The sequence below is a fragment of the Stegodyphus dumicola genome, chromosome 12 (genome assembly GCF_044657685.1).
Source record: "Stegodyphus dumicola isolate Sdum_Otavi_A_Nest chromosome 12, ASM4465768v1".
Lineage (NCBI taxonomy): Eukaryota > Metazoa > Arthropoda > Arachnida > Araneae > Eresidae > Stegodyphus > Stegodyphus dumicola.
Genome location: NC_140779.1, coordinates 68,512,953 through 68,769,752, shown reverse-complemented (window position 1 = coordinate 68,769,752; position 256,800 = coordinate 68,512,953). Strand labels below are relative to the sequence as shown.

The window sequence follows — 256,800 nt, the reverse complement described above, 5'->3', positions numbered from 1 at the left end:
TTCGAAAATATGTTGTTGCCTCCTACGCGGCAATATAAGTTATGTACAGCGCATTGTTTCTGCGTAACTTAAAAGTTATGTACAGCGCATTGTTTCTGCGCAATTTTAGTTAGTTAAGATTCGAACTCGTAGCGTAGCATACACGTTTTTGATCCCGTATGGTCGGGAATTTATCATTTTCGATTTAGATTTTTAGTTATGATACAGTTCACGAAATAAAATTGTTGTTGTTGTTGTAAAGTTGTCTTTAGTATACAGTCTAACCAGTGACCTCAAAACATTGGTCAACGTCGAGCCCCAGCTAATTAGAATAAAAAATGGCTAATGAAAACATAACTACGTTGAACAGAAAACGTGGTGGAATTAGAACACAAATAACGAAATTAAACTCGTCTGTTGGAAAAAGTGATGATTTTGGTTTCGAACAAATAGAAGTATTGCAAGAAGAAGTGCACAAGTTAAATAAACAAATTGATGAACTTCGCTTGGATTATTACAAAGTGTGTAAAGATGAAGAAATACCAGACATCGAATCTACTTTTGAAGAAATCGAGATGGATATTAACAATGTTCAGGTAAGCCTGAAATGTCTTTATACTTCATTATGTAGTAAAAATGCAAATAACGAGTATGCAAATAATAGTATCCCAGAAACAAGAAGTAATTCATTGAATTATAAATTGCCCGAAATAACATTACCTAAATTTTCTGGAAATTTCGAAGACTGGAATTTATTTAAAAACCAATTTGTAGCTTTAATTTCATCTAATAGACAATGAACATATTCTCAGAAATTGTTTTATTTACAATCTTGTTTAATTGGTGATGCAAAGCAGATACAAACAATAGATGATACATTTTCTTCCTTATTTAAGGCACTTGAAGAAAGATATGATAATAAGAGACTGGTTGTAAATTCTCATATCAATGAATTACTTTCTATTGAAAAAATAGTTCATGAAAATCCTAAAGATTTACGCTCATTAATTGATAAAGTTCAGAAACATTTAAGAGCATTAAAAGTTATGGAATTAAATATGGATAAATTAAGCGATGCTTTGCTGATTAATATTATTCTCAATAAAATAGATAAAGAATCACGTAAGCAATTTGAAATGTCATTAAATAGTAATGATTTATGTGAATGGGATTCTTTCATGACATCTCTTCAAAAGCGATGCCAGATGTTAGAAAATATGCAAAACAAAACTGTATTTGCAAAAACAAAACAAAACTTTCCTCCAAATAAGGTTCGATCGTTAGTGACAAAAACGAATAATAATAAATTTATGTGTCCGGTTTTCAAAGATAATCACGCAATTTTTAAATGTGAAACATTTCTAGCATTAAATCCAATGGAATGATACGAGATGGTTAAAAAGCTTTCTTTGTGCATTAATTGTTTACATTCGAATCATAAAGTAGCTTCCTGTCAGTCTAGACACTTTTGCAAATTAAAACATAATTCACTTCTTCATCGGAATGAAGCTTCCATGTCGTCTGCAACAAGTGGGGGAAAGCAAAGTGAAACTACCCCCTCCCCAGAGAACGCAAAAAATGAGGCTGTTTTGAATAGCAATCAACAGAAAAAGCCTTATCGGCGTGTCTTTTTTCGAAAAATAAAACTTTTCTCCTTTCAACTGCGATTGTTTGGGTTAGAAATATTTATGGCCAATTCGTTAAAGCAAGGGCAATTTTTGACTCAGTATCGATGTCAAATTTTGTTAGAAATGAATTCTGTGAGCGTGCAAATTTTAAAAAAAGGAGTTCAAATTTAAAAAAGGAAAGAATAAATATTCCCGTTTCTAGTTTAAATGGGCAAATTTCAAACATTAAATCTCGTACTTTTGCTTCTATTTTTAATGGAAGTAATTCTTTCTCTGCTTCATTAAATTTTTTAGTTGTAAATAAAATCGCAGATTTAGTACCTTCTACAAAATTAAATATTGAAAATATAGATATTCCTGATACATCAAGTTTGGCTGATCCAGAATTTGCAACTCCATCTAGTATAGATCTGCTTTTAGGAGCAGAAATATTTTATGACATTTTTATTAATGGCCAATTTAAATCTTCTACAAAATCACTCGTTTTCAGAAATTCTGTGTTTGGTTATATAGCTACTGGTTCTTTGAAAACATCCTTTTAAAATTGTCAGAATTATTGTGGACTTCTCGGTAATGTTGATAAAATTGATAGATTAGTAGACAAATTTTCGTTAGTGGAAAATATTGGTGAAGAAAAGCCAATTCTTAGCCAAGAAGAAGAATTCTGCGAACAACATTTCAAAGTCACTTACAGAGGAAATGAAGATGGCAGATTTATCGTAAAAATGCCTATGAAAGAGGAACAATTAGGAAATTCAAAGCACTTAGCCAACATTAGACTCAATCAATTAGTTAAACGTCTTAGCAAAAACGCTACATTGCAACATTTATATCAAGATTTCATAACAGAGTATGAAAATTTGGACCATATGGAAAGGGTCGATGATAATTCAAAACCGGAACTTGAATATTACCTTCCCCATCATGGAGTATATATACCAGAGAAGTCAAGTACAAAATTAAGAGTTGTGCTTAATGCTAGTGCCCCAAGCTCAAATGGATTAAGTTTGAATGATGTACTTTTAGCGGGAGCAGTCCAAGAAGATACTTTTGATATTCTTGTGAGATTTAGAAAACATCAAGTTGCAGTTATTGCGGATATACAAAAAATGTACCTGCAAATTTTTGTTGATGAATCCCAAAGAGACTTACTTCGAATCTTATGGAAGAGAGACCTTAGCGACATATAGACTCAAAACGGTGACTTATGGTACTAAAAGTACTCCATTTTTAGCCATTAGATGCATAAAGCAAGTTGCATATGACGAAATGCATAAATATCCTGAAGCTGCCAAAGCTGTCTTGTCAGACTGTTATGTTGATGATATCATCTCTGGTTCATCAAACTTAGCAAGGGAATTGAAAAATCAGCTTATACAGCTTTTTCATAGTTGTGGAATGACTTTGCACAAATGGAACTCTAATTCTCCTGAACTGTTGGATAGCCCTTCTACAAGCTCTGAGCTTTCATTCTCCTCCAAAAGTGATAATGTTGTTAAAGCTTTAGGCATTACATGGAATTCTCAGAAGGATGAATTCAGCTTTAAAGTCTCAATCAAGGAGAAATCATCATATACCAAAAGAGACATTTTATCGACAATAGCCAGACTTTATGATCCTTTAGGACTGATTGGTCCGGTAATCACCAAAGCCAAGATATTTTTACAGAAATTATGGGTTCAAAAACTGAGTTGGGATGAACCACTTTTCACAACTATTGCTCACGAATGGCAACAGGTAGTTTCAAATTTAAAGACTGTGGAAAACATAAAAATTAATCGTTGCATCCTCTCTAATCATCCAAGCAAGATTTCACTCATTGGATATGCAGATGCTTCGGAAGCCGCTTATGGTGCCGTTGTCTACTTAAATTTGTGTCGATGAAGATCACGGCTCGTCATCTCATCTACTAGCCAGCAAATCTCGTGTGGCTCCATTGAAAACCTTATCTATTCCAAGATTGGAACTTTGTGCATGTTTGTTATTGGCTCATCTGATTTTGAAAGTTAGCAACTCATTGAAGATGCATTTAGATGACATCATTTAGTGCACTGATTCAACGATAGCACTGTCATGGTTGAAGACTTCTCCTCATCTTTTGAAGACCTTTGTCGCAAATAGAGTCTTCAAAATCCAAAGACTAGTAGAGCCGCGACACTGGAAGCACGTATCATCAGCAAATAATCCGGCAGATCTGATTTCTCGTGGTGCTTATCCTCATGAACTTGTGACATCTTCCTTGTGGTGGAATGGTCCTGAACAGAACGAACTTAGTGATGCTTCTTTATTTGAACTTGACAAGACTCTCATAGATTCTCCTGCTTATCAGGATGAACTTTAAAAACCTTTAGACGTTAATTTGAACTGCAATTTAAACTTGTTTTGGAATACCTTTTTTGAATTAACAAATAATTATGTTAAACTAATTAGAATTTTAAGTCTTATTTTCAGGTTTCTGTCCAATCTGAAAGGTCCAGTAAAGAAAACAGGCCCCATTAGTATCACGGAATATCAAGATGCGGAAGTGCACTTGATAAAAATGGTTCAGGTAATAGAATCTGCAGAGGAGATTAAATCACTTCCAAGATCAGAGAGTAATCAAAAGTCAGGTAAAAACTTTAAATCCATTTTTCGATGGAAAAGATATATTACGTGTGGGCGGTCGCTTAACTCATGCCACAATTAATTATGACTCTAAACATCAAATTTTATTGTTAAAAAATCATAAGCTTATCAAGCTAATATTTATTCATTATCATTTGAAAAATTTTCATGCTGGTCCTCAAGCATTATTACATTTTCTTAGGGAAAGGTTTTGGCCCATTGGTGGCAAGGACTTAGCTAGAAAAACAGTTCATGAATGCTTAATTTGTTTTCGTCATAAACCTATCATTTCAGACCAATTAATGGCCGATTTACCTCCTGAACGTGTAAATCCAAATCTAACTTTTCATAAGACAAAGACAGATTTTGCAGTCCCTTTTCTAATCAAATATAGAAATCAAAGGAAAGGTAGTTTACATAAAGTTTATATAACAATCTTTGTTTGCTTAGTTACAAAAGCGATTCATTTAGAAATAGTATTTGACTTAACATCTGAAGCTTTTATTGCATGTTTAAAACGATTTTTTTCGCGTAGAGGTAAAAGCTCATGTCTGTTTAGTGACAATGCAACTAATTTTGTAGGAGCTCACAAAGAGTTAAAGAAACTTTCTTCATTAGTTACTGTCCCTGATGAAGTGTTGGGTAAGTATTTGTCATCTGAAAATATCTCTTGGAAATTTATTCCTCCTCGTGCCCCCAATTTTGGTGGAATTTGGGAGGCCGGAATCAAATCTTTCAAATTTCATCTTAAAAGAACTATTTCCGATGCTAAATTAACATATGAAGAATTTTTAACCGTAATTGATCAAATTGAAGGAATACTAAATTCGAGACCTCTTTCTCCTTTATCGTCTGAACCTTCAGATTACGAACCCTTGACTCCAGGTCACTTTTTAATAGGTAGACCCATAAACTCAATTGTAGAACCTCAAATTTTGGACTTATCAGAAAGAAGATTGTCAAGATGGCAAAAACTAACTAAAATGATACAAATTATATGGAAACGATGGATAACTGACTATCTTAATCACTTGCAACAACGAAAGAAATGGTATTTTTCAAAGGACAATATAAAGAAATATACAATGGTTATTATTAAAGATGATCAGTTACCTCCATTTAAATTCCTGGTAAAGATGGTAAGATACGAGTAGTAGTCATTAACACAAAGTTCGGTCCAATTAAAAGGCCAATATCAAAAATTTGTTTATTGCCTATTGAGGATAACTTCAAGGATTAAGTTCAAAATGTTAATAAAATATACATTGTTCTTTATTATACTTATATTTTGGTAATTTTGATAAAAATTGTCAATATTTTTTACTGTTTGAAATGTTGATATATATAACTACTGAAAAAATTTGCAAATGTTCAAACTTTATCGAATTTTCTGAATTGTTTATTTCATTCTGTAAATGATTTACTAACTTTAAGTCTTTTGTTAAAGCTTAAAAAAAATGAATAGCTGAATTGTTAGCATTTGATATTGAATTGTATACTTAGATTTAGTTTGCATATCATAGATATTGCAACGTGGGGCGGTATGTTGCCTCCTACGTGGCAATATAAGTTATGTACAGCGCATTGTTTCTGCGCAATTTTAGTTAGTTAAGATTCGAACTCGTAGCGTAGCATACATGTTTTTGATCCCGTATGGTCGGGAATTTATCATTTTCGATTTAGATTTTTAGTTATGATACATTCCACGAAATAAAACTGTTGTTGTTGTTGTAAAGTTGTCTTTAGTATACAGTCTAACTAGCGACATCAAAACATATGTCAAATATTATTCTATCGTTGCCCATCGCATCGCCCGTTTTCGCGCTGAAATGTCGTCGGGCTCAAGCTTTTGGTGCGCAAAAATGCCGCGGAGAATTCTTTTCGTCACTACATGATACCACAAGTCATGTCCAATAAGAAGTTGGAGTGGTGGCTGGGGCCACACGCTTGTGTGCAGCAAGGAAGCTAGAATAGACGGAGGGAGGTTTCGCAGTTTCCTCCACTATTGGGGAATGAAACTCTATCTAACAAGCGGCGTCTATGTTTATAAAGTCAAAACATTACATTACGGTAGTGAAAAGCACGTGTTTCTAAGCTGTTCCTTTCGTGTATTTTCTAGTAAAAATATGTTAAATTTATAATGAAATGCCTCACTATTGTTAAATTTTTGTTTTAAAGTAATAATGATGATATCCATAATTTATTATGTACAGAAAATTATTAAGAAATAGTTCGAAATCTAAATGCATGTGTATTACAAAGCTTTTAAAAATGATGTTTCTGCATACTTCAAGGGTTTGTTTATGTTTTATTAGCAACCTGTTAGGGGTACTTTCCAATTTTTCCTTTAAGAAGATTTATTTCTAATTTATTCACAATATTATCATAATTTATTAAAGAATCATTTCATATACATATGTTTAAGAGATAAGAAAGAAAGTTATTTCATTTTAGTATGCTTAATACTTCAGCTTTAAGTTGTAATACACTACAGAAATTCACATAATTAGAGAAAGCTATGAGAATTCAATAAGCAACGCTTGAATAATTGCTTGTGAATACGAAGTATTATTAGCAATAATTGATCAGTAGATAATATTAGATACACCTGCAGCATTTAATCATTAAAAGGCTATAAACATCGGTTTAGAGTTTTTCAGAATCTTCTATTATACATTCGACCTTAATTTTTTCTGAAGGAAAGTTTCTTCTCTTGATAAATGTAGCCAGATTTTTCATTTCTAAAAAGCTTCCCGTAATTTTTCCGGGAAATCGTCTCTGTAAGATATTTTCTCTTAAAAGGCGTAATCAAAGAATTTTTGTAATTGTGAATTTTATTTATTCACCAATTTCTAACTCATAAACTGTCCATATTGGAAACCCTGACATTTGAAAATCTGAACAACGTATAAAGAAGTTCAAGGCACTTAAGGTTAAGTTTTTAGTACTGAAATATAAAGTCTATATTAACGTTTAAATTCTTTGCTTACTTCACTGCTTTCTGTTTCAGCATCACAAATAGGAATATGAGGAATCTAACCATTACTTACCAACCAAATTATTTAATTTTCAAAATAAGAAACTTAAACCTTCAAGATTTTATAAGGTATTGGTTTTAGCAATGTTGTTAGATAAGTTTATAATAAATATTTTCGAGAAAGATATGTAAGAAATGAGAATTATAATAAATTACCCCAAAGATGCTCTAACTGTCTATGTCTTGAACTCTACTAAGAAAATTCATAGTTCGATTTTCTCTGAGTGTTCTTCAGAATAGCAGCATTCTTGCCGTTACTTAATATTTTTTCGAAGTAATACTCATATGACATCTGAAAATGAAATAGTTGGAGGAAATGTCATTGGTATGGGGAGCAGACTGTTGCTTAGATACGTTTGCAGCATGGAAATAGTTTTTGGAATTTGGTCTTTTCGTTTACTAATTTGAAACTGCTTAGTTACATATTTCTTCAGTGAATATAAAGAATGTTTGTTAAGCTGATGCAAATTAACCATATCTTGAAGTTCAGCAGCTTTGATGGCACTTTTTAGAAATCTACATTTATAGCCTTTTATTAGTAAGCAAGGACTGATTGTTTTGAAATGCAATATTTTAAAATTCAGTCTTAACATATTCTTTGAACTCATCCATTTTTCATCGAAGAGAGTCCACGGAATTTCTTTAGTCGATAACTCATCTTTCACTGCTGGAGTTCAATTAAATTCTGTATGTGCTTCGTATATTTGGGTTTTGTATTTAGCGTCTTGAATAAGTTTTTCAGGCTCATTTTTCTACATGAAACCTTTTTCATCGTTGCTTTGGAATGTGTTATTTAATTATAGAAAAATCTACAAGAACTATTTCCTTGTGGGAAGGAATGCCTTTGCAAAATACATTATCAAGTAATCACATTACAAAAAAATAAAAATACAAAATCTCAAGCATATAGTAACCAACTAAACCACCAGGCGTATAAGTTTGCTTTGTGCAAGTTTAATTTGTTTAGGTCAACCAAATCGCTACCCCTTCCTCCAAATACAATTGTAGCCAACCTATGTCCTTCATTGCTGAAGAGAGTTAATTTTGTAGCACTAAGGAAACACCCGCTTTAATTATACTAACTGTTTAAATTCTTCACTAGTTAGTAGTCCAGTTTATACCAATTTAACTGCCTCATCGCAGGACGCAGACAGCATTTCCAACAGCTTTCGATCTATGACAGGAATGCTTTATGACCTTAAAACTAAAATTAATAAATTAGTAAGAAATAAAACTTCGCTTATTTAAAAGTATATATTTACTTTTAATGTTAAATAAACTTAAAGAATCTAAAGTTAATATTAAATTGGAATCAAAGCAAGGCTATTCCTCAACAATATTAATAATTTCAACTGTGTATAAGAGGTTTAACACAATATCTAAAAAAATCAAAGTTAAAATAAGTATTCATAGAACAACAAACTCGAAAATATAAATGCGAAAGGGAAAATATACAAAATTATAAAAATAAAAATTAATCTTCTTTTACTCAAACTTCAGTTCAAAACTCATCAGGGGAAAGTAAGAGTAGATCATAAAAGTAGATTAATATGTTTTGAAAACATGTTTCGTTCTGCTGGTTCATTTGAGATCATAAACCGAAAAAAGATTCAATTCAATTTTCATTTTCGTTATTACTGAACAAAGAGTCATTATTTGAAAATTGCTAAGATGATACTGCTTCGGCATTTATTTGAAGCCCAGTCTCTACTGACCACCACGCAACGAATGAAAAAATTAAGAAATTGTGCAAATTCGCACGCAAATCACGACAATCACCTTTGCGACACAAATCAAAGCAGGGATTTAATCTCAGATATATCTTATGCTACATTTAGCTTGCTATTAGGTTCACGAACAGTGATCAGATTCCGTTGTAACATAAAATTTATACAGTAAAACATTTCCATACGCGGACTTGCGGACCACGATTTTGCCGTATACGTGTCTTTCTTTGTTTCCATTTCATTTCTCCAACACGACAATTTCAATTAAATGCGGTACGGTGGAAAACGCCTGCTGCGTTGCTATGCCCTCTTTAAATCTCTGGTCTGAAAATTCATCTATTAAATAAGTCAAATATTACATAAAAAACAAAAACCTGAACTTTGAGATTCCCCTAATTCTCAATAACCGTTCATAGGATACGATATTGAAGCCCGCGTTTTAGCATTAAATCCAAATGTAGAGGTTTTATTGGTTCCATCGAACACCACTTCCTTAATCTAATCAGTGGATCAAAAATTCGTATAAAGCATATTATGTCAGGCATTTTTATATCTCTTCAAATAAGGCGCTAGACGAAGGAGAGCGCATTAATGGCATTTTAGAATCAATTCAACGTAAGACACTGCATAAAAATGAGTAAACTCGCATGGAAACAAATGGATTCATCAATAATGAATGCTTGCCGTCATCAGCGCTGGACGAAGTTGCCAATTTAAAAGGATTTCTATCCATTGAAAACGAAGCCAAGGATATCGTACATATTACAAGAGCATTAGGCGATGAAGGACTTTTCAGATATGGAAGAAGGAGAAATTAAAGTACTAGTCAAGAATAACAATGGGGAAAGATAAATGAAGAGTTGGATGATCTTACAACAACAGCCGACGGTGAAAGCAGCGATAGTGAAATGATAAAGAGCATTTAACGTATAAAAAGTTAAAGGCATTGTTAAAAAACAGGAATTATCTGATTTTGTAACGGAAATTGACTCAAATGAAGAAAGAAGAGTTGTTCTCCTTTCAGAGAAGTGCTTAATGAGTTGCATAAGACATTGTTCTGAGCAAAACTTACCAGCTATTTAAAAAAAATAATTGTATCATGTACCTACTTTTTAAGCAGTAATAGAAATCTTAAGCTTTTTAATTAAAATACTATTTAGTTTTGTATAAATTATATATACTTTCTTATTCTGGACCCGTTTCTTTCCGTAGAATATTAACTTTGCGGGACTCGATTTTGCCGTACGCGCTATGTGTTAATCATGTAAACCCGTTCATAACGTTCGGCAAGGGTTTACTGTAATTTTCAAGTTTCGCATTTGTGCAAAACTTGTTTTCTATGAAAAAATGATACAAAATTTCCATTTTAATGCATTTAGTATAGTTACTGAAAGGCATGCCGCCCAGACGGTGTAATGGTTAGGGGAGCCTTCTGCGGTACCGAAGAACGCAGGTTCGAATCCGGAAGAAGGTATGGATGTTTCTAAATGTATAGTGTTTCTGCGGCATGGGGCCACTCTAAATATATGGCGATCCTGAAAGTCCTCTCCTGAAAGTAGAAAGTACTCTCCTGAAAGTAGTTTGGAGGTAGGGCAGAGGGGTGGGAGACCCTCGGACCACCCCACGGGGTGCTCTCGCTCAAATTTGGGCTGGAAATAGAAGTTCAACCTCTCTTTGGAGTAGGCTGTGGCAACCATTCTTCCATGAAATACATGGACAAGACAACAACAATTGAAAGGCATTGCACTAACTTCTATTGGAATCAGGGCTTAATTTCTAAAATTAGAAGTGGCAGAGCCCTATGGAAAACCGTCAGGGAAGCGGAATAAGAATAAATAAATATATAATGTTTGTAATAAAATAGTAAAATAATTAATTATTAAAACAGTTAAGTGATTAGGATTCAAAATTATAAAATGTAAAGAGATAAATAAAAATTTAATAAGTTATTAATAAATGGTAAATAGTTAAATAATAAAATACTGTACCTCGTCTTAGTTGGGCTCCGAGTGGTATCCTAATTTCACTCAAAAACTAAGAAAGAGCTCAATCGCTTTCTGGCTGAATTTAGTCCCTGAATACATAGTAAAATATGTACTATTTCAGAAGATGATAGAAACAAATACCATTCTTTTTCTAGCGCAAAATGTTGAAGCGGTTAAAGCATAATTAATGACAATAGAGAGAATGCTTTAAGCAGTTACAGAGTATGGAGGAAATTTTAAAGGAGGAAGAGTATTTATGAAAAGCGAGAAAGAAGAGAGACTAACACTCTCTGACAATATTTCCCAACCAGTATAAATATAGCTCTCAAACAGAATGTGATAGGGAAAAACTTTCCTCGAAATCTGCGAGTTAGCTGATAACAGAGCTATGACAATTTTCAAATGACGTTTTCGTCCACCATATTCGCTTATATATATTATATTATAAATTCTGCAGATGTTCTTTTCGGCAAGAAGGTACTAAAGTTGAAATGAAAAATTTATCCGCTGTCATAAAAAAATGCATTACACTCCTTGAAGGTAAAGCCTTTGATATGTGAGTGGACCTTTCTTTCCTTAAAATCTTATTTTTAATAATAAAATCGATTTTAAATTTAATTGTATTATTAAAATTAAAAATTTCGAGTTCAAAATAATTTTCTGCTGAAATTCTGGTTCAGTTACATAAAAGAAGTGCCCGAGACATCTTATTTAATGTTCCAGCTAGAATTATGATTTATCTCAAAAATTAAGAATTACCGGAGCTGATCTCTGATAAGCTCCGGCGCAATTTAAACTCTGATCGCAGTGTAGAGAGGCTTCTCGAAATCGGTTAATCTTAGTACAAAACTGAGAATAAATCTAAACAATAAAAAACTCATGTCTTAAATTTTGAAAGAAATTATCATAATGTATAAAGGGAACGTTCTTATTAGTTCCAAATAGAAACAAAATTTTCTTTTTAAACCTAAATTTAAACCGCGGTTTTTTACCGTATGAATTTGATTGTAAGAAAGAAATGTAATGTTCTAATATTTCTATGTTTTCTGAATTGTCCAATTTTTAAACAGGTGGGTATATACAGCTGATTTTCTGAATTCATGCAATCGGTTTACGTTTCTATATTCGAATGATACCGAAATCGAAAGCGTATTTTATTTATCAAATGCCTGGCCATTGACCATCAGGTCATTAGGCAAAGAGTTCTCCTGTACTTCTTTACAATACTGTCCAAACTCTTACGTGCAGAGCACACGTCCAGACGAGCAGCGTCCATGACTTGTACAGGATCACACAAAGCACATAAAGGTGAGGCAGTCAGATTAAAACGAAACAAATGAGCACCAAGGCAGTCATGTCCAGTCAGTAATCTAAACTCAGCCACAGCAGTAGCAAGAGGAGAGTCTGAGACACAGTCACCTTTTAATAGCACGCTCCATGCCTTTTTTTTTTTTTTTTTCAGTAACACTAACAGCAGCATTACGAAAGCATTTTGTATAAATCGTATTGATTTCAAGTTTAGCAGAGTGAAGAGATAGGTCTCTGGAAGACCTTTGGAGAATGTCCGTTCATTTTTTTGCCAAAAGGTCCGCCATCTCATTTCCCCAAAATCCTTCCCAAAGAAATTTTTTCTGCTAAAAGAAACTGTTTCAATGATTTCATTTCTAAAATTGATTATAGGAAGGATGGCAAAAGAGTTTACAAATATGTAAACAAATTACAGTATAAGAAGATTGCATCTACTAGAGAGCCGTTGAAAATTGGTAGTCATGTTTTAACTGATGACAGAAATATTTCCAATCGGAAGAGTAATTTCGATTTAAAACAACTTTAATAAATTCAGCTACTATAAGTTTATGCAAACCAAAAACTGTAAGCACATAATAATAAAGTATTCATCCGTAAATATATAGTAATAATCCAACAAAACAGTTAAGTTTTACAATTAGAACAGTTATAAGTAAGCTACATTCTAGACCGAATTCCATCCACAACAAATCCCAAGTCTTGTCTTGCTAACGCAGGGCAACGAAAAAGTGTAAATTAATTCGACTAAATTAAACACAATCATTCCTAGAATTTTGCAAGAAATTCGAAATCTTTGCAGCCAGCAGAACACTATACAAATGTAACTGATTCGCTTCGTCTTTGAAATAGAAGAAATAACCCTCATCGTCTGGCTTCATTTAACTATTTTCTTTTGGCAGCTAGCGAGTTCTAGGAATCTGAAAATTTCAGAATACAATTTAATCTTTCAAAAACGAGTCTGCGATTAAAAATTGCAAACAAATTAAAAAGAAGGAAAACACCATATTTTTTTAAATGACTCTGTGCCAGTTTCGTAACTTATGGCATAGGAAATATTTGTTATTAGTTACAACCAAAACGCAAGATTTCATGAAATTTATCAGTTAGATATAGTATGTATCAAGTGCAAACTCAGCCACAGCCCAGCAACGTTCGGCTCCGGTACTTCTCAGTTTTTGAGTGAAACTGTTAAACCTAGTCAGTACCCTAATAAGATGAGCAAAATTTAGTATAATGCATGAGAGCAAAATTTTGTATCCAGAAAATAAATAATAAATGGATATGTAGTGCTATCTACTAATAAAAAAGAGGAAAGAAATGCAAATTGTAAAGTTAAACATGGGTACAGACAGTTGCGATGAAGAAATGCATGAATGGCATTTTAATATATTTCTAATATATTTCTATTTAACATAAATGAAGAATGGCATTTTAATATATTTCTTAAATATTTGTCATTAATTTTAACTTAATTTATTAATTTTTATTCATCTTTTCGAAATTTATTTAATTCAGTTTCTAACTTTTTATTCATTTTTTAGCCTAAATACCGTTAGTCCAGAAGGGCTATTAATTTCGTTTTGGCATTTTGCGTTGGTTCACTACAAGCGTCGGTTCACTTTTCAAATTGTTGCCAACAAATATTAATGCCCTGTGTTTTATTTAAAGAAATTAAATAATGAAGAAGCTGCATAAATGTATGTATGTTTCTCGCACTGTGATAAAACAACGGTACCTAGAGCCATCAAATTTTGAATAATGTAATCTTCCACTGAATATGGGCATCTGGAAGCCCGAATTTCGAATTTGAAATTTGTTTTATTATTGATTTCATATTTTGTAACACTTCAACGAATTTTTGATTAACAAACTCAAGGATTTCAAAGCGAGCAATGGCAATAGTGTTAAAAAAAAAAAAATTATCTTCGGCACGCGAGACTGTGTATCGGAAATTCTAAAGATATACTCATGCGATATTGCAGTTGAATTGAACTTTATGGTTTGTGCGATGAGCATGATGTTTGATAAATAAAGGTAACACACAAAACGTTAAAAAAACGCCCCTTTGGGCGTAATGTAAAATCTGAAAGTTTTTCTGTAATGTAAAATCGTAAAGGTTTAACTTTTTTTGGGGGGGGGTGTTACCTTTTCTGACCGCATTTCATATGGATCCGGCTCTTCTAATTTTAGAAATTAAGCTTCGCATCAGTTATATAAATTACAAAAATAAAGGTTTAAATTAATACAAAGTGTCAGGACTTGTATGTCTTTTGATCTGCTTTGGAAATATTACGTGTCCTGAATAGGAACAGGGAGCTTACTAAAGCTATGTTCAAGTATGTGTGGAATAGACGACACAAGCGGAAAGGGTTTACTTTACCTACCCTTTATTCTCTATAAGATTACAGGTGCTTCCGTACTTTCGGATACAGAGACCAACCACTTGTGGTCTGAACGTAAAAATATAAAACTACTAACTAAAATTCTAGTTATTAGTTTACAAATGCCTAACACTAAGACTGGCCTTTTTAAAAGGTTACGTAGGTAGCACGCAAATTGCTGAAACTACAATACGTTTTAAATATCAAGAGGAGTAAACCTCTGCCCTTAAAGGCAAGCAGCAACTGGTTGAAAACTCGTAAGAATGCAGTGGCAAGGCGGCTCACTTCCCCTCTCTCTCTAACTCTTGGCAAAAAGCCACAACTTAAATACTTGGGTGTTAACAAGTACAATTTGCATAAACAGGTTAAAGCATTTAATTCTGGCCGAAAGTGGAAAATAAGAAAAGATAGTAAAGTTTTAAAATAAAATAAACGTTAGTAAAACTTAAGATTCTTACATACTTCCCGCCAGAGTTAATTAGTTTGAAACTGAGGTCTAAACGACCTAGTTGAAAACTTTTAGCTCTAGATTTTAAGTCTAACGCGAGGCCAATCTTTTACAAAAACTCCTCACTAAAAACTATCTGACCTAGAAATTAAAAAGTCGTTTCACATTGGCATTTCCATGGACAAATACTTTTCATCTGTACTGCATCTAAAAACAGGAGTTTTTCTTAGTTGAATCTTGTTCCTTCCAGAGATCTGGAAAACTAGTTTAATGAAATGTAAAAGAAGGAAAACTAGTTTAATGAAATGTAAAGGAAGGAAAACTAGTTTAATGAAATGTTAAACAATCAAATGGCAAATAACATGAACACGTATATATATCTTTTACAACTCTATTCTTATTTCATTCATACTATTATTTAATTATCTCCACGTGCTCTCTGACATGTGTTGTAAAGAGAAACACGTGCGTGTCTATGTACAAGTGTTCATCACTACCGCCTACAATCAAAACACTAACGTGTTAAAATTCACCATAAGAAGACCTCAGAACACACCTTATATTCATCTCTGAACCATGAGGTACTATTCTCAAAAAGTGGCTAACTCTGAAGTGTAGCGTCAGAGAGCCTAACTACGTTCATTCAACATTTAGCACATACTCACAATGCGTAACTCTTTTTTTTTTTTTTTTTTTTTTTCAGTCATACCAATAAGTTAAAACTTTGGCATTTCTACAACATTTTCATTTTTAACATATTGTTACGAAATGTACAGGCGCAGTGAAATGGCTTCCCCGCAAAGAAATTTTAGGGTTGCCATAAAATAGCAAGGAGGGCAGGATGACGTATAGCATTTTAAAATGACGTATGCCCAGTTTTTTACGCATGTCTTCAAAAATGTTACTTATAAACTGAGGACCATTATCCGATATAACTTTTAGGGCGCAATATTTTAAAATATATTTATTTAAAATAGAATCAGTAACTAATTTTGCAGAGGCTCGTTTTAAGGGAATAATTTCGGTCCATTTACTAAAATGGTCAATCATAACAAGGAGATACCGACTTTTATTTAACTGACTTTTCGGGAAAGGGCCCAATAAATCGATGCCAATTATTTCATTTGGAAACCCTGATCTAATGCTATTTAGAAACCCGGCCGGGCGGAAATTAACATAATTAACTGCTTGACATGTTGGGCAGGACTGGACATACGCCCTTGTTATTTTACTAAAATGGTCAACCATAACAAGGAGATACCGATTTTTATTTAACTGACTTTTCGCGAAAGGGCCCAATAAATCGATGCCAATTATTTCATTTGGAAACCCTGATCTAATGCTATTTAGAAACCCGGCCGGGTGGAAATTAACATAATTAACTGCTTGACATGTTGGGCAGGACTGGACATACGCTCTTGTTATTTTTTGCAGTTCAGGAAATAAACTGCTTCGTGTATGCGTTGGATGGTTTTCCGAATACGACCATGAGATGCCAGAGGCGAATCATGCAATTTCTGCAGTATATTTAATCTAAGACTAGCTGGAATAACAGGTCGAAATTCATTGTTATTATTCGTAGTTTTTGTATAAAATAATAGACCATCTATTAGTTCATAATGGACCGCCCTATTTCTTATCGCTACAATATCTTGGTGGCTAAAATTTTCAGAATCTTTTTAATAATCATATATATTTTTAAATTCCGGATCCTTGCCCAGTTCGGTTATTACAGTTTCCCGGGAAAGTATAGTATATGCTGTGAGCATTGCCACTTTAACACTATTCCCTTCTTCATCTATTTTTATTCTTGATAGGGCATCTGCTACGACATTTTCCTTTCTATGCGTGTGTTTAATTATCAAATTATAATTATACGACATTTTCCTTTCTATGCGTGTGTTTAATTATCAAATTATAATTATACGACATTTTCCTTTCTATGCGTGTGTTTAATTATCAAATTATAATTTTTTAATTTCAGCGCCCATCTTATTAATCTTGGGGATAAGTTCTTCCCTGAATATAATCTGGTTACCGCCGCATGATCAGAATACACTGTTACGAATAGTTTCGAATTGGCATTATTTTTGATTTATCCATTTCGATTCCTTTCTGAGAAATTTTATACCCCAAATATCGTAATTCAGTGGCTGCGAATTTGCACTTTTCAACATTAACTTTTAGACCGGCCTCATTTAATAATGAAAACACCTCTCTCAAATCTTTTATATGTTGATCCAAATTATCACTAATAATAATGATATCGTCTAAATATATAAATATGTTTTTTCCTAGAACAGGTCTTAACACAATGTCCATACATCTCTGAAATGTTGCCGGTGCCCCTGAAAAGCCAAATGGCATACGCAAGAATGCATAAGTGCCAGACTTAGTTATAAAAGCGGTCTTAGGTACATCTTCAGGCTTTACCCCTATTTGGAAATATCCCGATGTTAAATCTAACGTAGTCATATACTTTGTAGGAGTTATGTTCCTTAAAATTTCTTCAATAATAGGTAACGGATATACCGGATATTTAGTAATGCTATTCAATTTGCGATAGTCAATTGCGAAACGCCACCGTTTTGGGTGTGTAACCGGATAATCGTTATTTTTCTTACATAGAACAACCGGGCTGGCATAACTATTTGAGATCGTTATGATCTTTTTACTTAGCATATCTCGAATGTGCCACTCTATAATTTTTTCTTTACACTCATCATAGCGGTAGGCCTTGTGGCGAACTGGCTGAGACTCTTCCGTATCAATATCGTGGCTGGTCACTTACGCTAATCCGAGCCTGTCACTGAATAAAGCAGAAAATTCACTTACCACTTGCCGAATATTTTCTTGGCGAATATTTCTAGGCAGGTGGTGGAGATTTAATGTGGGGGGTTCCGTTTTTACTTTCAGCACTGGTTTCATGGTCAGCTTAAGGAATGCTTGGTTAAAATCAAGCGTTGCTTCGGCCTCTGAAAGAAAATCTATTTCTAAAATAATGTGTGCTTGCAGATTTCTTACAATAAAGAACATAATTTTTACCTGCTCGTCCTTAATACGGACGTAGAGTGGTACTTTACCTATGCATTTACATCGTTCCCCCTGAGCAGCTAACACCGTCGTATTATCCGAATTATATATATCTATATTTACGAAAGTATTTCTTAAAATAATCTTCTGCCACACAGGAACACTGCGCGCCTGTATCCAGGAGTGCGGTGGCTGGAATATTGTTCACCAATACTTCAATCTTCGTAAGAACCAAATTTTTCACAATCACTGTATTGAGCTTGAAGGAAGAGGGATTTTCCTGGCCTTCGGACTTCCGCACCCTCCCGTCAGCAGAAATTCGTTTCAGTTTAAATCTTCTTCTTTTCCAGGCCTTCAAACTTTTTTTCTGGCTTATTATTGAACTGTCGACGTTCGCCGGTTGTTTTTGAATACTCGGGTTTCTTTGACCACTGATTCGACTTGCTTCCGTAACCGCGATCTCGTCTCTGCTGTGGTCTTAGCACACCAAATCAGCTTCGTAGACGTCTTCTTTCAATGTCCACCGTTCTTCTGCTTTCAAACTGGAGTGCAAGCTCGAACAACTTTTCCAAATTCGTGGGATTCCTTAATTCGATAGTCTTGTACTTGGGGGAAGTAACCTAGGCAAAATCACTTGTATTATTTCAGGATCCGGCCGGCTTTCGTACGAAAGCTTAAATACTTTTATTTTCAGTAAAATAAAACTTGAGAGGTCTTCAACTCTTTGCTGGTATGTACTGAATAGTTCCGCCTCCAATTTTGCACGATTCCTTACGACAGGGAAGGTCTTTACTAAGGCAGTCTTGAAGTTTTCGTAAGTGTAGGTGGGACTTCCCAGTTGGCCCAAGAGATTTTTTCCGTTGCAGTTAAACCAATTAAGCGCTTGACCCCTTAAAGCGCTGGTAGCTAAGGTGACTTTCTGGAACTAATGGACTGGATACAGCATGAAATGGTCATCTAACTTTTCCAAAAAGTAATTCCCAGGTGAGTTTCCATCAAAGCTTGCTGCTGGTTTCATCGATGCTCGCATTGTCTGGACGATGTATCCGAATCCTTCTAGGGTGGCAGCTGGCATTTCTGGATTCTGAGCCGCTGCTGCAGGCACCTCCGATTCTTCTTGAAACTCGGCCGTGGTTATTCTTCTTCGGGCGCCACTGTCAGGACCATCTCTTTTGATCTGCTTTGAAAATATTACATGTCCTGAGTAGGAACAGGGAGCTTACTAAAGCTATGTTCAAGTATGTGTAGAATAGACGACACAAGCAGGAAGGGTTTACTTTACCCTTTATTCTCTATAAGATTACAGATGCTCCCATACTTCGGGATACAGAGACCAACCATTTGTGGTCTGAACGTAAAAATATAAAACTACTAACTAAAATACTAACTAAAAGCTAACTTTGAATTAATTTACAAATGCCTAACACTAAGACTGGCCTTTTTAAAAGGTTACGTAGGGAGCACGCAAATTGCTGAAACTACAATACGTTTTAAATATCAAGAGGACTAAACCTCTGCCCTTAAAGGCAAGCAGCAACTGGTTGAAAACTCGTAAGAATGCAGTGGCAAGGCGGCTCACTTCCCCTCTCTCTCTCTCTCTAACTCTTGGCAAAAAGCCACAACGTAAATACTTGGGCGTTAACAAGTACAATTTGCATAAACAAGTTAAAGCATTTAATTCTGGCCGGAAGTGAAAAATAAGAAAAGATAGTAAAGTTTTAAAATAAAATAAACGTTAGTAAAACTTAAGATCCTTACAAAAGACCGCTCATTGCTTTAAATCACTCAGTTTGTTAATCAATAATATATTAAATGAATTTAAAAAAATTAAATTAAAATTTTATTTTCTGTCGAATGACAAATATTCTGAGAATCAGCTGTGATCGAGGACGCCTGGAAGATAAATAAAATGTATATGTTTCGAGCAAGTGACAACAAACCTGAGGATGATGAATTATACTATGTTTAAATTTTTATGGTTCTTCGTAAGCTTGGGATGCATACCATTCTACAGACTTTATTTTGCCGAGACTTAATTTTATATGTTAATTGAAAATGCATCTCCTCAAAGGTAAAAAATACCTCGAGTTTGTTATAAATGTCAAAATGAAGAAAACAGCAATTATGAACAAATGGTACTTTATTGAGTAATTTTTCTGGCGATACTTTAAATGGGCAACCGGAATACTCTTAGAACAGCTTTATAATGCACGTATAAAGAAGATAATGTCATCTTCCTTTCTGTATCATTAGTGTTTAAAAAACAGCCTGAAAATAGTAATAAACATATAAAAGGCGACATTTAAAGACCTCAGAAATGAAAGGACAATATGGAGGAGAAAAGAAGAAGGGCATTTGCAGGGAGCATACGCAAAAAGGTTGAAATGGCCAAGCTGACAGAATGATAGCTGAAAGTTTTTTAAGTTGACACAGCCGATGAAAAACGAAGATAAAGGAGAATCACTGGAAAAGAGAGGGAAAACAAAAAGAAGAAAATAACAGCGGAATTCTTTTCAAAAACCCATTTGGAATCAAGACTGCGTTTTCAAAGTTTCCAATGATGATAAATTTGAGCTGTATTACCTCAAAACTGACTGAAAGTATATACCAGAAAAAGTAATCGATGAAAGGAACCATCTTCTTCAGTAGCGAAATTCACTTCAAGCCTTGCATGTACACTGGTTTTAAAAAACGCAATATTACAGGAAACATGCATTTCTTCATTGCAAATGTCTGTACCATCTTTAACTTTTCAATTTGCGTTTCTTTCCTCTTCTTCATTAATAGATATAATAGATAACTCTAAATATCCTTTTTTTTTATACAAAATTTTGCTCTCGTGCATTAGATTAAATTTTGCTTCCAAACAAGCCAGACCATTATTTAGGTCCGTTGAAATGCACTGCATTTCATTTTACAGGAATATTAGCAATCTTGTATCGAACTTCTATTAAGTTTCTAATTCGTAAAACGCCATCGTACGCATCAATTAAATTTTGCTTTTAGGCTGAAACTGTTACATCTTGCTGCTGTTCTTATTAAAATCTTTACTAGTGGGTCTTCTGTTGATATTTTCCATTCAAAATGGTTTTTTGTTAGGATATTTAAACATTATCAACTGAACAGAAAATTGCAGTTTCAATTATTAGTCTAAAGTAACGGTGTATTATTATAATGTTTTCTTAAACATTCTTATTTCTTAGTGTTGAGGAAAACATTTAGCTTCTTGATGACCTGAGGACCACTGGTAAGATTTAAACCCAGAAAACCCGAATGGACAAATTGCCATTGCGCTGATGATTAGATTGGATTATTTAAATTACAGTAAAGCATTCGAGACTATCTGCCTAAGGGAAAGAATTCCTTCGTGGAGGACTTTCTAAGAGAAATTGGATCATATTCATGTTACACACGTGAAACTCAGAAAACCAAATATGCAGCCAGCTGTTCATCGGAAGTCGAATCCTAGTCGAGCTTCCAGCATTCACTCACCTGTCGTTAACTACTCGGCCACTGGTGGTACTTCTCCCTAAGATAACTAATGCTTTCGTGGATGATCTTAAAAGAGACACTGGTTCATATTCACGTTTTACATGATGAAAACCATGAAAACGTCCATGTAGCAGCCCGTTCGCCGAAATTTGAATCCGAAGCGAACTACCAATGTTCAGGAATTTTACCGCTTGACCGTCGATAGGCTTTAGGGTTGACAAAGGCAAAAGCTGGTACCTAATAATATTTTTTTAAAATTTCCAATGGCAGATTAGAAGAAAGTTAAGAATACAAACAATCAGAAATGTAGTCAGAAATACAAACAGAAGAAACAGGTAATAAAATTAAAACTACAGTAAGTCTATAAATCGTTCACCTTGTGCCGAGCTCTCCAGTATTTCTTCCACAAGTGTCCCGAGCCTAGAGCAGGCCAGTGACTCGAATGGTTCCCGCCCGTTTCCCCACGAATGTTGTACACTTGGCAGTGTTTTTATACAATATAGATGCTTGAAGAGGAAATCATGCCAGTAACGAGGCGAAACGTGGCGACAGATCTGTCCCTTGACCATAGTGGAATATTTGTGATTTCCTCAATCTATTTCTTGTCTTTGTTTGCCTCTTTGATGTTTTTCGAATAGTCCACTTTAAAAGATTACCACTTTCCACTCTAAAAGAATTTTTAATTAACCGTTTGGTGGTATACAAAGGAATTGGTTTATCTGTTATTTGAACTATTCTGGTTGCCTTCTTTGCCAGGCAGTCAGCTATTTCATTATCCTGGAGTCCACAGTGTGCTGATACTCACTGTAAAGCAACTTTTTTATGGTTATTGATTAAATCATCAAGAGTCAGACGAGTATTTAAAATATCACCTGAAAAAGGGGCTTCGGATGAAGCAATGGTCAGGAGGGCAGCTATATGATCTAATAGTATTACAGCACTTGAAAAATTTTCAGATTGGAATTGGAGCTGTGACAAGGCGATTTGAATTGCAGAGATCTCCGCCTGAAAAGCTGTTTTAAACCTTCCAACAGGAGTGTAAAATGAGAAGAGCCTGCAGAAGATGCTAGCGCCAGCATTGATACGGTGATTCAACATTTGAAGCTGTCTGTAAACACATGCAGCCACTCATTATCTGGTTGCAATTCTAGATAGTCTCCAATGCTACAGCATTTAGAATTAAGTCATTTGTTTCGTTCTTAGAAATTTTACTTGATAGTTTAATCCTAACCATGTACTTCCCTCCTTCAGCTGGACATTGTGACTTGATGAGATTTTCCCTCTCCTAATTCAATCCTAGTTGTTCCTTCATATCAAAAACTCTGTGAAGGAAACCATACTGAGTTTTAAGGTTCCGCGAAAATTATGGCAAAGGGCTATGGGGGAAACAATCTGGTAGTCTTGCGTCTTTTCCCATAAAATTAGTGCCTTCTCTTCAATTACTGATTACTACTCATATGCTGGGTAGATATCAAAAGCACATCAATCGGAGTTGTCTTAACAGCGCCCGTGATGAGACGAAGGGCTTGGGAATGGAATTTTTCCAATGTATCAGCAACTTTCTTACCTGCCGCCACCAAAGGTTCGGAACAGTAAGTGATAAGTAGCGAAATATAGGTCAGGTCAAGGGTTGTATTGCAGCATTCCCACTTAGAGCCAGAAATTCTTTTCAGTAGAGTAAGTCTCTTATTAGCTCTTTCCAATATATTTGTAACGTGCTCTTTCCATGTCAGTTTACGGTAAAAAATGACACCCAAATAAGAGAAGTCATTAGTCTGAAGAACAGGGAGGTTTTTGTAAAATAAATCCAGCTTGATCGGTTGGTGTGTGAGGAAAAAAGTTTAATATACAGTTTTTCTAGATTTACTTCCATATTATTAACATGATACCAATCGTTTAATTTATTTAGAGCCTGATTTAAAGAAATTTCAGATTGTAATATAGCTTTTTTATATGAGATTTTTCGTCCAGATAACCAAATCATCACTAATCTTTAGTAGGTTAGTAGTACGGCCTTTTATATAAATGTTAAGAAGTAAACCATTAGTGACGGCACCCTGAGGGAGTCCAGTTTTAAGATTCTTGAAATGTGAGAAGCAGTTTTCGAAGCGTACTCTACAGATTCGCTGGCCGAGAAAACATTTGAACCTGTGGAACATATTTGAGTGGATACCAGTATTAGTTAGCTTTAATAAAAGACTTTCCCTACAAACCAAGTCATAGGTGGATTTTAGGTCTACAAAAATAGCTGATAGGATTTGTTTTTTATCCAATGCATTCTTTACCATCTGACTCAGTAGGTTAGCTGATCTGTACTCTCTAAATCCTGCTTGCTCATTGGCTAAACATCCAAAATTCTCAATATATCAGTTTAACCTTCTTGCAATTATTCTTTCGATAGATTTGCATGGTATATTTGTTAGTGAGATAGGTCTATAATCCCTAAAATCTCCCTGGTCCTTTCCCTTTTTATGGATTGGTACTATAATAGATCTGCGCCACAAACAAGGGACACAGCCAGAGGTCCAATCAAGATTGAATAACTTTAAAACAGTCTTCATTACTCGTGCTCTTAATTGTAGGAGAAATTCTGCATGGATAGCATTTTCACCTGGTGATTTATTAGTTTTTAAGTAATTTATATACGTATAGAGTTTATCAAGAGTTATTTGAGCAGAGAAAATTGGAAGGGGGAGCTGGGGCAAAGGGACAGAACTGCCAATAGCTTTAATAGTCTTTTTCAAAGTTTTTGATTGTTTATTACAATACTTGGATTTTTTTGTTGAATACTACAGAAATGCTGCGCAAATGCATTTGCAATTTTTGGATATGATGTAATAGCCCCCCCCCCCCAATGGTCGAAAACAAACGGTTTCTTGGCGGTACCAGTATTACCGTTTTTAATATTTGCAAGGAATTTAAAAGCCCTTTTTTCCATCTCTTTGAAAATTCATCTTGGAAATAAAAGTTGTTAAAAGATAATATTTTCTCTGTGAGAACAGCTTTCTTAAAAAGCGCGGCTTTTTTACGCAATGCCTAAATATCCGGTTGAGCGTTTTGTTACTTCTGCCTTTTGCCGAAGTCTGTTTCTTTTAACTTTTATTGTTTTGAGTTCTTCGGTCCAGAACAATCTATATGCTTTTCATCTGCCTCTTGGAATACATTTTTTTTGCATATTGGATAATTTTATTAGTAATACGTTTGGTGGTTGAATCAACTCTACACTTCCAATTTAATTTATTGGGATCAAGCACAAGGTCCGATAACTCTTTAAAACCGTTCGAGTTGGCTTTTTTGATATTCCAAGACGTTTTAGAAGACTAATATTTATCTGACCAAAAAAGATTTGTCATTACTTTCGGATAAACTTTTGATCGTTTCTGGTTGAGTAAGATCCAGTCAGGGCAGTCCGTCACATTCTTTCTTTTTACTTCGACTCTAACATGTCTCTGTCAATGTTCTCCCTAATTTGCATACTATCAAATTCTTTCTGATCTAAAAAGAGAAGATTCTTGTGATCTGATAGTAAAAGACAGAAGAAAGAATATATAGATTACATCTATTAGGAATGTCTCTATTTTTCCTCTTATCATGAAAACTCCGTACGCAGCATGTATTCCGAAATTCGCATAATGTGACTGGAACAAAAGTTTATGTACGGCTTCAAATAAATGGGCCGCATAGGAACAGAAATTATGAAGAATACTGGTCCCGAGTAAATACTTAAGGCCACCTAGTCTACAAGAAATTTTATTTTAATCCCAAGACACCTTGAAATCTGAGATAAATGAAACTCGAAAGTTAAGTTAGATTACTGAAAATGGCAAAGCACACAAAGGCTATCTGTCTAAGGGGAACGAAGCCTTCATGGAGGGCTTTCTAAGAGAATTGGCTTGTATTCACTTTGCACATAGGGTAAACCACAAAAAACAACCATGCAGGCAATCCATTCTCTTAGGTTGGACCGGGGTTGAACTACCAGTACTCAATAGTCTTTAATCGCTCGGCCACTGAAAGGAAAACTGAAACATTCCTGTACGATTGGACAGGCGTCGTTGAGCAACGGAAAGCAGGAGTTAACATTTGATAAAGTTTATTTGAACACTAGTATCTGAACGATTTCTTCACTTGGGTGTTGTCTCTAGCGAGTGCAGGCTGAGAGAATAAACTCTTCACATTAGTTCTTTTTTACATTCATGCTAGAAAATTAAATAATTTTAAATCCCAAGTAAATGTTGCACTGCACAATGTGAACTGTCATAGAATTGTTCTATAATGGTTAAAGTCTAGCAGTTGACTCAAGATCAGTGCAGGTATGCATTTCAGAGATAGAAAATTCTATATATCATATGAATATGCTTAGTGAATTCTAATGGGCAACACTGTGCACAGCAAAATCATTGTCAGTTCAAGCCTGTCCAAATCCAGGTGGCAGTATCCCAAGAGCTCCGTGTTCCATAATGTGACTTAATGTTTGGCTCCGTGTTCCATAATGTGTAATCTGGTAGAGGTTACGGTTCTGGTAGTGTGTGTCTGGTAGAGGTTATGGTAGCATCGGAATGTATCTGGATGACTCAGAATAGGAGCTGGATGGTTTACAATGCCTAAAAAAAAAAAAAAAAAAAAAAAAAAAAAAAACTATATATTTTAAGCTCAATACTGTAGGATAACTTTGTAAATGATAGTTCAGGAGCCACAAGAATCACGATCTGTAAATAGAGACATTTATAGTAACACAACTTCAATGCCCAAATGCTAGTGTTGGCATTAGGGTATTTGGTGCCTACCTGCGAATTAAAAAAACTGTGCCCTTCGGTATCAGCTTATTTTTTCCATTTACTTTGAATGAAAAAAGGAGAATTAAAAAGAAGAAATAAAATAACTAAAAGCATATTTTAAACAATTAAATTATATTTTAATAAAAATAATTATTTAAAAATTATAAAAAATTTAATCAGTTAAAGAATTTTTTTTTTTTTTTTTTTTTTTTTTTACACTTGATATTTTTTTTTTTACATTATATATTCAAAGGGAGTGGAAATTATTTCTTTTATGTCTAATTCGGAACGTCATTTTGAGTTGCTTACAATTCAACATTCACAAATCTTTCTTGTTTCATGCTCATAAATAAATTGCTATTAATTAAATTAATCATCGTTTACAGTATTAAATGATAAAGGTCAATAATATTTTTAATACAGATATAAAACCATAAAATGCTAAATAGAATTAGGTACAGAATGTCAAAAGTATTTTAAGTTTTAAATTCATCTTTGTAAACATCTTGAAAGTGTATATTTCACCGAATAATTCAACATATTAAATGTCTTTTCTATCTGCAACCTTCAGATTTTCCCAAACTTTTTTTTTTGATATTATTCATTAATTTCTGACCAGTTTTATAAGAAACACAAATTATCGCTATGCATTTTCAGTAGAACAAAAGATTCATTTAATGATGTCCGAGTAGCATCTAAGCAATTTGCATAGGGTTAACTTTGTCAAATGAAATTATAATTAAGTCTACTACAAATGTTTGGATATCATTAAGTAATGCATACTAAATGCTATGTTATTCTGCAACCGCAAATACTAATAACAGAGAACGATGTCACAATGAAAACCTGATCGTAGTTCATTACTTCTTACAAAGCGTCGTAAATTTCTCCCAGCTGGATATGGTGGAGGTACTTCAATTTTTCTTTCCCACCAGCTTATCTGATAGCTGCTTTAATATTTAATTGATTACATATCGCAAAAGAATGGCCCATTGGTTTGATGAAGAATCGGAGAAATCATATTTTTTTGGTACAACTGCAAAGTAAACTTGTCTATTGTGGCTTTTGCTGCCATATTAATAACTTAATTGAGTGAACGAGAAGCACACAGAACATAAAATGGTCTAAGATTTGTTTTTTAAAGGTAAATTTTGAATTCCATGCCATGTCTCTGGCCCCTCATATTCTGAATGGTAATGATATATTTTTCTAAACCTTCAGCCACTGTTTCATATAGACAACAACCTATACAGCCATTTGTTTCCAAAAACCCTAAAAAGAATTCTTCAGCTTCAATTTCACTGTCCCTGATGCAAACGACAAAGCATATAACAATTATCATTTTTTTCTTTCTTACTTCCATCTGGTGTGCCGTCTAAGTTGGTTAATGAATAATAGAGCTTCTTCTACACGTGTTTCCATAACTGAATAAAGCTTAGCAAGCAATTCTACTGATCTAAGAACTTAATGTTAATATCCGACAAAGGACTCCGAATCATCGAACAGTTCTTCAGGATCTGAATACTTAGCTAATTCTGAATGAATCTGAATAATAGAAATATTGCCATTTAATTTCTTACTTAAGCACCTCATCTACAATAATCGCCTTCGACCAAGTTTTGTAACTGAATTGTAACTGAAATCGACCAAATAATTCGGTAGCTCTTTTAAAATACTTACTAAGCAAGCGCACCTTACAATTTTTTAGTAACAACTCCGTTTACGACTTTCTATTTTTGACTTTGAAAACGGGACTTCTTTTTTCGTCTTATTAATTTGTTTTACTTTAAAATTTAGAAATAATAGTATGTTAATGTGTATAAACAGCATTTAAATAACAATTTAATATACTAATAATGTTATACTTTTAAGACCAAAATCTTCTATACAACTAGAATCTTCTATAATCTACAATCTTTTATACATCAACACTTTAAATATGGAACTGCCGAATTTCATGGAAAGAAGGAAAAAAGCCACGAAAGTTCTGTAAAATGGGTGCAATTTATGATTAAACAATGGGAGAAAATAATCATTACAGAATTCTCATAATATCCTAAGTATACAGAATGTTTTTTACTGCGTTGCAATGAAAATTTTTAAGTTCGGTAACTTCTTAAATTTTTTTTAATAGTTTATGAATTTATATGTAAACTGTTTGTTTGAAATTTAAACTTGTAGGGTTTATATTTATTTTAACTAACATTTATTTTAAGTTTAAACTATCTTTCCTGTCAAGCCTTACTTTCCCCTGGAACTGCCAATGCCAGAATATGTAAATTTTAGTAGAACGCGTAAGGATTCAAATTATCAGCGGAAGTATTATGATTTAAATAGAAAGGAAACAAGTTCGGTAGGTGATATTCTTACTTCACGAGCGCGGAGGTAGTTAGCGAGAAATTGAAGAACCCCGCGTTTCGGCCTATGTGCTTGGCGGGAAGTAGTGTTAATTGTTCAAGTGAGCTTCAAGTCTGCTGAATTAGCAGCGGTATTGTAAAACGCGGTGAGTTAGTTATTTTAGAGAGCCTCGTAGTTAGAGTCTTGTCTTTAGTTTCTTTTCAGGTTATTATTTTTATTTGACCGCCAAGTAGGCGCAGTCTGTGAGCGTCAAGAGCACGCAATTGTAATTTTTACGTTGAATAAAAAGGGACTTAAACCCTTCCCAAGACTCTGTGTTTTATACAGTTTTCACAGTCACCTCTTGGTTGCGTGCAAGTTGGAGGCGCGCAACGTTACATTGGCGCCCGAACACTTATCGAACTGAAATGGCCGAAAATTGGATGGAAGCCGCTGGACAACACCAAGAAATGACAACTCAGTTGGAAGGATTTGGATACCTGGTCCAGACTTTGAGAGCGTCAATCAAGCCAAACGTCCATTTCGACGGAAAACATTCGGTGGCGGTATTTCTAGAAGGTCTAGAAAACCACTTTCAGCTCTACCCTGTTCCTGAGAGACAAAAAGTTGCCATCGCCACATCAGCACTAAGAGGACAGGCCGCGCTATGGTGGAAAAACATAGGCAAATTTTTATTAGGGGAATTTGGAAGCCAGACATATACATTTGAAAATTTCAAAAAATCGTTAGTTAAGGCCTTCCCCATAGTGAAAGATCGCGCACGGCTGGAAGCCGAACTATATAGTTTCTATCAACGGGATATCGCAGAATTGACGGACTTTATTCTACGAAAAATCAAGCTAACGTATATGCTGTATGGGAAGAAACCCGATGCGGAGATTATTGAAATAATATTACCAAGATTGTTACCCGCTGTTCAAGACTACTTTGAAATTAGAAACCCAAGCACATTGCAGGAACTCTTCGAATTGGCGGTGAAGTTTCAAAATCGCAGAATAGCGGAAAAAGCGAGAGGGGAAACATATTCTCAAAGTACCCGAAGGAAATCTTCAAAGGAGGAAACCAGAAATGGAAATCGCTCTTATGGGGGAAAAAGCTATCAAGCTAACGCATCGAAACTCGAAGGTCAAGGCCCAAAAAGAAAATTTGAAAATAAACATCCGCGTACCCAGAAGACACAGATTGAAAGGAAAGCTTTAAACGAATAGAGGGGCCTGTGAAAGGGAGGGTCCAGACCCCGGAAGTTTTAAGAAAACCCTCAAATAGACATTTAAATATGGTCATCGTAAAAAACGCACAGCTACCAATTATACAAGTCCTGGTTGGCGATGTACCAGTAGAAGCCCTCATCGATACAGGAGCAGAAGGAAATTTTATGAGTGAAAATTTCTTCAAAAAGAATTTTTATATGGTACGACTGTTTAAAACCAAAAATACGGAAATTATAGCGGCGCAAGGAAAAACATGTCACTGCATCGGGAAATTATCATTAAACTTACAGGTAAAAGAGGAAAGTCTCAAAGTATTAATTTTTGTGGTGAAAGATCTGCAACATTCTCTTATTTTAGGTATGGAGTTTTTAAGGGCCGCGAGGGCCAAATTAAATTTTCAAGATAGTTCCGTGGTGTTGGAGATGGTCCAGAGGGTGGTGGAACCTGTGGAGACACCTCAAGTGGACCTTAGCCATCTGAATGACCATGAAAGGAAAGCAATACAGCAAGTGGTGAGTGATTTTTCTCATTTGTTTTCAGAAAAACCAGGAAACTGCCAAATAGTGACGCACAAGATTCAATTAAATGCCGAAAAACCTTGTAGGACTAAGCCATACCGTTATGACAAACAAAAAGACTTAATCATCGAAGAACATATTCAGGAGATGTTAAAGAATAAAATAATAACGCCCATAAATAGTGAGTACGCGAGTCCAGTCGTACTATGTAGGAAAAAGAACGAGTTTCCTCCTTCGGATAAAAGGGCTTGGAGGTTTGCTATTGATTACAGAAAACTAAATAGTATTACCAAATTTCCAGTTTACCCTTTGCCGGTTATAGACGAAATCATTAGACAGATCAAATCGACAAGATATATGTCTACTTTGGACTTAACGTCTGGCTACTATCAAATAGCTATGAGACCCGAAGATATACATAAAACCGCGTTTATAACAAAATCGGGCACTTATGCATTTTTACGCATGCCCTTTGGGTTGTGTGGGGCCCCATCAACATTCCAGAGAGCTATGGACATTGTTCTAAAGCCTGTCCTAGGAAAATCAACTTTAATTTATCTAGATGATATAATTATAACGAGTAGTACGTTGGAACAACACATTAATGACCTAGAACAAGTTTTTAAATTATTAAAAGAGGCCGGTCTTACAATTAACGCCTCAAAATGCAAGTTCGCAACTAAAGAACTTAAATATCTCGGTTATAAAATTTCGCAAAAGGGTATAGAAACGCAAGATTCAAAAATAAAAGCTATTAAGAATTTCCCACCGCCAAACACCGCCAAGAAACTTTCTTCTTTCCTTGGATTATGTTCTTACTATCGATCTTTCATAAAAGATTTCGCTAATATTGTTGAACCACTCTTAGTAATCAAAAGAAAAAGGGCTAAATTTACGTGGACAGCGGAAGCTAACACAGCTTTTGAAAGATTAAAAGAAGCGCTCATTAATGCCCCTGTTTTAAAATTCCCGGAGGGGGACGAAAACCTGGAAATTGCAGCAGATACGTCAGACTATGCGGTGGGTGCGGTTCTTATGCAAAATAACAATCCGGTGGCATTTTTTAGTAAAACGTTGAATCAGACTCAAAGGAATTATACAGCTACAGAAAGAGAAACATTAGCCATATTAATGGCTGTACACAAATTTCGAGTTTATTTCGGCAAATCGCCAGTAACAGTATTTTCGGATCATGCGGCTGTTGGTAGACTTTACTCGGGGAAAAACCTAACGCCCAGGTTAATAAGATGGGCTTTAAAACTCCAAGAATATAATATCACAATAAAATATAAACCGGGTAAGGAAAACAATGTAGCTGACGCACTTTCTCGTATAAAACTGGACGATGAAGGAAATGAACTTAAATGCGCTGTGTTGACTTCAAAAATTTTAGATTCTAGAGATACGGTTATTACTGAACTGAAAGCTGATCCTGAATTTGGAAATATCTATGCTTATTTGAAAGACTCCGAAAGCTTTGAGCATACAGATATCGAGGCGATAAGAAATAGAGCAAAAAACTATGAAATAATAGATAATTTATTATTCTATACGAAAACAACAAACGAAAATCTTGAGTATAAGCCAGTCATCCCAGCCTCGCTTCGATTAAGCATTTTGAAGGAGTTGCACGAAGCAAAAACAGCTAGCCACCTAGGGGTCAGAAAGACTATAAAAAGGGTACGCGAGGCGGTATATTTCCCGCAATTATACAAAATAGTAACGGCGTATGTCAGGTCCTGCAATCAATGTCAGTTAATAAATGATATTAATTACAGCCCGGCCGGGTACTTAAATAGCATTCGCGCTACATTTCCGAATGAAATTTTAGGCATAGATCTTCTTGGTCCCTTCCCCCAGAGCGAGTTAAATAAAAATCGTTTTCTTTTAGTAATAGTAGATCATTTTTCAAAATGGACAGAAATTGTTCCACTTAAACGCGCGTCAGCCAAAACAGTCGCAGATGCATTCTTACACAGATACATTTTAAAATACGGTGCACCGATAAAAGTCATTAGCGATAACGGAAAACAATTCATTAGTCAAATATTTGAAAACATATGCAATGGACTTGGCATACGCCATATCAAAATGGTTCCATATAGACCACAGGCTAACATAGCAGAAAGAGTTAATAAAAACATAGTAAAAATAATTCGCAGTTACGTGAGCACACATCACAAGCGCTGGGATGGCTACATAAATGAATTAGCTTATGCTTTAAGAACGGCACATCATGATACTACGGGAAAAACTCCAGCAGAATTATTCTTAGGCCGAAAATTAATTACGCCTTTAGATAAATTATTCTTTGTGCAACAAAGAGAGCAGGAGTTTAAACAAAAAGATGTGCAAAAGTTGATTGATCAGGCGCTTAAAACCTCGGATACGGCAAGAAATAGGCAGAAAATATATTATGATAGAAAACGCCGTGAAGCAGATTTTAAAGTTGGGGATAAAGTATTGAAGCGGAAATTTTCTTTATCAAGTGCCCCAGACAATTTTACCGCAAAGCTAGCTCCAAAGTTTGAAGGCCCCTATGTAATTCAGGAAATCAAAGGAGTAGTATTATATCTTAAGAACGAGAGAGGGGAAATCTGTAAAGCAAGTCCCGACCAGGTGAAAAAATACTATAATCCAAATGATTTTGAAATCCTTAAAAGGTTCTTGCAGGACTCAAGTCTAAACGAAATAGAAGGTCCAGAGACAACAACTATTCCACCACCCAAGAAACAGAGAACTGAAGAGAGTCCTAGCCCTTCTACAACCCGGACGTCGGTATCAAAAAGAAAAAATAATTTTCAAACTCCAGCGTTTAAGAAAAACAAAAATACAGATGAACCGGGTAAAGAAACCGTGGTAAAGAGAAAAACACCACCTACAAAGGATTGCGGAAGAAATTATACATCAAGAAGAACGCGCACACGGCCACAGAGTCAGGTGCCAGCAAGGCCGCCGTTCCGGAAACTGAAACGGCAACAGGAGGCACAAAAATACGACGAACAGAAGAAATTCAAGAAGGACTCCAGACCGGAGGACGTCAAGACCAGCCGTCCCAGGGAAAAACGGAAATGCCAACAACCAGACGATTACTCCGCCAAGAGGCCAGCATGTAGAGGACGCAAGAGAAAAAGTAAGGTGGACGACACTCGGAGGGCAGTAAGGAGAAGATTAACATCCATGAAACCTCTAACTTGGGACCAATTTTGCCAAAAACGAATGACGGAGTTTCAAGCATCGAAAACTCAAAGATAAGTTAAAACCTTCTATAAATTTTTTTTTCTCTTTTGTTCCGAAATGTTATGCATAAGTACGAAGTTCTATGTTTTGACGAAAGTCAATATGTCTCGGTTGAGACTTAGTTTTGTTTTACTTTATTTAGCTAAGGCAAAAGTATTATTTTCTTTAAGTGTAAAAGCTAAAAACAAGCATTTTCTGTTGGTCGAAAGACTAATTCTGTTATGTTAAAGTCAAAATTTGGCCGAAGATAAAAATAACTTCGTATTCTTGTATTAATAAGAATTTTAGTTTCAGTGCCGCCAGCTTTTCGAAGAATGAGTAAAGTAAAAATTTATTTTCTCTTATTCATTTTATGGTAAATTGTAAAAATCATATGTATTAAAATTTTGTAAATGTACGTAAATACTTGAATGTTATGTAAAAGTAGAATTTAGTCTAGAAGCATAAAATTGTAGATGCTAAAAGTAAATGCTTAAAAGCAATGAAGTCAAAATTTAAGTATTAAACTGTAAAGTCATGCTTTAGAGCGAAAGCCTGCATGTTTAAAGATGAATGAGGGGGAAGTTAGAATGAATGTGTTTTGTAGGGTTCTCCACCTACATTTGAATTTTTAAGAATATTAAAGTAGCTCATTGAGTTGTAGAATGTCGAGTAAGGTGTGTCTATTTGGTCGTTGAATTCTAACAAATCATGGTGGTTAGGGAAAGTGTTGTAAGACTAAAACACGAATATTCCCGTTTGACACTACACACGGTGGAGAGCCAGGGTAAAGTTAAATTAATGCTTGAAAAATTGAATGAATGTGAAGTAAGCAATAACTAAGAAGAACGAATCGTTAAAAACAAAAATTTATTGTGTCAAGAAAGTGTAAATTATAATGTATGTAGAAAGATACTGATACTTATTCCTTCCAGCATCTGGAAGGAAAGACCAAGATTAATTGATGAAGTCCAGGAAAAGTTGCTGTAAGAAGAGAGCTTTATAACGATCAACAGAATTTTAGTATACAATTTGTTACATAAGATTTTTTTTTTTTTTTTGTGTAAACGAGGTTCTCGCCAGTTAGTTCAGAATTAGAGAAACTTACAACAGGTCGTTTGTAGGACCTGCTTCCAAGTTTTCCAAATTCTGGCAGCGGCAAATGTAGGGTTTATATTTATTTTAACTAACATTTATTTTAAGTTTAAACTATCTTTCCTGTCAAGCCTTACTTTCCCCTGGAACTGCCAATGCCAGAATATGTAAATTTTAGTAGAACGCGCAAGGATTCAAATTATCAGCGGAAGTATTATGATTTAAATAGAAAGGAAACAAGTTCGGTAGGTGATATTCTTACTTCACGAGCGCGGAGGTAGTTAGCGAGAAATTGAAGAACCCCGCGTTTCGGCCTATGTGCTTGGCGGGAAGTAGTGTTAATTGTTCAAGTGAGCTTCAAGTCTGCTGAATTAGCAGCGGTATTGTAAAACGCGGTGAGTTAGTTATTTTAGAGAGCCTCGTAGTTAGAGTCTTGTCTTTAGTTTCTTTTCAGGTTATTATTTTTATTTGACCGCCAAGTAGGCGCAGTCTGTGAGCGTCAAGAGCACGCAATTGTAATTTTTACGTTGAATAAAAAGGGACTTAAACCCTTCCCAAGACTCTGTGTTTTATACAGTTTTCACAGTCACCTCTTGGTTGCGTATAAGTTGGAGGCGCGCAACGTTACAAACTGTTTGTTAAAATTTGATAAATTTATACGTAAACTATAAACTTAACCGAGTTTTACAACGCTTTTAAAATACGTTGAAAATTACTCATTTAACTGAAAGTTTTACGATAATAACCTTATCTTTATTTATGTAATAAGTAGGGATAAATGGGACACTGACTTGTTTTCTCGTTCTACGATACGAACTTTACGATAAATTTTAAAAGAAGTATTAAAAAGAAGGGGTTTAACCGTTTCTTGTTTACTCAGAAAATATGCTTAAAACTGTTCAGTAAATTTGACCATTCATAGCGAAACTCTTTCCGCATAACTTTGCTATCAGTTACAGTTATTAACGGATAAATAAGTGTTTGCAGGCATATATGGAAAGATAAAACACGATTTTATCGCAGTCGCTTGAAACCTTCAGAAATACGACCATGTGGTCGTCATTCACACATACTTGATTACATCTCAACTGATAAAAATCTTCTTTAATAGAACAGAAGCAGTATAAGATGAGAAACTGCATCAAAGATTATTTTCTCTTACACTGCACATGTGAGTATTATTGGATTCTTAAGGTATGTTCAGGCTTAAATTTACTTGAATGGTTATCATTTAAATATTAAGCTGAAAGTTCAATTAATATTTGATTAATATTGGAAGCGTCCTTAGCATTTACACCCATTTCGCGTTCCATAATTTTTCGTTTGTTAAAGAATGCTTAGAGTTTTAATTTAATTACGGCGGTACTAAGTGCATTCTTGAAGAAATATTTAAATCCGTTGTAATTCCACGAGTTCTCAGACAAAATTTTAACTAAGTGAAAGAAAATAAAAAAGAAAGGAAAGAAAGACTGGAAAAAAAAAGAAAGGAAAAAAAAAAAGGCTATTTTTTTAATTAACTAAATTGAAACATTTGCACTCGCTAAAGAACTTCAGTTTTTATCGCTAATAAGTAAATAATTCGCCAAAGAACTTCAGTTTTTATGTTTGGCAATCATATAATAAAAGGCAAAGAATAAAGTTCCATATAATGTGTATATAATTTCCCTGTAACCACTCAGCCTAATCTAAATTTTATCGGAAATGTTTTTTATAAGCCAAGTTCACAGTAAAAATACATTAGTTTTGATAGTAAATTAAGATTAGTATTTAAAGCTTATTTCAATGTAAGTATGTCCATTATGGAAGTCAAGTTATTGCTTGCACGCACAGATGAATGCTTAACTGAAAAGGTAAAAGAATATTTGAAAAAAAAAAAAGTTTTAAAAATGAGACATAATTAAAATAATATGTTTGCATAATTTTTTTTAAAAAATAAACGATTTTACAATATTATTATAGGTTATCTTTCCCTAAACTTTGTTACAGGCCAATTTCGATGTGTGTACTATAGATTGAAATAATAATAATAGTAAAAAACACTGAATGTATTTTTTAAAAGAATTGAGGAATTAAAAGAACATGTTTAATTTGGTGTTGTTTCAGTTATCGAAAAAATCAGCTCTGTGATAAGACATTCCGAATTATAACAATAAGTTGATTAGTGTAACAAAATGAGTAATTTGAGTTGCAGTATATAGTATTTCTTACAGATATCTTGATATTTTTGCACGATAGCAAGATTATTTTTTGAATATTTATAATTCATGTTCCTCGAGTCCTCTGCAGTTATGCTAATATTGTTTTAAACAAAATATTGATGCTTTTAAAGACTGCCTATTTGATTAAAATTTATTCCAAGCTTCTAATGCCGTGTATTATGTATTTAAGCTGCAGAATTCTATTCTAGCATCTTCTGCATCAAAAATAAAATAAATACTTACATAAACACTACTTGTTATTATTACCACTAATATATTTCTCTCTTATTTTCTTATTTTTTCACTTATTGAACTTTTTTGTTAACAGGGTACCAGTCGCCAAATGGGTGCTAAAGCGCGGAATGCAAAAGCCTGTTTATATGGCATCATGAATAGCTGTAGGGTTTTAATATGTGCAATATCAAGGCTGTTTGCTATGCCAAATCTTTGTAATTCAATAATTTTTTAAACTAAAAGAGATCGCTGTATACATGTGGGGAATACGAAATCTCTGATTTTTTTTAAAGCGAAAACAACTGCTATATAGTTCTCCTCATGTACACAGCGATCTGTTTTCGCTTGAAAAAACAGATTTGCACAAATTCGGCGTTGCGCCAACTTCGACATTGCGCTTACATTGTATACATTACATTATATGATATATTACTGTTATCACAAATTCATTTTTTTCATGAAGCTTTACGTATGGTATGCGATGCCGCCATCTAAGTTAGATTTCGCCCCAAAGTTTATATTTGATGTTAAGTGGTGCTCCGTTGGGAGAGAAATTCCTTTGGTCTCATTAGTTACCAGGAATGGCTATTAATTTTATTGAAAACAAAATCATAAACTGTTTCTTTATGGATTTGTTATTAGTTTACATTTCAGTAACTTTAATTCGTAGAATTTGGAATTTATATTCAGTTCCCAATTCGTTTATATTTATTACATGTAAAGAGAAGCATTTATTTTTGATTTACCATAAAAAGTTACAAACTAATTGTTAAACTGCTTCTAAACAATTATCCTCTACCCGAAATATGTAATATTTAATTTTAAAAAATTCTTTTGTTAATTTTTATGCAATTTACTGTTTAGATATGAAAGATAAAGACCTTATGGCAGCACCCTTTAGAATGGGCAGGTCGCCTGGTCGCATAGATTATAAATTCAATATCTTAAGCCATGCGAAAGCGCAGCATCTCCCATAAAAGAAATTCGCCAGACCAGGTGAATGATAAATCCTTGGAACATAAAAATAACCTGATGAGAAAAATGAAGAGAGTAAACTACAGATTCGTGTTATCCAAAATCGTCACCTCCAGCCACATGTGACGAATGAACACTTGAGATGGGGCTATCGGTATAAGAGGCATTTCAAATTTAACTTTTAAATCTGAAGGGTATTCAGCTAATTGCATACAAACTTCTGGGAACAGTACGTTTTACAAATACAGATCGTAATCACGTAGTATAATGCAAGGTTGGGAACGGCAGCTTCGTAGACGTTAAAACAAGCAGTCATTTTAGAGCGAATTTGGTTAAAATATTCTTAATAAATGTTAAGAATGCGATAGTATGTACTACAATGGAATGTAACTCATCAAGGAATGTGTTGTCTTAGAGAAATAGTATGGAGAGACGATATCTGTTTACTATTTGTGAATATTAGGTTGGAGAGATATTAGGATTATTTCGAAGCAGGAGATATGAAAATTTCGTAATGCACTCGCTGGGACTCGAACCATGGACCTCTCGAATACGCTCCGAGTATGCTGATCACTACACCACGAAGGCATGCTAAAAAGGCGGGAGAAATGCCTTATATACTTTCCCTTTAAAGGGCGATTGGATATTAGAGGACATAATCGCCGAATCCTGGTGGGGGAGAATCATCATCCACCACCTTTTTTTAGTTCTGGCTCCACTGTAGAGTCATTAGGTATTTTTTGAAAGTAGGAGAGATGAAAAATGAGCAATGCCCTCGCTGGGACTCGAACCTCGGACTTCTCGAGTACCCGCTGAGTGTGCTGGCCATTACATCACGAAGGCATGCTAAGAAGGCGGGAGAAATACCTTATAAGGTCTCCTCCGTACTTTTAGCCTTCATTCTGTCTATCAGTATAAAGCCTTTTAAACCAGTCATTGCGTCGAATCTATTAACATTTACGGCATGCCTATCCTTAGAATCGCTATATGAAGTTATCGGCTTCCAAATCACAGAAAATTTGTAGATGAAAGACAACATTCAACTATTTTGCATGAACTTTATATGTTTTTCTGAAAAATGAAGAGACTCAAGAAGACATTTTAAAATCGAGTGACTCAGTATATGCGATAGACTGATAGGTTTTAAAGCTTGGTGTATGGTACAGCCTAGAAAAGTCGTGTCAAATTCTCGACCACGGGTCATATGCTGCCCTTGACTCGTTCTTTTGCTGCCCTCGGTTCACCCTATGAAAATAATAAAAGGCATATTATTATACTATATTAATAAAATTTGGAATTCCACCCAATATCGAAGCCAATTATATGTGTATAAGCATTTGGGTACTAAAAGAGACTCTTGAAACGGTTTCTTTGCAAAAATATTTTGTCAGCCCTATGTGCTAGACCATTTACAGATGGAAGTAACAAAAATTCCGTGCATATGAACTCAAAACAAAATTCAGTGAAATAGGTATCCTCAAATTTTACAAATATTTCTGGTGCAGTTCCCTGAAAGCCACAAATTTGAATCTTACGTCATTCCCATGTTCGGTTATACATATCAATGTGAACAACCTTCTCATTTATGAAAAGAAATAAGTCCCCAACACGATCCAGAGTTTGGAAACATGCATCTGACCTCTGTTCTGAAAATCACTAGTGTCTCTAGAAATCCGCAATCTGTTTGCAGGAACACAGTGTTAGGTATTAGGAAAGAAACACTAAGTATCCATCTAAAAAAACTATTCAGAAGTTCCTTATGTTTCTTTTTTAAGGAACTACGGTTAGATAAGGTTTTATGTATTCACTCACTTTTTAATATGTCATTTAAGTATGAAACGATATTTATTTTTTTCTTGCGGCCAGTACTATTCCACATTGATACTGATGAATATTTCTTCACTTGAGGTACTGACTTTGACATGCCTGACCTAGATGAATTTCACTTGAAAACTTCGAATGTCTTATCACAGCTGTGTCGAAAATTGGCCGAATATGATATTTACCTCATATACGAAATTAGAGAAGAATAAATTTCAATTATAATAAAATTAACGATTAATAAGAAAAATCAAAACTCGAAGTATCTATAGGACACAATTTTCAGATTTGCCTTAGATTAAAATATTATTGTTATTGTAACTTATCTCTATTATCTGATAGCAGCATCGAAACAAGGCTACGAATTCTGTCTTGGTGAGGAGCACGATTGTGCTTATCGTTGGCATGGCTGTTGAACTTCTTATAGCCTAAAGTATGATTTTGTCCATTTCCCGTTCCAATTTTGAAGGAGAATCTCCACCGGGGTATGGATGCAGAGTCCTTCCACTCCTCTTCCCCAATACCAAACCACTCAAGAGGATTTTCGATTCATTGTGTGTTTTTAGTGTCCCCGTGCCGCAAAGGCACAGCTCACTTATAATCCAACCCTTCTTCGAGCTCCGAAACCGAGCGCGACGAAAAGAAAGGTAGTAACCATTATGCCGATCAGAACTGCTACATTAAAATCTATAAGCATGATTCTATTTTCTAATACTAAAAAATCATTATCACCTTTTTTAGATTTTATTTTTTTCAAAATATAGTAGATTCAAAACTATGTGGTATGTTAAACTTGGGTCGTTAATAGAGGAGTCTTAAGAGAAAAGTCATAAAAAGTAAAGCAAATTATATGATTCTTCAATAAAAATTCACAGAGCCCTTGCCCGGAAGAGAACATGTGATCTTCTAATAACCTGCTCCATGTGCACCGTTACACTGTAAGTACACATGAAAAGAATAACTTAACTGCTTACAAATTCACTGTTTCAAAAATATTTTTACTTTAATTATTATCATTTTTATGAACATTTCTCACGTATTTCATTAAAAAATTGACTGCATGTTAAATTTTAAGGTGATATCAAAGATTGATATTTTTAAATTAATGAAAAATGATAGCAGATATTCTCGAAGAGAAATTATGTTTTATAAACAAATTAGAAACTCTTCATTACAATTCTATAAATTATAAACAGGTTTTTCAAAGTTACTCGGAATTTTCCCCATGTAAAATTTAGTCGTTAGCCGAATTGTTTCTAGTAGACAAACTTTTACTAAATACATTAATATCGTCTCTGCTCTAATCCGTGTGAGAATTTCTGCATGTTTTAAAATTTCATGTTAAATCAATCCTTTCTAACTTTCGCTGAATGAGATAATATATAGTCTAAAAAATGATATAGCATTTAGAATAATACCCTTAAAAAGTGTTATAAATAGCTCTGAGACTTTCTTCCAACTTCTTAACTCGTTACTAAACTAGAAAGTTTTTGTTGCTTTACATCTTTTGTAAAGATGTCACTTGTTCCGCAAATTACTGCAGTGTCATTAAGAATGTTCACTCTTTTTATTTATCCTCTGGGACCTTTTGACATTTTAAGCAATTACTAACGAGACGCTATAGTCGCTTCTGAACGTTTGGTATAAAATTGCTACAATGTGAGCAGTTGTAACAATTTTGTTGCCAGTGGGTTAGCGGGATAGAATCAACACCTCACGCGCGTGCGCATTGCGACCGGGATGGACGTGTGCGATCGATGTGATTACCATGGCGACGAAAACAGCTGTCTATCATGTCCGCGGACGCATTTTGAAGGGCGAATATTTTTACGCTCGCATTCTTCCAAATCGGTGGCAACATGTTTCTGCTCTATTTTACAAAACAGAAAAATTTCTAGGAATTTTAAAATTTGAATTTGAAAAGTGGACTCGACACTCTCTCTCTATTTTTTTTTACACGTACCGTGAATACCGCTACTCGCGATGAAATTTGTGTGAAGGATAATCGCTAGAACGCCCTCCGCGCGCGACTGCGGTACTTCGATTTTTAGTTACGTCCTTGCATCTCTCCTTTGAATTCGTACTTCCGGAAGCAAAAGTTTTTATCCGGAAGGGTCCAGCGCGAACCATATTGCGAGCTCTACGGGTCTTGCGAACCGGAAGTCACGTGAGTATGCCAGATGGGAAACTTTTCTAGTAACTTAACAGTGAAAAATGATAATTTTAGAACATTTTGATAAATATTTTAACAACAGATAAGTCATCTTATCTGCTGTTCTTATCTCGTGTAATGCCATATCAAATGCGTCGTTTCGCAAATTTATTTTAAAGATTTTTTTTCCCATCATCTCAGCATTCTTTGCATGCTTTATCTATGTAACTTGTGAACTTGTCTGAAAGTTTTAAAAGACTAACACAAAGGTTTTTTTTTTTTTTTTAACTTTTTCCGAAGGTAACTAGTCTTTGAAACTTGTTGCCAGTCACCAACATATTTTTTTAATTATTAAAAATTTTTAAAAATAAACTTTAAAATCGAATCTAATTGCATATTACAGTAAAGATTTTGCGCAGCAGAGATAAAACAACATTGAAACAGAGTAGAATACTGAATAAATACTTCCGAAGTGCTGTAATTTTCATTTATAGTATGGTTATGATATAATTATAATTAAATAATTACAAATCGGATTTTTGAAGTTTTCGCTAGAATTCAAAGAACGTACTGTCATTTTAAAAAATAGCAATTACAATATAAAACATATTTTTGTAATTTTTTTAAAAATTAGTGATATAAGGCAACGTGCTTGATCGAGGCTTATAATGAAATAAAAGGCAATTAATGTTTTGTGTAGGAATGAGTAGTTCGTACAGCTTATTGATACTCTATTTTTGGAACTCTTCGACGATTTGGTGTAGAAAAGGCAATGGTGTAGCCGGAATGTTTGCCGCCTTTCTAAGTGCGCAATAAATTATCTATAAAATGTCAAAACAACATATAGAGAAATAATAATAATAATAATAATAATAAAAAAGCTCCGTGTTTGTTCTTGAAATGAAACCTTAATTCCAAATTAATTATTATTAAAGTGTAGTTTTACTTCTTTTTCAGCTCGAAAAATCATCGATTTTGTTCTATTTCCTTACTTAAGTAAATGTTCTTAAGTAAATATCCTTCTTAAGTAAATATCGCAGTAAGATTATTCAAACGCAAACACTCATTTTTAAATTTTAAATTCTTTTTAATTGATATATATTTAGAAAAATTACTGTCATAACTAGAGACATTTACAGCAATTGCGAAGAAAATTAACAGCAAATGTTACAATATTTGGTACTGCGTTTTTATTTTTGGCTAAACAGCAAAAGTTCAGAGCGCCCATCCTTTTATCTCATTACTTCATCTTTCCGAGCAATAAAAGAAATAAAAATTGAAGTATTTTTCTCTCAGTGAGGAATTCTTTCTTAATTATATCATAGTGATCATAATTTAAGTTAATTTGTATTTTTCATTCAAGTATTTTGGCGCAGTAAGGAATACTGAAGGCTGAAGCAATGAAGGTGCAGAAGTTTCGTTGTGATTTCTTTGAATATTCTGTTCAATGTAGAAACAATATTTCCTTAATTCAATTTCGAATGACAGTTCAGCATTTCATTGTGATTCTCCACATTCGTAATGACCGAGTGGCTGAATATTAGCAATTATATATGGGAAAGAAACAGGTGGCTGCTTGAGCTTTCATGTTTTATTCTGTGTAGGGCCGCCATGAAAGCCTGTGCCGACGCGAGGGCCAAAATTTTTGGAATTTAAAGAAGCACCGAGCAGCAAAATTCTTAGAACTTAGGGTAAGCCCTCGGCAGCAGAATTTAGGGGTGGCAATGTTTATAAAATTCAAGGAGATAGCGGGCAGCAGAATTTACGACCAGCAGAGATTGCACCGGATGGCAAAACATTTAGTGCCGGCCCTCATCCTATATATAACGTAAGGATTTTAACTTTGCATTCATGCCTCGTTGACGAGAATAAGATACAGAGCCACTTTTAACATCCTTCCATTAAATAAAAATAGTGAGCTTTATAAAGTCAGTAAATCATACGATCCGTATGATTAGCCCGTATAAAATGTTTCATATGAAAAATGCGGCTGAAAGATGCAATCCGTACCCCTCCAGTTACATCACTGGTAAAAGGCCACAAAATTGATTCCCTACCGCAAACATGTGAGAAGTATATAATGGACGAAGAAAATGAGACTAAAAGGAAGGATAAAGGTTCGAAGGCCTTGCAGCCAAATATTCTAAACCAGGGTTTCTCAAACAATGCTACATACACCACTAATGGTAGTACATCACAGTACTTTATGTGGCACAATTTTTACACAAAGGATTTAAATGAGTTTAAAAAAGATAACTTATCCAATTTTTGGTTAAAAAGAAGAGATAAACATGCGTTTCATGTTGAGCATGAATAAACAAAAAATTCAGATAGACATGAGTTTTAGCATTTCCGACAAAATGCTGAAAGCTTTAATGCCCTTCAATACATTATATCTTTATGAAAATGGATTTTTACCCATGCTCTTAATTAAAAATAAATATAGGACACAGTTGCAACTTGAACCTGATTTACACTTAAAATTAAAGAACATAAAGAGAATTAAACAAGACAAGAAGAAAAGAAAAGAAAGAAAAAAAACCTCTATGTATCTAAAGATGTTACAATGAAACACGTTCATTTGTTGCATCAATGATAAATCTTAATCTCATCTATCTCTATCAATAATAAATCTTAATGTTTTCGGAAGGGAAAAAATACCGTAAATTACTAGGAAACCAGTTTTAGTTTGTGACTTTACCGAAAAACCAATAATTGAAAAAATAGATAAATTTATACTCCTTACTAGACAATGGTCCAAACCTCTCCTGGAATTCACTTATCAATAACAAATTTTAATTAGGTTTGGTTTATTTGAAATACGGCAAAGCGCTCAAGGGCCACATGCCTAAGGGAAGGGATGCATTTGTGGAGAATTTTCTAAAGACGATTGGCTCGAATACACATTATACACGGGAAAACCATGAAAACGCCCATGCAGACAGCGCATACTCCGGTACTGAAGCCCCGAACCGAAATACCAGTGTTTAGCGACTTACCCGCTCGGCCGTAGGTGGGCCAAATCTTAATTAATAATAAATCTTGGTATTTGCTGATGCGTATCATTAGCCACTATTTACTACAATATAATATATTTTTATTTTAGTGCAAAAGTTTCATTTATGTATTGTAATGTATTTTGCAGTAATTTACAAAACAGACAATCTTCTTAGTAGAACATAAATTTTATTTTTAGTTCTCGGTGATAGACAAATTTTATACAATTCTTAAGTGGCAAAATTTTAATACTACTCCTAGCTACTAAAATCTTCAGAATACTAATCCTCTTTAACAATATCTCTCGTTGCTGAGTAACGGTTTGATACAAATATGGCGTTGCCACTTCAACAATAATTATATTTATTTATTAAATAACAAGATATTACAGTATACATAAATAATCGAATAATATAAATTTTAAATATTTTATTCTTTGATTTTAAACTTAATTCTTTGGTTATAAACTTTATTCTTCGGTTGCATGTATGTACGTATATGTGGATGGATGTGTTCATGAATATGTGTTTACAACAAACATACTTACGTACATACATATATACATGCATATATATGCATCCGGTCATTTACCTCAATGTTAAATGGACCTACGCCTGTAATCTTATTTTTCCGCCGGAGCTTCGCCTTGTTGAGGCGTTTCAAATTACATTATACAAGAGATACTATGATTTTATATATAGTAATTTCATTAAAATTATTTACATATATACAAAGTTTGTAACGGTATATATATGTGAACGTATGTATGTATGTTGGCGTGCATGTACGTATGAAAGTACGTAATACATATACAAACATACATACATGTCAGCATTTTTGAATCCGAACAGAAACAGAAAACGATAATATGAACCAATAATAGAAAAGTACCAAAGCATGTTTACACAAGTTATTAAAAAGTAAGAATTTCACATTTTAAAAATTATTTTAGAAACTAAGAATTTTTACATGATTCTATTTAATATTAATTAAATCAATTATTAACTAAATCTATGCACAACACATTATTTGATATGTTTCTGCTATCAGAAAGGAATTCAGAAATACATGCATACACATGTATGTATATACGTATGTGTGAAGTATGTATGCACGTATGTTTGCATGTATGCATGTATGTATGTGATGCTGTAGTTTTTTTGGAAGATGAAACCAATCAACTGATTGATAATGGTCGAATCGAAATGATAATAGATACGGACGATGTAATAGAATTTGTGAACTTTTAGAAGAACCATAAAATCCTTGGATAAGCACAATATATCTTTATTACTTGACGACTTCGCTGCTCAAACATCATATTGGGCAGCACAGCATAATAGAGGCAATTTGCTTCCAAAAAGTTTTAAATATTCACTTAAATTTTTTTTAAACAATACAGAAAGAAGGCGAAGTGGCAAGAGATGTGGTCTATTCAAAAAGCAGCAAGCAAGAAAAAGTTATGCGTACTAACTGTGGTCATATTTATAAGCCGAGAAAATTTTTGTCCAATTCAATCCTGAGCAGCGACTGGGCTAAAGATTTCGCAGTGCAGAGAAACTGTAGGGGAAAAGTGACGTAACACGCTACAGAGTGATGAAAAATTGTGCAAATATATCATTGAAACGGGGATGTGTTTAATTAAAGTTTAAGAATTAAAAAATCTATTGCCAGTTGATTTCAATTAAGTTTAATAATTTTGTTTCATATTTTATATTTTACATGTTTATACATAGGTATATATGTAAACGCATCTAATCAATCCGATCCTGAAAGCAGAAAAATACCCATGCTTTATTTGTAACGAAAAAAAATTTTTTTTATAAACTATAAATAATAAAATTAATGCTGATAAATTAACAACTAGTGTTGTTGTTACCAATTTCACTTGTCCAATAAAGCCCACGACATTCATCGCGGCAAGGAGTCAAATTCGCCTGTCTTGGCAAAGAGCCTTGTGCACCATATGGATGACAGCCCGACTTTAGCTTAATTCGCTCCCCCCCCCCAATTTTGAGACAGAAAACCCCGGGGGAACGTTTCCGACAGTCTCTCACCCCTCTTCCCCTGCTACAAACCTCTCGTGAGATCTTTCAGCTCGCCGTATATTTAGAGTGTATCCATGCCGCACAGACACTATACATTTAGAAATATCCCTGCCTTTTCCAGGATTCGAATCCGGGCCCTTCGGTACGGCAATCAGTGTGACTAACCACTTTTCCGGCTGGGCGACACAGTTATTGGTGAATTAGGAATACTACAAGTTGCATCGAAAAATATCATTATAACTGTTTGGATTTCTGCATCATTTTAAATTACACATGTTTTCAAAATCTTACATCATCTTCCAAACATACAAAAGAAATAAAAGTCTGGTATTAGGGTGCAATGCAGTTTAATGGTGCTTAATTCAAAGCAATAATTGCTCATTCTGATGATTCTGATGATTGATTCTGATAGATTGCTCATTCTGATGAATCAGAATCAGTAATTTAGAATATTATTTTTTTTTCTTCTGAATAATAAATTTCATTTACATCAGTGTTAAATGGATCAGTATTTGTAGAAATATATGGAATGAATAATATTATATGCAAGCTCAAGCAATTGGCTAAAAATAGATCGATATTTATAAGGAAAGCCATTGTATTATATCTTTCGGTAACATTCATCACATTTATTGCATACTAAATTTATGAAATTTAAAGAAATTTTAACATCTGGAATAGTGTTTTCCTTTTCGCTATGCAAGAAAACCAAAACTCAAAAATAGAAAGTTGATTCCAAACTAGGCAGCATAAGATTTTTTTATTTATCTCATAAAAAATTGCAATATGCGTACTACTGTAAAGTTGTTGAAGTGAAAGGTTATACGATGCAATTTCCTTAGAAAGGTGCTCCATAAAGTTATACTTGTAATCAGGAAACAGCCTTTGAAAGCTTTGTCGTAATTAATTGATCAAGAACCTAACCTATGAATATAATAATATGAGTTTTTTTAAGACACGCGTACTTCTCACAAAAATTTTCATACATTTTCGGAAGCAGTTGAGCTATAAGGAGGGTTTTTTAATAGACATTTATATCACAGTTACTAGTAAATACTCATAGCATAAAAGAACAACACTGTCGCAAAAATATTATTAAGAAGTGCTGATAAAATAAATTGAATAATCCACTTTGTTGTACTAATAAACAGCCCACTTAATATCCAAGATAAACAAATAAAAGATCGTATGCTTCATCGATTGGAATATTTACACCATTAGCATTAGCATTGTAAGGTATAATTTTATTTTATAATAGTTATTTTAATTTAAGTAACCTTCCTCATCGCTTCTAGTTTCAACTTACAACTCCCTACCAGAATGAGTTTTTAGAACCGCGTTGAATGCAAATGAGTAAAAAATAGTATTAAAAGGAAAATTCAGCTTCGTGAGAGAGAGTTAGGAATCCTAAGTAGCGGGTGTTTGCATTTGGGCTAAGTCTCTCTAACTGCTGTTACCCCCGCTCGGCCGTATATTACGTGCCTTTTGATAGTTCGCCGCCTAGTTTAAAACTAAGGGCCAACTCCGTTAAATCTGTGTTAGCTTCGACTAAATCTCTTACCTAGTTATAGTTAGTTTTTATTTTTGAGTTCAAGCCCGAGTGGAAGCTTTAAGCCCGAAGAAAGAGGCCCACTATTCATCTTGTTTTTATTGATATAAAGGGTAATTAACCTTCTTGAATTTAGATTTCTGTTCTTTGAACTAAGCGATAATTCGCTTAACAATTCACTAGAAAAAATTATATAAATATTTTGCTTCTGTTCTTAAATATTAAAAAATCTGATGTGTACACTACATTGACTTTCTTGTACGGAATGTTATATTATACGCATTTTTCCAGCATTTAATTTAAACTTAATGAATTGAATGTAATCTACTTCATCAATAGCGCATAAAACACACTAGAAAAAATGCGCTTTTTAAAATTCACTATATTTATTTACCATAGCGATACTCTGGTGGTAGGTTCACTTAACAGCTTTGCATTTCATTCATTTTATAGCTCAGAATGAAAAAAAAAAAAAAAATTATATCATCTGAAGAATTATCTAATCGTTGCCACATGTTCTATTAAAATAAATAAATCTAAAACGATGTCTAAATGAAATTAAACAAATAAAAACTAAACAGTTTTTCACAGACGATTCAGCGCTGCTTACCTAATGCGCATGCGCTACTTGTAAACATTCTCCTCTGTCCGAAACAGACTGGCGATAGTATTTTCTGCTAATAAGAAACACTTACTATTTCGTCGAATTTTCATTCGAGATGTATTTCTCATTCAATTAGTTTAGTTCTCACTTCGCGGCAAGGCAAAAATAATAAAAATACAAAATATCTTCATTAAAAATTTAAAGAGATAGAAAAGCATAAAACACAGAATACAGTTAAAAAATTTAAAAAAAAAATACAGTTTCTACGCAAAAACAAGCAATTCGGACAATGTGCAAGAAGACAGATTTTTCGGTGCGCAAAACTGAAAGTTTTCTTTTGGTCTCACTCGGCAAAAAAACACTGGCGTAGAAACTGACTTAATTTTTTGTAGACGCTATCAATATAGGGGATAATTTAATAACTTAAATGATAATTCCAGAATGGACTAAGTAATTTTAGTAAAAGAAGACGTTACTTTGTTCTTGCGAAGATTAGTTTCTCTAGATTGGCTACAAATCCACTATTCTGCTAAGTTTCAAATGTAAACAAATATGGCTGCTACGGTAAAAATTAGGCTTAGCCGCACTTAAATAACTTTTAAATTTATAAGGTATTTCTTCCGCCTTCTTAGCGAGCCTTCGTAGTGTAGTGGTCTGCGCGCTCAGCGCGTAATTGAGAGGTCCGCGGTTCGATTCCCGCGAAGGCGTTGCTAATTTTTCATCTTCCCTGCTTTCCAAAAGTAACCAATGTCTCTGCAGTGGCGCTCGAACTAAAAGGGTGTCGGATGATGATTTTCTTCACCCAGGATTTGGCGACTGGGTCCCCTAAAAACCCAGTCGCCCTTTAAAAGGGGAAGTATATAAGGTATTTCTCTCGCCTTCTTAGTAAGTCTTCGTGGTTTAGTGGTCTGCACGCTCAGCGCGTAATTGGGAGGTCCGCGGTTCGATTTCCGGCGAAGGCGTTGCTAATTTTTCATCTTTCATGCTTCCAAATTACCTAATGTCTCTACAAATTATTTACAATTTTACAACTAGAACATTCAAGTTAACTAAAGGCATAAAAACCTTAACCGGAAGATAAGAACAACATAATTCAGTCATTTTTAAAGCAAAAAATGCACAATTTACAAAGATCTATGTATATAAAGAAGAAAGTCTGTACTGTATTCTGTAAACATTTTTCAATACTTGTCTTATACCTGTTATCAGTGGCACACTGTATTGTAACTCTTACAAATACTATGTATGCATTTATGTACTCTACAGTTAATGTCTATGTTCTAGAATCATTTATCCAGACACTATAAGTAATTTTGTAAAGTATTTTTGTATACCACATAATTTTATATAAAGAAATGTTTTAAAGTTTATGATAATCATTGTCTTTGAAGCCAGCAGAGCGCGTCATATGCATATTTTCTATTACGTATTCTTATTTTATACTTATTACTTCAAATATTCTGATAATGTTTTACTTTTCAGAATATTTAAAAAGTAAAACATTGTCAGAATATTTGTGGTTTGAATTATGTATGGTGGCATCAAAATTCTCATTAATTGTGCATACCAACATATACTGTTTTCTATATACAGCATGCCTGCGTGCATTGCATAACATGGCTGCGTGCATGTCCTCTTTGTCAAATAGCACAATGTGCATTTATGTTCTTTGTAATTTTTTCTGATCTATTTCAATAAATGCCTCTCTGTTCCGCTATCTCCTCCCTGGGTTGTGGATAGCAGATAGTAGATATATTTTACTGGGGATGGTGGTATTAAATCCGTTTGTAAGTTTGTATGTCCTAAGTTCGGATGCCACCTCACCAGAAGAGTTGTGTGTTTGTCGTCTAATAACTCAGTCACTACTATAGCTATCGTCACGAAACTTTCTACAATTCTTTTCTGGGTCCTGGAAAGGGTCGACGTCACGTCCACATTTTTTCCAAAAAAATAAATAAATAAATAAATAAAAATCAGAGATATTAATTAAAAACTCGGAAAAACGACAATTTTCGCCCTTATTTTTCCGAGTGGCAACAATCTCGCAAGCTGGAGATGAAAATCTGCTTTATTTTGAAAGTTGTTGCCACTGCTCGCTTTCAAATCCTAGAGTTTGGTAATAACTTTCGAAGTTTTACGATGAAATAAAAGTAGCACTGCCAAACATTAAATACATTTTTCCCGATACCAAAAAATTTGTGGGAAGCTATTTTGGCTATTCTCATTTTCGTTCGACTTTAACCAGCCGAAATATTAATTAAAAACTCTGAAAGCGCTAATTTTCGCACTCATTTTTCCGAGTGGCAACAGTGTCGAGCGTTGGAGATAAAAATGCTTTATTTCGAAAAGTTGCTACTGTTCGCTTTCAAATCGTAGACTTTGTTAATGAAAAATTTGTAAATTTTACAAAATCTATACATATAAAGAAGCATGCCTATTTGTGTGTTTGTTTGTTCGCGTTATTGATTTCTGATGAATTATGATGAATTTTTTGCCACATTGCATCGACTAAATTTGAAATATAGGTGAAATATTAGATGGAATTTGAGCCTTTACAACTTTTCGATTAGAAAGACGAAAATCATTAAAAACTGCGTGCCATTGTTGCTGATGTAATGAGAGAGAATTAGTTAATTTTTCTATCGAAATGTTTTATGTGGGTTCCGTATTGGATCAGACTGAAAAATGCATGACTATGAATCGTAATTTTTGCATCGTTATTAGAGAAGGATTACAGCGGTATCGTTCTCTCTGTTGTTAGATGTATTATTCTCAATCTAACTTAACTGGCATCGGGGACTTCCGCTAGTATAAGAATAAAGAAACTGAGCTAAGCCGAGTAACAGAGTGGATATGTACTCGTATATATATTTATATACTTAAATACTTTTGGTGCGGCCGATTGCAACCAAAATAGGAGATGCACATCTGCATGTTATAGCAGTCCTGTATACAAAATTTCAACTTTCTGAGGCTACTCGTTTTTGAATTATGCGATATGCATACATGCATACGTACGTACGTACGTACAGAGGCCACGACTAATTGTCTTCTGAATCCATTTTAAATCAGTTTTATAATTTTTTGGGGAAAAAGTGTCCCTTATTCTGTCCTTACGTACAGATGTCACGCAAAAACGTCGTTAAATTGCATTCAATAGCGGTTAAAATGGAAATGTTCGTTTAAATATGATATCCGAAATTTTTCGTGATTACAATACTTTCTTTTTACTTCGGACAAGGAAGTAAAAATATCTAACGCTACCATTTCATAAAACTAAGTCTTCAGTATCGATTAGAATTAAAACTCTACTCAAAATGAATTTCAATTTTAAAATGCTCAGCATTTGTTTCTATTTCGTTTTTGAAAGTAAAGTGGTATAATCGGAAAAAATCTCAAAACGTTAAAAAATTAAAAAATTAAAAAAAAAAAAACTTGACCGTTTGAATAAAACTAAAAAATAAAATATAACTAAAGGATTACAATTTGTGCATTGCTAAGAAATTTTAACATTACCATTCGATTTCACTTTTTATGCAAATGATAGTATACAATAGGAAGAAAGCTGAGAATTTTATAATCAATATATTATAAGGATTTACAAAAGTATTTTCTGTATAATACTTCTAAAGTAGTTGAAAAATGAAATTGAGTTGCAGAGATAAAGTAATGTTTTAATGTCTTTGCTACTTTAAATACGGGATCTTCTGTATCCGTGATTGGCAACAGCACTCTGTTGTATTAAATTAGATTTATTTCTGTAAGAACCTGATATTTACAACATATATACTACTTTATCTAGCTGAAAACGATATCGAAGAAAGATAAATAAGAGATTTATGTTTAGTCGACCACTCTCGTGTTTTGGATACTTATTTGCGATCACGAGTATGTAGGATGTTACCTCTAACTGAAAACAATAACGATAATAAATTATTCTAACGACATATATTATGTTCGTCGTCTGTAGAATTTGTTTCTCTAGCACTTAATAATAAAACTCTGTATATAATCCTTTTTACTGTCATTTTATTTAAACAGTAGATATTAAGTTTTATCAAATGGAAGCAATTGATATTATTTTCGTTTAAAAAACGTGAGCAAATAATTGCATCATTTTCGGCTGATTTTGAATTTTAGCAAGGTTTGAATCTTGATAATCAGTTCCTGTTGAGTTTACCTGTATATGTACTATAGTCTTTTACTTTGGAATAGGCTTTTTGACATTTATGCATAATGAAAATACAGTTATTGAAAATATATCTATATTAAGAAGATATAAACAGCATATGCGAAATTAGTGCATAATTAAAATTCTTGGATTTGAGGTTCGGTTTTCAACATAATTTTTAAAAAAATATTTCAGTAAGAATTAAAAATTTTACTTTTTCAGAGAATCATTTTTGTATCAAATGTAAAGAGCAGAAGCTTATTCGAAAAATTAACTTATATAAACACTGAACATAGAACACTAAATCCTCTCCAGAAAATTAGTATGTATTAAATTAAGAGCTGCCGCGAGATGGTACTGCGGACTTAGGTCCACTGAACTCGTAATATTCGCTTTCTTTTTGTAATGAACGCTTCTATTGAACTCAATAACTAATTTAGAGTTTAAATGTTTAGACATTTGAATGACGAAAAAAAAAAAAGAAGGACAAAATTTTAAAAATTCTTTGTATTACGCCTAGAGTGACTTTTTTTTTAATGTTTTGTGTGTTACCTTTATTTATTTAATATCATGTTCTTCGCACTTAAACCATAAAATTCAATTCAACAGCAACATTACAAAATATTTAAAAGAGCATATCTTTAGAATTCCCGATATACAGTCTCGTGGGCAGGAGATAATTACCCCCACCCCTCTATAGAGTGTTGGCATTGCTCACTTTGAAACTGTTGAGTTTCTTAATCAAAAACTTATAAATGCTTTACACAATATAAAATAGATAATAAAACAAATTCCAAATTTGGGCTTCCAGATGCCCACATTCGGGTGGTGACGTACGTTACTCAAAACTTGATGGCTCTAGGTGGTGTTGGTGTATTTAATTATGGCAAAGCACACTAGGGCTATCTGCCTAAGGGGAGGGATGCCTTTGTGGAGGACTTTCTAAGGAAAACTGGCTCGTATACACGTTACACATGGGGAAAACCATGAAAACGCCCATGCAGCCAGCCCGTTCGCGAGATTCGAACCTCGGACCTAACCACCAGTGTTCAGCGACTTTACCGCTTGGCCGCTGGTGGGCTCTGATGGCTCACCGTTGGAGCCGTTGTAATATTACAATGCGAGAAACATACATACATACATTTACGCAGATTCTTCATTATTTAATTTCTTTAAATATAATACAGGGGTCTAATATTTGGTGGCAACAATGTAAAAAGTAACTCCCGTTTATAGTGAATCAACGCAAAATGCCAAACGAAATTAATAGCTCTTAAGGGCAAATTGCCTCTTTGAGCTAATAAATTATTCTAACGACATATATTATGTTCGTCGTCTGTAGAATTTTTTTCTATAACACTTAATGATGATGTAGGGTTTATATTTATTTTAACTAACATTTATTTTAAGTTTAAACTATCTTTCCTGTCAAGCCTTACTTTCCCCTGGAACTGCCAATGCCAGAATATGTAAATTTTAGTAGAACGCGCAAGGATTCAAATTATCAGCGGAAGTATTATGATTTAAATAGAAAGGAAACAAGTTCGGTGTGTGATATTCTTACTTCACGAGCGCGGAGGTAGTTAGCGAGAAATTGAAGAACCCCGCGTTTCGGCCTATGTGCTTGGCGGGAAGTAGTGTTAATTGTTCAAGTGAGCTTCAAGTCTGCTGAATTAGCAGCGGTATTATAAATCGCGGTGAGTTAGTTATTTTAGAGAGCCTCGTAGTTAGAGTCTTGTCTTTAGTTTCTTTTCAGGTTATTATTTTTATTTGACCGCCGAGTTGGCGCAGTCTGTGAGCGTCAAGAGCACGCAATTGTAATTTTTACGTTGAATAAAAAGGGACTTAAACCCTTCACAAGACTCTGTATTTTATCCAGTTTTCACAGTCACCTCTTGGTTGCGTGCAAGTTGGAGGCGCGCAACGTTACAATGATAATAAAACTCTGTATATAATTCTTTTTATTCTCATTTTATTTAAACAATAGATATTAAAAAGGGAACGAATAATTCTATCATTTTCGGCTAGTTTTAAATTTTAGCAAGGTTTCGATCTTTGTAATCAGCTCCTGTTTAGTTTACTTATATATGTACTTTAGTCTTTTATTTTGAAAGAGGCACTTCGAGGCCGTTGTCAGCCCTGCCCATTTGCAGTCGTAATGCGTGTCGCCATTATCATGCACCACCTAATTTTTTCTTCTTCATCTGAGACTGTAGTTCATCAGCCTTCTTAGCTTAGCTTACTTAGATGATTATAGCAAAGCACACTAGGGCTGTCTGCCTAAGGAGAGGGATGCCTTCGTGGAGGACATTCTAGGTGAAACTGGCTTGTGTACACGTTACACATGGGGAAAACAACGAAAACATCCATGCAGCCAGCCTGTTCGCCTGGAATCGAACTCAGGTAGAAACTACTAGTGTTCAGCGATTTTACCGCTCAGTCGCTGATGGGCGTCATGCTGCCTTCATTCGCGCGCTTTTCTTGAAGCTAAATACGCTAAACAAAAATGAAGTGGAGGAAAAAAAATTAGGCAACACGAATCATCTGTTACAGATGTCGTTCCCATAGTTACGTGGCAACTCGGCGAAAGGGCGGAAAATAACCTTGTGTTTTCTGTTTTAAGGTACCAGACTACAAAGTTGGAATGAGTCCAAAATTTTTTTGAATTTGTTCTCGAATTTTTCATATAAGAAGAAGAACAGAAAGAGAGAACAAAAATGAATTATTATTCAAAATTTAAAAATGACACAAAAGTTAAAATTTATGCTTAATAAAAATACAGTTATCGAAAATATACCTATATTAAGAAGATATGAATGACATATGGGAAGCATAACGCGAGCTGCTGCGAGATGATATTGGAAACCCAGGCCCGCTGAACTTGCAATATTTGCCTACTTTTTGCAATAAACGCTTCTATTTTACTCAATAAAAGTAATTTAGAGTTTTGATGATTAGCAGTTTTTAGGCAATTGAATGAAGGGAAAAAGAGAAGGGAAAAAAATAAAATCTCGCCAAAATTCAAGCTTTTGAATATGGAATCTAAATATTCGAGGATTCAAACATCTTAGCTCTAAAAGTGTGAAAATACATTTCTCTGGAAATAAAAGCTCAATCTCCAGTTTTTGACGAACTTCCGCAAGCTTTACTTTTCAAAGATACTATAGTTTATGATAAGATTTAAGTGTTAATATGAAAATTAAGAGATACTAATTTACAATATCATTTAAACTTACAAACTTACTGTGAACTTACAAACAGTAAGTTCACCTCTCTCCCACAACCCAAGTTAAAACGGAAGGAGAGTTTAGGAACTTAGATATACACATGCGTAAGAAAGATGGTTTAGGAATTTTGATATATGTGGTAGACAGAAAGTAGCAATTAGAAAACAATAATGAAGTGTGTAACTTATGAGTAGATTTGCCGATGAAATGGTTTTGGGTTCGTTTTTCAACAAAAGCAAATATTTATATATGTTAATTGCAACTTCGATTAACGGGTGTTTAAAATTAAGTCAAATAAGGTAAATAAAATAGTTTGAAAGCTATGAAGTCTTTTGGAAAACGGATTACTGATAAATAAATAAATAATAAAATACTTATTTATGTAGTCCCTTTCTCTTTTTTCTTTCTTTCTTTCTTTCATTTTTTTTTTTCTTTTAAATGCTTGCTTGTGCGGAGTAAAGGAGGTATTGTAATCATGAAAAATTCCGGGTACCATATTTCAACGCAAATATACATTTTGACCGCTATCGAATGCACTTTAACGATGTTTTGCGTAACATCTGTACGTAAGGACAGAATAAGAGACTCTTTTCCCCAAAATTAATTATGAAACTAATTTAAAATGGATTCAAAAGAGTTTTTTCCGTGGCGTCTGTGAATACTTACGCACGTATGCATGTATGTATCTGGCATAACTCAAAAACGAGTAGCCTCACAACATTGAAATTTTGTACATAGGACTGCTATAGCATGTAATTGCGCAACTTCCTTTTTGTTGGTAATCGGCCACACCAGAAGTATGTAAATATATATATCTTTTGGTTTTGAATTTTACTTTTACCCTTGCGTATATGGATGACGAAACACGAATTGAGTAATTGAAGAGTTAGGTATGGCGGCCACTTCCCCTTGATAAGTCTGTCTCCTGCCTGCTCAACAGTCATTCACTTATGCAATTTTTAGTAATAATAAATTTAATTTACTTTTTCATGGTTTTAGATAAGTGCAATTAATTTAAATATGCTCTTAGAATTTAAATGATATTGTAAATTAGTTCGCAGCAATAATAACTATTTTTATTTTTATTTCTTTGCAATTAAAATTTCTTAATTAAATTTTTAATTTTAATTTTATATTTGCTTTATACGAATAAAGAATTTTATATTTACTTTATACAAATAGAGAATATTTGTTTAATTCAAATATATGGGTTTCACGGAAATACTTGGCCTAGCTTTAATTGCCGGTTTGGCATTGCCTTATTACTCGAGTAAAGGGCGAAACACCTTCGTATTTATTTCTTAATTATTGCTCACTGAACGGGAGTTGGTTTGTTCCCCTTGAAAAGTCAACTAATTTCCGATCAATGGCAATGATTACTTGCTTTTAATTTAATTACTTGCTTTTAATTTAATTACTTGCTTTTAATTTATTTTTACAATTGAAATTTTGTTATTCATGATTTAATTTAAGTCCCCGTTAAAACATTTTTAACAATTTACATTCACGTTACTTCAAAACAATATTCGGAATTGAACTTTTTACCTATGGATTCACTCTTTTAAGATAATTCTACTAAAATTAATCTTAGGAGCTAATATAATCAATATTTCTTTAGTAAATAAATTATTATTAACTTACTTTATAGCAATTGCGCAAGTAGTAGAATAACTCGATTTCGCACTAAGTAAATTTAAGATCATACAACATATAAATAATGGCAATGATTACTTGCATTTAATTTAATTACTTGCTTTTAATTTATTTCTTTTTACAATTGAAATTTTGTTATTCATGTTTTAATTCAAGTCCCCGTTAAACATTTTTAACATTTTTCGAAATTGAACTTACTAAGTATGGATTCACTCTTTTATGATAATTCTACTAAAATTAATCTTGGGAGATAATATAATCAATATTCTTTAATAAGTAAATTATTATTAACTTACTTTGCAGCAATTGCGGAAGTAGTAGGATAGCTCGATTTCGCACTAAGTGAATTTAAGATCATACAACGTATATATAATATATATATATATATATACACCCACTCTGTTAATCGGCTCATTGAGTTCACTATTTTTATTTTTATATGTTGGTAAATTGTGCATTTTTCTTTAAAAATGATTGAATTATGGTTGTTCTTATCTTCTGGGTAAGGTTTTTATGCCTTTAGTTAACTTCCACGCAATAGTTGTAGAATTATCAAAAATTTAGAAGTTGTTTAAGTGCCGCTAAGCCTAATTTTTTCTACCATAGCAACCATATTTGTTTACATTTGAAACTTAGCAGAATAGTGGATTTGTTGCCAATCTAGAAAAACTAAGCTTCGCATTAACAAAGGAAACGTCTTCTTTTTTATTATTTCGAATTAAATCATGCTTAATCCATCGTTTTTAAGTTATTAATTATCCTATATATTGACTCAACATAGCGTCCATAACAAATTAAGTCAGTTTCTGCGCCTTCAGTGTCTTTTTGCTGAGTGAGACTAAAAATAAACTTTCAGTTTTGCGCATCGAAAAATCTGTCTTCTTGCCCGCTGGCCGAATTATTTATTTTTGCGTAGAAACTCTAATTTTAATTGTAAAAATTGTTCTTTAAATTGTTTTAACTGTATTTATGTTTTATATTTTTTATATTTACCTATTTTTAATAAAAGTATTTTGAGGTTTCATGTATTTTTGCCTTGTCGGAAAGTGACAAGTGAATTAATTGAATGAGAAATATATCTCTAATGAAATTCGAGGAAATGAGTTTAAGCGAAATGCAGGAAAAAATGCGTATAATTTAATATTCCGTACAAGGAAGTCATGTGGTGTTCACATCAGATATTTTTTGTTAGCTCGAAAAATCTGAAAGGATTCAGATTTAAAAATTTTATTTATTTATTGGTTTTGTTTTGGTTTTAGTATTAAAGAGTTTCCTAACTAAGTAGTTTTTAAAAATTATTTGGTCCTAAAGTTGAAAAAAATGCATATATCATAATTATAACATACGAGAACTTTGTACTCATGCAATTTTTAATTGAATGTCATCTTTCTTTTTTACAGATGCTTCCTTGCTGCTGTCATCAGAAGTGACCCACAACGAGTAAAGGAAAACAGAGCATCAAATCAAAGAAATAGAAGATAATAAATCGAGATAAGATCTAATTTTAGAGGAAAAGAGCTATTTGATATTCGAATGGTAGAACCGGAAGAGAAGACAAGTCTCAATCCTTCGTAGTCTCGCACGTGATAAATTTTGTAGGTTATATTTTGCACTCTGGAGCGAATCGGAAGCCTTTTTTTTATTTTCCTCACCACGTGGTATACTTCGTGACGACGGGTTGTCAACGAAATCCGAAACAGCTGACCGCATACTCCGACTCAGCAACGGATAGTCAACTGCGCTACGGTGTTCGGGGTTCACAGATTATCGAATGCATAGTTTTCGCGTTGGTTTTGGACAGCATCCAGCCTCGTGACGTCGTTTGCTGTTGAAGCCTATTTTCATATAGTCATGGAGAAAGGCTGACATGGACACTGGGCTAGTAGTGCGATGGCCGCTGAGTCCCTTTGCCACTGCTTTGGCTGCAGGAGCCCTGGTGGCGTTTTGTGTAGCGTTATGGAAGCAGCGTCGTGGACCAAAGGATAGGCAGATTGCAAAAGTGAATATTCATGGGAATAACAAGCCAAGAGCATGCACAGAAATCATCAATGTTGAGAGCAGTTTGCATTTCAAAGAAAATCGCCCGTCTGAAACCGAAGTTGAAGAAGAGAAATCATTAGCCGAGAATGCAATCTCAACAACGGAAACACGCCTTCGCTTTCGTTTCCCATCGAAATTTCTACAGTTTGACAGGAAATTTTATCCTTTTCATCTGTGCGGATACCCCACCACTTTCGCACCAACAAGTAGCTGGCCTAATCGTAATGCTCTTAAAAATCCATCCATTTTGCAATTATTCGTGGAGCCGGTTATACCAGAATATAATACTAAAGAATTGTACGATTTAAATCTTTTTAACACTCAAAATAAGTTAGTAACAAAATCAGAGTGGCCTTGTTTAATAACATCCAGTTGTTTAGGAATCTCTAATAATTCATTTCTTGGATTTTATCCAGGTCTAAAGAAAGTTTCTCCATTTCAAAGTCTTTACTTGCATCATGCTTCTGAAAACCGAAAAGATAAAAAGTTTGCGTGCGTCAAATTCCATCCAGGCAAAATATTATCACAAAGTACTCAACTTTCGAGCCTCACTTTAAAACCCATAACTCAAGAAGGAGAAAATGTTTATCTAAAAAAGAGGGTTAGGCAAAATTTAAATAGGTATGGAAATCAAGTAACTGTTTTACCTGAATTTTTTATTAGTCCGTCGCTGAATGAATATGTTTCATTTACGAAAATAAATGAGGAAAGTTCGCGTACGGATTCTAAGCGTAAAGAAAATTTTCTTTCCGTTGAAAAGAAAGCGAATTCTGTTTCAACGCAAAATAAAAATGTTCACATTATAGATGAAGCAAATTCCATTACAACACGTGTTGTTGAAGTGGACACTTACTCAAATCATGGAATAACTCGCATTGAGAGCCTGGAGGAAGAAAATTTGGTAAATAGCTCCGGAATGAATTTTCAGAAAGCGTGTTCGAGTGAAGAGAATTTGGAAGGTTTCCAAGAGCAATTCAGTGATAAGCCGCAAAGAGCGAAGACGCGGTTAGAGAAGAAAGAATTATCTTTCGCCCTCGAAACAGAGCAATGCATAACAGTGAGTGGAAAGCGCGATAGCCCCGAACGTCCGATCTTAGGGGAGGAGAGAAGTGTAGAGCGGAGAGAAAAATGGAGCGGCTGCTCCGTGACACCGGATTGTGACGTCACTGCGGGAGGAGGTGGAAGGGGAGTCACGACGTCACTCGATACGAGAGATGAACGAGAAGTTCCCTCAGAACAGCGGCAAATGGACCGACGGACGCGCGAGCGGTCGGTTGTTGATACCGCCGCGGATTGGAGCTGTGCTCCGCGCGTCTTCGAATCGAACGTGACGAGTGAAACGCGATTCAAAACGAACGGTGACGCGCAAGTGTCAACTTCTGTTGTCAGTCGCGTAACGCTGGACACTTGGTCTTCAGAAATCAATACAAATTACAATAATGAGACAGATTTTGATGTTTTTTCTGTGAAAACAGAAGTCATGCAAACGGGTTCGGTGGATCAGAAGCGACTGAACGGGAATTCACCTGATGATGCGCCTTATCGTCCAAACTTCGAAGAGTTTGTTGCTTTAGAAAATACCCCCAGTAGGAGTTTAGAGGATACGGTAAGTCAGTTAAATGAAATAGCGGGGCGTCCTCTGTTGAGAGAAGAAGCCCTTCCTCGTGTCAGCCGTCTTGTAGGTCTCATAAATAGAGATGAGGAACGACGTGCTAGAGCGCAGTCTTTCCAAGAAAAGAGATCTACCGTGACAGATCGAAGCGGGCCGCACGTGGCATCGATCGAGTGCGAGTGGGATCGCATTCTGCGCGACGTCTTGGCAAGCGTCTCCGAGTTGGAGCATTGGGAGGAAGATGAACAGCGCCGGCGCTGTGACGTCAGCAGTAAGAGAGTGGATGCGGAGAATCATTCCCAGCATCATTCCGACTCTTCCACTACTATGGAAGAGGAAGCGGTGAGTCCCAAAGGCGAAACGCCGACGAAAGTAAAAAATCTGCGGTTCAAGCTCGATCCAGACGTCTTCGATGTGCCTTCTGATGACAGCTTCTACGAGGATGATGAGGAGGACAATCGACGTCCATCCTGGCGCAGGCAGCCGAAGTATCGTACATTTTCCTCCTTAGAACTGAGCGACGAGCCTGTGCAATTAGTGTCCGTGCACGCGAGTGTTGTCCCAGCTGGCCAGAAGATGATAGCTCGGCCCGTTGGTATCGATCTACGTGTTCGACTCACGGATGAAAGACAAAGTAAACGAGCTCACGTTGGTAATTCACCGTCTCAAGCGAAGCGACGATCCCCTGTTTCCGATAGAAATGTCGGTTGGTGTCAGGAATTATCTCCTGTTACTGAAAACGTTGACTGGCGGGAAACGTTCTCTACTGTACCGCAGGACCATTCCGAATCCAAAAGCATGCCTAATGGAATTCTGAAATCTCCATCACCTAAGATCGAACCCGTCTCCGAGGATTCAGCGAATCCTTTCAAAGTAGCCGAGAAGTTGACAAATGGAAATTCAATGACTGTTAATGGAGATCGTGAAAAGCCTATACAAAATGGGGTATCGCTGAAACCCCCTCCTAGGAAATTATTTTCTTTACCACGTAAAAAGTTTGAACCAGATCCCGAAGCAATCGAACGTATTACTGGATACAAAACAGCCCTTTCTAAGCCACCTTTGCCCCCACCAGTCTTCCATAAAACATCGCATCCGATGACTGTTCGGAGAGTGGATATAGCAAGAAAACAGTATTTAGATAGCAAAGCTTCTTTAGCCGTCGTGAAAGCTGACGGCAGTCGAAAATTTCAGCAATTCTTAGCACAAGCACAGAGTGATCGCGCGCGTATAGTAACCAGTGTTCCTGATCTTGGAGCCATTGAGAAAGCAGTTACAGAACAATGGGCCAAAGAGAGAGCACCCACTTCGCCAAGGCAAAGTCCTGCTCGAGATGAAAATCAAAGATTTGATGATGTTCCTCCTTCTAGAGGAAGCACACCTGACGAAGCTTGGGCGAGTTATGTTCAGACTTGTCGTCAACATTTAGGGCGCCATAGTCAAAGCCTTAGCTATTTAGAGACTGATATAGACATACCGGTTCTAGAAGAGGACGATAAATGTCACAGTACAAGTGCTCTTGATGAGCCGGATGAGGAAGAACATCCATTACCTCCGGAAGATTCCGATATTGATCGGAGTCATGAGGATTTGGATGATTCAGGACGTGCTAAGTCTGAACATGAATTGCGTGTGGAGAAATCATTGCGCACCTTACCTTTACCAGATTGGTACCGACATTCTGAAAAACCCAAAAGTGGATTCTTACTCGGATCGTCGACGAAAGAAAAACGAGGTTGGGCTGCTGCAAAATCCTTAGCTTCCTCAACGTCTAGTCTGGCATCATGTGGACTGAAAAGGCCTGTACGATCACTTAGATCCTCACGTGAGAACATTCCTTGGTCAAGAGGTTCTGCATCACCCGATGGCCCTACACTTTCTTTAGCTCTTGCTAAGGCTTTTCGTGAACCTTATCTTGGATGGAGAGCCCGGACTCCTACGAGTAGCGGAGTGTCAAGTTCTCCTCGAGCTTCACCGCCTTCCTGGGGAGCAGCTACCACTGATGAGGAAGCCAATGGTATCTCTTTTGATGGTGAGGATGCTTTTGGCAGAACGTCCTCGGAAGAAGACCGACGAGAAGAGCCTCCATCTCCTGACGATACTGGGGCGGACGCTGTTACTGTCTCTATGGATACTGGTGATCCAGTGAAATTGCCTTGTGGAGAAGATACCTGCGATGACATCAACAATATGTCTATGGAGACATGTGAATTATTCGACACCAGTGTCGTGCCCGAAGCCGAAGATCCCTCACCGCAGGCGGACACGGGGGATGATATTGACAATTTATCTACCGATACTACAGAAGATAAACGAAAAGATTCCAAGTCGAAAAGGTATTCGTACAGCCAGAGCATCTATAACAGTGAATGGGAAGATGAAGAGTCGAGAGGTGATCGTAAATGTGTCAAAGAAGAACGAGAAGCAAGTCCATCATCTGAGCACAAAGTTATTTGGATTGAATCATCTTTCGTGGGGTCCAGGACCACCACATCAATCGTGGTGTTGCCCGAAGAGAAGGTGTCACTGGAGGGTAATAACCTGGAGAGACCGGCTTCCAGGTAGCAAGGTAAGCAGTGGCATGCTTTTATTTAACGAAAGTAAATTTATGAGAATCGGGAAACGCTGTTTGAAAAAGTTTAAGAAAAGCCTATTATATAAATATTATTTTTTTTAAACCTCATTTTACTGAATCGTTTGCTTATTTAATCATTTACTCGTTTGCTTATTTAATCATTTAATGTTATGAAATCATATAAAACGTTAGCTTTATATTTTAAATTAAAATATGTTCTTTTTATCTTCTTAAATTAGCAACTACAATGAATAATGCAATGAACAAAATTTTATGGGTCTAAAAGCGTTTTCCGGAATTTAATTTTAAAAGAATCAAGTATTTCTGACATAAGCTTTGGAGATGTGCTTTTGTATATATTTTGGTATACAAGTTTAAATTCAAAAATATTAAAGCTTTGAACCTTTTTCGTTATTGACATCATCATTTAAATTCATTTTTTAAGTAATCAGTGTAACAGTAACGCGGATAAATATTAATTTCTTAAATACCATTAATTTATGCATTTAGTTTGTGTAATTAAGAGTTATGTGTCTTAAGTATATTTAGTAGTTTGAATTTTAATTAAAACTTTTGTACTTATGTATAAACTTGGAGTACATACATACATACATGCATATGTTTGTATGCTTGGAGTGTTAATGCACATGTGCAACTATAAGCAGGATAGATTTATATACATTGTATATAAGTAATTCTCATATCAAAAGAATCACTAAAATCCTTAAACTAATATAACTTGAAAAATATTTGTGAAAATATATAACTTAAAAGGTATTTTAAGTTGTATTTTCGTGTTAAGCGGTAGAATATTTCATAAATGAGGAGTATATTATAGCAATACAATGTGGAATTTAAATCGTGAAGCAAGTACTGCTTTAGATTATCTTTAATATATCAATAGCTGGCTTTTAAACAAATTATATTTGCTTACATTTCTGTATGAAATCGTGAAAAGGTATAATTATTTAATATTTCAGTAAATGAACTGTTGATGAAATCAGTTTAAATTTGTAGCAAATCTTTGTAAGTGTTCCCTCTTGATGTTAGGAAATTTGTATGATCTTCCTAATAGTTATTCAAATTTAAGATTAACATGCTTTTTTTTTCCCCTCATTCTGGGTTTTTCAAGCAAAGTTTAGATTTTCTTAAATACTTGTCTAAAAATTTGTTTGTGTAAAATGTACTATTTCGCACTACTGTTAGTTGTAGTTGTGATACCTAATAATAACTAATCCGTTATTTTAGTGGACACGATTTATAATGTGAATTGATATAACGAGTTGTCAATCCTAATATTAAGGGGAGAATGATTTTGAGAAAATTATAATGAAAACTGCTGCTAGGCCTGTTTTCTTACTGCCTTCATTTGAAATTGCAACCTTGGCCGTTTTACTTTCAGCACTCCCAGCGTTTTCTTTACGCCAAGAGCTTAAATTATCAAATCGTACATAACCTGCTTACTGTATCATATTTTTTTTCCTCTAAAAAAACTGGAAACTACTCTAAATTTCCAAAATGTTGTATAGTTCCTTAGATGAATAGGCCACCATTCTTTTTTCTTCAAATGTTACTTAAATTATCAAATCGTACATAACCTGCTTACTGTATCATATTTTTTTTCCTCTAAAAAAACTGGAAACTACTCTAAATTTCCAAAATGTTGTATAGTTCCTTAGATGAATAGGCCACCATTCTTTTTTCTTCAAATGTTACTTAAATTATCAAATCGTACATAACCTGCTTACTGTATCATATTTTTTTTCCTCTAAAAAAACTGGAAACTACTCTAAATTTCCAAAATGTTGTATAGTTCCTTAGATGAATAGGCCACCATTCTTTTTTCTTCAAATGTTACTTAAATTATCAAATCGTACTTAACCTGCTTACTGTATCATATTTTTTTTCCTCTAAAAAAACTGGAAACTACTCTAAATTTCCAAAATGTTGTATAGTTCCTTAGATGAATAGGCCACCATTCTTTTTTCTTCAAATGTTACTTAAATTATCAAATCGTACATAACCTGCTTACTGTATCATTTTTTTTTTCCTCTAAAAAAACTGGAAACTACTCTAAATTTCCAAAATGTTGTATAGTTCCTTAGATGAATAGGCCACCATTCTTTTTTCTTCAAATGTTACTTAAATTATCAAATCGTACATAACCTGCTTACTGTATCATATTTTTTTTCCTCTAAAAAAACTGGAAACTACTCTAAATTTCCAAAATGTTGTATAGTTCCTTAGATGAATAGGCCACCATTCTTTTTTCTTCAAATGTTACTTAAATTATCAAATCGTACATAACCTGCTTACTGTATCATATTTTTTTTCCTCTAAAAAAACTGGAAACTACTCTAAATTTCCAAAATGTTGTATAGTTCCTTAGATGAATAGGCCACCATTCTTTTTTCTTCAAATGTTACTTAAATTATCAAATCGTACATAACCTGCTTACTGTATCATATTTTTTTTCCTCTAAAAAAACTGGAAACTACTCTAAATTTCCAAAATGTTGTATAGTTCCTTAGATGAATAGGCCACCATTCTTTTTTCTTCAAATGTTACTTAAATTATCAAATCGTACATAACCTGCTTACTGTATCATATTTTTTTTCCTCTAAAAAAACTGGAAACTACTCTAAATTTCCAAAATGTTGTATAGTTCCTTAGATGAATAGGCCACCATTCTTTTTTCTTCAAATGTTACTTAAATTATCAAATCGTACATAACCTGCTTACTGTATCATATTTTTTTTCCTCTAAAAAAACTGGAAACTACTCTAAATTTCCAAAATGTTGTATAGTTAGCAGAACAGAAAAGTTAAAATAATAAAAGAAAATTTCACATTTACTTACTAGGAAAAAAAATGTATCTCTCTGAGTTGACATCCTAGAAAGAAAATTTCAAATCAGATTATTAAAGTGCATGTTATTTATTTCCTACTGATCGTCGCATTTGTGTGAAAACATAGCGAGTCACATGAGTTTTAAATTTCATCCGAGTTTTTGATGCGCAGTTGTTTGAAGTAGTTTCAGATAAAAATTTAGTGTTTGTGGTGGAACGGATAACGAAAGTATATTCATCTATTCTTTACGTCAAGGAACTGCTTTCATTTGATTTAATAATTATAATAATTTAAAATTCTGATGAAATGCTATTTTGGAAATGTTCTTTGTATACATTTCACGAAATTTAAGAAATACTTACTTATTTTGAGATCTGTTCCAAAAGTTACAAATTATTAGTAATTATGTGACCAATTCTTTTTTCAATTCAAAATTTTCATACATATGGCAGTATTTTAAAAGCTATAACAAAGCTACAAACTGTAAGCGAATATAAACATTTAACATAAGGTGAATTACCTTGTTAGAATACTTTTACTCATTAATAATATTGAGCTTTTGAATAGAAGTTAGTTATATATTCGTTATATATTTCACTGTGTATGGTTTATATATTTTAAGATAGTTTACGGGAATATATTATATGAAAGTTAAAGAAAAGGGCTGTAAATTTTGTGTAAATAAAAACTAAAAGTTAAATAATTTAATAGCCCATTAAGGAAAAAAATTTTCTTTAACCCGAATGTTAAAATTCTGCAATTCTTTTATTTATTTAAACTCCAGTAATTACTGTACAATATCGTTTCTCCAGTATCTCCAGTAATTACTGTACAATGGCAATGAAAGCTGTGAAAGGATGAAATGAAAGTTAAAGAAAAGAGCTGTAAATTTGATGTAAATTAAGAACTAAAAGTTAAATAATTTTAAAAGCCCATGAAAGAAAGTACCTTTCTTTAACGAATGATAAAATTCTGCTATTCTTTTATTCATTTAAATTCCAATAATTACTGTACGAAAAATGGCAATGAAAGCTGTTTTGAAAGGATGAATATTGCGAGTTGTTTTTGTTCCCAGCGTTAAAAATCATATGCAGCTTGTAGAGCGAGAGATGAATTGATGTATGTGATATGTTTGGTTCTTTGTAGTTTTGTAACAAAATAATGCTTTTAAGTGTACTTTATCGACGTGCAGAATTTTCTTTCCTAAAATTCGCTTAGAATGTTGTGCAAATTATATTTTCGAATAATCATTTTGCGCCCGTAGGTCATAAACTCTAAAATCATGAATAATCTATTATAAACTTCAGTTCCGTATTATTGAAACTAGGAGCCGGCGCTGTCTTCCGACAAAGTAAATACAGGCAGGAGGTTGGACTTGAGGGTTCAGTTTTCACTCCTCATTTCAAAGGATCTAGTTTTTCAAAGATTTGTCGGTGCTTGTTCTGATCGTATTACCAATCAATCTTCCTTCAGCAGTCTATGGGCGAAAATAAGCGCAATTATACTATTTTTAATAAATACAGACTTGTGAACCACTGTCGTAAACAATATCGTAGACGTACTAACTCGTAATATTGTGTGCTTTTCCTTTATCTAAATAATAATAATAATAAAAAAAAAAAAAAAAAAAAAAAAACAGCTTTTTACCTCTTCAGTAACTTGATACTCTCAGTTAACTTCAGTAACTATAGTTGATTTTCTTGTTATATTTAATGGCAAATGTTGTATAAATAGTATTAATTTCAGTTTTTTATACGTTAAAATGCTTAGTAATATTAAAAAAAAATATTTTTGCTCTGTACAACTTAATCTTAAGTTAACATTTTTATTAAATTATTAATATGGATACTTATATTTACCAGCATGTTAATAATTAAATGGAATTGATGCGTTTTAAAATATTTTCACAAGATATTCCAGTAAACGGTTCTTTATTGGATAGAGCTAGCTTGCACTTTACTATTATTGGATAGTGCTAGCTTACATTTTTCAAAACTTGCCCTTGAAAATCGTATTCAGTAAAAATTTTAATCGCTGATCCTTCGTCGAGAACTGCAGCTTTTGGGGATTCTCGTAGAATTTATTGTCAGTCACAAAAATATTTTTAATTTTTATTTTGCGTGAATAAGTACGTAACTGGAGTTTTGGATCCATACAAATAACACCTGCATATTCTTTGTCATTTGTGACTACAGAAAAGTCATATCGAAGATCGAAGAGTAAATGATGAATACGTTCAGCTAGCATCTGGGAAATGGGTAGTTCGAATGCGAGGGCAACGCTCATTTTTCGTGCTTCCTTTACCGAAATGTCTTAAGTTTCTCGACTGTGGCAGCCAACCTAATATTTGGCAGATGATAATTTATTATCACCTGGCTGTTGTCGACTGTGTATCGTGCCTTTCACCAGTCGCCCTTTGAGTGAGATAAAATGTTATGAAATGTTGTACTTCCCAGTATGCGCTATCGTGTGTAAATGATTAGCACGTCCTACTATCAACTGGAAGATCCGTGGTTCGAATCCTGGCATGGGCATAGTTGATTTTCTTGTTTCATGGTCCGAAATGTCTAGCGGCTTGTTTTTAAGAATTAATTCACTTTTTTTATCAATATACGTACAGCTAGTATCATAATTTAAATGCTAGTTTTATAGTTAATTAAGTTTAATAGCAAATAATGCTATAGTTAGTTTCTATCAATATACTATAAATTGTATGGTACTTAGAGGAACGAATTATTCCGCCCGACTGGAAAACTTTTGAAATTCTAGTTTAGAGCAGATAAATATGCAGTAATGTATAAGTATTATTCACCCTAAGAGCTCTCATATTTGCGAGCACTTCTATTATACTCTTAGCGAAAATTAATAATATTTTTGAGAAGTGGAAACCGAAGGTATGAATAAAATAGAAAGCTTCCAGAAATGAAATTCTATGTATGCCAAGAGGCATAATTTTAGAAGATTGTTGTCTTTTTAACATAATCATAGGGTTTTCGTTAACGTTTTGAATTTTAAATCGAATATTTCATTTCCACTCCCATTTCAATTAGAATATAATTTTTATTCTCAAATTTTAATTCATTTTCTCCCGACTTTTGAGCGAAATAATGTTGACCGTCGGGCTGGAAATGACTACCGTGTTGTAGGTGGGGAAATACCAACCGAGTAATACGTGTTTTTCAGGTGTAGAAACGTGTGAGGACGGAAAGAATTTTCTGGTGTTATCATTTCGTTTGCACCGCAGCTGAACATGAGAACTGACCCAGAACAAACATGTCGCTAATCCACGTTTAATGAAATGGAATAAAATAAAAGTTCCCATTTCCGTAGAGCAAAGTAAAAGTTTGTTTTTACTTTTTCTTTCATGTTTGAAAAAATAGGAAAATAAAATAAAAATTTGCTGCATTTTATTTATTTTTGCGTTATTTTTTACATAGTTTGCGAAAAAATTGATTTACTAATTTGAAATAGCTATTAGAAATTATTATTTTGATGTTAAGAATGTTCTTAACTGATTCTTTTCAGAATTTTTGGACCGTTATGTTACATTATGCTTCGTGTTTGTGTGATCCATTGTTATTGACAAGTGTTGCTATTGGGCTGACTGTAAGATCATTGATTTATTTGCCACGTAATCTCGCATATGATGAGTGTCAGAGACTTAGTATTCAGCAGAATATGATTTTTAATTTATCTTTCGCATTTAATCAGTGTATTTACTCTTTTAACAAATTGAGCAATTAAAAATGTATTTTTTAATAACTGAAATCTTTGTTTCATTATTTTCGTAGCATATCTATTCGATATAAATTAAAATGTGTTTAATTTATAGCATACAGTAATACACAGTGCATTTTTTTAAGAGACATCAAACACTGAGTTATAACTCTCAGTTAAGTTCTAAGACTGAGTTATAAGACGGGGGGGGGAGAGAAAGACTTATGAATTTTAAAAAGTATAATGACTATTTTAGAACTGAACTTACTTTTTAAACCTAGAAGTGCTAGAGCCTTATGGAAGCCCATCAGGAAAGAGGAAAAATATTAATGATAAATAGCTAAATAATAAAATAAAACGTCGGACGTCGTCTTAGTTGGGAATTTAGCTGCTCAGAAAGTTGGAAATAGCACAGACTGTTTCCGCCTGAATTTAAACCTTGGATATATGGTATAAAGTACTCAAGAGATGACAGAAACAAAGACCCTTCTTTTTCCAGTATACTAGTGAAAAAAGGTAAAACAGTGAAAGAGTGACTATAAGGATAGAGAGAATGCTCGAAACAGTATGAGTGTGGAAGGAAATTTTAAAGAAGTATAACTTCGAAAGCAAAGAGAGAAGAAATCAGCATTTTCTGACCGCGATCTCCTTCGATATAATTTTAGCTGTCTAGTAGAGTATGACTGGGGAAAAAATTTTTCCCGAATTCCTGATTCGGTAACAGTGTAAAAACAAACTTAAGGCTCTGCATAAGTGAGCAATAAAAAGCTGCAATTTTTCTTCTTTGTATCTGGTTATATCACTTCAAAGAGTCTTCGGGTACCCTGCAGTGGGAAGTGACTAGCGTTGGATGTGCAAGATCAGGTTGATTACTTTTAGTACTTCAGGGGACGAAAAATTTACCTGCTGTCATAAATTCATTGCACTTCCTGAAGCTTTTGGCATGTGAGGAGGGATAGCTTTTCTTTCCTTAAAAGTCTCAACCTCTGTCAAAGGGTTTGTTTCTCAAAGAGAAACAGGCATGCATTCAGAACTAAAGAATCGATATTTAAGGCTTATGGTATAATTTAAAAAGAAAAGCAGACAGTAAAAGAATTATCTGCTGAAATTGTGTTTCATTTACAGAAAAGAAATATTAGAGCCCTTTTATTAAGGGCTCCGGCTAGATATACGACTTATCTCAGAAACTGAGAAATACCAGAGCCGAGATCCATTGGGCCCCGGTGCACTGATTTAGAAGAGAAAAATAGTGTACTTTTTGTTGTACATGAATTAGTTAAGAATTTTAGAAAAAGTTTTAGATTTTGTTTTATCAATTAGATCAATTTTGTTAGATTTATTTATTACCTTTTTTAATTTTAAATTTTAAAGTATTTTCCTTTAATTGATCTGATTAATAGTGGCTCAGCCACAGGTCTGTTTTTTAAGTTTTTTTTTTTTTTTTTTTTTTGTGTTTTTTAAAATCTTTTTTTTAGTCTTAGCGCAAGACCCACGGCATTTGTTTTCATTAGTATTTAATTTCATTAGAATTTGATTTCAGAACCATAATATTTATAAAGGTTTTATTAAGCTAGCAGGACCAGCCCGTACGTTATTGTATTATTTGACTAATAGCAGACCGCTATTTATTTTATTTTTATTTTTATTTTGTTTTGCTCGGAGTTGCATTTACTTTTTCTTACACCTTAATGTGTTTTTCTGCGGACGCGTCGGGAAATTGGAACAGAGAATTGAAGCTCCAAAAGATTTTTTCGGGACAATTCATATTATTTAAAAAATTTTTCGTCAAACAAGTGATGTGGTGTATTTAATTATGGCAAAGCACACTAGGGCTATCTGCCTAAGGGGAGGGATGCCTTCGTGGAGGACTTTCTAAGGGAAACTGGCTCATATACACGTCACACATGGAGAAAACCACGAAAACACCCATGCACCCAGCCCGTTCGCGGGATTCGAACCTCGGACCGAACTACCAGTGTTCAGCGACTTTACCGCTCGGCCGCTGGTGGGCGCTTTCGTCAAACAAGAGCTTCAATTGTCTGTTTTGGCGAAACGCGTAATGGTGTTAGCTTAGTTCGACATTCAACTAAATTTCCCTTGAAAAGCCTAGTTGGAGGTCCAATTGGGCTAATTTACCATTTTCCGCTTTGTAATTTTTATAATTTTTGCAATTTATGTTTTAATTATTATGTTTTAATTTTGTTTTAACTTGTTCCGTCGATCAGTTTTTTATATGTGTTAACTTTTCACATATCACATCGATAGGTTTTGCTCTTTTTTTGCGCATTCACATGCTTCCAACAATAGATTATAACAGTTTTATGTTCTATATTTTTTTCGCGTGTAGGCTGTTTTTTAACCTTTCCATGTTAATATTTTAAAAAATACTTCCATGTTAATATTTTAAAAATACTGCGTTGAACTATTTCTTGGAGCCACAGCTCCTGGTAACTTTTTAGCGAACTCACTACAATATTTCTTCCTATTATTTTCATCATATATATATACTATATGCCATGGTTCCGGGAACATAGAAGAGGAATTAGCTTGCAGTCGTCGTAGCTGAGCATGAAAGCTTACAGATGAAGATAACAAAACATTAATTTGAAGAATTTCCAGTTTTTATTTTCACACATATAAAATCATCTCCATAGATGTTTATCTAATCATAACGAAATCCGATACATTTCTATGATTCAATCATAATGATAAATTGCATTTTACAGCGATTCGAAAATTTAAGACGTAGGCACTTTAGACGGGGAAGCAAAGCGAGCAGATATTAGCAAGATGGGATTTTATTAACTGCCAGGGGTTTTTATACCAGAGTAGGTGCGATTCTAGAGAAAAGCTATGATTGGTTAGTTATTAGTTTTGGTTACCCTTTTCAAGCAGCATTACGTAACGTCGAAAGATCTCGAATTTGGAAGAACAAATGAATTTAGGGGGAGATTACCCAATTTAGAATGTTAATTTTGAAGTCGCCAATTAATTTTAAAGTAGCTATCGGATTTTGTTATATCTTACACATATATTTATGATGTAAATGATATGTACAATATATTTTGATTTAAATGCACTTCTTTCTGTATCAAGAAGGGTACACCTCACACACAAATACACCTTATATAAAAACGTTAAGAAAAAGGTGAAGGATAATTTAAAGAGCATCAAACAGAAGCTCATATAGACTTTTTCCCCGACAAGGTTTAGGTATGTTCTCTAAATAATTTTTCTTGTTATTTTTTCTTTTTGTTGTAAAGAATTAAAGGCCTTCTTATGGACTTCTAGTATATTTGTCACCATATTTAGGTAGCGACTCAAAGGTCTGTCTTTCGATTTCTAGTGAAGTATGATTTCTTTCACAAATTTCTTATCATCAAAAATGTAAGTATTAGACTACCCACTGTGTATGTTGTATTATAAGAACTCGTGTTATACAGAACTTGGACGAGAAAAAAATTGGGTTCCAAACATTAAAAAAAAAACTACAAAGTTTCGTTTTATAAACAGCATGTTTGTTAAAAGTATCAGCAAGTGATAAGAAGCATTATAATTAAATAATAATATTCTCGTTTCCAGAATTTTCTCTTGCATCGTTTTGAATTCTACGCTATGTTTTTTACAGGGAGAAAGAAATTGAGGTATGTATGTAATATGCGTTCGAAGCATCTTGTATGAATTGCAGAAATTTGCAAATGTTCTTAAAAAATTACCAGTTTGAGCTATTATAAATTATATACATTAAATTATGCCAATTAGAATTATATAATTCTAAACAATTAAATAACGATTTAAAGTTTAAAAAATATGCTTATCGTTCAGTTTGTTACGCAATTGCTGATCACTTAAATTGAAATCGATAAATTAAAGATCGTATGTTTTGCAAAATGACGACATTCTGACAGCAGGTTCTCCCACAGACGACGTGTCGCACCATGGCTAAACTTGTCAAGCCGTGTGGATGATAATGCTAATAGCGTAACAACAACAGTCTAAATACTTCAAAGAGAGCGCGCTAAATACGTTTCTATCGTCAAAATCAATTTTATTTTTTTCGGGGGGGGGCTAACTTTCTTAATCCTAACCATTTGTAATTTTCTATGCAGAATTTTGCGCATCATTCAGTAGAGAATTTTTATTAATTCCTTATCAGGAAATTGCATGGTAAGAATAATGCTATATAGGAGGGTGGGTATTCACAAACACCTTTCAGGTTTGCATATGATATGTGTTTGCATCACAGCACCTATTTTCTATTATATGTTGATATTCATTACTGCTTGATCATTTAAAATGTGTTCTAGTATCGCAAGTAACGAGAATATCTCCTTATTCATCCTAACAATCCGTTTTTTTCCGTCTCCTCAAGCATGACGTTCTCTGATCCAAATACAGCTTAGAAAGATGAAGCTAAAAAGTAGCGATAGAATAGAGAGGGAAAATAGTAGAAGGTTAAGGGGAAAAAGAGCTCAGGGATTAATGCTAAGGATTTTCGTGAATCCCTTGGTGAATCTTTGTATCTTTTCATCCGTATGTTTTATGTTTCTTTCTGTAGACTTTCCTGAAAGAAATCACTGTTATGGGATGATAATCACTAAGGAATTCATTGCATGGAAAGGAATTTTTGTTGTTAGTTCTAGTTTTCTAGTTTAATCCAGGATAAAATAATTGGTGGGTTCTCATTAAAAGATTTTGTAAAAACAGTAATTTAGAAAATAACTATTTGCTTCGAAATTCATTCCAGCTATGTTCATCGAAGCAATTGACGGTACAGGTACGTTATGGGGACCATACGAAATCGCAGCGAATGCGCTAAATCTGGCAAACGGGTTCATTTAACCGCGCACCAAACCCATTTTAATTTAATAAACGCACCCATTTAATCGCGCATAAATTTAGTTGGTTCTACATTTTTAAGTCGTCATTGAAATACTGGTTGAATTTTTAAATTGTTTTTTGATAACGTTATGGATTTAACAATTTGGGAACTGCCCAAGGACGAAATGTCTGTAGTAGAAATTTTACGAAGAAAAGGCATTATTCATGATAGAAAATTATGCCCGAACGAACATGAGATAAAACTGTTTTATCGATAATGCAACAGCGAAATGACGCTGCAGGGAAAAATCCTGTGATGAAAAAAAAAAAAAAAAAAAGGATTAAGAACTCAAAAGTGGCTCGAAGGATCGAAAATCCCCTTCCTTTTGGTGTATGGAGATGACATCTATTGAATTTTATGAACTCTTAGCTTAAGATGAACCAAAATACAATTGTAGAGCGGGACACATTTGTGAGGTGTATGCTACAGCTTAAATGAGCTCAGCAGATGTTACAAGAATACTGAAGGAAACGAAAGTCTTTTCAGTTGAAGAAAAAACGAGCATTGGCGGTGTTCTTTCGCTAGAATGGATTTTCGGCGGATTGTTCAGAGAACCAAATGAGTCGTTGTTCCAGATCAATCGGCGAAAACTTTATGAAATGTCATAAAGGGAAATAACGCAGAATGAAGCGTTACATATACTGATTGCTGTAAATAAGAAATGTGGATCCCGAAAGTGGGAGTCGTACACAAATAATAAAGAGGCTATATGGGCGGTGCTAAATGGCGCAATAAACGCCATCGAGGCACTGCTCTACAGCACTTCGTTTCTTATTTGACCGAATTTATTTGAAGACGTTTACAGGAAAAAAAAAAAAAAAAAAGTAAATTTTCTCTGCTATGTCAGGAGACATAAAAACTTTTATGCCTCCCGTTAAATTTCATTTATGTTTATCCCTTTTTTAAGGGATTATAATAAACAAACGTTATATATGAAGTTAACCTTTCATCTAAATTAAAATAATATTTTTATGTAATTATTTTCTATTATGCTTCCTTTCTTGCGTTAAGGTTACCATAATTATTTTTGGCATCAGCAATAGTTTGGCGGTTTTTTTATGGTCCCTATAACAGAATTGTACCCAATTTACTAAATGTTTGAGTATCAAAATTTTAGAGGTCGCGATTAGGGTATTCTTCCGAAACAAGAATCAATACAGTTTGAGAAAACAGAAAGATAATAACTCAGCTGTAACAAATGGGTACTTCTGGAAATTTAAATTTGATTTAGATGTTTGGGGAATTCCATAATTTTCCATCGTCAGTTTTTTTTTCCTAACGTTGCAAGATTTTATTTATTATAATTACGCTGTAAGATTTTATTTATTATTTTTATAAATAAGGTGTGTTCAGAAACAAGAAAGATATAAAGACAATTCATCGATCATCTAGAAGAGTCCTAGGATCATCGTTTAGTTTTTCTGCAGGTTCATACTAAACCATATGGCGCTATACAACCCCTTACCCTGTCTAAGAAGGGGTTGACTCATTTCTAGAGAGGACAAAAGGCTATTCCAATTTCTGTTACAAATGTGAAAAAATTCTGAATTTAAGGAAGAACCTTGTGTGAAAAAAATTCTGAATTCCGTGAGCACAAAGCAGATTTATTAAATCATTCCCTGCAGAGGTGTTAATATCACAAAGGAATTAAGATTCCCTGATTAATAAAGTCATGTACTTTTAAAATCGTTCTTTAGAGTTAGTTTAATATTTGCCAACTTTTTCTGAAGAACAAACTGTTTATTAATAATCTGTTAAACTCTGTGCAGCTTTGCCCTTCTGTATCTAACGGGAAACAAGACGGCTGTCTTGCCTTTTCAAAAATGGGGCTTAGTCTGCCCCAAAGTTTTCCTGTCGGGTATTCCTGTAGGAACTCTTTTGGCAGGTGGGTAACATGCCCCTTAAATGAGAGTATGAGTAACTTGGAAGGTAATCGCCCTCATCCACGACTTCCCACCATACTCTGCATGTAAATACACACAGCAAAAAAAAAGGGGGGGGCAATTCTATAACCTCCCGTTTTATTGGGTCGATTGACGAAATTCAACTTGCGTTTTTTGTATCTCGAAAGCGCAACTTAGGATATATGTTAGATTTATGTATAGCGGTTGTTCTAACATAGGTATTTTGACACAAAATCGGATTCTTTCTGAAGTGACATAGCGATTTTTTTTTATTTTGGTTCTATGACTCAAGCCTAAATATTAAATTTTGCAAAATTTGATGTGAAATTTAAAAATTTATCTTAGCGCACTTTTTTAGTTTCCTCCAAGAAAAGTTCACGGAAATTTTTAATTTATGGCAATTTAGTACCTTTTCCTTTCATTGTGCGCGAGCGGGAAAAAAAGTGCATTGTTCATCTTCCAAATAATTTTAACAAAATACATAAACCACATTTGGTGTTATTATTACTTATAACAAATAACGAAATTTCAAAACGCGCCAATATTTAAATTCATATATATCTTGGGAAATTTTGAATAAAGAGCTCTTTTTTGCAAGTGTGCCTAGAAATACATCTTCTTTAAAGTGATGGTGAAAATTTTAGAGGTTATAACCCAAAACTTTTTCGCAAAATTTTATAAAAATTACTTTAAAAAAATATGAATTTTAAAGGTAAATCAGAAAATATCTACGAATTTTATTTGGGTTGAACCTAACTGCAAATTGTGAAAGAATTAATCAAGTAACTTTAATAAAAAAAAAGAGATATTAATAAATATTTACTAAATTCAATGAACATTGAGGAGCTAAAATTCCGAGTGCTAATTTTTAAAAAATCGCGCGATTTTTACAAAATTTGTTACTTTGGCGTAATTTTGAGCCTTTGAATCGAAATATGGAAAAAAAATCGGTGTTTCATGTAAGGAAAAGTACGATTTTCTGTACGATACCTTTGTTTGAACAATGCTATGTATCAATCTAATACATATCCTAAGTCGCGCTTCCGAGACATGAGAAACGCAACTTAAATTTCCTTAATCGGCCCAGTAGAATGGGAGATATACAGCTGTGCCCCCCCTTTTTTTTCTGTGCAGTGTATGTACATCTGCTGTGGAACTCTTAAATGATACTTAAACAAATATATATCTTTCTCGCGCCGTTTCCTTGAAATGGAATACTGAAAACTATAAATTGAAATTATAATAATTTAGTATAATTTTTTTCACTCTTCTTATCCTTGCGGACCGTAAAAAAGATAGATTCGTTTCATGGAACCCTTAAATAGGCATTACATATGAGTAGCCACATATAGTCGCTTTGCTTCTCTCAACAACTAGGGATCTGGGGAATCCTGTTGAGAAATAGTGGTCCACTGGAGTGTAATCACAAAGTATATTAATTAGTTTATTCATTACTGTTTTTTGAGGAACACTGAGTTTCCGGGGAACCCAATTTCAGAAACATTAGTGTAGTGTATGTATCAAGTGAATTCTCATTTATTATATATATAGCCTGTACAATTCCGAAGTACCTCTACTAGAAACTAGTTTAATATATACATCCACTAAGTTCAGGTATATTAACCAGCCTCAAACTGAAAGAAAAACACGCCAGTATAAAACTTAAAACAAGGCAACTAAGCAACCTTAGTTTGACGTAAATTTTGAAAACATCTCAGTCCATTTCGAGGGCGATCAGACACAGATCCATCTTCATATAGAACAAACAAATTTTTAAACCAGTAGGTCAATTAAGAAACTGTAAAAAATTTCTCAAAAATGCCGGCTAATAGTCTCCCACCCCCTTCTACTGAAGAGAAGAGCCCTAGAAATCGATGCAGTCTCATTCAAAATCTGTGCCAACGAAGATTGCTTTTTTGTCTAATTTTAAATTAACTAAATCTGTTCATCAGTGTTTTATGCGGAACACAAAGATTCCTGCGAGCTCGTATTGAGAAACACTGGTTTAGTATACATATTGCCTCGATTGATATAATCTAGCATAAACCTCCACTAATTTCGGGTACATTAACTAGCCCAGTGTTTCCCAACCCCCTATGCCTCCGGGCATCCCGCCACTGTGCTATCGCAATAAAAGTGTTTTAGTTTTCAATAAAACTCTGTGTGAAAGTTTTCTCATTTTTAATGAAATAGAAATTGCGTCCAACACGGATAACAGCACAAAGCGAAATGCGAGCGATCTCTCTCTCTCTTTTTTTTTTTAATGTGTATGTATTATTAAATGTATCCAACTATAAATTCACCTTGAAAAATTAAATGGTGCCCGCCTTCCAACAGATATTCTAGAATGTGCTCTTAGGGACAAAAAGGTTAGGAACCCCTGAAGTAGCCTGTTCATCACTGTTTATTGCAGAACACTTAAGATTCTAGCGAACCCCGATTGAGAAACACTGGTTTAGTGCATATGTATGAGAAGTATAATCTTTATCGCTATTATTAATAACAAGTGTCTTTCTGGGGACCTACATATGAATGTTTTAGTGGCCTTTTTATGAACTAAAAAATAATGTAGTTTTTTACTGCAAAAAGTGTTTAAACTGTTATGTACTGTCGAGTATTATCACAAAGCTGTAAATATCTGTATGATTAAAATAATCGTGAGGAGCAGCTGGTCACAGGCGACCTAGAATTCTAATTTTAAATAACTATGAATCACTAGAAGAAGTGTTTTTTACTGTGAAATCATGCGTATTATTAGTATACTTTACGCACTTTCATTATGCGATTTGTAGTGCTGAAAGCGATTAGACATACTATTTATTTGTCGTCGTTTGTGATTACCGATGCGTGCCGTATCTTTTATTTTCCCCTTTCCTTCATTTTATACTAAATATTTAAAATGAGAGAAAAATATTTTAGCTGGTATTAAATTTTTGATATGTTTATAAATAATGTTTGTGCATCAATGTGGTATAAAATGTATTTAAAATCCTCAATGAATGCGAATTACGTTTGTGTAAATTATAGCATTGACATCAAATAAACGTTTAGCTTAAAACGTCATTATCTTTAAATTCTGTTGTAATTACTCTAATAATGAAAGTTTAACTTGAATCTTGTTGTAATCTTAAATCTTGTACTATTTGTTATGAAAACGGAAGTTTATCTTTGAAACTTTTGATTTCTCAAATGCCGAAACTCCTGGAATAAAGAAGTTATAATGCTTCATTATTAACCGTTGGTAATCTAACAAGTTAGAAGCAATACACTTATTCGTGGTCAAATTTTACAAGCATAGTTAAGTATAAATCTCAGAAAAAAGGCTTGTTTATAATTACTGTATTTACATAAAGATTAAAAAATATATTGGCTAGTACATGACTATAGAATTTTATCATTCATCAAAGGGAAGGCAGTAATTGCATTGCCTACATCAGAGCCAGATTTACACATGATAAGGCCCTAAGCTATTGGAGATATCGGGACCCTTTTGAAATCTATTATAATATATTTTAATACTATTTATACTATATTTGAATTTTTTGAGAGGCCCCAAGAAAGTGGGAACCTTAAGCTATAGCTTGTATAGCTTATAACTAAATCCTGCCCTGTCTAGAATTGGGCGTCTCTACCAGAATTGCGATGCCTCCGCCTAAACATGTTAAGTTAAATTAAACGAGTATTTTTTATAAATTTTAGAAAATCCCCCCAAAAATGGGGGCCTTAAGCTATAGCTTGTGTAGCTTATATGTAAATCCTGCTCTGCCTAGAATTAGGCGTCTCTACCAGAATTGCGAAATGAAATTTAAGAAGCGCGATCACGAGTACCTTATGTCCTTCAGTAATGAGTCACCGGTCACGCGATACACACTGTACAGATGAATATACAGTGAATCTTTTCTAAGACAACCATCCATTAATCACAGTTTCCAAATTATTTTGATCTTTGAGGCAGATGGTCGTCTTAAAGAGGTGACTTTAAATATTAATATTTGCATATGTTCTTGTAAATATGTCAAACATAATTGTCTTACAGAGATATAGTCGCAGCGGGGAAGGTTCACTGTACTTTGCAATGGCGATATTGCTTCTGTATGCGATATTGCTTCTGTTAATACCGATATTGCTTCTGTAGTTGTGAACTTTTTATAGGACCATGAGACAGAAAGATTGAGAATTGCTAATCTAGGTTAGGTTACCTGATTAAGGCAAAGCCACTTGAAGGCTGTCTCTACCTATAGGGAGGAAGACCTTCGTGGAGGACTCTTTAAAGGAATCAGAATTTTCACTGACTGGGGCATCGGAGGATTAGCGATGCTTTCACCGGGATTTGAACTCCGGACCTCCCAACTGCCAGCCGAACATGCTTCCAATTACACCACTAAGGCACGCAGCGAAAATTTCTTTCAAACCATTCCAACGGCATTTTGTTTCTTCAGATTTCCCAAATACGCTGTATAACGTTGTAGTACTTGCTTCGAAACTATATTTTTTATTACCTCTGAGCTGTGCTACATATATTTAGCAAGGGAAATACGTTTATTGAGAAAGATACTTATAGATCTGTGCTTTAAAGTTAAACGAGTATTTTTTATAAATTTTAGTAATGTTCGATTGCAAAAGAATATTCCCACGTATAATTTTAGTCAAAATGTAGTGTATGAAACCCTAAGATATTCATAAAAACTGACCGCTTCTTTTCTATTCCTTTGTGCTAATATAACTTACTCTATGAAGGAATTAGTTTGTAAGTGAAAAATTGGCAGGGATGCAAAACATGGCTGACAAGTAAATCGTTAAATGAATAAGTGAGCAGGAAAAGGAAGTCATACAATTTCAGTATTTTTGAATTGATGTAACCATTTTGTCCTTCAAAGAAAGACATGTTTAGGCGGAGGCATACTGAAATTTTAGGTCATTGAAACAAACCTACACATCTTGAGTCAAATAATACAGAAATTGAATCCATTGTTATTTGAAACCGCCATGAAATCCTTATCCCACTCTGTTTTTCTATGAAGTTAACCTAATGGAAGTTACTGTATGCATCTAGCTATCTATCTATATTTTTATGAACTCGTTCACTGAAGAACACTGCGGGGAGACACTTTCGAACAGCCATCCGCCCAGTATATGCAGTCATAGTGGTGAAGGCATACGGACTAACCGCGATCGACTGGAAAATTTGTTAACCTCCTCGAAGGGATCGACTGGTTAAAGCAGTGTAAAGTGGTACAATGATAGAGTAAAGAAGGAAAACGCATATAAGATATATAAATGGAAAGAAGACTTGATATAACCTTCTTTTGTTTTACAAATGTAGACATTACTTGTCTTAATATTTACTTGCCCTTAAATACTTATTAACTCATATAATATGATTAATTACTTATCACATCGTGCCTTCGTTTTCAGTAATATTCTAGAGACATTAGGTATTTTTTAAGCAGGAGACATGAAACATGAGCATTTCCCTCGTCGGGACTCGAACGTGAACTTTTCAAATACGCGCCGGGTGTGCTAATCGTTACCCGACGAAAGCATGCAGAATGGAGGGAGAAAATAAAATTTTGAGAACTTGTATTGTATTGGTATTTTCTCTCTCCTTTCAGTATGACTTCGTGGTGTAACAGTAGCACACTCGGCGCGTATTTCGAGCGGTCCGAGGTTCGAGTCCCGGCGAGGGCATCGCTCATTCTTCAGTTTCTTTGCTCCAAAAATTTCTTAATATCTCTACAGTGCCGCCCGAACTAAAGAGGTGGTGGATGATGATTCTTCACCACCAGTATTTGGCGACTAATGGCCCTACAGTATATAAATCAAAATTTTGAAATTCCTCGCCAAGTACTCTAAATTTTTGCACGATAGTTGTCTCGCATAGATATTTATTAAGAAATTATCCCATTTCCAAAAGAAATGAATTGATATTAAACTCTTTCTAGTTTTATGTATAACTAATGTATGTCAATCGAAAATACTGCGAATTCTAAATTCAAGTACAGTTCTAATTTGAGTCACCGTGATCTTTGTATGGCAGAAATAGTGCTCATTTTTATGTCATTTAAGAATGACAAGTTTTGATCGCCAAAATTTTTATTAATCAAGTGCTCCTATTTTTCCTCAGACTCATCACTTCTCTGCAATTGAAAGCTGTGCAAATCTAGTTATTCCAACTGTTTAAGCCATTAATTAGATAACTCTATTTTCAGCTCTTTGCTCGAAGAAATTATTTTATTTATGAAGCTAGTTTTATCAATAAATACTCTATTCCTGTCTTTGCTGTCAGTATGGTAATGCATATTACTTCAGGATAAGAACATAAAGCTTTATCTGTTACTGAAGCAATCATAAAAGTGATTATCGTCAACTTCTTGTCTCAATAGGCCGTCGTAATCCAAGTCAGTAAAGCTTTTTCTCTTTTCGATTCTGAAACTTTATCAATACAAGTAAGTCATCCTTAGTGGATATTTCGCGAGCTTATTCACATTTTATCCTTTATTTCCCAACCTTATCATTTTTATCATCGCAATTCGATGAAAGTGTCACAACCATGTGTTCGGTAATAGTATTTCGAAATTTCTTATAGTTCATCCTTTTTCTACGCCTTTTCAAGTTCAGCTGTCTGGGTAGTTATCTGGTTAATATCAGGATTAAAACGTCTTTGTAATGTTATCTTATGAGCACAGCTGCTTAAATTGATGACGAAGAAGTAATATAAAAAAAATAAGTGAATTCCTACGAGCTACAAACATAATAAATATTTTTTTATATTACTTGTTGCTAATTTTTTATATTACTTGCGCATAAGTATATTGTTCGTAATTATGATTATTTTTATATTAATATGTAAAAGAATTGTATTAACATCAAGTGTCATCTACTAAAAGTTTAAAAAAATGTATTTGAACTTGAATGGATGAATAAAAAGTATTTTATTAACGACTGAAAATTTGAACAAGATATAGAGAGAGAGTGTGAACTAATAGTACCAATTTAACAAGTGTCATCCACTACAAGTTTAAAAAAATATATTTAAACTTGAGTGGATGAATAAAAAGTATTTTATTAACGATTGAAAATTTGAACAAGATAGAGGAAGAGTATGAGCTAATAGTAGGAATTTAATAAAAATTGCAGACTTCTGAAGATATTTTTAATAGCATTTTATTTCTTATTTTGCTTAAATACTACGTAGTTACGAAATTAAAGTAGCAAAAAAGATGATATGAATATGCATTGCGTGAAATTTTTTATACGCAGTTCCTGATATTCTCTATTTTTTACGTAATGTAGAATTCAATATTATGCATTAAAACTAAAACGTTAAGTTTTTTTTTCTAGCTTCTTCCATTTACAGATTTGTTCATAATATTTTCGATAAGCTTTGTTGAGGGAACTAAAGAGTAAAACTTGAAAGATTTGAGAAAGCATTAAAATAAATAATAAAAAACAATATTTTCCATTTAACGCAAATGGTTAAACGTGTTGTAAGAACATTAAATGGCTTCTCATTGGAATTGCAGATTGAATCTGCGTGAAAGCGAAAAATTTAAAATACGTAAATAAATTTCTTAGAAATTCAAATGTGAAGTAGGATTGTCAAACACTGAATCACGAATTTTATAAGGGTAAAACAATATGGTAATACATTATATTTTTATAATGTATTATTGAAATATTTATATGTTAGACATGCTTGCGGTGAATTTCAAGATCTGACAAAATTTTAAAATTGTTGAGAGAGTTGCTGTTCATCTGAATGGCGTCAGTGAGTTGTCACTGAAAAAGAACTTTATGGTGTTTTTCAAGAAATCATGTTCCACTATTTTGTATTTTATAAATTAATAAGCTTATAATTAAGTTAAACGTTCATGAAGTACCAAAATTAAGAAGTGAAGAATGTTAGTATTAATCTGTCACGACTTTAGTTTCTGAATGACAACTTTAATGTAAATTAATTTGATATTAGATAGTATCGTAGAACTGTGAAACCAATGGGCCCATTTGAACCAAGTAATTCATGGCAGTTACGTCAGATGTACTGCATTCGAGTTATGTTTAATTTATGTTGACGCAATTATCACAAATAAATTCGTATGTGCTTTTTAAGCAGAGACTAACTTCTCATGGATTATTATATACAAGTTTTCCAAATTTTCGGAATTAAAAATGTTTTGTGAATTTTTTAGAAGACATACTGCAAGGTTTTCACGTGCTTGAATGCTATTTAGCATCAGGAATTGCATTTCATTCAGATTTGATAAGGATAATAATTTATCTAAGTAAGTCATTATAATCTGCCATTACTATTCTCAAACTAAATAGTTTATTTTTTCCTTTCCTTAATTTCGTATTATAGATCTAGAATTTTGTACAGATTCATAATACTTAGGATTGCAGACAACGTCATTGTTGTGAACAGGTAAAGTATAGGATCGGCCTTTGTAACTTAAATTGTAAGCATTAGAAAAAATTCTGTTGGTTGCTAACAACAATGTGTTGTTACTAGTCGAATGCTGTAGTAACGGAAATTATTAAATCAATTTCATATTCTTAAAAGTTAATAGTTGAATGCTCTTCTCTTTACCATTCTGCAGATTCTGGGTGTTTGACGACAAGAAGTTAGATCAGTTTCAGACTTGTCGTTTAATTTTTGTTAGGCTGCTTCCTATATGTCGTAAAGAATCCGAACCTGAATCTAAAAAATCTTAAGATGTGTTTTATGTTAGTAATGAAAAGGGTTTCCATAGTCATAGTGGGTAAGTGCGTTTAATAGAAAACAAACAGTTGATCAAAGCTGTAATGGCTTACGGGAGGCTTTCTGAGAGAAATTGGCTTGTTACTGTCTTTTTCCTAACCGAATCTTTCGAACCCTTCTTTTATTCAGAGGAATGTTCCCATCTAGCATAATTCCTATCTAAAATTATTACAGTTAGCATGATTAGTAAATTTATAACAAGTAAAATCATAACAACTGTGAAGACTGCGTAGAGTTGTAAACAATTTTTTTTAATTCCTATTTTTATTTTCCATTTTATATTTCGATTATTTTTTTAATTCTCCACATTTTATGATTTCTGCTTCCTTATCTTCAGTCCAGGTATTAATGTACACTTGAAGCTGATTTTATTATGATATTAGTAGTTTTAAAAGTGTTATAATAGTAATTTTGTATTTTTACAAAATGGAGAGTGATCAGGAATTCTCCTTTCCTTAAGTAAAACTGAAAGATAAATTTTTAACTATTCTTCTTTATAAAATAATATATAGTTCTGAAAATTCATATCTTTCTTCTTCAGAACTAAAATGTAATAATTAAGTCTCTGTTAGCAACATAGGATTTGATTTTTATTTAGATACGTTAAGAAAATATTTTTCAGTTTGGTGGTGTCAACAAGTATAAATAATTTATGATTTTTTGTGGAACCCTGTAATGATATCAGGTATCATAACCCGGTCGAGAAAAGACTTTTTCTTCAGAGCAAAGCAACACAAAGTAACATTATATATGTATCTGTGTTTAAAGTCTATACCAAAACGATCTCATCTTTGTAACCGTAATGCATAACTAAGCTGTTAGTAATCGCCTTATGCATGCTCCTGTGGACATCAAAAATTGTTTTGGATTCTTGACATTAAAGTTTGAGTTATATCAGTCTTCATATGTTTACTGAATACTTTGTATACTTCTGAATACCTGATTTTAAGACAGATCGGGAAAATCAAATTATACCTGAATAATTAGTAAGTATTTTCACTTCGAGTTCCTGGCTTGAAAAATGCAAGGAAAATGCTGTCTATTCATCGATGTATAATGAATGGTATACTGAACTGTTGCAATTTCATATCAGTTTGGAATGGATTATGTACGTGTGGCTTTTTCGCTCTTTTCCCATATTTGTAGTTTGCATTCAACTTCTTAGAAAGCCTTTTATAAATAATTCTAGCCGCTACGCTGCCAGCCTTCGTCTGGCTTTTAAATGTGCCGGAAAAATGCCTGAAGGGGACACCAAACGTTAAATTTAAAAACTGCGCAGAATTTTACTCTGCAAAACAACTTTGTAGGGTTTATATTTATTTTAACTAACATTTATTTTGAGTTTAATCTACCTTTCCTGTCAAGCCTTACTTTCCCCTGGAACTGCCAATGCCAGAGTATGTAAATTTTAGTAGAACGCGCAAGGATTCAAATTATCAGCGGAAGTATTCTGAGTTAAATAGAAAGGAAACGAGTTCGAGGTGTGCTGTTCTTACTTCACGAGCGCGGAGGTAGTTAGCCAGAAATTGAAGAACCCCGCGTTTCGGCCTGTGTGCTTGCCTGGAAGTATTGTTAATCGTTCAACGTGATCTTCAAGTTTGCTGAATTAGCAACGGTATTGTAAAACGCGGTGAGGTTAGTTACTTTTAGAGAGCCTCGTAGTTAGAGTCTTGTCTTTAGTTTCTTTTCAGGTTATTATTTTTATTTGACCGCCGATTTGGCGTAGTTTGTGAGCGTCAAGAGCACGCACTTGTAATTTATTACGTTGAATAAAAAGGGACTTAAACCCTTAACAAGACTCTGTCTTTTATCCAGTTTCAACAGTCACCTCTTGGTTGCGTGCAAGTTGGAGGCGCGCAACACTACAACTTCATTAAAAAAAATCACAAATTTAAAAAAAAAACTGTATTACATATAACAAAATTGCAATGAAATGAGCAATAGCCCTTAATACAAATATTAATTATCCTAATAAATAAAATTAACCAACTTCCCGTTGCCTTCTCTCAACAAACGTCCAGTATCCAGGAGAAACATTAAATTTAAAAGTTGCACAGAATTATCGCCCTCATTTTTCCAAGTGGCAATAGTGCTGATTTTCAGCAATCCAATATATAATTGGATGAAAAACTGTTGCCAAAATCACATTTCTAAAAGAATGAAACTATAATCGAAAAGATAAAATTAAAAAAAAATCTGATTCGAATTTTGAAAAAATCGCTTCGAGGTACTCTGACTCTTGTCTAGATGCACCTATATACCAAATTTAGTAGCTCTGGGTGTATTAGCTTACGCGCAGCACGAACGAAAGACACACGGATTCTTGTAGAGATTAGTCCAAAACTTGTATTTTTTGCCAGATTTTATACAGTAATTAAGTGATTTAAAGACAGTGCCAGTAAGAAAGAATGTTGGATATCGCGTTTAACGAATAATGTTGGTATCAAATAACCTCAACAACTCTGTGTCATAAATCAGATTCAAATCGCAGAATTTTCAATGTGTAATACTCCTGCATCCAAGACCGTTCGCAAACGCCACATTTTTTGAAATAGCTATACCAACAATTGTAACGGTTCTTCAGAGGAACTGAACTTGTGATCTGTGAAGATCATAAAATCGATCGACTTTATTACGTTAGCATCACCATCATTAATATGGATGCAAGCTGTAAAAACGTACCCTTGCGTTCAAATATACGAATTTTTTGGGCTAATGACACTGTAGATAAAAGACGTTCCATAAAGTGAGTGACATAAAAATCGCCAAGGCCCGAGTTTAGGATCCGAAATTTTAAAGTGCTTCAGAATTATCGTATAAAGTAGCCACATAGTCCTGTACTTCCCCCATAAAGTTGACAATCCCAGTGTTAATGATTCTCAATCTCACTGTCCTTTTTCCGAGGGTCAAGGAAACTGGACATTCAGAATATATGAAAGTTGCTTTGCATAAGATCCCATACTATTTTAATCTGGTTCAGATACGACACCATTTGATTTATACTCGTGAGGTCACTTAAACATCTTTTTCCACTGAGAAAATTAATGGTTTGCATGTAATCTTCAATATTCAGAACAAAGGATCCGCCGCGCTTATCACCAGATAGATCTCATCGTCATCGACCGTTGTATTACTGGAGTGGCAGCATCCACTGCATCTGTGTTATGAACAAATCTTTTCCCATTACGATCTTATGGCTAGATAGGTCGGGGTCTGGCTCACAAATCAAATGATTTTGTGAACAGATTCTATTGAATATCCTATGATGCTGAACTTAATGGAACGTCGAATATATAAAAACTACGGAGTCTATATGTATTTTCTATTGACTCTTCTTATTATTTTGTGCCAAAAGTAACTTATAACTATTTAATTTTGTCAAAGCGATTAAATTCGAACATGATATTTCCTTCCGAAAAAATTTCTCGACACGAGTGGATTAAAAGATTTCTTTCAACCTTAAGGGGTACTGCTGCGAAATAAATAAGTAAAGAAGACAGTGGTTCGAGCGAATGCACTTACTGGCGGTTTCTGCACTCCATTTATTGTCTAGCTAGGCGATGATGTTTATGGCGGAATAGGTTTTCATACTTTTATTTTACATGGGAAACCAGACGAGGTGTTGTGGTTCATTACAGAAGATGAAAGTTCGATGCACTCTTTGTTCTCAACATTATCATGGGTTTCGATCGCGGTGAGGGAGGAGTTTGAGAATATCTATTTTTTTTTTTTTTTTTTTTTTACTGAACTGAATTTTTTTTAGTCTCCATTTGTGTGAACTATGAATCAAATTCAGAAATAAGAAAAGAAATTTTAAGCATTATCTAAATGGATGGAAAATTGACTCTGACGAACTTATTATTTCGCATCATAATGTTCTCCTTAACTTTTTTTGCATTTTAGTGCTAAAATTTGAATGGCATAAATATTTTACTGAAACTTTTAATTGAAAGAGCGTTTGAATTTTCATGAGTAAGTAAACTTATAATTTTTTTGGCATTATTCTATTTATATTTAATTAAAAATCAACGTATTGAATCCCTAAGAAGATCACCTGTTAAGACATTCTCTAAATCCTCTTAGACGGTTACTGATGGTTCCAGAGGAGTTTGGTTTCCTATGGAGGTAACAGTCTTACGGAAGATATTTATGCTTATTATCTTAAAATCTATATTATGGTGATTACGATTATCGATTTTGTATAAGCTATTTACTTTGTTTAAGGATGTACAGCAGTAGAAATGCGATATATATCAGTTTATTAATAACGTATATGTTAACGTAATATTATAAATGTTTTATATTTACTGGGGGCTGAAACTGCTGGCCTGCTTGTATGACCGCGAAAGCTCCTTACTGTTTATTCATTCATTTGCGGCATATAAAAACGATATCGAGATTGGGACATTTTCTTCCATTATGGAGTATTTGTCATTACAGGACCGCTCCAAGTATAGTCGTAATAGAGGGCCGATATTGAGAGGGTGGCACGGAAACGAAGCTAAATTATTAATGTTTTTAACTTGTAATGGTCTCCAATTTTACTAATGACTTAAAAATTCAAAAGAGCTGGATCCGAGCCTGGCCACCACAAACTGGTGACCAAAAGAACCGACGCAGGCATTCGATTACTGCAGATTATATAAAATCAGTCGCCGATTAGAGTAAAAATTTATATATATACTATACAACAATCGATTTTCTGAGAAACTGAACTTTATCCATTGAAAAAATTTTCGTGCTGATAGTTCCATTATTATGTTTTTATATGCCGCCCAGCCGGTATAGTGTTAGTGACCCTGACTGCTGTAGCGATGGGCCTGGGTTTGAATCCCGGAGAAGGCATGGTCGTCCCACCATAGGAGGCAACGGCGACCACTTACTAGGTGCTTCATAATGAAATGGCCGCCACTTCCGTCCCTTAGTGGCGCAAATCTAATGGCTATTAAATCAAGCGTCTGACCATTAAAAAAATTTTATCAATATATATTAATTTGTCAATTGTAAAAGTAGTTACTAAACAGTTTTCTTTTCAAATTTTGATTTTGGATGCATTTTAATTTAAAATTCCTTTCCCGCTATAATACATTTGTTGAGAATGGTCACGAGTGAAATCCCCACGCAAATTTCTCTTGCCTGTTAACAAATTTTTTATATAGCTAATAGTCGGAGGCATTTAATGAGAAACAAGTTAAATATGCAGTGCTTTACAAAGTTTCATCAGATTATTTTGTTGCCAAACTCTTTATAAGGTTAAATCTATATATGTCTGTATTTTGCATGTATGCCTTCTCGTGCGTATCATTCTTTTACATTTTAAGTACTGAACCGTGTAATGGTGCACTGACATTTAACGGATAAGGTGTTGACGATGCGTAAAATGCGCTTGTCAGAAATCCCCCTCTTCAGATGCTTTCACTGCGTGATTCATGTCTTTTTTCGATTTTAGCAAAAACGATTTAATAAACTTTTTTATAACATTTTTGTCTATTAGATCATCGTTTTGGGGTGATCAAACTTCGAATTTATTTCGTGCAAGAGGTTCAAAAGCATGCTGTGTATGGAGAGGAAAATAATGCTTTTACCTTAAAAGAAAAGGAGAAGGCTGGACGCAGTGCGCTATAGAAGCAGGACGAATGCTGAATTTTTCTAATCCATATCTTAAAAAGTTCTCAAATGTTTGAAATTTTCAATCCTTGAGGTAAGAACAATAAGCAGAAAAAGGAAAAAATATTTCACTTAATATTAAAAATTTTTAAATAAAGCAATTTTGAAATGCGCATGTAATAAGAAATTTAAAAATACAGTTTTTAATGATGCATCTGTACACGAAGATACATAAGAAATTCAGTAAATGAGGTACATTTTTGACAAAAAATATTTTTAGGCAACAGTTCTGATTCCAACAATCGTGAATGAGTATTTCAGTTGGTACATGAACAGATAACTAAAGTCAGGTACATGGTTCTGCATATTTGTATATAGCATGGCGTCAGTTGCTAGAAACATTCAGGATCGGTTAGCAATAGGATATTTATGTGACAAATTATCGAGACGATTCTAGAATTAGTTTCGGGAATTTCCGAGAAGGGCTGCACACTTGTCAACCTTCGATAGATAGCTCACGAAAAGAATGTGACATTTAAGGTCGGCACGAGGTAATACTGGTACAAAGGCAATGGTGGGATTCAGACAAACCGGTTCTTAAAAATTTTGAATCCTTACAGCTGGATTCAAGTACTCGTGCTAGTCCAACAGTCGCGTTTTTTCCTTTTTTTATAATTAACTCTTCTGTTAGACATCAATAAAATTAGTCATGTAACCAAAATAAATCAAAATGTTAAATCAGTAAATAGGTTTTTAGGTCACGAAAGATCTGAATAACGAAAAATGCTCTAAGACTCGATCTTGCAGATTGCTTAAGCATCAGAAGGTCTTGTACTAGTCACTGCTAATAGAGGATCCCGATTCATCTAAAGACTGTTCTTTTGTTAACTTGGTTTATTTATTTGTTTATGGCAAAGCACTCGGTGACCATCTGTATAAGAGGAGGGATGCCTTTGTGGATCACTTTCTAAGGGAAACTGCTTCGTAAACATGTTACAGCTGGGGAAAACCACGATAACGCCCGTGCTGCCAGCTCGTTCGCGGGATTCGATCTCAAATCAAACTACCAGTGTTCAGCGATTTTACCGCTTGGCTGCTGTTGGGTTTCTACTTACTCGGAAAATATTGTGTTTATCTCAGTACCACTAAAATACTAGGTATATTTTATCTTAAAATATTATTAATCTTTCCTGTGATTAATTGTATAAATTTATTTCGGGCATTTAAGACCCGACCTTTTCAGTTCTGCATGCAGCATACCAGGTAAAGGTTAATGATGCTTAAAATCTGCTTACCTGAAAAAAATGTTTACCTTATTGAAAGTTTAAGTAATAAATTTTTTATGTGACTGAGATATTTTAGTTGTTAGAAGATTAAGAGAGAAATGTAAAGATAATGAATAGTAATGAACATTAACTAGAAAGAGTTGATATTTTCAATTAAGAACATATATATTGTTATTTTGTTCCACGGTTTTATATAATTAGATTATTCTTAGCTATAATCTATTAATGATAATACCGGCAGAAGTATTTCCTTTGATTAGTATCGGTGTTTACAAGAAAAGTGAAATATGTTTCAAAAGAAAATGGGAACTGAGTACCTCGCATTTTCAGGAAGAAATAATTTTACTCAAACGCCTCCATGCTCTCATCGTAAGTAACACAGAAATATAGCTCCCTCTGATGAGTGAAATAGAATATGGCGGGAAAGTAAGGAATTAACTTGTAAACACTATTAGGTAGTGAGAGACGAAATGAAAATTATTAAAATAAAACTGTCAGATTTTACTGTATATGAAAAGCTTCAAGAAAATCGGATTCATGTTTAAAAACAAATTTCTAATACTAGATGAAAACTTGGAAGAATATCTTAGAGGCCAAAATGATTGAGCAATGAAAAGCTGTGGAAATTTTATTAACTTCTTTTTACGCTGACGTAGATTCTCTTTTGCGCCGCCCAGACGGTGTAAAGGTTAGGGGAGCCTAACTGCGATATCAAAGGGCCCGGGTTCGAATCCCGAAAAAGGCATGGATGTAAAATTGTCTGTCCCTTCGCTAGGAGTTAGCGGTGACTGCCTACTAGGTGCCTCAATAATAAAATGGCCAAAAAGATTCTCTTTTCTCTTTCGAAATATTAATATAAATCGAAATATTTATGATAATCTTTCGAAATATTAATAATAAATCAGCGAGTAAAAATTTTTTATTGAAGGCTGTATTTTGCCATTCATTAATTCAATTTATTTCTAAGAGTCAGTTATAGAGAAATTTATATGCGACTGATGACACTGCGGCGACATGAGAAGATAAGATTAGTCTGTCAACGAAATGGGCTTGGAAATTAACTAATGGTCAATGGCTCTAACACTTTGGCTGGTGGTCCCCCCTGATGATGAATGGCACTATATCACAGAAATTGAGAATATTTCATGAATAATTTTGGGACAAAAATATCATGAGTTTAAAATCGCGTTCATAAATTCTTAGACTGTGTAGTGTTGCTTCCGTTCAAATTTGTCTGAAAGTCTTATATACAGAGTGTCTATAAATTAGCTGGGCAATTTCGTAAGTTAATAACTTCCGAAATAGTAAATGAAATTAACCAGTTTAATACAAGTTTGTTTGTGATAAAGATAAACTTGGACTATTTCTCAATCTTACAACAATATGTACTTTAATTTTTTTTTTCTTGTAAATTACATTCAAATAAATCATTCTTTTTGACCAACTAATTTGTAGGTACCCTGTATTTACGAAATTTATGCTAAATGTTCAAGTTGTTAAACAATTTACAGCTTCTGTAATATTATGTTGCCTTCAAAAATGCCGTCACACGAAAGTGCCTCATTGAGCTGTCGTGACCTTTACTTTAATACGCCATTGCTGACGGCTACCAAAAGCTGAAATCAGCTCCGAATGATAAAGTAGCCTCTAATTGACTCCCAGTTATTCCTTTGGTAAAAGAAACAATCCATTTGAAAAAAGCATATATGTCAAAATACAACACGAGCGAAAATCTGTGGATTTCGGCTGTGCGTATGATTGAAACGCGAAACATGAATCACGAAGCGCACGAACAATCAAAAATCAATTTCTGAAACGCAGGGAAAACACCTGTCCGCCGATCAGAAGGAACAGTCAAATGATGGGGTTTTCATGCGCCCGGAGCAAACGTGAATCTTTGCTTCTTTCTGTGATCTATTCATTTTTGTGTGATTTGCAACACCACTTCCTAAACTCTTTTCTATCGTTCTGTATTTCCGTAACATTTTCTGGAAATACTAGTATACGTAGACACATTCACGTAATTGTTTAATTTCACAGAAGCAATATAAATACCTGATTATTATTTTCATTTGACAGCTTAGTTGTCCAACACATTTCAACAAAAATATTACAGTCTTCATTAGCAAAGGAGCCACTGTTCTCCAGAATAGTTTTCTCTTTAGTTTTCCAGCTGTTTTTATACTATCTTAAGGATGTCGTCTTTGTTTTCGTAGTTCTTCTGTCTCATGAGAGTTTTTGTTTCTAGGAAAGAGCCGAAATTGAGTTATTGCCGATCAGGATAGGGCTTTCCTGGCCCTCAAGTGCGCAAAATCATTATGGTATTGAGTATTAAGAACGACGGAATCATCCTTTGGAGAAATGCATCAACACTGGTGACATTTACTTTGAATATCATTTAATAACTCATGACATTCTGAGAGGAAAAACTCTTAATTAGGTGTAGTAGTCTGTAAAATTAAGTCGATTTTCGGATTTCTCCATATTTGTACATGGATTGAGATTTAGCTCCTATTAACTAGATATAGGTTTGTATTTTATTTGGACATCTAGTTCGTGTATCACTAACTAGATTTTAGTTCCTTTGATTTTATTTTTAGGGCTTTATTATTGGATGTCTTGGCTTTACATCTTGAAAAGGAGTGGATTCTTAAGTGAATAAACACAAAAAAAAAATTTTTTCAACATGATTAAACAGCGTTCTGAGTAGTAAAAAAAAACCTCCAAGTGTCGTTTTCAATTCGACAGCTGGTCTGGTTGTTTCCGCATATGAAACGCAATGGCGAAATAGATATCTTCTTTGAAAATTCTTCAGAAGTATCCTCATGAGAGTAAATAATTTTTGCGTATTTCTTTCAAGGAACAACTATGCGGCTATTAAAAATGCTGGGCTGCAGAAACATTAATGTTTTCGTATGTTTCATGTGAATACGAGTCAGTTTCTGTAAGAAGTCCTTGATAGGCATTTCTACTAAAACAAATATACGTTGAGAGCCTTGCCACGATAAATTAGCACTCTTAGAATTAGCAGAAACTCGATCCGTAAAGAGTAAGTAACCGCCAGTCTTTGGATTTGAATTATGTTCGAAACAAAGGCACTACAGACTATGATTCATGAGCTTATTAGCTTTACCTCTTTAAACCAATGCTGCATTGTCCGGCAGCTCCCATAATCTGAACGTTTTGAATTAATCGCTATAAGTTTGTGAATCTCCTATTAAGGCATCGCTCATGATTCAAAATCCATTTGCAATGCTGCCGAGCTCTTTAGTTTATACGTGTTAATTTTTTTTATATTCAACTGTGTTGTAACTCTTCAAGATGCCAAATAAAAGACGAAGTATAGATGATGACGCTTATACTACTTAAACACAAGTAATAACCTATTTTTGAAAAACAGCATGCAAGTATTATGTGATCCGATTACCAACTGTGTGTAACTTAAGACATGAGTGTCAAATTCGCGGGTCGTATGCGGCTTTTGAAACGATTTTATGCGGTCCGAGAATACATTTTAATTCTATATTTGTTGCAAATGTTCTTGCTTCTAGTTTTAGAGACATAAACTATGGACTGAGCTCATGTGAGCGACTGCAGAAAAACAATATAGAATGAATAGGTTGGGGCTTTGCTGCCGTTAAGGGCTATAGGCCACATGATTAGGATAAAATGGAAGAGAACTTTCTGCGTTGGTAGAATCAGTAAATACCAGGCGACAGATGGTAGCGCTTCCGTATTCCGGTTTTTCGATTTTCTGACGTAGGTTAAAAGTAAGTTATTTAATGGTTTATCAACATATTGGAATTATGTGAAGTAAATGTTAGTCTAAAATTTAATATTTATTTGCAATACCTTTGAATTACATAGTTATAACCAACAGAAATTTCTTGTAGGTACACCAGCCTTTAGATTTCATAAATGAAATAAATATAAATTTGAATCTTTTCTTTGCATTATTACTGCATTATTATTGTTTATGTATGTTTGATAAATATTTCGTAAATGACATTAATTTTCCCCCTTCTTTGTTAAGAAGGTTTTTAAATTTCGTTAAAAAAGTATTCTGGCCCGTCATCTGCTTTGATGTCATGCATCCGGCCCGCATGCAGTTTGAGTTTGAGACCAGTTTCTCAAAATACAAAGACAAGAGATTTTAGAATTTTTTGTTGAGAGTGAAACGCATCAAGCTTAAGCATGCGAACAACTAAAAAACTCCTGCAGGCAAGTGTATTTTCAAAATGATTGAAACTTCATCTAAATGCAGATGTAAGCATTTTTTATTATTCGAATATGGCAAAGATCATGAGGGCTATCTGACTAAGGGAAGGTTTGCTCTCGGGCAGGACTTTCTGAGGGAAACTGGCTCGTATTCTTGCTACGCATTAAGCGTTTCATAACAGATATTTATCGAGCTAGTTATTTTTTTTAATAGGGAACTACATAAAAGCTAGACTGTGATTGCGAATATTCTTAAGAATGCGAATATTCTTAAGAATTTCACGAGTTTAAAGCCTTTCTTTCTGTTTGAAACTTATACCTTTAATGCCACTGAAAACGCATGGAATGCGTGCGCAAATTTAGGAGCATTACATAGGAACTTAACTTAGAGGATCAATTTCTATTTGCTGCCATTTTTTGGTGATTAGCACTGGCCAGGTAAAAAGCATCAGAATTTCTGACTAGAAAACTGTTAGGACTTATTTTTTGGCAACAACACATTGTATTTTTACACATCTAAGATCTTGAAAGTGTACATTCCCTCGGTGTTTATTCATACTTGATATTCAGAAATGAATTCCTCTAATAAAAGAGAAAGTCATTCACCAGACGCGCTCGGAAAATGGCTTATTTTCTCTTGCACTTTCCCATGCTTATACGGAAGTGAATCTTTAAAAGTCGAACTAATAAGTGGCATGGTTATTCTTAAAAAGGGGAAGGAAATGTCGGTTTCGAGCCTTTCCGTTGTTACATTTCCGGGATAAATTAAAGAATTCAAATTTAATAGATACTTTTGTCGAATTTTATGAGATTATCACGCTCTAATAGAGCCAATCGGCTAATCTGGATATAGCATGTACATCCTCAGTTCGACTCTTTTTGTGAATACGTAATCGAAAAGAAACATTAGAATGGATCGAACGATTTCCTTATCTGTTCTTTTTTATAGGTAAAACAATGTTTTTTACATTTTATTTCTCCCACTCTTTTTAAGAATAATATCGGATGTATTCTTTAGAACGTATTAGTCATATTTTTGCATATATTAAAATGTTAAAAAAACTTTGAAATTGGGTATATTTTTATAACGTTCTGAATATTGCAAACACTTGTATTAAGTTTTGACTATCGTTCTGATGTTCAAGGTGCACATTTCAGCTGCAAAAAGAAACGCGTACAGAGAATGAAGAACAAAACGAAATGTGTGCAAAGATTGAGAAAGCTAGGGAAGATTTAAATAGAAAATATTATACAGAGTTGTATTTATGTTAACAATTTTGCATTTGATTGAATTAAAAAAGCTGCAAAAATTTGCTGTTATTTAGACATCGAACTTATACTCTGACATTAAATTTTTTAAATAGCTTTTTTGCATATCTTAACAAGTGTACTAGGTCAAGCATCTTAAACGCTGTTGTTTGTTCCTTTTAATTGAGGGATTCTGTCTACAGTCACGCTAAAGGTTAATGGCTTAAATTAATTAATTGTGGCAAAAATACTAACGAAATTTCTGCTTGCCTTTGGGAGAACTCTGTAAGATAAATTATCAGTTATTTACATTACACGTGCATATTATAGCCTGGAACCGAAACCACCGAGGAGTACATTTTTTTACGTCCATTTTGGCAGCTATGCGATTTTCCTAAATTAGAGCTTCGTAAAAATAGAAGCTGTGTTAGCTTTTAGATTCCAAATGTGTGATTTATCCAGAAATTTCCGTAAACTTAGAAACATATTCTAAGAAAAACAAAATGTTAAAAATAATTTTCCTTTAGTTAGCTTCCTTAATAAATAATAGTGGCAGTGGTACAGTTAAGTAATAAATATTAAAAAAGGAAATTAAGAAATGGAAACAGTCACTATATCCGTTTTAAGCAGAAGGAATAGCTCGTACAATTATGCATAATGGAGAAAACGCAAGTAGACCGTAAGAAAAAATGCTTACAAATGTATAATGAAGGAGGAAAAACATTATTGGGAGTTAGTTTTTCCTCTTTAGCAACAGCAGTTGAATGGACGAAATGTAATGACTCATTTTAAAACTGAAAAAGTACAATAGCATTTTCTTTTTTAGTCCAAAGGGATTTGAATCCCGAAGGACTATTAGTTTCGTTTTGGCATTTTGCGTCGGACTCATAAATGTCGGTTCACTTTTCAAACTGTTGCCACAAAATGTTAGAGTCCTGCATTATATTTGAAGAAATTAAATAATGAAAAATCTGCATAAATGTATGTATATTTCTCGTATTGTGATAAAACAACGGTACATAGAGTCATCGAATTTTGAATAACGTAATCCTCCAACGAATATGAGCATGTGGAAGACCATTTGTTTTATGATCGATTTCCTATTTTTTAAAACTTTGACGAATTTTTGATTAACAAACTCAAGGATTTCAAAGCGAGCAGTGGCAACGTTGTGCAGAAAAAACATTTTTATCTCCAGCGCGTGAGTCTCTGTATCGGAAATTCTAAAGATATGCTCGTTTTAAAACTATTTTGCGATATTGCTGTTGCACTGGATCTTATGGTTTAAGCGCGAGGAACATGATATTTAATAAAGAAAGGTAACACACAAAATGTTAAAAAACGCCCCTTTGGACGTAATTTAAAATCTGAAACATTTCAGATTTTTTTTTTTCCCCTCTCTATTTTTTTGTTTAAGTACACAAATTTCAAATTAACTGGAAAAAATATATTCCTGCGCTTTCTGTTAATTGTAATGAAAATACAAAAGCACTGGAAAAGAATAAAGAGAAGGGAAAAAGTCGTTTGCTATAACAAAATATTTCTTAATGAGACGTAGCATAAATAATTCGTAATTAGTGTTCTTCCTGTTTATTTCTACACGAATGAAATATTTCTCAAATATAAAGAACTCTGAGAGTGACTTGAAATTCTATTTGTATATTTATAGGGTATTTCTCCCACTTCCCTAGCGTGCCTTCGTGGTGTAACGGTAGCACGCAGGGTCGGTATTCCAGAGGTCCGTGGTTCGATTCCCGGCGAAGGCGGTTGCATATTTTTCATCTTTTCTGATTCCAATTAACCAATGACTCTATGAGTGGCGCCCGAACTAAAAGGGTTATGGATGATGATTTTCCGCACCCAGGATTTGGCGACTAGGTGCCCTAAAACCCTAGTCGCCCTTTAAAAAGGGGAGTATATAGGGTATATCTCCCACTTCCCTAGCCTGTCTTCGTGGTGTAACGGTAGCACGCTGGGTCGGTATTCCAGAGGTGCGTGGTTTGATTCCCGGCGAAGGCGGTTGCATATTTTTCACCTTTTCTGCTTCCAATTAACCTAATGACTCTACATATTTACCATTTTTTTTTATATCTGGAAACTTTTTATTCTGCTTAGCTAAAATCACGTTAGAAAGCAGAAGTATATCTAAGCACGAAAGTAATGTTTGAGGCCAAAACCAAAACTGTTGCCATTCGTCCTGAATATAATCTTTAATTTATGATGTTTGCTTATTGGTTTAATAAAATGTCAAAGTTTAAGTGTAATGAATGGAATGTTATATGGCAATGCTGTAAAATATTTACTACTTTACACAGTATTTAATCAGAAAATAATATATACATGCGAGAGAAAATAAAAGATTAAAAAATAAAAGAAAAACTGAAGATGAGCGAATTCCAAAAGATAGATTTTCTGCGTCTGTCTTCCGTTCTTTTGTGTTCATCTTTTCTATCAGATTAATTATTAATTAGGATTTAGGTAATAATGAACGTATTTGCATTTTTAAAATCGAGTAAAATTAATAAATAATGTGTTTATACCTTATATTTAAATTTTCTTTATTTTTTCAGGTCTTCATTGCTCTGCCATCATTGTTTTTTATTTTTGTTGTTTATATTTTTCAGATTTTTTTTTCCCTTGTGTGTGTGTGTGTGTTTTGTTTTATGCATTATTTTTCTTTTATATTAATATAAAACTTTTAAATGGAAATGTACATTCTTGTTCAAAGTTATTTCCATATTCTTTCATAAGAATATATGTTAAGAGAAAAATTGGGTGTGGGTGATTAATTTTAAAATTGCCTGAGGTATTAAAGTCTTTCGATATGTTTTGAGTTCGAATTTGGACAAGAATAATTTTGAGACTCTCTCAGGCATTAGAACCTTTCAATATGCTTTAGGTTCAAAATTGTATTTAATTAAGAATGTTAACAGGAAGTAAAGTAAGATCTTTACGTGTTTTAGGATGCTAGGTGCTCAAGCTTGTTCATGTGCATAAGGCATAAATTTTGAAAACGGACATCAATAAAGCCGTTGTTATAAATTCCCGTTTTTGAGCTGTAAAGTATTTTCTCCCTGCTTACCGCCTGTATTCGTGGTGTAACTGGAAGCACGTTTGGCTTGCAGTTGAGAAATTCGACGTTTAAATCCCGTCGAGGGTATCGCAGATTTTCTCTTTTTTTTTTCCCCCAAAAATTGTCATAATTCGACAGTGGCCTTGAGTTAAAATGTAGATCATACAATAATAATATATACGAAAATGTGGATTATATAAAATGTGGCGCCCGAACTAAAATGTACTAAAATTAGACGATTGGGCCTCCATCTTCCCAGTCACCCTTTTAAGTGGAGAAGAATGTAGGGTGTTTTTTCCCTTGTTGCCGCGTGCTTTCGTGATGTAATAGGAAACATGTCCAGCTGGCAGTCTGCGGGAGATAAGGAATTCGAATCCCGGCAAGGACAGTGCTAATTTTTACGTTTTCAGTAGCTATTCAGGGTTGAATTATGTCGTGTTTAATAATTCGAAATTCTGAAAACAAGATGATATTTTAACCTGAAATCACATATTATTGTTTTTTTCTGCTTAAATTTCGTGTCCTATCAAAATAGAAAATCTTGCCGCTTGCTGAAGGCATTTGTTGAGAGCCTCATTGTTTAGCTTAAAACTGTATTAGGAGTTGAAATAGAATCTGAATACGAAGTTGAGATTGAAGCCCCCTCCCCCTGGCCTCGAATTTTTTTTCTGAAAAAATATGTGATAAATTAATAAACCTAACATTTAATAATTTATCATGTAACCCTTAATTTTACGTTAAAAGAAAACGGATTCATTATTTTTTCCTCAAAGTATGATACAATCAATCCCTTTCTAAAGCGACCATCGAGAGTTTCAGATTATTTTGGTCTTCTGTGAAGTGCCATCTTTGAGAGATAATATTCAGTGCTAATGTTTATTTGTATTATCAAAAGGTTAGGGCAATTCCAGAGGTGGCTGTCTTAGGAAGTTGTTCACTCACACTATAATTAAACCATATAATTGTCTTATCGCTTTCATATACATAAGGCCATCTTGTATGACATCTTTTTTCCTTCTTGCAAAACATCTTTAAAAATGCAGAGTCGTACATATGAGGGCAATATGATATATTTTCCCCATGCAATGAAATTAGAGGAGGTGACGAGCCTGATACGCCACCCAAGGGGGAGGTCGGAACTTTATCCGTGTAAACTAAGTTCAGAAAGACTGAAGATTATATTTCCGTTCATCCATGCGTAAACAACAAAGAGCAGGAAAAGGAGAAGGAGTCACAGGTGCAAAACATTTCTCTGGCATTCAATAACTCGAAACTAGAACAAACTGATGAAAATGGTGGAAGGCATCTGAGTGTGGCGAAGCGTGGAAAGTCATGCACATGGGTGGGAAGGATATCTCATTTTCTCCCCACACCTTCGATCTCGGCTTGTCGGGTTCAAGATGTGCTAGAGACCTTGCCGACATTGGCCGATATAAATTTAGAGATCCGCGAAGGTCCTTGGGCTGCTTCCAACTTCAGAGAGATAGAGAGGTCTTTTGTGTTCGAAAAATGTCATCTTAGTGAACACCGGAACACACATCTTCAACTCCATCAAACCCTGAACTTGTCGAGGTCTGCAGTTTAGTGGCGCTTGCTTGCGTTTCGGGAACGACATTTCCACGCCTTGGAGCTCTGAACGATACTGCAAACATCGTTGATTTGGTTGACAGTGGCACCGAGGAGCTCGTGGAAGAACTAAAACTGGGATGATTGACTCGATAACAGATTTAGCTGCGTACGTGTTCGACTTTCTTTTTAGGATGAACAAGACTGGCAGTACAGTCCGACCGGAAAATTTTTAGGTTTAATTTCTGCTTTAGATTAAAATGCGGAACCGTTTCTTACCTTTTGCAGAAGTCAGATTCAGTTTTATTCCGTCTTTTATTTAAAAAAAAAGGAACTGCAAAGGGAAATGAAGATCCAGGGAATAAACCACGTTTTTGAGGCCCAGTTGCTGAATTCCTCTTTTCCAGTTTGCTAAAACTACTTTTCCCCCTCTCCTTACGACAATTTTTTTTTCCTCATCTTCCAAAATTGCGTCATATGAATTTTTTGTACAATAATGTTAAATTTCAGTTTTGATCTAAAGAGGTGTTGGATCGTGCTATATTTTCTCGATATTTCCATAATATATATATTATTTAAATTTAAATTTTTATTCTTTGTGAAAAATTAGTTCTAAGTTTCTTTCTTTATGTTATTACTGTTCAATTTTTTGCGGCATTATGCGCGAAAATTCTTGGAATAATTACATTTTTTGTTTATAAAAATTGTTTGCATATATATATAACACAATTCTGATGATGTAAATGGAACTAAAACAGCGAATAGTAATTTTACAGCAGTATTAACTATCCAATCAAAATGTATTGAGAACCAAAATTACTCAGTCTGAATTAAGAGTTCACCCTGAACATAACGCACTTGCTACGCTTTGGCCTAGCACATTCTACGCTTTGGCCTAGCTGGACTGCAGTCTGTCTGCTCCTTCTATTTTGCTGCAAATTTATCTAAAATGTAAACTTTGTGAAATAGGCACACTTAATTTGTCAACTTGATTGTGGCCTGTACATGTTTATTGAAATAAAAGTGTTGAATTAATAATATACCTTGACTGCCAAATTTCTTATTCATGTGGATCGGCGTTTCAGCATTCTACAATATCAAAATTCTCGCTGTTCATTACGGATTCAACTGCCTGCATTCTGCTACAGAATCTATTACATATATGTGAAGTTTTTATAAGAATAACCCTTTATTTAAAACTCATAAAATAATTAACGAACTGAAAATAGAAAAATAATAAGAGAAAATTCAAATACTTATAATCATGGCCGATCTTGTTGATTGTGACGGCATGTAGATGCATAAATACTTGGCCGATTATGCGCAGATTTCTTTTATTTTTGAGAAGCGCAATTTTCAAATAAATTACACATTGTAATGGGTGTAATAAATGTTTGTCCTTGAAGAACAACATTGGTGCTCATAAAATTTTGAAATATGTTTGAATCAGCAAGCGTTAACTTGTTGGCAGAACAAATCATAAGAGCGATAATGTATCCGAGGTAAAATCCTAGTTCAAAAGTTTGAAACATTCTTTTATCATAATCCGATTTCTATGGAACATTTCGTTGGAAAGAAATAAAATGAGTGTGTTGAGATCTAGTCTAGTTTAATTTTTAATCTTTATTTGTAAGAAACCAGACCAAATAAATTAGTATATTAATATAAATTAATATAATATTCACTGTAATCACTAGTTATTGACAAAAATTAATAGGTTATTAATTCACTGTTTTCTTCTAAAATGCAGCGCGCATGCGCCCCTGAAGCAATTTTATGCGGCCCACGAAGACATTTTAAAATATATGTGTTGGAAATACGGTGTTACAAAGATTTCAAGATTTTACTTTATTGAAATCCGAGTTTACATTGTTTTCATTTCCATTAAAAACGAACATGAATAACACACCAGAAAATTTGTAAATGGAGCTAATTAATTTACAGTGTGATATAAATCTTATTAAAAAAATTTGAAGCTACAGATTTTATTAACTTTTATTCGATTTTGCCCTCCCCTAAAAAAAGTCAGTTACGAATTTTTGCAATAATACTCTAATCTTTTTGTTTGGGAATAAATTTGTGTGTGAACAGTCGAACACGAGCATGTGAATTTGTATGTGAACAATTTTTCACAGTCGAACGACGAGCATCAAAAATCCGTGATAAACGTAATTTCTAATAATTTATCTCCAGGGCTACAAATTTTATCAGTATCGAAACGCTATCAAGTATCAAGCTGTAATAAGAGATAAGAAAATTTATAATTAATAATTATTTACATATAAACATACCGTATTTGACGTCTGAGTCGAAACAAATTAATTAGTAATTGAAAGAGTCAAAGTTGTTAATATATTTGAATTTTAAAGTGTAACCAGCAAAATACAGGTACCAAACTTTAGATTTCAGATAAAAAATAAATATAACTTCTTATTTTTACCCTTTGAGTTATCATTATTATTTATGTAATGTTTTAATAAGTATTTAGTAAGCGAAATTTAGAATTTATTAAAAATATTTTTATTTGTTAATAAAATTTTTGATTTTGTTTTTAAAAAAAAGTTTTTTCACTGTTTTAAAAAAAAGTCTTGGGGAGTAGGAATCTAGCCTGTCAGATGTTTTCAGGCTCACAATGCAGTCAGAGATCACTGTTGTATGATGTCATCATTAGTTAGTATTTGACATTGTTATTCATAATCATTGCAATTTACTTCGAGAGTGATTGATTGATTGATTAATTTGAATTACGTATACCATTGTTATAATTTATGATTTGATTCTTTCGCCTGCAAGTACGGAAATAGTATAATCAGAGAAGCTGCCAAGAAAAGCAGCCAACCGTTGCACCTACGTAAATTCCACTTTTCCTCATCGCTCTTCAGATTTTAAATCGGATGTTTATGCTTCTTCGCCAGTGTACGAAACTTGGCAAATAAACATTTAGTAAAATTGACTTCGTCAAATACAGGCTTGCTTGAGTTTTAGGCCGAATTTGTTGATCACGGAGCCATAGCAACGTGACAGGAAGTGTTTAAATTCCCGTCAAAACTTCCGCTGTTCTTGAATAAAATTCGCCTTTCCCGCATGAAATGTTGCTATTCAAAAGAATTTTTCGCGAAATAGAAGCGGCCCATGAGTCATATTCAACGCCCATTTGGACGACTTCCAATTTGAAAATAGCATTAAAAATCGAGTTTTGCCCGTGTATTAGAAATGAAAAGTTGAAAGAATAAACCTATGAGCAATTTTTTAGATATTACGGAATAGAATAATGAAAAACGTATGGTGTTTTGTTTGTTTGTTTGTTTGTTTGTGTGGTTGAAGATTGAGTTCTAATATTTGTACACTTGTACACAAGGGTGTACAAATATTAGATCGATTATGATATTTATTATTCATATTATAATGAAAAGTTGATAGAATAAACCTATGATGAGAAATTTTTTAGATATTATTGAATAGAATGATGAAAACCATAAGTTCTTTGTTTGGTTGAAGATTGAGTTCAGGTTTACCAAATATTAAAGCGATAATGATATTTATTATTTTTACTTCCTTGTGCGAAGTAAAGGAAATATTGTAATCGCGAAAAATTCCGGGTACCATATTTCAATTGATAATATCCATTTTGACCGCTATCGAATGCAATTTAACAATGTTTTTGCATGACATCTGTACGTAAGGACAGAATAAAGGACTCTTTTATCCCAAACGAATTATAAAACTGATTTAAAATGGATTCAGAAGAGATTTTTTTTCCTTGCCTTCTGTACGTATGTATGTATCTATCTCGCATAACTCAAAAACGAGTAGCCTGAGAACGTTGAAATTTTATATATAGGGCTGCTATAACATGTAGAACTTCTTTTGTTTGCAATCGGCCGCACCAAAAGTATATATATATATATATATACCCACTCTGTTACTCGGCCCAGTGAGCTCAGTTTTTTATTCTTATATGTTAACCATAGCACCCGTATTTTTTACATTTGAAACTTAGCAGAATAGTGGATTTGTTGCCAATCTAGAGAAACTAAGCTTCGCAACAACAAAGTAAGGTCTTCTTTTATTATTTCGAGTTAAATCATGCTTAATCCATTCTGGATTAATCATTTAAGTTATTAACTTATCCCATATACTGCGCATAACGTCCACAACAAATAAAGTCAGTTTTTACGGCATCAGTGTCTTTTTACCAAGTGAGACCAAAAGTAAACTTTCAGTTTTGTGCACCGAAAGATCTGCCTTCTTGCCCGCTGGCCGAATTGCTTGTGTTTGCATAGGAACTCTAATTTTAATTGTAAAAAAAAAATTAAATTGTTTTAACTATATTTGGTGTTTTATGTTTTTCTATATCTTTCAATTTTTAATATAGATAATTTGAATTTTTATGTATTTTTGTTTTGTTGGGAAGTGAGAACTGACTTAATGAGAAATATATTGAATTGGATTGGATTATTCAATTATGGCAAAGCATACGAGGGCTATCTGCCTGAAGGGAGGGATGCCTTCATGGAGGACTTTCTAAGGGAAACTGGCTCGTATACACGTTACACATGGGGAAAACTACGAAAACGCCGATGCAGCCAGCCCGTTCGGGGGATTCGAACCTCCGACCGAACTACCAGTGTTCAGCGTCTTTAGCGCTCGGCCGCTGGTGAGCAAATGAGAAATATATCTCTAATGAAATTCGAGGAAATACGTTTAAATGAAATGCAGAAAAAAATGCGTATAATTTAATATTCCGTACAAGGAAGTCATGTGGGGTACACATCAGATTTTTTAATATATGCAAATACTGTAGTTAGAACTTCGAGATCAGTGCAATTGAAATGCGGTATAGCAGCGTTTCTCAAACTTTTTTCAAGTGGGAACGGAACACCTTTTATAAATCAGAATGTTTTTCGGACCACTTTACTTAAGTTATTTTTTTAGCATATATTACTACCAATACACTTATTACCGGTGATGTTTAAATACAATTAATTGAAATTCATTTTATTTTATATTGGTATTAATGAATTAGGTTCTTGAAAGAAAAGTTATACAATAAACCCTCGTTAACACGAATCCTAAGGAGCCGAAAAATTAAAAGCTGGTGTTAAAAAAAAATTCGTGTTAACTTGGGCCCAAATTTTACTTTTTGGACTAATATTTTTTACACATTAATCATTTACAATGTATAGGTGCATACATAGCTACAACAGTTACGTAACTCAACTAATATATTAATTATGTCTTCGTAGAAAACACTACAGCGCTACATTAATTATTGAACTGGAGAAATTGTATTTATTGAAACGTTTTTTGGCGAAAAATTCCTGTATATTGCGTTGTCGCAGACAGGAATGGTGTTGGTGTATTTAATTATGGCAAAGCACACGAGGGCTATCTGCCTAAGGGGAGGGATGCCTTTCGTGGAGGACTTTCTAAGGGAAACTGGCTCGTATACACGTTACACATGGGGAAAACCACGAAAACGCCCATGCAGCCAGCCCGTTTGCGGGATTCGAACCTCCAGACAGGAATGAAATTGCCTAGTAACTTCACGCCCAGTTGTACTCATGTCTTCCGTAAAACTAGCTGTCAGTTCGGATGCTACAGCAAAACGTTCTAAATTGCCGAAGACGTTTAACACTTCGTGGCGGGTGGGTGGAATGATACTACAAAACTCTCCTCTGATGTACTCAAGACTTAGCTAACTTTCCAAGAATAAAAAATTACATCTGGACACGGAATTGCATTTTTGTGATTGAACTTACTATTGACGGGGTGATCGCGATGTCGAGCAATGTTATTCGTGCTGCTTGTGCTCGTTGCATTCTTAAAGAATGCAATGTATTCTGTGAGGTTTTCAGTTAAAAGTGACAAAACATTTCTAAACGCAGTCTTCGCAGAGGAACAAAAGAAAAATATAAACAACTTTGAAAGTTCGTGTTAAATAAAAAAATCTAATGACTCAACGGACTGAAAACAGTCCGAAATTCGCTTTAACTGATAAAACTCCTTATAAAATCATGTACATCGCTGCCGGGACCGAAATGTTGTTTATGTTAACCGAGTGTTCTCCGTAAGCGAGTTCGTGTTAAGGAAGAGTTACTATATTTGTTTTTATAGAAGGAAAGTTATATTGGTTTTTTATGATTCAAAAGTATTAGAGTTCGGATAATCTTTATCTTAATTTCTCAATATTAAATCAATGTTGGTACTCATTATTCATGACATGTGCCGATTCTTCCACAGCTGTTTTGTGTTCGAATGTATGCTGTTAAGATTAAGTCTGAGATCAGCACTGATAATAAGGTCCAAAAAGTCAACCATATTTCCTGCTTGGATTAGGGATTAGAAAGAAGGAATTTAAATTTCATTTTTTAATAGAATTTTTAACCTAAATTTTGAAATCTCGTGTGACATGGCGGGGAGGGGGATAAAAACTTTTCGAACAGATGTGATTTTTTTTCCTTAATAAAAAATTTCAACATCGTTTTGATTTAAAAAAATATTTAAATAAAAATAAATAGATTTTAAGTAATATTTAAGTTTAATTAAAATTATGAAACCATTTTTCTAATCCTGGGGACATATACAATAATTAAAAGCATTAATTTCAGAATTTAATCTTTTAATCACATTTATGATTTAAATTAGTTTTACGCTTTTACGAGATTGTATTTTTGTATTACATAATCAATACTATACAATGGCACAAAATGTCACATAAATTTAGAAGCTAAAAACCTTTAAGCTAAAGGAAACTAAAAATTTGTTTTGATTACGCTCGGAAACTTTTTCAGATTTCTACAAAATATTAATTTATAAAGGTTGCGTCAAATTTCTGTGCGATTTTGCAAAGAAACATTTCTATTAAATTTTGTTCCATGAAAACTTTACCTGAGCTGCAGAGTTTTGAAGTGAATACATTCTTGGTAATCATCACCCTAAAACGGCAACCTCTGAAAATGATCAGTGTTTCTAAGTTCTCTCATGAATAAACATAGGTACTGAATATCTATTTTCGAAGACGATACTTTCCATAGAAAAACAGGATCTTTTCCATAGAAGACCAAAATTATCTGAAATCATGAGTTATCATCTTCGAGATAGTTCATTGTGTTTTCTAAACACAATAATCATGAAAACTTTTAAAGAAAAGGTAAATATAATACAAAGCCATGAGTAGTCACTTTTAATGTTGTGAAAAAACTTCTATATTATTTTTATTGTGTGAGATGAGTATTTAGAAACATAGCAAACTTTTTTTAGACAAATGATGCAATTCTTTTAATTGAGCAGGAGATCATACGATTTTGTTTAGAGGTATAGAATAAATATTCTGAGCATAGAAAAAAAAAGATTTTAAACTTTATAAAATTTTCTATTTCATGTGCAAACGATTTAAATTATCTGCATTATTTACATAAAGAAATACGAAAAATCTTCTTCTGCAGAATAAAACAAAATAAAGCTCAACTGAAGCAATCATATGTTATTGAAGAGCATTTTTATCAAAACAATAACAATATCATTGAAAAAAAGGAGTTTCTGGTGGAAAAAGGGAGAAAAAATTGCCAACGTATTTGTCGAATCTACGATCGGAATAAATTTATACATATTTTTTTAAGGGGTTGGGGGGTTTAAAGTCTAGAATATTCAAAATGTCCTAGCAAATACGTTTTACTGATTTATTTTATAAATTATTTTTCCCATCTTTTGCTGTAAATAAAGTTTCAGATTAAACTTTATAATGTCTCTTTTATCACAAATGCAATTACTTTTGGAATTTTGAAAGTTTTCCTGTTTGAATCGCACCACAATTTTTAAAGTATAATGAGAAATTTCAGATACATTCAGTACATGTTATGAGGAATTTTGTAATAGAATCTCTTGGAAACTTTACCTCATTCTTTTTTAAATTTGATTTTTCTAAGCAAGTTCCGGAGAACCTTCACGCGTTGACGCATAAACAATGTCATCGAAAAATGTGTTTGGAATTCTTGACGGCTCAAATGATGAAATTGATTTCAAAGAGACAAGAAGGAGAAAGCGCAATCGAATTCTTCCGTGACGGTTATTTTTCAAGCATATAACGACAGTTAACAGAAAATAATCGCTTTATTTATTTATTTATTTTCCTCTTAACTCAGGTAAACAAGCTGAACTTGGTATTTTCGTATATTTAATTTTTATGAATTTCCATACGTCAGCATTTTGAAGGGAGGGATTGTCTAATCTTAATCAAATATTACATTTTCTTGAAACTGACATTAAAATTCTTGCTTATAAGGTTAATGAGAAAGCCGAGAATTTTAGATGCAAAAACTGGATAATATAAAATGTTAAAGCTTTTTTAATTTACTAATATTAGATTGTTTGTATAAGTTTGGCTAAAAAGTCATGATGTATTTTTTCTATGTTCTTCAAAGGTCCTTTAAAGAATAATGATCAGTCAATTATATATTGCTCGTTTTGTTCGATAACTATTCATTTTCTTTTAATGAGCTTCATAGTTCCTCATTCACAAAATAACCTAGCTTTATCAGCGAAAACTTGAACTAGGTTAAACCTGAACAAACCTGATTTACGACCTCATATGAATTGAATGTTATACCACGAAATAAATTTTGAAGAGAGCGAAATAACTGAAAATCTGAGGACATACGATCAGGCGAGTATGATACGCGTGGAAACACTTTTTTTATCCAAACTCCAATAATTTTTGTCAGGTGATCAAACTTATGTGTGGTCTTATTTTCAAGCTCCTACTAGTGAGCAGACAAATCAGTTCGAATTTGTGCCAACTGGACAGTTTCAACGAATCCATCTCCTAGAAACTTATTAACTATTATTATTAATTATTATAATATGTATTAATGCTATTATGCTTCCAAAAACTTCAGAAATCGTATAGCAACAGCATTTCTTCTCGATAACGCACGACCAAGATTCACGTTATTCTTGACGCGTTCAACTATCTTTAACTAAGAACTTATAAAACAATGGAAGTTGCATAGAACTGTAGAAAATTCACAGGTGTCTGGACCACATTTCAAGATAACACAAAGGAATCGAAGATTTAATCATACGAAAAACAAAACAAGGTCCCCGCAAATTAGTATTGTAAAATTTGGAGCAGGAGAACGGTTTGCAATAATATTTAAGCCTAAAAACGTTGAAAGAGTCATTAGGGCACATGGACACAATGGGCGATCAGCAAGAACAAAATTCTTTGTCAACAGAAAAATAAAAAAACTATTCCTGACATTTGTAAAATCCATGGTGAGTGGATTTATCATATTGGAACAATGTTATAATTGAAAAAAATTAATATACGTTTGTGTTTGATGAATGAATTACTGTATAGCGAAAGCCGAATGAAAAATCGAATCCGAAAACCTGTTGCCTGTTATTAAGTACGAAGATGCAGCCATTAATATGGGGATATTTCTTTCTTCTGGAATGAGAAACATACTTAGTTTTTATGGAAAATAATATGGATCAAAAATATTCTTAAGGAAAAACCTGAAAGCATCGGCAAAACTGGAAATGCAAAATACATTCAAGTTCTGTATGAATAACGATACAGCTCTAAGTGTTTTTCGCTTATGATTATTATGCAGCTGTCCGGAAGTGATCAAAGTTCCTTCATATTTTCCACTCTTAAATCCTATCGAACATGCATGGAATTGGTGGAATAAAAAATGAGGAAACATGATATTTTTCAAACCATTAAAAAAATTATAATTAAGCACTATTGAAAAAAAAATTCTTTAGGAGGAATTCTGCATTCTGGTACCCCCCCCCCCCAAAAAAAAAAAAGTTAGTTGATTCCATGCCAAAGCACATGAAAAGTGTAGTTTTATCTTAATGATATCCAAAGAAATACTGAATGTGCCAGCATTTTCATATTTTACTAAATATAAATTGCATGTTCAAAGTGTCCAAATACTTATGTGAATTCATTTTCAGAATTTATTGAATAAATTAGATTTTTACCCGAAACGTTTTAATTGTTTTTCAAAACAAGCAGGCTTTAAAAAAGGTTATCAATAGTATATGTAAAAGAAAAAGGAAGTTATTTCACTATTTAGTAAGTTATTCACTATTTAGTAAATGATTAGTAATTAGGAAGTTATTCACTATTTAGTAAATGATACTTGTAAATAAAGTTAAAAACACAAATGACCGAAAAAAAGTGTGAGCCACTGGTATTACAGAATTCCTTAGTCTTCTACAGTCCACACGTACATCATCGTCTGCAATAGAAATAAACCTTATGACAATCCTAATAAAATTTTGCAGAAATCAAATTCGCAATCGTACTTATTAGACCAAAAGGGCGTTAAACCAGAAGGGCTATTAATTTCAAAATTGCATTTTGCATCGATTCCCTTCTCAAACTGTTGCCACCAAATATTATTGCCATGTGTTATATTTAAAGAAACTAAATAATAAAGAATCTGCATGATTACGTGAATGTTTCTCGCGTTGTGAAAAAAAAAACTGCTGTACCTAGAACCATCAAATTTTGAATAACGTAGTCTTCCAACCGAACATGGACACTTGGAAGCCCGAATTTTGAATTTCGAATTTGTTTTATTATCTATTTCAAATTTTATAAAATTGTAACGAATTTTTGATTAACAAACTGAACGATTTCAAAGCCTACACTGTAAAAAAAAAAAAAAAAAAAAAAAAAAAAAAAAAAAAAACCCTCCAGCTCGCGAGACTGTGCATCGGAAATTCTAAAGATATGCTGTTTTTAAATATTTTATGATATTGCTGTTGAATTGAATTTTATGTGGTTTAAGTGCGAAGAACATGATATTTAATAAATAAAGGTAACGCACAAAACGTAAAACGCCCTTTTTGGACGTAATATAAAATCTGAAAGCTTTCAGATTGTTGGGAGCATTTTTGGATTATTTTTATTTCAAGAGAGAAGATACGTATGTTTTCTTGCTAGTTTGTACTTTAGGAATATTCGACTCTTAGAATTAGAAATGTGGATATAATTTTTGTTTATTTTCATATCATACGTGCGTATGAGAAATATAAAGAAATTCGATTTTCATTTTTTAATGGATATATTACCGTCAAAGTATGAAGTGCCGCCATTCTACAGAATACCTTGGCATTTTAAGGCAAAGTATGAAATATTAGAATAATTATATACTTTGCTTAGGCATTTTGTACCTAGGCATTCTATAGAATGACAAATGCTCTTTAGTCAAAATATGAAAAAAAGGTCATGATAAGGATATTATTTAAAGGGCGTTCATTTCTCAAAAATACAAATGTTATTTTGAAAAAATAATGAAAGACTGCCATTAAAAAACTTTTATTCAAAATACGTAAAAAAATAAAAAATTTCCAAACAAAATTTATATCTTTCTAATTAAAGAATAAAATATGAACATGTACTTTGCACCAAGAAAAGTAATAATATCGTTTTGAATATCAATTAATTTTATTTCATATAAAAAGTTAAACAGGGTCTTAAATTTAAAAAAAAGAAATATAAAAAATGTAATTTTTTTCATAAAAAATAATAATTAAATTTAACTTGTTGCAAAATGGTAGGCCTGAATGACATTTTAAATTACACTTCATCACTTTTTTGACGAAAAGACATTTCATATTTTGACACATTGTTTTGCGATACACTTGACGAATCCTTGGCCACTTCCACTGCGGACTGACAATTGTAACTGACCGGAGAGGCCTTTGAATCGGAGATGTATTTCATACTTACCCGATGTATTTCATATTTGGCGATTTGTGATTTGGCATTTTATGGAATGTTTAATCGTTTCATACATTGCCGGCCAGTTGTTAGCTTTCTATAAAGTACCTAGGTATTCTATAGAATGCCCAATTTTATACTTTGCCGATAAGAGATACTTCGTATTTTTAAACTGATAATTAATCAGATTATAATTTTGCATTCTTTTTACTAAACTTTATATAAAAATTAGCAAAATTTAAAACTCGTTTATTTTAATAAATAAATTTAGATTAAAAAATTATTTTTTACGCAATAAATTAAAAATACATTAAAAGCTTCTTCTTGGAATTCGAAGTTTACGTTTATCTGTCACCACTTCTGTTGCTTATATACGTTATCTGTGAATCACCTTTATTGTTCGATACCTTAATAGCGTTAAAGTGATAAATAAGCTGTCCATAACATTTCCCAAGGTCTTTGATAAAGAGATGAATGATATCCATTCTATTAAAATACCGACATATTTGGTGACTTAAAAAACAGTTCAAAGTCGAGAACTTCAATTACAGAACTTTATTGTTGTCAGTCAACATTTTATCATACTAAGTGGTCTAAGCATATGATAAAGACGGTATAGTTGCTTACGTTTAGAGAATATAATACAATAAAAATCATTTATACTAATACCTAATTTTGAAAACGAGGCCCCCCCAAAAAAAAAATTAGTTTTCGTAGGAAGAATTGAAAAGATGTTACCAGAAGAAGCAAATGCAGATAATTTGAAATTATTATTAAAAAACTATTTTATTTAACAACTATAGAATATTATGTTGTCTATATAATTTATAAAAAGCAAAATATAAATTATGTTTTTATTTGTACCTTAAATACATCGTAATGCAATTATAATCCATCTCTGTCAAATTATAATATGTTTTGTATATGGTGTAATTTAAAGAGAAACCAGGCCCACCAGCGGCCGAGCGGTAAAGTCGCTGAACACTGGTAGTTCGGTCCGAGGTTCGAATCCCGCGAACGGGCTGGCTGCATGGGTGTTTTCGTGGTTTTTCCCATGTGTAACGTGTATACGAGCCAGTTTCCCTTAGAAAGTCCTCCACGAAAGGCATCCCTCCTCTTAGGCAGATAGCCCTAGTGTGCTTTGCCATAATTAAATACACCACCACACCACACCTAAAGAGAAACCACCGCAGGTAAAAAAAAAAAAAAAAAGAAAGACAATGTTAATATTAAAATAAAAGAATTTTGCCCTATAAAGGAAGTCATGCCAACGAGAGATAATAAATGCATGCCGCAAAGATCTTTCATAATCGAAGTTATCATGTGAAATAAATACCTAGATAAATAAATTACCTAGATTACTTAGATTATAAGAAAAACCATTTGCTTCCCGCAGTGCGTTTTTATTTACAAGGAAAACAGCCACGGTTCTTGGTATGGAAATAATGAATAGAATAATAATAATACAAAAATTCTAAAATGTTGACAGTGAGGCCGTGCTGTTTCTTTATATCATTATTGATTTTCTGCAAATAGCAATAATAATAATAATAATGATAATCCTTAAATGAGTAAACTGTATTAAAAAGGAAAATAGCGCCGTAGAAGATGAAAAGTATGAAACTTTTTTAATTAAAAACAAATATATGTATATATAAGTAGCACCATTTTGTTTTTTGCCACTTGTGTTTTTTGTAACACGCAGGAAAATGGATTTTCTGGTAGTCGTTGGCTGACAGTTTTTATAAGAGTGAAAATTAAAATCTTCCAAGAAGCTGTTTGACTTCCTATTTTATTTTAGTTTTATAACATTTTAGTGAATACTGTAATCTTCAAGTAGGTAACTAAGATTTAACTTTCAAGCCAAATCTTATTACTTTTATTTTCAGTCAAACATTTTGCTGCATTTTAAGTATTTAACGTTATCAGCCTTTCTTAAATAATCAGAACTGTGAAGTTTAAAACTGAGACAATTTACTGAGCCTAGAGTATTTTTTATGGAATAATTTCGATCATATCAACAATGTTGTAAAATCAGGTTATTACTTCCATCATCAAATTAAAGAATGTCACTCACCGTGTTTTATTTTATTTATTATTTTTATTATGTTTATTGTGATTTTACTCTGTCATGAGGAAGATCAGCAAAGTACAATTCAACGTCTGATCTACCGAGGTACTTTACGGTTAACTGAAACGCAGGGAGGACAATTAAAAAGAAGCACAGGAAAGAGGAATAATCGATGTTATTATTAATTTTAAAATATTATTAAAAATTTAGTTGTATTTCTAAGCAGTTTAATCTGCATAACATGTTCGTTTGCTTATGTATAAATTAAATCAGTATTCAGAACGAAAGGAACACACTTTAAATAATGGAAGAGCAAATATAATTAGAAATGAAAGCTCAACTAGCCGCCGAGGTTTAAAGTCGCTGAACACTGTTAGTCTGTCCGGGGTTCGAATCCAGGCGAACATGCTGAGTTTCCGCATGTGTAACGTGTATACGAGCGAATTTTCTTAAAACGTTCTGCACGAAGGCATCCCTTCTCGCAGACATACAGCCCTCGAGTGCTTTGCCGTAATTAAAATAAACTAAACCGTTAGAAATGAAGAAACTAACTTATAAATATCATTAAAGCGTAATATGTGTGAAAGAACTTGAACAATGTCATGGAGTTCAAACTTGCTTAAAAAAGTGTGGTTTCAACTTTTTGTTTTTATTGTGCAATATTTATGTATTTCAGATTACATGTAATTAAATAATATACCATTACAGATTAAAATAACACCCAACTACTATGATACCATTTGCTATCATGCATTTTTCTTTGCCACCCGCAGATGATTTTCACCTTTCCGCAATAAACAAATTTAGCTTTAAATAATCAGCCCAGTTAATTCTCTTTAGGTTAATTAAGAGTTGAGTGTAAATAAATACCGCGGAGCTTGAAAATAACACGAATGCTGTTACAGACGTCAGCAGCCGACTAAATCGAATGTGGCTCCGCAGTGGCGCTGCTGATTATTTAGAGAGCTTCCGGTTGTCGCCGCTGTGGCGCCTTAGAGTGCAAAGGCTAGAAACGCTTATCAGCTATTCTACTCGCGCTAGAAGGATACGCGGCTGCAGCTTTTCTGCATACTCGTTTGTCCACTTTAACGTGATGCAGTTTTAAGAACGTCTACTCGTATATTTATGCATTCCTGCATCTGCTGTTAAGTTTGCGACATTATTTAATTTCTCGAAATGGCCGAAAAGTGTAGCGAGAGTTTTATTAGTGCAATGGAGAGTAGCGATGATGACTTCCAGTTTGAAATGAATGATGATAGTGCGAGTAGTGATGACGGTACAGAGTCCAGCTATGAAAGTGATACCGCTGATCGCGATACAGTTCTTCCTAAACGGAGAAAGATAATGAAAATCGAGAATTTTTCTGAGGATGATGAAAGTGAAAAAGAATGGCATTCAGAAGAAATAGAGAGCGTAAGTGGTAAATGGGAGGAGGTTGCAGATGATGATGATGTACCCTTCATGATCTATTTTACGACTTTTCCACGAACACCTGGACCGCAGATTTCAGAGAATTTAACAGAACCGATAGACTTTTTCAAGTTATACTTTACTGATGTGTTAATAGACGGTATAGTTAAAGAGACTAATGAATATGCAAAGAGAAAGATAGGACAAAAGCATCTATCTAAGAGATCAATTTGGCATTCGTGGGAAGATGTGACACATGAAGAATTTTTAGCGTTCCTTGGTGTTATTCTGAACATGGGAACAATGCCGCTGGCTGATATACAGGAATATTGGTCAACCAACTACACCAGCAGAATTCCATTTTTTTCTGATGTTTTTACTAGAGGCAGATTTCAGCAGATATTTTGGATGTTGCATTTAAAAACCGAAAATATCGAAGGTAGAAATATAACGAATCCTGTTCAGAAATGTAATAGTTTTCTGCAATACATAGACTCAAAATTTATGGAACACTTTATGCCTGGTAAAGATATTTGCGTCAACGAAGCCGTGATAAAATGTACAGGAAAAATGACCTTTATGCCACATAACCCAAACAAACCTACTAATCGTGGTATGAGAATTTTTGTGGTGACTGATGCAGAAACAGGATATGTTTATTCCATTTTACCCTATTATGGCAGTGTAACAACTGAGGATAATATCAAACCAGAACTTCCAGTCAGTTCTCGAATTCCTTTGCATTTTATTAAAAAATTACTGGATAACAATTCAAATGCTGAAGGTTATCACTTATATACTGATAAATACTTTACAAGTATACCTCTTGCAGAAGAACTCTTGAAAATGAAATGCCATCTGACTGGTACAATAAAAACAAACAGGCGGTATTTACCATCAACAATTAAAGAGCCTAAATTTTCTGAAAACAATATGGTAGCATATAGGAGAAATAATATGTTATTACTTGCCTGGAAGGAGAAAGAAATCGTGACTCTTCTTACTACTTGCGGTTCAGCTGAAATGAAGACCATCAAAAAGAAGGTACGAGGTGGGACAATATGTATGCAGAAGCCCCAAGTAGTAATAAATTACACAGCAAAAATGCGAGCCGTTGATCGCATCGGCCAGTATGCAGCAACCTACTGTTTTTTGAGAAAATCTTTGAAATACTGGAGAAAATTTTTCTTCTGGGGTGTGAATATGTGCGCATTTAATTCATACATATTATACAAAACGACCAAAGCAAAGAGCAAGGAAAAACCATTAACACATTTGAAATTCGTTAAATTACTAGTTCACAATCTGGTATATAATTTTCGGCGAGATAACACATTTCGCACGCGCTCTTTGACTTCACATATAGAAGAAGGATCAGAAGAAAGGTTAAATAATAAGCTGCATATAATTCGATGGGGACCAAAAAAAAAGGACTGTGCGGTGTGTTCCAACAGGAAAATCCAAGGCGGAAGGCGAGAAGTACGTACCTATTGCGATACTTGCACTCGAAAACCAGGTCTTCACATTGGAGATTGCTTCGAAAAATACCATACCTTACAAGATTATAAAAATTAAAAGAAGAATTCCAGTTCTTAACATTCGGTAAGTAATCGATATCCAAACATAATTATCTCAAAATAATTTCTTGCTAATAATGTATGTGAACTGACATATATTCGCTTGCGAAAATGGTACTCAATTTAAATAGTTTCAAGTAGTAAAGAAAACGAAACGCGATAAACGAGTTTTGAATATCAAATTTTATAATTATTAGCATTTGACGTACTAGATGTTGTAGGTCTTATGGGAATAGGAACCTATGGTCATCCAACGTAGCATAATACTTTTTTAATTACTATCTAAATTATAATGTTATATTTATTAATGTAATAAAGTAAACCACTTAAAATATATATATATAAAGTACATTTTAATAGTATTTTGATTTTTTAAAATTATAACAAGTTTTATAAACGTTTATGATATAAAAAATTTTACACCTCTGTAACAGAACTTTTGTCGAACTCCCAGTACATTAATTATCTCTATCAAAAATAGAAGATCAATGATGCTGATTAATTTTGTTTATGTGGTGAAGATTTAATTTTATTAGATGGCAACAGTGAGAATTATTTTCTTAAAAGAAGGGGAAGCAATTTATTTGTATTTTCTGCTAGATTTTTTTGGGGGGGGGGGGCAGTTCCTGATTTATATCTGCTAGATTTTATTTTGGCCTAATCATCTCATGAAAATCAGTTTTTTTTTTTTTCATTTCTTAGCTTACATAAATTCTCCTCATTATTAATGAATATATTTTGATTTTTTAATTCAAATGAGCAAATACTTGTGGGTAAACACTTTTTACTCCCACCGCAAAACAAAATTTTTATTTTGATGGAATTCCACATTTAAAAAAATGTTTTTAAGTATTCTAGTTTGGGACATTCTGCGCTTTTATTAAACTCAAATTTCAAGGACCAGGAGAATTTTATTACTGTCAGTGTTATTAGTCTTATTATTAATAGTACAAGATGCACCCATAAAGTAACTAGATAAATTAAAAGACCAATTTTTTTTTTTTTTTTTTTTTTTTTCTTAAGTGAACGAATAAATCTATGTTTAGAAAGAGTGACATCTTAACTCTTGTTAAAGCCAGTTTAAACTGGTTATTTTGTCATCTGCATATCAAAACCCGGAGTTATTTTTTTCTCTTACTAAGAAGACATTGTACAAAAAAAAATTATTTCGAGATGAAACTATGTTATACCACTAAAGTCAGTGACAAATTAGGTAAATCTGCTATCGAAACGTTAGAGATGATGGTAATGCATCGTTATTCAAGAACACAAGCGTATGAGCGGTACAACCTCTTTAAATGCAGGCGCAAAAGCGTTGAAGATGAACCAAAAAGATAAGGCGCCTTTCAACTTCAGGGAATGAGGAAAATGTGAAAAAAAATTCGTTCTTTGGTAAAAGCTGACAGACGTTTAACAACTCATCAACTTCCAGACATGATTGGGATAAGCAAAGAAAGCTGTAGGTTAATTTTAATTGAAAATCTGAAGTTAAGGAAAGTTTAGCTAGATTTGTGCCTCAGATTTTGACAAAAACGAGGAAAAAAGAAAAACTTGCCGTGAATATTTGCTGACTACTGCGAGATAGGTCAACAGCTTCTTAGAGTGTATCATAGTGAGAAATGTCAGCAATACGACTCAGAAACAAGAAGACAAAAATGCATAGTGGAAAGGACCGTCTTCTCTTATATTTAAAAAAAAAAAAAAAAAAAAAAAAAAGCACAGATGTCGAAATCAAAGATTAAGGTGATGCTGATTGCAATTTTTGATTACAAAGGGTTTATTCAAAACAAGTTTGTCCCTAAAAATCAATCAATTAATCAATATTTTTACAAGAAGGTGCTTTTTCGATCAAAAAGCAGGATAAGGCGAGTTAGGAATTTTTTTTTGATTCTGGATTTTTTTTTTTTTTTTTAACACTATAATGCTAGGCCTCGTACAACATTGTCATAAAACAGTGTAATGCCAAGCATTCAATTGCAGAGCTAAATCACCCATCATATTCTTTATACTTATGGATAGCTGATTTACCCCCTTCCCCCCCCCCGAAGCTTAAGATGACCATAAAAAGACATAGATTTGAAAACGTCTTGGATAGTAAATCAAATGTTACGCATATTTTACGAACAAAAATCCAGTGTCTATGAACAAGTATATAAAATGTTTCGATGACCTAAAGAAATGTTGGAAAAATTGTGTAGACTCCTCTGGAGTTCTTTTTAAAAATAAATTTAATTGAAGTTAATATTTTTCTTATATATAAGAAACTGTTCGTTTATTTTATGGCCTCACCTTGTATTTTATTATTTGAAATAAACAGTGTCAGTGTTATCTTTTGGGTTCTGTAGATATACGATGAGTGAGTAGTGTTCCGAATTCTTAATTTTATCGTTGACCATTATGCTTTTTTTTTTTTTTTTTTTAATATGCGCCGAGACATTCGCTGGATGTATGCAATAACCAGGAGTGAGCATGCGCGTTAGGTTTCATTTTAATTGAGCCCTGTGTGTAAATAATATTGCGGACGTTTCCACTCCAGTCACGGATGCTCATCCTGCAGTGAAATTAATGCATTTCCTTTGACATGCCGTCCTCTTTTTCGACCCATGCCTTCAGCAGACGTGAGACAAAGTGAGGAATTATCTTTCCAAATAAAATAATAAATCCATGTAATATTTAGTATATATTCTTAATATGAATTAAAAAAATTATACATCCTGTCGTTGACATACATTGTGTTTGCCAATAGTGTAATGATGTCACGATTTGAAATATTTTATATCATTTTTAGTGAAGTTGTTAAATGATGAACATAAAGAGCGAACATCATATATAAAAAAAAGTTAAGGTCTCTGACGTCAAGCGTTTTTCTAATAAATTATCTGCGTTTAAGGTGTCCAACTTAAAAGCTTTTCTCACTTAAACGAATTTATTATTATTATTTTTAAGCTACCACGTATTTTGTGCCTTTTTTCAGGGTGTTCATTTTCTTATATTTTTTATGTTTAATGTAACGTTAAATTTAAATATTTTTTATGTTTGTTCATATTCTTGTTTTCATATATTTAACTCAGTAAAGAAGTTTATTTTATTTATTTATTTTTTTTTTTTTTTTTTTTATTTGTGAAAACCTGTACAGTGAGTCAAAAAATATTGGGGCAGAACAAGCTTTCAGACATTTTTTGAAAGAATAATTAAATGTTTAAACAAAATTCCACTAGGTTGTACTGTAAGTCATTAGTTCATAAGGAAAGAAATTCACAAATGTCCATAATATAGCCAGGCGAGTACAGATTTATTTTTCAGTAGCTTTTACCTGTGGAAATGTAGGTTCTGCCAAACATCGCTTTGACCGGACGGGGAATTAAGCTTATAATAATCGCAAAAATGTTTAAATATCTTTTTAAAAATGTACTTTTCTGATATGAGTATTTGCTGATATTAACTGTATTACTCTATTCCTTATCGTATAATAATCGCAAAAATGTGTAAATATCTTTTTTAAAATGTACTTTTCTGATATGAGTATTTGCTGATATTAACTGTATTACTCTACTCCTTATCGTATCCTGCGCGCAACGCTCAACATAGTTATGCGTAATTAACTTTATTATATTTGTGTGTAAATACAATTGCCTTAGTTTGATTTAATTACGATATTTACTTGTGTAGTATATTAGAATTAATGTGAAATATTTTTATGCATAAAACACTTGTAAGTTTAATAAATTTCATGAAAAATGTCATCTCTTATAAACCAACTTACGATGCTATTGTCCAACAGTATGACTGTAAAACAAAATTTGCATACAAATACTATCCGTGACTAACTATTGTGTAGACTACCGTCTGCTCTGCTGGCTCTACTCAAGACTGGAATAAGCGAGTAGTAGATAACGTCTGCCAGGATGGCAATAACGATGTGAGGATCCACCATTAAATAAAATCTTAGGATCAGTGGTCATTTTTAGTGGCGTACACGTCTTAGTTACTACTTTAGCGTTCTTGCAAATAAATCATAATAAATTGATAATTTAATGTTAGTATTAATGCCGACAAGATAAATAAATAAATCCATATTAACCAAAATATAAGACCCCTTATAATGCCATTTTGAAACTTTTAACTTGATGCTTAATATAGATATTTATTAAGTTCGAAGAAATGCTAGTCACTTTCAAAGGTAATCGTTTCAGAGGGCCTGCGCTAGAGATTTCAATTTGCGGGGTCACCTTATATATGAGGCCGTTTTCTATTCATTCCAGTATAAAGAAGCTAGACTCTTTCAGCAAAAATTTTCACCAGCAAGATGACTTTTTATTACTTAGTTTGACCTCACATTCTACTATAATTCCTAAATTTGACTTTTGCTGTTGCTGCAATATTTTACTGGTATTTCTTTTCCGGCACTTACTTTTTAGCAGTTTTACTGGTACTTTCTTTTTAAGTAGCACCGTGGATTTATGTTGAGGAAGCTGAAGAAGTAAAAACTTATGCATGCCACCGTAATCATCTCATCTTAAAATTTTGGCACATATTTTGCAATTCTATCCTATCTGTGTAGTATCCCGCAGTCTGAATTTCCGTCTTTGTTGCCTAAACAGAGATATTAGTAGCTGACGGGGTGGCGCAGGAAGGGATAGATCACAAGCTAATCGGCGGGAGTGCGCTTCCGCAGCATTCATAGCCCGCTTAAGGTCGTGCTGCCGGTGGGTGGGGGAAGGAGAACAAAGCGCACCTGCCAGGTGTGGAAGCGGGGGCCTTGACTGCAGCAAAGGGTGGGACAAAAGGCGCCGTTGTACAACATGCCTGCAATTTTTGGTAGGATTCCAAGTGGAAATTGTTTCTCCTTAGGCCTTCGTGATTGCGATGCTTGGCTGATCCTGGATTCAAAGCTCTTATTTTGCTCTTCTAGTTTCGATGGCCTTAATATTAATTTGGAGTTTCTTTTTTTTTTTTAACGTTTGTTTATTTTTAAAAAAACTCTGGCGAGTACGAATCATCAAACAGAAATTAGTTCCTGTGAAGTCAATGCGAAAAATAATTCCTTTATTGTTGTTGTTGCTTTTTGTTGCTGATGCTGATGCATTATTAATATTCCTTACAAGGAAGTCATGTGGTGTACACATCAGATTTTTTTATTATAAATAATGTAGGATTTAAAGTATTGTTGCCTGCGTACGGGTTCGTTATAGACTGTATGCACAATTCCGATAAAAGGTTAATAAAATTTATTCTTATCACAAGAAATATTACGAAACGCTGGAATTTTTCTCAGATATATTCGTACAAGTGTTCACAATATCAGGAATCATAATCAGTGGAACGCAAATACGTTAAATAGAACGTAATACAACCAGTAGCTATACTTTAAACTACAACAAACGTTAAAATACAACGCAGTTCAAAGAGAATGCTAATTCATGTATCTCCGTTCGCTCGGAACTAAGACAAATCGCAATAACAGTAATTAAGCAACTGAGCTGAGATGTCTCCCTCCGGCTGCTTAAAGCTTTCAATCGGTCGCGGGAGAGTTTTAGTAATTTCTTTGCTTCTCAAGATATCTGGAAACCAACAAGAGGATGGAATTACGGTTACAGCTAACACAGCAGTCAACTACATTTTTTTTTTTTTTTTTTTTTTTTTTTTTTTTTTTTTTTTTTTTTCAATTTGAATATAAATAAAAGAGATATTTAGTTATTCAATATTAAACGAACGTGCCTTATATATATTTTTACTTTTTCGGCGTAGTTTTCTCTTAAAAGTTTATTGCGAGCTCCATTGCACGGGGAAATAAAACAGTTTTAATTATAATTCTAAAAATATCTAATTAAATGCAAAATTCGTAACAGTATCATGGCAGATTAGGTATTGATCATGAAACTAATTTGAGACACAAGAAAAAGTTATACACAGAGCTTTTTGTCTGTAATTACTTTCAAAATGCGAGTAAATCTTTTGTCATGTACAGATACATTAAGCGTGTACTAGCTCATCAGTGGCAAAATGGACAAATTTTCTGAACACTGAAATTTCAACCCAAGTTCGAATCCCTGCGAATGGCTGCATGTACGTTTACATCATCTTCCCCATGTGTAATGTGATTGTATGCTAGTTACCTTTGCAAAGTCTTCTCTTTAGGTAGTTAGCCTTAAGCAATGGCGTGCTTTGCTATAATCGATTATATAACCCAAGCTTTACGAAATTTTTCTCCATGATAGCCAGAAAATACAGAGAGACAGAAAAAGAACAGAGACTGTATTAACAATAAAATTCATTTGCGAATGCATATAAAAACATCATGACAATTTAATATTTATCAGAGGCAAAATTTAGCTTTAAAATGGGATCGACGTAAAGGTAATTTTTCAAGGGCATTCGAAACAAGTGATCATGTGGCAATATCGATGTGGAGCAAAAATTGAGAGAAAGGAGAAAATGTGGGAAAATTAGAACGTAAGAGATATTAACAGTCAGACATAAGGATACAAGAACAGCTTGATTTTTTTTTCACTATTATTTCCCCGATATTTCGTTTACAGAAAGTGTTTTTCTAAGTGGTGAATTAATTGCCTCTAAAATTTTCCAGTTTTATCGGAATCTGTCTCTTTCAATCAATATTTTAGTTCGATGTCGCCTACTTGAATAACATAACATCAAATAAATTTTCTCTTTCATCTGTTTTTAATTTTGTGTAATACCTGAATTAATGATAATCAAATAGACTTCACATCGAATATATTTAGTTACCAGACGCACTACTATGTATGTGTAGTTGTAATACTTATTTCTTACTTGATTATTAGCAGGTAAATTAATAATCTTTTAAAAACTTTACTAGACATCTTTTTCCTCACTGTCTGCCTTCGTGTTGTATCTGGAAGTATATCCTGCTTACAGTCGGGAGGTCTGGATTTCGAATTCCAGCCAAGGCACTGCTGAATTTTCTTGTTTACTGCTCCGCAGCAAACTAATTTCACTCTGCAAGTTTTGTATCATTCAATACATGTGGAAAAGCGTGTGAATAAATTATTTTATTATGTTAGATAAATACAGTCTTCTTCTGACGACCAATATCATGGTCTTCTGAGAAAGTGGTCGACTTAAAAAAGCGATGTCCACTAGAAAAATATAGTTATGTTCTCAAAAATACTGATTGCTTTCAGAGGTGATCATCTTAGGGAAAGATGACAAGACAGCTTAGTATATTTATTCAAAAAGTAATCACCACTAGACAGATTAATGTATTTATTCAATTACTCGCGTATGGATCCATATTTAAACCAGGAGAAATAAGTAAAGTAACAAGGGTTCACTTATGTCCAAATTTTCAAGGACAGTCGCTTCTCTATTCTATCTGTGTAGCTACTATGCTCAACGTCGCCCAGCCCGTATAGTGATTAGTGACACTAACTGCAGTACCGATGGCCCCGGGTTCGCATCCCGGACAAGGCATGGGTGTTTGTACGCGTATAGTGTCCTTGCGGCGTGGGGGCACTAAAAATACACAGCGAGCCGAAACTTTCTCGAGAGGTTGATGGTAGAGGAAGAAAGGTGGTAGACTCTCGGACCGTTGCTTGGGGTCTACTTTCTCAAAACTAGGGCGGCAGCTGAACAGTTAGATAGGTTCAGCAGTACCTCAATTATCTGTAGTACTACAGAAGTGCTGGCCTACTTTCTACCTGTGTTTTTATGCTTAATGAAGCTTTATTAACTGATTGAAAAGCTTAACTTCCACAGCGTGCATGTTGATATTCTACTTCAATAGTGCTTGCACAATTAAATTTGTTTTTCACTTTCTAAAAAAATTGTCATTTCAACTCATTTTTATGTGAGATCAAGTTGTAAAACTGCAGCAGATCTAAAAACAACAAATGCAATAATTTTACTTCTGTTTTCATTAGGGTTTGCAATGTCTAACCTGCACATCTCGAAAGCACAACGCAGATAAAGAATAATGGCTTTTGTCTTTTCGAGGTTTTGTTCACTCACTTCTTTTTGTTCGACTATCACTGAACATTTTCTCTTAGCTGCTGGCCCACCCGCGGTCGAGCGATAAAGATGCTAAATACGGGTAGGTCGGTTCGTGGTTCGAATTTCGGTAAATGGGCTGGCTGCGTAGGTGTTTTCGTGGCTTTCCCCATGTGTAACATGTATACGCGATTGTTTTCTTAGAAAGTTCTCCACGAAGACCTCCCTTTGCTTAGGCAGATAGCCCTCGAAAGCTTTGCCATAATTAAGTAAACCAACTCTTAGCTGCTGTTTTTCCGAGTACAGGACCTCTCTGAAAGTTTTGAATTGAAAGTGTTCTTGTGATTCTTCTGCAAACAAAAGGAATAAACCATAAATCTAAAGCATAGACTATTTTTTTTAACCTTATCTTGAACACCCTTTTACCCCCTATTTTTGTAAAATTTATAAAACTAACCATATTAATAATTTAAAGGAATAATTTAGCTATTGCTTTAAGAACAATTTAGGTGGCGCCTTTCCAAATTCGATGTCCTAGGCGGTTGCCTGTATCGCCTACCCCCACGGTGATGTTGTATACATCGTGGTGTAGGCGATTTATGTATGGGATGAAATTTTGTTTCGTTGCAGATAATTTGATATTAGATAAGTGCTTGAGTAGGGGAAACATCAATTATTTTTCAGTTGCGATTGAATTGAAGTTAGGAGATCACTGAAATATCGATTGCGTAGTAGATGACGACGGAGAACTTAAGATGAAATTACAAAATCACTTGATAATCCAAACAGATCTTTAGTACTTGCTATTACTCTATTCCGACACATCTTACGGCATTATAGACCACAGTGGAGACAATCTGCACCCCACAATTTTGATTATGAACGCATTATATTTTTAATAATGAATACAAGCAGCCAAACAAGAGACATCCTTAAGCTGAAAAGCTCAGTCAGCAAAAGGGAGTGCGTATTAGTTGTAGTAATATTTATAATCTCAGAGAGTTTTGTTTTGATACTGCACAGCGACAGGACAAGAGTTTTCGCATTGCGGTTGCTGACGTGACAGTAGGTGCCTTGCCGGGTGTGCACTTTAATTGGAAATTAATAATTTAAAGGACTATTGAAAATTTGTTCTAATTAAGATTAATCTGTCAATTCATTTCCCTCATACTTTTATATCTTACATGCATGTTTTTACAAACAATTTTCAAATGGGTTTTCACTAATGGAGGTTCTGCTGTATTTGCGGTGTCTTACTGTGCAAGAGAAGTTCATGTGAAACTAATATTTAGGAAGAACAAATCGTTCGCTTTTGTGGCCACAGCGTTAATCTTTCTTTACATACACGCTCATAGATTTTCAAAATTTAAACTAATAAACAATTTAACCATTAATTATTGCACTTGTATTAAGCATACTAGTTAAAAGCTGTTGTTTTTATTATTTTCAATAGTAGCATCTGGAAATGAAATGTATATAGAATGGAAAATGTCTCTTCTTTTGCTCCGAGAATATCTATCTGTCTTTGTTAGGACTGTAACTTGTGTTTTGTTCTACAGTAAGCAGAAATTTCATTGCATGGGGTTCGTTAAGGATAAAGCTTTAAATATTAATAAATAATTTTTCTTCTGATTCTCATTCACATTAAAAAATGTGAGGAAATCTTTAAATACATTTTCTTGTAAAAAAACCTCTAAATGAATAATATCAGATTTAATGAACTAAATTTGATAAACGGCATCTGCAAATAAATGCAAGTGCGGAACTCACCAGTGGTTCCCCTTTCTGTATTAGGCGAGAGAGCTGCTCACAAGCTTCCTGTGGTAAGATAATTGTGCAGACTCTGATACATCGCACCATCCTGGGTACCCCGTTCTCAGGAGGGCGGATTAAAATTTCTAACCGGACCAAATCTAGAATTTATCTTTCAACAGACCACGCAGGGTGCTGACCCTATGAAACCGGTGAACAGAAGATTTGATTGGTCGTCACTCTACTCTCTCGGATGACGGACGCCACTACCCTCCGAGACAGCATAGGCTGCCTTTTGAATAGTAGAAACCGAGCTGATGGATTTTATACCCCCGGTGCCAAGACTGTCCGAATACAGTAAACGTAAAATTCGTCAGTACAGTAAACGAACCACGGGGAAGGGAGTGAATAATAAGTAGTAACAATTGCTAGATGTTCTACGTTTCCGAACTTCTTTTTTAGCCCAAAGATCAATTTGCCCAGAAGAGCTATTAATTTTGTTCTGGCATTTTGCGTTGGTTCGCTATACACGACGTTTTACTTTTCAGATTGTTACCACCAATTATTAGAGCACTGCATTATATTTAAAGAAATTAAATAATGAAGAATCTGCATCAATTTATGTATGTTTCTTGCATTGTAAAAAAACAACGGTACCTAGAGACATTAAATTTTGAATAACGCAGTCCTCCACTAGAATATGGCCATGTGGAAGCCTAAATTCCGCATTTGAAATTTGTTTTAGTATCTATTTCATATTTTGTAAAACTTTAATCAGTTTTTGATTAACTAACTCAGCGATTTCAAAGCGAGCAATGGCAACACTGCACAGAGGGGAAAAATATTTTTATCTCTAGCGCGCGAGACTGTGTATTGGAAATTTTAAAGCTATCCTCTTTTTAAATTATTTTGTGTTACTGGTGTTGAACTGAATTTAATGGTTTAAGTGCCAAGAACGTGATATGTAATAATTAAAGGTAATACACAAAACGTTAAAAAAAACGCCCCTTTAGGCGTAATATAAAATCTGAATGTTTTTTAATGTTTTTTTTTTTTTTTTTTTTTTTTTTTTTTTTTTTTTTTTTATGTTTTACTTGTTACTTGGTTTGATTTTCATATGTATTAATTTACATCCATAGGTATTTTACTGTATTTTTTGCTTTTACTAGTTTCCAACGCTGAGTATTTTACTGTTTTTTTTTTTTTTTTTTTTTTCCTTTCTCGTGTAGCATATTTCTCACCTTTCAATGACATTGTTTCTTAAAACGTGTTGAACGTTTTGGAGCTACAGCTCCTGGTAACTTTTAGGCGAGCTTACTACAATTTCTAATTTACTTATTTTGCAGCATATTGCGCAAAATGTTGTCTAGACCAAATTGGTCATACAGTATTGTAATAACTACCTTGCTTGTTATATATATATATATATATATATATGTATGTATTTTGCTTATAAATAAAAATTATATTTGAGAAATGTAGTTGCAGCTACCGAAATTGTTACTATTAAGAATTATTATCACGTTCTTCATAGAAGAGCCTTAATTAGCAGTTGAACTTACACGTGTATTTAAAAACAAGTAAATTATCCTTATCTTACAAATTCAGCATCCTGTTTTTTTTTTTTTTTTTTTTTTTTTTTTCGCCCTGTATAAGCGAAATCACCCTAGAAATGTTTGTGTATTAGAATTGTAAGCTTTTCTTAATTATTAATTATTCCGAAGCGATGAAATTTTCAAGATCACTAATTTAAATAAGAATACTGTTGTTGTCAATAAACTGAAGTCAGCTATTGGAAATATAATTACTGAATACATTTTAGTGTTTTATATATTTATTTACTTAGAATCAAAAGCTTTTGTTCTGTTGGTGATACTGCAATCAAGGGCTGCTTTTTACAATCCATTGCATCTTAGAATGTAAGAAATATACTAATTAAAAGGCTCAGGATCAAACTTTACTCATATAGTGCAAACTATTCAAAATTATAGCTTTTAAATTAGAAGTATGTTAATTAAATTAAAATGAACTAGCATGACTGCAAATTATTCAACTGTCTATATTTAAAAAAAATTCTTATGCATTCAACAGCGAAGATACTGCCAAAATGCTAGAGATAATGAGAATTTATATCTATCTGCCCGTGCTTTCCCGGGAAGTAGGGCAATTTATTGACAAAAGCGTCAGATTTTGCATTGATTACATAAAAAAATAAAATGACTACCGCTGTGTGCAAATTATCCGACATAAGGTTTTCGTTGTTTTCGTAGCTGTTTATGCTTGTCTGGCGCTTGCGCTGTAAAACCTCGAATCACGACGCCTCCTGGTGGATCGATGTGGCGTCGAGAAGGCGATGTCTATTATACATTACGGGTACAAAGCGAGGGCGGATCCAAGACGGAAATTTTAAGGGAAGGAGACATTTTTAGATTAAAGAATGAGGAGAAAATAAGAAAAAGTGTTGAAGGAAGCTGAAGATACCAGAGAGAGGGAGAAATACGTATTTGGAATCTTGGTTGGGAATAAGAGCCGGTATGGGTCGGAAAGCTAGAATTCAAAAGTATGCGTTAGATGGTATCTTCAGAGCAATAACTAACCAGTTGGTTAGGCGTAAAAATCCATTAATCTAATAATTACCTGAGCACAGATTATCCATGGCTCGTCTTTCAAAAACCGGTCGAAATCAATGCAGCCGTCTCTCGGATTTCCATCCGGAGACTGTTTTTAATACAAATTTCCGGTTTCTGGTTTTATGAATTGAATCTCCGGATTAAATAATACTTCTTTGTACATCAATTATGTTGCTATTTGGTAAGCCTTTCACGATGAGAGAATGAATATACCTTTTTTATCTCAACTGGAATCGGAAATATTGAGAATTCACTTCGTTTCATTCCTTAACCCTTTGTGACAGTGCCACATTTCTGACTTACGCGGTGGAAAGCCTTATTTTCCCCACAAATGAATTTCAGTATGTATGTTACTGTGTGGCATGACAAACATTCGGACAATACTGGACTTATTCCCGATATTTTAATCATGTTCTATATGTATAATTGCAGTTACGTCATCTTCTATATGGATTTTTAAATGCCTAATGCTGTCATCGTGATAAAATATAATAATGCTATCATCTTGAACAAATCATAATGTTTTCTTCATAATTCCTTGAGAAAAAATTCCATTGATGTTAAATCTGCAAATTCATGATGCTTTCCAAAACCTCCGTTCCACTGCAGGAGATTTTCTGAATCTTCAGTTTGGTCTAAGACAAAATTATCACAACAAATTATCACAGACAAATATACAAAACAAATTATCACAGACAAAATATCGCAACAAATTATCACAGCAAATTATTATCACAGAAATGTGTTCTTTTCCGTATTGGAAGTTGATATTCGGATAACTTTCTATACAAATGTGTACTGTATACATATAATATGTTTCTATACATGTGTTTTCTATCCATGTGTACACTGTGCATTTGTACTGTAATAGGACATTTCAACGTTGGTTTTATTAACACATATGACAACTGACTGAAGCACATTCAAATCATTTTAAATATTCTGTAGCTAGAAATGAAATTTTCCGTACCTTTAAGTTATATCGGTTAAAATCACTGAAGCCGAAGTCTAAGAATGGCATAAATAATATAGTCCAAAAGCATGGAATTACACTCCTCTAGTTTGCATTATCAAATAAAAAAAATCCGTTAAGCGCTTTTCCCCCCCTCTTAATGTGCCACTTACATGCATGCGATAAACAACAAACGCTCTAACGCTACAGTTAGCAAACGCTAACTGAGCATATATCGCTCAATAACCGTAGTCGAGTTTAGTAACAAAGCTGATATCAAAAAAGAACTCTGCATGTGTACTGTGTAAAGTTAGAGCGTTTGCTGTTTATCGCATGCATGTAAGTGTCACATAAAAGAGGGGGAAAAGCGCTTAACGGATTTTTTACTTACTTGTACGAAGTAAAAAGCGTTAGGATTAGGCGAAGATGAAACGAAATAATAAATACATAATATTAACTACAACTAAATAAAGGTGGATCAATTATTTTATTGTTTTTATATTATAACATGACAAACTTTGTGCAACAAAGTAACAGTTGTGTAAAGTTAACAAAATCAGTCAGTTTATGAAATTAATCACAAACTTCTAATGAATGGGGAGAAAATACAATGTCTATTGCTGAGTCTTTTAAAAGTTAAAGTTATTATTTATAATAGTTCTTTTATAAATATTGCATGAAGTTGTGTACATCCTTTGTGACACTTGATATATTAAAAAGTGTATTACCATTACATTAGCCGATCTAAAACCATATCAAGTTTATGTAAATTATTCTTCCATCTTAACACTTTCCTCTTGTGTGTCCATTGCCTCTTGTATTTATGTATTATTTCCCTCCAGCTTTGTATATTACGTTAGCGAAAATACTCTATTAAAAGATGTGACCTGAAACTTAAATTCTGGTTCTGATTATGTAATATGTGCTGTAACTATAAAGAAAAAAAGTTTAACAAGTAACAGTAGACCCTTTCGTAGTAACCACCGTCGGAAAATGACCAGTATTTCTGAGAACTTTTGCTATAAGATATTTTCTCCCTTCTTTCCGCATGCCTTCGTGGTGTAATTGGAAGCACACTCGATAGGTCCGGCGTTCGAATCCAGGCGACTGCATTGCACATTTTTCATGTCAGCCTGTTTAAAAAAAGATAAGACTCTACTAGTGGCGCCCGAACTGAAATGTGGTGGATGATAATTACTCGCCACCATGAATTGGTGACTGAACCCCTCATTCCCTGTCGCCCTTTAAAAGGGGAAGTATATAAAGTATTTCCCTCCTTCTTTCCGCATGCCTTCATTGTGCAACTGGAAGCACAATCGATGCGCATTCGAGAGGTCCATCGTTCGAATCCCGACGAGGTCATTGCCCAATTTTCTCGTCTCCAGCATGAAAAAGTCCTAATAACTCTTACAGAGTAACATCAGTAATGAACATCATCTTATAAGATATTTCTCCACTTTCCTAGCGTGCCTTCGTGGTGTAGCGCTCTGCACGCTGGGTCGGTATTCCAGAGGTCCGTAGTTCGATTCCCGGCGAAGGCGATTGCTCATTTTTCATCTGTCCGGCTTCCAAAAAAAAAAAAAAAAATCCTAATGTCTCTACAGTGGCGCCCGAACTAAAAGAGTGTTGGATGAAGTTTCTCCACACCCAAGATTTGGCGATTGGGTCCCCTAAAAACCCCAGTCGCCCTTTAAAAGGGGGGAGTATATAAGGTATTTCTCCCACTTTCCTAGCGTGCCTTCGTGGTGTAGTGGTCTGCACGCTGGGGCGGTATTCCAGAGGTCCATGGTTCGATTTCCGGCAAAGACGATTGCTCATTTTTCATCTCTCCGGCTTCCCCTCAAAAAAATCCTAATGTGTCTGCAATCTCACTTCAGAGAAGACCAAAATAGTCTGTAACTGTTGGTGGTTATATCGAAGAGTTCACTGTAATTTATATTAATTCTTCCTCGTAAAGATATGAGGACTATTTTTGAAAGTGACTAGTAATTCTGCAAATATAAATACACATCGGTACTATATATTTTTCCTCTATGACGACCATCTTCGCAAAAGACCAAAATCATTTGGAACCATGGGTAGTTGTCTCAGAGAAGACTACCCATCGTTCCCAATTTTTTTCTAGATTTTATATATTGGGGAGTACAAAAGGGTTCACATTGAAATTGTTTTCTTACACTGGGGAAAAAATATTTTATTGTAAAAATTTTCAGTATTTTAATATTAGTATACTTTATTTCAACACTCGCTGAACAATGCATTTACTTTTGATAGGATGGAAGCGTCACCTTGTCCTCGTGGTAAACATCATCCATGTGCATTTTCCTGGCCGACGGAGAACATTGATGTGTGATGTGTTTGTATTCCTTTTCGTTTTGGACTTTCACTTGCGAGAGGCATGTCGAAGACTGGGTGTGCTGCAACCGAAGTTCCTAAGTGCAAAAAAACTGTGTGTATATTAAATATTCTATGAATATTCAGTGATGCCTGGACTATACGTTGAATATTGCTGGACATTCTGCAGGAGTTGCGTATGTTAAAATGTACATTTGTTTACCTGAACTTTCTTTACTCTTTCAAATGTAACAAATCACATCTCGTATAATAAAATTTCATTACCACGTTAGAGATTGTTCTGTTCAAAGAAGCAGCTTGAAATCGAAGTTTCTGTGCTGGATTGATGGTAAAATAGTTTTTAACGCACATCATAAAGAGTTTATGCTCGTACATGTAAATATGAACAATTAAATAGAAATGTAACAAACCTGAGACTTCAAAAAATGACGCAAAATCAAATGACTAACTCAAATATTTAGATATATTATGAATTATCTCGATCTTTGTGGAATATGTTTGAAGTTAGAAGCTGCCATAAATGGTTACCAAATGTAATGAACTTTCTCATGTTGACCACTTCCCTAATATGACTACCCCTGAAAGTGACCAGTATTTCTTTTTGTATTCAATGTGATCTCTCTACAGTCCCCTCCAGAAGACCTAAACTATTGGGACCATTGATGATCGATCATCTTAAAGAAGGTTCATTGTATATTTGTTTTAGAGGTTAATAGCTGATAAAATTCACGTTTTTCTGTCTTGTTCAGTAAAAAATGTAATTTTAAGTACTATTATTAGCAAACTGAATGTTTTATCGTTGCAATAACTGAATCTGGTATTAAGATGAAATTTGAAAAATCAGATTTAAAGCGTTTTTTGCTATGTATTCTTTCTTAAAGATAACGTATGAAAGTCGTCAGCATTTCTAAGGGCATAAATAAACATCCAGTTTCATCCTGAACATTCTTTCTCGTAGAGGTCACCTTCAGAGAAAACTAAAATCATTTAAAACCTTAGAAAGGAGTTCGTTCTATATAAATGCCCTAATCGTGGCAAAACAGCTCACAATATTTTTGCTTCATAGAAAAGGACGTATGCTGCTTTCTTCAGACGTAGAGAATATTTTCACAAAACCATCATCCAGTAAAGTTTGAATGCCATATTTTCAATTTAAATCTACTATGCATCTTTTCCATAAATACCATTTGAAATTAAAGAACATGGAATTTCCGGAGAAAGTTCCAGTGTCATAAAAGAATGCTCAGTTATTATCGTATACGTTCCATCTTCTGCACAGCAGAGAGGAATTTTGTGAGTCAAGGAAAGACCGCAGTTATTGTTCTTTTCCTCTCACCGATTGTTTTTATTTTTTTTCCCGGGGGGTGATGAGTTGCTCGAAGAGCGGCCCAGATGAAAGGAAGACCACCTAAGAGATTCCGGTTGTGTGATTACCTGCTAGTCTTTTGTTTCGTAGAGGAAAACAAAACTGCATTCTTGCGGGCAAAAGATCTTATAATTTTTTTTGCTTTTATCAATATCCCAAACAATTTTTTTAAAATTTCTTTACCTGTCTTTTTGTTCTTTAATAATTTCCGAAATTTTTTAACATCTTCTAAAAACTTCCTTTTAGAACCATGATTTAAATTATTGATCTGAAAATTTATAATAATATCCCATCTAAAGACTTTTAACACATTTAACACACACAGCGTAGGTGAGAGATGCCTTCTTGAAACGCCTCATCAGTGGCCGAGTGTTTAAGGCTGCTGATTATTGGTAACTTACCCGTGCCCGAACCCAGGCGAACGGGCCTGCTAGATGGTTCGTTTTTGTGGTTGTTCTCATATGTAACTTGAATACGAACTAGTTTTCCTCAGGAAGCTCTCCACGAAGGCAGCTTTCTTTCTTCATCCAAATAGCCGTCATGTGCTTTGACATAATCAAATAATCTAACCTAACCTAGCTTTCGTAAAGCGATTTTCCGAAGCAAACATAATTTTCCCTTTTCTTACGCATGGAGAAAACGACATGCAGTCTGCCCATTTGGAAGGCATTGAACTGGTATGAATTATTTTTGTTCAATGCTAGTAGGATTCACGAACTGAAAGAAACTTCTGTCTGCGATTTTAAGAAATATTACAGAATGTTAACAGTTTTCGTTACCTTTGAACAAATATCGACATATTAATGACACTATTAAATTGTAATGAAAATTTGTATAGTTCTTGCATTTTTATATGTGTGCCATTGAAAGCACTATCATGTACTCTAATAGTTTGCTTCTCAGTTGTACTCACGGTATAATCGACTTTTCTGATGTCTTGTGTTTAATGGATTAAAAGCAGAAAATTAGCTGAAGAAATTCCATTCAGGAGTAAGTATCCGAAAATAAAATAATACATATATATATACATATATATAAGAAATATCTGGGTCATTTAGAGGTTCTAAGATATTGGTGTATAAATTTGATGATTTAATTCAGATCCTTTTACAATTTAATAACCGAACAAAATTTTTTAAAAATAAATTAATTATAAGAGTATGCGTGGCAGTGAACAAGAGAAGTTTCACTGAAAAAGAATACATAACTCGGTAGAAAGAAAGCGAGTTCTGGGGAATCTTACAAATTCGAATTGGCGCATTTTTTTCTTCCTTCGAATCTTTCTAGTCATAATATCCCCCCCCCCAAAAAAAAAAAAAACTGAACATTTTAACTCAAAAATTTTCAAAGAATTAGTTTTACTGACGTTTAATAGAGAGTCAAAACAGTGTCATATGTATGTTAAGATGATTTAAAGTTTCATCTGAATGAAAGTTCTTTTATTTAATCTAAAAATAATTGGTCTTAACACGTAAATATATGCATTCTATTCATTTAATTAGTAAAGCACTTTGTAATGAGAATTCTGAGTGCTTCGAATGTCAAAAATTGTAACGTAATAATTATTAAAGGACATTACAATCAGAATTATTAGGCATACGCCTTCAGATTATTAACTTAACACCTTCATTAATTTCTGTATTGCTTACACAGAACTTGGAAAGTTTTCTAGAAAGTCAAGATGCCAGAAACTCCACCTAACGGCTGGTAGCATTGATTCATAGCAGTATGGAAGCAAAAGTGGAATATTCTTATTTTTTTTTTTTTTTTTTTTTTTTTTTGCAATCTCTCAAAATGGCTTCTTCTGACTTTGTTTTAATTGGGAATACTGGTGACTTTAAAGCCTAAAATTAAATCAATTAACAGAAATAAAAGTATCATTTAATTACACACACAACTAAAAAATAAAGCTTCTTATTGAAAAACTAATAGAAAATGTTCCATTTTCAAAATTCTAAAGTTCAAAATTCATAAGTCCAAAATTCTAAATTTAGAAAATAAGTTCACTTTTTTCTTCCAAAGGTTCAAAATCCAGGATGAGCTTAATAAGTAGAAAATCATCAAGCAGTACTTAAAGACTAAATTTTTGTAGAAAACACTTATTTTTCATAATTGTTACGACGAACGCGTAAACAAACATAGCTACAAAAACACAGCATATCTACATAAAATCACAGAGGATATTAAAAGAATTACATCCGACGTCAAATGTCTCTCTTTTTGTTTTAACTGAATTGCTTTTGCCACCTGTTGATAAAAAAAGAAAGGTTTATGCTTTTTGTTTGTGTGTGTGTGTTTTTTTTTTTTTTTTTTTCCTTTGGAACTAATACAGGCAGGACTGTTCTCTGCTTTTCCTTTCAGAAAATGTTACTGGTTTTAAAGCAGAGTTCTCAACTAGAGGGTAATTTTCAGTAGGGGGGATGCGGTCAGCCTTTTATTTATCTGTTAATTGTTTAGCTTTAGTTTATCAATATATTAAAAAAAAAAACTACTTTTATTCAAGTTTTACCAACATTCTCTATAATCTTTATTGTTTAACAGGTTAAAAAAGAATCTAAATATAACTTACTGTATATATGTATTTTTCAAATCTGGAAAGGTGGGGGGGATGATTTTCTAGCGAGGATAAAAGGGGTATATGGAGCAAAAAAGGTTGATAAACACTGTTTTTAAAATGTTATGCTTATAAAATGTTTGTTGTTGTAAAATTATAAGTAGAATGGAAGCCTGAATTCGCCACTGATGGAGTATTGTTGGATTACTGCTGAATTCTACAGAAATTCGTTTTAATTAATTAAATTTACAACACTGAAGTTTAGAACTTAAAATGGCAACCAAGCTATGAATGGAAGAAAAACAGATATCTCTCTCCCAGTGTTTGGCCTTAAGGAAGGATTCAGCCAACTCATTGATTTTAAATTCTGACTGCAGAAGGGGCATGGCCTTGAAATTCGATATATGCTCATCCAAACTGCTGTGATCTGACATCCCCCAAGTTATATGGGTGATACAGGCCAATGATGATATACTGCTAATACTGATTTCAGACATATCGTATGACGTAACCTCACCACTTTAATCTTCACAGATCTCTGTTTCTGCAACGGAGCACTCACTCATACGTAACGGCAATAAATAGTATTTCAGGGTCAAAGAGCAATTTGGTCTCTTCCTTCTGCAACCCGTTTCAAACGCGGAAATTGCTATCAGTGGCAAGTTCAAGACCAAGATCACAGAGCTCTTTAAATTCCTGTCGAAGACAGCGAAGTAAAAATGAATGCATGTGTTGTCGTGAATGCAAATTTTCGAAGTGGATGAGGAAGTCTTTGAATTTTGTTCATCGAAATTCCTATCGCAACTAGTTTTCTAAATTTTGTTCTTGAAATTTTAACCAAAGAATTTCTAATGGGTTGTTGCTGCGTGAAACTTATATGCTTTTATTAGATATTCAGGAGGAATATTTTGATTCCATTGAGCGGATAGCTCGGATTCATAATCCTCAAAATAGAAAACGCTATCTTTCTCAATTGTAGAAAAGTTTGTAATAGTTAGTGAACATTCTCGTGAATGTTACCTTCGTAAGAAGACTACCTCTGAAAGTGACCCGTATTTCAGAGTCAATAAACCTCAGCATTCAATATGAGTTCCCTAAGAGGGAATATAAAATATATATAACCACGGAATATAAAAATCATTTGGAACCGTAGGTAGTTGTTTTAAAAAGGATTTATCATGCATGGCACGATATAGAAGCAAATGATTTTTTTAAAGAACTATAATAAGCTTTTGAAAGTTCTGAAATAAATTTAAAGAGTAAGTAAAATGTTTCCGAATAAAAAAAGTTTTAAGTTTGGTTTAAGAAGTCTTAGTTTCATGATGCCAAGAGCATGCAAACGAAAGCTTTGGAATATTCTGTTATTTACAGAATACGCCAACTAATTAGTATATTAAATGAGTTAATTCATGTATATTATTCATGTGTATTAGATCCATATAAATCTGCAAACTGCTTAATTCTACATTTAAAAAAAGAGCTGGAGTACAGTACAGTACTACAGTATGAAAAAACAGTACTTCTAAAGTGACTTATATTTTGTAAAAACGGAGAAAACAGATTTACTTAAACAGTTGTAGAATATGCATGGTTATAAAAAAATATTTCCTTAAATGGTCTGGGGGAAATTTAGCGTGGATATAGAAATTGAGGAAATCAAAAGAATGACTGACAGCTTACATAGGAACAAATTTAAAAAAATGGAGAACGAGAATCATTCAAATCTCGCAAAATTATGCTTCTAAAAATGCAAAAATTTTCTAGAAATTACAGAAAAACAAATTAAAGGAAATTAAACATTAAGTTAAAAAAATTAGAAGAGGAAAACATTATTAAAAACCAATTAAAAACGTCTAAACTTTAATTTTAAAAAATTAAAAAGATTTTTAAATATTTAGCTATGTGATATTAGGAATTCATTAAAAACTTTCATGTATAGATGTGTTTTGTTTGTGTGCAGAGATTATCTTCTTTCCAATCTTATTTCTTTCTTTAATTTTGTTTCATTTCCAAACGCTTCATGAACGCTTGAGTTCATATGAAAAGATGAGTATGTTAAAAGATACCCTACATTAAACTAACTAAAAGAGCTTTTATCATTAATGAATAATGATTTCGACACTGGTAATTGTGAAGTTTTTTTTTTTTTTTTAATTTATTTATTTATATATATAAACAGGAATCTTTAAAAACCAACCGTGCTTTCGGAAAACGAATGCGACACCTTCAGGTTTGGACAAGAATATATGGAAGGAGTAGTTTTGATTTCTTTTATCCTACTCCCACTGAAAGGATTAGTGAAGAAAAGATCAGAATTAGAGGTCTAATCGAGGTGGTGATTAGCTGTTAACCACCACATTTAAACTCGGGCGCCACTGTAAAATCGTTATTATTATTTTTATTATTTGTGCGTGTCTTTGTTTGTATCTGTTCAGACGGAGAATCTTAAAAAAACTTAAGTGTGTTTCCTCTGGGAGGAAAATCCGACCCCCTTCCCCCTGTTGTCAGCTCGATGAATTTTCCTTTGTCATTAACGTTATTCTCCTGCAAGGGTTCGTGAGATAAATGCCGTTAATTCTTTAAAATATTCCTAAGAATTTTTTACATTAAAAGCAAAATTTGGATTGTTGAACTTTATTTAATTAGCTCAATTATTCCACTTTTGGGGGGCTTTTTTTTTTTTTTTTTTTTTAAGTTTTGCTTGAATTAATCAGTCTTGATACTATATGCCAATGAATGGATACTTTTCCACGCAGTCCATTTAAGTGTTATATAAACACCATCTCTTACCGAAATTCATTCATTTAAGATATATATATATATAAATATATTAAAATGCCTTGAGGGGACAAAGGACATTCCAATTCGTAAATTTCCTTCAAAAATTCGAAACTTCACTTTTTTATTTCCAAAAATAATGTAAGTGGTTGAAGAAAAAAGAATATTAAAATTGCAATGGATTATAGTCTTTTGTAAGAAAGTTCTGCTATAGACATGGTAATTTAAATGCTTTTAAAAAGCATTTAAAATTTTTGAAAATTTTGGGTATTTAAATTGTTTTACGTGTTTTAATTTTTATCGAATTATTTTCATACTTTAGCCCATAGGGGCAATTTACCCGGAAGAGCTATTAATTTCGTTTTGGCATTTTGCGTTGGTTCAGTATAAAAGTCTGAATCACTTTTCAAATTGTTGCCACCAAATATTAAGAGCCCTGTATTTTATTTAAAGAAATTAAATAATGAAGAATCTGCATGAATGTATGTATGTTTGTATGCATGATGTATGTATGCATGATGTATGTATGCATGATGTATGTATGCATGAATATATGTATGTTTGTATGCATGATGTATGTATGCATGAATATATGTATGTACGCATGAATATATGATGTATGTATGTTTCTATAAGAATGTATATATAAAACATAAAAATAAGTATCATTACTTTCATTTTTTTAAAGTATTAGCTGTATCAGTATATAATTAAGTATTTTAAAGTTTTAACACAAAATAAAAATTTTTAACGTCCTCTTGTCAGTATTTTATTTTCATGTTCTAAGACAGCATTATGATTGGAACGAATTTGAGAGTAATATGTAAGCTAGTGCATTGCACGCAACGGTAGCGTTCCAAAGAACAGCTGAGAAGCAGAGAATGGACAACAGACGCTGTAGTGCTGCTGGTTTTCCACTTCCGCCGGCAGATGTTCTTTCCTTCATCGGAGCGTCTTTCTTCGGGGGCTGGTGAAGACAGACAAGGAGAAAGAGGGGACCCGCAAATGCCACGCGCATGCGAAGGGGAAAAAAAAAAGAGTTCGAAAGGAATGAAAAGGACTCGTGCTCTGCGTGGGCTGGCTGGTTGTTGCCATAGTGACGCGTTGAAGGGAGTGACATCAAATAGCTACATGGTACTTCTTTGAAGGGCAGTTTCTAGACGTTATTTAATTTTGTTTAATACTTTTAAACTCTAAACTCAAGATCATTGTCAGACATCCCCGAATGAAATAAAAAGGTTACTGAAAATGTTACCGTAAAATGCACTGAGGAAATTTTTACTGGAAGCGCTAATCGACTCGCATACCGGCCAGGTCCAGTTTCTCCAAAACGATTATTAATAATCAGTATCAATATTCTGGCCACGTAACGTTCGCACATCCATTTTTTGTTGAACATTAGAAGAAATATTATAATCTCCCACTTCCTACTTCTTTTTTTAACGATTTTTCAGGGTGGGGGGAAGAACTAAAACAGAAAAGAAAATTTTAGTCACGCTCAAATACGCGGAAACGACGTTTGCACAGTAAATAAAATGTTACTTAGAACTTTTTGAGATAGGTAAATAATGAAATAAAAGAGTTCAAATAATAAGTTGTAATTTTAGCCAATTACCTCACCAGTTTCAAGACAGTTTCAGTCAGGTTTCAACACACCAACGAAATCAATTGCTTCTTCCTCCATATTTAACTCCTTTTGCGAATTAGTTTTCTTAAATATGTAATCCACCCTAGACGGTATTGTATTAAGGCTGACTGGTAGCCTAAAACGAAGGACGTAAGTTCGACTCCCTCATGAGTCTCGGGTGTTGGTGTGTATCTATCTATCCTTCCCCTTTTCATAGGTGTGGTACCAATCTGTCTGGGGTGCTTAAGTCTACCAAAACTTCCAGGGTTCCCTTGGTGCCCCCTGGGTGATGAGAAGATAATATGACGGAGTCGACTATTCCCGACGAATTGAAATTCTAGCTGGTGTCCAGCCATTAAAAAATAAATGTGCATATTTAATATTATCCTCCCTTTCACGTATTAAATCAAGCGATATATCTGCTTCTTCGCTATAGTACATGTAGTGCTCGTGATAGACATCAAGCACAGTCAAACCCATTTGAAGGCATAATCGAAAGCATCTAATTGAAACCAAGTTTGCGTTTATATTCCAGAAAATTCCATGAATTTCAGCCAACTGTTATTGCTTCTAATGTAGACAGAGCGGGCAAAGGAAAAAAATAATCTCTTCCATGTTTGTCCTTTAGAATCTCTTCGCATACCTTGGAAGCCCATCAAGTATTTTTCATGTCCACCTGCCACTGTTCTTCCACGAACTGCATCCGTCATTCAATTCTCCTTTCAGCGTTAAATATTTTTCCAACAGTTGCCAAGAAATTTCGTAAGGGTATCTTACCTTCCCTCCCCCCTTTCTTTTTCTGAATCTCCCCATGATGATCATATCTTTAATGGCGTTCTAGTTTACCTCTTAGATCCTAAGATTACTGAGAAAACGTTTCTGCAAAGTTTCCGTTTGGCAAGTCTTATTGTTTGTTGCTAATTTTCAATAGTTGTCCTTTTTTAATAGTTAGCTGTTTTGGGATTTAGTTTATGTTTAGCAGCAGCATCCGAACTTGAATAATATTATCTATTTAGCTAAGAGATTTCCTTAAAGCTTCTGTGCAATACTGGTTGGCACAACGATCTCTAAATTCTACAATAAATCTAAATCTAATTAAATTAACCGCATTTAATTTTACATCAAGTGGTTAAACGTAATTTTGAAATGTGCATATGTGGAATTTGCCAGCGATGGATGAAACTGCGGTAAGATTTCTTCAGGAACACCGAATTTTGACGCAAAATCTCTAAACAAGAAGAACAAGAAAAGATGCATTTGTAAATAGCCGGTGCTTCCGAGATGCCAAGGCTCTGCAATTTTCTGAATTTTTTTAAATGAAAACAGATCTCTGCGTACAGCGAAAAAAAAATGCAGAAAGATTTAGAGATAAATGTGTTTTATTTTTTTAATTCATCACGTGATCCTTATTTGAAAATTAAATTTTTATTTTAAATTGCTAAAGTATGCTGACTTTTTAAATACTGATAATGTCTCCTGACTTACAATAATTATTGTTACTTTGGGAATCTTTAAAAAAGTCTCGAAAGTAACGAACTTGCAGTTGATACACTTTATTTGACTTTTAGTATAAATAAAGTTGATATACTTTATTTATACTATATTAACTTTTATTTTTTCTTCTGTAAAAAAACACCGTACTGCGCCAGAGTGGTTGCGTTAATACGTAAGTACAACTTTTGCCATATTAGCTGGAATTAAGATTGTTTTTTTATCTTTAAATAAACTTCTGGGAAGCATACACTTTTTTATGGCAGCGTAACGTTCAAAAATGGGTTATAAATTTCCAATTAACATTACGGTTCCGAAATAGAACAGATTACGCTGTAGACGTTTTTTATATAAAAAAATATGTGGTTGTTCTATGGCACCAAGAAGGGATTTGTTCGACTTCTCACTGATGGACTTTAAATGTAGCAAAAACTCATAAGAAAGGACTGTTCGGAAACCTCACCAGTTTCAAGTGTTTGTATTCACATGACTTAAAAAAATAAATAAATAAAATAAAATAACCGTGGGCAATAATTTATGTGTAATATCGGTATCCCCTGTGTTACATTTTGAGAGACCTTCTCAGTGATGAGACGGCTAAATGACCGATTGGGTACTGACCATTCCCAATGAATGCACTAAGTTGAAAATGTCCAGCCATTTGAAACAACAATAGCATATTTTAATAACTACAACGAACCCTCTCGTGATGACCACCTCTTTAATATAACCATCTCTGATTGAGAACAAGAATAAATGTTGGTACTGAACATCACTTCTCTAAGCTATCATTTCCTCGGAAGACCAAAATCATTTGAAAATAAGTGTTTTCGTCTTAGAAAGAGTTCACTATATATAAGTAGTAATTACAATGAACCTTCTCCTGACAACCATATTTAGAAATGATCAGTATTTCCAAGAACGTAAAAAACTATCGGTATTGGATATTACCTCTTTAAGAAGAGCACCTCTGCAGAAGACCAGAATCATATGGATGCCTAGTTATTCGTCTTAGGGAGGATACAATGCATTTAATATAATAACTCTTAAATTTAGCTTTTACAATTAAATTTTCAGTTTTACATATTATTTGACATGCATCACTTAAATAAAAAAAATCGTAGATGAAATGGTGTTCTTATACAAAGTAGGATGTATTTTCTCCCTAATAAAGCAAATATTATTCATAAAACTAGCACATACTTTTGCAGAGACATTAGGATTTTTTGGAAGCAGGCAAGATGAAAAATTAGCAACCGCCTTCGCCGGGAATCGAACCACGGACCTCTAGAATAGCGGCCCAGCGTGCAGAACCACTACACTACGAAGGCACGCTAGGAAAGAGGGAGATATACCTTATACTTTAATTATTAAAAAATAAGTTAAATCATGTAGTTCTTAGAAATTTAAAGTTTGGTTTGGTATATTTGATTATGGCAAAGCACGCGAGAGCTATTTGCCTAAGTGGAGAGATGCCTGAAGGAGTTCCAAAGGGAAACTGGCTGGTTACACCTTAGAAATTTATGAATGAATTAAAGATTTAAAATTTTCCATTTCATTTATCAAATTTAATACTGCCTCGTTATTATTTATATTATATTTCCTTAAATTTATTATTTGAATGTGTAGTTAAAACTTTAAATAACTAGTCTATATTTATTTAGATCAGGGTTTCTTAAACTTTATCTTTATCTGTTTTCAGATACACTGTGTAAAAATATTTGGTAATTGTAAAATTATTATAATAAGTTAAAGAAATATCAAAACAGCTAAAATTTTTGGCGACCCCCTGCTGCAGATCCCACGACCCAAATGGCGGTCGCAACCCACAGTTTAAAAATCTGATTTAGATTAAATATTTACTCTAGACAATATTGGAGGGGGGGGGAGGCAATCGCATTCTTTTCTGGTTAATCTGTTATTTGGTAATTCCTGAGTAAGCTTGTAGAGATATTAGGTTTTTGAAAGCAGGAACGATGAAAAATGAGCAACACCTTCTCCGAGAGTCGAACCATGGACCTTTGAAATACGCGCCCAGCGTGCAGACCACCACACCACGAAGGCATGCGAGAAATACCTTATAAGCTATAGTTACATTAGGAGGATGCCACTTCAACGAATCCGTATATTTTACCTTCAGTAATAAATTTTGATATGATTGCTGTCAAGTTCATGAATGTTGACTTAAATGGAAAAAAAAAAAAAAAAAAACGAAATGAGTATACGCTCCATTTTATAGCAAATGTTTTATCTCGGATTGAACATGACAAGATCGCAATCGACTAGAGGAGGTATTAGGTTTTGACGCTTGGACTGACTTCCGTTACAATTCTCAGTAGCGGGTAGCAAGATCAACGCAGATAACGTGGAAAAAATTCGAAAGGGAATAACGTTACTCTTCCTACGCTTTTTTTCCGAACAGTAATAAATACTCGTAATTACAGTCATGCGTAGGCACCAAAAATAAATAAATAAAATAAAATAAAAATAAAAATATAAAAGTTATAAATAACCAAACAGAAATAATAATAAAAAGGTTATCCGAAAAAAAAACCATTAAAAAGATTTTACTTTAAAAAATTTCGGAATAGATAAATAAATAAACAGTATTAAAAAATTGGAACGTCTTACAATTTTTTTAAACGATTGTGTACCAGTTACGCAACATGAGCAGTAGAAACATTTGTACAGTGACAACAGAAATACAAATGCTTTTAAAAACTTAGATGTATAATAAGTTAAATGGGTTTTAGTTAATGTTAATTAAAATATATCATACTAAAAATAATATAAAGATTTAAATCACTAAAAACTGCATTTATTACCTGTAAACTGTTTACTTTGTTAATCCATAACAGAGTAATTAAAGATAAACTGAAGCTTTTGTGCTTTGTAGAATATCAGCCCCGCAATGCCCGAGGGCATGGGAATGATAAATAAATGTTGCTTGTAGAGTTTTCCTGTTCTTTGCCCGTTAATTTGTAACATCCGAGGCGAAACATTTCCTTGCTTTTTGTATTGCTCTTTTTAACATGGGATTTAATGTTTTATTATCTTGAAGTTTTGAAGATCAATTTTTAAATTTTGTTGTTGTTACTAATCTCACTTGTCTGAATTTGTGTCACTTGTCAAATCCACGAATTATTATCGTGGCTAGGAATACTATTCTGCGTCTGTCGTCTGCCAGAGCCTTGAGCACTATGTAGGTGACAGTCCGACTTTGTTCAGTTCTGCCCCAATTTTGAAGGAGAGCACCCCAGAGAACAGGTCCAAGAGTCTCCCACACCTCTTTCTCTACCATCAACCTCTCAAGGACTTTTGGCGCGCCGCATATTTTGAGTGTCCCCATGTCGCACAGACACTATACAGTTACAAAATCCATGTCTTCTCCATGATTCGAACCTGGGGCATTCGGTACGCAGTCAGCGTTGTTAACCACTCTCCCGTCTTGACGGCATTTTTAAAACAGTGAATCTTTCGTAACTGTTATTTTAACAGTGTTTCAGATATTAAACTATAATCTGAATATAAAAATTAGGTTAAAAGATTTGTTTAACCTTACTTAATTATAAAATTCCCCTTGAGGCGTTAAACTGTAATCTGAAGTTTGAAATCTATTAATTAGCCTTAAAATTTTTGTTTTCTCCTCGTCCAGTAACTAAAAGTCAGTTTAAAAAATAAAATTATATTTGAATTTGACACTTAACATTTTGCTGAAAATTGCTACTGGTCGTTTTATTGTCATTTAAAATTTTATGCTTAATATTTATTATCATTATATTTAAACTGGGTGCGATTAGCAAATACGACGAGAGACTGAAAGCATCTTTTGCAGAATAAACATAAATCTGTCATTCTGATGAATGTAAGTAGCTAAAAGAAAGGCTATAAATTCTTTGTGGTTAGTGAGATAATTCTGAAAGCCTTAAAATGAAACATATCTTTTCGTTAGAATATCAAAATTCTCCGTTACATTTTACACTTTATATATCCCAGAGAGAAAGAAAAGTTAGAAATATTTTTTCCTTCATGGGGAAATTCCATTTCCTCCATTAGCTTATCACTAAATTCAGTTTTGTTGGCGAAGAATTTAGTAATGGTGATAAGAGCGCCAAGTGCTGGCAGAAAAAGCTGTTAAACTGAAAACGATTTTAACGCTTAAGCTCAAACTTTTAAAAGTATGAGACGGAAATTTTTTCTTCATCCAACACGACAAGCAAACGATATAAGAACTGCTTTTTAAAAGAATGATTTATGACTTGAAGATAATTATCTGTTTTAAATTTCTTGAATACAAATCTGTTGCAGTATAAATGCACGTCGACAAAAGTCGACTTCAAACTTTTTAAAAGTTAATGACAATAATTATGATGTAATAACGAATAACTGTAAAACTAATTAATTGTCAGTTAGACTGACTTTGGAGCTTTAAATTTATGGCTTAATTACATTATCTTTATTTCTCCGCGATCTGCTAAAATTTAAACAATCGAAAAAAGTACTTCTAAACAGCGCTGTGGATAAAGAATGAGACAACTACATTAATGAAGTTACGACTCGTTCTTTCAAAGCAACATTTAAATGTTATAGACATTTACAAAATGGCTGTTCATTGACTGATGTTGAAATTCATTCCTTCAGGTTAATGTTAGGAATACTGATAAAAATGACTCTTCATTGATTGATGTAGGATTCATTCTTTCAAAACAACAGTTGAATGTTAGAAAGTTTTGTAAAATGGCTGTTCATTTAACGAAGATTTTATTTACTTATGGAGCTTTAAAACAGTGTGAAGAGTACGGACAATTTGATATTCGATCAAAATTGTGGGATCTAAAAAGAAACAAGCAAATCATGAAAATGGTTAAATCGAAATCCGTCAGGGAACTGGATATTTCTATCCGTTCACGTTGCTGAAAAATTGAAGACATAATAATCAGCTGAGCATAGAGTTAAGGGGAGTCATCACCTTTACACATTCAAAAAATCGAATTTTATTTTTTTGCATTTTTCTCATATATTTTTCGTCAGGTCTTCTCATGTATTTTTCGTCCAGGAGAAAATTTCGACCTCTACAAAATTCTGTAAACACTCTTTACAAGGGTGGCAAGAGACGAAGCTTCATTCCCATATGCTAAACGTAGACGTTCAAAGCATTTTTCCTGTCTTAACCCACTTTCAAATCACAGGAAATAATGCTCTTGCATCAGCTCCATTTTCCAGTCTTTCAAAATTTATTCTAGGATAGATAAATTGCAATCATTGGCCCAAATTATCGTCTACAGACATAGAAGAGTTCAAATTTACATATCTAATAAATAATTTTCTTTTAGCGTATATCGTCTACGCCTGTCTTAAAAATATCAGAGTTACTTACGTATGCATTAAATGTATATACAGGGTGTACAAAAATTATCTTTACAGCTTTAATATGTTCTAAAATAAAAAATATATTTACATTCTGTTTCCTGCAGTTATTAGTGTAACTCATCAAGTTTTCATAGATTTCACTGTACTCGAGAAATATTTTATTTTCTATCTGCACCTCTAACGAAACAGAACAAATAATTACTTTAAAATAAAGCAAAAGTCAGATGTAAATGTAACTGTCTCCTTTCTTTATATTAAATAAAGTTTATTAAAAAAGATATTATTCAATTTAAAGCTTTATTTTTTTCACTTCTCTTTACAAATCATTCCGCTTAATACATTGGTTTTTTTAATCACTTTTATACGAGAAAAATGTTGTACTATCGAGATTTAATCGTATTAACTGACAAAAAAGGAAAGCTCAGCCTCGACCATCACTTTACTGTCGTTGAAACCTCACTGATAATTTAATCTGATTTGAATCGAAAATCGTAACTAGTTGCTTTGACAGCTTTTATGGTTGATGAGTTTGTAACCTTTTAATTAAACAGTTAAGAATTAGTTGAAGCAACAAGCTATTCATCCTTTTCTTGAATGATTGGGCGAAACCTGCACGCCGTATCAACGCTTCTAACAACGCCGTCGGACATTCGGAGACTTGTTCTTGCAATTTAGTGATTAGTGGATTATAGCGTAACAGGCTTTGAATACTGATTGATGAATATTGTGAATGGTTGTGACTGAAAATTGGATAAGAGAACAGTTTCTTACTTGAGTTGTTTGTGCGTGCAAAACTAAAGAGACAGCTGAACGGTTGCTTTATCTGCACTATTATTACCGGAGTATATCGTATTTTAAATCAGCAATGAACTTTTATCTGTTGCAAGTATAAAAAGTAAATGAGATAGTAATAAAAATATACATAAGCATTTGTCACATATTCAGCATAATGCCTTCTTAAAGTTACTGGCACCTTTACGCAGGGCGCCTTGTATTCGCCAGTTTAGAAATCTTTACATGGTTTCCCGGCATAAATGTGCCAGTACATTTACGAGCATTATCTTATAACTTGAAAAAAAAATCTTATATAATTGGGGTTTTGATTTGTTGGTTTCTTTAAGGCAAACGCAAATCATATTTACATAAGAGGTGTCTTAGTATAAAGATGTACGCAATTCAAGATTAAAAATGAACTCCATAAAACTGTCAGTACCTCTATGATGGATCATCTCGAAGGATCGAGCGTCATAGCCGATAAATATGCATAAAAGTTCTTCCATCTTTATGACTGGCCGTAGCAGTTTCAGCTGGCCGATAGCACACTGCTATACAGCAGTCCCCAGCTAGCGTGCAACTATATACTGGCATTTATATGATGTAATACCGTTATGCAGATGTCTCAGCTGGCCTGCATGAAGGTACTGATATCTTTACAACAGGGAACCATCAGAGGCAGATAGGGTTGTTTTAACCGTACGGCCAAACTGTACAAAGATGCCGGCTTTTTTATGCAAGTTGGCCACTATTCGCCAAAACAAAGGTGCCCTGGCATAAAGACACGAAGGTGCTCGACATCCTCATGAAGTCCAAAGCTGCTGTAGCACCTATGTTAAGGCCTTTATCTCGACGAATTGTTGCCGACAGGCATATTAATGTATTTTTGTGAAATCGTCCGAGCTGCCTGACATGAAATTTCTTTGGTTTTATGCAATCAATTAAAGAATTATATCCAACAATTTGTAACGACAGGGAAGGAGTGTTAAAACAGTTACAATTAGTTTATCATTCGATTTTTTTAGTGTCATTAAATCATTTTCTTCTTATGAGCTTTTCTTTTTTGCTGCATACATTCTAGTAAAGTTTTATGTTTTTTAAATCGTCGATGTCAAGTAACAAATCGGCAGCAGTATCTCGGGAAATTTCCAGAATTCCCGATAACTCCATCCAACCTTAGACACTGTTATGCAACGCTGTAACGGTTTGACATAAAGATACTGGCATTTTCATGATGAGGCAATGTTATGTCACCATTCCAGCTAAAGTGCTTAGTGCCAGTACCCTTTTGCAAGTACCCTTAGTCTGGGGCCAAAGCTTTGTCGACAACTGGAAATCGTCGAAGAGTGAGCCCATTTTAAACATACTTTTGATAACCGCAAATACAAATTACCTGTGATATGTCGTTTACAAATGCAGGCAACAGCTAATTAACACGTTTCCGCGGAATCTCTGTAAATGCTTGATTTCTTTAAATATCGATTCTAAACATGTATGCACTTCCGATTATAAATGTTCTCAAAATAACTTAGATAATTTTAGGAAAAGGAAAAATTAAAATGTTCCGCATGCAAAAATAACGAATATTTTCGAAAATAAATTTATTTTCTTTTAAAATTATAACTTTAAATAAATTGTGCGATTTAATAGCAATAAAACGCATTTGTAAATACTTAAATAATTATTTATTTTTGGATTTAATTTATAAAATGCATTAAATATGAAATACATGCAATTGTTAATTAGTATGAACATTTGTAGCATTATTGTAATTAGTAAGGCAGGAATTGAAAGAGGAAGTGTCTGTCTTATTTTCTTTCTTTTTCTCCCTGTCCCTCTTTCTCTTTATATTATACTGGCAAAATGAGACCAAAGGTAGTTTTTTCTTTAGCTGTGTAAAAATACAACTTCTGTAACTTAAATAAAAATATATGGAAATGAGGCATTTCTTAGACAAACATGCGTCTGTCTAACGTATACACCGTGTCCGCAAGAGTTTTACCTGGCCTTTATTTTCGCAACCGTTGGTCGTATACATGTACTTCTACTTACAAAAATGTTTTAAATGACTCACATATTCGTAGTTTGTCATTTTGAAATTAAAATGTAGAGTTTCTCTCTTTTATTCTCCTAAATTAAATGTCGAGGAACCTCGTGAACTGTTAAGCGAATTATCGCTTAGTTCAAAAAATGGAAATCGTAAACTCAAGAAGGTTTAATTACCCTTTATTTCACTCAAAATAAGATGAACAGATGAGATGAACAAAATAAGATGAATTTCTTCGAGCTTACAACAAAGCCTCCACTTGGGCTTAAAAATAAAATATAAGAACTAACTATAACTAAGTATAAGAGATTTAGCCGAAGCTAACACAAATTCAACGGAGTTGGCCCTTAGTTTTAAGCTAGGCGGGCTCAAAAGGCTCGTAATATACGGCCGAGCGGGGGTAACAGCATTTAGAGAAACAACCCAAAGGCAAACACCCGCTACTCAGGATTTCTAGCTCTCTCTCACGAAGTAAGCTGAACTTTTCCTTTAATGCTATTTTTTACTCATTCAACGCGGTTCTAAAACCTCATTCTGGTAGAGAGTTGTAAGTTGAAACTACGAGCGATGGGGAAGGTTAACTAAATTAAAATAACTGTTATAAAATTAAAATTGTAAAAATTGAGTATTGTAAACAATAATTTTGTAAAAATTAAGAATCTTACTTTTTTATATTCTCCCAGTCCCTGTACTTGTATTTACAGAAATTTTATACTCATTATAAAGAATCAAACACAAAACATGTGAATTCCATATGTTTTGACCAATAAAAGTTAACCAACATTTTTCATATTAAAGTTGCTGATCATATTCAGGGGCCCTTGATATTGACAACTGTACAAATTGAAGAGTGAAAATTTTACATTTGAACGCAACTAAAAACAAAATATCAATTAATAAAAAAGATTTCTGTTATTAATAGACTTAGTGACTAGCAATTCTGTGCAGATTATCTTGGAGAGTATTGTTCAATATAAATTTTTCAAAATGGAAATCTTATTCACAAAATTAGAACTCGTATTTTAGAAAACACTGGTGGGCTTTAGTATTGGTACGTAACCAAATGGTAACATTATTTGCATTAATTAAAAATAAAAATATTTTCACTCTGATGATTTTTTGAATGATTATTAAATTATAATTCTAAAGTAATAAAATTGCATACGAGTTCTATTAACGTATTTTTAGCATTTAAAAATTTATAAATTAAAGACACCAGTAAATCATGAAAGAATATAATTAAACGAAATTGGAAAAGAAAAAAAAAAAAAAAAAAAAAAAACCTCGAATTACTTTAATTTATTTGTTACCCGACTTCTCAATGCAAATGAAAATGACTTCAAAATTGGGAAATTTTTAAATTAAATATCTCTGTTAGTTTTGACCGTATAAGAGTCAAACATTCGTGTTTTATTTTTTATAATAAATACAAAATTTTTCTAACTATAACTGCAAGGACCGGACGAATGTATAAAAAGTTAGATTTTGTAATTTCTTCAAAATTTATTTTTCAAATTTAAAAATGCCGTAACATGAACGCTTGGTTCGTTTAAAAGATTTTTATAATTGCTTGTATATGTCTACGATCAACGGTTGCGGAAATAAAAGCAGGATAAGGACTCTTGGGAAGCCGGTTATACTTAAGCCCGATAATTTACATCTTTATAACATGGAATTAACAGATTATATTTAAACATTCTACATGTGCCGTATACTCTTCTGAAGGGAATATTTATATCTTTTTTACACCTCACTGCTGAAAGCTTTCACATCCCAAACTGTTTCCACCTCGATCAGAATCTGGTCTTTTAAGAAGAAGCCTATGTAAACATTAAACAAACAATAAGGCATCGTTAGCTGTGTGCAGATGTAGATTGTGTATGTGCTGCTTGCTGTCTTGAGGCAGAGAGGATCTGTTGGCAATCCAATCGGGAGAAACAGCGAAGTGCAAAAAATAACACCACGTGGTAATAAACATGGTAGGGTCCCTGGCAGAGACAAGGCGGTGGCACCATGCCATGACATTTGCGGTACCAGGGCAAGCGTCATCCTTTTTCATTGTAATCTTCAGCTGTTGGGCCACTTCGCCTTTGTTTCACTTTATTTCTATTTAATTGGACCTTTGATTTCCGTTCTTTCAAGACCTAGATTTGAATGTTAAAGCTTGTATTATTCTTCGAGAGAATTTTATAATTACCAGTTTGAAATTTAGTGTAAATTTTCTGTTAGGCGATCACCCGCAGTGCTAGATGATTTTCGTTTTCTGTGGAAATGGTCACCTTAGAGAGATAATGTTAAATATTGATGTTTTGCTTATGCTCTTAGAAATATTGGTTATTTTCTAAATTGGATTGGATTATTCAGTTATGGTAAAGCATACAAGGGCTATCTGCCTAAAGGAAGGGATGCCTTCGTGGAGGACTTTCTAAGGGAACTGGCTCGTACACACGTTACACATGGGGAAAACCACGAAAACACCCATGCAGCCAGCCCGTTCGCGGGATTCGAACCTTGGACCAAACTACCAGCGTTCAAAGACTTTATCGCTCGGCCGCTGGTGGGCGGAAACTGGCTCGTATACACGTTACACAGCGTCTTTCCCGCTCGGCCGCAGGTGGACTTTTCTAAATTGGTTTACCATGTAGAGACATTAGGATTTTTTTTGGAAGCAGGAAAGATGAAAAAGAGCAACATACACCACGACAGCACTCACGGAAAAATGCGATAATTCCTTGTGCGATTACAGTTTGATATTTCAAAAAAGATTTTACTATTATATATATATATATATATATATATATATATATATATATGCGTAAAGACGTAGCTGCACTCAGTCATGTTGTTGTTGTTGTCTTGTCTTTATTACGTGGAATAATGGTTGCCACAGCCTACTCCAAACTGAGGTTCGACTTCTATGTTCCACCCCAATTTTGAGGAAGAGCACTTCGGGGGGGGATACGGGGGTTTCCAATCCCTCGCCCCTTCCAACAATCCACACGAGAGGACTTTCGGCTCGCCGCATATTTAGAGTGCCGCCATGCTGAACCTACATTATACATATACAAACATCCATGTCTTCTCCGGGATTCGAACCTGGGTCCTTCGGTATCGGAGTAGGCTTCCGAAACCACCATACTATCTGGGCGACTTCAGTCAGTCATGGCAGATATAAATATTCTTTTATTCTCGTTGACAAATATGTTCAAGTCAACACAGATAAACTGGCGCAGTGAGTACCTGCTCTAAAATTTGTTCATATTTTTGAGACGTTGCGGTAAAAAAAGCAACAACAGAAGTGAAGAGCGAGTGCGAAATATTCAAAATGAAATCTTGATAAATTATTTTGTTTAGATGTATTTTGATTGCTTAATTTAAAGCGTCTAAAATTGCTATTGGCAAAAGTAGAACCCCAGTATCTGCGTAACTAGTGTTTTGTAAGAACTACGCGAGAGCGATTAACTTTGAAATGACGCAGTTTACGGAGGTTTATTTTATTATAAGCAGTTCCTATCTTTAGAATTATAAAATGGAAAGTTAAAAAACTATTGCAAATTAAAGTTAGAATTTTGATGTACATGTTTTATCCTTCTTTTAAAACCTCTTTGTGAAAACCGTAACACGACTCTGAAATCTTATTCTTAGGAATAAACTCACAGCTCTTTGGCCAAAAAGGGGAAAACAAAATTTTAGTAACTCTAAACAGACGTTCCCACTTACAGTAATGATTGATATTTTTTCTCTAATACTGATTTCGACTTTATGGATCTGAAAGTCATGGAACCTATACAGTTAATGAAAGAAAGGGAAACAATACTAAAAATATATTTAATTTGCATTATAATCAAAGTCTGGAAACTTAACTAGTTCTAACGGGCGGGTCCAGGTGTTTAAACTGGTTTGCTGATTGTGTCTAACTTTCGTGTTCATTAGTCACTTATTCAATTCCTTTCTCTTTCAGATGCCTCAACAGGCGTTCCCGGATCCAGCTGACTCCTGCACCTCACCATCTTCTGCAGCCAGAGAGAACTGCGTGCCTGGAATGGTCCTGTCCTCATCGCATCCGAAGATGACCGAAGAGAGGTCCTGACCCCCCGTGGAAAATGGGCGAGAACTGAAGAAGATGACGCATCAGGACTCTTGTTGTTGGCCACTGTCGACCTCGTCTAACTCGTATGCCCTAATTCCTCACCTGCACACACCTTTGCTTAGATGCACAGTTATATGCAAATGACTCATCTTCTGGAGAAGCAATTCATTTTCCACCCATTCGGCAGCAAATGCGCTGTTGAATTTCCTCTATTGTTCTCGAGGAAAACGCGGATTTCAGTGTGACCTTGAAACCTTTAACTGTTCTTTACTCTTGATGGTTATTTTTGGAACTGAACTTTTTTTTTTTTTTTGTTTGTTTTGTTTTTTGTAACAGCATAGTTTACTTATTTCCTCCTCTCTAGTCGAACTTCATACTTCTTTTTTCAATTACTTTACTTCGCACATTTTAATCAAGAAGAATTTAAACAAACTTCCGCAGTGATTCTGTTAGCTGGATTTTCTGTTTTTGCCAAATAAGATTGGTAAAATTTTTAACCTTTGTGACGCCATGAAATTCTGGAACCGGACATATATTTCTCAAATGAGATATATACAATAAACCCTCTCGGAGAAAACTACATATAGTTTTAGGTTATTTAATCTTTTGTGGAGGTGATTATCCAAGGATTGACAGATTTTTATTTATGTTCTCAAAAGCAAACGTCACATTCAGAGGTTGTCGCCTTAGAAAAGCGGTCACAAGGAAAGGGTTTACGTTACATTGCATGCTTGATGCCATTGCCGTATAGAGGTCCCAAATCATACAACGCAAGTATGAACGACCAACTTGTTAAGTGTAAAACATGTTTTCTAGATCGCTGTTTTGGGCTAATATTTTTCATGGATCGACTCAAACATCAAATAAATAGCAGTAGAAATCCAGTTTTAATATTAATACGATACGGTGTTGTCTTATACTTCATCTCTCCTTGTCAGTTAGCTCAGGAGGTTTCAATGTGTTAAACTGCATAAATTTGATGGACTGATCACTGAAGTTTTTTTTTTGTTTTAATATCGATCATCGCAACAAACCAAGTTGTGTGCACTCCTGATACAGCAAATGAAAAATTATCAGTTCTTTATAATCTAGTATAGGAACCTTCTTGCCCTGACCATCTTCCCAAGACGACAGCCTCTAAAAATTATCAGTATTTCTGGTAATTTGGGTAAACGATTAGATATCATACTTAAAAATGACCATTTCCAATGATTGCGGAAATCATCTGAAAAAATGAAATTATGCTCTGGTTTCTGTTCGTCATACGACACAAAACTTCAGTTTGGCTGATTTAAGAGAAGAGCTCTCCATTAGTCTTAGACAAGACTTTTATTTTAATTTATTACAACTTTGTCATCTATTACGATAGCCATTTTACAGAGTGGTGTCCTACCAAATCGCACATGATTAAATGTTGTCATTTATTTTATTACAATCAGTCCTGTAATTTGGATTTTTTCTGTTTGAAATTTAAATTGTTTACTTTTCTCCAGGAAAATTAATATAATATATTCAGATAGTTCACTTAGTAATAATAATTCATATTGAAATTAATCTAGCAATACGTATCCATATTATCATAGACATATGTGTCATGAATGGTTATCTAAATTACGAAGATTATTTAGATCGCATATGGGTTACGTAAAAAAATTGTCAAATATTTATTGCACACAAAAAAATTTTCCATCTTTGCTAGAATCACTGCGGAAGATGAATAAAATATAAAAAAACCAAAGGAAAAAAACTTTTATTGCTTTTTTACCCTAATTCTTACAAGAAATTAATTTTTCATTCGATCATCCATTCTCCTTTTCATATGCCTTCTAGGTCTTATAAGAAATGTTTTTGTCTCCTGTTACATTTTTAATATTTTTCTTATGATTAACTTTTTTCACTCATTTTTTTCTTTTTATGATTAAACTGAATCATGAGAAAAAGGCCTTAAATTCCACATTTCAATAAGAGAATGGTGAATTGTAAAACGTAGTTAGTATTCTCCCCACCATTGCGAGGGGTTTCTGTACTTCCTTTGTATATTTGAAAATTAAGCATAGTATTTGAAAAATGATTATGTAAATAGTAAAAACACGGTGTGATCCGAAAGTCTTTCAATAATTTCAAAATTTATTCTCAAATGAAATCAACAACATAGAAAGGCGCTTTATATTCAGTTATGCACTGTTGCATGATATGCTATTTGTATTCATTTTGCTGAGCTATGACACACCTAACTGTGAAATACTGTTTGCACTTTGTTGCTATTTGATTTCATTTGATAACTTAACCTTAGATATGTGTTACTAGCCATTTGATCTAGTAACTTAAACGTAGGAATTAATGGCGTAACTTCTAACGACTGAAAGTGCATGTTTATGTTATGGTACAGGCATCACAGCTGTTGTAAACAGAAATCTAAATACACCGATTAACAAAAATTTCAACCTCTTAATATTTACGGCATAGCTAGTCATGGAAATACACAAATGTGTAAGAACTCGTGCGAATCATAAAATTATTCTTCAGCAACGCAACTGTTTGTAGCAATTAAAGTGTAACCTACCCACTGCAAAGCTCTCAGAAATTCAGTATTTCACGCAACACAAATAAATCAAAAATGAAACATGAACACATTTTTTTTTAAAGTTTCTCTGTTAGAAGTGACACAGTCATATTAAGACTAACATGGAGGCATTATACGGACTTCTCCCAATGCGCGATGGCGATTTCATTTTAGGTTATGCCGTTCTTGCATGAAGGGAATAATGTTTGAAATTTTATGCCATAAACGTTGTGCCTTGAACTTCGATTGGTTGGTTGACGCCATGTCTTTGTTTAATAACGAAATTGTCCATGTTACTTGGGAATCTTGCGCCATGACATGAGCACTTCAAAGGTTAGCGATCCACTATTTTTCAAATCGGCTTTGAAATAGTTAAAAAACACAAAACAATAATTTTGCGTAACAAGACCGTATTTTCTGAACGTAACAATTAATTGCTTCAACGGCTACTGTGTGTTTTTTTTTAATTACCCAGTAAAATTATATTGACAAAGATTCCTAGAAGAAAAACTGGTTAAAATTATTTAAATTAAAAACAATTTCTTTCTAAAAATCAACATTTTTTTTTGCGTAAATGCATTATCTTATTTAACTAACCAATAATTTTTTATGCGTTTATACACTTAATATCTCTTCATAGGATGCGGAACTGTTAAACAAACAGAGGAAGAAAGAATTTTCAAATCGTATTTCTCCCAAATACATTTAGCTACTTTTCAAATGTAGTTCAAAGTTAAATCGAAAGACTTTTGAATCACACTGTGAAACGTTGCCATTTCAAATCTTCTGTGCTAGAAATTGTGATCTTCTACCTCTCTTTTTCCATCTCAGATCTCACTCCTTTCAGCGAACTTCTACTTCTTCGAGGTCGACAGGTAAATCAGCAACGTGGCGGAATCTGCATCTATTTTCGTTCTCTGTACGCTGACGGTGAGAGGAGGGAAGACTCATCGAACAGAATGTGTCATTGTTACTCTTGTATAAAATAAGCAATCAAACAAACGAAATGAATATTATCATTGTGTGCAAAAGAAGCGGCCGGACGTCCGCTTATGTATATCTGCTTGAAAGAGAGATCCTTGTTTTTACTGTGACAGTTTCTTCAATAAATAGAGAAGAACGACAGGTTTCGACATATCATTCATAGGCGAATGTCTTTAGTGTTATTGCCGGATTATTGGAAGAACAAACTTGCCTATGGGAAAGTTATTGGAAATTTCTAATTACATTCCGGTTTAGCTAATATGAAATTTTAGATACTAAACAAGTATCAAGCAGAGCAGTAAAATTCTTTTCCGAACACCAGTTCTAAAAAATAAAGCTTATCAGCTACTTAAAGATTTATGTATCAAGAAAGCTTTTAATTCATAACGTAACTATTATCATTAATACGAGGGAGTTTTCAAAATTAAAGCACATTAATATTGTTTTGAAATGTTTAATACATAAACAGACACAATAGAATAGTTTCTTTGTTTTACAATCAAGTCTGATTGTGGCACAGAGAAATTGTGTGTATCGTTTACGATTTTACCATGAACATTGTCGTCCATCCGTTTCGCAGATACTATCATCTTCAGTACCGTCCACAACGTAGGTAACACTTTACTTTTTGAACAAACTGTTTTTCAATGATCGTATGCTGGTTTTACATTGACTTTAAGTTCGTTTAATAAGCCTGGCAGATTTAAATGACCAATTATCCGAAAATGTGAAGCTTGGAAAATAGAAAGAACTTGTGTAACGTTAGTGTATAATGAGGGATTTGTGAAATAGGGTGGGTGCCTCACTTGAACTCCGAAGGCTTCTAATCTTAAGACACAAGCTATTTTTTATCTTTTTTTTTTTTTTTTTTTTTTTAAAAAAAAAAAAAAAGCTACCAATTTTGGAACGTGGGGCCCTTACGATTGCGACAATCAGTTCACTTCTGTAGACAGATCGAAGATAATAAGATAATACTATGGTATATTAGAAACATTTTATGGTATGAACGTTCATAAATTTCGTTGCCACGCGAAAAGCATAAAATCTTTCAGCATAAAAGCGTAAAGCTATCAGCAAAACAGTATTATTTTGAAATACCTCACTTTGTTTCATTAATAACTAATGTTCTACGAACAGCTGTTTAGAATTTATTTAAGCCCTCCATGTTCATCCAAAAATCAGAGAACCCGCGTAGCAACATCATTTCTGTATGTCAGTGTTTCGTTCCGCTATTCGTCAGCAAAGGGGGGAGATGGTATAATTTAGTTCTAGAACCGCAGTTCTCCGTGTAAGTGGGTTCAGTTTATTGTCAATTCTCTCGTCGGTTGGTCACGGAGGAACGAAGCGCTGCGTAAATTTAGAAACGCGCGTTATGTTGGCTGCTAAAAAAATAAAAAGAATTCGCAAGGAGGCGAAGAGGGTTGAAGAACGCAGAGTTATTTCCAGGCCGCGCCAAGAATCCTCCGCGCCCGGCCCGTGTCGGAACATAACGCGTTCTTTTTTTATTTTTATTCTTTTTTTATTTTTTTTTTCCGAGTTGTTCGTGGAAAATTTTTGTTTCTGAATATGAATCATTGACCCTCTAAGGAGTCGGTGTTTTTGAGCGAGGGAGAGCTTCCCCATCCAGGGTGGCTGGAAAAAGGATCGCAGTTTCTATCATGTCGTCTCAACGCCCTCTTGAGAGATACCTCTCCAAGGAGCAGCCAGTTGATAGTGATTTTAAACCGCTTCGTGCGAAGAAACGCTTCTGCTATTTGCGGTGGTTAATTGACTAGAAGCTGAAATAAAAATTGCGCTTCGAAAAAAACAAACTGAACTTTGCATATATAAATTTTTTCTAGAATCGGGACCGATTTTTCTCCTATTAGAATTTTAAAAGTTCTCGCCCAAAAAGGTTTCCTGTAATTCTGCTTTATTTTTTACAGGTTGATGATTAATCATATAAAAGCGTTAGACTAAAACAGGATGGAACCTCCGTAACACGACTACTTACGGTTCTAAACGATTTTGGTCATCTCTGCAGGTGGTCGCCTCAAAGGATTTATTTATATTCTCAAAAACGCTAGTTGATTTAAGACATTATCATTTTAAAAAGATAGTTGTTGTATTTTACTTTCTACTATACAGTTAAATATCTTGCTCTTACGGAATTTTTTATGTTTAACATTCAGAGATTGTTATTCAAGTTCTTAGCCAGACAATAATAAAAAAAATTACTTCAATTTAAACATCCTTATCGGAATCTTTGCAAAACGTTTGGATCGTTACGTTAAGTTACGGTATATACCTTTATCATTCGTGAAAGTATTATCATCCCAGATAATGTAATTTAATTCCCATGTGGCCTTGTAAAATGGCATTTTTCTAAATGTTGCCATTCGGCACAGCATAAGATCCTTAATTTATCTTTCAAATTTAGATAGCCTGTAATTGACCAACTAACTAATAAGCGATTTGAAAACAATAAACGCACATTTTATTGTACTTAAAATTTGTATTTTTTTTTTGAAAAATATAATTGATATAATTTAAAATGCACTTAATTTATAATATAACCAGTGAAAGTTTTCTGTGACTATTTGTAGTATTATTGCATAAGGTAATGACAGAATGTTTCTAATGCTATATGTTTTGCTACTTGATGCAGAATCGTTTTTAAATGAACTTTTTTTTTTTATTTTCTTATCATTCAAAAATGAATTCATTTTATAACTTCGAAAATAGGGGATGGTGGTGCATTTGGGAGAAAAAATAGTTAAGTATGAAGTTTCAGTTTGAAAACGACATTTAAACATATAATGTTTGTTGCCAGATTATGTCAGTTAAAAGATTTATATGAAACTGATTAAGCTACCTGAAGCGTCAAAGATTACAACAGCAACAACTAAACGGGAGGGAAAACTTCCCGTAAATTCCAAATAAATTTTTGCCATTTTGTGAGAAATGAGGCATCTTAATTACCTAAGATGGCGGAAGTAATGTTGCCAATTATGGTTGATCAGAATTTTATGTAAAAAAATTAATTCTTTTTTTTTTTTTTTTCGCCTTTCTCTTGAATATTCGCTTTACTTTTTTTACGTAATTTAAATACAAAGTGAATCTGAAATGGGAAAATTTTAAAGTTTATTTGATTCTGAATATATTTAAAAATAGCACCGTTGTAGTTTATTCTGAATGAATTAAAAATAACATTATTCTCGAAAATATTTGTGCAAAAGATGAGCCATTTTTATTTTTATGGGAGTATGTTTCATTCTGTGCTTCTGCAATATTATCCGGAATTGTCCCCGGAGCTGGATGAACGGAGTTCTGTGTATTGTATTTGCATTTATTATTTAAATACTTGCATTTTTGAGTTATCATTCTGAAAATTAATAAAACTTGTATTTTATTTCATAGCTGTAATGATTTTGCGAATGTACATATAATAGGATAAACGTTAATCTTATACCACGAACCATGTCATAGCAACCACCTCTTCAGGGCCACCTTTGAAATGTGAAGTCTTTCAAAAAATGACTGTATTTTTGAGAACATACATAAATATTAATATTGAACGTCACTTCTCCAATACGACTACCTTCACAGAAAATCAAATTCGCATTAACGTAGCTAGTTTTCTAAGAAATGCCTCATAATAATTTTAGAGCTGAACATAGAAATCGATGTTACGTACTATGTGTATTCAGCGCGCGAAAACTCAAAAGTAAACCCATTTGCCTCCATATCACAGAAAATTATATATGAGCGAAGGAGCAGGAAACAAGATTGAGGTTTCCGAATAGCTTTTTATGGGCGCGAGGTATCCTAAAATAAAAGTTAACGATCGATCTATAACAGGTCTTCTACCGAAGGCTGAGGCTTTTAGTTTAGAAATTAAATACTTAAATTCCTCTTGCGGTATTCAAACACTACTTTTATTTTATCGTTAAAATTCCTCTCAAACGTTTTACGAGCGTCAAACAATAGGGCACCTTTACGTATCATATTATAAATGATGAATATATGATTTTTTTTTTTTTTTTTTTTTTTTTGTCGAGGTCCATAAGTTTATTCCTGCGTATACTGCGTATACAATGAAAGAAAAAACATTTTTGTTTTGATTTTGAAAAAGCATTGTTTTTTTCACACACATATACGTAAACATATACGTAATTAAATTCTTTTTTATCTAATTGTCGCCGGATCTGAGCTGTACCAATAAGCTTTGTAGTCAGTTTAGTTCAAAGCGAGGACCGGATCTTAAGTAATTTATTATGAAGTTATGAAAGAGAATACGTCTTTGTTACTGACACTTGAGGAAGGTGCTGCAGGCGAAGAAAATCATGTCCAATCAGGAACAAAAGTTGCTTTGAATTCATAACATTGTATATAGCTATCTTAGCAATATTTTGAAACTTTTCGATGGTTCCTATTTGTAAATTGTTACATTATACCATTATTATAATAAATGCAAATTGTCGAGCAAATTGTTACAACATTATAACCATTAGTGCAATTTAATGCAAGATCATAACATCGAACATTATGCATTTCCACTATAGAATTTATCTAATGCTTATAGTTCTATATTATAATCGCCGCATCCAAAATAAAACATAATGATGATAATAAAATTCTGTGACATATATTGACTACAATACTCCAGAAGGTTTTTTTTTTTTTTTTTTCCTGTCTTTCAAGTAATAATTTTCTTTTATAAATGGCAACACAGTGGTATGATTTATATTTAAAGTGCGGTTGGTCTATTATTATGTGTAGAATTTGCTATTGGCTTATATGCCACGTAATTCAACTCAATTTTAAATATTTATAATTCCTGTTTAGTTTATATAGGCCCGATGGCGCAGTGGCTAGCGCATTGCGCAGCGGCCTCACAGGTCCGAGGCTCGACTCCGCCTTTCATACCTTGAGTGGGTCGATAAAATGAGCCCCAAGTTCGCTTGGGGAGTTAACACTGGTGCTCCTGCGATAAGCCAACCACTTGTGTAGGGTATATGCTCATGCAACCAGGGCCCACGGTCAGGAAAGCAAATATGGGGGAGGTGAAAGTCATAACCCGCTAGGGTCCTAATGCGCGACTGAGTTTAGTTTAATTTACTTATTTAGTTTATATATTATGACAAGTACAAAGGTCAGGAAAAAAAAAGTTTGTTAAGTTGAACTAATTGTGACACGGGCGCCATAAATGGTGAATATGTAGCTCACATCATAGTCAATAGAAGTTACTATTATAATGTCCAGATAATTTGTTTGCATATTTTCAAGGGTTGCAACGGGTTTTTTTTAATCATTGACGATATAAGGCTATGTGATGGAGAACTAACATTTATCGACATAAATAGGTAAAGCTGAACAGTAATAGCATTGATGACAGTAAACTTTATCTTGGCATTAGAAAGCAGCTTTAAATAGTTGATGTGATGTCTCAAATCAAACTGACTTTAAAGGAATGATCCTTGGTGACGGCATTTGTAATCCGAACTAGTTGGTGCATCATTGAATTCTTGATCACATCCTTAGGAACAAAGGCTGACCAAATATTTGCAGGCATAAAAGCCAAAGTTGGATGTATAAAACTTTTGCCGAATTTTCACTAAAACACCAATATATGGCATTGAAATTAGCTGCACATTTTACTTCAAATTTATGAGTATTTTTGTTAATAAAACTATCTAGTTTTCTTTGTACGAGGGCAATCCCAAAAGAAAGGTCTCCTATATTTTTAGATATACAAAGAACCGTTTATTTTCTATAATTGCTACATCACTTTAAAGATTGAAGAATGCTTTATTTTTCAACATAATCGCCATTTCGGTCGATGCATTTTTGTAGACGCTGTGGCAGTTTTACAATGCCCATGTCATACCAGCTTGCCGCCAGCCCTTCAGGAAGCGTTGAACCTCATCTTTCACCTCATCATCGGAGCATCATTCGCGGGAAGAATCAACCCGTTGCCGTTTGTGGTCTTCTGTCAGCATACGCTGCGCCCATCTTGCACACACCTTCCGATATTGCAACTTTTAGGTTAAAATCCTGTGGATGGGGCTTCTGGAAACCTCAGGAACCAAAATGCAGAGAGCATCCAGAGTGATCCTCCTATCTTTACGCATGAGTTCCTCAACTTTCGCGATTGTCTCGTCGGCAATTGACGGCCTCCCGCTCCTTTCTTCGTCATGAATTTCAGTACGACCGGCTGTAAACTCTCTGCACCACTTGCGAACGTTTTTGACATCCATGCACGACTGTCCATACACTTCCGTCAATAGGCGGTGAATTTCAATCGGTTTAACGCCTTTTGCGTTCAAAAATCGAATAACTGCGCGCATTTCGCACTTGGAGGTAACGTTTATCGGGAGCTCCATTTCGAATGGCTGCCAAGCCAAGACTGAGCATCCGAGCGAAGCGCCTGCGTGCTTATGTGGTAGTGGAGAAGGCACCACTCACAACAGTGTTGCCAACAACCGTTTTAAAACGTTCTCTACGTCCCCAAAAAATAGGAGACCCTTTTTTGGTGGATTGCCCTCGTATGTGGCAAGACTGCTGTATCCAACCTCTTTTGATACCACGGTGCAAAAAATAAAACAGCATAATCAGTAGTTTAAAGACCACAAAAATTCAGCATAATAAACAGAATATACGGAAAAATTTGATACTGTCAACATGGTTCCTCATGTACGGTCCCCATCGGTAGCCGAGTGATTAAGACCATTGAATACCTGAAGTTCGATCTGGGCTCGAGCCCAGGCGAATGGCTTAACTGCATGATTGCTTTTCGTAGTCTTCCTCATGTATAACGTTAATAAGAGTCAGTTTACCATAAGAAGTACTCAACGAAGGCATCTCTGTCGTTAGATAACTTTCGTGTGCTGTTCAGTTAACGTAACCTTGTAGAGGGAACATTAGGATTTTTTTTAATGCTGAAGATGTGGACGAGGTTCCATGTATATTTTGAGTGCAATATCATTCTCTTCATCAGAAAAATAATCATTCTAGAACGGAGAATGACAAATCAAAGTTATCAGGACCATTTCCATCCCAAGGTGTAGATATTGTTTTCAGGTGATGATGGAGATTTCAATACAACAATTCTACAATTCACATTGCTCTATACATTTTATCTTCAAAAAGTATGAAAAAGAAAAATAATACATTTACACATGTAGAATCAGTCTTCAGACTTAAAAAAAGTATTATCGAATCTCCGTAAGGTACTCTTGAGAACAAAGTTGAGAGAAGATTCTCACCGCCTGCTTCCGTCAAGACATTGACAATGATTGAAGAGTGGTAGTACTGATATTAATTAATCGATTCTCGGATATATTTCAGCAGCATTGTATGTAAATGAAGATATCTATCTCTTATGAAAAAATAAAGATTTAATTTTTGTTGATATTCGAATTATTATGTCCGGCGCTTTTTATTTACAATTAAATATTTCCAATACATAAATAAAAAAATAGTTTTGAAAAATAAACCAGCTTATGAAAACTCGTTTCGACGTTTAAAACATTTATTTTTGTATATCCTCTATCGTAGTGGAAGAATATATTTGCCGCAATTATCACTTCAGTGGCAGAACAATTTTTCCTAACGGAAATGCTGAGGATTGAAAAGCAACAATAACTGAGCTGACGGTTGTCATTCATCTTGTTAGACATCTGAAAGGCATAAGGAAGGCAAAGAATTATTGAATATCTTTGTTATCCTGATGTGAGTAGATGCTTATACCTGAACATTTACCACCATTTCCGTTGCTAAGTGTTCAATTTTTGCTATTTACCGAGATGTACCGAAGATTTCATAACTGTCTAATAGTACTTCAATCGTTAATTCCGTAGTGCGAGGAGTCGCAAGTTTGAAATCTTTTCAAAGAATCTTCAGCTCTTACGGAACACAGCACCTTATTCAATATAACTACAATTTATGCTATTTTATAGGTAAAATTGTAAAAGCAGAAGAACTTTAAAGCAAAGAAATAGACTGCGATCTGTTCTGGACTCGAACATGAGTCGTTCAGATTATTCGACTGGTCTGCTTCCCATGACACTGCAAAAGCACAAGGCCTTTATATTGAACTAATAAAACTACAAATTTAATAACTTCTGGAGGTTCATTTAATTTATCTAACACTTAATGTTTTTAAAGCAATTTTCCCTTCATTGTCTTTTTCAACTCATATTTTCTTGCCAGAATGTTAGTGAATTAGCGCGCGTGTATTCATATGAAATAGAAAAAGGAGTATTTAAGGAAAAGGTTTTGGAAGGTGATTTTAGAGCGTGTCCTGCCTGCCTGAAGGCCATGTTGTTACCTTTGATTTATTAGCGATTAGATTTCTGTGGCGTTGAGCACTTCTAGCCGTTAAGCTTGTTTACGCCGACTTTTAAAAATCAGAGCCCACCTGCGCGTTAAGTAACCCGTCAAAGGCTATTAGGCTAATTTAATTCTATTTTGTAACGTCTATGCGTTGCTACGCTACCAACATAATACCAGTAAGAAATCTCATGCATAAAATATCCGTGCTTGAAGATGCACACGATATATAAATGTTAATGTAATGCTTTCAAATCGTTGAGTTTGTTAATCAAAAATTCGGTTAAGTTTTACAAAACATGAAATATATATTAAAACGAATTCTAAATCCAAAATTTGGGCTTCCAAATGCCCCATATTCGAGTGGAGGACTACGTTATTAAAAATTTTATGTCTCTAGGTACCGTTGTTTTTTCACATTACGAGAAACATACCTACATACATTCAGAAAAGATTCTTCATTGTTTAATTTCTTTAAATATAATGCAGGGCTCTAATGTTCGGTGGCAACAATTTGAAAAGTTATTCAGACTTTTATAGTGAACCAACGCAAAATAGTAAAACGAAAGTAATAGTTCTTCTACGCTAACGCCTATTTGGGCTAAAAGGAAAGAAAAGAAAACACGCATAAATTGTAACATAAAATTGTTACTAAAGCGCAGAACCTCTGCACTAAATATGCAAAATCGTCGTGACTGCATAAACTACTGTACTTAAATGACGCATAAAAACTAGCAAAATTTCTTAAATTTATAATCTTTAGTTAACAGTGCCCATGTTTTCTATTTTATTTTAGTGTTTAGTGTTTTGGCATCCAAAACAGCACACAGCATAGATACTAGTCAAGTAGCTAAACGTATATTAATTCAGTAATCTGCATTCTATTATATATATTTTTAGAACGAAATGAAAGCTTACTCCAACTACGAATTCTACGAAATGAGTTTCACGATAACTCTTGATAATGGTAAGTAAACATTGTGAACAACTAAACAGAACTAGATCAAGAGGGGTCCTATTAAAAAAAAACCTAAACAAATTACGCTGACTTAATCAAGTTCTGTTGCCAAAGTTGGTTATGCTTTTTATTTTGTTTTGGACTCCCTAATTCCCACGCTAAAATAAGTGACTCACATGTTGGCTATGTTGTTAGCATATCTCCGTTTTGTTTACTTTGGAAAAAGATGGGCAGTTTTAAAAACTTATCCTGGCAACGGCACATGATCTAATAATAACTCGTATTTTTCGAGGCATATGTATTATTTCTTGCTTTGCATTTTCTGTTATAGAAAACTGGACATTGTAACATTATTTTGCGTTTAAAATTGCAGCGTTTCCAAAATTGTGAAGTATTTCCACCGTAATCGTCTGATAAATAATAATATTTTTATTATATTGGAAGGATTATTAACCTGAGAACGTGTACAAACTTGTGCTCTTATTCTTTAGATGCCTGTGTTTATTGGATTTTTTTAATCGTGAGAAAGCACATTAAAGCAGTTTGGCGAAGAAAAGAGAGGCTTTTGTGGGGGACATTCTGAGAGAAAGTAATTTATATTACGTTACATGTGAAAAAACATGGAAATGCTCATTTACCCAGCCCATTCGCCACGATTAGAACCCGGATGGCATTTATAGTGCTCAGCGGTTTTAGCCATTCAGTTATTGATAGGTTCCAAAAGAATGTCTAAAAAACTGATTAATCCTTGTAAAATAAAATGTGCCAGTTCGCCAAAAAGTCAAAATTTTCTTATAACTGGAAGTGTTTATTTCTATATATATATATACACACATGACATGTAAACTAAATAGGAAGAGTACGAATTTGGAATTCTATTAAACGAACTTCACAAAATAAATAATTATATTTCTCTTTTAGCTCAACCGTGCGCAATGAATGAAAATAATATTTGGAGAAAGAAATTGAAAGTGTAATGGTATTTTTATGCAATATATTGAAGATGTTGGATAAATTACGTCTAATCTTCTTATATAATTATTACAGAATTCTTATCAATACACTTGCTGTCTTAAAACTTAAATGCTACTCTCCCGACCCCTTGATATTTGCCACCTCACAATTCATTCAAACGTCCTTACAAAGCTATAGTACTCACTTTGAAAACCCCTGGTTAGAAGGTTCGTGTAGTATATATAGTCAGTACAGGGATTTCACAAACTTGACAAGGTGAATAGTATAAGATTAAATTCAGTTTGTCTTAATCTAACTACGACTCTAATCTTATTATATTGCTGGACAAGTTTTAGTTCCATGTTTGGCTTTCAATATCAGAACACTAAATAGTTACTGAAATCTAAAATACAATTAAAATGTTTATTTAAACTGCAGTAAGCTGCGTCTTTTAGTGCGTTGTAAAACAGAAGTTTCGCCATGACAGGCTGGGGTATTCTCCTAGACTTTACCTTTCTTGTCAAACTCACTTCATATTCACATTCTGGTGGAGTGGAAATGAAGGACAAATTCAACGCAAGAAATATCGTGTTAATTAAAACATAGCTTAGAATCGAATATATCTAAATTTGAAGTTTGTTTCATTTGTTGTGAAACATCCTACATATGTTATCGACAATGAGCGTAACTTGGGCGTTTTATAGTAGAAAGCCTGACGGCTAAATAAGATATGAAATATCTGTGCTGCTTCAATATATTCCACATACCTTCCCTAGATATTGGATATACCACCAGGTATTAAACAAAATAACAAAAATGCTACTTAGGCAAAAGTTAATAAAGTCTTAATATGGTCTATAACTATTCATTCGTAGACTCGTTGTTGCATGTGAACATGTCACGATCCTTTCTCGGATGCACACAATTTTTCGTCACTTCATGCAGAACAATTCCGAGTGCCATTTAAGAAAGAGGGCTGGATCTCAGTTGCTGTAAGTCTGCCACTGAAGGAATAGTCAGTATGAGATTTGCTTTGCGACCCATAATTTCGCAATTAATTTTTTTGTTATTCTTGAAAGAGGTACGTTAAAGAGTCTCAGAACATTACAGGTGCAAGTAAAAATGGTTGAAGCACCAGAATTTAACCATTAGTCGTATAGTTCCATTGTACTAATTGTGTAGCCCACCTTATTCTGATGGAGAACTCTGGAGTCATTTACCTCACTCTGACTTAGTAGGAGGGGGATCTGAGTCTTTCGTCCTTCTTCCCGTACTATTGAACTACTTGAGATAACTTCCGGCTCGTCAGGATTTTTTGTGCCACCTCCCATGCTGCGCAGATACTATACATTTACAAAAATTCATACTTTCTTCGGAATCACACTCGGGACCAACGATACGGCAGCCAGCGCTACAAACCACTATACAAGGGTGGCACCCAGAACACCTTTGTATAGTGGCACATTGAGCCATACTGCCAGGCACATCTTAACTGAACAACTAAGTTCAGTTAAGATGTGCCTGGCAGTATGGCTTGACATCTGTTGCGCGCATCTAAAGTCGCGCATTTCGATTGTACCAAACTCTGTCTAAAATGATGAAAAGGTCGTAGCAATCAAAAACGGATATAACGGGAATATTTTATCCTAAGCCGCTTTGCCTTTTGACAATGTAGCAACTGTATGACATATTACGTGCTTCATACTTAAATCTCACAACTTTGACTATTCCATAAGGTGAAAGGGCTGGCTGCATGGGCGTTTTCGCGGTTTTCCCCCATGCGTAACACGTATACGAGCCAGTTAGCCATGCAAAGTCCTCCGCGAAGGCATCTTTCCCTTAGGCAGACAGCCCTCGAGTGCTTTGCTGTAATCAAATAAACTAAACTAAACCATCTTTGCCTCATTCCCACTTATGCCACAATGAGAAAGGTATCTACTGTAGGCTAGTTCTCTTTCGAAAATCAGAAAAATAATTCAAAATTAATCCACATTCTTGAGCTAATCGTGAAGCTGGTTTACTTTGAGGTCGTGCTTTGAAAATCAAGTGGCAAATAACGGGTTTTTCTGCGCTGACGGGACAGCTGAAAATACCAGCAGAGGCTTTACTCTTTAATACCAAGTGTTTCAACTTTGACACTCAAGATTCAGGAGTTATTTTCCATTTAGATACGAAATCTGCAATCGTATCAACTACTACTCCACTTTGCTAGCTCCGCAAGGCGCCTCTGGCCAAAAAATCTTCAGATGACGCATAAGAAGCTGCATGTGCCAGCGATGAAATTAGGAATCGTATTACGTCACGGTATTCCGATAAATAAAGAGAGGAAAATCTCCAAGAGAAAGCGCTCTTTCGTCTCTTCGGTAGTCTGATATCAATTCGGATATCGCCGAAAGGATCGTAATGGATCGCGCGGGAGATAGTTGCAGGAGCTCTCCGACACGTACGTATAACTTGTCTGCGTTACACGAAGATGTAACGTTCGACGAAGATTAGTCACGTGTTTCCATCGGAGATGTTGAAAAATTGCTTAACTGACACTTTCGTTGGGAGATTTTGTTCTTCACTTCTTAAATATTTATTTCTGTTAGGATCTGACTGCAGTTAGTCCGCATTTCTAGTCTCCTTCTTCGCCCCCCCCCTCACGGATAAAATGTTTTACTGAATTCGATTTAACATGTTTGGGGAAAAAATGTCTCTGTATGTCTCTCTTTTCTAAATTTGGTAATTAAAAAAAATTATGCCTGATCTGTGGTGAACTCTCGCCTTACAACTAACTCTGTAAATGACTGGTATTATTAACGTCAATAAGCATCGGTGCTGAAACTCACTTTTCTAAGACAACCACTTCTACAGAAGACCAAAATTTTCTGGAACAGTGAAATTGTCATAGAGATGATTAAAAATAATTTATTAACCGAACGCGAAGGTATTGTTGGCAACAGACGTCGATTCCCCTAGCGCATGCGCATGATAAGCAAGTTCTCTGCTGCGTAATACTTATACTTAGTAGGTAGTTAGCCAAAGTCAATGGTGAGTAATGCATGTAAGCGAGAAGGGCTAAGCGCTGTGTAATATCATGTTTCTACTCTGCTGTTCAACGTCTTCGTAGTTTAAATAAATGTTTGTTATGTACATAGAAGACGTCATTTTAGTCTTCATAGGTTATGGGCCCAGCACGCTTCCACTGCGCAGAGCAACTACCATTGTTAAATTCTTTCGGCAAGCCAAGCTGCGTCGACTGAAATGAAAATGGCGACGACTAATACAGTGTCAATTGAAAAGTTAAACAAGGACAACTTTGACACGTGGAAGTTGCAAATGGAAGCAATACTGATTAAAAATGATCATTGGGACTATGTAACTGGGAAAATTCCGAAACCAGAACCTGGTGATGAAGAATTTGCTAAATGGAAAACTACTGACCAAAAGGCACGAGCGGATATAATCCTATCCATCTTACCCAGTGAACTTCCACAAGTAAAGAATTGTGTAACATCTCACGAACTGTGGCGTAAATTGCATTCTATTTACGAATCGAAGGGACCAGCTAGAAAGGCCACAATTCTAAAAAAATTGCTTTTTACAAAAATGAGTGATTCTAAACAAATGACTGTTCATCTAAATGATTTTTTCATGCTTGTGGACAAACTTAAAGAAATGGAAATAAACATTGCGGATGATTTGCTTACAATATTGCTTTTATATAGCATACCGGACTCTTATGAAAGCTTTCGAATAGCAATCGAATCTCGTGATGAACTGCCTTCTCCAGAAATGCTGAAAATTAAACTGTTGGAAGAAGCTAACGCTCGCAAAAATAAAGATTCAACGTTTTCTGAACCACAACATGCGTGCTATTCAAAAGATCGGAAGTATACTCAACGACCGATTCCTAAACCGAAACCAGATAAATCTGCAAACCGAAGACAGTATCCAGTTAACTACAGATGCAACTTCTGCCATATCTATAGGCATAGAGCATCGGAATGTATGAAGAAAAATAAAGAAACTAAAAACAAACGCCTCAGTGAAACTGCGATGTCTGCAGAATATCAGAATTCCTTGGAGCGAGAAAAAGTCGTAGCATGCACTAATAGTAATTCTAAAGACACTTTTTGTCTGGATAGTGGTGCAACATCGCATATGTGTAACAGCAAGGAACTGTTTCAAGAAATTCACGAGGTAGGTGATACTTATGTTAAATTAGCTGCTGATAAAACTGTTAAAGCTATTGGAAAAGGAACTGTTAAATTTAAAGTTCGCATAGGTTCTAAAACTGAAAATATCAAACTCAAAATGTATTGTGTGTACCTGATTTGAAAAATAATTTAATCTCAGTGTCTAAAGTAACTGAAAATAATCTTTCAGTAATTTTCAAAGAAAAATGTGCTCTAATTAATTCTAATAACGAAATAGTAATTTTAGCTAAACGCGAAAATGATCTTTATTTTGTCATACCAATATTTGAATCTGTACCAATTGCTAAAGAAATAGATCAGTGGCATATAAGATTTGGCCATTTAAATGAAAATGATCTTAAAAAACTTCAAATAAATAACATGGTTAGAGGTCTTTCTTTTTCTCAAAATGACTCTCTTTCTACTTGTAAGGTATGCATTCAGGGTAAACAAACCGCAACCCCTCTTCCCAAAGAATCTGAATATAGAAGTACTGAATTGTTGAATCTAATTCATTCTGATTTGTGTGGTCCCATGAGAACTGAATCAATCGGTGGATCATTTTATTTCGCAACATTTATTGATGATAAATCTCGATATGTTCGTGTTTATTTTCTGAAGTCTAAGGATGAGGTTAAAGAAGCTTTCAAAAATTTTAAAGCATCTTTTGAAAATAAACTTAACTCTAAAATCAGAATCCTGCGAACCGATAACGGGCTAGAATATTTAGGGAAAGACTTTAATAAATTTCTTAATGATGCGGGAATAAAACACGAAATGAGCACTCCTTACACGCCAGCCCAGAATGGCGTCGCCGAAAGATTAAATCGCACTTTAGTTTCAATGGCGAGATGTTTGTTATTGCAATCCAATCTGCCTCAGAAATTCTGGGCCGAAGCCGTCAATACGGCTGCTTACATTCGAAATCGCTGCCCAACGCGAGGTTTAAAACACGAAATAAAAACATCTTACGAAGTGATGTTTGGCAGAGTACTTGCTGTCTCTCACTTCAGAACCTTTGGCCAAAAAGCATTTTCGCTAAATAAAAGGCCAGGAATAGGCAAATTTGATATTCGATCTAAAGAATGTATTTTTATTGGCTATTCTGATGAATCAAAAGCGTATAGACTTTGGGATCCCGAGGCATGTAAAGTGATAATAAGCAGAGACGTAAAATTTATTAATGAGTTTGAAAACTGCTGTAGTTATGACTCAGAGCAAGAAATAAATCTGCCTTTCGCTCCGGAGGAAAAAATTATAAATAAAACATGTTGTGATGAATCATCACCTCTGTACGGTAGCGAGTCGCCACTTCACTCTGAAGCTGAAAAGGAAAGCGGAAGTGATTTAGATAGCGAATCAATGCTTCCTATCCTGCTTAAAGGGGGCCTGGTCGACCCAAGAAAATAAAAACAGGTTTGCCAGGAAGGCCTAAAAAGGAATATCACTATACAGTTGTAAATAAAAATGAACAAACTCAAAATGTTGTTGAGGAAAGCATTAATCCTACGGTGCAAGAAGCATTAAATGGACCATATGCTGAAAATCGGCATAATGCCATGCTGTTAGAATATAACTCGCTTGTTCAAGAAAAGACTTGGGAATTAGTAAAAAGACCTGAAAACAAGAAAGTTATTGGTAGCAAATGGGTTCTTAAATTAAAATATAATCACGACGGCACTATCGAAAAATACAAAGCTAGGCTAGTTGCTAAAGGGTGCGCTCAAATCCCTGGTCTCGATTTCACTGAAAACTTTTCCCCTGTTGCTAGATTAAGTTCCATAAGAACAGTTTTAGCCTACGCAGTATAACACAATCTCAAAGGTTACCAATTAGATTTTGTAATGGCCTATGTAAACGGAAATTTAGATGAAGAAATCTACATGGAAATTCCCGAAGGTTTTCGCTATGAAACTAATTCAGATAAAGTGTCTTTTAAAGAGATCATTATACGGTCTTAAGCAGTCAGGACGTCAGTGGTACAAAAAGTTGGATGAAAAATTGAAATCTATGAAATTTAAATCTCTTAATTCAGATAATTGTGTTTATATTAAAAAGACGCCTAACAGTGAAACTATTATAATCGTTTATGTAGACGATCTTATCGTTTTTACCGATTCTCAGCAAACGTATGAAACAATTCGCGATAGTTTAGCTTCTGCTTTCAAAATGAAAGACTTGGGAAAATTACATTATTGCTTAGGAATAGAATTTTACCAAAATGAGAATTCAATTAAAATTTCTCAAAAGAAATACGTTGATGATATTTTAAATCGGTATAACATGCAAAATGCTAAATCTGTGTCTTCACCTATAGATAACAGCAAAAAATTATCAAAAGAAATGAGTCCTAAAAGCGAAAATGAAATCGCTGACATGAAAAATGTTCCATTTAGAAATCTGATCGGATCATTAATGTACCTTTCAGTAGCTACTAGGCCAGATATCACATACGCCGTGAATTTCTTAAGTCAATTTAACAACAATCCGGGAAAAGAACATTGGCATGCTGCGAAAAGAATACTTCGATATCTAAAGGGAACCCAAGATCAAGGACTAATTTATACGAAAACAGGAAAACCACTCATCGCCTTTGTGGATGCAGACTGGGCATCAAATGTCGATGATAGAAAATCTTACACCGGTTTTGTATATATATTAAGTGGTTCAGCCATAACCTGGGAATCACGAAAACAACGCAGTGTAGCTCTATCTTCAACGGAGGCGGAATATATGGCTCTGTCTGAGGCCGCCAAAGAAACTGTCTACCTACGTCGTTTCCTGAAGGAGCTGGGTTACAACATAGAACACCCAACAACAATATACTGCCACAATCAAGGAGCTCAGAAAATTACAAAGAACTCTGTGTTTCACTCCCGTACAAAGCACATAGACATTCGCCATCATTTTGTGCGTGAAGTGTATGAACGCGGTGAATTAGATGTGAAGTACATACCTACCAGTGAAATGGGAGCTGATGTGTTAACCAAACCCCTGACTCCTGTTAAACATCAAAACTGTTGTACAATTGTAGGATTGAATACTGTTTAATATGTATTTTTGTTTTATTTTTCAGGAATAGGAGAATCAACGTCGAAAGGGGGTATGTTGGCAACCGACGTCGATTCCCCTAGCGCATGCGCATGATAAGCAAGTTCTCTGCTGCGTAATACTTATACTTAGTAGGTAGTTAGCCAAAGTCAATGGTGAGTAATGCATGTAAGCGAGAAGGGCTAAGCGATGTGTAATATCATGTTTCTACTCTGCTGTTCAACGTCTTCGTAGTTTAAATAAATGTTTGTTATGTACATAGAAGACGTCATTTTATTCTTCAGGTATTGTGTACCGAAATACGTAATAGAGTGAAACCTCTCGTCGGAGCCACCTGTTTAAGAAAACCACTACCGAAAGATATCAGTATTCCTTAGAAACATAAATAACATCAGGATTAAATATTCCCTCTCCGAGACGACCGCTTTTATAAATAACTGAAGTAATTCGAAACTATAGTCGGTCATCTTAGGAACAATGCCGGATTTACGTATAAGCTACACAAGCTATGGCTTAGAACCCCCCGCTTTCTTCGGAGCCCCCCAAAAAAACCATGTAGATATCCAAAAATCATATTTGGCACTGACATATAATATCTGGACTTAAAAAGGGCTCCATATCTCAACCGCTATTAAAAATAAAAATTTAAAAAAATGGCAAGATATCGTCTGCACCCAGAAAGAAGTCTAATGAATGTGATGAAAATTTTTAGTAACAGATCAACTGCAAGCCTTTATGTACATTTCTGTTTTCAATTTTCTTTCAAATGGCAATATAATTTTTCAATATTTTAATTTCTTTCTCTTTATATTATCTTAAGTTCATAAACAAAAATCTGAAAGTTTCAGATTTTATATTATGCCCAAAAAGGGTTCCCCCCACCCCCATTTACACACATACGCGTTCTGGAGCATTCGGGCTACTGTTCCTTTGCCCTTAAAATATTCAAAGACAACATATCTTTAGAATTTACGATAGACAGCCTCGCACGCTGGAGATAAAAACGTTTTTTCTTTTTTTCGTAGAGTGTTGCCATTACTCGCTTTAAAATCGTTGAGTTTGTTAATCAAAAATTCGTTAAAAAATATGAAATCGACCAATAGAACAAATTCAAATTCGGGCTTCCAGGTGTCCATATTCAGGTGGAGGACCACGTTATTCAAAATTTGGTGGTAAAATTTAGTGCCGTTATTTTTTCGCAATGCAAAATTATGCATACATTCATGGATATTCTTCATTATTTAATTTCTTTAAATATAATACAGGGCGTTAATATTTGGTGGCAACAATTTACAAAGTGATTCGCGTTTATAGTGAATGCCGTTTTGAGACTAATAGCCCTTCTGGGCTACCGCCTCTTTGGGCTAAAAAGAAGTGCAGGAGAAAACGCTGGATATTTTAAAATTGAAACTCTTTTTGAGTCGAGTTTTAATTTTTTTTTCAACAATAAAAATTTAGCTCTGTGACCTGGTAGCAGGAGACATTAATTTTATTTAAGAAGAGAAGAGAAACGTCCGTGATAGTATTTGTTAGCCTTTTTATCATAAACTCTTTTCTAACGTATATACGATTGCAGTCTGAGATTCCTGTATTCCAATTGTTATTTATTTATTCATTATGTTTCGCTAGTGATCTGGTCGTTGTAATTCAGATCTGATTTTCTCAGTTTGAAGAGTTCTTGTTTAGCTTCCTTTCCTACCATTTATTTATATTTAACACTGTAAATAAAGGAGAGAAAAAATCATTGCAGCTGATGTCCAGTTAATATCGTTGAAAATAATATAAATTTCAAATAACATAGTGTCAGAAATCTGATATTGGTAAATGTAAGTTCGTATCTACAGGTACAGTAAAGTAAATAACGCTATTTTCGACTTGCACAGAATTTTTAGATGTGAACGAACGCTTAATGAAAGTGAAACTGAAGCTTTCTCGTTGCTTTCAAAAACTGCAGACGCCTGACAAATCCAGCAACTGTTCTTTGCGGCTCGATGTTCAAGTTTTATTCTTGGAAACACGCCTAACTTACTTATGACTAAACTTGTTGGTTACATACTAAATAACGGATCACTGGGTTGGACGAAAAAAATTGAAGAAATAACGAAGGCGAGAGGAAAAAAGAACAAAGAATGTCGCATGAAAAAGTCCCAAGTGGCGAAATAAAAATTGTTCCACGAAAAATAACACCGAGGATAGTTTAAAAGAGCGAAACGTTATAACCGGTTATGCTTCGACAGTTCAAGCGCTTGTTTTCTTAAGACACGCGACAGATCGCTTTCAGATGGATTTGTTTTTCCGGATTCTATTTTCAAGATTAGGTACTATGTTAAGTAACATGTTTTTTCTTCCTCTTTCTTAAATAGAAGGTAGCGCTAGTTTAATATAGTTCAGAGTAGTTTTTTCTCCTCAGGCATTTTATAGCGGAAGAAATCTCAAAATAATTTTAAACTCTCATGAAAATGTTGCATAAAGATTATCATAACTATATTTCGTTTTTTTAACATGATCAGTTGGGTGGTGGCAGTACGCCGCAATGATAACGCGTTTCCACGTAGTAGTTGGTTAAGGTTGCGTGTAACTTACTGCATATAGAAAAAAAATACATTTAATATAAATCTTTGAGAAGTTCTCTTAATATGAGAGCATTGAAGGCATCGAAACGATTATTGTCCTCATTATGTGAGGATCTTACTACCGGCAAGAAACTTTTTAGTCGAGAATTTAAGAGCATTCTGAGTTCTCGCCCTGCAGAATCTGCACTTTTCAGATTGAATTAGTCACACCCTCATAATTTTTCAATTGTATTTTACGTCCTCTGATTCGTAATAATTGAAACGATATCAGAGGAGCAGCAGAATCATTGGTCCTTCAGCCTTTCTGATATCGAGAGGCTTTGGTGAAGGACACGGTGCATATCGCTAAATCCCTTGACACCTGGCGCGAAGTTATGATTCTTGTAATGTCAAGTGAAGCCATAGCTGAAAGAATTATTGCTTCTGCAATATCAGATCTTGTCGTCTCACATCTCGTAACAGCGGCATTTCGACCTGTGGGGGGAGCCGCTCACATGAATGTCTGATCTTTGTATGGTCCGCCGCATACACCCCCCTCTAGTATCATCGTGATAATACGTGGAAAACAGAAAATGCACATATCGCCTGAAGAACGTTTGACGAATATTTGGTTAGGCGTGATTTGCAGATCTAGGTTGTTCAGTATCAGAAAGTATCCATATTCGTATTAGACATAAATGCTGTTTTCACGCGGTCAGTTTTTTCAGTGAACGAATAATTTGAAATCTTTTCCAGCACATCTGAGCACTTTGAAAGGGCCTTCGTAAGATTACTGTTGTGCGCGTTATACTGCATCACGTCGCACAAGCACATGTGAACACATTTTTGATTCTTTGTGAATAAACACTATGCTTTAGTTGTGTGTGATATAATTGATTTTGGTTAACGCTGTTGTTAGATGTATTCAAAAGAATCAGTTTCAGTATTCGATGCATCGGAAAAAAATCACCCGGAATTTTAATTGTAGTTTCGTACCCTAGTTCAGCGGGAGTGCAATCGATGTTTTCTTTGACAGTTGTTCTCAGCCCAAGTAGCACAACTGGTAAAAGTTATGCACATTTTTAAAATTTCGTGACACATTATTGTAGATTTTAAAATACGAGGAAATTCCTCAATTAAGATATTGCTTTGAGGATGATAGGCGTTGTTGTGTGTATTCGGTGCATGCCTAGGAGTTTTGTTAGCGCCTTAAATATACACGACCCCGAATGGACGTCCTTGATCGGTTGTAACAGTAGCTTGAATACCAAAGCAAGAGATCCAGTGCACTCAGAAATCCCTCGCTGCTGTTGTAGCTTGACTATCCATGATGGGGATAGCTTCTTTGTATAGTGAACCCATCGGTAGCTGCTAGGTTGGTTGGAAAGATGGATATGATACTTGCTTTGGATTTCCTTTATTATTCGCTGCGTTACTTCAGGCTGTATAAAAAGGGTTTCTGAGTAGGAAAATTTTTATGCCTATGCAGTTGAAAATGCAGGTTACTCAGCAATTATTTTAAGGTGCAAGTGAGCCGAAAGTTATTGAACATTTGCGGAACGAACTGTCGTTTAACTATCAGAATAGCTACTGATAGTTCCATAATGCAGCTGTCAATTCTTGGTCGCCACTGGAGTGGTGACCGTGCGCCGCATTGATGGCGCGACTCTATGTGGTAATTGGTTTTAGTTGCGTTTGTTAAGGGTGCATGTTACTTACTGCATAAAGAAAAAAAAATTACATTTAACATAAATCTATGAGGAGTTCTATTAGCAATACATAACAACATTGAAGGCATAGAAAGGATTATTGTAAGTGATTTTTCTCATTATGTGAGGATCTTGCTGGTGGCAAGAGTCTCTTTAGTTGAGAGTTTAAAAGCATTCCGAGTTCTCGCTTTGTCTAAAATAGTCTGCAGATTGAATTAGTCGCGCCCTCGTAATTTTTTGGTTGTATTTTACGTCTTATGATTCGTTATAGTTGAAACGATATCAGAGGAGCAATAAAATCATTGTCCGTCAGCCTTTCTAAAATCGAGATTCTACGGTGATGGACGAAGTGCATATCACTAAAATCCCTTGATACTGGCCGTAAAGTTATGCTTCTTTGTAGTGTCAAGTTTAGCCGTAACTGAAAGCCTCGCATATGGTTACTACTGCTCTTACACTGCTACCTGAGGGGGACCGCACATATGAATTTCTTATCTTTGTGTGGTCCGCCGCAAATTGTACGTTTAATAATCTAAAAATAACTGTCACTCTTCTTTAGGATACAAAATCATTTTCTTTTATAATTACTGTCAGAAATTTCAGCATATATTCAAGGCGCTGAAAAACCTCGATTTAAAAATGTTATATTAATTTTTGAGCTGAGAATTACCAGATTCGTTAGTCTATTAGCAACAATAAAACAGCAAGAAGAGTTTTAAATTCAGACCTCCTGCTTGAACCCAGATGTGTAAATATCCGTGACAAAGTATTTAATGATATTGTAGGGACTTTCCCCACGATTCGAGCCATGGATCTCCTAGCTGCTAAAAGTGGATCCACTAACCCTTTGCCCCCATGAGATCCTGAGGAACGTGATAATTCCTTAAATTTCTCATTTAGAGGGCGATTGCAAAATGGCGAATGATTCAGTTGACCGTGTTCGCATAATCCTTTTAAGAAAAATATAAAAAGCTAGTCTGTCTGCGTTAAAGTTTTGCAATTACAAAAATCTAAAACCCGCCTATAATTAAAATATGCATACTATTTTTTTAATTATGTTATCAGCTGTTAAAAATTTCATCCAGTGTTTTAATTCTTAAACTAAAATCTCATTGAAAATGGCATCCGTGGGATGGCGCTACGTTGTTTTTTCCTTTGTTCTATCCTCCAATTTTGTTATAAATTTGTTATTGCTGTTTCTAAATCGGTTAACTTCTTTTTTATCCTGAAGAAGAGAAATTAGTACTGATAGCATATGAAACCGGGAGAGTTTTGCTCAAAATCTATGCTATTTTGTTTATCTGAAGAAGCGAGATCTATGTTAGATTAATTTCGAAACTGATAGAATTTAATTCAAAATAGACGCCAATCTACTTCCCCCTTCTTCTCTTAATCTGTTTTCGTGCTTCTTTGAAGGGGCTATTGTTTTCGCTTTATGAAAAAAAAAATCATATTCATGTTAAATAGACTCAATTACGATGCATAAGATTAATATTTTTCAATGTTATAAAAACGATTTGCTGAATACGCCGTAAATTAATTCATTTGAAGGCTCAGTTTGCCATCACATTTCAGTAATACAATAAACTTTCTCGTTGCGACCTCCTGTTTAAGACCACCTCCTCTGAAAGTAACTAGGAATTCTGAGGCCGAAATAAACGTCGGTACTGAACCTCACCTCTCTAAACCGATCTCGCCACAAAAGACCAAAATTAACTGATGCTGAGAGGATTTGTCTTAGAGAAGTCTCACTGTATTTTATAATAAGTGTCACTTTATATCATGAGTTTCCATGGGCGTAGCTGTGGGGGGAGGGGGCAAGGAAGGACATTTCTTCGGGCGCAGCTTGTAGTCGGTGCCAAACTGATGTTACGAATTTTTAGAATGAAATGTTTTCCATTTTTGGCAAACAGGAGGGAGATCATCAGTTGTCCCCGGGTGCTGAAAACCCTAGCTATAGGCCTGTGAGTTCCACAAATAAAATGTTTTTGAATGCTCTTTGATTGGTTAATTGCTATATCTTCGGTACGTACAGTTTGCATCCAGAACAAAATCTGATAGTTATAATGAAACTTGGTAGTAATACACTGCAAATCTTTGTACGTATTTTTTTTTGTAATTTTGTTCAAACTTAATGTCCTTTTTTTTTAAGATTCTGATATTTTTTCTGTTTACATTATTTTATGTTCCACAAAAGAAATGCAAAAGCAAAACCCACCACTAAAAATAACCACCGCTAAAAATATTCTAAATTTTAATTTAGAATATTTTTAGCGGAATTTCAATCATATTTATTAGCAAATATTTAGTTTTATGAACTGGCAACAGTAAGTATTATTTTTAATTATAAATAGAATCAAAACATTTTCGTATTTTTTTTCATATTTTAAATTTTGTGCATAATTTAAAAACTCTTTTGAAACATTTTAATGACGAATTCTTAATAAACAAAACTATCATTCTTAATTTAATAGCTTCGTAATATGTAAGTATTGCAGTATGCTATTATTGAACATTATTCAAGTTAACAGAAAGATTTAAGAAAATATAATAAAAAATTAATGAAAATTTTAGGTCACTATCTAACGCCTTAAAGAAGAATTCATCATTTAAAAAAACGAAAGAAATATTTAAAAATGCAAAATATATAATAAACTTAAAAAAAGAACCGTAATGTCATGTTCTAATTTCATACAATTAGCATACTCTGGTTGGTTTCTTTAAACATGGCACTTCAAAGCCGTTGCACGCTCCCCCATTTGCGATCGTAACGTATGTCGCCGTCACGTCAATAAAAGTACGTGAATGAAATACAGTTTTCATGAAACAAAACACGTTAAACGGAATAAAGTGGATGAGAAAACTAGGCGACTCAAACCATCTGTAGCTGTTGTCATTCCCATGACGACGAAGCAAGCCGAGCAGAGGAAAATGACCTTGAAGTTTCTATTTAAAAGTAATAGATTATATTTCAAGAATTACTGTAGAAGATTGGTGCACCAATTGGCGTGTAAAAATTAATGCTAGCAAGTCACAACTTTTAATCTTCAGCAAAACCAAGAAGCACATTGTTTTTAAAGAACTTTTCCTTTTCCAAGAACCTGTTCCATTGGTCACAAAGGCTAAATATTTAGGAATCATTTTAAATCAAAGACTCACATGGTCCAACTACATTAAAAGAGTCAAAAGCAAGGTCATTGGTATCATATGCAGATTTCTCCCTGTCATTGGAAAATATTCTAATCTTAGCTTGCGTACCAAGAGATATATCTACACCACCTGCATTCGACCAGTACTATGCTATGCTGCTCGTGCTTGGAATACGGTTACTCAAACTCAGCTTTATCAATTGCAAGTTGTGCAAAACAAATTTTTGCGTATTATTACTGACTCCCATTATCTTATTCGTAATGAACTTCTGCATAGAGATTTAAAGCTTGAGACAATTCCAGATTGTATCAGAAGATCCAATGAAAAATTCTTCACCAAAGCCGTGCAATGTGACTTCGTAAATTATTCTCAAGTTTTTAATTATGAAATTCTCTTTGAAGATCGAAGCATCCGGCCACTGGCAACACACACCTTCATGGCCTTAGATGACAACTTAGCTCCTCATTTGGTAGCTGTTTATACTTCTAATGCATTTGATCTTGATTGTTGTATTTCTGCTGTTTGAATACTTTTCTTAGGAAATTGTGGTAGCTGATGTTGTGTTGCATTATGCGTAATTGTCATAAAATTGTTGTGTTGTAACTTTGTAGCCCAGGTTGTTGTAGTATTGCTGTATTGAATTGTGTTGTATTTAGTTGTATTGATTGGGGTAGTATTGAAGATTTTGAGTTTGTCACTGAAACCAGTATTGTATTTTATATTTCTCTTATTGTTGTTATTGTTCCTGCATTGTCTTGGATTCTTCTGGAAAACTCTGCTCGCTCGTCACGTTTTGAGAACTTGTCTGATAAGATTGTCTTGCTCCTTTTGGTACTTCTCTTCTTCCCCCTTGCTCCGTTTTGTCTTCTGAGATTGCTTCCACGGATTTCATTATGTCGTGCGCCCTAGGGCTTTATTTCAGGAACCGGCTACGTTGTTCTTCGCAATAGTTCGGTCTAATATCGAGTCTAAGTCAAGAATTAGTCCACAGAAACTCAAGACAGAGAGTCATGTATTTAAAATAGGATGTTCAAAATACTATTGGCAAATGATAGCCCGGGGAAGAGGAGTTCCTATGATATTACTGCAGTGAAAATTAACGTCGTCTGGAGATGTAGTTCTTATTTGATAAAGAAAAAGTTTAATTATTCATGACGCAGGTGTGCACTTTTTTACTGAGTCGCTTGCGCCTGAGGCTTACAATAAATAGTTCCTACAATCAAATAACAACAAATTATATTTTTCTTCCAGGACATGAAATTCTCATAACGAAAATAATAAATATTATTTCGAAGTGTGAAAATGTGCAAATAAATTAACAAAATGCTTTAGTTTGTGGACTTAAAAAGAGAATAAGAAGCTATCCATGCAAATGGAACTAACTCGTCAGTGTGAAAGAAATCAAAATAAGAAAATGTAATCAGTAAAAATGAATATGATTTCCTGCTAGTAAAAACAGATTCAATTCAAAGCAAAAAATTTCAGATGTCCTGCATTTGATTTCAGTAGCAGAAATTTCAATTTTTTTTAATCTTCGTGAAGTAACGGATGAACATGCTGGATCACGTTATTATATATATATATATATATATAATTCAAGTTAAATAAGCGATACTCAAAAATGCAAGAATTTGCTGAAGCCGTTCTATCCAAAAGAATTTTTTTTACCTTCTTTATGTTGTTATTCAGCTACTGTACAGAATATAAGGATCGTTTGGTGCATTTGCAGAAAAGTCACGCACTAGTTTCCACTTTTGTGCACTTTTTTTTTTTTTTTGTGGCTATTTTCTGGGTTAAATACGTAGTAGGAGAAAAAATCACCAACTTCATTAGTACAAGCAACTCGTCAAGTGCCATCAACAAGCCATAAACAATATGCGATTATTTGAGAAAGGTCATTAAATGCTCATTAAGTATCATTTTAACAGCTAGCTCGAATAAAGTTTTTCGCATCCGAAAAAAAACCAACGAACAGCAAATTGAATGGTTTTTCTTCATTACCTCTTTTGAAGAAACGGCGTTTCAAGTTGGAATTTAGTTCTGTAATGCTTAATGCAATAGAAATGATGCTATATATATGGGTTATATGAATGAATTTGGATATAATGATCGTCAAAAACTTCTTCAGGTAGTCGGAATGAATATTTTATTTATCCATATATTAATACGATATTTTTTCCCCTTCTCAAAAATAACCGTTTGTTAAAAAATAGTATTTATTTTATATGTGTTGTTTTAAGTTTAAATAAATATTAAAGAAATTTGTTGCTAATTTCTTTCATTAACAGAACTGTTCACTGTCAGTTTATTGCTAATCCTTTTCGTTAAAAGAGACAACAAAATAATTATTAATAATATAATTATATTCTCAAGCAGTTTTAATCTAGAGAACAATTTCATTAGGTTAAATAAATTAAATTAGAATTTGAGGTAAACAAACAGAAAAATCTGAAAGGATTTAGAGTCCTTTCAGTAGATTATCAGTAGAAAGTATTCATAGAGATGTCCCATGTGGAATAGCGAAACATTTTATAACATGAAGACTATGCATTTAGACTAACATGAAAACGTTTTGTATCGAACTAGAACTGTAGTTCTAAAACCTTAACTGGACAGGTAGCGAGCTATCGCTGTGTTTGAAATGTTGCTGTTGTGAATAATCTCGCTTCGCTGGCATCAGGAGCAAGATCTCGAAATTCATTGTAGCAAGAAGGCAAGATTACGCCTGCCGTTGGCAATAGCTTTAGGCACCATACAGGTAATAGTACGATTTTGCTCAGTTCCACCCCTAATTTTGAAGGAGGATGGGTCCCAGAGTCTCTTCTCCTACCACTAACCTCTCGAAAGGATTTTTGGCTCGCCGCATATTTTGAGTGCCCCCATGCTGCAAAGACACTATGCATTTACAAACACGCATGCCTCTTCAGGATTCGAACCCGGGCCCTTCGCTATGGCAGTAAGAATCATTTACCAATATCCTATTAGGACGGGGAATGTTTGAAATAGTACGACAAAGACTTGGAAAGCTTTTAACAACCATTTTATTAAATAGAACTTTGAACATGAGTGAACAGAACTTTGGGCGGCACATCTTTGTGTTACAATTACATTTGGCGAAGTAAATTAAACGATAATAATCAATAAAAAATGCAAGCGTTGATAAGTAGTCTAAGATTATACACAGACAATAACTTAAGCTATAGGCTGGCTCAACCTTACTTTATCAGTGCGTGAGTTTAAAGTATCACACACCTGCGAGATATCTGCAAAGCATGTATAATTGCATTTAGCTAAAGCTGGCAAAATTCTAACAATACGTGCGCCAGGAACTCCCTCTCTTAATTTCAAAGCCCTCATCTTAAATACACTACTAGCTAATTTGCATTCTGGTAAGGAATACGGAAAGAAGAAGTTTAAAGATTAAAAAAAAAAATAATTTGTTAGTTTAGCATAAGACTTTTACAAATTCTAAAAAAATATTTAATGTTTTTAATCAGATTTATCGTGAATATTTTTATTTAAATCAATCAGATTAAAAAGTAAAAAGATTACTTTTAAATAGTTTAGTTTATTAATTAATAACAGAGTGTTTAACAATGAAAAATAACACTCTTATACGAAAACAAAAGAGGTAGAATAAAGAAAGTTTTCATTGAAATTAAATATGCGTAAAGCTCATACACAGGTAATGAAATGATTAAAAATTCAAAGTCATAGGACCCATAAGTGGCTAGCAGTTGCACACTGAATGTTCAAATCAGTAATTGGTGGAATCTCCAACCCCTGGCGGCGATTCATGATTGTAAACTTTGGGGCTAGGAGTGATAAAGATTCTTAATCTCATCTTGTGATACATTCTACTAGTATTGCTCAGTTGTTGCTCCAGCTCCACATCTGTGACATTTTGAGGTCCTCGAATCTGGCGGCTTGCTATATGCCATACATGTTCGATTGGAAGAAGACCTATTGACCTTGCTGGCCAAGGAAGAGCATGAACAGCTCAGAAACAGTCCAGAGATATGCGAGTCTTATGGGATCTAACATTATCCTTTTAGAAAATAGCTCCAGGATGGCGTGTCATCAGGGCAGGATTTACGTATAAGCTGCACAAGCTATAGCTTAGAGCCCCCGCTTTCTTGGGGGCCTCCAAAACCCTCTAGGTATCCGAAAATCATATTTGGCAGTGACATATAATAACTGCACTTATAAAGGACCCCATATCGCAATTAGCTTAGGGCCTTGTCAAATCTAAAGCTAACCTTATGTGTCATGAAGCCGCAGCATGTCATCATCATATCGTTGAGCTATTAAAAATGCTCGCAGGATGACTAATTTCGACTTGTTGTCGTAAGAGCACCCCACACCATCAACACCAGGGGACGGACCCGATGGTCATCTGCCCTTAAGACTGAAGATGGATTCTTCGCTGAACGCTATGCGATGCCAGTCATTGGCAGCCGTAATAATCGACTACGGCACCACTATAGAAGAACTCTGTCGATGTTCATCGACAGAAACATCGACGACACTCCTCATCCGATGTTGTAAAGTTAATGGTAGATGTTTTAAAAGTCGCTGTGATCGTAACCCCGCCTCAGCGATGCACTGTGTGATGGTGAAAGGTGCCATGGGGGTATGGAAGATGGTGTAGCACGTTGGATAGCGGATAATGATGCTGCTGGGGCAGTTCGAGCCTGCTGCACAATCATCTAATCTTGACTCACATTCGTGCACCTTTGCCTTCTACAGCCTTGATTCCGCCGATGAGTCATTTGCAGCAATCACTATTGCCAGCCCCTTTGCAGAGCCATATCTGTATGATATAATCAGTCCGCCTGTTGCTCGGCCTGGTGGCCTGTTGCTCGGTATGATCAGTCCGCTTCAAGCATTCCTACTGTGAATCACTTTCGAAGTTATCCAGTTGCCTATAAAGTCTTTAGTAACGACGTAGTGGAGTTTTTGGTTGAGTCTCCAGGGAACTGCAACGCGGACAGCGAGAAAAGATAAACCGTCTGGAACTGTTACTGTTTTACAAGATGATAACTTCGCAGTTAAAACGCGCGCAATGTGCGAAGTTAACACTCATTAGCTTTGAAAATTTTATCATTCACATACCTGGTATGAAGGAATATGCATACGGAATTTCGAGGTAATCAGGTGATTTTTAAACATGCTTCAACTTTTTGTGGCACCCTTAAAAATAATTCGACTATGTTAGTTTTTCCGAATGGCAACAGACTCGAATAAAAAGTGAAAAATGGAAAATTGTGTTTCGAAACTAATAGCCCATTTGGGTTAAAAGCACATTGCAAATATTAGAAGAATCATAGAATAATTAAACTAAGCCAAGCCATAAATGGCATCAAAGAACAGTGTTTACAGGAAAGCTTGAATACAGTCGTCGAGTTCAAATTCGCATTAAGAATTCAGTGAGAACAGATAAAAACTACTCCCAATATGATATTATTAGTAGTACACAGGAAATTTTCGCAAACAGCTCGGATATCGTTAGCTAAGAATAAAAATAATAATAATTTGTAAACAAATCTGGCAATGTGTTGAAAAAAAAACCATAAATAAACAAGAAATTCTTTTTCGCGTACGGAAAATGATGTCTATTTCATGATAAATAGATGTAGCCTTAAGTTTTGCTTTCCTTTTAAGAAATCCGTCACAGAAACATATGAAACGTCGCAATAAGCATGTGGATAAGATGTTTTACCACTGTAAGATTTTTGGTAATTAAAATAATTTAAAGGCTGTTAAGTTTTGTTTTCAAATCAAAATGCTTTATGCGTCTATAATGACATTTCGATAAGCATGGCCACTACCATTGCTCAAGACAATCGCCAAGCAATAAAAGACCAGCGAAGATGTTATACGCTCCTTTATGATAGCTCATTCACCCATTGTGTGTGACCGTTTACCCACATAACACACGCACGTGAGATGGATACCAAGTTTCTTAATTTCCAAAGCAAGTGCAGACAAGATCGCAAACTCAGAACGTAATATCGTTAGATTCAGAGTTTTAGTAGCCGACTATGATAAAATATGCTTAATTCATCATTAATAATGATAAGTGTTAGCTGCTTTACTGCATTCTGAAAGTACACAGTTACGGTGGTTCATATTTGTTATCGAACACTTGTACTTTTAAAATTTATTTACGTAAATCTCGTACTAAATATTAAAACATAAGACTTCAGTTTATTTTTCCTAATATTTCAACTTCTTTATTTTAAAACTTGCTCATTACAAAATAAATATAATCAGAAAATTTTTTGCAATAAAGTAATTTATTCAAAGAGTGTTAATCTGTAATTCGCACGATAATTCAGACACTCGGAAGTTTGTTGAGATCTTTTAGCTCCCGGTGTTTCTAGTCACTGTTTTCTCAAAATTGAAATACCTCACAAAAAGTTTCGTCTGCATTTGGAAATTATTACTTGTTTTACAAAATATATTAACGATTCCCTATATTCACAACTTTAAAGGTGATAAAAGCATTCAAAATATTAAAAAAACATTGACGTAAAGCGTTCAGCTATTTTTCATGGATCAAAACGAGGGACATTGCCTGGAACTGTTCAAAATGTACTGAACTATGGACTATATTCTAAGCTAACACGAAGGAATCGCAGGCTTATACAATGCAAAATCAAACAAAATCTAAATATTATTACCATAAAAGTTGCAGCGGATTTAGAAGAACGACTTGTTTTTCGAAAACTCTATCAAAAGCAATTCTTACAGACTAATCTAACTAAGCGAAAAATTCTTACCCGAAAAATTTTGTTAAATCCATGACAAAGCGCGTGAAAAGTGTAATTTTAGTTAAAGTATATCTAACGAAGTATTAGATGTCCAGTTGCTTTCATGTTTTTGTTGGGTGTCCGCCGATAATATAGCGGCAAAAACATCGCGGACGAAAACGTCGCGGAGAAAACAACGCAAGGCGAAAACGTCGTGCTACAAAACATCGTGGGAGAAAACATAGCAAAGAGAAAACATCGTCGTCGAAAATAAAGCGGTTCAAAAACTTTGCAGTTTAAAAACATCGTCGTCGAAAATATCGTGGTAAACAATAAAGTATCTACAAATCATTGCGTGACGATAACATCGCAGTCATACTTTTTTCAAGTTTTAATAATTGTAAATGGATATTTCCATGATGATTTTTGAGCCTAAGATGTAAAGAAGGATAATTTTTACTTTCAAATTTTTTATTAACTAATAAAATTTTGCTGAAAAAGTAAGAAGCCAATTAAGCGTAGAAAATTAAGTGGAACTTAAATAGATTATACTTTTCATGAAAAATTACCAGTAAAAACTTTATAAAAAATGATTTATTAATGGCCTTTGTTAGTTAACTATGTCGTTTTAAAATTCTATTAAGTGCTATAAGTTGCATTAATTTTCTATGCTTAAGTTTCATTCTTATTTTCTCAGCAAAAATTTATTAGCTAATAAAAATATGAAAGTAAAAATTATTCTTCTTTCGATCTTACTCTCACAAGTCATTATGGGAATATCCATTTACAGTTATTAAAGCCTGAAAAAAGCATGTCTGCGATGTTATCGTCATGCGATGATTTGTAGATACTTTATTTTTTACCACGATATTTTCGAAGGCGATGTGTTTAAACTGCGAAGTTTTTGAACCGCTTTATTTTAGACGATGGTGTTTTGTACCACGATGTTTTAGAACTGCGATGTTTTCTCCCACGATGTTTTGTAGCACGACGTTTTCGCCTTGCGTTGTTTTCTCCGCGACGTTTTCATCCGCGATGTTTTCGACTGTAACCTTTTTGTTAAATACTTATATAAAGAGTTCGTTCAAAGTGTCCGATTACTTATGTGAGTTCATTTTGGGAACTTTATGAATAAAATTTCTTTTTTAATTTTTTGAAAACAAGCATTTTTTTTTTTTTTTTTTTTTTTTTTTTTTTTTTTTTTAAGTTATCAGTAGAATATGTGAATGAAAGTCATATTTAGTAGCAGATATCTGCACATAAAAGTGAAAAGATATTGCAAATAAAATTGAAAAAACATAAGGATGCGAAAACTAATGTGAGCCACAGTAAATTCTCATACTTGAAAGAAAAAGGGCAAGAAAAGTAATGATTATTTTTTCCTTCGAAAATACATACAGCTTGGAAAGACTATTTTAAAATTTTTACTGTAGAGACTATTAAAATTTCTTAAGAAAGGGGAGAAATTAGTTACACCTGTAGAGACATTAGCTAGTTTAGAGAAGCAGGAGAGATGAAAAATAATTCCAGCTTTCGCCGGGAATTGAACCGCGGATCTCTGGAATACGCGCCCAGCGTGCAGACCACCACACCATGAAGGCATGCGAAAGAAGGTGGGAGAAATAATCTTATATACCTTCGCCTGGATTCGAACCTCGAATCTTCTGATGCTAGCTGGATGTACTAACGGCTGACATCACTAGATCTCGTATGAGGTGGAGGCGAAAATTCCTCATATGTTTAGTAACATTTTGATATGATCTCTCTTAATACATAAAGCAACTCGAAATTTTATCTGTAAACAGATTTTATGTTTAAAAATCAAGCATAAAATATTTTATCTGTTACTCAAATAAAGTGATATGACCTTCCAATTATTCCGTAAATTATTGCTTCCCATCATTTTCTTATTCTCGCGATTGCATATGAATCCCATCCCAGTATTATACCCTCAAAATTTCCTGATATTACACAGCTCTTTCTTTAGTTAATGTTTATCTGAAAAAGTACGTTTTAAATTCGACAGAAATATGTCGGAAATGTTTCTAAATATAGCAAAGCACAGTTACTAGAAAGTGGGGATTTTAACTCCTTCGGTAAGTCAACATTTTGACTACATTAAGTATTTATTCAATACGCACATCGTTAAGGTCGAATTTCTCAGTTTCATCTGCAGATAGAAATTATGAGAAGTTGACCGGATTTGATCACTCACACTCAAGGGTTACAAAAGTTTGTAGTTATAATGAAAAATGACTTGAACTCAAAGGCCAATCAAGGTTAAGATTTTACGACAGGTAAAGAATGAGAAGCCTCTATACCGTCTTGGACGGGACATGTCTCAACCTAAACCAAAACATCTAAGAAGCGTCTAATTAGTAAATTAGTAATGCGAAACAGTAACATCATCCACACCACTTCATTCAAATTTCAAGACTTAATAGTAAGGAATATCCCTCTTTCTCTAGAGAATAATTTTCGGAAAGCAGTTGCTAGCTTTATTAGATAACTAAATGCGCATCAACATTTTAGAACAAAAGATATGTTTAAATTCCAGCTGAAGCCTCTTTTCTTCAGTTATTTTTTGGCGAAAGAAGAATTTTAGAGACGTAAGTGAGTATCAGGAACTTGTTGCAAGTGATGGAATCAATTTCCCTGGTAGGGAAATTCTGACGCATCCAAGCCCAAACGGGGTATAAAACTTAGAGTATTCAAGTTATTGATTTAAATTGTTAATGATATTCAGTTAACGTTAAAGACAGAAGAGAAACACGCCCCAAATAAATCATAAAAGTGAAAAAGGGAAGCACCAACCTGTGTTTCTTTGTTCCTTATGTAGAGGGAGTTTGTTCGCCCTCGAAATCGATAGAGTTTCTACGCTAAAAATTTACGCCTAACACAAGTTCTTGCTTCACTTTTATGATCAGTTCACGTTATGAAAAGCATGATTCTGTATCCGATTCTTAAGAACAATTTATTGAATTCTGCCGACCAACTTCGGTAGCTCAGTGGTTCAGTAGTTTGGTGTAGCGCATAAAGAGTTCCAAGTGTCATAGTCTTGCCGGAACCCAAATTTTTATGACATATACATTTATTATGAACTAATTACATTCATTTAAAAACCGTTTGTGAAAAAAAATCTTAGCTATATGAATACAAAGAAAATTAAATCCATAGATCCATGAAAGCATAAAACTTTTTAACTGACCATTCTTATGAGAAACGTCGGCGAAAACACCGCATACTCTTCCAATTGAATTTCACTAATATGCAGTTGGCAAGATTGAAATCCTTTACTTTTTTAGGTTATCATCTTCGTTCGATTTTTCCATGCGTAGTGTTTTACAAACCAAGCATATACCAGGAAATTTCTATGTATGAATAAAACCAACTATTCTTAGAGGAAAGGGGGAACTGTTTTGCCCCTACGGTAATGTTTCTTCTGGAAAATATGTCTGTCTTACCTTGAAAAATCCGACATTCGACACAAAAGCTCTATTGTTTCAGGTTAAAATATACCATTTAGCAAAACTAGGGCAAAAATGCACTATAAGTAGGGAAAAATTAGACAGAAAACCCGGAACCTTCAACTATAAGTGCAACAGTAAGCATTAAAAGATTGACAGCCGCTGTAAAAAGATGTAGCGAATTCACAAATTTTCATTTATGACCATGTTCTGCATGTATAATCGTAACTGTTAGAAACTACTAAATATTAAGTTCATCCCATGGAAATTCATAAGCACTAGGGGAAAAAAATTTTTTTTGGTGCTTGGAATATTCACCTGCGATATTTTTTATTTGATGCTATTTTAGAACTTTTTAGTTTTAATTCTTGCACATGCGATGCCATTTCATATGTATATATATATATATATATATATATATATATTACTTTGCAGCAAGATTCTCAAGAAATATTTTGTGATTATTTTGTGATTTTGCAGTTGAATTTTCATGGCGTAAGTGTGAAAAAAAGTGAAGTTTAATAAAATAAAAGTTAAAAAGACAGAACGTTTAATAATAAGAAGACTCATGTTTAAGTCCTTTTACCAAAAACTCAACACGGTGAACTGAGAAAAGACTGAAGAGTATTAATGGCAACATTCAACACTCTAATCAAGAATTCTAAACATATGTTGCATTTAAAAATTTTGTATTTTGTTGTTGAATTTTATTTTATTAAGTGCGAAGAAACTCGCGTTTAATAATAAACTTAAAAAGACAATAAAAGTTGTGTAGGTCATCGTGATAAGAAAACTTCTGTAAATGTGATGTAAATGAATTCAATAATTCGATTTAAATCAAATGTTGAATAGTTGTCAAGAACTGCACAATTAAGCGCTATACGAGGAAGCTAGCTTACCAACTCTATATTGGTGCGTCAGACGTCAGCGAGAGACCGCAAAGCAGAATAAATACAACTACTAGAGCTAGCAGGAAACTAAGCACGTAGCACGTACATGATGCCAGAAACACTTTCTCTCTCAACGGATACGGATTAGGAAATTTCTGTTGTGGCTCCGGAAAAGCCTGAATAAGTTAGGTAAAAAAATTAAGCCTCTGGGGGTACATGATATTGACGAGCTAGCAGGTGGAACTTCAAAAACTCCAAGAATATAAGGTAAAAGTGTGAAGACCGTTGTCCTTCTGTACTACATGTGTGCTAATCTGATTGAAAGCGACTTAAGTTCCACCGCGGAAGAAAACAAGTAAACTTCAGCAGGCAAAGCTAAGTTAAGAAAGTTGTGGTCTCTATGCATACGAGAAGGAAATGGTCTGGTCAAATTATCTTCTAGAATGATTTGGTAACTAGGAACTTCTCAAAAATTTGCCTCATCCCAGATAAGTTCAGTTTTGAAGAAACACTTATTAGGCTTAGGAATCTGGTGCACTAAAAGGTCGATTTTTAAGTCGTCGTGGATCAGTTAGTGTCTTATCAAGTAAGGAGCATTTACAATTCTTCTCAAAATCTTATCCTATACTTCCTGAAGGTTGTAGAAGTCTGCCTTTGAGGCTGATGCCCAGGCTGCAGACGCGTAGCATAGACTGGCCTTATAATGCATAGGTATATCCTTCCCTTTCTGTTGAGAGAAAGTTTAGAGTAATTTTCTAGGAGTAGAGAAAGCTAGTTGGCGATAGATATCACAGGCTTTTCCTATGACGTGCTTAATATGACAAGAATATGTAAGCCTTTGGTTAATGATGACCCCCAGATTATTTACATTATTTTCACGCTCAAAATTTCCACCAATAAATAGAGGTTGTTCAATGCCATTTTCCGAATCTTGTGCCTTCTTAACAATATGAGCTTTAGGGCATTTATACCGATTCTCCATTTCCTGAACAGTCTCTATGTCAAATCCAAAACCTCAGTTGAAATACTTAAGGTATTTCTCCCGCCTTTTAGCATGCCTTCGTAGTGTCGTGGTCAGCAGGCTGGGCGTGTATTCCAGAGGTCCGTGGTTCGATTTCCGGCGAAGAAGGCGTTGTTTATTTTTCACATCTCCTGCTTCCAAAAATATCCTAATGACTCTACATACTCACTATTATGCATTCTGGTGATAAATACGGAAAGGGGAAGATATAGAGATCAAAATTAATGTTTAATTAATATAACATTACCTATTTTTCTACAGGAAGTACATATCTACGACCAGAGACTGCGAAAATAAAGGTCCGGTAGAGACTTTTGTGGATAAGTAAATACCATTAATGTATAAATATATGTATGCAGCCAAGATACATGTACATGAAACTTGAACAAAAAATAATCTAACAGGATTTAAAAACTATAAAAACCCATAAAAGAATTCAGAATTTTCAATGATTATGCAAATTTATTTCAAGACATCGAACAATAGAATTTTCTTTTCTTTTCCAAAATTTACACATTATATTCTCACAAAATTTTCGCCGCATTTTATATTGAAAACGGAATTTACTCTCTTATCAAATGCCTGGTCATTTCGTCCGAACAAAAACCTGCCAGCCCAAACTGATGTAATGCGTAAAGTACCAAGATAAATATACAGAAACTTCACAATCCAAAACATTAATGATAGGGTCTTGATAAGTATTAGGGCGCGGCACTTGCCAAAAAAATAAGACGTATCAGATCGTATTCTGCTCGTCTGCACTCTTCTTTCATCCGGGTTATCTCGAATATATAAATTTTTTCGAGGCTTAATAAATATATTCTAAGCTGACAGTCAAGAATTACTGAAGATTGTATCGAAAATTATATATTTGGAGGGGAGATAACATAGAAGGTCCTTTTGCGTTTGCAGATTGGTTAATAACATATGAACCATGTCGAGTTTTGTCGATCTACTAAAGTTACTACAAGTAGAATGGTCGGATATGAACTGATTTCTATGCACAGAATTTGCGTTCTGTATGAACTTTACTCGCAGTCATTCGATTATTGAACTCATTAAAATGTCTGAGAAAAAATTTTCTACTGTACTAAACCCTTTATTGAACGTCATTTGTTAGTTGCATCAGGAAATCAGTTCAGCTAAAATAATTGTTAACAGAAGTCTCGATGCTCACTTTTTTGTTCGTATCACTTTTTAGACCAAAAGATTGTAAGGTTATTATTTTAAATTAACCAGTTAATATATTAACTATACATATGATTTCGACAAAACTCCTTTCCGTATTCCTCACCGGAATGAAAATGGTTGTAAGTATTTAAGCTGAAGTTCTTAGATATTTAGTCAGAGAATGTTTCTGTCATTTGCGTGCTACGGGGTTAATTTCTGACAGCTATAGTAGTTGTAATTATTCAGCTTTGCGGTTTCTCGCTGCCGACACTTAAGTTCTGACACGCTGGTAATTTATTGAGCCAGCGTCTAAGTTAGAGTATTTAAATGTGTAGTCTTAGACTATTGTTCAGCGTTTAATTTAAATTGATTGTTCTCTTTATTTACATCACTGCGAGTTGTGGTTAGTGTAGCACAAGAGCGTGCCCTTATATTCCAAGTTCTGTTTAAATAAAAATATTGTTATAACCTTATTAAGACTTTACCACTTATCTCATATGTAGAGGTAACTCGCTTCACGTCTGTTAGGGTTATAAGACTAAAATAGCAGTATTATATGAAGTGAAAGGCCTATAGAATGCTGCCATGTATTATTTTTAAAGAAATAATATAGCGAATATAAAACAAATACACAGCAACATTCAAAATTCAATCCGGAATTCTAAGGATAAGCTGTTTTTAAATATTTTGTGATTTTGCTGTTGAATTGAATTTATATGTGGCATAATTGCGGAGAGCGCGATATTTAATAAGTAAAGCAAGCACATTAAAAGCTAAGAATAAAAAGACAAAAAAAATTTTTTTGTTAGCCATCTTACTAAAAATTGAACATTCATATGATAAGCTAAGAAAAGATTGAACAAATATAAAAATATATGCCAATACTAAACACTGCATGGGAAACTCTAAACATATACTACTTTGCAGCTTTTAAAAATTTTGTAATTTTGTTGTTGAATTATATACGGCGTAAGCGCGAAGAAAATTGTTTTTAATAATAAAGCTAGGGAAAAAAAAAAAAAAAAAAAGAGGTAGCAGGAGGGGTGAATGCAACAGCAGACTTGTAGACTGCGATCTCAGCCGTAAAGAGAGTGTACAAAAACTCTAACAAACACTTTGGGGCAATAGTTAAAATCTGAAAACTTTTCAGTTTTTTTTACTTATTTATTCTGAAATGCCTCCGCTTTGTTTTGAATATTGATTTAACTAACATAAAAAATGAGATCAAACTGCCTGAAAATACAAGCATATCGTTAATAGTAATTTTCCATTAATTTTAATTTGGGTTATTTCTCCTTCCTGTATTTTTTAACTGTTCTTAGATTAACCATGATTTTCATAGTTAGGCGCGAACGTTGATGTCGCGTGGATAATAAATGCATGATAGGGTAACCTTATAAGAAATTTTCTTTTCCCTTGTCTCTTGACGTCTGTGGTGTAATTAGAAGCACATCCAGCTGACAATCAGGAAGTGCGGAGTTCGAATCCCTCTGAGAACATCCCCGAACTTTTTTTCTCTTCTTGCTCTAAACTAAGCCTAACAAATCTACAACGTAATAATGTAAAGGTGCAGAAACCGTGTGAAGACTCCGCTAAACATATTTCGAACGTCAAAATTACTTGTGCTTTTTGAGTCAGTTATTTTAATACGCTAAAAAAGCCAATTTTCCTGACTCCATCTATATTGAAGAAAGTCAGAATTCTAGAGTATAGCTAAGGAATGGTCAGAGACGGAAAGAGGAAACAAGCTGCTAGACCTGACTTCACGGTTTTAGTAACATCCAAACAGAAAACTTTTTTTTTTCGTTTCTCTCCTTCCGAGTTCATATTCCTTTTAATAACCTTGCACCTTCTGTAGGGTAAACGGTAACCTCGAACTTGCCCTTAGGGAATAAACCTCAATTGTTTACATCCCTATTATCATTTGGGAGCAGCAGTATTTAATGAATGGGATTGGGCGACATTAAACCACTTATTACTAGGAAGCTGCCCTTTTCCTTTAATTAACGATATTAGCTACGGGAAGGTTAAAGTAATAAATAAATATGCTTGCCTCCAGATTGAGTAAACTGGAAGGTGAGACCGAATTTATGGCGGTGGAATACAGCAAGACTTGACTATTAGAAGTTATGCGAGATTTAAAACAGGATACCCTAGTGAGTATAAGGTGAAGGAATGCCTTTAATGTGTATCTTTTTCAGGTTTTGTAAACTGAAAAAGGAAACGATAAAATAGTTTTAATTTTCTTAAAGTATTTCCCTGCTGAACAGATAATAAACTGAGATAATAGAGCGCCCACTTATACAAGTCGATCCAGATATTTTGTCATTGCCATGTTGCCTCATAGACCAACGCCATCTGGAAGAACTATCTAAAAGGTGCTTAGACACTAGACAATACTACTTTGCCCCAGCTAGATTTCGTTTTATTTTTCATTGAGAATATCCAAGAACTGAAATTCGGAAGGCTCGTATGCTTGTTTTGCTACCATCAGTTATCTCAACAAGACATACGCATCAATGGATTCTAAGTGTTTTGCGTTAAGCATAGCGATGTTAATTCTCAAACATGATCATAGATTGAAAATCAAGGCGTTCGGCGTATAATTAACAGTGTCTATTGACAATCATTAAAACCGCCAAACACTGACGTTCAATCCCGGTTCTACATGCAATAAACCGTCGATGTATTGGATTCTTTTTTTTTTTTTTCAATATTTTCGTGTGCAAGTTTTTTTTTTTTTTTTTTTTTTTTTTTTTTTTTTTCCCCTTAGGAATAGCGTGAATATTAGAGTTTTCTCTCAGAAAGGTCTCCACGACAGCATACTTCCATTCAGCCGATAGTTCCTCGCGTACTTTGCCGCAATCGATAAAATAACAAATATACTAATCGAAAACTCACAATTTATTTTTGCTGAAGTTAAATTTTGTATATTTTCTTATAACACTATGCAAGTGGAAATATATACTGAAGTAATTAGCAATAATAATATCGCAGAAAGTACAACCTGTATCTATACATTATGCTCAAAAATTTCCAATTTCTGTCGGTGTTAATTATTTGTGTGATACATGTTAACTTTTTATTTTATTAATAATTATTATTGATGAATGAGTAAACAAATTCACCTATCCATGGACAAACGTCACTTCTCAATTCGACTGTGACCAACAAATAATTAATTCCCCTAATCATATGTGGAATTATCGCATCCCTCACGTGATGCAAGTGATTATCATGCTCTGAAAACATTTTGAAATATTCGTGGCTCGAATCCTGGCGAAGGCACCGTTGATTTTCTTGCTTCCAAAAATCTGATGTTCTCTGCAATGTTGTTGGCCAGCTCTCTAAGATGAGCACCTCTGCATGTGACCACTGTTTCGAAGAACATAAATAAACATCGCCGCTCACCATTATTTCCCTAAAAAAAGCCTCGTTCACAGGAGACCAAAATCATCTGGAACCATGTGTGGTCGTCTTAAAAAGGAGGACGTTTGCAAATTTTTTGCCAAACAGTTCGAGCTTACGGTTCAAGAAAGGGAATAAAAATACTTTGTTTCTAAAAAATTCTGCTAATAATACGAAAATCTGATGCGGACACCATAGGACTTTCTGGTGCGGTCTTTTAAATTATACGCATTTTTTGTTGCACTGCATTTAAACTTATTTCCTAGAATTATCCTAGCTTAATTAACCGATCCCTGAATGTAAGTTAAAAATGACATTGATATCTGCAAATTTTGAAATTAAATATCGTGTTCCTTTTTTTTTTTTTTTTTTTTTTTTGTCATACGAGAGTCAAACTTTTCATAATTTTACTTTTCTATAAACGAGTATAAAACTTTACTGGTAAACTTTCTACCTGTGCCTTCGAAGCATTTCTAAAAAGGGGGTATGAGCAATAGGAAAAACGTTAAGAGAGCTGTGTGGCTTCAAGAGGGATTTACTTTGAAGACTTTTTAATATAAATGATAAATTCGTTTCGTTAAAATTCGTTTTGTAATAATAAATTCGTTTTGTCAGCATCAATCCAATTGTTTTCAGAACAAATCCTAAATATGTACGCCGATAAAAAAGGAAGGTGCACTAGCAGTCCGATATACATAATTTGAACGTACTATAGCTAATCGTTTTTGAGTTATGCGAGACACATACCTACGAACACGTAGGCATGTATGTAGATATTTCGCGACCTCTATACGTAAAAAAAATCCCTTCGGAATCCATTTTACAGCCCGTTTTTGAAAGAAAACGTTTTTTGAAAGAAAAGTTTTGTTCTTTATTCTGTCCGTACGTAAAGATGTCACGGAAAAAAAATCGTCCTAATGGATTAGGGAGCGGATAAAATGGATATTTTCTTTGAAATAGGATACCTGAAATTTTTCGCAATTACAATACTTCCTTTATTTCGCACAAGAAAATAAAAATATAAAACGTAAAGGAATAAAAACATTGATACCATCAATAGATAGCTAGTTCAAAACGTCCTTTGCACGCATTTTGATAAACTTAAGGAAACAATGCAGGACTCACGAAGAACAAAGAACTTCCTGTAGCCTCCTAACAAGCGAGCTAAGGTCAGAAGTAAATGATTACTTTCAACATATGAGCTGACACCAAATACCACAGGCTCACGTCAACAAAATGAATGTAAATGATGGAAGAAAAGCACTTAGTTCTCAAAATATGATAAACGGCTTGTATCATTAAATATTGTTAAAGCTTATTGAGAAACGCAAAGTAATTTTTTAGCCCAACTGCTTCATCATCATTTGGAACAATTTTTTTTCCCCGGTTGCGGTCATTATTCATTTCCATAACCTCACAACTTTCTCCAGCGAACACTCGGTTAACCTAATTATCAAAGGGCAAAGAGCGCATCGAACGTTCGAAATGAGGGTGACTCTTTCTAAATACCAGCAATAGTGGTGGTTTTTTTTTTTTTTTTTCTTTTTTCTTTTTTTTATTTATTTATTTTTTTTTTTATTTTATTTTTTAGACTTTTATCAAGTTACCAAATTGTTAACAGCACATGCAAGAACCCTAGTATCAGTGTCTTTCGAGCACAGAAAAATAGAGCAGAACTGGAAATATCCAAACAAACTGGTACCGCGGCAAATAAGAACACAGGAAAACTTTAGAGCTTTGATAAGAAGGTAAAAAACTAATAAATAGTCTTTATAAATTAAGCTTTTATTTGAAACTCATAAATAATTAATGCACTAAAAATAGAACAACCAAATACTACATAGTTTAATGGGAACAACAGAATTCTCTTTACAAAATTCATCTACAAATTTATATCTCAAATGAAAGTACATGCAATCCTTTACAAATTTATAATGGATAACGTCTCATACTTTTGAAAATGCAATTCTATTATTATATTTTGTTATTTAGGCGCCCATGATTTTATTATTCGTGATATAATGTAGATGAATTTTGTAAAGAGAATAATTTAATCCCTTTCTCCCGTTAAACTATATGATAAATTATTTTCCTACTTATTTTCCTACTTCCATTAATTATTTTGAGTTTTAAACAAAAGCTTATCTTATAAAAATGTTTTTTAAATTTAATTTCATCTTCTTAGTCTCCATGATACGTTATAAATCAAATTATCTACTGAATAATCATTTTCTAACAATGGGTAATCACTCTCTTACTTCCACAATTGCTACGTCAAATAGTCTAATAAATTCAGAGATTTTGACAAAAAAAATCAGAAATTATGTTAAAATCTTATATAAATTTCATTCAGAAGACATTTTTCCCGCTCTATCCGATAGTGCAACCAGTAAAATTCCGCAATTTTAAGTTTGTTCTTAAACGAAGATAATGTGCGAAACTGGTTTCAGTATTAAATTTTAAAAATACAGAAATCTATATCGAATTGTATAAAAATTGCTTTTTCACCTTTCTATTGTCATCTACAAACAGTGTATGTACAAAATCTAAACTCGATAGTTTATCAACAAGTAGTTTCAAAATCGAAAGAAAACTTTTGATCAAACGGCATGAGTGAAATAACAAGTACAATAGCTTTTAATCAAAATATCTGGATTGAATTGTAGGGATAATTTGTCTGTTCTAATAATACATGTCAGAGAATTTATAAGGTATTTCTCCCGCTTTCTTGACATGTCTTCGTGGCGTGGTGGTCTGCACTCTGGGCGCATATTCCAAAGGTCAAAAATTCGATTCCGGGTGAAGGCTTTGCTAATTTTTCATCTCTCCGGCTTTTCCAATTAACCTAATGTCTCTTCAGTGGCGCCCGAACTAAAAGGGTAGTGGATGATGAATCTCCACACCCAGGATTTGGCGATTGGGTCCCCTAAAAACCCCAGTCGCCCTTTAAATGGGGGAGCATGTAAGGTATTTCTCCCGCTTTCTTGGCATGCCTTCGTGATGTGGTGGTCTGCACGCTGGGCGCGTATTCCAGAGGTCCGCGGTTCGATTCCCGGCGAAGGTATTGCTAATTTTTTATTTCTCCGGCTTTTCCAATTAATCTAATGTCTCTACAAATCCATCCATTTATTTATTTGATTCTACAAGCATCCTATAATTAAAAATGCTACATGGATAATAAAATTCCATGTCTAATTTTTAGTAGCCGCCTATAAAGCTTTATTTTAAATTGGGGTACTTCTACTTTCAATCCTAAAAATAAGCTGCGTCATTTCCAAATTAATCACGGTCATACGATTCTTATATAACGCTTATGATACATGTATTTACGTAAAGGCAAAAGTGAAAGTAAAATCTTTGTCATTTTGAATTAAATCGAAAGTTTAATTAAACCATAGAAATAAATCAAAACTGTTTTCTTCTATTCAGAAATGAAGTTCACCATTCTTAATATGATTATAAGCCGAAGGCTTTGAAAAACTACCAAAACGCTGGCAGAAAATCAAAATTTAGGTGGTGAATGTACTACGCACACTAAAGATACTGCTTTTATGTTTTTTCTTTCCCTAACTTTATTGAGAATGTTTTTTGGCAGAAAACTTTCTTTACAATCAGATAATAAAACTAACGATGCAAAAGGTAAAAAAAGGGGGTAGGAGGAGCGAGAGAGCTCAGCGAGGGAGCGAAAATCTTAACAAACTCTTTTGGGCAACCGATAAAATCTGAAACTTTTAACATTTTATTTTGTTTTATTATTTATTTATATTTTTTTATTTGTGTTTGTCTATGTATAATATTTTGCTGCTTGTGTACCACGTAGTAGATTAAAAACCGAGACACTGCAACTAAATTCCAGCAAAAACATGAAATAAACAGACACAGATTCATCTTGGGAAAACCCTTATTTACAAATAGATTGAGCTTTTTTGTTTATGTCTAGAAGCATCGCGGAGATCAGTTTAATGTTCGCTTGTTAGGGTGGAACTGATATGGGTAGAGCTCCGTGTGGTATTTGGTTACTGTTGTACGGTTAAGTCTGATTAATTGTTAACTTACTCATTGTTTACCCTTCTGTATTTCCGATGAATTCGTAATTAATTAGAAGTCAAAAATTCTAAGAACACAGATTAGCGGTAAATTGTAACACTAACAATATAAAAATTAATATTAAAAATATAAACACTAACGTAATCAACAAATTATTTAACTAAAATGGAACGAAGAAACTAAAATTAAACAAAACTTATCCACCGCTGTTTGAGAGATCATAGAAATACAAATGTTTAAATACATATAAGATAGGTGATTTCTATGCATAATGACCACGGCTTCGGGTGTTCGCGAACTATATCTTACGCGCTAAAAAATTCAGAAAATCACTCACCAGAACCAGATTGGCACATATGTGGATGACTCACGAAATAAACAGCGTTTCTCTACGTTGCTCAAATTCCCTATCTTCTCTACATTACATACTTTTCGCTGTTTAAAATGCAACCGAATTTGCATAGAGGTTGCATGAAAGAATTGCCATAAAAATGACGTATTAGATCATTTAAATTATTAAAATGAAATAAATCTTACACTTTCATTGCTGAAAATTTAAATTTAAAATTAGCTTGATAAGTAAAATCCTTTTATTATTTCAGAGAGTATATTATTAATATTTGTGATAAGTACGTCCCTCTGGAGTTTACGAAATTTTCCGAAATTATTATATTGGCTTTACATTAGAGAGCCGATAGAATAAAAAGGTTAAATTTCGAACGGAATTCCACCTGCTTCTTTTCGAACTTTTATCAGTTATCTGAGGCGGAAGTTTTATTTTTAATAAATTATAGCCGTAATAAAACTGTCAACGTTAACTTCGAAAAAGGCTGAATAAGAACAGTACTACTGAGACCTATCCGTACTGGAATGATATATTGTCTCTATGCAAAGCTTGAAAATATATCAGTCATCCTGACATCCCTCAAAGCTCGTAGTTTTATGCTCGCTATACCAAATTGGCTTTATTTATTGCCATCGTCAAGGAAGCAACTTACCCAGTGGGGTATTAGCATGTCACCCAGAGGTCTCATTGAAAAACAGAAATTTTATGGGGGAGAGACGATGCTTGCACTATGTTCAAGACGAATATAAGCCTATTTCCCTCCGCAAAAACATGCCTAAAAACGTAAATTTTCTTTGCATAAGCAGTTAAGAAATTTAGAGGTAGTCACATTCAGTTTTCATTGTAGATATACTTGTTAATTTAATATCCTTAATTTTCGTTAGCTTCTGTTTCAATTTAAGGAAGCTTCATTGAATGAATCTAAAATTTTCAAATCTGGAATTTAATTAATTTCTAGAAGATGAATTTAATTTTAATGGAACTAAAAAAGCAAAAGTCGGTCCGAATTTTTGCTAGCATAAACTACACAGAGTGTTTACATATTTTTAAAACATTAATAATTAATGTTTAAAATCCAAAAGGTTTTTTTTAAATGTTCGATGGGATAGCCATTTTTTCTGGTAAGTACATTGTGATTTCTATAACAGAAGGATTTTTTTAAAATTTCAAGGTTTACTGATTTCCCTTTCTCTTCTACTACTTTCTAGAGTCCTATAGGGGTGGGTTTGCGCTTAGAAAGAGCTCTCTTCAAGAGACTAAAAGGCAGATAATCCGTAGGTGAAACGTCAAGGAACTTCGCAGGCAATCGTTGAAGAGGTTTATATGCAATACCCGTATTAGTCTTTTCCAAGGAATACAGTGGTACTTTTCGAAGTATGATTTGTTGCTTTGCCTTGATGAAGGTCTCCCTTTTTGAAAATCATTGGGATAAAGAAGTGGAATTTCTTGTGTAAATATCGAACGCAAAACTTTCTCTTGAGAGTATGTTGACTTGATTTTAAAATTTTTTCCGCTGTTCTTATTTTAAATTTCCCATTGTAAGAGGATCTTGCGACAATCATAAACCCCTTACTGAAACCTTTTTTGCTTTGATGCAATATTTTCAACAACAACGCAGGTCTGCACACTTTTCTTCCATCGTTTTCGGTATTAAATATACTTTAATTTATATTAATTTCTGTTGTAGTCATTTAGGCAAACCCATGCTTCATCAAGGGTCCCAATGTATTTCCATTTATCTCCTAAATAGCTTTCATACAAGGTTCCAAAAATTGTTTTGCATTGAAAGAAATTACATTTTTATGCACAAGAATAAATTTATTCATTTAGTTATAGAATAATTATTTCTTATTCTATAACTCAGTTATAGAATAAGAATTTTTCTTTTCGGAAAGCGCAAAATCATATCCTTCAATCCACAGCTTGTTGACAGGCGAGATTTTGGCACAAGAATAAAAATTTAAAAGTTGCAAACGATATTTCTCCTATCAAATAATAAACTGTTGCCAGAAATTTTTACTCCAAAAATATTTACTTTTTACTAAGGAAGAACTGTAATTGCGAAAAATTTCGGGTACCATATTTCAACAAAAATATCCATTTCAACCGGATATTTTTGCGTGACATCTGTATGTACGGACAGAATAAAAGACTGTTTTTCCAAAAAGAATTATAAAATGGATTCAGATGAGACTTTTACTTGACATATGTACGTACGTATGTATCTTAGCTTAACGGAAGAACGAGAAGCCGTAGAACGTTGAAATTTTATATATGGGACTACTATAACATGTAATTGTGCATCTCCCTTTTTCATTTCAATCGGCATATATATATATTTATATACATATTTCCACTCTGTTGCCTGGCTCGGTGAGCTAAGTTTTCAATTTTTATATTTTAGTAAATTGTGCATTTTTTGCTTAAACTGATTGAATTATGTGATTTCTATGTTTCGGTTGAGGTTTTTATGCCTTTTCTTAATCTACATGCATTAGTTCCGGAAGTATCAACAATTTAAAAATTCAAGTAGCAATTCAAGGCCTAACGAACCGCCATTTGTTTACATTTGAAACTCAGTAGACTAGTAAATTAAGTCAAGTTCGGCACGCTAATGTCTTTTTGCCGAGTGGGACCAAAAGTAAACTTTCAGTTTTCTGCACCGAAAAATCTGTCTTCTTGCCCGCTGGCCGAATTTTTTGTTTTTACGTAGAAACTCTAATTTTAATTGTAAAAATTGTTTTTTAATTGTTTTAACTATATTTGTTGTTTTATGTTTTCCCATATTTTACAATTTTTAATAAAGATATTTTGAGTTTTTTTTTTTTTTTTTTTTTTAAATTTTTGTCTGGCCGCGAAGGAAAAACTGAATTAATTGAATGAAAAATATATTTCCAATTAAATTCGAGAAAATAAGTTTAAACAAAATGCAGCAAAAAATGTGTATAATTTAACAGGCCGTACAAGGAAGTCATGTGGTGTGTACATCAGATTTTTATTAAATAATTTTCTTATTGATGGTAAAATTAACAGGTTTTTAAGTATTTTCATACCTCATTCGCCTACGAATAAAAGTACACTTGTAATAAAAGATGAGTAGCGCGATAAACACCTGTCGTTCTTCTTTATTTGTATCCTAAAAATATTGAAACAGTTATTACAATATTTAAGCAGAATAATCTTGAACGAATTTATTGATAATAATGCATTACATTCATAAATTAAAACTGCTATTGTATATCCACGCGAGCACTCTTTCCGCCCAGCCTGGATGTCATTTCTTCCCTTACATTTGTTATGCCTTTCCTCCATCCTTTTTGTAATATTAATATATTTCATTTTGTAATATTATTATATTTCATGAATACTCATATTTTTGACATAAGTGTATAAATATCCTTCGAATTATGATTTTTGAATTTGGAATAACTGTGTAATGAAACAAAGAAATAAAAAATGTGCAATTCCATTCATAAGCATCCTTAAATTTAAAACTTGTGTAAGACGACTACTTCTGTAAGTGATCATATTTCTCAGACCGTAAGAAATATCGGTACTGAACATCACTTTTGTAAGACCACTTCCAAGAAAGAACAAAAATTATCTGGAATCGTAAGTGGTCGTCTTAAAGGGTATGCATTATACATCAGTTATATCGCTTTCCAATGGAAAGAATATCAGCAAGTTTTTAGATATCAGCGAAATCAAAACAAAGATGTTTGATAGTTACCCATAAAGTAAATATAATTACATGGTTCTTGACATATATTTCTTTATAGTTTTGTTCTTTGATACTTTTGAAGGCTTATAGTATTTAGCGGTTCGGGTGCTCAAAGGAAATAAATAAGCACTGTAATAAATACAACAAATACAACTACAACCACATTCATAACCCCATAGCCCTCAAAGAGTCGTTTTGCCTTAAACAATTAACATAACCTGATCTGTATAAGAAATACTTAAAACATACTGAGTGTAAGTGAAAAGGAATTCCAAATCGAGGACGAAATTACAATAGTACATCCGCGGGTAATTCGTTCCGATACTTGCGAATGCTAGATAAAACAGAAATTCGTTTAACAAACATAAGCAAAATTAGATTTAATGGTAAATTACACAAGCAAGATAATGTCAACATTAAATAAAGTAATGATAACGTATACTAGCGTTTCTCAACTTTTTTTCACTCACGTACTCTTTGACCTATCATCCCTCCTCCATGTACCCGAATTCACCTCTATTATGTATCATTAGTAATATACGGGTACAGTATTAACGTTATAATACAAAGACATTTTTATTTTTACCAGTTATGCAAAAATGGCGTACATTTGTAATTATACATGTTTAATTTAATAAAAAAATAGGAGCACATTTAATGGGAGCTTTGAGGCTGTTTGACAGCTTTCAGTAATTTAAAATCCGGATCGGAAGATGACAAGTCCGAACTTATGCTGGAAAATTTGTTCCTGTACTACATTTTAAGGACCATTAAGTGTAGGACGAAAAAGCCCTCTCCACACTAACACGGTGGAAGGTAACAGAATAGTGATTTCCTTGTTGAATATTTCAAAATGTTCTTCTTTCAAGTCACTCTAGAAAGAAATATAGTGTCCCCCCCCCAACTGTAACTTCACTGACAACAGCTTTTATCATTTCTTTATTGTTCAATGTATTTGCCAATGTCCACCATTACATCCTTTTATCCGTGTATCCGGGACAATATCAGGTACCCTTGGGGAAGGGGGAAAGCGTACCACAGGTTGATAAACACTGACGTACACTACAGTACATACGCACTATATTACTACATAAAATTTCGAGGAAGTATTGTGTCCTCCCTTGTGCGCTGTTGTAGTATAAGTGGTACATCCAAGCTAGCGACAGGATGATCCGTGATTCGAATCCCGGCGAGCTACAACTGATTTTTCCAGTTTTCGGCTTCGAAAAACTTAGTAATCTCTACGAAGTAGTGTTATATTATGCGCTATAGCATGCTCTCTTTCGTACTTATGAAAGTAAGAAATTCTAGCATTTTAAAATTATTTTGAAAAAAACGGGTGACAAATGGAAAGAAATGCAATTCTTGCACTATATAGCATAATCTATTGTTGGAAAGGATGATAAAAATAAGACTCATTATTTGCATTACCCTTACATTTCAGGCAGCGCCCTTTATAAGCGTGAAAGCTACACTAACGTCTTACTGGTGACGATAGGATGAATGCTATAGACGCTAGAATGGAACCAAGTTAAAAAAGAAGTATGGTAACAGAAACAAAGATTAATCAAATATTTCTTGGTAACCTAAAAGTAAGCGTAAGTTTCATTATGACCATTTCCGTTTAGCTACATCGGTGCGAAATGAATGTGCAAATGCACGAAAAGATATTATTAGGGGTATGTTTCTGCTGTTTTTCTATTGTACTTCTCTGTTACTTTACAAGTTGCAACGTCGTTTCGTAATTTATTCGAAACTTAAGACTTTCGAAATTAGCGGCAATCTTCCCCTTTCTGCTTGCTACTCTTCTGCGAATATTGAAACGGCGAATACGAAGCACAGTTCTGTTTTAATTCAGGAAGTACTAATTTAGGAATTTACTAATGTCGTGAAAGCGAAACATTCGGTAGAACACACTTATTCATTATACTACAATCTAAATTGCACAGTTTATGATTTGAACGTCTTTCTTTTTTCCAAAGTTCTCTTCATGTCTAGCCTAGTAACGAAATAACTTTGACATGTTTCATAAAGTAATAAAAGTACGAAATCTCCTATTAATGCCTAGCAAAGTTCAATTTCAGTTTGGTGCTCGTACTAATCTATAAAACTTTGCCCATTCTAGGGGTAAAAGTGTGGTCCTACTACTCCAGAGCAATCCAATCTGATATTTTTGAATTAAATATCAAGGACACGTAGTGCTGTCTATGGAGGGAAATCGTAGAAAGAAAGTTCAAGGAAGGAATATGTCTTAGGACAAATAATTACATTCCCAGGATGTAATCTAACAGATTTGGTTCAGAGAGTACGAAAACGGGTTCCTAATTTTCATCAATTCGCGTGGATAGTTTGGCGGAGCAGTCTGTTCAGCATATTCCGATATCTCCGTAACCATATGAGGTGTACTGAGATACCCTTCTCCTCGACAACGGATGCAAGGTGCCAGGTTTGGCAGTACGGACTGGCACTTAGGGCTAACTTGCCCCCTAAAGGAACTTTTGTTGTCTTTTATTTGTTGTTTAAGGTTACTAAATATTTAACTAGAGATAATAAATTTTATGAAAGGTTTTGAGGATATCTAATTCACCAATCACATAAGATTTCTAGATGATTTCAGCAAGAGAAAACTGAAAATATAGTTCAGTGTCTAACAATGATTAGCAATGAAAAATGTAATCATTGCGAAAAAATGTGAGATATATTTATTTTACTTTCTTCATTACGATATTTTAAAACTCTTGTAGAGTATGTAACTAGTTTAATGTATATTAATTAACAATTAAATGGCTGCAATAAATTCCTCAAGAATTCTTATAAACATTAGATCTTCAAAATAACCTGGAATGACCTTAAAAAATAACCAAATAAACAGAAAAGTAGCCTAAAATCTGAATTTATGAGGAATCTCTAAATATACGCAAGATAAGGTATGAGGCGATCTTTTTGACAAAATTTAAAGCCGGACTTTCCCCTTTTCCCTTTTATGCACATCAGCGTCCAAAAAAAAAAAAAAAAAAAAATCGATATTGTCTGTTTGTGCCTAATTACCACTCGCCCTCATTTAACCAATGAAGGTGTTATGGTTCGGCTATCATTATACGAGTATCAGACCGTAGAAAGTGCCTTCAGATTGATTGGCTTGACCGTATTGTGACCCCACAATGGGACACAAGGCCGTTTCTTTTCATCCCTCTCACACGTCATTCCTCAGCGGTTTTGTGGGTCGGAGAGAGGAATTATTGAAAAAAAAATGGCAATGCCAGAAATATTAATAACAAAAAGATCGGACAGTGAGCAGCCGTCCGGAGTATTTCCGCCACTCCCCATGTTTGCGCAACTTGGTGCTTGGCCAAAACGGCTGCAGTGCGAGGTCGCCTCTGTTAACGAGGATGAATCAAAAGTGTCCGTCCGGTGTCCTTTACAAAGCCACCGTCTATTGGGATATGTGGCGTCGCCAATCAGCATCTGAATGAGACGATTGCGTCGTTGGATCCAAACCGCTTTCCGGGAAAGGATGGATGTCCACGCCGCAATTGTTAAATCGATTTCGTCGTGAGACTTGGGAGAAGATTTGCGTTTCCTTTGACGGATGGCTCTTAAGAAAGGCAATTTATTGCATTTTCAGTTTCTCATGACGCGTTAGAAAAATACAGCCGTCTATCAAACATGATAGCGGGTATCGATTTGGGAGAAATTTGATCCTTTGTATTTTCTTATTGTGCGTTACGTTTAGGAAAAAAATGAGGAGAAAAATCTTTCCACGAATCAATGTCATATCAGTCTAGCTATTCGAGACTGATAGATTCTTTCCTATGGATGTAGACTGGTAGTCGAGTTATATATGTATAATACAATTAGTGTAATCGAATTCGAAAAAATATAGTTTTATGCTTCTCTTGAAAAGAACCAATACAAATTCATTTGATTTTTTCGAACAAAATAAACTTTTTAAACTGCATTTTAAACAAAAAAATCAAATAAGCCATTTATTACAATTAAAAATATTTCTTTTTACTTTCTTTGAGTTTAAAACATTTTAATCTTTAACGAGCAGAACTTTCGATGATGCGGATGATGATCTTCATGAGAGAATTGGCTGTATATGACGTGCACGAAATATGTACAAAACTGATCTAAAAGGAACATTGTAAGGAATTATCATATTCCCAGCGTACTATGATGATAGAAACGGTTAAAATGCCATGTTGACAGTTGGAAGATTCATCGTAGCACTGCCACAGTTAATTTCCCATATTTTCTGCTCTGAAAATTTTAGTGGTCTCGTTAGCGTCACTCAAATTAGTTCTAGATGATAATTAGTCTCTATATTATTTCGTCTTTCGAATTTTGTGCATTTTCCCAGTTCCCCTTTAAGTGGGAGAATGTATGATTAATTATCGCATTCTACCATTGTAATAGTCTCTAAAACATAAGAGGATTAATCAGGTTTTGAAGATTTAAGCTGAGTAATGTTTTTTCATCTTTCATTGGATCATATCCACTGGTTTGTGCAAAATGACTTGAACAAAATCAGAATGGATACTCTTTGGATTTCAGCATTTGGAATAAATTCCGGAGTAGAATTTCGTACCCTGTTAGAAGGATACATATTGCCAAATCTGAACATATTTCTGTGGGTATCGCAAAAAAATCGTTGCTTCGTCGTTATTAATGCTGCTAGCTGCTCTTTTTTTTTTTTTTTTTTGTATGGGTGAGGTTAATTTACGACAAGCATCCTTTATCATACACTTCTAAATTTCGGAGGAGGGGGCGAAAACTGAAAGGGTTCAGATTTCAGCAATCCCCCGATGGGGCTGTTTGAAAGTTTAATATGGTTTATCAGAAGAGATTATCAATAGAGATGGTCCAAGTGAAGCAGTGAAACATTTTAGAGGATATTAGATGAATATGAATTTAGACTAACATGGGAACGTTATATATCTTCTGTGTATTTCAGAAGCAAAAAATATGTAATTAAAGTCTATAAAAATATTTAACGTTTTTAATTCGATATATCATGAATTAAATACATTTTTATTTAAATGAATGAGGTTGAAAAATCAAAAAATAGTATTCTTAAAAACTGCATCTATTGCCTTTAATAGCTTAGTTTGTTATTTTAGGCAGGTTAAATTTGAAAGTTAAGCTTTCTTTTTGCCGAAAAGTGAAACAATGCGTTTATAGAGATTGAAGTAAATCGAAGCTAAATCGTGTTTGGAGATTTCAAAATCAACGCAAAATCATGTTTCGAAATACCCCTTTTAGGCTAAAAATATTTCATTACATTTTGTATTATTGAAAAAGTATCTATGAACTTTTTGTACTATTAAAAATATCTTTTGTCATATTTTAATGTTACCGAAAATCATTTTAAGCCCTAAAAAATCATCAGAAGATATTGTTGCTGTTTCGAGGCAATTTCAAATATAATACAGCCTTTTTTATTGCGCGGCACATATTATTTAGATGTATAAACCACAGTCTATTTATAGTAATGCGTACTATGATGATACTTTGCCTTTAAAATTAAAAATTATTAAAAATTGATAATTTTTTTAAGCTAAGAAGTGTTCCTTAGAATCTTAAGCAATCATTCACATAGTTTTAGAAATTAATTTAAATTCTTATCTAAATAAAATCCCGACTATTTCATTAAAAAAAAGTATTTACTTCTACGCAAAATGGCTCTTGTTAGCCTACAGACCGGGCTCCCGGCGCAGACAACATATCCAATATCAGTTACTGCAACGGAGAATTTTTGAGAAAAATTGATAAAATCATTTTTAAAGTCAAATAATTCCCCATGCACTTTTGTCGACAAAAAATGATACGACTGAAAATTTGTAGTGCGATGCAGACTTCTTCTAACGAAAAGCACCCAGAGTTCATTTATAACAAGATGCAAATTTTAAAAGTATTTTATTTTTAATTAATTGAATAGTGGTATCTTGTTTCGAAATATAAATATGTTTAGTTTGTACGCGGTGATAACTATATTGATTATCTAGTAGGGTTTCTCAAACTATGGTACATTTACATTACTTTTTGTGGTATAAATTTTGCACAAACGATTTCAATGAAACTCCAAAATGGCGCTCCTTTTGGTATATATAATGGCGCATGATGATACACTTATTATTATTATTATTTGTTCTTATTTATGTGGTACAAAATGTAAAATTATTGAGAATTCCTTTTCCGGACGCCGAGAATGCTTAAGTTGGTTCTGGACACTACTTTTCAAACAGCTGAAACCCTTTCCGGGAACCTTAGAGAATGCAATAATGAATAATTATGTCCTTTTAACGACTTGTTATAAAAGTTAATTTTTTTTTCGATTTATGGCTCTATTTTTTCAGTTTTAATTGTCTCCACTTCCTGGATCGGTTTATAACCATCTTTTAACAGAAGATTATGGTGATGATAGATGGGCAGGATATTCTTTTAGACGTATTCCTTTTTTTTTTTTTTTTTCAGCCATTTGTTTTCGTTTCGTGTTCGATGACTTGTTCTTTTCCTTACGCAGGTCAACCATTAATTCAACTCTCCGCTTTCTGATGACGTTCAATTAGACGCCGTTGCTGTGGTAACAGCTTCTAACCAGTTGCAGTGCAGGTGGTTAAAGGGGGGAGGTAGGCGAAAGAAAGAAAAAAATCGGCAACAGTTCAGATCCTAGAATTCAATGTTAGAATAAAGAGGAAGATATATTGCAAAAACTAGTTGTTTTTAAATTAAAAGTATTCATAAATTTATATCTTAATTCTTTTTTTACCTTACCAGCTTGTAAAAAGAAAATGGTTGATAAATTATATGGGGAAAATTTGAACTGGATGGAATATGCTCACAGGTGGATTAGAAACAAAAACAGGTGCAAACATATCATCGTTTCTTAAATTTGCTGACAAATAAAACAAGTTGTTACAAGAGATAAAATTTATCGCTCTCCAGTGAAATATGTTACTGTTACCTGTCCCGAGTTTTAATAAATATGACCAGGCCATGGATGGTCATAGACAATAAGGGTCTGCATCACTCTTTCTCTACCAAATTCCAGTTTTGATTGAGAAAAATATAAGATTATGGAATCCAAGGGTCTTGAACCTGTTGTCGTCTTCTACTGATATCTGAAAAGGATTTTTGCCCTGATGAATTTCTAGTACCCATACTCTGCATGTACTGTAGTAATAAAAGTCTACGTCAGTGTTTCCCAATCTTTTTTTTTGCTGCGCCCCACCTAATCCTCTCTGAAATTCTTATGCTCCCCCTAACACATACATAATTTTTAATGCTCAAAAATTGAAATGCTCACGAAAGAAATTTGAATGATAGGTTTTAGGAAGAAATTTCTAAGCATTTAAATATCCATGTCTACAGCGAAAATTCGTTATAAAATATTTAAAATGCACCACAATTTAAAAACTTTTTTACGTATACATCACGTACGCTATTCTTTATTTTTGGGAATAAAAAATGGAATTTCGAAAAATTTCGACTTCTTGAAGAAATTTTGGAAATTTGAACGTTCTTTGTCCCTTTAAACTCTGGACGAGTCCATACATCCCCCTTAACGATTGAACTGCCCACCTGGGGGGCATGTTCGTTGGAAAACGTTGGGAAACACTGGTCTACGTCCTGTTCAAAGTTCGAATTTCGCATCTACAAAATTTTTCCTTTTTCCTTTCTAGGATTTCCCGAAAATTTTCTGGAAAGTTATACTGCTTCCTGTCAACTAAATTGACTGTGTTATTCTATTTAGAAAATATGTTCAGAGTAAAGGGAACGAAATATTTTCCACAAGTAAAAAAAAAATGAAAGGGAAGATTCAAAATTAAGAAAATTATAAATAAAGGATTATGTGAAAGTATTAAGGATTGCTATCCTCAGATTTGCCTCAGGCATTAGTCTGTTGACACAGCACATTGTAATTTTTTTGAATTAGAAAGTTTTACATTTTGCCATACATTGTTCGAAGTGGTAATTTGTATTATTAACAAATCAAAAAAATTCTATTAACCACATTTTCAAGATGCACATGTCTTTTTCGAGGAGGTTTTAAATAAATGTTATTTTTTTAAAATTTGATGACAAAATTTGCATAGCATACAAATAAAGGATACAGTTAAACTTCTCTAATACTATCACCCAAGGTTCAAATAATTTTCATCTGTGGAGGTGGTCGTCTTGGAGAAGTAATTTTCAATACTAATGTTTGCTGACTTTGGTAAAAATATTGGAGACCATTAGAGGTAGTCAGTCATCTTAGGGATATGGTCACTGCAAAAGAGCTTTTTATATTTAGAAGGCTGTTGTTTATTCTTATTCCCGTCCACTAACCTCACAAAAACAAATATGAAGACATTTTGCATAAAAGTAATAAACAATGAAAAATTAAAAAAGTTGTTTTTTTTTTATATATATATATATATTTAGACCATCACGGCTCCCGATGATTTTGGTCTTCCGCGGAGAGGCCGTCTTAGAGAAAGAGACTATTGGTAATTTTCAATATCGTTATAGTGAAATCTTTCATTGCGACTACCGTTTGTGGTATAACATAGCTAAAAATGACCAGTAAGCATCAATATTTGTCATCACTGATAGTTCTATTCCCTGAGCAACCACTTCCGCAGAAGACAAAAATCGTCTGTTACTACGAGTGGTTATCTTAAGGCGGTCTCATTGTATTTTAACTTTACATAATAAAGTTTCTGAAGTCATATTATTTTGAATCAGGACTTGTAAAAATAGAATGGCTTAAATTACATAAATATCTATTTATTATTCTTAAGAGTGCCAAAAGAGATGGATTTTCTTATAATTTCTGTTTTTAGACGCCCACAATCCATTGTTCTCTCTGGGGTTTGTGAGATATGAACGGAATGAACTGTCCTAATTTATCCAAAAGCCGTGGACCGAAGGGAGTAAATAACCAGCTTCTTCTCTTTGTTGGTTAACCCTAGAGGTTGACCATATGTCATTATTCGGTTGATGAATGAAGCTCAACAATGGACACGCTGCGTCAAGAAAAGTATTTTCGCTCCTATAACGGATCTCATACATGTCATTTTATAGCCTATTTTTGAAGGTCTGGGTTACTTTTTGAACTTTTCTTTGTTAAGATGTTTGTTAGATTTTCAAGAGGCTATGATTGATTGCACGTCTCATCAAATAATTCTACTTGGAGTGGCCAAATTTTTAAGAGCTCAAACAATTCTCTACGCACAAGTTTTGAGATTTCGTAGATGTGAACTTCTTTTAGGGAAAAAGAAGAAATATTTACGTGAATGAAGGAAGATTTTGAAAATATTGACTATGGCTCTATCTTCAAATTCATTAGTACTAGATTAATGGAAGAATTAGAGAAAAGAAATGGTGACTAATATTCATTGAGTTTTTGTGAAAAGGGGTGAATCAGTTGTGAATTCTCATTAAAAAGATTTCATTTTGATTTTTCTTTTTTCTTTTCTTCTCCCCTTTTATATTACAAATGCTTTAAAGATGTATATAATGTCTGCACCTTTTTAAAAGCTCATGGAATTGTTATATCTTTCTCTGTTAGTGATAAAGTTCTGCCCATTAGTAATAAAGATCGGAAACCTGCTATCATAACCAACGCTTCTAAAAATGTGTAGCACTTCGAAAGGCGTATTAAGTAGGAGTATCAAGTATTACCTACAGTGTGTTCTCTTAAGTTCCCCATCTTTGTAAAGCACCGAAACGGTCTCGAACCATGGTCTTAGGCAGGTTTCACTGTAAACTGTTTCGTGCAGTTATTATCTCGTGGTAATTGCACTCCTAAGACGATCGCTTTTGAAAGGACCAGTATTAAAAGAATATAGATAAACATCATTACTGAAGATCATCTCATAAAACCACCTTTGAAAGAGACCATTATTTCTGAGGACAAAAATGAATCAATTTCAACACAATTAAAATTCTACTAAAACATAAATTTTTATTGAATTTATGGCTGCGCTATGACTCATGAAGTAAGCTTAGTAGGCCTTTATACAGGACGCAAATGTTTTTCTTTTAAAATCCATAGGCTACATAAATACATAATACTGTACTGCAAAATGCCGTACTGCATTTATTAGCTTTTTATACATTTTTACAAACAAGTTTTATTAGTAGATTGACATAGCTGAACAAATTTTTAATTATTAATTAATTAACTAAACTGATAGCAGGTTTAATTTTACTCTGCCCCAAAACACAAACAATCATTTCGAGATTTGCTAAGATAAACAAATCTCGAAATACTGAAGTTATGTATTCTTTAGCCATAACAGAAGACATTTGCATCTTCTAACGAGGAATTATGCTTAGCATTTGCATGCAAAAATCATCATCAAATGTTGATTTATTACTTTTCAACGATGCACTCAAGATCGCAATCGCCTCCACTGAGGACAACAAGCTGTTCTCATCATTCATCTTTTCCTGTAACAAAGAGAACGGTTAAAAATGATGAATAGGCTAACTAAGATATTCAGTGATATCAAGGAGACAACACAGAATTTTATAAACCACTGATGGATTGTTTTGTCCAGAGACAGAGATACACAGCTTTAACCAGCGCATGTGACTTCCTGTTTATGTACTTTTTAATGCAAGATTCAAATGATGTCGAAATCGATACTCGAACTTCCTGCTTTAATGCAGCCCGAAAACAGTTTTAAAACCCTCCATGCGGCCAGATCAAATATACATATATGTAACAATTTAGATATTGAAGTCTGGTGTTGATGGTATAAAAAAGTAGTTGCAGTCATGGTCGATTTTAATCTCCTCTTTTCTCGTTAAAATTGCTTAGTTTACAGAGAGCTTTTACTTCACTTTTACCCAGTTTTACATTTACATTTACCCAGTTTTACTTTTGCATTTACTCAACAGAACTTTTACATTTTTGAAGACGAAGAAAAGCAGCGACTTGGTATCAAAAGAAGCAGAGAGCAAATGCGATGTGCATTAAGATGAAAAAGCTTGGTTTGAATTATGGTTCCCGAATTTTCCTATTGAATGTTAACAAAACGTTTCGGTTCCAGTTGAAATATTTTCGCTGAAACGTTTATGCAAATGCCCGCATTATTAGCGCTATGTAAAAATCATACGAGATAGATTAAAATGAAGTAATATAGAGAGATTTATTATAAGCACTTAACGTTTTTTAGTCCAGAAAACTGGAATAACCGAATTAAAACAGAAAGTTAAGGGACTTTTGGAAGTTAAATATAGTATTTTGAATTACATGCTTTCTATCTTCCATATATGTAAGCTATAAAGTATGAAAGAAAATTACTAACTTTGATGTAATTTAATTTTGATGTAATTTTTAATGAAAATTACTTAACTAGATGATATAATGCCTATTAATCTTCAAGTGATGCAATTCCAGGAAGGGGACGTAGCCAATTTAAAGCGAGGAATTAAAAGGACTATTATTAAATTAAAATTTCATATTGTATATCTTACATGTACATTAAAAATATTGTGGCATAATACCATTTATACCATTAAGTAAATCCCTATACATGAATCTTAAAGTATGTGCGTACTATTAAGGTAATATATCGGAAAGAAAATTTTCCAGGTAGAAACAAGCAGACACATTTTGGAATAACGAAGAAGAAAATTATCCTTTCTCATTACCTTTTGGGAAATTTGGTGGTGGTTACGAAGCCAAACCCTTGGCTGAACAGAATACCAAAATCATTTTGAACCTAGAATGATTTTCTTAGAGGGATTTGCCGGGGTAGTCAATATTATTTTGATAAACATTTCTCTAAAACGATCACCTATAAAAACGAGCAATATATTTGAGAACATAATTAATTAATATTAGTGAATACATTATACATTCATATTCTTTAAGAGGACTGCTTCCACAAAAAATTTAAATTCCCTGGAACCTTAGACAGTTAGTCGAAGTAGGAAGATTCCATTCTTTACCTAAGTGAAAGAGAAACACGCCAATGTTTCTCTGCATTTTTATCTCTGTAGTGAGTAAAATGATACTCAACCTTTATATAACAGCGCAACATGTTTTTTCTACGAATTGTTTTGTAAGAATATGACATTAACAAGTCGGTGTAATACATATGAAGAAAGGAGCTTTCCAGATCGTTACGACTTCGATTCCCTTTTACGTCTAATCATGAACAGCAAAAACACAACTCTCGTGTTATTCAAATAAACCTAACAGATATTCTCAGAGCACATTCCTTTTCCAACAAAATCACAAAAATGATGCAACCGGTACGTCCTGAATGGGTAGCAAAATTTTTAGAACTTAAGGCACCGAGCAGCAAAAATTTAGATATATGTAAGGGATTAAGAAGCCCTGTATTAAGTTTAACAGGCAGCAAAATTTACTTGTATATTACCTAACAAGCTGTATCGTCCAGGTGCATCTTCTGCATTATCCTACAACCTACATTTCCCGAAACTGCCACGAGGAAAAAGGAATTTTCTTGATTTTAATGTCAAAATACTCCTGGTACTTAAACCTGAATTTATATGCTTTTAATCTACTGCCTTAATTCTTGGGACATGTTTCAAGACGCACGTACGCTTTCTTAAAGATATCGCAAAAAGTATTTTAGATTGTATATGTACGGCTTTGCCAGTCAGAGGGCTAAATAATAACAGTACTAAAAATATCAAGGACGTTACGATTCAGTACCATATTTTAGTAGTGTTCTTATTATTTTGCCGGATTAAAGATATGTATACAATTCCGTAAAAATCATCGTTCTGTTTATAACTTTGAAAGTGCCCGGTGGCTCAAAAGAACGGAAAGTCACGCGACAGTTCAAATTATCAGTCACGATGTATCCATGGTTGAATTCATTTGATAGTTTCGATAATCCATATAAATTTTGTTATGCTCGAGAATGAGTTTATTCAGATGAATTACAATTAAAATTTTAAGGTTCAATTAAGGCAAAGTCGAATTTAATCTGTTTCATAAAGCCATTCCTATCAACCTGATGGGCTCGTTCACTTTTGCTTGCAAGCTTAGAGTATTTTTGTTTGCGAGTAAAACTTAAACTTTTACTAACATATTTCCTGCAGGAAGCTTGCTATGAAAAGACCCGCTGTTCAACCTTTCATAATCCCAAGCAAAAAAAAAAAAAAAAAAGTTTCATACAGAACGTATACTCAAGAATCCTGAAGTTAATTTGTACAGGCCAGCTTCTTCACAGTACGAATTATGAAAAATTAACTGTGCCCTCGCAAGGAGTCGAGCAACGAACTTACAGTTTCCAGCTGGGTGTTATAACCACTAAAACCATTATCACATCTACAAGCTACCCAGAATTTTTGTTTCCGGGATATCTGATTGGTTTACATATGAGAAAAATCAGCTCTTTGGAAAAACCGAACGAGGGAAAAGGCTTCAAGCGAAACATTTTCAGTTCAGTTTTACAAAGTCCCGCGTAGTTAACCGGCACAGAAGTTTCAACGATGTTTCGGCTAGGAACCTTCAAGTTCTTAGACTCACATGTCGTTAGACGTGATTGCCCCATTACATCACGAGAGCACACTGCGGGAGAGTGACAATTTCTCACAAACTTACACATCAGAGCACAGTAGAGACAACGAAGTTGAAAAGTTGATTGTATAAAATGCTTTATTCCAATGGAAAAAAGTAATATTAACTTTAATAAGTTATTTAAATGCTGAGCTTTAAAAATAGGGCACCAGTCTTGAGCTTTAGAAACTAATAGCTATCTCTGTGTCTTGGTTATTAGATTTCCGATAAGTAATAGGTTTAATTATGTAAATTAATAATTTGAAGCTGCTAAAACATTGTGGTACAGCAGTTACACTAGCAAGGAAAGTTCTTGGGTTCGATTGCCAACGACAGTGTGCTTGATTTTTTATTCTCCTCACTCTGAAAAGTCTAACATTCTCTACAGTCAGAGTTATTATGACAAACTCCTTCATGATTCATGAAAAGGAGTTTGAAAGGGATGTCTGTATGGAAAACTTGTAAGAGGTTTTTCTCCTTCCTTAGCGTGCGCTTGCGTGGTGTTCTTCCGGCTAGCAGTCGGGAAGTCCGGAATTCGAATACCGACAAGGGCAATGCACAGTTTTCATGCTTCCTGCTCCGACAAACTTAATGACTCTAGAGATTTACAGTGACTAGTGCTTACCTTATAAGTGATATGGATTTGGAATATATTAACTCATGGGGATCAGTCTGCATAACATGAGGTATGTCTTTGTGGAGGATGTTCTATGGGAAACTGGCTCGTATTCACGTTACACATGCGAAACCCACAAAAATACCCATGCAGCTGGCTCGACTGCAGGGATTTGAACACGGATCGAACCCCCAGTGTTCTACGGTCTTTTATACTCGACCAGCATGTACAAATGGGAACAATCACGAAATTCCTTTCAGAACCATTTTGCTCCGGTACTAGCGACTAAATCCGAGAAAAAAAATTATCCACTGTATGGATTTTATTTACTCGGTTGCCAAATACAATAAACCTTCGTTAACACGAATCCCAAAAGACCAAAACATCAAGAAATCGGGTTAAAAAACTGAGGGCTCAAATTTTATTTATAACTCTTTACAATACATAAGTACATACGTACAACAAAATATTATGTATCTCGTCCATAGAAAGCACTATAGTGCGAATAATTATTGCGCTGTAACTTGAGAAATTGTACTCACTGATCATTTTCTGGCGAAAAATTCCTATATATTGCGCTGTCACAGACGAAAATTAAACTGCCTGGTAACTTCACGGTTAACCGTACGTCTTCCGTAAAAACTAGCGGTCAGTTCGGTTGTTCCAGAAAAGTGTTCAGAAGTGTCAATGGTGTATAACACTTCCTTGCGTGTGGGCTGAATGATATTGTCTTCCTCACTTTTTTCTGATGATATTTATTGCACATCAGACACAACTGAATTTCACTGGAGAGCACACGATTATAGCATCACATGCACTAACAAACTTCTTAAAAATAACATCAGGTTTCGCAAAATCTTCATCAAGAATTATTTAAGATTTAACATTAGCTAACTTTTAAAAAATAAAAAAGCACATCTGATCACAAAATTACATTTGTGGATCGCAGCTCATTGTTGACGCAATGATCGCGATCGTCAAGCAGTGTTACTCGTGCTGGTTGTAAACACAAAGCCAGCACGAGTAACACAGCCAGCATTCTTTAACTCATGCTGGCTGTAAACACATCCAGAATGCAGTGTATTCTGCAAGGTTTTTAATTAAACGTGATTGAACATTTCTGAATGCAACCCTAGTAGAGAGAGTCAGCATGAGTTAAGGAATACAGTGTATTCTGCAAGGTTTTTAATTAAACGTGATTGAACATTTCTGAGTGCTACCCTAGCAGAGACAGCCAGCGTGAGTTAAAGAATGCAGTGTATTCTGCAAGGTTTTTACGGATTGAACATTTATGAATACAACCCTAGCAGAAAAAAAACAAGAAAATCGTAAATAACTTTGGAAGTTCGTATTAAATGAAAAAAAATCTAATGACGCAAAGGACTGAAAAACAGTTCGTAATTCGTGATGACTGAAATTATCGTCAACCGACAAAACTTCCAATAAGACCATTTATAGCGCTCCCGGAACCGAAATTTTGTTTCATGGTAAGCGAGTGTTCGTCTTAGGCGAGTTCGTGTTAAGGTGGGTTTATCGTATTACTGCAGTCACTTTGATAAACCATATTGTATGTGAAAGCTGACAAACCTAGAAATTTCTTAAGGATCACATAGGCAATCATGCTGAGATCCTGAGAACTTCAAAGTGGCGTTCTTCAGTTAGACACACTAAGGTATAATCAGAAGATGACTGGGCAGTTTAGCTCAGAATATAGGAAGCAAATTCAGCCATTATTATTATTATTATTTACTTATTTTATATTTTGTTGGTGCTGTCTTACCGTCTAGTCAATTGTGGCGAATCAATAGAGACTACAGCCACATTGAAATGATGGGTTCGAATTCTTCCTAATACGGATGTTCGTGTAATATGCAATAGCTGTGCGAAATGGGGGTACTTAAAATTCATTAAGACAAAAGGTAACACTTCAACGGTTGTTGGAAAAAAGAGAAAGGTCGAAAACTTTTAATTCTATTCGAAAAGGAAATTTTCGATTGAAACTGAGGTGGAACTGGGCAAATACTTCTTTTCATTATTAGTGTTCATAGTTTTTATAACAAAAGTAAATGTAGATAATGTTCCTGTCCCTGAAGCTAAAGCTAAACAAAATACCTGTCCCTGAAGCTAAACAAAATACAATAATAATCAGGATGGCAATAATAAGTTACTTTATGTTCGCGGTTCTAAACCCGTCCTCCGCGGCATAGTGATACTCCTTAAGCCCCCTTTCAAGTGTTTAGCGAAAAAAATCCAATACGTAACTTGGATAAATATAATATAAATAACTTGTTGCAAAATAAAAATCAGTACAATATGAAACAATTTTTGCATGGGATTGTAATTAACAAACGCGAATGACAATTAAACTTTTTAGTTATATGTATGGTATCGAAAACTTAATACACATCTAACTGCTCTAAAAAGTGACTCAGATTAAACCGAGTAATACAGAAAAACTAAGCTAACAAGTAAGTTGCTTCACAACGATTGTCAAGGAAAGGGCCCATTCGCTGCTGTCCGAGAGTGCAGGCGGTAGGTTGATTACCAGAATGAAAGTGATCGATCGCGTACGGCAGTGGTGGTTAACTTTTTGGAGAAGAGTGCCATTATCTGGAAAAAAAAAAAAAGAAAAAGGTTATACGCCCCACTTCCAAGTTTTCCAGCGCACTAAAGAAGATAAAAAAGAGAAGCAAATATTATTTATAGGCTGATTATGGGATTTTTTGTGAGTAGTGAACGTTTAAAAAATAATATAATAAATAAAACAAACGTACAAATTAGAGTTTTATTGATAATAAACATTTTTAAAGGTTCAGTCAGTTAGGTTATGTATAAAGCACCACCGTGCCACAATGTGGCACGCGTGCTGCTGGTTGTCCATCCCTGGCGTAGGGGAACGTGAAACCAAAAGTACAAGAGCTCGATAAAAGAACGGTTTGTAAAGTAAAGGGAATGTAGGAAAGAATTGATGGGCAAGGATCGATTCTGGAATAGTACCGTGCCCTTCCATCAAACAAACAAAATTTTTTTCACCATTTCTAAGCTTGTTCATTTTCAATTTTAAGGTGTTACAATTGTTTATATGTGCAATTCAAAATTGAATTGTGAATAGGTGTGTATTTAATTATGGCAAAGCACACTAGGGCTATCTGCGTAAGGGGAGGGATGCCTTCGTGGAGGACTTTCTAAGGAAAACTGGCTCGTATACACGTTACATGAGGAAAACCACGAAAGCACCCATGCAGCCGGCCCGTTCGTGGGATTCGAACCTCGGACCGAACTACCAGTGCTCAGCGACTTTACCGCTCGGCTGCTGGTGGGCCTGAATTGTGAATAGTTAATGCAGTTTATTTCGATGTTTTTCAGTAAGGGTATCGAGTCGACTTTTTGAATCTACGGAAGACTTGTACCATATTTTTAATAGATTTTGTATTTTTCATAAATATTTCTATTACACGAAATGGATAATTTAATCATAATAAAATTTCGTCTTTATATTAATGACGAGATTACTGTTAGCACTAGTAAACTTTCATATGGCGCAAAAGTAATAAAAAATGAGAAATTAGCTCTCCAGTGCTATGCCATAACTAAATAAATCAAAACAAACCGAACCTGTCTGCGTTTTATGTGGAAAGAAACTTGCCAATATAACCCAATGGTACCCTGAACATATGTAACTTTTTCACACAAAAATAAAGAATACTTCTAAAGACATTTTTTTTTCAAGGTAAACAAAGAAGACAATTTAAAAGAGCAATATAAGTGAGTGATAAAGCTCACGTTGTGTTGCATTAAATTGCCGAGTTCGTAGCATTAAAATTAGAGCCACACACGGTAACCTAAACTCTCACTTTACATGCTTACTGCAAAATATTGCGCAATTATGTTTGGGGAAGAAGCAAAAAAGAAAATTTTGTAGATTCCGGTGTCTGATGGCACGATTCGCAGAAGGATTAGTGGCATGACCTTCAACACTGAAAGAAGAGCCGCAGATGAAAATGTCCTTTGCAATACAAGTAAAGATAGTATATTTATTTTTATGCTACAAAGAACTTTTGGGGCCTGCATTTGGCCAGAATTTATTTGACGCGATAACGTTGTACATGATTACGTTAAAATTATCATGGGATCAATGTGTCAGTATTTGTACCGTCAGTGCAGCATCTATGATAGAATCAGTCAAAGATTTGTGGCTTTAGCGAAAACATTCAATGAAAATATGATATTTCAGCACTGTTTTGTAGCACCAAGAAATACTTACCATAAAAAAGTGCTTAAGAAACTACACGAAAAATTAAATCAAGTAGTTTTCATGGTTAAATTTGTAGTAATGAAACCAATGAAAAACCGAAATGTCACACCGCTTTGTTCATCGATTGAAGCAGATTACGAATGGTTACTTCTTCATGAAAATGTGAGGTGACTTTTATGTGAAAAACTTTTAAAATTGTATGTTGCAAGTAAGAAATGCGATACTGGTTTTTTCGAAGCAACTTTTGCAGCGCTTGCTGAAACACGAAACTGTAGGGAAATATTTGAAAAACGATAACTGGTGCAATAATTTATATGAAATTTTTCCTTACTTTAATACTGTCAACATAAGTATGCAAGGGAACAAGGAAAACATTCTTACGCCGACTGACAAATTACATGTAGTCCCCCCCCAAAAAAAAAAAAGCTTGGTACTTACGTATTACCCGTGAAACTGTCTCCAAGCAACGCTATTTAGAACAAATTATGGATAAGTGCGATGTAACACCGCAATCATAACATTGTAGGGTTTATATTTATTTTAACTAACATTTATTTTAAGTTTAAACTATCTTTCCTGTCAAGCCTTACTTTCCCCTGGAATTGCCAATGCCAGAGTATGTAAATTTTAGTAGAACGCGCAAGGATTCAAATTGTCAGCGGAAGTAATCTAAGTTAAATAGAAGGGAAACGAGTTCGAAAGTGTGCTTTCTTGCTTCACGAGCTCGAGGTGAGGCTAGTTAGAAATTGAAGAACCACACGTTTCGGCCTGTGTGCTTGCCTCCGCAAATTGTTAATCTTTCAACGTAATATTCAGAGTTTGCTGAATTATCAGCGGTATTTTAGAACGCGGTGAGGTTAGCTACGTTTAGAGAGCCTCGTAGTTAGTCACTTGTTATTATTTCTTTTCAGTTTCTTATTTTTATTTTACCGCAGGGTCGGCGTAGTTTGTGAGCGTCAAGAGCACGCATTTGTAATTTCTAGAGTTGAATAAAAAGGGATTTAAACCCTTCTCAAGACTTTGGTCTATTTCCAGTTCTCAGCAATCACCACATTGTTGCGTGCAGGTTGGAAGCGCGCAACTTTACAACATATATGCTTTCGTTTGATGCAACCCGATTGATTCTCGAATAACTATCTTTTACTTTTGCGAAATTAACTTTTTTTGCTATATTTTTTTCTTGCATTATGAATAAAAAAAGTGCTTAAAATTTGGAACCTATCTTCTATACAACATAGCAGGCAATGGATTATTTTCAAAGTTATGGGATCCTCCCACAAACAGAAAGTATATATTGATGAATAGTCGACAAAACAGTATTAGCTGGGTATAACTAACAAGACAGTAATGGTCTAATTATTTAAAATTAATTAATAATTTTAAATAATTATAATTTCACTAATAATAAATAAATTATTATTTATTATTAGTGAAACATTTTACTGTTCAATAACTTATTTTTTTTTGAGTCTTTGCGCGCAGTCTCCTTTTTATTCATTGTACGCTTTCAAATATTGTACCCTCTCAAAAATGTTGGTTATTCCTCTTTAATGCTTGTATTGTTAGGTGCTCCGCGCAAAACAAATGTTAGTGATTGGTATTGTGCGACTTTAAAAAGTCTGAGAACCAAAGCTTTATGCAATAATAACAATATATTCTAATTTTATAAGTAGAACAGTGGGTATATAACAATTACTACTATAACTTTTGCATGTTTAAACGAATATGCAATAAATCCTCTCATGGCGACCCCTTTTTAACACGACCATTTCTGAAAATGATCAGTACATCTAAAAAGATGACTAAATATCAGTACCGAACATCACCCTCTCTAAGACGACCATCGCCACAGAAGATCAAAATTATCTGGAAACATAGGTAATCCTCTTAGAGAAAGTACACTGTAATTTTCCTTAGAAGAAAGTCGAAATTTGAAGAAAAATTAAAATAGAATTTTAAATTCATTAAAAAACACTTACAGTTGCAGATGATTTTGCCTTCTTTGGAAGTGTTCTTTTAGGGAAGAAACGTTCAAGGCCAATGCTTATCTATATTTTGTAAAATGTTGCTCGCTTTTAAAGGTCGCATTTTAGGCAGGAGGTCCCCAAACAGCATATTTCGAAATTTAACGAAAAGCAATTGTTTTGAGAATTATCGTATTGATTACTTGCCTAAATACTTATTAAATACAACTTGTTATGCTTCCATAACGGAGGATTTCCTTTCCTGTTATTTTACAAATTACAGGGAACTGCATAATTGCATTATTTTAAATATTCATTATTGTAGAAAACCATAAAATAAGCTTTGAATCTGCTGCCATACAAGTGCAAAAGCGGCAGATATCAACCAACATCCATACGGTGGTCTCAAAAGCTCGGTCACGATACTGTGAGGGACCATTGTTCCGGTTTCCTGAGCCAGGTGTCGTACCATCTGCCCGGCACTCCCGAGAAGAAGGGACGGGACTTCCGGTTCCCTAGGTAACTAACTTCTTCAAGGTTCTTTTCCAGCCAAGAAAGCCTTTTTTTTTTTTTTTTTTTTTTTTTTTTTTTTCAATTTAACTTTAGATTAACCGTAAAGGAGTTTAGTACACATTTCAAACAGAGACAGCTCCAACCATCCACTACCACATTCATCATCCTCGAGGTACTCACAAAACACACCCTCGGTAAGAAAGAATGTAAACAATAATTAAGTGCCTATTCAAACTTGTAATTTTTTTTTTAAATGCTTTATCATATTCATGGCAGCGTAACGTATTCATTAATCTCGCAAAGGTCTCATTCATTCCATTTGTATCGGCGCATCGCACTTGAATGACGAAACGGAAAGTTCACATCTTAGACGCATTGTTTGAGCTGTCGACTAGGCAAATTTTATCTATGGCGAGATAAGGATTAAGAATTGAATGAGTGGGAAAAAATATTTGCGGCATTCCTTGTACCTTTTATTAATTGTTCAGAACGGCCTATCGCAGCCTTGTAATACTTAAAAATAATTTTTAATTTTAATTTTAGGGATATTTGTTAAAACTCATGATATTTTAGCTTTATTAATTATGTCCAAAAATAAAAAAATAATTCTCAGTAATCTTCTGAATAGATAATTTTTCTGCAATTAAACTGCAGGAAATAAAAAAACAATACTAGTTCTATATGCTTCGTAAGATATTACTTAACTCAAGCGAAACTTACAGAACTCCAAATGTCCGGATTAACTGTGACTGTAACCTACACGGATAATATTTTTATTCCGATATTTTTTTCCCTTAATAGGTGAAATATTTATATACTGTAATATAAGAGAATAAATTTATATTTTGTGTGTCGCGCTTTATATCAACAAAAATGATAAATATAAAAAATATTTTAAGTTCTTCCAAAACAAGATGCAAAATATTTCTTTTTACAAAATTAAACAATAGAATTACTTTTACTTGCGAAAATGCATTCATTTTCAGTTCAAATAAATTTAAAAAAAATTACTCATTAACGTATACCTTAAAAATCAAACACATAATCTTGCTTTTATTAAAGATTTTTTTATTTCCATAAAACACAGTTTATTTCCACCCAATTAAAATTTAACCAAGACAATTTTAATTGACGTAGAGTAAGAAAATAATAAATTAACAACGTAAAATACAATATTACTTATTTTGTATTAACATTTTGTAATAGATTTTGATTTTAATGGAAATTACATTAAGTTTAATTTTACCAGAAAAAAAAACCATCGCTTTGGATAATTGTAATTCCGGATATTTGGAATTTATACTAAAATTAGAGTTCTGCTACATTTGTATATTATTCACTGATGCTGAAAGATAAGATAGGAAGAACATCGAAATGACGCTTTATTCTTTTGGAATAAGAACTTATTCGCTCATAGTGATCAAAAAGGTGATTGGAAATTTAAACTTTCTTTAGTGTTTCGCACTTGATTGCAATATGAATAATCCTTTAAAGATTGTTTAATTAAAATTGAAGTGGTGTGTTTAATAATGTGTGTATATTTATCCATAAGGTACTTAATAATCTCATTTAACGTATTTAACAAGCACATGTAAGCTATTTTATGTGTAGTTGGGGAAAAGAATATTAACTCTGTTTAATCTTTTTATCAATTATTTAATGATAAAATCGAAAGACGAGTAAAAAAATTAACTATTGTTTGCCGCTTTTACAGAATGCGAGTAAAAAGGAATCAAAACTAAGTAGTTCTTCGTGTAGCAATTAGATTCCATTTCAAGAAATCTGTTTTCTTGAGCTACTGAAATAAATCGTGGGTAATGTTTACCCAGATGCAACCATTTACAATTTTAGATCCCAATTCTTCTTTGATGAGCGCAACTATTCATAAATGATTCCATTTTGTTAGCAAATGGATGGAACATTGTGATTAAGTGACTTCTTACCCCCAGCCTCCCTCTTCTTCGTGTTCTAAATCAGGGTACCACAGTCTCGAACGGGAGGTTATCGTCGAAAGAAGCAATTCGTGAGAGACTACTGATGGAAGCTTTTCAGGCATTTGGCACATGTGGGAGTAGGAAGATCATGAAGAAAATTCTAATAGAGTACCGAGACATATATATCTAAATATATAAAGACTCCTACGCAATTTCACGAATCTTCATCTGCGAATATGCACGTTCTCGACCGCAAAGGGCATTCTTTTATTCAGTAGCCTATGAAATAGAATAATTTGTTATTGTTAGTGGTGAAGTATTTTCATTTTGTGAATTTTATTGTAACCCAGCTGTTCGAAAGCTAAAAAAGTTATCGTGGCCGACAAGCCTGTTCTGATTGGCTGCAGGAGGCTGAGATGGGGAATGATCCGAAGATGTCTACGAACGCCACTCGGTAACGAGTTGACAGAGGTTACAGTTAAGATGCATCATTCAAGTATACGGCAAGGCTTATCTTTTCATAACATGGAACTGTGAATCGCAATGCAAGCCAGAAATTAAAATAAATAAATAAATAGTTTACTTTTTTTTTTTTTTTCCTTCCCTCAATTAGATTCATTTCGGGCTTTTAAAATGCTACTGTTCTTTTTATCTCGAAATATAAATCTTTTAGGATGTGCAATATGCCATTACAGGACATTAAAAAATCATCTTTAATCAAAAGCAATTTTTCGATTTAATATTCCAAAAGAAAGAATGTATATGCTTTAATTGATGGTTGGTTTGGTTTGCTTAATTATGGCACACCACTGAAAAGCTGTCTGCCTAAGAGGAGGGATAGCGTGGAGGACTTTCTGATGGAAACTGGTTCATATCCATATTACACACAAGGCATGCAGCCAGCCTGTTCGCCGGCCTTCGAACCCCGGACCGAACTACTAGTATTCAGCTACTTTACCGCTTCGCTCATGGGCCTATTTTAATTGAAATCATTTCTATTGTAAATTAAAAATTTAATACATATTTCCTTGTTTTATTTCAAATTATTTTAACTACCTTTACGAAATATGATGGAATTTTAATTGCTAAGGTAATAAATAACGTAGAACAATAGAATAATTCAGTACTTTTAAAAACTTAGTTGTTTCTGTAACTAGGAAGTCTTCGAAAAATTTAAGTATTAAAATCTAAGTCTTACAGAATTTAGCAAAAAATTTTAACTGTGCCTAGATATTTTTTCACCTGAGGCACAGCTGTAAATTCGCGCCCCTGTATACGATGCAAGATGTCTTGTCATTTGCGGGAAAAGAAAGAAAAAAGAAATATATACATACAAAAAACTTCACGCAATTTAACAATTAATAAACAATTTCGTTTGCTAAATTATTATGAGTTTCTTTCACTTCTATTACGGATTCGTTTTTACGTACACACAACTAATAGCTTCTTATGCTTAATATGCATTTGTTCACGATGTGAAACGTGCGGTAGACAGTTGAAAATGAAGAGAAACATTTCGCTTACCATATCCAAGAAACATTTTCAAATCAAAGATGGCTGCAATCATATGTTGCGGTGAAATGTTTCTAAACATAAGAATATATATCTTAGTTAAAGTAACTCAACAAAGAACGAAATAGGATGATACACTTTTAAAAACATTTTATTAACAATGCTTATTTTGAAAGAGATACAAATAATACTTTTTGTTGAAGGAAATATTTTAGCGCTTGTCGTCCTATAAGGAGAAATATGCTTTAACAAGAGCTATGGTTTCGTTATATTTTTGCAATAATTCTCTATGACAATTAATTCATTAAAGCCCGCAAATCTATGGCAGTTCTTAATTTACCCTAATAATCCTATGCAGATTGTAGTACTGAAGGGAAACTGAACATAATTTTCATGATGAAACCGTTTGACTTTTTTAAAATTATCCAAGAATGTTTTCATCTCTGTTTCGAATTCTGTTAAATGCAATGAATTTTACAGTTCCTTGTTTTTCCCCATATTTTCATCCTTACTATAGATATACAAATATTCCTTTTCAGTATGATAAAGTAAAATTTGTAGCTTTCATGTAAGAGAATCCGAAAATTTTGCTAAGCAACTACGAAATAAATTCTATGCTCCTTGGGTTTCCGTTAATGTTTGTGTCCACAAGCTTGCAAAAGTCAGAAATATCGGCTGCTTGTCATGATGCGGTTCCTAGTGAATGGGTTGGGTTACGTACAATTTTTGGACATTTTCTCTGTTTAACTTGGAAACGAAACTCTTTCCTTGTGAATATCCTTCTCGAAAGCATTTCTCTCAGTGTTGCCAGATCGTGCAATTTTTCGAAAATTTGCGACTTTTGACAAACTTGTGCTAAACTATTATTATTTGCGATTTTGCGAAATTTCTGCGACATCCATCATTTTCTTATGCTACTTTTTGCGATTTCAAATATTTTTTTAATATATCGTAAAATGCTTCTATGTTAAAATAATGTATCAATTAAAATAATTTAGAATAAAAAAACTGTTTATTTAGGCTTAAACAGAAGTTGGCATCTGGCAATCTAGTTTACATGTGAGCTTTGTCCTGCTGTTAGGCACTGTTAATGAGAGTTGAGCAGCGCAAAATATAAAAGGATGCTTCCAGAAATCCCTGAATGTTAAACCTATGTCAAAGGTTACCCACAAAACGCTTTTTAAAATCATCTCTTGCCAGCCTGCATGTTCATAACGCGAGACACAGTTCGTCTCTAAAGATGTTTTTTGTTTAGAAGATTTGTTCCTGAATAGATTTATTCTTAATGAGATGCGGTCATGTTCCGAGGTTTTACTGTATTCTTTTCCAGCATTCAATGATTTAGAATTTCGAATAAGCGATTTCCTTTTAATTTATAAAATTTTATTGTTCATGTAAATATCTGATAGCAAAGATCTGCTGATCAAAGCATTAAACTTAAGATAGTTTTAAATAAATGGTATCAGGTTCTAAACGTCGATGTATACGTGAACTGCAATCTCATGATAACATTAATATTCTGTGGTAGAACTCCAATGACAGATAATACATACTTTAAAAGCTATTGAAAATACTTCAATATTTTAATGTCACGTGACTGATAATTCTGATTCTATTTAACTCGCTCACATCATATGAGACGCCATGAATATGAAATACTGAGATAGCATAATATTTAATTAGAGATTGAAATGTCAGTTTCTAATTAAATTATTAGATGTAGAAACTGATACTATATCACACGTATCGACAACGAATGCATAATGCATTGTCAAGTTTGGAAAACAATGACTTTGCATAATTTGACATTTAAAGTAATCAAAAGCACTTAAAAAGCCTTTGCATTTGCTGAGGATGAGCACCATATCTATGCACGTTCGAATTGTTCAATCTTCTACGACTGTTCTATCTCCAGCATCCTCAGAACATTATTTTAATATAAGCTTTTATTTAGCTCAATCCTAATGTTTATGGTCAAAAGTTAAACATCGAATTTTAAACTACTTCCTAAGAAGCTATCGAGTTCAAAGTTGTACACACATTGTTTGTGGATGATAATACGATGTGTTGAAGCGATTGTTTCCAAATTCAATTTAGATTTTTTTTTTTAATTTAATGAAGATCGTACCTATCTTCGTTTCATAAACAAACTAAACAATCTCAGAATTGTGCTGCTTACATCATTGGATAGAGCGGAAAAGAAATTTTCGGCATTCAAACAAAAGATCTTCCAATTTGTTTGCTGGAATGTTAACCACTTATACCACGAAAACTTAGGTTAGGTTAGATTACGGTATTTGAATATGACCAAGCACGCTAGGGCTGTTTGCTTAAGGAAAGGGATGCCTTCGCAGAGAACTTCAAATTCATGTTATACACATGGGAATTAACCATGAAAACTTTGCATGGGGCCAGCCCCTTCGCTTGGGTTCAAACCCGGATTCGAACTACAGGTATTCAGCGGTCTTAACAACTAGGCTTCAGAATTAGGGACTGCACTAATTTCTTAAAAACTTTGTCAAATATTAAAAAATGTCATTTTTGTGAAGGTTAATTTTGGTTTATTCTTTATAATTAAATATTACAAAAGGAGAGTTTCTGTTGCTGTACACTGAAGGTCTGGGCAGGATTAGTTTAAACACTATTTAAATAATTAAACATAATCATCTTTCGGAAATATTTCCTATTATGTATGCAATCGCTTGTTTAATCTAAAATTACAGAAATGTTCTCCAATTGTTCCTTAATTTGACAACCTAAATATTGTATTTAAATCTCATTAGGCGATTCCATTTATTAAGCATTGTTAGTGGTCCCCCCCCCCGCTTCTTCCAGTTGGTTATTTCTTTGTTTCTCCAGATCATATACCCAAAGCATCTAGAAAAAATGGAAACACACACATTGTATTTGCATCAAAGCGACGAGAAGTTAATGTGCATGTCATGCATTGCACGAAAATGTTTTAAGATCTCGCGTAGCTAGTTTTTATGTATTTAAAGTATTTTCATTAAAGGTAAATGCACCTTAATACCAAGAAACTCGCACTAGAAGTTATAGTTGATGCTTTCAGTATTTAACCAGTTTCTTAAGGAGTTTACAGTATGCAGCAATTCTATTTTTGCTCTTGCATTTTGCGATGCAATTATTTTTCAGGAATTGCTCCCGAATTAATAATCTATACTCATGTTATGCATGCAGTATTAAGTCATTGTGAACCAATTTGTGTGATGTTTCAGTTTGTTCATTATTTGTTATTATTATTATTATGTTCAAATCTTATGTAGCCAACGTATTTAATCACCGGGATTATAAGCCGGATGAAAACTCGCAGCGTTATCTAGATTTAGCCACTGGCTCTCTGGTGAGCTATCAATGCTACACATCCTTATTTTAAAGCAATGTCTTTGTAAGCAAAGGTGTTTATGGGAATAGTATGGATTATTACGGAAACAATTTGACTCGTGCCACCTTGATCGAATTAGTGGTTAACGATACGGGTTGTTATATCATTGTTCCCAGGCTCGAATCTCGTAGAAAGCTTGGGTGTCTCTAAATGCCTATGCAGCATAGGGCACATAAAATATTGGAATATCGAAAGTCTTTTCGAGAGGTTTGGCGGCAGGGAAAAAGGGAAGGAGATCTTTTGATTTGTAACTTGGGATGTTTTCCATCAAAATTTGGATGGATGTTCCCATTTCTTGCAGGTATAATTCGGCTGTCCCGTATGATGTACTCTGAGCGACGCTCTCGGTGTTGAGACGGCTAAATGGCTGATAGGTTTTGACCACTACAGATGAATGCATGAAGTGGTAAGTGTCTGCCCATTTGGAACAGCAGCAGTAATTAGCAGCTATTATTAGTGGCTATACCATCATCATATAAAAATTTCTAACGCGTTACATAATTAATCTTCATTATAGATTTCTCTAATCGTCTGACTCATCTACTTGATACATCTGACGTACTTGCACAATTTACTACCTTCAGATTTTTTACCCCTGTAAATTTATATATTTTTATACCGACTAAGAACTTGCAAAAGCAGAGTGATTCATTCGAACTTGAAATGAAAATTCACACGTTTTGCGCACATCTCATTCTGCAGGCCCTTAAGTCATATTAAAATACTGATATTATCACTGTAGAGACTAAATAATACCGCAGCTAAATACCATGACAATTCGCGTGTTGCGATGATGACAAAAAACATCAATATATTATTTTTTTAACCTATTCAAATGCCGGAAGCTGTTGTTTAAGTACGTAAATAGTCGTTCGTTAATGTGTGGTAAGGTCATCAAGCGACATAAACGTTATTGCATTAATTTTGTTAAAAACAATTAAACAAAAAATAAAAAACGGAAATAAAAAAAATGTATCTAATGCTTCGCACATCTCTCTAGTTTATGCTGTACGGAATGGAAAAAGATTGTATCAAATTATGATCATAATAAGCTACTAAATTATTTTCTGAATCGCTAAAAGTTTATGATTGTCGTGTTTATGCGAAGGAGCTGAAATGTTAATAATTAAACTAAGATTTGAATACATAAAATGGTTTGGCTTGTATGAGTAATAAAGTGCAAAGGAAGAAAATAATTGGAAGTTGATAGTTACTGTTCTAAATTACGTCAAATAAAAAAAAAAAAAAAAAAAAAAATTAGAATAAACAACGTGTAACTGCCGTTAACTCTAAGAGAGACGCCACACTTAATATGGTAGTTAGCGAAGGCTAGCTATCAATTTGTAAGTTAAAAGAAACTCAGTAGCTATAATCTGTCCCTTTAGAACAGGCACGTCAAGCTCATGTTTGATCCCAAACTATGCCTCATAACCATGGTAATGAATGTTGTGGAAAAAGAATCGAATCCTCTAATTTGTTAAAATCTCCTTTTTCCTTCTGTACAGCAGTGACGACACATGTTACGATCGTAAATGGACGGAGGGGCATTATGACCTTGAAGGGCATATTTTAGAATAACAGGCTATAAAGTTATACAACATACTGCAAAACTTCAAATACTCCAATGGTTCGTATGGTATTCTGTGGGGGGGGGGTAGTTAACACTTAGAGATGATATTTAATTTCATTATTTCTTTATGTTTTCAGAAACACTTTCAAAGGACTCATTGATTCACTTTTATTACTTTGAAATATATTTTGTGCAATGTACTCCGCTGATGCAAGTAGGAAAAATGACCTATATAAACTACAGAAATCACTTATTATTTATTATTTGTGTGTTGTTAATTTATTTACATGTTTTTAACGTTTTGTTGATTTTAATATAACCTTTCTAACATTTCCGCCCATGATTTCAGATGATTTTGGTATTCTGTAAAAGTGGGTGTCTTAGAGAGATAACGCTCATTGTCGATATTTATTCATATTATCAGAAGTACCATTTGGTCAGTTTCAAAAGTGATATAAATATAAACATCGCAAGAGATTTTGTTGTATTTTCTTTTCTTTAACTACCAGGTTTTGTTGAAATAAAATGCGGCGAATCATCTTATGATGACAACTTCCCCAAGGCAACCTCCTTTAAGGAATAAACGAAAAAAAAAAAAAAAAAGGGGGGGGTTGAAGGACTTTTTTTTTTTTTTTTTTTTTTTTAAAATCTTGTTCTTGAACATTTCACGATTTTTCCTCTCTAAATTGGCAGGAATGTTTTGCTAAAATTCTATTGACAACTAATTAAGATGACGATCTCTGAAGACTACCAGCATATCTGAGATTGTAAATATATGCAGTCATTGAACATATTTTTTCTAAAAAGACCACTTCTACAGAAGACCAGTTATCAGGAAACGTGGATGACTCCCTCAGAGTAGGTTTACTGTATTTTATCATTTTATTAAACACAGGGGGAGGAATGATTTAAATAAATTACAGCACAACTCCAATTATCCGAACCCCGACTATCCGAATCGCTGATTATCCGAATCTCTTTCAGAATTTAAGAAAAAAATTAAGACGGAAACAGTGTTGGACAAGAAACGATTTCATACAAAAGGAACAAACGTACTTTTTTAAACTTTGTGTTACTGCTTGAAAACGAAAATGAAAATTCTTCAAGAAAATCAGTGAAGACAGCAACGAGCGAAAATTTAGAAGATGCCATTTTCAAGTGGTTTTTGAATCAACGTTCTATGGGAAACCCAATTTCGGGTCCGATCTTTTGTGAAAAAGCTAAGACCTTAGCTCAGAAAGTTAGTTGTTCATCATTTAAAGCAAGTAACGGCTGGCTAAGAAATTTTAAGTGCAAGCACGGTGTACGTCAAACAGCTTACTTTGACCGAGATGTTCAGCAAGCGATGACTACTGTACAGTACGCTATATAATATGTACGTAAAAGTGTTGCTTTTTCATTTTAATTAATTAAAACCTCTTTTTTCTTTAAAAATAGTTTTTTTCTGCCATTTTTAACATACAGTAATTAATTAAAGTGCACGTGGAACCTTTCTTCGGAAAAAAACAAATTATCCGAATGGGGTCCAGTCCCAATTGATTCGGATAATTGGAGTTTTACTGTAGTAGAACCCAATCTTTTTCTGTGAAGAGGTCTATAATATATATGATTAGAAGTACCTTATATTAATACCAATGAACATTATCTATTAATTCAATAATAGTTAGGCATTAGATAAATTATATATTAAATGTATTTTATCAATTACATAAATTATTTAAAATTAAATAATAATATAAACTGTTGAGAAGTACATTTATTCTTTTTAAATTTCTCAATTTGCTAAGTAGCTACAGTTACATTTTGAAAGATAAAGACTCACAACATCTCGATTGGCTGCCCTCTGAGAACTGACCACTTTACCCGGACGCGTTGAAGATAAATTAAAGAATTTATTTTAGGATGTCTATAGTCATGGCATGCATGATGATTGTTTTAGTCACGTTGTCTAAGATCCCCCAAACACCAGGAAAACTAAGCTTAGATGTTTTTTTTTCCCTTCATAATAAAAAAATAAATATAATAAAAAAAATAAATAAAATAAAATAAAAATTATTACGAACTATGCATTTTAAGATAGTAGGAATATACCACGTTTTCTAAACCGCGTAACGAATTCGTAGCTTACATTTATCTCAGATCAGTCTGTGTTTATCTTGGATAAAATCTAGCTATTTCTGCAGCGTAGTGAGACGTTTATAACAACAAAACCTACTGCGGGTAATCAATTTATCGCGGACCGTCGTTTCTTTTCCGCTCTCTTCTCTTCCGTCAGGTGAGCAAGGTCGTCTCGGTTCTAAACCAGAATGTGACAGAATAAGCTACAGAGCAGAAAATAAAAGAAGACTCTATTTCCAGAAGGGGCTAAGGTCAAAGGCGCGAAAGATAAGAAGTGATACAGAGAGAGCCTTTGCGCTTCGCCGACCCACTTCGCGCATTTTTATTTTCACCCTCGAGTGCCTGTCCGCACGACAGGGCCCAGAACCTTAACAGATCCATACCCTCTTAACGTGGGCGCATCTTGGCATCGCGCGGGAGGCTTGTTAAGCTAAGATATCCACCGGGAGACTTGTTAAGCGAACTGAAAGGACACGGTAAAATTGTTCATGGGTACGCGGCTTTGGAGACTAGATTTTTGGTAATCCTGTAAAATTAAAATTTAATTATTGAAATGTTTAAATCTCGTCGCTCATAACATAATTTTATCAAAGTGATTTGAGTATAAAAAAGTGTTCGAAAATTCGGAACTTTAGTGATACCGAATTAGCAAACTAAAATTGTACAATGCCACGAAACGATCTTTTTTTGCACTTTATTAAATGCGTTGAAGAATTAAAACAAAATTTTCCAAATAGAAATTCGGCAGACATTTTTAACGATTCAAATATATGTAAATAAATAAATAAATTTATAATTTACATTTAATCAGTATTTGCTTTATCTTTTTTAATCAGTATTAGCATCATTATTGCCAGTGCGGGAAGTCTTTTCAAATGAAATTTTAGTAACCATTTGTCTCATGAATTCCGCTCTTTTTTATTTTTTATTTGATATATAATTTAAGTTAAAAAATATGTAAAAGCTAAACTGTAACTTAAATTAGCAATAGCCTTTTAATGTCTAAATTAAACTTATTTTTCATCTTTATTCTAAAAATAGTAATCTTTTTCTGCATTGCGTCATTTCGAGATTAATCTATGTCATATGACGTAAACGGAACTAAAATTCAAACAGCCAATAATAATTGTACCGCAGTATTAATTATTCAATCAAAGTGCGTTGAGAACCAAAACTAACTCATTCAGAACTTCATCCTAAACACACTGCACTTGCTTTCTACACTTCGGCCTAGCTAGACTGCTGCCTGCTGCTCTCTTCTGCTGCAAAGCTATCAAAAATATCAACATTTTGAAAAATAGGTACAGGTAGTGTGCCAACTTGTTTGTGGCCACAACATGTTTACTGAAACAAAACTGAAGATTTATTCTCCCTTATCTGCCGAGTTGCTCTTCAGTATCGAACAACATCATTACTGATAAGTCTATTGCTTCATTATAATGAGTGATTGTTTTATTATATATATATAATAGAATTCCTTTTAACCGAAAGTAAGGAACCTTTGCCGATTTCTGGATAAGAGATTTTTCCCGAATAATTGACTGCAGTATGTGCAGTCAGTCGTGTTTTTTAACCTGTCAGCCATAATAAATAAATAATATACGAAATCGTACTGATTATTAAAATTAAAACACAATTAAAAATTAAAACATATAGATGTGATTTTAAATAAAATTAAATAACATTTTAAAATAACCGTATTAATTTCTGCCTGCTTACAAGATTGTCGTCGTAGTTTTAAAAATTGGCTGTGAATACAGTGAAGCTTCACAACATTATATACCGACTTAGATGAACATTTCTCTGCCTATCTTATAAAAATCTGGAATCCTTCGTTGACCTTCCACGTAACTTTCTTGTTCTGCACGTCGACTGCATCTTCATCCTCCTTCTCTTCGTCATTATCTTTCACTTTTCCCAGTACAAATCCAACTATTTCATCGTTATTTTGAGAGACTGGGACGGAAACAGAATTGTCTATATCCAACCAAACCTGTACCTTCTCTTTGCTAATACTAACTTTCTCCGAACATATAACTAAACCCAAGATGTTGGCCATAGACGCCGAACGCATTTTAAAACCAAGAGAATTCTTTGTTACTCATATACGAACATGATCAGGCCGCAATTTATGAAACAGCAATGTAAAGTAATGTTCTTTACAACTTTTCAAGTAAGAGATAAAGTAAATATGGCATATTTCAACGTGAGTTGTTTCTAAAAGTCGTGGACACTATCTTCAAAGTTCACACATCGATGCATAAAAATGAATTGGTAGTTCATTTTTATATTCTAGATAATTCCTTGGTCCACTGGCTAGATAAGGCTTGTTTCGTTGGCCGGCAGAAACATAACATAAATTATAAAGTATTTTTGCCCTCCTTTCTGCATACCTTCGTGGTGTAACGGTAGCACACTCGACGCGTATTCCGGAGGTCCAGGTTCGAGTCCCGTCGACGGCACTGCTTATTTCTCATGTTTCCTGCTTAAAAATAACCTAATGTTTCTAAAAAACATTTTACCTATTTAAATCTTCAGATTTCCATATTTAGGTCTTCAGTGTATTTATTACTCTTTCTGTCTCATGCCATATCGGCTGAATCTTCTTCGTCATTTCAATTTCTTTTTCTGTTCATGAATAATTTAACATAGCATTTTGAATTATGACATCGATACTTAACTCTTCCAAATGTTATCCTTATCTGCACTCTTAGACAAAAAAAAAAAAAAAAAAAAAAAAAAGACGCACCGAAAAGATATAAAACAAATTGGACACAAATTGATATGCATACAGGTTTCGATGGAAACCTGAATTTTACATTTTGGCTGCCAATGAATGAACGGTTGTCGCTACAGCGCATCTGATCTGCGCAACTGGCAGGACATTCAAGAGGAAAAATTACGATTCCAGCTCATAAATTCTTCACGAATTTCAGTCGGTGTATTCTGGTAGACAGTAACTAACTATGCCTCGCATACAGGTGCGCGAACGATATGCGCAGATGTCAGAATTTGAGAGAGATCGTGTAGTTAGGCTTAAAGAATTCAGTTGGTCATATCGGCGAAGAGCTCGACATTTGAGCAGGAGCGATGTCATTATTAGACGATCTTGACAGGAATGGGTGAACCATGGCCGCACACAGCGTTAAGAAGGAAGCGAAATGACAGAACGTGAAGACCGAGCAATCGTCAGAGCGGCACTCACAGCCCCAGATGCATCATTATCATCGATTGTACGTGCAAGTAGTGCTTCAATGACCGCAAGGACCATTCATAAACGGCTCACAGAAAGGGGGCTGAGGGCCCTTGCACCAACTACCATTGACCTCTGTACAACGTCAAGCCCGTTTGCAGTTGTGTCGGGTTCATTCGCACTGGAATGTCACTGACTGGAGTAGAATAGTCTTCAGTGATGAGTCCCGCTTTGAACTGAGCCCCGATGACCAGCGAAGGCGAGTCTGGAGACGCTCCGGACGGCGGTGTGATACCCACCTGACTGTCTTCCGGCAGACAGGCCGACAACCAGGAGTGACGATCTGGGAGGCCCATTTCATTTCATAGTGGGACCCCTTTGGTTGTCATCCGCCGCAACCTTACAGCACAGCGGTACGTCGACGAAGTTCTAAGGCCCATTGTGTTGCCCTCCATGTCACGCCACCCTAGGCTTGCATTTCAGCAAGATAATGCCCGCTCCCACACTGCACATGTTTCTACTGCTTGCCTTAGTGCTTGCCGAACATTACCTTGGCCAGGAAGATCGCCGGATTTCTCTCCTATTGAGCACGTTTGGAGCATCATGGTCAGGGCCCTCCAACCAACTCGGGATGTTGACGATCTAACGTGCCAATTGGACAGAATTTGGCACGGTATCCCTCAGGAGGAGATCCGCAACCTCTAACAATCGATGCCAAGCCGAATAACTGCTTGCATAAGGCCCAGAGGTGGACAAACGCGTTACTGACTTTTTCACTTTATGAAGCTCTATCACTTCAATAAATCATCCAATTTTTCTCAAACTGTAACCATTTCTTTTTCTGTACATGTACATCACTTCTACAGATTTTCGTCCCATTCGGATAACTCCTTCTTGGTGTGTAGTTTATTTTTATTTATTTATTTATTTATTTATTTATTTTTTGTTTGTCTAAGAGTGTATTTAAAAATTATAATAATATAGCGAGTACAATGAACAGACGGCAGCCTAAGTAGAACTTAAGTGTAGCGACTGGCAGTGAGGGAAGAATAGAGCAAATGAGCGTCGCTGCAGAAAGCAGACAAAAGTGCAATAAATATTATGTGCCCTTATGGCGTTTTTGTTATTGTTAATAAATGAAGTTTAAAAAATACAATATTCATGAAGGTCATCTTAATAAGATAATTAAGCTCTGATATGATGTACTGAGAAAAGGGTGGAAAAAACTGCCAACACAGATGTATTCATGTTTATCACTTTCAGTGCAAATTCCTGTATTATAATACTTCTATTTTTCTGCTCTTCTAATTGATCAATAAACATCCACTTTTTGCTGACTTCTTAAATTCACATTTATATTTTACTTCCTTATCAGCATTTTTGCCAAGTTTTAAAAATGTTTTAAATAACTAAACGAAATAAATAATATATAATCACGAAGATTTAAACAACACACTAAATAAAAGTAGGAGGAAAAAGCCAGCAAAGCAAACAAAAAAAAAAAAAAAAAAAAAAAAAAAAGGCGGGGGGGGGGAGAATTGAAAGGGTTCAAATTTTAATGCAGTACCAAAAGGTTCATTAAGCTCTTTTAAAGTTTAATACTCTGACCGGCAGGGGATTTCGCTAAAAAAAGCCTAAATTTCCCAAAGCATTTTTTTAATTATCATTAATGAACTGAATCTGATTCAGAAGTTAAAAAATAATGTACTTAAGAACTCGTTTGCAGAACCATTAGTGCCAGATTTTCGGGCGTTTACTTTATTCGTGTTTGAACATGTCTAAATTATAATAATGTAGCGTAATTTAGACAAAATGTGCATTAATTTCAAGCGTAATTTAGACAAATGCACGTTAATGAAATAAATGTACGTTTATTTCAAGCTGAGACAGATAGGTATTAATTTGCTGTTGGAATTAAGCCGCAGAAGTGTGTACAATCGTAATTGCGAAACTAACATGAAACTTCGCACGAAAATGTGGAAGGGAGTTACTGATACGTTAAGTTATAGCAAAGGCGTATGATGAAGGTGCAATGAAACATTTGAATAGGATAACGGATACAAAGAAGCTCGAGAAGATGTCACGAATTAACAGATGCTATCCAAAGAAACAATGGCGGATGTTAATACTAATATCTGTTCCTTTAAAAGAAACAATCAACCCTTCCTCCCTTTACGATTGCAATGCTTGTCGTCATCACCGCATTTATTTCTCCATCCATATTACACTATAGTTTAAGTCAGTGTTTCTTAAACTATGAGTCGCGACCACAAATGGAGTAGCAAATCGAAATTTTGGGATCACGAAAATTCAATTCGGTAGTTGAAATTAACGAAACTGCCTTCGTAAGACTTTTAAAGAAAATATATTAATTGACTTTAATGAGATTAGACTTATAAAGACATTGCATTAATTGATATTAATGAGATTAATTACCTGTTATATAGAGTGCAAAAGGAATTTGTATAGCTATCGAGCGATTCAAACCTAAAACTTGAGTCGCGACTCATAGTCCTTGATGAATTCTGGATCTGAGTTAGAACTAGATGTCTCATTATTTCTGATATGGCATTCATTCAGCGCTATATATTTTTATAAAACAATTTTGTTAGCTTGAATGCTAATTAAAACCAAATGTCGTTTTACGTTGAAACATGCTGAAGGTACTTAATGTCCAGCAGTGTCGAATATCGCATCAACCTTTTAATTTGTTTTGCAGCAAAAAACGAGCACATTTGTCTCATTATAATTTTCTTTAATTTTTGTTTGCTTAAAATTAATCCCCAAATACTTTTTATATATATATTGTTTACCAAAGACGTGAATTATTTACGAGAGAATATTCATTTGTATATCTTTATTTTATATTTAATATCTGGAGTAACGGAAAAAATTTCAGTAACAAAAAGGGATCTCGATTGAAAAAAGTTTAAGAAGCCCTGGTTTAAGTTAATCTTCATTCCTTCGCTTTTCACAAAGCGAAGTACACTAAACGGAAATAAAGTGGGAAAAAATAAATTAGGAGACGCGACCTTCTCCCGCAGTTGTCGTTACCATGGCTACGAGGCGAGCTGGGGGGAAAATGACCTGGAAGTACCTATTCTAACGTAAAATACTATTAGAGAAAGAGATAAAGAAATGTAATACGTTACATCAAGAGAGTAAATGTGAAATAGTAGAACAATGACAAATCATTCCCTCCCCCCCCAATAAAGAAACGTATGCTAATCTTAACTGTAGAATAGGGCTGAAAAGAAATTTTAGCAAAGTTTGTGCCTCACACGCAGTTACAGTGATGAGAATACACAGAGATCCTTTGCCTTCGTTAGTCACATTTTAACTAACACAATTAAGTTACTTTTTAATTGTTGAAATTAAAATATAAGTTATAATTTTATTTAACTTTTACTAACAATGATTCCAATTTTACACTTTAAGAGCCCTAATAGCAATATATTTATTTTGACACAAATGCCAAGAAACTAAACTGAAGGACTTCTCAAAACATATTTGACAGTGATGATGTATCTAATGTCACACAATTTTATGATCGGAAAGTAATTATCTAATTAGATTATCCTACTTGTTCAACTTAATTCCCGTTAATTTTTTACTGTAGTGAATTCTCTTGTGGCAACTACCTCTGAATGTGACCAGCACTTTTAAAAACAAAGATAAATATCAGTATCGAATCTCACCTTTTTAATACGACCATTTCCACAGAAGACAAAAACCATCAGTAACCATAACTGGTCATCTTAGAGAGGGTTCAACGTGTTTTCAGAGCTGCTAATGTATCTGATATGCAAAAATGCGGTATTCAATAGCATCGCGTAAAATGAACTGCAGTCTGCCGTATCAGTGTATTCATTTAGAGGTGAGTACATCAGTGATCATCTAGGTGAGATGATGTACTACATTACCAATCTTTATTTATGTTCTCAGAAATGCTGGTCGCTTTAGAAGTGATTGTCTTAGGTCAGAGGGTTTACCACGAGAGGGTTCACCCTGCATTTATAACTTTATTCTCTTTTTTTCTTTTTTGAGGTTACGCAATGGTATGTATCTGATATATGCAGTTAAGAAATTAAAATGGTAAGGCTATCGCGTAATTAAATCGGCTAAGGGTGTTGAAATTCACGTAATTTCATTTCGATTCTTTTTTTTCTGCCCGTAAATTTCATGATCATATCGAAAATAAAGTAGAAATATCAGTGCGCGTGTGTTTCCATCTACAGCGGTCTGCTTTATGCACTGAAGATAATGGGGTTCGAATAGTCTGCTGGAATTACACGCCTTTCAACGTGGATCACGCAAGGTAGTCTACATCGTGATCAAGGCTTCCCATGTTATTCAAGTGCAAGAAAGGACGTTATACTTTGAGTAAGTTTCCAAGTACTCTTCTTAACTTTTTTTTTTTTTTTTTTTGTGTGTGTGTGTGGGTGGGAGTTATTCTTCAACAAGATAAAGTTATCGTCTAATTAATGAATCAGTAATGGGAATGAGTTAACGCCACAAGCATAGCCAGAGCACTAGGCAGTTTTTCTAACGTGTACTGCTGGTCAAACTGTAACATCTGTATATGATATAAGACGATTTTAAAACCACAGTCTTAGGGAAGGAAGGAATGTTACAGAATAAATATAGAATCAAGCAAAACCTCTCCTGAAGGTTTTCAGGTGAAAGATTTCTCGTGAACGATTTGGACCCGATTATGGGCACCTGGAATCTGAAATTTCGGATTTGTTTCATTGTGTGTTTTTAATTTTGTAAAACTTTAACGAGTTTTTGATTAACAAATTCAACGATTTCAAAGCCAGCAACTGCAATAGTGTACGGGAAAAACATTTTTATCTCCAGAGCGTTAGACTGTCTACCGGAAACTCTAAAAATAGGTTGTTTTTAAATATTTTTAGCCCACAGGAACATTAGTCCAAATGCTTTCGAAACGTGTATGTGTATGTGAATGAAAAAAAACGCCCCTTTAGGCGTAATTATAAAATCTGAAGGCTTTAAGATATTTTTTCTGAATTTTATTTAAACGATAATGATTTTATTTCGTTAAATGGCAGCCTTGGGATATTGATTCTGTTAGGAAAAGAAAACGGAATATTTGCCAGAGTTCATGCAGATTCGTATTCCAAAACAGCTCAGTTCATATAATTGCTTTATTTCTTATTTCACTTCTCTCTCTCTCTCTCTCTCTTTTTTTTTTTTTTTGTTGTTTTTTGTTGTTGTTTACTTTACTTCTTGTTTAAATTATTTTAATGTTGTAGAGACATTAGGCATTTTGAATGCGGGAAACGTGAATAATGAGCAATGCCCTCGCCGGGACTCGAACTTCGGGCCTCTCGAATACGCGTCAAACGCGCTAAAAAGGCGGGAGAAATATCTTGTAGAGACATTAGGTTATTTCGAAGCAAGCAAGATGAAAAATATGCAACGTCTTCGCCGGGAATCGAACCACGGAACTCTGGAATACGCGCCCAGCGTGTAGATCACCGCACCACGAAGGCATGAAAAGAAGGCGGGAGAAATATCTTATAACCTCATAATGTAATACTTATGTTTTACTAATTTATTTCTGTTTTACATCTTTTAAGGATAGTAATTTATGACAGCTTATTGTATTAAAATAGAATCCGAAAGTTGAGATTGCAAGCTTTTCTAATTATGACAGTGGTAATAATAATAAATAGACAATTAAAGATTTTATAGAATCTAATACAACAATTCGTTGTCGCCTTTTCTAGCAAAATAAGGAAGAAAGTTTACTGCGAGTAAGCGTTCGAACTCACCTCGAAAACAATAATATTCTTCTTATGCTAAATAAGCTAGAAAAAACAGGTTTTATTTTAATCAAAATTTCATCCGAAACTTCACCTTTGACTGCCTTCTTCCTATACAAGACGATTAAAAAAAGTCAAAGACCTGTTAGATATACAAAGTTATCGAGTTTGAAAACTCTAACATATCTTATGAACCTTCTTTTAGTTTACATACGAGAAGGGCATTCTTCCAGGGATAAAAAGAAATCCACGACTGAGCTATCAAGCATAATCTAGTTTTCTTCAAGAAACTTTCGTGATCCCGCACCCTAATTTTTGAAGCTTATCGATGATACTGTGAAACAAGAGACGCAGGAAAAAATACCGTCGGCATGTGATCCGTTTTTCTTTTCCGATTTGCGCTGTTTTCTGTTCATCCAACAATCATGATCAGAAGAAGCCATCGGAGCCTGTCTCTTGGGTCGTCGGACTTCAACATTCAAGGGTCATCAAGAGAGATGCTCCTCGGAGATGCTGTTGTGTCCGGAAACTCGTTGTTCTTCAGATGCGATCAGGAGGAGACCGGTTGGAGAGGAAAACAAAAAGAAGCTCAAACTTTCGCCTTTTGTGTCAGTCGTTGAACCCCTTTTGATCCCTTCTCTTCTACCGACAGAATGGACTCTGGATCGTCATTCGTTAACGAAAATTCTTTGTCCGCTCATATAATCCAGAAGTGAGGGCTTTTTTGTATGCGGGCATGTATCGCGCGCAACGGTGATATTCTTTTTTGATTGGCGTAATTGACAGCGTGAGAATCAACTGCTAATGAGCATCGAGTCACGTGATGCCGTCATTGAAGATGTATCGAAACACCGAGACAGTGAATGCATTGTATGCAGTCTTTTGAAATTGCTAATTAAGAGTCTTAACATCATAGAGTGCAAGTAGGATTGGTGATTACTGTCATTATAATTATTGCACGACTTAGAATAAAATCAAGGGGGGGATGGCAGAGGGAAAATATAACGTATATGCGTTCCATTGTTACGAACTTCTTATAGTCATAATCGACTTGTGCGAAGCAGACATTCGCATATTGCAGATTTCGGTAACAAAATACAGAGGACTCCATAGAGACCTTTTTAAGACTACCTCTTCTGAAAATTACCCTATAAACATAAAAATGTATTATTAAGAGGATAAATAATCATTGTATTTCTGTTAAGATGCGGTAAATTTCCAAAACATGATGCAGATTGGGGCAGATTGTGACGGAATAATAATAATAATAATAAACTCTAGCAGAAATGGCATTGATTTATACACAGTTTTATTCTCACGATTGAAACAGCTTCGCATATCATCATTCTGAGTGCTCCATGCACCCGCACACATTTGAAAGCTTACATCTCTTTTTAGATGCAGGACGACAGCGAGTCAAGAAAAACGTGCGTGGCTAGCAGAAGCAAGGCGATGCAAGAAAAGAAAAAGGAAAGCGCAGTTAGTAGCAGTGGTATTTATGGTAAAATTTTTCCTTTAATCAGATTGGCTGGAAGCTATTCCGTATTGCAGTGATTACATAAACGAACTAATTTTGAAAGACGCACTTTAGGGAAGGTTACCATTATTTTAAAATAAAGAGGGGAAGTACTCCAAATTCAAAAGAGGAATTAAGGGGGTATTGCTAATTTAAAGTATAATTAATAGTTATATATTTTTTATCTTATATTTTAAATAAATATATGATGATGTTGATTTAGAAATCAATATCACAGCGAATGTACTTTACAGAGTGACAGAGCTTAGCGCATAAAAGATAACGGTCGTACTGACTGATTTTAATATTCGCTTTTATTCTCATTAACAAATATTTTTAAGCCAATAGGTGAAGTGACGCAATAATCAGGCCTGATCTTAAAGAACTATATCGGTGCCGTTACAGTTTTTAAATATATTCGAAGACAGATGGAGCAGCAGTCTAGTTAGCAAGAGTAGCAAGAGTAGCAACGTTTTCAAGATAACATTTGGCCTCAGTTCCTATTTAATTTCTTTTGATTAATAATTATTTTATAATACTGAAACCAATCGCTTTTTTAGTTGCTACCAAGATGACTGCATTATAAGGTATTTCTTCCGCCTTCCTAGCGTGCCTTCGTGGTGTAATGGTTCTGCACGCTGGGTCGGTATTTCAGAGGTCCGTGGTTCGATTCCCGGCGAAGGCTTTATTAATTTTTCATCTTTCCTGCTTCCAAAAAAAAAATCCTAATGTCTCTACGGTGGCGCCCGAACTAAAAGGGTGTTGGATGATGATTCTCCTCACCCAGGATTTGGCGACTGGGTTCCCTAAAAACACCAGTCGCCTTTTGAAAGGCGGAGTATGTAAGGTATTTCTCTCGCCTTCGTGGTGTAGTGGTTCTGCACGCTGGGCCGGTATTCCAGAGGTCCGTGGTTCGATTCCCGGCGAAGGCGCTTGCTCATTTTTCATCTCTCCGGCTTTTCCCATTAACCTAATGTCTCTACAGTATGAAAGATATAGCTTGAAGTTACTGCGTAGTAGATGAAAAGATGAAGTTGCAGACAGATGTGCTAAATATTAACATAATTTAGTCTTGGATACCCTTGAAATACCTTTTAAATGCATTTTAATTGGTACAGCATATCCATGATTGGTACAGTACACGTAATCGGTGTAAACTACACCCCCCGCAATTTCATATATGCATATTACATCTTAAACACTAGAGAAAGCGGCGGAGAAGTGAACACGGTTTACGCTGATAACATTAAGCGTGAAAGCGCGACGCAGTATATAGTTGGCGGTATTTAAAGCTCGGTTCTATTGTTTTAGTTCTGAGCAGCAATTGGACAAAAGTTTTTCCAGTGCAGAGAAATCATAGGGAAGGAGTGACGCAAAATGAAGAGGGGACATGCTTAATTAAAATTATGAATTTAAAGTGCTGGTGGCGATTGGCTCCAAATAATTTTAATAATTTTGTTAATTGTTGCTTCATATTTTATGCTTTACACACAGAGATGCACACACACAGAGAGAGATAAGCTTCAATTTATAATAATCCCTTAACACTTCTTTTGAAGTTGGTTATTTCTCCTTTCATTCTAAAAATAGTAAATGCTTATTACAAATCGCTCTCAACTGCGTCATTTCAAAATTAATCCTTAATAAGAAAATCCACAATTAATCCTTATCACATTATTCTAACGTAACAATAACGAAGTAAATACTGAAATAACGCTTTGAATTATGATCTTAAATTATGGAAGCCCAAAGTTTTGAGACAAGTATGTATAAAGCCAAATGAAAAACGTAATGAGTCATTTCTGTACATTACAAACTTGCTGCCCACTGCTACTTTTATCTTGTTTCCTTAAAAAATATTAAAATACATTAAGGAACGAGCGCGCTTTGCACCAGATTATCTTTGGCTGTATGAAAAATATGATGTCCCTCGACGACTGTTATTATCTTTATGCATTAAAATCTAAATTATCACATGTATGTAAGCCAAAGAATGTGTTAGAGGTGAGTGAAACTCCTCATGGCAACAAGCTCTCGAAGGCTGAAGTTTGTAAGAGTAAACAATATTTCCAAGAACATATCTATTGAACATCACTGATAGGGGTGGTCTTGTTAGAGAAGTTTTCTATACTTAATTGATGGCAGGGAAAAGAGATTTATTTAGATATCAGTCAGAAAAGTGATGGATAAAAACAATATATCTACAGTGAACCTTTCTTAAGACGGCCAACCCCACAATTCCAAATGATTTTGATCTTCTGAGGAGTCGCTCAGAGAGATGATGTTTAGTACTGATATTTATTTACCTTGTCCGAAGTACTGGTCACTTAATTTCAGAGTATTTCAAAGGGCTTATTGTATTTCGTTAAGCGTCATGAACATAAGCAATCAAAATGTGACACTTAGTAATCACAACAGTGATTCCAAATCAGTCTTATCTGATGATCACTTTACTCCTATCTAAACCAAGTGATGGGAGAATTTCTAAGAAAACTAATAAACTTTTCTGAAAATAATATGTAACAATGGGTTTGATGAAATAATAAAAGGAGCTAAAAATGCTTCGGATATATGTATGGGATTTATGATATAATAAGCATTTTCTTATACAATGTTAATAGCAAAAACGAATGTTTTTCTTATAATATAGATTTCTTACAATGGGTCATTTATTTTATGATTTATAAGTGTAAAGAAATCTGTTGGTTAATAAAAAAAGGATTAGCTAAACATTTAAGTAAGCGCTAAATAAAAATGTCTTACATCAAGAAGAAATTACAAGGATGCGTATTCAAATTTTCCAAATCCGTTAATTTTGAAAAAAGTTTCGAAATTCGAAATTTTAGTCTTTGTGTATTTTTTGTAATTCGAAACTTTCGAATCCTTACCTAAAAAACCGATTTAACGGTTTGAATTCGAAACTGGAAAACTTAATTTCCTTAATGTTCAGTAAAATCGTTTTTAGAGAGAGAGAGAGCACTATTGTTGCAATTTTAGTAGAACTGGATTGCCTTGAATTTTGTGGTAAAAATGCAGCGTTTTTTAGTTATTAACTCTTAAAACAACCCCCCCCCAACCTTTACAGTTGTTTCGACTTTAGCATATTCTGGGAAGATGAACTAGTAAAATTTGGAAAACGTTCTTGAAAGTTTTGAACTATTATCCAACGGCTTTTGCTAATTTATGCAAATAAAAGAACCTCAATCAAGAATTTTAATGTGTACTTCATTTACAGTCAATCTTCAAATTATCGCGGTGGCATCAGGGATGACATGCACAGTTAACTTAAAATGACAGGTAACCCAAGTCATTTAAAAAAC

General features: G+C 34.0%; 1 protein-coding gene and 1 non-coding gene across 3 annotated transcripts; one reads left to right on the top strand and one right to left on the bottom strand.

The window, feature by feature from the left end:
* Positions 1-42,042: 42,042 nt before the first annotated feature.
* LOC118192742 (uncharacterized) lies at positions 42,043-162,008 on the top strand. Of its 2 annotated transcripts, none has more exons than XM_085806526.1 (3): positions 42,043-42,196; positions 59,831-64,651; positions 158,192-162,008. In XM_085806526.1, exon 2 carries the CDS (start codon positions 60,298-60,300, stop codon positions 64,645-64,647), a length of 4,350 nt encoding a protein of 1,449 aa, XP_085662652.1. In that variant the 5' UTR covers positions 42,043-42,196; positions 59,831-60,297; the 3' UTR covers positions 64,648-64,651; positions 158,192-162,008. The 2 variants fall into 2 exon arrangements, with proteins under 2 accessions (XP_085662652.1, XP_085662651.1); XM_085806525.1 differs by lacking the exon at positions 158,192-162,008 and adding an exon at positions 136,143-136,494 and having other exon boundaries at positions 42,044-42,196.
* TRNAS-GCU (transfer RNA serine (anticodon GCU)) lies at positions 147,297-147,370 on the bottom strand. The gene has a single exon. It is a non-coding gene; the product is annotated as a tRNA-Ser (tRNA).
* Positions 162,009-256,800: the final 94,792 nt, after the last annotated feature.

Coding starts and splice junctions, on each gene's coding strand:
- LOC118192742 (XM_085806526.1), top strand. CDS start 60,298: ATGGACACTGGGCTAGTAGTGCGATGGCCGCTGAGTCCCTTTGCCACT.